Genomic DNA, 266,548 nt, shown 5'->3' with positions numbered 1-266,548 from the left:
ACGAGCAGGGCGAGCGCCTGCTCTACGGCACCTTCCGGTGAGCTCGCTGTCCCTGCTCTTTGAAACAGGGCGGCAGAGAGCTGGGCGCATCGATGTTAGTTCGCAGAAAACGCTGAACAAGGATCGCTGGTCTTGCGTTTTTATGTGCCCTAGCATTTTGACGTTTTTAGCATCAACTAATATAGCCATTTCCGACTTTGCACTGAAAACAGTAGTGCGACTGTCACACTGGGCACCACGCCGCCTAGAGCTCGAGTGGAAACGACTGTGGCGAGCACCTTCTTCAGCATGTCTGCAAGGCCGCTTGTATGCTCCGCTTTCGATTAACGGCCATCATGAGTTAAGCGAGAACACGTTGAGCAACACACAATACGAGAACAAAGTGACTCGTGCAGATCAAAGCATCAAATTTTTCTTGAAGAACCCGGATGCCTTTTCTGCAATGCTTTCCTGGTTACCGCTCACTAGAAAGCAATGGTGGCTGGGGCATGTTTCAGAGCTCTTGAAGCACGATTGAAAGTATATGGAGACACGCTTCACGTTAGCACAGAGCACAGAAAACAAAAGCGAACACACAGAAAGACACCCGAACGCTCAGAGTGGTTTCTTTCTGTTCATCAGTGTTCGTTTTTTGTGTCTTGCGGTGAAGCGAAGCAATGTTCAGCGGCCTAGAGAAAGTGTGACTGCGACCGTACCCCACACCCCAGTGTGGCGTATGGTTTCATGGCTTCTTATTGTAGCAGAATAATAATAATCTTAAATAGTTCTCTTATTGTCTCACAGACCATTCTACGATTTCGATGCCTGTCTAATAGTGTATTCTAATTGGCTTCATAAATATCCTCCAGCAAGAATTTTGTTTTTTTGCGCCTTTGTAGAATCTGAGTTATCTGTAGTCAAAATTTTAATTTCAGCGCCTTCGCACCTTCCCCTCTCTTCTCGACACTTTCTTCACGCTAAAAGGTCGGCGCTCCGTGGAAGGTGCTAAACGAATGTGAGTGGACGATGTTCGGGTGTGGATTTCAGGGCATACGCTGAAGGCCTACTGGAGGTGGGCTGTGTTGTGCATACACCTTGGATAGCCTTGGGCATCAATGGTATAACTTATGTTGTAGGCTGTAAGGAGCGTATCAGTTAAAGCCCAAATCGTTATTTCTTGATTTAACCGCTGCCCGCTGGACGTCAGCATGTGATGTGTGCTGAGGTGCATGTCGCGACCGTGGTAGAGCGTCATTACTCGCTGTCTGACTAAAGTGCACATTGTGTTGAATTTGGAAGGTGCATCCGCATACAGGGAGGACCCAACAGTGTTTCGCGGGCTGAAATATCAGCCCCATAGATCTCCTTTGGAAAGTTTGTATGTTTAAGTACCCGCTGTGTGCAAATGGGAGCTTATAGTGTGGTGACTCGTGAATGTCGTATATGCGTGCTACGAAACACGTGCAGTTGTGGGTTAGGCAAGGTTGACGTGGCACCTGGTGGTCTAGGCGGACAGAAAAGGTGTCATCTGTATGGTAGAGAGGCCAGAATGTCTCTCCCCCCTAAAGTGTGGTGCCGACCAGTCCATGGGTGTCTCCAACATGTAATATAATAGAGCTATCTATGGAGACTTCCTTTGAACTAGCTTTCGGTTATTACAGACTCACGCTAGTCAACCGCTGTCAACAGATATTCCTGATGTGAAAGATACGACGGTCTATTACTTCTGAATGTTCACACCTCAGATGTGATAAACGAATGAAACGTTCTGCGTCGAAATGCCATGCAGTTGTTGGAGAGCGATGAAACTTCAGGACTGTTGGTTGTATTCTGCCTGCACTGCCAGCCACTTTTTCCATCTGCGCTCTAGTTTGGCAGATCTTTTTAATCAGATTTCCTCTTGTAAGTTACACAACTCACCAACCGGAGGTATTATCCATCATCTGTTAGGAAATGGGTCGCTTTCAAGCATTATATGAAGGGACAACAAAAAGCCTAAAGGGGCAAAATCGTGTAAAATGACACGTTCTGGTAACAGTTCAAAACCGCAGGATTTCTTCCCGAGATCGGCGTGCTGTGTGGCAAGGTGCGTTTTCCTGGAATAAAATAATGCCTGACTCACATTTTTCTTGACGTTTCGTCCTAATAGTAGCCACTGACTCTTCGAAAAGATTCTTGTAAGATGTGGCATTGATTTTCTGCCATTTTGGGAGGTAATCGATGAACAAAATTACGCCACAAACATAAAAGACGGAGGTTGTGATCTCTGCTGCAGATAACTCTGCTGGAACTGTTTTACAGGTGTAAAGCTGCAATGCTTCTACTGTTTTGACCTTAACGTCATTTCTGAGTCAAAATGGTGTTCTTTCTTTTCATCTCGGGAACCAACCGGCCGAAGAATTTCCTTCCTGTTGGGGCGAATACTTTTCGAAGGAGCAGCACTAAACAGTTTTTGTTACTCTTGTTGTTCACTCAAGTTTTGTGGCATCCATGGCGGGGAAGCCGTCTTTCTGAACAACGTAGAATGTGTAGCGACCTGCACACGTTCGTGCGACATTCCCACACGTTCTACGGTCTAATGCAAGTTCCCTCGATGATCATTCACGATGAGGTCGTGGGCACCGGTTGCATTGTCTCCAGTCGTCGCACTTCGCGGACCGCCGGTAAGGTGCGCATGCGTGATGGACGGCGGTCCTCTCTTCAGCGCAGCCAACCATCTCTTCACTGTTGGGCCATTTACAGCCCGCAGTCTTGTAACGTCGCTTTTATTTCCACGTAGATGTAGCCGACTCTTTTTTTAAGCAAAATTTATTTCCCCGGGGCATCAATGATGGGTGAAGGTGTGATGAATGATGTAGTAGATATTAAATGAATGGAGAAAGGTTAGCTGATTTGATGAAGTCCAGTAGAGAACGATGGTACGGTCCCTGCGTCCAGGCAATGTATGAATCAGGGTTGCTTGGTGAAAGACCCGCTACCATCAGGTACCGGATCCTTGTAAGCTTGAGAGCTGGGCAGTCCCACAGTAAGTGATGAATGTCGGCCTCAATGTCCTCGTGTTTACGTATCGGACACCCTGGCCGAGGAAACAATTCTCGGTACTGAGGCCACTTCCGAGTGACGGCTGGTGTGAGGGCAACCCTGACCCGGATCCTCCTAAGCGCAACCTCCTCTGCACGGGTAAGACAACGGAGGAGAGTTACCGCACACGGAGGGATGAGAGCACGTGTGCGGTTCCTTTCTTGATGAAAGGAGGGTAAAACTGTCCAACTGAAGGAGCCGAGGCGGTGATGTGTTTGTATTCGCAAGGCGGGTCGCTAAATCTGCCTGGCTTTGATAGGCCGGCAGATCCCGTGGGACCCAGCCGACTTTTAACCTCATAGAAGAAAAGTAACCAATCACAGTGCGATGTGCCACGCTGTAGTAACTGTTGGGATTTTCCGTTTTGACTGATGTTCACAGCTGTCGACAGAGGGCAGCACATCATATCGCTTTTCAGCTCATTAAACAAAAGTGCCGCTTTTTCACCATGTCCCTTTCATATTTTAACGCACAACTTTTCATTCAACCTGTATGTTTCTTTCTGGCACCCATTTTCTGCCGGTGTCAACTCGCACTCCTAACATTTCTTTACTCTGGTATAGTATGCAGATTGAGTGCAACGCACAGTGGTGATGCCTTCGCGCTTGTCGTGCCCTCTGGTGGCGCAGGATCTCGGTGACGATGCGCAACGACAACCCGCCGGTGCGCGTGGTGGACCGGGTGTTCCAGGTGGTGGCGGACTCGGAACGACCGCTGACGTCACAGGACCTGCGCTACGAGGACGCCGACTCGCCGCCCTCGCAGATCCAATACACGCGGCGTGACATCCCTAACGGGGCGCTCTTCCACGCCGACAACATGGCCGTCCAGGTGTACCGCTTCACGCAGGCCGACCTGGACAGCGGCAAGATCATATTCCGGTGAGACATCGCCTGCTACTGTGTTTTCGCAAAAAGAGAAGGAACTCGGAGTAGGATGGACATTTAAAGGGAAATAGAAAGTTGTAGCAAAGCATGAACATTGATCCACAAAAAAAGGTAGACAAGCTGGTCACAGGGCCAAGCAAAAATAAAAAAGATAACAGGAACGATTTGCAAACGAATACCGTTGGCGCTCGGCTGTAATTAATTTGTGCTGGTCAGACACGATGGCAGCTGGCCACATACCTCCAAGCTCGACCACATGTAGGCAGAAAAAAAGTTTTCCTTCATTTCACCGTAGATGTACAGGTCTGCCTTTATAACTTTCCAGGGTAGCAGCTCGCTTTGCATTACTTTATCCGCTATTTATTTCAATTTTCTTTCCGCTAAAAACAACATATGCATGCAGTTCTCAGGATCGTGCGCATTAGTTTTGCGAGCCGGTTAAGTACCCTGCGCTTGCTCTAATGCACCGGATGTGTTTATATTCACCCTTTTTAATCTGAGAACCAAGGAAAAGCGCAATTTCGAGAGAAATTTTCTGAAAAGAGTCAAGTACACTCGCTGAATGCGCACATTTGGGAAATAATTTGAAGCTGGTAAATAAAAGATTAAAGACACCTAGTTTAGAGTGCCTGAATAAGAAGATTAGTTCAGGAAAGATGATTGCATGTTTCTTTTTTTTACTCTGAACACTGCTTTGTGCATTTAATCAGGCGTCGCTAATTTGGAATACAGCTTGCTTACGACAAGGAGGGTGAAACATGGAATACTGCGAACACTTGACAAGGCTACGTTTTCTCTTGACGTCTTATCATTACCGGCGCGCCGTCTCAACACATGTTGCTCGCTCGATATACAAGGGAAAGACTTCTTGCACATTACAGTTACGGGGTTAGAACAATAGTATAAGAAAAAAAACACTGCGTGAAGTGAAAGGGACGTGAATAAAAAAATAAAAACGAACATAAATCAGGGGGCAGTCATTGCGAGCTAAAAAAAATTGAAAGAATTTGCGATAGTGGGTGCAGAACATGCCAGTGGAGGAAGGAGGCATGAGGAAAAAAACTTTATTTGAGGCCATCACTAAGGCCCCGTGAAGAATAGCGCTTGCTCCGCCAAATGCCGCTGATAATCTCCTGAGCCCGAGTGAGGCCTAGCACTCCACAAAGGAGGGGGAGGGTAAGAGAAATAAGGAGAGGTAATGGTAGTGTTAGATGAGTAGAGAATGACTTCTGTGTCGGTTGTGGTGTGTCCGTCATGACGATGGCACTAAAGCGGAATTTCTGCTTTGCGCGAAATTCGCACGTATTTTAAGGCGATAGCGTTAAAGGCTCCGTGTCACAGGAAATCCGGCGTCGGTGTCGTTCGCCGTGAGCGAAAAACTCACGAAAAATGTCCAGAGAAGTAGCCTAGGTTGCAGGTGGGCAACCTAGGTCACGTGACGTTGTGACGTCATCACGACCTGCCCACCGGGTTGAGCAAACTGTCCACAGTAGCAAATGACAGTTAAATTAATCATTGGTTGCGAGAGGTTGCTTGGGAAGAACAACGCATAAGTCTCACAATCATCGCCGGTAGCAGCACCTCCATCGCAGGGCAGTGGCGCATCGCTTAACCGCTGCGTCACTGCGCCAGGAGAGGTATGACTCCCAGCTGTCTATGCATGTAAAGTAGAGAATACCCAATTCCGCATTTATGAGTATTAATCCATTAACCCTGTCACTTTATACCCTTAAGACCATGCTTAAGTGTCCCCTCCAGCTTTTCGTTATGCAACAGAAAGCTAAACGCACTAATTTTTTTTTCGTGTCTGGTAGCAAAGTACACCGACAAGTTTTCTTTACAAGGAGAGCTATAGCATGCTAACGTAGATGAATCTTCAATATGTCGTTGCTACTAAAAAGAGCATTTCTTCTGACTTAAGTGAAGCAGCGCAGTGGACAAAATAGCCCAGAAAAATGTTCTGCTTGAACATTTCTTATTTTGTGATCCCTGATCGTTGTTCCATAGTTCGCGCTATTCTACTTGTGTTGCCTCCTACTTGGCTGCGTAAACCAGTGCTGCTGTTTCAGTTGCTGTTTCCCGAGGAATAAATCCATTTTTTTTCTTTTTCTTTTCTTTGCAGGCACAGCGGTGCGCCTTCGGCCCGCGCTGTCTTGTGGGTGACGGACGGACAGTACTACGCGTCCGGTGTGCTCGAGATACGCGCCTCAAAGCCGTTTGTCAGGGTGCGTCCTGAGCAGCTTCCTCTCAATTCTTCTCTAAGCGGCGGCAGCCGTAGTACGGGGCGGCACTGACATTCAGTGTTCCCAGCTTGCAGAAATGTAAATGAGAAGCCACTGTGTGCGGGGAAGCCTACAAATCTCGCGGCGATTTCTTGTCTCGTACTCTTCTGTGTTTTATTCCCCGCCTTTTGTTTTTTATTCGCTTGGTCATAGAACAGAATAATGCCCATACAGCTTCTGTGCCCGTAGCCAAAGTGCGTTAGCCCGTGTGCTGTGCGATGTCAGTGCACGTTAAAGATCCCCAGGTGGTCGAAATTATTCCGGAGCCCTCCACTACGGCACCTACTTCTTCCCTTCTTCTTTCACTCCCTCCTTCCTCCCTTCCCTAACGGCGCGGTTCAGCTGTCCAACGATATATGAGACAGATACTGCGCCATTTCCTTTCCCCAAAGACCAATTATTATTATTATTATTATTATTATTATTATTATAATTATTATTATTATTATTATTATTATTATTATTATTATTATTATTATTATTATTATTATTATTATTATTATTATTATTACTTTATTCACAGTTGTAACGCCACTGCCTCTGAGTGTATACCCCAAAAGAATGCTTTAGTGGTAGCTCCGCCGCTGCTTTGTAAAGAGCATACAAAGGCTGACCCGCATCTTGTCCTGTGTTTAGTTTCTCGTTTACGCAAAGTGAGTCTGAGACTAGGCCGCTGTGCAGGTGGCCGTCAACACTGGACTCGTGGTTCGGCGTGGCGACGCGGCTCCCCTGAGTTCGGCCAATCTGTCCGCGGAGACCAACCTTCGCGCCGGGGCGGGTGCCATCACCTACAAGGTCACCTCACACCCTCGTCGTGGTCTGCTCATGGTCGGAGGCGCCGAGGCCCGCCAGTTCAGCCAGGCTGACCTCGACGCTCAGGCCGTAAGTCAGTTACCGAAGTAGTCCCGTAGCGACGCGATATGTCATAACGCTCAAGTCCGTGCACCTTTCGTGTGGTACTAACGCTATTCTCCATTCATCGTTGTATAACTTTGCCAGGCCTCCGAGGCACTGCTCCGCTTCTTGAGAACCTCTGGCCTGCACGATAGGCTGTGACTTTACCGAACGCTTGGTGACTTCAAATTTCTGCTACTCTCTTTTCTCCTTCATCTTTTTATCCCCTCACCCCTTTCCCCCCGCGCAGGGTAGCAAACCGATTATTCTTCTGGTTAGCCTCCCTGCTTTTCCTCCTCCTCTTCCTGCCAGTTAAGTGCAAGGCGTGAATAAAACAGTTGCAGTGAGTTATTTATTTATTTATTTATTTATTTATTTATTTATTTATTATTTATTTATTTTTTTATTTATTTATTTATTTATTTATTTATTTATTTAGCAAATACTGCCTGCCTGTGTTACAGGCCTTAGGCAGAAGTGGGGTACAAACATATTGATAAAAATGACAAGTACATTGCAAAAGAAGCAGATAGCGAACAGAGCAAAAACCAGTACATCCAACATAAAATCGATTACAAAGACATAGAACATATGATGACATCGATCCTGGCAGCAAACGAAGGCATCGGACTTGGCCCAAAGCAAGGATACATAAGAGCCCTATACATACTTCAGAGCTTGTAAAAATAAATTCACCGATTCGCAACTGACAACATCAGCAGGTAAACCATTCCACTTAAATGATAGTATGGGGAAAGAACGAATACTTAAATACATTAGTTTTGCATGAAAACGCGGCAACTTTCTTAGTATGGTAAGAGCGTGTAGGGTGTCGAGATGTGTGCTCAACTAAAATTCCTTCCTTTATTGTTAGTTTATTGTGATAATACAAGTAGAATAACTTTAATTTTTCTCGATGACGACGCATGGCCAGGTGTTCAAGTCCTGCGGTTTGCAGTAGGGCTGTTGGGGAAATATTCAAACTGTAACAATTAAGGATAAATCTAGCAGCTTTGCGTTGGACATTTTCTATTTTAAGTTTGTTACTTTCGGTCCAGGGATCCCACACTGCCGCAGCATATTCCAACATTGGCCGAACAAATGTTTTGTAAGCTAAAAGCTTTATTTCTTGTGTGGATTGTGCCAGCGTTCTTCTCAAGTAGTGCAGTTGTGTTAGAGCTTTTTTTTTTCTATATACGATATGTGCTCGTTCCATCGAAGGTCTGAGACTATCGGAATTCCTAAGTATTTAAAAGCGTTGACAACTAAGAGGGGCTCATTGGCTAAGCGGTATGTAAAACTAAAAGGATTTTTTTTACGTGTCACAGTCATCGCTACTGTCTTGTTGGAATTCAAAGTCATTTGCCACGGGGAGCACCATTTTTCTACTGCAGACAGTGAATCGCTTAAAAGGAGTTGATCTTCAGGGCTAGAAATTTCTTGACACTGGTCAACCTTTTGTTATGTCCCTCTGATTTTGTCCGAGCTAGTTACTGCATACGAATCATGCGCGAAATGCTCTCGTTGAGGAAATTGCATCGTGCCCGATATGGTGAGTGTGTCCTAAGGGACGGGCCATTGCGAATGGCAAGGAAGATGCAAAGGTTGCGCAACAAGTTGTCGCTTTCCATGTGCACTAACTACATCCCCGCTCATACCATATTGTAATTAATATTTATCTGTTCCGAAATAGACCGTTATGACCGCACCTTTCTTAACCTATTGAGCCTCTGTATCTGAGATAGCATTTCTTCAAACGGTTTCCATTTTAACATCGACTTTCTCGCGCCTTTCACAACCTTGGGTCTGTAATAAATGTTTCGCCCTTTCCTTTTCACAGGGTACAAGCCACTTTATTTGCGGTCACTCCAAAAAATGTCTCGAGCTTGAACTGGCAGCACGAATGAAAGAGTACACTTTTTCATAACGCGCACAAATCCTAAAGAGCTGCGGAAGATATACAAAAGCGCTTGAACAGTTATCTTGCTTTGCGAAGAGAAGGTTCACACAGGCGGCGAATAATTTTAGCGCGAAAACACGCACGAAGTGTAATCCGCTCATCGAGTTTGTGTGAAGCTTGACATTGAAGGTGACCCTGGCAAAAGCTAGCATAGCAACAGTTTATGCAGTAATAAAATAAATACTGCCGCCACTGTGTTTCGAACCCGCAGCAGAGCGAACTGATCAGCTTTGCTGGCCACTGCATGAGGGCACTATGCTACCGCCGCAGCCCATCACGCGTTGTGTCAAACTGTAACACACTCTCGCACTGTGCATTGCACATCGTCGCCTTCATGAACTTTCATCTACGAAGCGAACAGATCAGGTCAGCTTGACCTCGATCAATGCTTCACCTGAGTCTGATATCGTCGTTAGACGCGGCGACGACCCACCGAAGCAAAACCTTGAGCCGACCAGGCTAAACACATGCTTTCGCACGTCTACTAGGGTTAGCTACTTAAAACCCTATCACTTTTTTATTATTACTGATGAACGGAGCACCCCTATCCCTCTTTTTTTTTCTCACGTCGGCTCCTCGTGTCACTTAACCCTTTTTCTTTCCTAAGGAAAGCATAGTGTTCCCGTCTATGGCGCGAAATTCAAATGGAGTGGCGAAGCTGAAGTGACGGCATACTGGTTCACGTGCGGCCGGGAGCTATTTCGCAGTTCTGGCGTTGTCACTACCGCGTTCACTTCTACCCTTATGACCTCAGACTGCGTCAGTCCTCGTTGTTGAACGGAGCTCACTTGTGGAGAGGGAAGTCGTTCGCCAGTGGCTGGACTTTCACTCTCGGTGTGTGACTCTTCCACCCGCAGGTTGAGTACGAGAGCGTGGACGGAGGCCAGGACTCGGCGCCCACTGCAGCCTACCAGGATGCGTTCGGCTTCGTAGCCTTTCTGGGAGACACCACTTCGGCGCCGGGAGTGTTTCGGATCACCGTTTACCCGGACAGCTTCTGGGAGCCCATCGAGGTGCTGCGCAACTCTACGCTGTTCGTCGACCATGGTGAGCAGCGGCTCCCTTAAGCTTTCCTCGTGCTTTTTCCCACCTATTTGGGAGCCCGAAAGGTTGGAAGTTATTGCGCTTTTGTTTGGAGCATATTAGCCAGGGCTGAACCTCTTTAACTCGCTCTTGCTACCGCTTTAGTCATAATCTAGCGTTATAGATTGAAAGACTGGTTATATGGTTTTCAATAAGGTTTCTTTTGTTTCTCTTTCCTTCACCTTTGATTTTTTCCTTTCTTTTTTGCCAGCAGGCTTAGAATTCGCGTCAAGACAAAACTTTGCATTCTTGCTTAAAATTGAAGCAGCTCCCAATGAGATTACAGTAGTGCCATTGTGTAATTCTTTTTATCTTAATCGTTAGTGGGTTTGCTGTAGACTGCAATCATTTAGATAACAAAGAAAGCACAAAAGATGGAAAAATGGGGAGGCTGACTAAGGTGAATTGTGCATTCCTGCACATGGAGAGAGGAAAATGAATAAAACGAAAGAAAGGCATCAAAAAAAGCATACACAACCCACAAAGCATATCGCGCACACTTCTAAGAGTGCGTGCACATATACTTAGGCCTGTACACTTTAACAACCGGAACAAAAGTCGCGTTGCTTTCTGTGCCATGGATATCGGAGTGCAAAGTCCCAAGATCTTTACCGCCGCGGGTGTGAAACCAAACTAAAAAGGTCAACAGTGCCAGACGTTGAAAGTTGAAGCTATGAGATGCGCAGAGATGCGCGAACCTTTCCTCACATTCTTTATATAGCGTATCCCACTTTGCCGTGTTTTCTTGATCCAGTCCTTCTCGTTTTTGACTGCAGAATAGGTCAGTTACCTACTCTTCAGCGAGGCATTTAAGGTGCTCGGGCCACATATCTCGTGGTCCATACTAACACTACGGTTATCGCTGCCTTTGCTAGTCAACATGCCTATAGTACGCGATATATTTGCCTAATTCGAGAGTAATTACTCTTTCGAATCCTCCTGAGTGCAAGCAAATGGCAAAAAAAAAATCTATACAACTTTCTCAGGAGCTTTGCAGTTGGAAAAAAAATAGACCTGGTCCGGCGATCAAGCTTTGAACCATCACTTGCATAGTGCAGTTGTTGCAGCAATTTTGGTTAGCTTTACTGGTAGAACAGCTACGACGCAGTCGCTCTATCCATCCTGGTAACTTTACTGGAAGAACTGTCCCCTAGAAGTAGTGTTCCGGGGTTCGATCCCCAGACCAGGACCAATTTTTCTTTAACGGCGAAGCTTCAGAGAACGCGATAAAACATTAATGTGTAGCCTTTTGGCCGCGCTCATGTAGGTTCGAATCAATATTTACTTCCTAATTTAAATTTTCTCTACATTGGGGGTTCCTTTAAATACATTAGACTAATGTGTTACCTGTATCCGCTTCGACAGTAGCGTTCAGCTGATATTTTCCTGTCTCTCTGCGCTGCGTAAAAGAAGGGTAATATTACATATATTCGCTGCGAAATTCACGCCGCCATATGTGCTGCATTAATTTTCAGGAAATGGTCTCTCCTGAAGCGCCGATTTTTCATGACGAACGCAGGTGATGTCGCGGTCCTGAATGCGTCAACCCTCCTGGTAAGGCATCAGGCACTGGACCCAGCGAACATCACTTTCACCATCGTCCAGCCGCCACTGTCCGGGCGGCTCCTGCTGGGTGACTACGCCACGAGCACGTTCACACAGGCCGACGTGAACGCCGGGAGTCTGCGGTACCAGCACGTCGGAAACGGCACCGAAGACGTCGTGGGCCTGGAAGTGTCCAACGGCATCTCCTCCCGCGATCGACTGGACCTCGCCGTACGCGTGGTGCCCCAGGTCATCCTGCTGGAAACAGGCAACGTGAGCGTCCAGGAGGGCGGGCAGGCCACCCTCGACGGTTCGCACATCAGCGCGGGAGCCCTGCGGGAACTGTTGCCGCAACTCCTGGTCGTGGAGCCTCCGCAGCACGGCCGGCTCTCGTCGTCGGCCTTCTCTCCGGAGCAGTTGGACGGCGGAGAGCTCAAGTACCAGCACGACGGCAGCGAGACGATCAGGGACTGGTTCACGGTCGTCGCCCGAGGCGTGGGGCGCGAGAGCTTGCCCGGAACGGTGCACGTGTCCGTGCAGCCCGTCAACGACGAGGCCCCCTACATCGCCAACAACACGGGCCTGGACTTGTGGGAAGGCGCAGTGGCGCCCATCTCGGCCACGCACCTGGCGGCGCTGGACGACGACTCGGAAGCGTCCCAGCTGCGCTTCCACATCTCGACACCGAGCAACGGATATGTGGCCTTGAGGAACGACACGAAGACACCGCTGCTGTCGTTCACCCAGGACCAGCTCAACCGCGGCGCGGTCGTCTTCGTGCACACCGGTGGGTGTAGGTACCCGTCCCTTGAGCCGGGCACCGTTCCTGTAGTGCGCGCACCTGCACGTGAAGCGCTTGCGGTAGTCGATTATCTGATGGGCTCTCGAAATTTGCTCTACGCGTGCCATACCTGCGTTCCAAGCTTCCTATACAGGATGATCAAAATTAAGCTTTACAGATTCCTTTAAACAATGCTCCGAGTGGTAAGTGAGCTCCACCTTTGCACATAAGTTAGGTGTCAGTTATGCGACACAAAGGGAGATGATAACGTGCCCTCGTCACGCGCTTAATTAACTAGAATATAATAATGAACTCTTTAGCCACTGCGGCTGACGTGAGTGTTTATATTGCAAATATAGAGGCGCTCACATATCTAGTCCACTTCATTTTGTAGGATTCCTCTAGACCACGCCTGTTCCAAGATATTGGCCCCAAAATTTTCCACTGATATCACGTACTTACGCATGCAAGGAGGTCACAGTCGACGCGAAACTCCTCCCCAAGGTGAAGCAGCTGTTGCTTTGGGCGCTTCTTTAATTTCGATAGCCGAAAGTGAAAAGGTAGCAGTTATCAGTGTCACCTGTTACTCTACGCCATTGTAAGACGAAAGGCCGCCTTATGCAGGGAGGAGTTTCGTGCCGATCGTCACCGCGTTGCATGCTCAATTTCACAGATCGAGCTGAACATTTGGACGCTAATGTCTGGGAACACAGGCATGCTAGAATTCTACCGAATGGAACTGAGCTCGAATGCGACTGCCTCTTAGTTTCCAATATAAACATGCCTGCTTACTGCTTTCACTAAAGGTTAATTATAAGATTTTTGTTAAGTCCCTGAAGACGACAATAATCCTTTTATTTCTTGTCCCCCTTGTCGCATAAATTATGGGCAGAGGAGAATTGACCGTACCTATCTGCGCCTAATTTTAGGATTGAGAGTGAGTAATAACTTTATTGAGTGTCTGGCAGTGTTGGGCGTGACCGGGCCTAGGTCTCCATCGTGGGGACTTCGAGGTCTTGTCTCGCCGCCGCCTCGAGGGCCTGCTGGATGGCCCAGAGTTGGTCGTTGAGGCTGGAGCTGCGCAGAGCGGCGGACCATCTCGACGAGAGGGTTTCGGGTTTAACGTCGGTTCGTTGTGCATGCCTTATACTCTCTAGCCTAATTTTAGGAAATTTTTAAGGATTATTTTTGATCACCCTGTATTTCTACCTTCAACGCTAACAACTGAGACAAAACAGTACTTCTGGAAAGTTTGCACTCAGGACCGAGAAGGTCAGACTGGCGGTGGTTTTAAAAGGGCGAGCCTCTTATAACACGCGCAGGTTCATGTGGCATATTGTGACTGCGACACGTCATATTACACGTATTATCGTCACGCAGGTTCACCCGCCGGAGGCTTCAAGTTCCAGGTAACGGACGGCCTGAATCAAGGTTCTCCGCACGTGTTCACCGTGAATGCACGGCCTCTCAAGATCCACCTGGAGCACAACAAGACGCTCAGTGTACTTCCGGGAAGCCAGCAGTCCATCACGCGCGACCACCTCCTTGCTCGCACCGGAGACCACACTCGCGACGTCTCCTTCGCGGTCGTTCGCACCCCACGTCTGGGCAGGCTCCTGCGTGAAAATCCCAGCGACGGAACCCTGGCCCAGCTTAACCGCTTCACCCAGGCGGACATCGACAACTACTTGGTTCTGTACGAGCACAGATCCCCCATGTCCGCCCCAGTAGAGTACGACTCATTCGTGGTCGACTTGGAGACTCCCAATGCGGTTCCCGTCAAGAACATCTTGTTTGCTATCCGCATTGCCTTGGACGATTCCCTGGCTTCGGTTCTCGGACAGCTCCGGGTGTCCGAAGGAGGAAGGGTGCCGTTGTCTTCGGCGCTGGACGTGGGGGCGTTGGAAGCGCTCTGGCGGGGCAAGCCCGACGTGCCTCCGAGGCTTCGTGTTTGTCTGCTTTCGCAGCCAGTGCGCGGGTGGCTGGAAGTGGACCAGAAAAACGCTAGCGTGCCAGTATGCATATCAGCGCACAGGTTGGACCGCGTCGTCTATGTGCACGACGATTCTGAGACGTTAGACGATTCTTTCGGAGTGGGCTTGTTTCTGACTGCGGCTGAAGGGGATCACGGCGACATGGCACTGCACAACAGCACGTTGAAAGTAGCGGTAGAACCAGTCAATGATAAACCGTTCAGCTTAGAGACGCCCTCTCCTGTCATGCGCATAACTAAAGGGTACAGAACTGCTGTCACCCGCGAGGTCGTCAGAACTACAGACGACGACGGAGCCCCCAGCCAGATAGTCTACAGAGTGGTAAAAAATGATGAGACTGGAGCCGCAACCCTTGTCCTAGGAGACTCCGGAACATCGCTAACAAACTTTACACAAAGAGATATAGACGAAGGCAGGATATACATAGTTCACAACGGATCCCCGAAATCACCCCTCACATTCAACTTTATTGTCAGTGATGGCGTTCACCCAAGCAAAGCGTTCATTCTAACTCTAAACGTTGAGCCGGTGGAGGTGCGTCTGGCGAATGGCACCGACCTCGTTCTGCAACAAGGTGACCTCAGGGCCGTGTTAACTACGGCAGTGTTTGGGGCATGGACTAACGCCGATATGGACGACCTGCTTTACAACGTCACCTCTGCGCCGCGGTTCGGGAATTTGGTGTTTCCGGATGGAGCCGCTGTGGACGATTTTACTCAAGGAGACCTTGAACAAGGGCTCGTCATCTACGAACAGCATGACCTCAGCAGTTCAAAAGATGCGTTTGCAATCGCTGTGAGTTGCGGTACGAGTCCAGCCATCGTCCGGAAAGTGGAAGTGAAAGTTGAGGCGCTTGTGAGACAACGACCGCTACAGGCAATGGCAGGCCGCTCGGTACTCATAACTGTGGACCATTTGGACGCATCGAAGCTGGCGGCTCGGTCAAATGGAAACCCCCGGTAAGTTTGGACATTTCGCGAACTTTGGCAATTCGTCTCTTTGTGAGATAATGGCTCAATGCACAGACACAAAAGTCCCTCCCTGAAGCCATCCACTGATATGCATCCTTTTAAGGAGCAGCCTCATAGCCTACTCTCCCCTATTCTTTTTTTTTACTGCTTTTTGCTCACAAGCCAAAGGAAATCAGCAAATTGAGGCAAATAGACATAAGTGCAGGTGACCGTCTCATACAAACCATGAAGTATGATTAATAAAAAATAGGGAAGTGAAAACCTCGCTCCAACTTAGCTATAGTATCAAAGTCATAACACCATAGCTTTAAAGGTTCCGCTATGAGACGAGACAGAGCCGCTGCTCGGCGCAGTCAGTGTTCGCGCCAAGCGCGACCTTTGCTGAACGATAAGTTTTTCCTCCTCGGAAGCATTGCTATCAGTCGCGACGAGTGTTCGCCGCGTATTCTGTCTGTTCGACTCGCACTGTGTACTGAGTAATACAACTTCATGTTGAGATCTGCGTTTCACTCGTGTTCTTATTTGCATCACGTAATCGTGATTCATCTGCAAACGTGTCGCGTCATACCCTTAAGGCGGAGCTTAAGTGCCCCCCGAATTTTTTTATTATAGTCTTCCTCATATCAAATTAGTAAAGGCGGTTGGCAGGTGCAAGTAAGATTTAAAGACAGCTCCCTGTCTATTCTTCTCGCACTGGGCGACTCCCAAAGCCACCGACGTATACTCAAGCAGCCCCCAGTCAGCTACTTGCCGACACTTCTCTGTGACATCACGCTCACGCAGGTACAGCGTCACGCGGCAGCCTGTCCATGGCCTTCTGCTCCTCTCCAACGGCACCTCGCAGACGGCTGTCTTACACTTCACTCACGAGGACGTGCTGAACGAGACAGTCTTCTACCGGGCCCACCGGAGGGAGACGCTAGCTGACAGCCCCTCCGGAGTCGTCAACGACCACTTCGACTTCGAACTGACGGCGCCCGGAGTGCAGCCCGGCAGCAGCCGCTTCCTGGTTCAGGTTCAGACGGGCGGCAGCTCTCTTTCCCCGGGCGTCGGGGCGGCGACGCCGCCTCAAGCGCCGACGGCGCCGACCGGCACCCTGTCCCCCGCGGACAACGCGAGTGTGGTCCCCGAGCGGCCCCCTGGAGTCGTCGAGACGGGTCCAAGGGCACCGCTGCTCACCAACGAGCACCTCGTGGTCATCGGCGTCGCGGCCGGCGTGCTGCTGCTCCTCACCGTCGTCGCTGTGGCCGGGGTCGCGTGCGGCGCGTGTCGCTCCCGGCGCAGCGGCAGCGACAAGTCCGGAGGCAGCGCGCAGTCGTCGTCGCGCGGTCCTCCGCGAGAGGCGTTCCCGGAGGAGCTGCCCGCGCCTCCGGCCCCGCCGCCCACGTCTCCGTCGAGCAGCAGCAGCGAGCCGCCCCCGACGGTGGTGGCGGCCACGGCGCACGCGGACCTGGACTGCTTGCCGCCTTACGCGGGTTCGGGTGCCGTGGGGAGCGAAGTGAGTCCCGCGGTGCCTACGTGCAAGGTGACGCCTCTGGGACACGTCGAGGCGGCCAAGACGCCCTCGGAGGGCGCCAGCGAGAGCGACGACTGGAACGGCGACGTGCGCTTCTCGGCGCCCACCACCGTGCTCAGGAAAAACCAGTACTGGGTGTAGCTAGTTACCGCGAGGGGTGCGACTTCGTGCTCCGACAGAGGCCTTCTTCTGCACACTCAATGACCCGCGTGCGTGAGTGTGTGCTGGGTGCGTGAGAGTGAATGCGTGTGGCTTCTCATCCGGGCCGCCCGCTTGTGTGTGACTTCATGCGGGCAGTCTTTGTTCCATCATCTCCGCAAGTGCATTTCTTTCCTCCTTTTTATTGGGGCCGCCCGCAATACGTGCAAGTATAGCGGGTCGTCGTCAGTGCGCAACGCTCGGAGGTTTTCGGTGTGCTGCACATCCTGCAGTGGAAGAAATAGCCGCTAACGTTTCGCACTTTGAAGTTTTGGGCATCTGGGTCTTCACCATTGGTTCGTCACTGCCTTATAGGAAAATGCAAGGCAAAGATTGCAAACATTGTTACAGTACGCGTTTTAGTGACGAGCTGGCTTTTTTGCCAGTCGGTCAGTGCTTGGTGGAAGGGATGTTTTTTGTACGCAATTCCGCCATTGTTCAACAAAAAGCCTGAGGTCGCTGGAGTTCTCCTGATGACATGAGACGTTCAAGCGTAGGGGCATCATCGCGTTTTTATCTATTATGATTATGATTGTCTGCCTCCAGCGAGCTTCCGTAATGGAAAATTTTTCCGCCGCCGGTTAGCCCGACCTATTTGATGCACTAAGTTGCTATGCTACATTTGCGCACTGTGACAGCACTTAAGAATAGTAAACTATAAAGCACCCAAGCTTTGCCAGCTTTTTGCGTTGCTGTGAAAATGCGAGTAGATTTAACACTCAGGCGCTGGCTTACAGCCTTATTCTGCGTGAATATAAAGCCTATATATTGGTGTTAAGTTCCGGGGAGACCTCCAGCAACTTCAGGGCTTAACTCGTCTTTCTAATATTCACCGTCATCTCGCACCACGCATGAAAGCACGGACGATCATCTCGAGCCACTGCGATAATGGCGTTTCCTGTCGAAGATTGCCGCTGTCATCTACTATTGCCACCTCGTCAATGTTATTCCCGTAATCTCAAGTCTTCCTCCGCGCATACGGTCAGCGCCGGTCGAACGGCAGGGTTCTCAACTTTTCTTTTCTCAGAATGCACACGCGAAGCAACCAAGCAATCTTGTGTGTGTCGGCTCTCGCTCGCGGGCTACATGCATTACCCGCCAAGGTCATCCAGTAATAGTTGTGTATACTGACTCAGTCGTTTAGGTAATTTCTGTAAAAATTATTGCCCTGCTTTTTTAGTTATCATAGTTGTGAAATACTGGCAACTACGTCTTTGGACCCGGTTCCTGTATCACTATACGGGTTTTTCACTTAAGACTTTACACATTTTTAAAAAAGTAGGCTTTGTGAGTTAACAGAGCACTTTTTTTTCGGCATAGCATTTTCAGCGGTGTAGTACATCAGACTACAGCTTAGATATGCTAACTAGCTGGCTTATTAACTAATATTGAATAGTTAATTTCTAACTATCACTTCTAGGTTCCTTAAGACATGTAGCCCAAGTAATATCTATATGGACAAGTAATATCTATATCAGTTTTTAAAATTCCGAAAATGCGGTTACCCTCGGCGCTGTGGCCCAATAAATTATGGCTACATGTCTCCAAAATGCACGCTTTCGAAAAACTTGCAGGCAAAGCAACCTCTCCAGTGCACGTAACTCATCGAAATCGCCCAAATTTGTTGGGCCACAGCATCGAGGGTAACCGCGTTTTCAAAATTTTTAAAACTGATATGGATATTAATTACGGTAGGCTAGACGACGCTCAGTAATTAAGGAGTCTAACAGTAATAGTTAAAAAGTTAACTATTCACTATTAGTTCAGCTGCAGCCAGCTAGTTAGCACGTCTTAGCTATATTTTGATGTACTACACCGCCGGCAGTGCAGCGCCCAAAAACCGCTCTTCTAACTCAAAAAGCCTATTTTTTTAAAATCTATAAATTCTTAGGTGAAACAGCCTGTACACAGCATGGATGCATTCGGCGTGCGGCCCAAATTCACTGCGTGTGGAACCCCGCTTTTCGAGAGGCGGCTGGCGAGAACCCGCAAGAAACTGCCTTTTATGTCGTTGTTGTACACAGAAGCACTATTTTATTACTGACACTCACCGCAGAGTTTTACTACTTGCTCCAGCGCTGCCGAACTCACGCGCAGATGCGTGCAGTGAGCGATGCCTCGCGGTTTTTGTAGGCGCAATACGAGATATTTATGCACGGGTGACGAGTTTCATCATTTTCTCATTCGCTGTCGTCACTTTTTCTGTTCGTTTTTTGCCACTGCTTACGCGGTCTAGTTTAGACACCGGGGTCGGTATCGCAGCTTCGATAAATGGCGTCAAAGAAGGAGAAAAAAAAAAGGGGGGGGGGGGGGGGAGCGCGTCATCTCCAAAAACAAACTGCCTGCGAAGGAAGAACTTTTGCTAGAACGCTGTCTCTACGAACTTTTGGAAGATGAAAGCTTATACAACTGAACCTCATTAAAATGAAGTTGGAAGGGCCCGGCGATTACTTCGTTATAGGCTGTGTTGATCGAGAAGCCAAGAGGAATCGTCATTCATTCGTTATATCCATTATTTCATTATAAACCATTTCGGTATAACGAGGTAAGACTTCACGTCTTGCATCGTCCTGTCGAAAGGCTGCTAGCGAATAGCTTTCGCTAACCTAGCACTAAAGAGGATAAGCTTTGCTGGAGCCCCGAATTTTTCAATAGGCCATCACCTCCACTTCGATCTGAATGAAATACGATGTAAATAACGGTATGGCTCAACCTGCTGCCGCGTTGTGTAACCGGTGATTAAGTTTCTGAAGCCAGCGTATAACTTCCGCGGTGAAAAGATAAGCATATTTTTCTTCTTTTCTCTCTCTTCGAAGGCGTCGCAAGTAGCGTGCAACCGATTTGAGACAAACTTTCCTCCCCGATGTTTATCAGAAAAGCTGTCCTTGCATGTAGCTGTTGAACTATTTCAACAACCACCTATCATTAGCTCTTGAAATTCGCTTAGAGTACCATTAAAAGCAAATAGAACCCAAGAACAAACAAAGCAGCCCCTCTCTAACGCACCAACCCTGCCACGTGTGCCACACTGCCTGCAAGTTGTGCAAGGAAATAGAGCTTCGGAGGCTGGAGTCGTCTGCAGCGCCTTTCAGTCTCACTTACAGCCCCGCCGATCTGTTGTCCTGTCGTTCGAAGCAAACGTTAGGGTTGCACGTAAGCGTGGCCCAAAAAAGTGACCGTTACTGCTCAGAGCTCACCGTCTCGGAAGTGTCTGTGCTATTTGTAGCTGCGTGGCTCCTGAGTCGTCGAAATGTCTAAAAATTTGAACTCGCCATCGAGCGTCTCCAGCGTTCTTACCCACACTTCCTACGAGTTGCCACCGAAACTTGGTAGATATATAAAGAACCGAGGGGCAACATTCGGGTCGATGCTGGCAGTTGTACAATCACTAAATGGTCTTTGCGGGAGAAAAACATCGAACGCACGCTTGTTGGCCTCACGAAAGTCGTTTTGAGCACAGGGACACGTTTTTTTGTTTTTTTTCACTCACACTCTAAAGACGAACCAGCCTTTAAGAGAGTTACAAGGGAGTAAGCTGTCCTCCAGCGCAACTCCTTAATTTAACCTAACTTAACTAGCGCAACTTTAACTGTACTTCTTACTGAATAGTGTGACAAAGGTATCATAATTGACTGCCTCAAGAACCTTCACTGCTGGTCTGTTTGTCTAACAGCTAAAAAATATCGCTTTTCTTGTTGGTATGAGCTGTTTATTCAGGATATTGTGTGGTTTAAGCGATTTGGGCTAGTCCTTATAAACATTGCGGAAAGAAATAGCGGGAGAATCGGCCATCTGTTGCACTCATTACCGCCGGAAGCGAATTGCATCGTTACCCTGGCCTGGCGCCTGGAGAAGCCCAGCTTCTAACACAGTTTGTTCGTACATTGCGCCAATAAGCCATCCCTGAAGCGCTTTTATTAGGTTAGAAATATTTGCCAGGTTCTGGTGAAACGCTAACAGTTTGCAGTAAAAGGCATTTTAAACGTCAACCAAACGTTTTCGAGGTGGTGCAAAGTCATCGTCACTCATGGCCAGGAGAGTGAAGGGGATCTTTACCGAAATTCACTACTATATTTATGCACTTCACCGCAAGCTGTTTATGCAAGCGATGCAATGAACATGTAGCATGTTCGTCCCTGAAGTTTAAGTGCCGGTTGTTCACTGTTTACCTTCTGTTTCTCTTTACCAGCCATGCCGTAGTCAAAAATTCGAACTCAAGCGACCATATCGGCCCGTAAGATCTGTTACCATAAATAGCTAGCATGTGATTGCAGTTCCCTCTATATTTCAGCGACGATACTACAGTCAGGTTGAAACGGCGCTAAACGGCATGTTTCGCACAACAGCAACATTGTTTCTGCTCACGTTTATTGCGGCCCTAGAAGTGGCACATTGTTCAAACGACCACATTGTGCTCTCACTTGCGGCCTCTCCGCGCGAAGATTCGTTACTCTCCATCACCTATAATGCGCCTAGTGCACTGCCATTTTTTCGAAACCATCGAATAGGCGGTTTACGATTGACGGGGAGTCGATGACACTAGCCCGCACTAAGATATTAATCCTTTTTTTTCAGCCCTACACGTTTTAGTCGATGACATCTTTGACCATGCAAAAAACTTTCTTATAGCTAATGGGCGACGTGAACGTACCGTTCCGTATACGTTTGTCTCCAACTCTTTCGACTTCTCAAACGCAATAATTTCGACGGCGACCTTATATACGAACCTTATACAAGATTCTTTCTACCGTATACTGTCTGGCGAAGTTGAGTCACGCGCTTCGAACTGACTTAACACCACCGCTCCGGCGCTAGGCGATCAAAGCAAGCTTGTGTTTTCCTAGCAATCACATATACGGTGTCGACGTGAGGTATATGAGGTATATCTTGTGAGAGGACACCCCCTCTTACTGACTGTTCTTTCACGTGCATCTCACCGACAACGGCTTACCTGGTACCGCAGAAACTATGGCATATTTTCACATCTTCATCAATGTCAGTTTTGAGCGGAAGAAGCTGGCAGCTGATACAATGACACGTGGGCAGTTTTATCTATCCCTTCGTGCGTTGTTTTCTTTTTTTTTGTCCTGCATTCTTCAGGGTGTAGCGCTAACCTGCAGCGAAAATAACAGGTTGCAAGGTGGAAAAAGTATCGTCCACTAACGTGGCGTTGAGAAAATGACCTGTGTATCTGGTTTGGGCCAGAGGCGCCCGAGAGGAACATATCTCGACTAGTGACTTCGGATGCAGAACAATGTTGACTGAAAGTTGCAAAGATTAACGTTCTCTCTTCTAGAGGCCACGACGTTACTTCAATGGCTTCTGCGGTGTGGCATTGAATGATGGCGATAACGTTTCGTTGAAGGACAAAGAAAGCAGTGCATACACTGATGCGATATCGTGAAATGTTTGCGATAAGGACTCCCTCAGGGTTACATCCACGTATGGTCGTATTTTCATAGCAAAGTCCTGTCCTCGTACTATCGCTTATCACGAGAATGTAAGCAGCTGCTCACGAAAATCGTAGCCATTTCATGTGCGGTTGTGCGAGATTTTCTGGCAGTAATGTTCACGCTACACGGTGGGCTATGTAATTAATGTTGACAATACTGCGCTGCAGCTGAACAGTTGTGTTACCGTGTTAATCGAGTTTGTACCGTTAAGATTGACAGATCTGAGATGCAGGGATATCAGTTAACTGTTGGATGTTGATAATCGTTGCGGAATAGGCTATTTGTTAAATACGAAAGAAACGCCTGGCTCCACTGCACATGCACTTAATAAAACGCGATTAGCGAAAGAACAAAACAATAATTGCTCAGCACTAATTTTCCACTGTGGCCAGACAGGTGAGTCTGCGATTCTTTTTTAAGAAGGCCACGAACGATACGCAACGATTATATATGTAGGTGCACGTGACAAAAGGCGGATTATTTCCGTCATTCCTTTAATCATTCTTCATCTAGTTATGCTTCTGCACTTCTATCACAAAAATGGCTTTGCTTACTTGTTCTGCGGTGTGGGTTCAGCGTCTGTACACTGTGCGAACAGCATATCGCAGGAATCGCTGTGAGCGTTAAATGAGTTTTAGTTTTACTGACCAATTGACTTGTCCGGCTATGACGTTCCTGAGCATAGGAGTTGTTTTGTAGTGCCACAGAAAACCGAAACAAAACGTGTTTCACAAAAATTTGGACATACCTCATTATTATAAAAGCAGCGCCAACTGATTTCTATGGATCTCATTTGTCATGCGAAGCTCTCATGGTTTGTTTTGGTTTCTTTTTCGTTGTATAGAAGGGTATCAGTGTGGACCCTGCTGAATTGTGCTATTGTATCAGCGTGGGTTGCCTATCAACGTGGTGATATGTTCCATGTGTGACTAAAAAATGTGCATTTCGGTAAAATGGAACACCTCACCTCTAACGCGTCCCTACTAAAAGGAAAATTGCAAATTCCTTTTACGCTTGATTTTCTTCCTTGTTGGGCGATGACTCAAACGCTTAGAAATTTCAATCGCATCACTAAGCTACAGCTTATACGCAAGCGATTTCTATTTTGTTTATACTTTCTTCCTACGTCATTTTATTTATCTGTCTCCCCCTAGTGCCTACCGTTTAGAGGACTATCAGGCCACACTCTTGGCTTTTATCAAAAACGAAGTCTCAAAAGGCTTTAGCGCTGCATAGAAAAACCTATCTCTCAAACGTAGCTCTCAAGCATAGCGGCTTGGTGTTTCACGTAAGCAATGACATGATATTGAAAATGTATAGGCCTCTTTCTAAAGACCTCCCGTGCAACTGGTTTTTATGTCTCCTTATTTTTTTTAATTGCGTCACTGTCAGCGCATGTGAAGTGCTTACTTTTTTTTTTTACTTTAAACCTCAGGGACCACTCGAGGACAAGACGAAAAACGGAACAAACAGAAGATAGTATTCATTATCGCGAATCAGCTACATCTGTGCGGTCATGAATTGAAGCCAACTAAAGTGGCCAGTTCGTTCGTGGTATGACGATGCATAATTATGTTGAAATTGCCTGTCGTCTGATCTTTTTTGTGTGTGTGTGTGTAAATCGTGTGCCGCTGACTTTAATGAGCCGCTCAGCGCACTTACGTGCTTACCATGGTTCAAAGCAGGCGACGACATGAATGCTGAAAGAAAAAAGGAAATCCTGCAGGCACAACTGAACTCGGTTCTGCCTGTTCTTGAAGATATGGAAAATGTAGTACTTGTTACTGTGACACCGCTTGCGCTCTGTTTGCGCGCAGTGTGTCGCATTGAAGAACGTGTATTGCGCTGCGTTTTTCCTTTCGGCACTCTTCGATATACTTGAGCTGTCGATGGCTTGCCGAAAACGCTGCCTCCCCTCTTTCGCACTTTTACTGCTGCCGATGGACGCTGGGGGGGTGGAACCGTTCGGCTTCCTTACAGGAAATAAACGCCTTTTTTCCACTCGTTTTCATTAAAAATGTACCTCTTTGTCCCATGTTTTCGCGCCACCCGTCCTGATGCCGCCTTTTGAGGCGATTAGTGGCTGAGCGCGCGGACGCCTGGTTGTGTCGGCTCACGGTGGCGCAGGAAAAGTGTACACGACAAATCAGTCTCGGTTTTCGTCACCTGACGAAGCGTTCGAGCGATACAATGGCACCCGCAGCTGTTTGGCCGTACCAGCTGTGAAAGTCTGCTTTGAAACCAAGCCGCCTCCTTTGAAAGGAGGTTCCCATGATGGTAGCGCCACCTGTTATGGCAAATAACAACTGTTGGCATCTCGTCATTATTAATTCGGGCGCGCTGAAATCTTTTCCTCAGTTTTTTTTTTTTTTTTCATCTATGAGACCGTTTTATACATACAGAAATACACACACACTGTGTTACTGCGTTTGTTTTCACCGATTTTGTCGCCAGGCGCCAGCGCGTCACTGCACCCTGATCTTTTTTACTAACCAACGGCTGCGTCTAAACCCGGACATTCAATAACCCTCCGAGTTCGGCCCAGTCATACGGTTGTATTTGGATACATGGGCCCTGTGGAGATCAGTAACAGACATCATCAGAGCCCTGGACGCATTGTACCAATACTGCGGAGCTCATTAAACGTCTGACTGTAGACGTGTCAGTGCTTCGGTGGTTCGATGCCGCTGAGTGGCGTGACGCTCAGTCCAGAAAGAACTGGTTCGGTCCGTCTTGCAGATCGACCTTCAACACTTATGAAAGCAGTCGTGCTACTGCGGTACGTTTCTGCACTGGACTTTCTCCGGCTAAGCGAGGTCATCGTTCGCGTCAACACTGGCATCGGAGCCGCGTCCTAATTCCAGCATTTACCTAGTATTTACCAGCCGCAGTGGCTCGTTGGCTTTGTGTCGGGCTGCGAAGCCCAATGTGGGGGGGGGGGGGGGGGGGGGGGGCATTAGATGTGGCCGCGGCATCAGCATAGCTTCTTTAGCATCTGGGACTGGGGCGAAAAAACCGAGCCCTCCACTACCGCGACTCTCATAACCTCGCATACGCCGTGCCATATCTGGTAGCCATTAAGAATGTCATGCAGACCGCTGCGCCTCGCATGCGGAAGGTACGTTGTTCGATCCCCTGGGCGGGGAGGTACCCGCAATTTTTTATGGGTTCAAGCTTCCACCAACCTGATGCTCGATCTTCCACTGATTAAGACTGCTTTGCATTGTGGAGCATGGCTCCAGATCTCATGCGCGGGGTTGTCAGGCCAACTGAATTTGTCTATGCACAAAATATATTTTTTTTCTCCTGCCAAAAACGACGAGCGACGATGTACGTAGGCACAGCACGACACGATGTCTAATACGCACTCCGCATCATTTATCGGAGGGCTCCAAACATACCTTTAAAAACGAAACAGCTTTCGCCTTCTTTACCGTTTCTTTCGCCTTTTCCTTCTGTGTTATTGCTCTGTGCGATGTCAGTGTACACTGAATATCCCCAGAAGGTAGAAATTCAACCAGAGCCATCCAGTATCGGCAGCTCTTTCTCCCTAATGTCAGTCCCTCCATCCTCCCTTCCTCTACACGGCGTGGTTGTGTCACTGAGTGTGACACAGTTACTGCGTCTTTCCTTTTCCCAATAATAAATTTATTAATCGTTGCATTCATATCCGGACATACGCGCGCAATCAGCGCACAAATCTTACCAACACGTCAGAGCAGCACTGTATCAGTGGCTCGTGGGCAAACTTATGCATTAGGAATTTACATGCAAGGGTTCAAAGTACCCCCAGAAAAATCCTTTGGCAATCTCCCACGTTTGTAGCAGACGCAGAGCGTTGTAATTGACCGGCTGAGGCCGTAGCCTTACTTCCAGTGAATTTTTAGACTTATCCTCCTTGTGTCTGTGAAAACAAGAGTTAGTCATTTTATGCTTACAAGTGCGGACATCATTTCCACAAAATGGCGGGGGTGAACAACTTTCTAGGATCAAAGGTGAGCAAGGGCACAATATAATGTTCTCGTTGTGAACCTTAAAGGACTAGAGGCACCAAATTTTTGCTTGCGTGTTTTCTTCTTTCAAACGATGCGGTAGACATTCGCATACATGGAGCACACTGTGGTATTCGTGTACGACCGCTAATAATTTATAGTTTAATTTCTTGTTGACGCTGTTTCGATTTCAGTTTCATCGACCGAACGACGACAGTAACGTCAAGTTGATGTTTTGGTCACGTGATCAACTATAGAGCTGTAATATAATCGCTTACAGGTCATTTTTTGTCATACAAGGTATTGGAAGAGGCTGGATAAAATGTCGCAGTCTATTAAATCTACATATCAACGAACATATAAGTTTTTCTAGTGAATCACGTGACCAAAACATCAACTTGACGTCACAGCCGCCGTTGAGTCGATGTAACCGAAACAGCATGACAGAAGAAATTCAATTATAAATTATTTAGCGCTTGTAGGCAAATATTACCCGGTAACCTATGTATTCTAATGTCTAACGCATCGTTTGACAGAAGAAAACGAGCAATAAAATTGGGTGTCTACAGTCCTTTAAGGAAAACGGGTAGCCGCACGACTCTGTGGGCCCCTTATCAGCATTCAGCCGGAACCGTCATCTGTGGTCGTTGTGTAGCGCGGGTGTGCGGTGGTCGTACGATGGCCCCAGACTGCAGCCACTCGTACGTGAGGTCATAAACCGCAGCAATAAGCAATTCCTTTCAAGTAACTCTAGTGCGGTTGCATGTTGGTGATTGATTTATATAGTTAACGCGTTTGCAGATGACCCGAGACAGCAAAGATCAGCTACACCATCTGCGATGCTTACCTTCCTTGGTACTTGCGTATTCCAGATAGCAAACTGTCTTGGATATTTCCGTGATAGTATTCCATAGGCTTCTATAGAACCCTGGACATAGAGACCTTCATTATGTGTTGGCCACTGTGTGGATGGCTGCAAGAATTTCTTCAATATAATCGTCTTTCCTAAAAATACAACCCATTCTCGGACTGTCCTTAAGCGCATAACTACTTTACATTCGCCCACAGAGATTCGGCTCCCACGAAACGAAAACGTCTCGTGAAAACGTCTCGGGATGCCGTAAGTTATGCTTCATCAAGCTCCCATTTCGATACACTTTTGTAGCGATAGCTACATTACGGTAGCATTTCAAGCCTTCAGCGTGGCGGCGCCGTGGCGGTGGCTGCACCGCCATCCTGTGGCTGCGCCGCCACGCTGTCGCGTGGTTGGTCACGTGGTGCGGAACAGCTGCCGGCGGCGCGGCGCCGTGGCTGATCATGTGGTTCGTCACGTGGTTGGTCACGTGACCAAGTTCAACTCGTCCAGCTGTAGCTATCGCGTCCCTCCAGGTTTAACCAGAGCTAAACCACCACCAATTTTTTTTTGTAGCGCATGCCAGACTGCTACTCACGATACGGTCTGGCTTTCGATCGAAACAAAAAAATGTTAGTCAATTTGGGTAATTAGGTCAAATGCGGATACGTGCGCTAGCATGACGTGAATTGTCGATTGGAGTTACGACCAACTACGTGGCATTAGGCTAACACCTAATTACCACTCCAACTTCTGCCGTTTAGCTGCAGTGCAAGCATCATTCGAATCACGTTCTCCTCCTAACCGCTGCTGCTCATTCCGCCTAGCTCGGTGCGCTTAGGGGTGGTGCCGCCTAATTGGCGCCCCATGTTCTAGCCTGGTTACCACAGGCTACACATTGGTAAGTAAGCCACCCGGTGGGCAGGTGAGCAGCGGCACAAGGCAGGTGCTATGGCAGGTGTTGTCTTCGGTGGGACTGGGGTTGCTTACCAAGGGGCTTTAGGGTTGCTTGGGTTCGGTTGCGACCCAGGTTGCCCTTTCCTGGCAGCCTCTCACGATTAAATGGGCTGCCGCCTGACACGGCGGGCAGGTGAGCAGACTGCCACAGAACCGGCTTCACACAAACGACAGACAGACGAACACACAAAGCCCAAATGCGGGGAATGGCCACTATGAATGCTAGCGCACTAAAAGACAAGACAGAATGCGATTATCACATTTACCTTTTATTCCACATGCCTAAGGCTTTCATTCACTCCTGCTATTTACAGGCGTAGAGGCACTCATTTTTCACCAGGAAACACACATTTCAACAAGTTACAGGGAAAGGAGGGATGAACAACGACCCGCTCTGCGATGGAACGAAAAGTATATGTTTTTTTTTTCTTACGAGTTGGCATTTAACTTCCACCATGTAGCGCTCACGACGGGACTGGCGGAGACACCCCATGGTTGAGGACTCCAAATAAGTCCCGACTATTCGGGGCGCTTTTAAACATGTGCTGCATTTCTGGCACAAGTGCGCCACCACACTTCAGCTCTATCAAAACACTGTCACCTTGGACACGGGCGTGTCCACGGACATGGCCTGAAGACCAGGATAGAACTGCATCTTGGTCCTAGCAAGGTCTTATCTATAGGCCTAGCGCAAGGACCAAGGTCTTATTCAAAGACTACCCATGAACCAGGTTAGTACCTATTCAGGGTCTTATCGTGGCCATGGACCAGATGTTTGAAGGAGACCAGGTCCTGCTCCTATCTGAGGTCTATCCACGGACCTGGTCCAAGAAGCAGGACAGGACCAGTAGAGGACCTGGCCTTGGTCCCATCCTCGGACCGGTGGCCTTGGTCCCATCCTCGGACCGGTCCAGCGGCCAGGTAACGAGGCTTGCTTCCAAAAGGAATGCATCATTACGACCGCGGGGCTGAGAGCAATCTCCACGCTCACACGCAGGCGCGAATAGAAGAGACGGCTTCCCGTCCACAGATGTCTCAGCTCCTCCCATAGGCGAGACGGAAAAGTGGCCGGAAGACCTCACTGCCAAACCAGCACCTCGGAGCACTGTTGGTTATTCAGTACGGGTTACCGCACGTCGTGAGGTATCGCACCACCCCTCGACCCCTGCGTTCGCGTTAGCGCAGCATCGCTACGCCTTCGCGGAAGTTTGCGTGCTCTTTTTCAGCCGCGTGCTAGACAAGAGCCGGCACGATGACAGCGGAAAACCAGGAGGACAAACACTGCGATTCGCGGATGAACGTGTCGCCTCCGGCCCAGCTTCTAAGGTGATACCGTGACACCGCGCTTTCGTTGAGACCACAGCCGATAACTGAAAAGACGACAGGCTACTCCGGCGACGCCTCGGTCTGAAGCCGCGCAAGCTGTTTGTCACCACCGTCAAGTAGCGACAGTGGTCTTTCCCGTGACAGGGTTGTCACTGGTTTCTGAACGCACTACTCTCTGTTCACCCGTCTGTAAATGGAGAACACTTCGGTGCTGAGGTGAGTTTCATGAATTGACAGCCGGTGGCACAGCGCGGAACGTAGTTCGAAGTGTCGCCAGAGTTTTTGCCTCCTCCACAAATTGTGTCCTGTCCTAGGCTATTCTATAGTCGATGCACGTAAGCACTTAATAAACCCATAAAACTACAGTCGAGGCCACATCGACAATACAGCTTTCATCAGATGCGGCTCCTTGACGGTCACACATCTGCATCTCGCAATTTTGAAGATGTCGATAGAAATTGAAACGTTGCGCTTCGCGCCGTCCGACGAATAACGTGTGCTGTAACGTGGACATGCCACAATATCTTCAACCTTACAGTGTTTCTCTTTTGTTTTTGAGCATATAGTCAACATACCCAGCATTCCTATCGGCTTTTGAAACAGCTTTTCAGCATGACTCATCAGAAGAGGGCATTAGACTAAAATTTCGTGCCCAACACCTCCTGCTTTGAAAATTACTCAGCAGGAGGCCCTAGTCTAGGTCAACATAAACGGAAGAGGACAGGGCAGCACCAGCAGCCGCAGCATCACTATCCACCTGACGTCAGCTCTGCTGCTTGCTGGAAGCTGTGTGACCCCGAAGAGAGGCTGTGCACTCAGCCAGGTCTGGAAGCGAGACTAAACAGGCATTTGCAAGCCTTCTCCACAGCCGACCCGCCGAGGTGTGAGGGCTGTTTGTCTACAGAAGGTCACAGAAGCAGCAGAAAGAAGACGTCCTCACGAAGCTTCCCCTTCGACGGCAGTGACCAGCCAATGGCCCACAGATTGGCCTCTGCAGCGTCTGTGTGGAATCGCAGAGAGAGGTACTTTGAGATCTTCAACTACACCGTCTATCTCCGAGATCCCGCAAGACTGTGTTTTCGTCGTTCATTCTACCCGTATTCGATTCCTATCGCCCGCTGCAATTTCCAGTTAATGGTCACGACGAGAACCGATCGGGGAGACCTGGCACCTCTGCTCTTTCCTGCTCCTCCTCCGCCCTGCGTTGGCCTCACAGCAGCAGAAGACGTCAGTTTGATGCTGCGGTCTGTCCATTACGACCCGGAAAGAGGCAGCTGGACACTCGGCTGTGCTTGGGATCTAGATGTCCTTGCAGCCGCCAGTCAGCTTAGGCCCATACCTGCGTTGCAGGATAAGACCGAATCGTGGCATTTGGCTGACCTCATTTTGCTGTATCCCGAACAACGAAGCAATAGACAAGACATTATCCAGGTACCGCAAAAAGCTGTAATGGCGTTTCTTTTATTTCTTATGAACGCTGAAATAACGTTACATATTTTTTTGCGTGGTAACATCTACCTAACGTTCAATTTTAACACATAATGTATTTGTGTTCGAAGTGTTCACATAACTCCTTAGATAGGCGCAAAATTTTTACAACTGACCAAACAACGATTTTGTTACGTTCAAAGCATTTAGCTAATGTTCAGATAGAGCCGGTAATTCACATTATTAACAAGGTCTGTTGTAGCATGCAAATGCGACACATAATGGTCGTTTTAACATTAGCAATTTCTTTAACATTAACAATTCCACGTACAAATTGTGACGAGCTGTAGTGGAATATTCAGCACAAAACCCATTTGTGTTGCAGGTACAAAGTTTCAGCAATGTTTATGGGACAATAGCTTATAACGTTAGCAAAACATTACTTTAACGTTAAAAATGTTGCATATAAATACAGGTTCGCCTCTAGCATCTACATCAAGCACCCAACCCGCAGCTTCTTTCCACTGTTCGTGGAGTAATAATAAACTTCAACAAACAACCCTTCTCTAGTAAAGCTCTTAGTTCGTGCCAGCCACAGACTACACCATCGCGCCAAAATTCCCTAAGAAAATTTTACATCGCAATTCATCACACCATTTTCGGGTCATGATTATGATATTTTATGGCGCAAGGACAGCTCGGCCAAAGAGCGCCATGGCACAAAGTATTTTTGGGCTCCGCAAGGTGGGATCAGAGACGCATTTTCCCATCATTTTCACCAAGCCAAGCATCAGGCCGGACGAAAATTTGTACTCACTGTATCACCGGTGGGTACCCAGCAGCACTGGGAATCGAACCCTACGCCCCCCGCATACGAGAGGGATGGTCAAACCATAGAGTTTCTAAATATTACCTAGGGGGAATACTGGCGCCACCGTCTATGCGAGTTTCTTAAAGAGCACTTCATTCACGGAGAGAATGCCGGAAAGTCGAGGTTTCGTTTTTCGCTTGGCTAATAATGGGCCGAAAACGTGGATTCTGCCTTTGAATAAGCAGCTGCGCAGCTTTGCGCCGCCATTTTCTCCTCTGCGCGCGCATGAAGTTATTTTTATAGTGCACTTTTCACTTCAAAACTATTGAACACAATTGGTGTTAGGCTGGAATGAAACCCACGCAGTATTTTCTGGAGGTTTTTTGAGAGCAGAGTAGTATTGTTATGGCTGCTGAGTCCACGTTTTTATGCCCCATAATATCCAAGCCAAATGCGAAACCTTGTCTTCCCGACATTCCTGCGCCCCTTGCTTTCCATCTAGGTAATATTGAGAAACTCTATGGCTCTAACTACTGGCCTACCGCTGCGGTCCACTTTCAGGGATCAATACAAGGTATCAATACAAATGACACGAGTTCATGAGTATTCATGCCTCATAGTTTGGCTGTGTTGTAGCGCTCTGCTATCGCCCTTGCAGTAGATTGCTCAAGCAGAGTTGATTCAAGGTACTATAAAGTGCACTTGCATACTGTCACAATAAATGGGTCTGGTACTGCAATAGTGTAACTTCTTTACTTAATGTCGCTGAATTGTGCATGGATGTTTTGACAATGTTAGGAAAACATTATACCAACGTTTCTGAAGGTAAAAAAAAATTGCATTAATTGGTATTAACAATTCACCGAAACAAAAAGACAACGTTGCTGCAACGCTGCGGTACGGTCAAAGTGCGACGTCTGCTCACGCTTTGTGTCAAACGCCATCCTCAATTTGTACAAACCTCAAAATTCCGGAAACATGAGCTAAAATGGTGGTTTGAGAGACAGTCACGAACGAACAGACTCAATTCAAAACTTGCGAAAACCTTTCTTCTCGTTAATTAGGGTAAAATTGTTATCTGCCTTTCATTTTTTCGTCCTTTGTATCTGACGAAAACTTCGTTTCAGTCAACATAGCCTCTCGTCGTTATAATTCGGTAATCAGTCGGCACACGTAAACTTCAGGTTGTCTCAATATGTCTCTAAAAAATAGCGGCCGTGCTGATACAAAATAACGCCATGTGATCTGGGAATGAAAGTTGGAAGATGACTATGCACTTCTTGTCATAAGTGAATTTGGCTAGCAACGTGATGGCTATCAGGGGCTCTACTAAAATCGATGCCGCTATGGGATTACAAAGAGATGCGGATAAGGCATGGACAGGAGAGCAGCCACCACTTCCCCTCAGGAGACAGATTATTGAAGTTTTGCTCCTCAGCACAATATAGGCTATGTTGGTTTTCAGGGTCGCATTCGTCTCGACTGGCATCACGAGCAAAGCGTCGTAATGCCTGTGTACCTGGGGCGCTTAGGCTTCATTGCAGAGGCTTGAACAACGCCGTTAAAAACTAGAAATAGCACTTGTCCCACGCAAGCACTTTGCAGTGGTGTCAAATCAAATCAAATCAAATCTTTATTCAGCATTCTTCCGCGTGTAACAAAGGAATGCTGGGACAAGAGCAAAAAAGCTGCTACAAGCAGCTTGACAAGGCCCTTGCCCCTGTTTGATTGGCAGCGTGAATACCGTGCAGCCAGTCCTCAAAGATAGAGCCGCTGCCAGTGTCTCATCCATCGACGTGGAGTTGACGAAATGTACAGGTAAAACCACTGCCGTGTCGTAACGCGTCATCTTTGTTGAATATAGAGCGGGTATGGTTAATTCCAATTGTGGTTCGGTATCTTAAATGTACAAAAATGCATTATTCCTTCACTACCTACCCGCCGCGGTGGCTCAATGGTTAGGGCGCTCGACTACTGATCCGGAGTTCCCGGGTTCGAACCCGACCGCGGCGCTTGCGTATTTATGGAGGAAAAACGCTAAGGCGCCCGTATGCTGTGCGATGTCAGTGCACGATAAAGATCCCCAGGTGGTCGAAATTATTCCGGAGCCCTCCACTACGGCACCTCCTTCTTCCCTTCTTCTTTCACTCCCTCCTTTATCCCTTCTCTTAAGGGGCGGTTCAGGTGTCCAACGATATATGAGACAGATACTGCGCCATTTCCTTTCCCCCAAAACCAATTATTATTATTATTACTTCACTACCACAGTTCGACCTTGAGTGAATATCTAAAGTACGTCCGAAGGTGCAACAATAAGTAAACAGTTGCCGCTGACAGAGAGAAAGAGAGCAAGATAAATACGCACTCTGAGCGTGAAGTCCCAACTGCCGGTGGAAAGCGCGGTGCCGTCGGGCGACACCTTGAGGCAGGTGACGCGGTTCTCGTGACCGTAGAGGATGCTGAGGCGCACGCACTTGAGCGTGTCCCACACGTTCACAGTGTAGTCGTTGTAGCCGCCGAAGAGTAAGCGACCTGCATACCCACACGCACCAGTGTCCTCCCCTATAGCCACGTACCACACATCGGACAAGGTGATCGGCACACATTTTCAAGCAGCCAATGTTTTCTTTTTTTTCTCTTTCACCCCGGAGAAAAAGAGTTCGGGGAGAAGGAGTACTAGTGCATTCTCATGTGTCCCAAGCGTCGCGCCTGTCTTTATACGAAAGAGTAGGGTTATTTATTTATCTATATATTTATTTACCCTCAGGGACAGATAGCAGAGGTCACACTGCAAAAGGAGAACAATAAAAAATGCACTAAATCGTCGCGAAAACAAGTTTCTCCTAATTATATAATGGAGAGATTTAGAATAGCGGAGGCGTGCTAGCGTAGACGTATAGCGGACGTCGGCTGCGCATGCGCACTGGCCCCGCCTGACCCCACCCATGTCACTTCGCGTGCGCAAGACGCGTCCGGTAAAACGGCATTCGTCTGGGCTAGTATGTCTACATAGGGCTTGCATGCCAGATTCTCGCAGACCCACTTGCACCCGCACTACGTGGCAACGTTTCTGCGCTTACACTGAATGAGCTCACAATTAATCACAAAAAATAGCAGCCGTGCATTTACTAGTACCGCGTATTGCATGTACGTGGCCACGTATACTGTACACATAGGATTCGGGGTGACACCCGGAGCCCGATGAGATTTCTTCAAAATCGAGTTAAACCCGATTTCTACCCTGAAATGCACCTTCTAAAGAACGTATTCTTTTCCCGAGTGCAAAAAGCTGCAGACACTATCAGACACCGCACGAATATCAGCGGCCATCATGCGCTTATTCCGGACGGGTGTTTTCAGGTACCTGACGTTTTGTTATTCATGACGGGACTTAATTTGAGGATCAGTTCGAAAAGTATTGTTCACAATCGAGAGTCCCAAGCACAGGTGCTGACGAGACGTCTTATTGGCATCGTTGTATCGAATGCTACGCACGCTAACGACATATTTCTCCAAGGCTCTTGTGCGTTTAAAATGATTGAACTAATGTTGAAATAATTTTTTTTTCTTCGCAGTGTACAGTGGCAGGCAGGTCTTTTTTGAAGTGCTATTCTGGAGATTATAATAAGCGCGACAAAGTAATTGTAATTTGTGAGATAAAATAAGAAACATCTGATATGGTAAACAGTTTTCAGTGCACCTTCCATTGCCGTATTGTTTATAAAGATAATGAGCAAAAAGTACAGTATTTCGCTCCTGCACACACAAAAAAAAATGTCGGTTGTCTTTTCCTGGAAGAAAATAACTGATAAGACCCGAAATGGTCAACTTTTTACTCAATAAATGAATTTGTACCCAAATTTGAGGTAAAAAAATATACGGCCTAATTTTTTTCCACGAATTCCAGACAAAGAAAAACATCAAACGAAGGGCCCTAGACGTACACGGCCGCAAAGGTAGGGGCACAAGTTGGCCATGCTGTACAGGTGAGCCTGGAAGAAGACGCAGATGAAAAATAGAAGTGGCGGACGAAGGAAAACATGACGTCGATAGAATGCAGGAGCTACAATGAGCAATTGAGAGGAACGCATTTCTGCAGCAGTTTTACCCATGTGTTTCTCTAGTGAGTTATTCAACAAGTGTGGATTTTTAAGCACTCAGTGCCAGTGTCTTCAAGTAGCGATCGCGTCTCGACACTTGAGAAATGGGATACATTTGGCACTGAAAGCACGACCATATCGCTTTGTCACCCGCGGACGACCACATTCCAGGATGAGGGCGATCGGACCGCATCTTCGGAAAACTCAAACAGTAATGAAATGTATGAGTGACATTTTCGTACCGAACTATTTTGGGCAAAAGTGTTTTTGAACGGGTAACCAGTTTATGATAGCAATTTTTCCATATATAATAAGGCCTCACTATATTACCCGACGACAGTCTTGCATTTTTTTGTTTCTATTATCGTTTTTCTGTCGTAAAAAGTGTTCCCCATTAGTCTTCTATGGCAGTCTTGACTGCTCGATGCGAGTGATGGAAACAGTCTAAACAAATATTCTGCTACATATCGGAAGGATTGACCATTGCCTTCAATATTTCCATAACAATACCTTGCAATATTCCAATATTCAAAATTTTTTACTAAGAATGTTGGACATGTGGATGGCGACTGTGAGAGTGAATGCCGCCGGTGGTCGGTACGCTCTGTGCTTTTGATCTACCGCGATGTTTAGTGAGTTCCTGAAGCGAGGGTACTGTGAACGTGCGTTTTTAGGCATCCCAAAAATAAAGACTGCTTGACGAAATTGCCGGGAGAGAGGCAAAAATAGATATCAGTTTCTCAGTAAAAAGCAAAAACAAATTTTGCAGAGTCTCGGCAGAATCTCCAACCCACACTAAGTCGAAGCGGCTATTCAAACGCGACCTGCAATGGGCACCACTCACTATGCCAGAGTCCATCTTGTTCGCACACCAGAAGTATGCAGACCACCCACAAAGCACCGCAGAGCCGCGACGCGGTCGAAAAGCAGTCCATATACCTTTTTATTGACAGCGAAGGAGTTCATGGTAGTGCACAGGGATGCAAAACTGGGGTTGTTGCATGTTGGAAAAAAAGCGCAAAAAAAAGAAAGACGACGACGTGTGTGTCCCCTTTCTTTCGTCGTCGTCTTTTTCGCACTATTTTTCTAACATGCAAAAATTCATGGTAGTAACTCGTCAGACGTGCGTTATTATTCTTACCGCTCACTGAGAAGTCCACTGAGTTGACGCCGAAGATGATGCTCTGCTTGGAATAAACGGCTACTTCCCTGTCAGCACGTAGATCGTAGAGACGACACTGCAAAAAAAAATAAAAAAGATAATATCTTATGAAACTGTTTGCTAGAAAAGGTCGCGCATGCATTCATTTTGTTATTCCCCTGTGCGCTGAGTAAAACGTTCATGCTGCACTGAGGTGAATTACAGAACACTGGAAAAAAGAAAGCCCTAGTACATCTCATAATGAGCTGGGAATAGAGCATTTGGGTCCACTTCCAAGGCCGGCAATCTTTTGTTACGTCATTCACGCCTGGCCAAATACGTCGCTGTAAAGAAACGTAAAACACATCCCATAGCTTTTAAGAAGTCTGAACCGTTTAATAAAGTGAACAGGGTGATCCCAATCTACACAACGAAAAAGTCACGTTTTCTTTACTACCATGTGACGTCACCTCAATCTTCCTCGAGTGTTCACCAAAGCGAAGATTCCTGCCAGTGACAACAGTCTCAGACTTCTACTGTGCATAGCGAATTTTTTTTTCCTTTCTAGTCAATTATTGTTCCTGGTGCATTGCTTCTGAGTCATAGGACACTACTGTGTACTGAATTTCAACCACGTCAAGAAGCCGGAGGTTAGGCTCGTGTTTTTACGAGAACCTGGATCTCGAGCCCAAGTATATAGTAAGGCATGGCATTATACTAACATTCAAGAGCTGGGATATCTTAAGGTATGCAAGCAGTCCTTGTAAACAAGTGGTTTGTGAGTGTCTCTACGTAAGCCACGAGTAATGTTTTAATCATTGGCCGTGCACTGCCGTTAACACGCAGCTCTGCGACCGTCGTTTCAAGCCAAAGGCACTCCGCGGGGCTACAAATGATACCGGCATCACTGTAGCAGGAGGGCTGCAATGCGAATTTTTAGAATAATTTTATCACGTGCCCAAGCTACCTCTGGTGTATGCTGCACTGTGGGTAGCTACCGGAAGCCGCTCACATCATGAAAGAGCGCGAAGATAACGAACAGATGCAGGAACCACTAAAAATTCATACTGAGCAAACAAAAATTATCAGTACAGCAGTGAAACTTGGATCTGTTCTATTGGGTGATATTGCCAGCAAAAATGTATAAAAGGAGGCGTATGATTTAGTTATTTGCGTTGATAGTTGAGCAAAATAGTGTCTGAATAAGGAGGGTAGCCTTTTGAGTAAGTCTGAGGACTATTTATTTTTTTCATTTCACATTGCACACAGCTTGACATCGCACCCACAAATTTTTGTCGAATATCGCTAAGTTTGTCCTTACATTTCTATAAGCTACAGACCAGTATCATGAGAAATATTAGTTGTAAAAGATAACTAAGTGAGTGTTTCCAGCTCGTTGTGAAAGTAAGCCAACTAAAAGGGATGGTGGAGCCTTTTCATGAACATTTCAAGTTTTCAAGTATACTGTATTCTCCTACCTCTAAGACAGCCGACGAGTGTTTTCTTAGTCCCCGATACACTACGAAAAAACTCTACTACTGCACACCTTACCACTCGTATATGAAACTCTACCTTAAGAGTCAATCATCCTGACTACTGACACAATATGGAAGTGAGTAACTAGGGGCGTACGTCCGCAGACGACTGAGGAGCGAAGCTGGGGTACAGCAGGAGATCAAGGAAACCAAATTTTAGCAAGGGAAGCAGAGAACACTTAAAGAAAATTAAATGCTAGCTTGCATGAGCGCAAACCGTTCCGGTTTTATTTGGCTACAAAAGTAACATGTTGATAAAGCACGGACTTTTCGAAAAGCTTAAAACATCGTGTTACCTCGCCGTGACATAATCCCCTTGCCACCCACTCGCTCCGTTATTCTGGACAGATTCTGGTTCCTTGTTCATGTAGAGCTGTCCTTTCATCGCTTTAAAATTGCTGGTTTACCACTTTTAAAAGGGAGGCGGGTGATATGAATGTCATTAAGAGTAATTTGTCGCAGACGGGAGTGCTCAACGTACAGCTTGAGCACTGCCTGTGTTTTTCTCTAACAGATAAAAAAGTGAAGATTTCTGTTGAAGCAAGTAGGCGAAAAGGAAAGGTAGTTTCGGTGTGATATAAAGTCACACATCACGGAATGCGTTACCATATAGTAACTGTTTCCGAACATATTTCGTTGCCGCCATCACTCCCTTGCCATCAGCCATCGTGAAACTAGTGTTGCTACATGACGACAATCGGAGAACAACGCTCATTCGATAGCTACATAGACAAGGTCTGGCTCGTGCTCAGTGGCGTCATGGGGTGAATGAATAGGCCTTCTCATGGTGGTGTTGATCGGATGCACTAATTTGCAAAAAAGTTTTTAAAAACCCTTGAAATCTCTCTTCTTTTTTTATCTAGCATCTGAGGCTGTGCAATCTGATGACTTACCTGCCTTCTTGTTTGACACGCAAAACTACTTCTGTGCACTGTCACTTCTACTAAAGGCCTCAAAGGTAGCAAGTGATTTTTTTGTTTTGCCTTGTTAATCTTTACTTTTTTATTTTCCTCTTTTTTTCCCGCCTTACACCAGTTATTGTTCTTCTTGCTAGACCGTATATTACCAAAATGTATGTCCTCCCACTCCCCTCTGCAATGCCTTCGGGCCCTGGGGGAATAAAAATAAATAAATAAATAAATCATGTTACGGCTGTTCTCCCGCGTTAAGGGAGGTATGCCTCAAACCGCTGCATCTGTGATTTTTCTCATCAGTGACATGGACAGAACTGTGACCGCAGGATAAGGCGCCACCAACGTTTTCGAATCTAGGCACGCCTTATGTCGTTGTAAAACAGAAAAGCCGAGAAATCGAGAGCTACGAACCACGTTTATATTCACCAAGATTAAGCGATATGCGAGCGATTTTAGAATCACAAAAGCAGCAGGAACGATTCATCAGTGACGGCGACAGGAACCTTAACGCAGGCGTGGCAACATATGCTCTGCGCCACGTCACTAGGAGGCGGCTCCGCGCCGGCTGGGAGGACAGATGCGTAGTCCGAGGATGGTGGCGAATTGTGTAAGAAGTGCTAACATACCGCAGCATAAAGCCCGCACTGATTTGGCAACGTTCCTCGCTTAGGCACGACTGCCGCAGTTTCGTTCGGCGCAGTCAAAGATTCGTTCCCCACCCACCCTCCCTCTCTCGCTGTGGGAAGGGGCAGAGTGCGTGCACTCACGGTGGCGTCATCCGAGCCGGTGGCGATGGCGTCTCCGCTCGGGTAGAACTTGACGGTGTTGATGTCTGATTCGTGCCCCTGAAAGGACTGCACGCACTGACCCGACCGCATGTCCCACACGAGCGCTTGCCTGTCACAGCCCTGTGGGGAAAGGGGACGTGAAACGAAGAAAAGGGTAAACCTCAAGTAAGTCACAACGTCGCAGAAGTCATCTCCGTCTTACAGCTATGATTGTTGCGGTGCTTTCCCTCACTAAATTTACTGTCGCTCTACATATTCCTTAAATACGTTTCTCAGGCCAACATCTTGACATTTGCGATAGAATTCATTAGCTCCATCCTTGCGGTTTTCCAGCTGGTAATTCCTGCGCGGTAATAAAGACAATATAGAAGCATGGACAGCAGCAGGATATTCTGTTCTGTTCACACCCTTAAACTGTGTCATGAGACTATTTCAACGTTTCTAACTAAAGCTTCTTTTCCTGTCCCAATTTGCCGCAACCAAAAAACTAGAGTCCCGTTCGCTGCTCGCCCACAGCTTTCCAAAGATTGTAAGAAAAAGGATTGTTCTGTCGCACTCTCGTGCGACAGCTTTGGTGCACGTACTGCGGAGACGAAGGTGTTGCCCATCTCTGTAGGCGACAGGTCGAGTGCCATGACGTCGGCGGAGTGCCCGTGGAAACTCTGGAGCAGTTGCGAACACTCCACGTCCCACAACGCGCACGTGCTGTCCCCGCTGCCCGTCAGGATCTGCGGGGCGATGACGTAGGCGCAACGTCACGCGAAGGAAAGCCCTCACTCAGATCAGGCAGCAGCTGCAACGCGAAATACCTACGGCGAATGTCCGAAAAAGCATGGTAGGGGTCAAATGCTAGTTTTCAAGCGCTACCATTTACGGCTTGAATGGCTTGGCTGGCATAAAAATGAATTTTTTGAATGCCGGCACACGATAAATAGATTTGAAGGCTTTTAATCCACTACAAGAGATGGAACTCTTTCCTGGGAAAACTTAGTACAATGAAGCTGGAGTATGCTAAACGCAAGTAGGCAAGCATCTTCAACAGAGCAGAGTGCAACAATTAAGACGCGCTATCACTCTCTGTAGAGAAAACTTATTTCAGCCTGATTTCAGCCTTATTTTCTATTTGCAGCAGACCACGAAAAGGCTCATTTTGTATCGTCAGCGCTCCACATCCTTTCGGACAACTTCAGCCCTCAACCCCCCGAAGCTTACGAGTGTCAAGGGTTCCACAAAAGCCATACTACGAGGCCAGCTGCAAATCCGGTGGACTGTCTGTTATTGAGAGCGCCTGCCCTTCTCTTCAGTAACTATTTTTGGTGTGTTACGAGGGGAAAATATTAGATTCAGAATTGGGTGCCGTTTGTGAAATTTCTTCAGCTGCGAAAATTACGGCAGAAATCTAAGCATAATGCCTAGCTTAGCAATATATGTGAGCCCTTATTTGGACATTTATAGCATTCGCGTTTAAACCAACGGTCTTTTCGTGCTAAACTAGTTCCAGAAACAAAATAAAAAAGAAGCCCGTAAAGTAAACTTGAGAGTAAGCTTCTCCTTTAAACAAGAGGCCGTCCAAGTGCAAGCGATATGCCCTGAGGAGAACCTGACTTATTTAAACTGATGTCAGTAGTAACGAAGAGATCATGTCGTCTGAAAAGGAAGCGCAGTCGTTAGCTGTTAATTTGCAGGCGACTTTATACACACTTGCATTGAGTTGCACGGCGACCAGTGAATAGTTAGAGAATAAGCAAGTGCAATAACTGTTTGATTTCACAGTGCACCAATCAAGACATTTCACTGGTAACCTCATGATCTAACCTGCTGATCCGAGTTTGGGAAGAGGCAGCAGGACATGTAGCTGGTGTGTGTTCCGACCGCTTTCTTCTTGGCGGACACTTCCTCCTCGAAGCTTAGTGGGTACACGGTCACCTTGTTGTCCAGGCCACTGCCGTCACCAAAGCACAAGAAAGAAAAGCCTTTTAAACGTAGCCTTAACAACAAGTGCAGTGTTTAAAGGCATAGCAGGCATCATTCTTCATCGACCGACGATTACAGCACTACAGAAAAACGACCTTGCTACGTCGTTGTTTCTTATTGTTCCTGAAATCTGCAGTATGTGACACACGCCTAACAAAAATTTCATCAGTCGTATGTGCGATAGAGACCAGGATAAGAGTTACGTATAGTGTGCAGAAATGTTGGACTAGCCGTTATTCGCGTTTTCGCTTTTAATTCGCTTAGTGCCGATATAAGGCAAAAGTGGTACAAAAAAAAAAGGTGGCCTCGAAAGCAATTGTTTTCATTAGCACGCAGCGAAAAGCACCTTTCATTCAAAAAGCGTCGGTAAAAAGTGTACTGTTCTTCACCGCAGCTCACGCACGTAAAAGCAATACTCTAACGCAAACAAATCAGTCAATTCCTGCCGCGTGCTAAACAGAGCAGGCTGAAGTCACCTCGGTAAGCCACGAATTCCTTACCGGAAATAAATTCAAGAAATATAGCATCATAATATATACGGGCTCTCGTGAGGACCCACAGGGGCACAAGGCGAAGGCACAGGGCTGGCGCATAAAATTTCTTGGAGTCAAAACATTAAGATGCTGCATTCCATTTTGCATGAAATATGTGTATCTACAACCAACTCTCTCTCTCTCTCTCTCTCTCTCTCTCTCTTACATGCGCGACTGAGTTCCTCAGTACTGAGCCGTCGGGTCATAACAAGGTACGCGCGCTTGCTTGCTTGGGTACTCACCCGCAGGCGACCATGTTGCCAGACGGCGCGTAGGCGCAGGCCATAACCCAGGTCGTTGGCATCGTCACTGCGTGCTCCTGGGAAGCAATTGCGCAGCGTCACTTGCGTGTTTCTCGCTTAACGCTGTTCTTACGCACTACAACACGTAGCTCGGCCCTATCTCTTTGACTATAGCGCGCGCATTCCCGTTGGTTGCTATTTCTTGTCGCAGTATTGCTGTTGCTATGGTTGCTTTCTTCCCTCATCGCACTCGTTACTGTCTTTATTCCTGTATTATTCACTCCTTTACACCGGCTACCAATTACTTGACGATATTTAGGGTCGTCTTCGAATGAGCTAAAGTTCGTCAGTTCAGTTTAGTTCACATCAATCAACTAATTTACCCCTAGTTCTTCTCTAGTCAGTGAAACTATTTCAAATCCAGCTTTCTCGGGCAAAAAAAAATTTTGAATATTGGAATATTGTAAGGCACAGTTATGAAAATACTGACGCTGATGGTTCATTCTTCCGATGCGTAGCAAACTATATCTTTTATAGTGTTCCTATCGCTCTCATCGATAGGTTGTGACTGCCATAGAAAACCAATAGGGAACTCTTTTGACCATGACAAAAACGTTAATAGCCAAAACCGCAAGCCTGACTAGGGGAGATATTGACTGTTACAGTAAAAACTCACGATAGATGAAAAACTTGCGTTGATAAACTATCTCCCCTTGAAAAATGCTTTTCTCCAGAATTTTTCTTCTTTTGCTGAGTATGTCAGAATCTGGGGCTGTGAACCAACAATAGCTTACCTTGTTCGTAGTAAATGCGTCCCATATGATCATCTTGCCATCCTGAAAAGGAGGAGTAGGTGATTTGTACATCCCGTGGAAGACACTAACACTACGAGTGTGCAGCATCTTATCGGTACAGAGAAGGCAATCGTTTGAGGCACAGTGAACCCATCATTTGAGTTGAGCTGTAAGCGTGTCACCACTACGAGACCGCTACACTTTATCTGTGATGACTCTAGCTGTGGTGGTCTAAGAGTCACACTCAGTGAATTCAACACCTCCTACAAAGCAGGCTGCTAGGACTAGTCGAGGCAAAAAGCATTAAAGAAGCTCGACGAGGCCCCAGCTGCATTTGCACGGAAACAAAAATTTCCTTATAAAAAGGGCGCGCCGCTTTCAGAAATAGGAAACAAGAATTCCGACAACATGCTAATAAACCTCCGTGAAAAGAGACCCATTATACACATATAAGGTCCTTCACTTTAAGGTTGTGTTTGTTTCCAGAATTAAGGAGGTGAAAATCAGCGACACTTTTTTATCTTGAATTCGGGTAAAAATAAGGTTATTCAGCACGCTATTGTTTGTCACTACAAACAAATAGCTTATTGTTAGTTCTCACCGATTTTAGCTGTGCATTGTATTTTTATTTGCACAGCTAAATCAAGGTGTGATTGTTATGTGTCATGCCCCTCCTGCTTGGGCCACATCGGCCTGCAGAAACTTGAAATAAATAAATAGATAAAACCTCAATACCCTGTAATATTGAATTTTGAATTAGGTTGTTAATAAGTTCCCAAATTAGTTTCATTTTTGTATAGGAAGAAGTTATTCTTAGAGCAGAATAGTATTTACTTAATTCTGTAGTTTATATGCAGAACATAAAATGTCCATTTTTCGCTCTATATTTCAAAAACAAGAAAATAGTAGGCCGCACTTAAAAACACTTTACTAAATCAAATTTGTTGACTCATCTAATAGAGTTATTTCGTCTGTTCTTGGAAGGGACAGCGCTTGATACAACGATAACAATAAGACGTTTGGCCAGTGCATCTGTGTAGGCCTCTCGCTTCTGAACCTTGCCTGTCGAGCTTACGAGTATTCTCAACTTCACCTACGTCATGAACAACAAGAGCTAAAGGAGATTTAAGACCAGCAGACGACCAAGAACAACCCTCTGGAACAGGCACAACATATCCGCTAATTTTTGTACGATGTTTTCATTTTTGAGCACTAGAAAAAGTATGTTCCCTAGAACGTGCATTTAGGGTAGGAATTTTCGTGTAAGCCAATATTTAAGTTAATTTTCGAGGTGCAAGAGCCGATAACATTGTGTTTTGACTCGAAAACAAAAGATCCCAATTGGATTTAAAAAGGTAAAAGATATTGACCAGCTCAGAATGTGTAGTAAAGCAGTTATATTACACAAACTCTACTGCTAAAAACTCATTTCCTACTAACGGAGCTTTTGTAGCGCATCAACGAGTTCAGAAAATATTACACAGTGCAACTGACCATCTTACGAGCGTAATGTCTACGTGTAAACTGATCTTCTCTGTTGTCTTTCAATCCTGCAGTGTTATATGAAATGGCATCGCATCTCCTTTCTTTCTTAACGCGCACTAATAAAGTAAAACTTCGATTAAATGAACCGTAATAGTTGGTTGATCATCACATATTTATTCTTTTATGAGTTATTTGTTTGCTATATTGCGGTGTTATCTACTTTATATGATTATTTGTCTCCTTGTTTCTTTCTTTGTTCGCTTACTTATTTACTTATTGTCCCTGTCCTGACTGCTGCTTCTTTGCACCTAAGGCTGGAGTGGGAATGCTTCCCATCTCTCCCCTCATGTGGATGAGGCATTCCTTGAGGACAGTCGCTAATATGAGCAAAACCCTTAAGGATCTCGAACTCATTGACATGCTCAGCACAAGGCAGGGCAAGTAACAATGGACCGCACATAACAAAAAAAAAGAGCAGTCTAGGAAAGCGGTACTTAAGAAAGAGCGAACTTCATTAGCAAGTAGGAAGGAATGACAGATGGGGAGGATTCTGCGAACGCTAAATTGACTGCACCTAACCGAGGCCAGTTCCGATCACTTATTGATTTTCTTTTGAAACTGAAACTCCATCGGCGATCTTTATTGTCTGGGTTGTTGATATCCAGCATCGTTCACCATGTGTACAAAATACACACACAGGACATTCACGGAACAGAAAATGACAGAATGACATTCGGAAATCAGAGAGACTTAGGCCACATTCTCACAGCCGGCCTCCTCTACGGCGCGGCGCAGACGGAGCCGAAAACCGCGGCAGCAACGGAGCGGCGCGGTGTTCTAATCGAAAGAGGCTCGCTTCGCCCACGTGACTCTACGCCAGTGCTTCTTTTTTTTCTTTCTCCCGCGTGGAAAAAAGAAACAGCGGCGGCGGGGTCCGAAGGAGATGCCGAAGGTGTGGTGAAAGTCGTCTGTCGTCTGCTTGCGCGTTGCTTTACTTGACTATTATCGCAGAAAAAAACAATGCAATCTCGCAAGCGGTGGCAAAAGTTTGAAGTTAGTCGAATAACTTTGCGCAACTCCACAGTTTTTACAGCGAAACACCAAGCGTACAGCACCAAAACATATTTATACGAATATAGCAAGCTACTAATAAAGCGCTGCGCGCACAGCCGTCACATTGTTCTGGCCAATGTAAACGAAATCGAACATATGTAGGGGGTAATGAACTCTGTTATCAATACAGGAATAGTTTGCTAGGGCTCGCTAGATTGGTTTTTATACCAACGTTCGAGAATTAGGCTAGCAAAACAGTTTGGAGAATATTTTACCAGTATCGGCTAGTACACATGCAAATTTTCAGATTTTTCTCGATAGCAGAACTCAATGAGTGTCTGAAAGAGATAAATCCGTCTTGCTAGTAGTAACATTCTATACCGGATCGTTTTGCTGACATTCCTGTCTGTTTTAATGCAATTTATTCTGATATGCATCTGTGTGTACAACCATGTCTATCGCAAATGCTTGTATTTTACAGTTGTGTATTTACTGTATGTGCTCGAACTAGGCAATGTTTTTTGAGTACAGGGATTAATTAATTTTTGCCCTACGTTTCTCTCTCTCTCCATGCAAAAAGAACAGGCGTCCAGCTAAATGTAACCACGTTTTTAACAATTTAAGGAGTGAAGGAGTGTGCTAGGCGCGTAAAATGGGCTCAGTACTGATGAGGGTCGTGTGGCCTACTCTGCAGTATCTATTCAAGGCAAAGCTTGAGTTTCGGTCCGGTGTGCGTATATGACATTGAAGTGACCTTCGCACTAAGCGATTTTATAGCGACAGCTTTAAGTCAGATGACAAGCATATTTTGTCTATGGCCAATGCGATGGTGTCTCCAAATTAGACCCGGTTCGTTCCCGAAATGTTGCCCATCCCACCCTCGAAATTTGACCTTCATTGATTTGGACCAAAATATATTTTCGGGCTAATTTCAATGTGTTCGATACGATGGCAGTCTCTAAATTTGACCTCGGCTGATTTTGGCCAACCATAACTGAGCGTCCAACCATATTGAGCGTGCAACCATAAGTGAGCGTGCCCGACACGATGACGACCTCCACATCTGGTCCGGGCCATTGCCGAAATGTTTCGCTCGACCTTTGGTATAACCATGATTAAACCCTGCCTAACTTTCTTTTTCGCACTGCATAGTCGATTAATAAGTTTAGACTGACTAGCTAGCTTTCTAAATATTAACTTCGTGTTCGCAGCAAGGTGCCGTCCGAGTAATTTTTTCTTCAAGTTCTAAAAGATAGCGCGAGAAATCCAAATACACAACAGTGGCGCTACTTGAGCGCAACAAATGCAAATTCGCTTATCGTATATTGCGAACACAAAACTCATCGGAGACTCGTTTACCTGGAACGCCTCGTATATTGCCAAATGAAATAAAACCGTTATCCGCTCTCTGTTCCTTGGCAGCGGGAGGTTTTCGGGGCGCAAGAAGCGTGCATCTCCCGACGGAGAAAAGAAAAAAAAAAGGGGGGGGGGGGGGTGTTTCTGCGCCCGCGCACCCACGCACCGGCGCATCGCCGCCGCCGAAGCAGTGATGGGGAAGCCGCGACGCTTGCCAGCGCCATCTCTCGCTCGCAGCAAGCAAGCCGTGGGTCACGTGAGGCGAGCTCGCGCTGTGACTGGCACGTTTTTTGTGGGGCGGGGCTCCGTTGGGGGGGGGGGGGGGGGAGGGGGGGGGAATCGTTTCAAAATCATCTCGAATGCGATGCGGCTGATTTACCTGTTCACCATGAATGCGGTATAAAAAAAACAATGGACTGTTGGCGCGAAACCCCATGGAAGAAAGGCACTCACAACTTTCATGACGCGCTTCCGGTGCTAAGGAGCTTTCCGCGGTTATACGGCACTGACCTGGGACGAGCTGACGATGTGTCGCTTGTCCTGCGACCAGTCGGAGCAGAGCACTTTTCCCTGGTGGCCTTTGAGGACTCTGCGCAGCTTGATGTTGAGGTCCTTGATGGGCTCCACTTTGCCGGCCAAACAGGTGACTGCGCACAGCACCGTGGCACGATCAAGAGGGGGGGAAAGAAAGCACCCTGCTCGGCAGTTGTGTCAAACCACAAAATAAAAATTTAGCACCGATTGTTCCCTGAACTTTGACTACGTTGCGTGCGATGCTGCACCCGCTTCACTGTACACCCACCCTTATGAACAATTAACCTAGCTCATCCCTCATTTTGTGATTTCCGAAGTGGAATGCACTACCTGCAGACATGCACCGAACACGTCGGCTCATTTTTAATGCTTCCTTCAGTTCTTTGAGTCTGCACAAGACCTGCTGCATTGTCTGTGCGTGCGCCAGGTCTTGAATTGGTTCGTTATTTTTTTCTTTGTGACTGTGTTTTCTTTAAATATACCGTAGATGACCGACACCAAAGACGACAGTGTTCTTCTTTCCGCTTTATGACTCCGTAGAATTAGGTAAAGTCAGAGACAGACATGGTAACCATCACAAGTAGCAAGCTCCTTAGGGCCCCAACCTCAAGAACGTTTACGTTGTGGAAGAACAAATGCTAAAGGGCGAGCTTCAGTGCCCTTCCCTCATCAAAATACACATTACTGCACACAACTCCAAAAACACGAGTCAAGTTACTGTTCTTTAGCTCTGTGATTATTGTAAGTGTAATTATGCGTTGAAACAAAAGCGTGGACAAAGAAATGCATAGTAACAACAACACAACGCAAGGACAAACAAGGACAAGAAAGGAAACACCACAAGGAGCTTTGTGGTGTTTGCTTTCTTGTTCTTGATGGTCTTTGCGCTGTGTGATTGTAAGCATGATTTACCAAAGCGTCCAGCAAGTGGTGTTAATTCATGGTAGTCTTCCGACATTTCAGGTCATTTCATAAAACTGATTTAATAGACGCACGCGAAACGCGTTTCTTAAACATAAGTGTTCGCGATGCGTGCGGAATATTTTTTCCACTGATATAACCCGTCCCCTTTATGCCTTGAGGCAATAATAATAATAATAATAATAATAATAATAATAATAATAATAATAATAATAATAATAATAATAATAATAATAATAATAATAATAATAATAATAATGATGATGATGATGATGATGATAATAATAACAATGATTTTAAACTATTTACTGCAAGTACAGCAGCCTTTCACACCCAGAGAATTTGAGCATATAGTGTGCTGTCGGTATACAAAGAAATTGTTTTGCGTCTTGTGCCGATTCATCCCACGAGCGGCCTCATAAAAATGCTCTATAGACTGTCTACAAATTTCTTATAGACTCTGCTGCCTTCCTACGGATATTTTCTTCTGTCTGTTGATAGTCTACAGACAAAAGTCTACTAAAAGTGCACGGACATAAATGTGTAGATTGTCTGTAGACTATAGGATATGTGTTCCCTATAGGCTAGTCTATGGAGTTTGTGTAAATAAATTCAATAACTTTATAGAGAAAAGGCTATCAACAATATATAGACAGTCTAAATAAATTTTTATGTTGCAATCTCCATTTTTATTTTTTATGAGTAGCACATGGTGTAGTCCTTCGCCAGACGTAAGCTGCCGACCTTTATCGGTGTTGTGCTCTAAATTGCCGGATCCTTCCACATGAAATCATTATGAGCCTCGGTGGTAGTTAACCATTTTCCTTGCACATAAGATGGCTGAAACGCAGCCCGCCCCATCTTCTTGGTGCGCAGAATGTGCCTGGACGTCAGCTGCTGCATGTCCATAACAGCGTCCGAGTGGCCTGGTACCCTCTAAAACAAAGCGTGTCATGTGATGAAGTCTCCATGCCTTTGCGTAGGCCTGGCATCGAAATAGCCAAAATTTCATGGACCACAGCGCCGAGGGTAATCGCGTTTTCGAAATTCTAAAGAGTGATATGGATATTACTTACGGTCGGCTAAGCGCCTCTCAATAATTAACGAGCCTCACAGTAATAGCTAAAAATTTAACTATTCAATATTAGTTAACCAGCCTGCTAGTTAGCACGTATTAGCTGTATTCTGATTTATTTCACCGCTGACATTGCTGTGGCGCAAAACGCGCTGTTCTAACTCAGCCTTTTTTGTAATTGTGTAAAATATTAGGTGAAACACCTTGTATATGCGCTTATGTTTTAGCGGAGGAGGCAGCCAGTCAAGCTGGCATACCAGTTATTTACCATCTTTCTCTATCGACCGGATTAGAAATAAATGTATTATTATTACAAATCCGCACAACAGGTAACCATAGGCAAACTATAAGAGTGACGCTATTGCTATTAAGGGAAGAAATTTGTATCGGGTACGAAATTAACTGGGGTAAAGTAAACTAAACGCGGCCAGTACACGGCATGAGTAATTGGAGATCACTATAGGGGAGACGTGGCTGCCGTTGTTCTCATGATGGCGACCATTTTCTGTTTCTTTCTTTTTTTTTTGGAATTACTATATATACGAGTGATTACTGCAAATGAAGTGCTGACATCTCGAATAATTAGGTGTGCTACGTCATGTGTTTTTTTCTCGTCCGTGACGCCATTGCAGCTTCCCGCGACGCAGCTTTTCAAAATGGCGCCGGCGACCAATAGGAGAGGGCATTTACGAGCGCTCTCAATTGTAGAGCAGTCGGAGCGAGTTCCGAAATCCGGGCCCTGCTGGAATAAGCCACAGTGGCACAGAATTGCCTCCTCCCGGTATTCGTTTCCTGCAACAAGGCTGTGCCTTGCGTCCTCCCCTTCCTCAATCACCTGACAGAGTGTGGGGCCGAGATAGAGGGGACCTCGCCAAGTATTAACTCATTAATGCTGCGATAATTTCCTTCTGCTTTCTTCTCAGGCGGTCGAAATTTCCGGAGCCCTTCACTACGGCGTCAGTCGCTTAGGGACGTCAAACCCCCATAAGCCAAGTCAATTTCTTTCTTGTTTGATGCATTCCAATTCTCTCCTGAATATGCATCGCCCGTTGGGCCCTTGGAGAATTAAGTGCATCACAACTGGACTTCAAGACCATTTGCAATCTATGGAGGGAAAAAGCGTTTTTCGGAAACATCGAGGAGGTAATAAAACACAAAACTGATGATTGTGATAGTCTTCGGTGGCATAAAAAATCGGCGGTCGCGATGCTGAGCAATCGATAGCACACAAAATGGTAATTGTTTTTTTTTATCAATGCATTTTCCTCATTATATAAAGAAACTATTTACACCGACTTTTCGGTCCTTCGAGAAGGGGAAGGCATTAAGCTGTTTTTTTTTTCTAGCGGTGTTGTGTACGCGCAAATATCTGCATGTGAGGATCAGGAGACGCTTTAGCCGACCCGAATACGGAATGCCTAAATATGAAGACGACGTTGACGGCATGCATAATGCACCGCCCATGACTCAAGTGTCGTTCTGTTTCCTTCACGCTGATTTATTCTACAAGACAGACGCCAGCGGAAGCAGGGCCAGGATTGCGCAGTGCAGCAGAGCTCACTTTTTAAGCCTAACTGTTCGCCGTCAAGATGGTGGGTTCCAGTTTACAGGTACCAGTGTTAGAGAAACCAATACTATTCAGCGCTGCAGATTTTCTCGAGATCAAAATCACGCACTCTCGCCAACGTGAAAAGCCCGCTCTTTTTCAGCTTGTTTGCTTATCCACCCTTGAATAGCTATAACTTTTCAAGTAAATACATGCTATCTTTTCGTGGTGAAATCATTACACGCGCCACCGTAACTCTACGGTCGATACTGGAGCAGCTGAATAACATTTAGCAGGAGCTAAACCATACTTGCTTTCTTGAAAATATTATTCGACGCCTAGCCTATAGGAAAATATCATTACAGTGAACGCATTCGCTACACGCTTAGTAATGAAGCGTATCAACTTAACTACGCAGATACCTTGACGGAGCCATTGCTCTGCAGCAAAAATCGATTTTTCTAATGTCATCCATGAGAAGCGCCCGCTTTGACCTTCACATTTCTTTACTCTCTGCTCAACCGACTATAGATGATATTTCTTCGCAGAGGTAGCTTTATTTAGCGAAAAACAAGCCACACTATAAGTCACACCTCACACCGAGAGATGTGCGCATCATAGCCTCAGTTGCTTTTGCGCCATTACAATGAATATAACTAACACCGAGAGATCTATGCATTCCTTGTCCTTGACCTAAATTTAGCCCTGCGCGAAAGCGATTTGCTTTAACAAATCTCTGGTACGTACCATGAGAAGAGTCCGCACTTCGCACAGGCGAAGCAGCATTGCGCGGCAGAGCCGGATCTGTTCGTAGAGGAGACTTTTATTTCTTAGTTCTCGTCCGCGCAACGCTCCAACACGAGCTGCTGACCGGAGCGGTCAGCGGCCACGCCGCCAAGGAATAACAGGTGCCGCTGGGCAGTAGTCGGACACAACTGCTGTTCGGCGGGCGCTGCTTTTCAGCGCTCGCTGAAAACAACGCTCGCTGTAAACAATTCAAGCGGCGTGTAGGCAGAGCTTTTCGCAGTCGCGGACATGAACGGGCGCACATCGGGAGATATAGCGCAGCCCGCGGAGCGTTTGAAGGTCGCTGGAAAGAAGATATTCGCCGGTTCCGCGTTCCGAGCCCGATGTGTATATAAGGGAGTTATTTAAGAATTTAAAGAACAGAAAAATGAAGGGAAGGAAGAAAGTGCGGGGTTGGCGGCCACCTCCGCCATCGAGGGGGGGGGGGGGGGGGGAGACAACGCTCACCGCTGACATCGTTGATCTTTTTCCGCTCTTCCTCGAGTCGTGCCTTGAGTTGCTCGATCTCCCGCGTCAGCGACTCGACCGTCTCCGCCGGGTGGTCCACCTTGGTGGCCGCGTTTTCCTCGGCCGCCATGTTGTGCCCCGGGTTCCCCCCCGTCCCGGGAGGGCAGCAGCAGGAAGGAGCCCGCCGCCGACGCGGCCGCCGGCAACGGCGGAACAGCGGAGGCTCCGCAGTGGTGACGGCGCGCGCGCGCGCCAGCGCCGGGAGATCGATAGCCGCAGTTCCTGGTGCTGACGCCACCTTGTGCCGGGGCGGGGCGCTCTAGCCCGGGTTGCTGCTGGCTGACCGCCTCGGGGCGCCGAGCCGCGGCTTAATCATGGCTGCTCCATCTCGAAGGTGGACCCGAACGCTCGATAGGCGACCGCGCGCGACATGGCCGTGCTCTGGATCGCAGCCATGATGCCGCAGTTCGCCTCCTCTCCCTTTTGTAGAGGTGTTCGCCTATTTAGACACCGGGTTATTTAAGTGCAGATGCGGAAAAGGGGAGGAGAGGGGGGGGGGATTTCGATTGCAGGATTACACTGACACCCGCCCTCCTCCCCTTGTCTGTAAGAATGAAAGAATAATTGAATGACATCATAACTGTGCAGTGTGTCCCTTCGCGTACGACTGTAAGCTCCAGTGGATGACCAAGACCGCGAAGTACCTGGAACAACACAAGGAGCACAAGAATCATTTGCATGCACACCTCCGCCCCCACCCCCTATTTTTTTTTTTTTCTAGGAAGAAAGTACTCCGGAAAAGGTGACCCATATATGGGATCGCACTTCGAGATCCAGCCCCCCCCCCCCCCCTCTTTTCCTTAAAAAAAATGTCAGTATTCTAAAATTTAATTGCACGCGCAGCTATCCATCAGTCTACACCACTGATTCAAGATTGGAGGTATTGAAATAACTTTTGTGTAATAACTTACAAACCTGCTTTCAAAGTTTATATCTTCCGAAAGTACTGTCAAGTGCAATATCTACAATGTTCTACGTGAATTAATTCTCCCGATTAAATACATTCGTCGTTGACGCTTCCTTTCTCCACCTCTAGCTTTAACAAGAAAGCGCTACAGGTCCCGCGTAACCTAAAATCGGGCGTCCATGTCGTTGGCAGAGAGTGAACAAGCCACGAAAACAAAATCCCCAGAGAAGCAACCCAGGTGGCCGGTGGGCCACCTAGGTCACGTGGCCTTGTGATGTCATGGCAGCCTGCCCACCGGATTGTGAACAAAGTGCCCGCTGTGGCAGTTAGCAGTTGAATTAAGGGTTGGTCGCGAGAGTTTGCTCGAGAAGCCTTTGTCGTAGAAGCCCCACCAATGGCAGCACCTGCCATCGCAGAGCAGTGGCGCACTGCTTAACCGCTACACCACTGGGCCAGGAGTGTTATGAGAACACCCAAGGGCCTATGAATGTAAAGTAGTTAATGATCAATTCCGCATATATGGGCACGGCCCCATTAATGCTATCATGTCTTAGCTTAAGGGGGAACTTAAGTGTCCCGCGAGTTGTTTCCTATCCCATGCATATCTCTTTTCTGTCTTGCTTTTTCTATCATGATGTCCCTCCACAACAGAAGTGGCAGACCTCTTAATCTGTAGCGACCTCACTCCCGTACACAACTTCAGCTACTTTCTGTTCTGTACACACCCGAAATTCTAGCAACATAAGCGTCTAGCGGTGACAGCGGAGCGTGCTCTGCAATACAGACCCGTTTGGCCACGTTAGGTCTCTTTCTGTCAGCAGAAATGTCCTTCTTTGTGCTGTTCCGGGGCGAAAGGTGTCGCTGCATGCGCTTAGACCTACGAATGCAAGGTGCCCAGATTCGTCAAGCATGTCATGCGAGGTTACTGGGCGTCGTCCTTCACTCACGTCTGACGTGGAAGAGAGCGGTGGGCATCATTGCTTCCTCCTCGCTTCCAAGGCTAAACCTACTGAAGCGTTTGGCAGGCGCGACATGGAGCAGTGGTTCAACATGCACTCAACTATTGGGACCCAGCATAATTCTTTACTCACTGCCTTTTCTGCCGCCATCAGACAGCCAGCATAAGAGCCTTGAGATCACCGACAGGTCGCGCTTCTTCTAAGACCTAATAAGATATTAGAAGAAGCCCATTGTCTACAGTTCCTCCAAACAATTGCGTCTGCTTTTAGTTCGCCTTGGAGAGACCCGGACAGGTCAGGTCCTGTTTCGTCGACTTCGAGCTAGGACGCAAAATCACTTCTCTGCAGCCCTTCGCACCCTAAGCGCAGTGGTTTGGTGATCCACTGGAGACAGGTATCTGCACAACCCGCCATGGTTTTATGATGACATTAATGGCCGCCTTAATGTCCCAGGCTTACGCACAAAACGATGGCTACAGCTGAAGGAAGTAAGATCTTTGGTTCGTGAATATCTGAACGGCACCAATGGAGGCTACCTAAACGTTTACATTGGTGGCTCTGAGTGCAAGCATGAGCAGTCCTGATCAGCCGTTTTAACGCGATAGCGTTATGACGCCCATTGTGCAGAAAATCCGGCTTCGTCGTCTGCGTCGTCGGCATTTCGAGTGAAAAATTCCCGGAAAAGCAGTCAGTTGCACCACTTCGGTCACGTGACTTTGTGTCGTAAGCACAACCTGCTCTCCAGATTGGGAGCAAACAGACAACCGTGGCAGCTAAATTAATTGTCGGTTGCTCGGGAAGAGCAGCCTGGGCCTCACAAGCGCCACCGGTGGCAGCACTTACCATCGCAGGGCAGTGGCGCATTGCTGAAACCGCTACACCACTGCACCAGGAGTGGTGTGAGTACTCTCAGGAATCTGTGAGTGCAAAATCGAGAAAGACCAATTCTACACACATGGGCATCAATTACAGCATTGCGCTATCGTAAAGGAGTAATTGTAGTGCCTGACCTTAAAATATATTGAGCTGGGCACCTGCAAAGAGTAGTGTCGTCCGCATCGGTTGCATCATTGGCCATCGCAAGGTCGCTTAAAGCGTCTGTTTCTCTGCAAACCACAGAGAGTCGTCATTCTGTCTTATTCCAAGTCTGCGCTAGAGCGCCTGCAACGAGCGACTCCCGATGCTAAACTTAGCCTCTGAGCTCTCATCTGGCTGAGGAAACTACAGTTGGAAGGATTTACAGTTTGCTTCAAGTCGTTACCAACTGGCGTTGTAGTCGCAGGTAACATGGTGTCAGACCTTCTTGCTCACGAAGCGCGGTCTTATCCATCTTCAGGGGATGTCCCAAATGACGAGAACTAGGCAGCTAGTGGTGCAACACCTTCGTGCACCTCGGGCACCTTTGCACCTCCCTTGCGTTACACGAGACTCGACGCGCGACAGAGCTACTCCCTTATATCGACCGCGACCGCGGCGAACCCGACCGCGGCGGCATCGTTTCGATGGAGGCGGAACGCAAAGGCGCCCGTGTGCTGTGCGATGTCAGTGCACTTTAACGAGCCACAGGTGGTCGAAATTATTCCGGAGCCCTCCACTACGGCACCTCTTTCTTGCTTTCTTCTTTCAATCCCTCCTTTATCCCTTCCCTTGCGGAGCGGTTCAGGTGTCCAACGATATATGAGACAGATACTACGCCATTTCCTTTCCCCAAAAACCAATTTTTAACGTAGTGTTTTCATATATCGTGAGATTCCACTGTAACAATCAATATATCCGCACTTTCCCAGGGCATGCCTTCTTTATTTTGCTATTAACGCTTTTTTCTATCGTCAAAAACGTTCCTCGTTGTGTTTCTGTGGCAGTCTAAACTACTCGTTACGGTCGATGGACAAATATTAAAAGAAAGATTTTGCTACGCATCGGAAGAACGGACCTTTACCTTAAATATTGCCACAAGAGTACCTCACCACATCCCACACTAGCCTGACAATTAAAATTGATGTCCAAGAATCCTGAACTTGTTAGGCATCGTGATTCCCCCCCCCCCCCCCCCCCCCACACACTTTCGTTGTTCTTCCTCTCACGCTTTTTCCTGCCAGCGTCGTCCTCCAGGAGTTGCAACGGCATCAAAGCATACAATTCCGCATACTGCTAACCGAGAAATGTGGCACCTTCTGAAAGTATTAAGAGGGGAGATCAAACTCCATGCTGCCCTCATGGCACGGCTACGTTTAGTTCGTGGCGTTCTCTCGCACTCCAAGCCCCATGGATGCCGGCACAGGGAATCAGCCCGCTCATGAAGCGGCAGGGGAGCGTCTCCTTACCTCCACACCTCCGCTGGACCCTGCGGACGAGGGCATTTCGCATGTCTCCTGAAGCACCATGTGATGGCCACACTGCCATCGCACATTTTCGATTAAATCACCTCATAAACGCCATACCACCCCTCAAGGTTTTCTCGTTGACACCTCCAAGCTCTCTCGAGCGGACCAAGTTTTCATTAGCAAGCTTTGTGCTAATGCCGCTTACGCCCTCGACATTTCCCACAAATGGATCGCGCCCCATCGCCCGCGATTGTCGCCGCCAATCCGGCATGAACGCGGGTTTCTAAATTGCCCCCACTGTTCCATTAATTGCTAAACCAGATCTATTTCACATATAATGGCACTGCTCCTCCTTTGGTCAAGGCAGGGACTCCTTGCAAACCAAACATGCCGCGCCCACGGACGCCAACGCCTTCAGCCAACTGCTTTCCTTCGGCCTCCGCACCATTAAGAAGGGCCTTGCTGCGTATGGTAGACAAAGTGGTCTTGTATACGAGCAGTGTGAGGCGGAGGGGGGGGGGGGGGGGGGGGGGGGCATGTCCCTTTTCCGTCTTGTAGCCCGATGACCTGGAACTGAACTATTACTTCATATAATGGACCCTATTCTTCCCCTTTCCCACACACACAGGTCTTCCTATGCCTCAATAAAGGTTATTCATACATTCTAGCACTCTTTGTTGTCGAACCATGAAGAGAGGGATCACGCTCAGTCACAACGCGAGAGCACCGGTACAGAAGCACTGCAAGCCCTCTGCAATCGTTAATCTCTCCTGTGTGTCTCAGTCGAGAGCTTAGATTAGTTCGGGAAGTAGTAAACAAAACAGATTAACTATTTTCTACCAAAAGAAATAAAAGCAGTTTGCCAAACACGCAGAAACAGGTTCATTACGGCGGATAGAGTGCCACTAGCAGTTCTGAGCACCTCATGCGCGAAAAAGTGCAAAATAACGCATAAAAAGAGCTGTACACTCGCGAACTTCCGAAATATCGTCGCCTACGATGGTACAGCGAGCATATGCTGAAATACAAGCATGGCGGGACATTAGAATGTCTCCCAGACATTTCGACTTCCTGAGATACAAAGAAGCAGTACTTCTGGAGCCTCGAGTCCATAGTAATAATGTCACCTATATCATGGAACTGCGGATTTTTCGATAAGATCCCCCACTCTAACGGTCGCCCGTATCCCATGCATGTTCATATTAGGCATATTCGACAGAGCGCGAGCCCCGTAATGCAGGACGGTAGCATTTTTATTGGCGATCTCGTGAACGCCGTAGTCATCGCGCGCCCCGTAATGAAGGAGGGTAGCATTTTTATTGGCGATCTCGTGAACGCCGGAGTCATCATTTACCACATTCTATGACAAAAGCACTCACACCGCACTTACCTCCGAGAAAGTCACCTGTACACCTATTCTTGTGCACAAAAATACAACAGACTGCCACTGTTGGACCGTTATCAGGCGAGAAAACAACCGTAACACTTTCTCATTCTTAGGTGAACGCAAGGGGCAGCTGTGGGGCAAAGACAAGCGAACAGTAAGACATCGCCTGGAAAGCAAGCTCATGAAGCACCAGAAAGGCCGAGCTCAAACTGAGCCATACGTACTCGGACGGAACACTAAAGAATTCGTGAAAAAGGCCAGAAAGGCTTCCTTAAGAGATGCGTGCCAGCACATTTGTGCTCAGACCACCTCTGTCTGTCCTCTGTGTTGTTCAAATCGCAATAAAATCTGTACACGAATGCCGTCACCGAAGACATCGCCACCAACTAAGCGGCATCTCCATTTGTCGTCCAAAAAGCACGCAGACAATGCCAAATGAGCAGTGAAGCATCGTGTCTACGGTGCCCTTTCGATGGCGTTGCTACGCGGTTGCGGCCACTGCTCGCCCGATTCCCGCCACTCATCGCTAAGAAGAGCATGCCACCGCGCGATGCACGCAATCACCGCCGGGCTGAGGCAAGCCGCGCCGGCGGGGCGTTATTTTTCTCGTCCCCTATATTTAGAAGCACGGTCTGTTCCGCTCGCTCTTCTTCTTCCACGAGGCCGGACCGACTCCACGGCGCAGGAAGCGGTCCTCTGGGAGCAGCAAGACGGTGGCCTCGGCTTGTGCAGGCATTGCAGCGCCAGATCAGAGCGCTGCTGCGCCGGAGCACGCCTGAAGCGCAGGCCAGAACGATAGTGGGCGAAGGATCGGTGAGGCAAGGTTTGCGGGACGTCGTCGTGTTAGTTGTAGGCCGGAGTGAAGACCGTACCGAAGACGGGTAACGAACGTTACCACAGAGCTCGTCTGGCGGTGCTTGCGAGGATACATTCCTGGATTAGACGGTCGCCATGGACGGGGATCGCCTCTGGAGGGGCCTGCTCCTCGTCCACTTGTTTCTCGTCGGTCAGGGTGAGTGAAGGCCGAGCTGTGGGCTTCTGCTGTGTTTGTGACGACCGAAGTTTGGCCGGAAAAGTAGTCGTAAGGGCATGAGCCTTAACAACGCCTTGGTGTCAACTGTGGGCAAACGGTTCTGCAGATCGCAGCACCGACATCGCCGCTGGTCAGTATCCGCAAGGCTAACCCCACCTGCAGCTTGTAACAACCTCAACATAAAAAATTCAGGAAAGGGTTAATACGGAGTGGCATTTAAACCGTGGTTGCTATCGAAGATCACGATCTTTCCTGGCCTCGCTCAAGCCCCCAAGAGACACTGGAACTCGCTCAGGAAGTCTGCCTATTAATTCTAACGATCTGTCCATCGATTTCTTATCCACGGTGAAAACAGGTACGCAGTATGCATAGATAAGCGGAATTTATTGAGCTCGTAACTACTTAACGCATCAGCAGTGGCCGCGCACCCTCGAAACCGCGTGTAAAAGTGATCACGCTGGTTTATCTGCCTGCAGAAAAAGCGTGTTCGTCGGGGAACCACAGACTTGAAATATTTCTAGCTCCGAGATACAGTGAACTAGAACATTGTTCAACAGCATGTGTACAACTGGGCGAGCTGGTGTCCTTTCATTTTTGAACGCTGCCTTTGGCGGTGTCTAGCTTAGTGCTGCAGCTTTCATTAGTTAGGTAGAACGTGACTAAGACGAACAATCTATTTATTTATTTATTTAGTTTGTTTGTTTGTTAGTTGTTACAAGGACCTGCAGCGCACGAATGCATTATTGCAGGGGGGGGGGGGGCACAACTTCTGCTCGTTTGGCCGAAAGTACTCAGGATAACAAAAATACAATGACACAACTAATATTAGATGAGGAAAAGCATGCACTGAGGGAGGACAACCAGGCTCCATAAATACAATGACACTAATGAAATGAAAAGACACGCGCAAGAGAACTGCGCGCCACGTCACACATCAGATAAGAATGCGCGGAATTGATCTTCCATGCAGCACTCAGTGACGCCGGCTGGCAGTCTGTTCCACTCATTGATCGTCCGTGGAAAGAACGAGGTTTTGTAAATATCTGTCCTACATTTAATCTCTCGGATCTTCCACTGATGATCAAGTCGTCTAGAAAAAAAGTGAGGTTGAAGCAGGTACCGGCCTTTGTCAATGTTCAGCTTTCCAAAATAGATGCGATGCTATACCTACGTCGGGAGAAGATACGACACCGGTGAATGAGGGCGAACGTTACAAGCACAATTCAAGCATCAGCACTGACCTGCTGTATCTGCACAAGCAAGTTTTCCTTGGCCTTGCTGCTGACTGCAAAATAAAGTGGGCGAATGAGCAGTTCAGTGAACGAATGGTGCTAATACATGCCCCAAATGCTTTGTCACCCTGCCAAAAAATCTTCCCGGATCGCTGACTCAGTGCCTGCGCATACAGCGGAACATTCCACTGCGCGAACGTTTAAGCATAACAAAGCCCATTGTGCCATCTCTCGTTAAACAAACTGTCAAAAAGTGCGCTTCTTCCTTCAGTTGTGTTCAACCAAGAGGAGCAGGCGCTCTTTTCGCTTCTAGCTCAGCATGCACTTTGAACACTATACGCATAGCCGAACACATATCTCGGTGATTACTCACTGAACACCCGAACTAATCTAACTTTTTTTCAACTTCTAACCATAATATCTCTTTCTCTCTAGGGTCACGCCAGGGCTTCTTTCATCCTAACATAATTTATTTCTCTCTCTCTCTCTCTCTCCGTCAGCAACGCCGCCTCGTTTTCGTACTTAGCTTTCACATGCAGCAGCCGAAACTCTTCTGTAATGGAGCACACATACGTGAGCGAAGCTGTGATTCGTCACGCGCCTCGCTTCCGCGTTTGCGGCCTCTTTGTCATCGACCAAAAGAGTACGAGTGCGAGTTTCAAATATGTTGCTCGCAACGTTTGACCGGTTTCTCAGTCACCCAGCGTCGTTTGCCCCAAATCTCCCGCTTCAGAAAGCGGAAAAGTGAAAGCGAAAAACGCAGTTCTGTTTTGTCCGTCTAACACGAGGCGTCGCTAGTGTCTTTGCGTGGATTTTAGTGCTGCGACTTGTGAGGTGCGTTAACTAAAAAGGTCCACAATCTCTCCTATTCAACCATTGCTTTATGGTAAAATCAGCCTTGCAGATTGTTCAGAAGTCGCGTCAGCTCGCATGCGGGGACTTATTCAAGTCTGCATTCCGACGCAGAATGATGTGCCAAGTGGTCGCAGCAAATTTCGATACGTTACAAAGCAGCTCTCAAGTTAGCCTGCTTAAGCCATTGTGCTCTGAAAGCAGCTTTGGACTGATTCTAAAGTGAGAGCACCCGTAAAGAAGCATGGGCCGACTTTTGACTCAACGAGAGAAGTCAGCTGAATGTGGCACAAGCTCCTTTACCGGCATATGACTTTTCCGGTTCCGAAGAACATTCTGCAATGTCCTGCAATACGCGTAGCTGCATACTGGCACGGGTCTGCCTCTCTATTCAGAGCGGGAAGACTGCGCGCAAGCATTAGGAGTGAGGATGTCGCTACTGTTTCCTGTATGAGAGACGCGGAAGTCCCGCTATCCTTTACTTTTTTTTTTTTGCTGTACGCAACAGTGCATGGCAGGAATGCCATGCATGCAAGCAGAGCAGTGCCACTTTCCTACTGCGCTCATTCAGAGAGTGCGCCCTTGACTTGTGCGCCGCAAAACATGCTGGACCAGGGGACATAGGCGAACGTGAACTGGGCCAAACCATGCACAAATTTATAGGACGTTATTATCACATGACAATAATCAATAACGTACTAGGCTTTCTGATTGAACAGGAAGCTATAAGCAGAAAAATTTGTCATGCTTGGCTTCCTGTTTCATCAAACAATTTGGGATAAGACTGCTTGTTGGTAGATTGTCATGCTTAGCCTGCTGTTACATCAGAAAGTTCATCACTTGATTGTTTGGGTCTAATTATCGTGTTTATAGCCTCCTGCTGAATCAGAACCTTTACTATATAATGCGCTTGTGTTGTCGAGTGATAGTGGCTCCCTCTATAAGTTCATAAGTGAGTGAATGAATGAAGATAGTTGGTAATCGACTTTAGCCCATGTCATATTTATTTTATTTTATTTATTTTTAGAAATACCGCCAATCCCAATCTGGATCATCGGAGGAAGGGCGAAATACAGAATACAACAAAGAAAGTAGATAATATACAAGATTATACGTACGTGTTCCTTGTCAGTGTGTGTTTCGAACCGGACAGCCAATATGAGCCGAAGCAGTCCGGCCCGAACTAAATGTTCGATCGGTGATTCAATCTTTCGTAAAAGTCGGGGATGCTAACGCTTTGGTGTCGCTGCCAGGTTCGGAATGGAGACATGAACTCTCCTTATGAACTCGCGGCCGAGCCGACGTTCCGAGTGCGATCGCATTCAGTTTTTTTGCTTGGGCCTTCATCTGGCATCCTAGGGAGGGGGGGGGGGGGGAGGGGGGGGGGGAGGGGGTGCTCGGGCCAGGGGCGAGTGCACGTGGACCATCGAATAGCAGTGCACTGACGTGCGCGACGGATGCATGTGTGACCGGGAGCCCTGTGTGGTTGGCCGAACCCAGCGGCGGCGTCGGCGGAGACGCAAGAGGAAGCCGAGGTGCAGTACCTGGGCCCGACCACAGTGTCCGAGGACTCGGAGCTGCGCGTCAAGTGCCTGCTGCCCTCACACCGGTTCGCCAGCTGGCGCAAAGACAGCGCCGAGGCCCAGCCCCTGGTGCCGGACCACTGGAACCGCTTCCGCATCGAGCACGGGGCGCGGGACTCGCGATCGGGTCGCATCAGCTCCACCCTGAGCGTGCTCGGGGCGCAGGGAAACCACACGGGCTTCTACTACTGCACCAGCTTCAGCCAGCTGTACCACGCTGTCATGGTCCTGCCACGAGGCACGCACCGCATTCCTTCTTGAAGCTCGCCGCGAAGTGCGCTTGTCTCCATGACGACGTCTCTGTCTTGATTTCTTAGCGACGACCCTCCTGGCCGAACTGCATGGTTATCTCGAACTCCTGTTAGACTGTAGTGCGATCACCCCTTATGGTAACGCGATCACCAAAACTTCATAAAGTATGGGGCCTGAGGATGAGAGAAAATAAAAGGCACTGCAAGTGTCTCACAAAGAGCGGGAAAATTGAGAATTCGTTTTTTTTTTTCGAGGGGGGGGGGGGGGGGAATGGCGCATTATCTCTTTCACATATCGGCCGACACCTGAACCGCGCCGTAAGGGAAGGGATAAAGGAGTGACTAAGAGAAGAAAGGAAGGAAGAAGTGCCGTAGTGGAGGGCTCCGGAATAATTTAGACCACCTGGGGATCATTAACGTGCACTGACAACGCACAGCACACGGGCGCCTTTGCGTTTCGCCTCCATCGAAACGCGGCCGCCGCGGTCGGGTTCGAACCCGGGAACTCCGGATCAGTAGCCGAGCGCTCTAACCACTGAGCCAGCGCGGCGTACCTGAAACCGCATTCCGAGTATGACATCTTTTTTTCGGCGCTGGGAAGAGAGGCCTTAACTTCAGTCAGGCTGTGTTCTAGGGCGCAGGTATACACCACAATACCGAGATCTATCATATCAAATAGCGCTAAAATAAAAAAAATAAACGCACTGAAACGTACGCTTGAAGGCTGAGCTGCTCAAAATTCGTCGTTTTTCACAGTGCACAAGCCAACCTACGTGTTGACAGGGGACGTGACAGGAATAGGCGCAATAGTCAATTATGTCGGAAACAATGTACTCTGACGGGTACTTTACTGTGCTTCCGGTTTCGGTAAATTCGTCGCTGTAGAGGATTGGCGTCGGAAATTCAGGCGCTCTTTAAAAGGCAGGATGAGTGGTTAGCACGACGAATACAGAACAGCAGGTTCCCGTGCGAAGTAAAATAGCAGTGTATACGAGGCACGATGTTTCTCCGTGAAGTCATTTTTGTGTGAGTAAAATGGCAAAGCGATGAGAAGTTGCCGTATTTCCTGTGGGCGCCAGAATCTCCTATCATACATTTGAGCAAAAAGAAAATTGTTTATCTTGGGTCATCCTGAGATAATACATATGCACCGTGCTCAGCATGTGTACGATGTTTGTGGGCGGCTGCACTGAGCATGATAACGCCGGCCGCGAATATGGGACCAAAAGGATGAAACTGATAACTTGTTAGGGACCATTCTGACTCAACAGAAAGAACCAAACAAATATCTCAGAGCGACACATATCCTGACACCGTCACTGTTATGATTGTCACCATGCGGAATTAAAATGCAGACAACAATTTCTAGCGTTTTTTTTTTTTTAGATTACCCAACTTAGCAAGTATTTTTTACGCGTGCTTTGGGCTTCAGAGACCCATTTTTCAATCATTTGATGCAGAAATTTCATCCACAATGAAATTGTTTTTTTATATCCTGACAGAAGGAAGAGGCAGAGCGCAATTAAAGTTAAATTACCGTCCTGCTAGTAATTACGATAGGAATACATGTAGGTATACCATGCAGGTAAGAAAGCACTGCACAGGTTGATAACAAAAAACTTAATTCTGCAAGAAACAGATGAAGCAGCCTGTGCGGAAAACATGGTGAACGCTCAAGACGACTACGACAGTTATTCAACAAATTTACGGTTGAGTGCAGAACCTGGAAACATGCAGTTGTTCTAAATGCGAGTGGGGAGATTAGCCCAAATTTAAGTCCACCAATTTTAGGCATGACTGTAATGGTTACGCGTCGCGACTGACTTCCGAGTGCTGTAAGTGAACCTAATTCATACGATGGCGTCTTAGCACAAAGGCGACATTCTTTACAGTAGAGTTGAAATCTAAGTCAGTTGGTACATGTTCAGGAAAAAAAAATAGTCAAAAGACGGAACACAGCGAAGATACGAAGCACACACACGGCGACTGGACTAACAACTGTGTTTCATTGAAGAAAACAGTCTCAGAGGAAAAGGTGGCAAAAAGCTTGCGCAGCTCAGTCATAGGCAATCTACATCTAAAGATAAGCTGTGATCTAGCGCCGTTGCGAAAGAGAGCTTAGTTCCTTCTGCATAAGGTAGAGTGAAGGATTGCTGATCCTTCTGTCTAGTATTGTTGGCAGAGGCAAGGAAAAAATTGAGCGCGAAATTCTCGAAGCGTTCCTCATTAGTATGCAAGGGGATGATTGCATTAGCAATCCTTCTATCTACCTTATGCAGAAGGAACTAAGCTCCCTTTCGCAACGGCGCTTGGACACAGCTTATCTTTAGATGTAGATTGTTCATGACTGAGCTGCGCAAGCTTCGCCACTTTTTTCTGAGAGACTGTTTCCTTCAATAAAGAGCACAGTTGTTAGTCCAGTCGTCGTGTGTGTGCCACGTCTCTTCGCTGCGTCCCGTCTTTTGCCTGGCTTTTTCCCGGACATTCTTTAATACTGCAGTCAAGCAAAGAAATAAACATTTGCATATCGCAGGTATGTGTGCAACGCTTGCAATCAGTAGTTGCAGGATTCGCGCTAAATTCGGAGTGTGAACAGAACTTTGCGGAGAAGTGGAAACATGCAGACGTGTCTCTGCAGCCGCTTCAGGCGTGCAGTTGCTATCATTTGTGGCACCGAAGTAGTAGCAGTTGCGGCTTTATTTGAAGCCGAAGCTACTTCGCTTTTCAAGCGATCGCTGCGATTTAAAAGACGTTTCCGTCAGGGCTTATTCATGATATAGCTATATGGCAGTCAAAATCGCTGCCCACCGGTGGTTCTCCGAAAGAAATCATTTGAGCTGAAATGCGCATTGCTGACAGTCTTTGCTATTTGTATATATGTACTTTGTTGTTGCCCCGACCACGATTCTCAGTGTTATGCTTGTCTAGGCAGCCAGATGCGACGGGGTATGTGCTGAAGTAAGGTGTAAAACGTGGCCAGTGTAGCTGCGACGGCGGCGTATACACGTACTCTACGCGCGTAAATTTCCACTTTGCGACAGCTTGAAACCGTCTATTCCGCGAATACCGGAGGACTGGACAAGCGTTGAAAATTTTCTCTGCATCCCTGTTTGCTCCCCGGAGGCCCCACGTCAAGAAAAAATAAAGAAAAGGGGGGGGTAGCGAAACAAAACCAAAAAAAGTGCTCGTTTGTCTACAATCTTGCTGTGCCCATCGCGACCAGATTTCCAAAGCGCTTTTTGTTTTGTTTTTTAACTGTTGCTGCTCGACAAATCGTCACGCAAAACTTGTGCATGCATGCTTGCAAGTAAAGGCGCGTCGTCTATACATCTGCACTGATTTTGGCCTCTGCATTTGCCTCGCGAAGATGTCACGCGTTTCCCCTCACCTTTTCTTCTCGTCATTAGAGCCGCCAAGGTAGGCCTACATGTCTCATCTGCGGCCCCACGCTGTCTATAGGGTCGGGTGTTTCGCCCATCATACCAGCCATACACCTCCATCGTGTGGCTTCGATCGCACCAGGGGTGTCTGCGCAGAGGGCTTGCGCCGTGACAGATGAAACCGTGCATGTTTTCACGTCGCAACCCGCACTGAGAACTTCATCGCCTTTTTCAATGCAGCGCCCTCTCGACTCACTTAAGCCAGTGTGGAGCACGATGCACCCCAGGGCTATACGACGAGTAAACTCCACGGACATTTTAATGCAGCATGAGAGAAAGTGCAGCGCAACACAGCACTATGTAGGCCTATCGCGGCTGCCGTGATCATCTCTCGGGCAGCCATACTTGTTTCCTAGTTGCGCCCTATATATCCCGTGAAATTTGCGAATTGAAAAACCAAGCCATGCATCAGGCACGCCGTAACATCAAATAACAGTGCCCGACTAATGGGAATCAAAGGCATGGAAGAACATATGAAATGTAATGACGATGTTATCAAACAAAGTGGGCCCATTCATTCGTACATCCTGAAAAAAAGAAGGATGACCATATCTGCGTAGAGGGGAGGGGGGGGGGGGGGAGGGGGCAGGGTAGTGAGCGGTGAAAGCGGTAGGCTGACCAGACTCAAATGCATCTACATACCTTGCACAGAATAAAGAGAATAAATAGGTTGAAGAGATATAAATGAGAGGAATGACAAACTATGCATGGATAAGGCGTGCTCATAGCAGGTTGCTCGTAAACTGTACACGTTTTCCGCAATTGAATAGTCCAGTGACTTTATCTGCCCGACAGGGAACAGCCTCTGCAGCAGCGCATGACCCTACCAACATAGTACAGGAGCTGTGTTGCGAACGACAAAAAAGGAATTATACGCTAGGGCAGAGATGCATTGCACGTGACGTCACGCACGCCACTTTCATAATCTAAGCATGCGGCTTCCACGGCGCGCGTCACAGCAGGCAGCGATAAGCGGATTAGATAAACGCCACTATGTGACGTCAGCGCATTCAATCTATGCGCGGGTTGGGAAGTGTTGCGTCACAAGTTTTATGGACATTATTAAGTCATCCGTGTGTGCGCATCAGAGCTTTCGTTGAAAAATGCACAAACGTATAGAAAACAGTTGGTGACTCTGTCTGTGCTTTCGTTATCTACTGCTAGTGACGTAGAAGTTAAATCGGATGGTGTTTCGGTAACACACATTTAACACCTCGCAAAGCTCACCCATCGTGGTTTTATAGTTACGTCAGAAATAACGTCACTAATTTCGTTGAGCAGGCGGGAAATAGAGAAAGTGTCACTGAAGGCGGTTTTATGATATTAAAAAAAAAAAAACTTTACCTCAGTGTGCACAAAATGCGGTGATCGTGGCTCAGAAAGACTTAAGTGCAGTTTGTGAAATGAACTGTGTGTGTAGAACAGCCCTTGCAGTTGGGAGGACAAATATTGGTGACCATTGATATACCATTTAAACGAACTTCAGGAACCCTTAGGAAACGCTCGCCTAAGTTAAAGTTCACTTAACTGAAATCGAGCGTGTCAGCCACTCATTTTGACGAACTGAAGTGAATTCCAAGCATTCAGATGGTCTCTGAACGCATTTATTTCACAACAGTGAAAACTACATGCACGCATTGTGTTCTCGGTGCTTATCATAAGATGCGGTAATTTTCTGCTCAACTTTTGCTTTCATCAATTTCAACTTCGTGAACTGGGCGAGTTCGTCATGCTCTTATGCAGTTTTTTTTTTTTTTTGTACGAGCGCAGACTGGGTGGCAAAGGCTCTCCCCATGGCTTTCGCTAAAACTCTCGTGTCATTTTCCTGAAAATCAAGTTCTTCCTGGACATCAGGACTTCCTGGAGAGAGGGAAGCAGGTTCTCTTTCTCAAGCTGCACAGTTTCGAAACTGGAGTGTCAGAAGTTTCCTGGACAAAAATTGCTGTGTACAGGCAAACGAGTAAACAAATGTTCCCGAGTAAAATTCATGATCCCAACATCTCTAGCACGAGAAAGCTGCAGTAACCACCATGCCAAGAATTGTGGACAGCTCTCAGCCAGTGCTGTTAAGCCCATAGCGGCTAACACGTTCTGTTCTGTAGACACTCAGTCATTGGCTTTCTCTCTTACGTCACGGATGCCGTAAACACGTTCAGGGCCATGCGCCACGAAGTGGCAGCCAAGGGAACTAGAAGGGAATTTATCCAGAATTCCTCGTAATGATTGGTCGTTCAGCTGCCAATATAGGGACGCCCTTCCCTCTAGCCAGAGAATAAGAAGTGTGCCTACCTGCAGCTTCCGGCTGTTCACCTGTCGTTTCCCATAGCATTATTTTTGTTATTGTTGTTACCAGTCCGGTAAGCGCCAAAAAAAGGCCGAAATTTTCAGCTTGGCATAAGCAATGCAAGCGAAAAAGCGAGCGAAAGAAACAGATAGGACAAACGACCTCAAGCTCGCGACATCAGCGGCTTCTTTTTTTTTTTTGTGGGATTATTGGTCCTTCTTTTCTTCCTGTGGCGTAATCAAAGTCCTGAGTCTCCACAAATTGGCATTTCTAAAACGCCAATTTTAGCTTTTTCTTAACATTCGGCCTAAGCGAATAGCTATGCGTTTAAAAGCCATCAAAACTCTCGATTTCAAAGGATTTGAGAGTGGCACATCCTTTCTGCCTAGAGCGAGCCATGAAAAGAAGAATGATAGGTGCAACGTTAAGAGACCGGAAGCGGACAGAGTGGGTGAGAAACCAAACGCATGTTAATGACATCCTAGTCTAAATAAAGAAGAAGAAATGGGCTTGGCCGGGCCTGTAATGCGAAGGCAAGATAACCGTTGGTCCTTAAGGGTAATGAAGTGGATTTCAAGAGAAGGCAAGCGTAGCAGGAGGCGGCAGAAAGTTAGGTGGGCGGATAAGATTATGAAGTTTGCAGGGATAAGGTGGCCGCGGCTGGCACAGGACAGAGTTAGTTGGAGAAATATGTGAGGGGCATTTGCCCTGCAGTGGCCATATTCAGGCTGATGACGATGGTGATAACAAGAATTGGACACCAGACTGCTGTTTTGAGCGCCTTCATTTTCAGCAGGGTCAAAAATGCTGCCTTCCTTAATGACTTCATAGTGGCGCGAAGTACTGCCTCCAAAAGAAAATGGCGCTCAGCGCAGAGGTAGCTCTGGATTTACTGGCTGCAAATTTAAAAAAAAAATTATTTGAATCGAACAAATGTTATTTGGGGTGCCTGTATGGTCTCATAGGTTAAATATTCTACAACCCTTTGTGGAAGCAAAGGACCGTCTATACGTCGTGCAAAATTTGTGATTAAAGAAAACCGTTACATCTATATGCACCCAGAAGTGAGAGAAATATGAGTATCCTGTAAATGTTAACAGAGACTACAAGGACCCAGCCGTGGTTTACGGGAGATCGCAGTGCATAATGTTTATCAAGTGTGCAGATCAAGCCCATCTCACATGCGCAGAGCATCTCAGTCCACGTGTACTAACCTATTTATTGGTGTCCTGACATTCTACTACAGGCGACATTATGATAATGCAATACCCCGTTACCATGGTAATGCTGTTTTACGCAGGCTGCCAAACGCGTATGCGCGTCGCAGTGCGCACCACGGTAGTAATTTTTTTAGATAACCTCAGGGCCATACACATTACAGAGGGGAGTGGTTATATAGATTAATAGAGTTGAATCTCGTTATAACGAAGTTAAACGGGCCCAGCAAGTACTTCGTTATAGCCCGTGTTGACTGAGCTACCAACGGGTATTTTTCATCCATTCGTTATTTCCATCATTTTGTTATAAACCGTTCCGTTATAACGAGGTTCGACTGAGCAACAAAGCAACAGTATGAGCGTAGTTTCGCAAAAGGTTGCTAGTTTACAATGTTAGCTAATGTATTCCTGAAATATGCAGTAATAATTAATTAGTGCATGCTAGTGTTGCGGGAAGGTGATTCCACTCGTCGATGTCTGAGTTAAAAACGAATGAAAGTATATTTTCGCTCTGCAGAATGGTATTCCAACCTTTTGGGTGTGATCCATCTACGGTGACACGTAATGTTGGGGTAATATAAGTTTTTCGCGCAGGTAAGAATGGTGGAAAATATGGAAAATGCGAAGACGAAGTTTTCTACGACTACGACAAGACGCGAACGATGGTAGACCAAGGCTAGCTTTCGTGTTGGTTATTCTTGAAGTTCTGTTAGTTAGAGAGCGCTGCTATAGATGACTTGCGACAATACGCGCGTCATGGTGGTGGGCCGAGCATATAGCTTCCACACTGCCCACCGAAGCAGGTAGCGTTATCCTGATTAGGCAAACGCGCAAACTTTCACCAGTGTCCCGCTTCACTAGCATGGCAGCCGGTATAACAATAGTGCAAGCCATCCACAGTTATAGATATTGTTCGTTTGCAAATGCAAGTGTGACTGGTGGTCTTGTTCCGAGCAGAGATCTTTGATCGTGCCAGCTGCAAAACTTCCCACAAGACCATTGTACCAAATCCAACGCTCTTGTCAGGCCAAAATTTGGACGTTAACAGGTTAGCACGCCATTGGCGACATTCAGATTAACTGCGCGAAGATACTCAAAACATAGATGTGCTGAATAACGTAAAGTTACAAAACGCTGCCAGAAATTGATTGCTGCGCTCACAGGTGGCGCCAGAGTTTGCTAACAAGCAGAGGCTTTGGTCTGATTTAGTTCGGAGTTTCATAAGTGGTTAGGTGTAAAATTGCGAGTTACGGTGTTTAACGTCCCGGAGCGACACATGAGCTATGAGGGACGCCGTATTGAAGGGCTCCGTATTAAATTATATCACCTGGGTGTCTTTAGCGTGTCCTGACGTCACACAGCACAAGGCCGTTTTCGATGGAGGCGAAATGCGGTCGCCGTAGACAGGATTTTATTCCCCGATCTTGAGACCCCCCCATTCAAAGTGACACAGCCACCGCGACGGATGGTTCCATTTGTATAGATCTGGTTTGGAGGACGTATGTGACAGCCTTTCGCGTCTGCACACGCAGGCTACGCCTATGACAGCACGGGACGTCCGGCCGCCGGGGCCTGCTACCCTCTGGAAGTGGGCAAGCGGCTGGTGCTGGACTGCGACGGGCTGTCCAAGCGCTCGGACCGGTTCCCCTTTGCGTGGATGAAGAACAACCGGCGCTTCCTGCCCTCCAGCAGCGGTGACGTGCGCCTCGAGCAGACGCGCCTCATCATCGACAAGGCGCGCCGCGAGGACGCCGGCGTCTACATGTGCTCGGACATGATGTCCACCGGCTACGGGCAGTCCACCACGGGCCGCGTGCTGCACGTGGCCAGTGAGTACCGCCACGTCGAACGCATTTCACTGAGCAACCCTCTGCATGCAGGCTATACTGGCAATACGATAGCGTTAGCGGCTGTTAATGCCTTTACCGAATGTGACGTCACTTCCTGTCTAGTGACGACACTTATCTTCAGCCAATGTGAATGATTCGGTCTGGTAACGTCACTTCTCTCCAGCCAATGGGCGAATTTTATGACCGACGATGCTTTTTGGCCCCATGGGGCTTCTGATGCCATCGCATTAAAACTTGCGACCTGTCCTACTCGCAGTGTATACAGTCCGTGATCTTCAGGAAAACAAGAAAAAAAAACTTCGTTTCAAATAAACGGGCTCTAAATTCATGCCTATAGATAAAAAAAATAGAGAAAAGCCACACACTCAGTGCGATTAACTTGAGACATCTCTCTCTCTAAACGATGAAAACACGTGAGGAGGCTGTCGCAACTCTGTAAATGATGTCAAATCAACCACAAACAAAATTACCCGGGAGTCAGAAATTACCAGGAGTCAGAGGACCGCACACCAATACGCCGAAACCATTCGGCTTTGTACATACCTCCGCCTCTCAGCGCCCAGTGATCGGTTAATAACAAATCTCCACTATTCCCCGTCCCACGCTTCCTTCCTTCCCACATTCCTTTCACGTGGACGAGCTGTGCCTTTCCACCTCTACACCTTCGCCGCTTTCTGCGCCTAGGCCTAGGCCAAACTCCTCTCCTTGACAACTGGGTCGTGCAATGCAGTGTTTCCCTCACTCCCAGCGCCCATCGACCTGGTGCCGATGAGCCCGCGGCTGGTGGTTCGTGACGGCAGCACCATGCGGCTGCGGTGCAACGCGTCGGCCGTGCCGCGGCCCGAGGTCACCTGGTGGAAGGACGGAGAGCCCCTCCACGGGGGCGGCCGCGTGCGCCTCATGCACGGCCCGCCGCCGGACAACCTGCCCCTGGCGCAGCTCGAGCTCAGCTTCGTGGGGCCCGAGGACGAGGCGGTGTACGGGTGCAGGGCCTCGCACCCGGCATGTGACCTGCACGCCACCACGTCCACCAGGGTGTTCGTCAGGAGTAAGTGAGCGGCGCCCGGGGCGGCCGCACCCTACCCCCGCTTGAGCCTAAAGGATTTACCAAGAAGAGAGGGGGAGGAGGAGGAGGTTACCATAAAGCCACACCGTGCATAAAGTGAAAGGCGCGTAAAACTGTCTCCTTCGGGATTGTCACATGAACTGCGCCGTGGGGGAATCAGTGGAGGCAAATAAGGGAATAGCTGACGGTGGTACACACTAAACAGAAAGGAGTAAAAAGGGAGTAAGCAGTCCCGTAGCACACTCTTTCACTCCCATATAGGCGCATGTGTAACCGTAATAATAATAATAATAATAATTGGTTTTTGGAGAAAGGAAATGGCGCAGTATCTGTCTCATATATCGTTGGACACCTGTACCGCGCCATAGGGGAAGGTAGAGTCACTAAATATTTAGTGACTCTAGGGGAAGGTATAAAGGAGGGAGTGAAAGAAAGGAAGAAAGAGGTGTTGTAGTGGAGGGCTCCGGAGTAATTTAGACCACCTGGGGATCTCTAATGTGCACTGTAACCGTCCGTTTATGTTTTCTGCATAAAGGGGGCCGGGACTTCCGGCAAGCCACCATCGTGGACAGTCTCCATTTAGGAAATGAAGAATTGATTTACTAAATATGCTAATTTACGAAGGTTATAGCTGACTGAGGCAGCTAAATTCCCGGACTGCTCCAACTCTATGACGGGCTGTCGTGATGTCACCCGCGACAGAAGTGAGACAGTCACTGCGCCTTTAATTTAATAATAATAATAATAATAATAATAATAATAATAATAATAATAATAATAATAATAATAATAATAATAATAATAATAATAATAATAATAATAATAATAATAATAATTGGTTTTTTGGGGAAAGGAAATGGCGCAGTATCTGTCTCATAAATCTTTGGACACCTGAACCGCGCCGTAAGGGAAGGAATAAAGGAGGGAGTCCCCAAAACCAATTTTCACTTTTCAGAGGCCCCGGGTTCGAACCCGACCGTGGCGGCTGCGTTTTTATGGAGGAAAAACGCTAATGCGCCCGGGTGCTGTGCGATGTCAGTGCACGTTAAAGATCCCCAGGTGGTCGAAATTATTCCGGAGCCCTCCACTACGGTACCTATTCTTCCTTTCTTCTTTCACTCCCTCCTTTATCCCTTCCCTTACGGCGCGGTTCAGGTGTCCAACGATATATGAGACAGATACTGCGCCATTTCCTTTCCCCAAAAAAACAATTATTATTATTAATTATTCAGAGGCAAAAAGATGCCTTCGCGTGCACCAAGTTGTTCGCACTCTCTCCGGCTCGCGATCTCTCCGGGCGGGGAGCGAGGAGCGGGAGAGGAGGAGGAGGGAGAACGAGATGGAGAAAGGGTGGCTTTTGAATACCATGTAATACGAAAGCAGCATGATAACAGTTTGCGCAACCGCTGCACTCTGGCGTCTTTACTCCGGCCACTTACATTCATACGATCGCCTATTGCCACTGGCGTTCTGCCAAGCTGTTTGGCCCAAGCTTGCGTTTCGCTTTTATGGCGTACGCGATAGCGCGCTCTAAGACACGCACCTGGACACGAGGCAGCGAGAAGGAAAGAAAAGTAATCGAAAAGAATAGCGCTCAGTTGCTAGGCCGGAAAGTTGCCGTGATTGCCACATAGCTTTATAACGTCTTTCCACGTGGCTTTCTTGACCAGTGGACCACGTATCTGCGATTTTCTTGCCTTCCACGCGTGTCTGCCTGCGCGGCCCTGAACTTTGTCCCGCTGACCCCTTATACAAAGACGTTTGAACAAATCTTCTCGAGTTCCTGGTAATGGCGGGTCATCGAGACTCAGAGCTATGGCGTAGTCTTGCCCTCCACCGTGCGCATTCCTTACGTCACGCGTTTGGACCTGACTTCCGCAGTTGTCGTCCCGCACATGTAGTCACGATGAAGATGCTGTACTTGTATGCTGTCTAGATGAACACCACTGTTATTCGAAACAGAATTTAAGTTGCCAATTCAATGACCCGTTGCGGTGGCTCAGTGGCATAGAGGAAGGAAAGAACTCAGGAGAGGCGGTTACATCAAATGTTTTGAAGCCGGATGCGAGGGTTCCCCCCCCCCCCAGCCCCCCCCCCCCCCCCCCCCTCCCCTACTTGGCCGCTTTCTCAGCGTGCTTGCGCATGCGCAGCAGACGCTGCGCCCAGCGTTACTATTGGCTGCACCGTCGGCCAACGACTCCCAGTAGCCCTTGCGAAAGCGCATGACTTCCGGCACACATTTTGGCGTGCAGCTCCTCTCCTGACGTTGCCTAGTGGTTTTGGCGTTCGGTTGCTGATCCCAATGTCGTGGTTTCGATGCCGGACGCGGCGATCGTATATAGATGGAGGACAAATGCAAAACCACTCGTGTGGTGTGCGCTCTCAGCGCATGTTAGAGAACCCCAGGTGGTCTAAATTAATCCGGAACCCTCCACTATGGCGTCCCTCATAGGCCTTATGTCCCCGTGGGACGTTATACCACGCAATTTACAATTTTAGTGGTCAGGTATGCGGGCACCGCGATGCAGAGCGAGAAAGATGAGATGCGTAAATATACAGGGAATGGAGTAAAGGAACTGAGCGCACAACATTTTCATAGTGAGCATGATTTCTGCAGAGCGAAATGTAAACGACGTTTTTGTTGCCTGTACACCGCCAAAAAAAGCCGTTAAAAGGAGAAAAATTTCATTTGCCACATGGTTTCAAGTTCAGCATGCAAATAGCACGTGCAAAAAAAGTTCTGCAGTTATCGTAAAAAGTGGGCGCTACAACGAAGCGTTCGACGAAAGGCAAGACAGCGCGCATGAGGTGACCGCGAATCTGACAACGGGGTGTGTCATCGGGAGTCTCATGCGCCTGTTTATGCGGTCCGCTGCGCTCTCAAAACTGTTTGTGGTCCCTTCTTTTGCCTTTCACTGAGGGGAAAAAAACTATTCAAAAGCCTAAATTTGCTATGGGGCTTACTTAGCACTTTAGAGTTTTCAGGTGCAGGGAACTATCTCAAATTCTAAAACCGGAAGCGCCGGGAGTTATATAGAAGACTAACAAAATAGCCCGTCGCCATATTAGGTCACCCTCGCGAAGCAGACTTACAATTACAATCAATAAATTGGTCAATCAATCAACCGGTCGGTCGGTCTTTATTTAACATGGTCAGGAACAACCATGATGTCTTATTACTGCAGCATAATTTTTTTTAATGCACCCATATATACGTACTTTACACAGAGGTAATATCCAATAGAAGAACGAAATAACAACAAAAGAAGACGTCAGTAAGAAAGGGGTGATATACAGCGTGATATACAGGTGCACATAACAATAAATGATAGTGGTAACATACTGTTGAGGCCTCTAATGAAAAGAACACGTATATCCAGAGCCGTGTACTTGAGCGGTAGTGCCTGGCAGGCAGAAAAACCATAGTTCAATATAGTAAAATATCTATTAGGAATACCCGCCCCACGGCAGATGGCTGTTTGCTTTCAAAAGAAGGAATGTTCAAGAAAATCGCCAAGTGCTTCCAGGGCCTGCTTCCACTGCAGTTGAGTACAGCGTGGCCTGGATCAGCTCTTCGGGGCTTGCGTCTAAGGATGAGGCATCTTTCTCGCATATCTTTGCACAGCTTCACAGAAGCACACGCAAGTTCCCGGGGAATTCCACGCGAAGGTATTTGCAATCATCTATACGAACAGTGGTACTCGATATGGGCACGAAGCCACTAAAGGGATATTTCTGCGCATGCGCTTTGCCGGGCGCCATACCGGGACGCGTTTGATAGCTAACCCTACTGCTAATGTCGCCAGCTGTTCTCGAATCTTCTTGGCCGTGCTTGTTTTAGGCTTCTATATGGTTTATGGTGGTTTAACGTCCCAAAGCGACTCAGGCTACGAGGGACGCCGTAGTGAAGGGCTCCGGAAATTTCAACCACCTGGTTTATGGTTTATGGGGGGTTTAACGTCCCAAAGCGACTCAGGCTATGAGAGACGCCGTAGTGAAGGGCTCCAGAAATTTCGACCACCCGGGGTTCTTTAACGTGCACTGACATCGCACAGCACACAAGCCTCTAGAATTTCGCCTCCATCGAAATTCTACCGCCGCGGCCGGGATCGAATCCGCGTGTTTCGGGCCAGCAGCCGAGCGCCATAACCCCCGAGCTACCGCGGCGTTCTTAATATTGTCACATAGTGGTGACGGCAGTCGAAGGAGCGATGAAGACGGACACAAGGTCTTCTAAAAGAAAACTGTTTATTGAGCTGCCTTGCGCCCACAATGGACTGAATCACTCGGCGGCGGCGAAGCGACAAGCGTGCTCGGCGGTCGTCGAACAGAATGCCCGCCGCTGTCGGCCGTGTTCAATTTAAAGCTGATAGCGAACATTCGAGATAAAGCGTGCAAAGTTACTAGAAGATTCTGGAACAACGTAGAATCAGCTCTTCCTGGCTGCGATCAATCGATATAAATCTAGTCGCGTCCTGCGTCGCAAACAAAGCGATAAAGTGGCGTGGCAGCAGATTAGAAGAACGAACACTGGAAATATTCGCGGCAATATATATGTTGTTCGGGTAAGTTCTAATTTCCTGACAATCAGGTGAACGTTCGAGAGTTGAAAGCCGCTCGAAGGCAAGCATATCTGCCGTGGAAACGGAGAGAAGGAAAGAGGTTTTTTTATTATTTTTTCTGTGATCGTCTGCAAGCATGCTCCTCGCTTGAAAGCATGCAGCTGCTGCCTGTTTGCAGCTGCGTGCGTCATCCGAGCGCACCATGTAGAGCATCCAAGTGCAGAGCGCACACACACAGCCACATGCAGTCCTCAGAGCAGCAGGCGCCATTTGTATGAGCTGGCACCCTGTCGGTTAGACATCTCGCCGCTCATGAAACAGCGGAGAACAAATGCAACGAACGCTGTTCATGGACGCATCGGCCTGGAAATCAGTTGTTCGTGTGCTAGAGTTTAAATCGAGTGACGTATGCTGTCTGTTGCCATGTGGAGGGCTCCGGGCATAGTCAAGCTACTCTGGAAGCAGCTTTTTGCCCAGGCACTTTTTTCTCTCTCAGATAAATATATAGTGTGCGTGGAAATAAGAAATGATCGAGTAGCTGTCATAGCCTTGGAGCAAGCAAAAGCAGGTTGCAAATGATCGAGGTGACAGGAGAACTAAAAAAGACTCCGAATCGAGATATTTTCTAATTTTTATTTTGCCGAATGCACGCGTTGAACAGTTTGTTGTTCAACACACCCACCTACACACACGCACATTCAGACACAATTGATATCAATTAAGGTTGCCGATTTCGTTTCGGCAGAAAAAGACCACCAAAATTTTAACCGTGGGGTTGTCACTTACTCTCCAATAAAAGTGGCGGTAACCAAGCGGCTAGCTAAGCTCACGTGCATATTTCGTTCAGCCTTCCCGGAAAAGAGTGAACAGTGTGGCAGCACTTTCGTCGTTCGAGTACGGGCTAAGCCTAAAGTGATCACTTCGCGACATACCGTGCATTGCGCCTGTGCTTATACATAGCACGGCGGCAACCTAAGGGTTGCCGCCGTCGCATGGTTATCCAGTTTGGAGGAGTATATCAACAAGCTCTTCGCTTTATTTTACCGCACGGCATGGGATATCGACGGCGCTGTTTCCGGCGCGCGTTGAACGTGCACATGCGGCTTCCGTAGTTGCCATACCTACCTCGGCGCATGTGGCCTGTGTCGGCTGGCTGTGCAGCTGTAGCTGCTTGCGTGTGTGGGTGGATGACAAAGAAAAAAGTATTTCATAAAATAGTAGGCTTGGGGTTGCGTGCGTGGTTGTGTGGAGGGGGGGGTCGGCCGTTGTCGGCTTTTTGCATGTGTGACAAGTGACCGTCCAGAACTTGCTGTCATTGCGGAATTCATGTTTGTTCACGTCGGCGACCCTCTTGCCTGTATACTGCAGCTGCCTGAACAGGTTTTCGGAACACGTATACAGCAGCTAGGGAGGGCTAAATTTAATTACTGGCAGCCCCAACAAGCAGCCAGGAGTCGAAAGGTGGGCTTTGTGGTTAGGCCCAAGTAACGTGAAGCATTTCGTGGACGTCTATGCTTCGAATGCGGGGCGTCAGGAAGTTCGCCTTCCTCGTACTTCCCGTATGCCGAAAATATATTTAACTAAGTATACCTAAGTTAAATATACTGCGACAGCAGTAGTGCGATTCCGCAAAATCCCGGCGTCAGTGTGTGAAAGCTTGCAAAGGAGTGAAGCCGCCACCCTCCAGAACCGCCACCCTCCACCCAGCTCCCCGCCCCACCTACTCCTACCACCTATAAAAGCCCATAATAGCAGTCCTACTATCCACCCACCTCAACCCAGAAGCCCATGAGAGGAAACCACCACCCGCTCACCCATGCCTCTACACTGCGCCCACCTCTACCCTCCAGAAACCAAAAAAAAAATTAGGGGCCACGTAATTAAGACTGCTTACGTGCTGTTAGGACAAAGCATTAGTGTGCCATCGTGAGCGTTCGACCTCGACGCAGGTCACGCACTGAGAAATGGAACGAAAACGCTGATTCCACGAAAGCTGAATCCATTAAGGTCCGAGTGAGACACTCGGTTCGAAGTGCTATGTATGGAACGAAAAATCGAATGACACCACCCGCAACGGTGTACGACGAACGGCTGTGTCACAATTTCGGTAAGATTGCTATCTGGAAAACTGGCGCCACTTTGAGGTCAGCCATATAGACGAACGACATTGTCTGAAATGGCGGTGCTCGGCTTACTGTGTGCGTCCTACGGCCACTTGATGACGTCACCTTATTTTTCTCCCCATCGCCAGGATTTTCTGTACCATCTACGAGCACACACACTACCACACGCCGCCGGCTTTTCTTGTAATGGGACTAGTAATGCTTTCGCGTTAAAAGTGGCGGCGAAATCAAATTCGAGGATGTTACGGGTAGGCGATCAATGTAAAGCGAAAGGCAAAATCTCCCTGCTGTTGCAGTTTCACTACATCACAACTTCCGAACGATCGTCTGCAAATATTCGGGTCAATTTAATTGAATCACGGCTATTTTTTAAGGCGAATTACCGTCATCCGCGTTGCAGTGGCGAAGGAGAGGCGTCGACTTCAGCATCGAGCATTTGAGCAATTGACCGAACCCAGCGTGTGCCCTCTGCGCCTTGCGTGCGTCTTTTTCTTTACTTTTATTGTCTCTATTCGATGCACTCCAACCGCGGCTGATGTGAGCGGAACGCGACGGGGAATGCATTGCTTCATGGCCACGCAACAGCGACGTCATACATTGCTTGCGACTCATTGACACGTGCAGGATCTCTTGATTTCCTCTACAATATCAGGTCATGCTCCACACTAAAGCCGCATGCCTCTGGGTTTGCGTCTCAGTGGTAATGTCACAGGGAAGTGGCACGTATTTTTTTTTTTTTCCGTAGAACATGCCATTTTTGTGTCTGAGGAGGAGGAGAAATTACACCTTATACTAGTTTCAAAGGAACCTAGTGTTGAGCCCGAGTCGCGTAGTGCAAGTTTAATCTGATTAGAAAGATAGAATCGGGTGATGACGTACACTACAAAGACTAACCAGTACACGTAGCAACGCAGTATCTTACAGGATGAACGCACTGTGTTGCTACTGCATTGGCTTAAGAAGCAAAATGAATATTTGTTTTCCACTCCCTAAGCCCCCTCCCCACCCCCCTCTTCTACAGCAGCACCCCGGCTCATTCCACTGTGGAGCAAACATGCGCTATGTATACCTGCGGCAGCAGCACTATTTTGTGCATGCGCTGTAGAATGCCTGCGTATGCCTACCTGGCTTATTCCCGGCAACATGTGACGCCCTATCACTTATGTTACTTGTAGTGAATAAAGTTCCAAGCTGTCACTATAGTAGTTTCGTCATTCTGGCGTACGTACTCTGATCATTTATGGCACTATGCTTGCTCGACAGCGGTGTCATGAATTACAAACGCGTGTATGCTGGGCTTTCCCGCGCACGGAATTCTTTTTCTTTCTAGTAGACAAGTCGCTGCTTGCTTCCGTCAGCTGCCTTTGCTTTTCGGCTGGTACGCCTTTAACCTGTGCTTTCCAAAAGTACGCTTTTTTTCTTTTTCAGTTAGCCAACTCAGAAAAGGAAACATTCTTGCGCAAATCGCCAACCCCACGTGTCTCTTGATCAGTGAGCGCGTTCGTTTGCAACAGCAGTTTCCAGTAGAAAGTGCATATATATCCGCGTTGTCGTCGGGTGGCCCTACGTGCCCGTGCCAATCGTCGTGACTCAGGGACAAAGAGCAGCCGTTTTGACGCTAGTAGACACCGCCCGCCGCACTCGCTCCGCAGCTGGCTCACAGCCAGTACGTTTGCGCCGCCGCCTTGGCCTAAGGGGTCCGCCGGCCTCGCCAGTCCATGGCCGTAAACATATACAGACACTGATTCCACTCACACTAGCAGTAAGACCACTGCAGTGATTTACAACGCGTAACTTTAGTTTCGCCATGTTTAGTTTATCCAAATTCCGCCAGGGCACTTTTACGTTCGGTGAAAAGCGCTGCTTATCACCAAGCGATGGCGCTACTTCTAACACGGTTCTTTTAGTTTACAAGTAGCGCCCCTCGTTCTTATTGAGTTCACTGGCGGCGGCATTTTTTGAAACTAAATGTGAGTTCGCCACCCTCCGTACAGAAGCAAAACATGAATACACCGCTGCTCGCTACGCTCGCGACGCGGCGCCACTAGTAGCAGGAGGGAGGCAGCAGGGAGGCAGTGCGGCAACGAGTACCTCTACGGCGGTAGTCGACGGACGGAGACAGCTGATAATCCGGTCGGTTTGGACCGCTCTGTGGGTGACTCGAACTCAGCCGTTCGGGTCCGGTTTGGCGGTCGTCGCGACGCCACAGCTACTAACGAGCGCCCCACCGCCAGCCATCAGGCTCGTCCCCCGGAGCCGACATGGGACCCCACACGTTAGCGGTTGCTCTGCTCCTTTTCGTCACTCGCACAGGTACGGCGGTAGCTTCCATGGTGCTTTCGCTTTTTGCGTTGCAGTTTAATTTGGCGGCTAGCGCACTCTGCATGATGCAGCCTGACTGGCATTTAACAAGTTTTTGTGTATATATCCGATTTTCATCGTCGAACCCGGGAAGGCTGCAAGCACCGCAGCTAAATAAACGCCCATTGCCCTTACTAATTTGTTCGCTCATAGCTGATTGCGTAAAGTGTTGAACCGAAGCAGGGTATATAAAGTGAACGCTATTTCAGTAAAGGATCCCTACACTTTACCAGGAAAATTACACCGCTTGCTGACTTGTTCTGCAAAACGACGGTTCCCTTGGCGACGCGTGAAAAGGCCTCGGTGTGTGAATGCGCCAAGGTCTGAAGGACGAACGAGGCATGACTGCGATCTAAACGGCCTGCCGGAGACGGAAGCAAGTAATTTCTCTGCCACGTGAAGTCAGATATGAAAATCCATTACGCGTTTCCTTGGCAGATTTCGTCACGGCTGTAGCGAACTTTTTATTGCGCACGGCATTGAATGATTGCGGCGAAGCCAACTCAGCAGGCACTGCGCGAACAGATTAGGATTCTTTCCGTCAGAATTCGATCTTTTTTTTTGGTCCTTTATTTTCGCACTACTGTTCATTGATGTTGCTCGCCTAGTTACCGATGAAGAAGACGGTGCAAATAGCAGGTACTGATTGCAGCTCGTGCAGAGACGGAGAGATCGGCGTCGCGGGTTGTTGAGTCAAGTGTGCACCTTACAGATAACAGGCACTTGTGCTTATCGTCACTGACCTCGCTAGACGGGGTAAACGCATTATTCTGGCGGTAGAAAAGAGCGAAGTAGCGGCCCTGACACGAACAGCAGAGGCGGCGCCTGACACGAACGTTAGACGATAACTTGCGAAGCCGCGCTGTACGGACAACCGAGTTCAACGATCGAAGTTTAATGCACATAGCAGCCAGCACAGGAAGAAAGAAAAAAACATGGTCTGGTCTAGAACTACGTCACTCTTGAAGATCCAGCCGCGCCGGAAAATGAGAAGAAAAAAAAGTCCGCCGTACGGTTTGTGAAAGGCTCTGCGCAATGCGAAAGTCCTCGAAACGAAAAACAGCAACAGCTGGGCGTGCGTCAACCTGCTGTGGCGGATGCACACGCCAGTGCGCAGCTTGTGCGGCCTGGTGGATCGCGAATTCCTTGATAATACATGACTGATGGGGGGGCATTACCGCCGCCATTGTTAACGTTGTGGTGAGGTTTGATACCCCAGTGTTGGTGGTGTAATTGTACCAAGTAACTGTTTTGGATGTCTGCAGTGAAGCTCCGCCCACATTTAGGACCGATGCCCAGAATTCCTCCACGACAAGAACGCAGGCCGCTGTTAAAACTTCTCTTGTCACCTAAACAATAAGCTAATCACGGGAAAACTGTTATTAGCTCTAGAATTTTCTTGCCTGGCTTGTTTAATAAAGTCAGGCATTAAAATGATGATTTCGTTTACTTTTGTGACTTGCTAGCGGAGTAATACTGTACGCCGCGGACCCTGGCCCAGTGTTAACAACTGTTTTTTTTTTTTTTCAAGTTTTATCCTCTTGAACGATTAATGTGGGCACTGAGGAGAGGCCTGAGCTGTCTAACGATATATGAGACATACTGTGCCATTTACTTTCCCCCAAAAAACAATTATTATTATTATTGTTATTATTACTGAATGAAGTTCAAAAAGTAATGTTTATTTCGTGCTAGGGTCTTCTGCATTGGTAAAAGTATGAAATTAGGAGTAAATCTTACAGGTGGAAAAACTTGTCTGAAATGTGTGCTGGAATTCGAGCAATGCTCTTTTTCAGGCTTGTTTCATTTTCTAGCAAGTGCCTTGCTGCAGTGCTGAACAGGATGCATTCCAAAGTTTTTAAATGTAGTGTTTTACATCAGAAGCACTCCAATGCAGGGGCATACTGACAGGGCAGTTGGTATGGAGAATGTTTGTGTGTTTAATAGCCTTACACTGTTGCACACTACTTGCCACGTGTGCCATTGTAATCGTTTCTGTGTTCCTTGAAGGCAGTACTGGGTGGGTTTCCTGGGTAAAAAGTGTCAAGCTATCTGCAGCCATAAACCTTTGTTGTTCAGATGACTGATAAGCATGTCAGGGCACCTGAACTGGCTAGGTCTAGATAGCACCAGCTTATTCTGCTCTTTGACACAGGTGTTTCCAAGAGCTCAATAAAAGGTGCAGTCATTTTTCTTTTATAAGTTAAGATTTTTTATCTTCATGACCAAGCAGAGAAATAGCCATGTGACAGCTGTTGTAAAAAGTGGCCAAGTAAATAAAGAGTCTTACAAACTTGTGTTTACCTTAGTATGTTAAAGGAGTTTAAATGCGAAATGTTTGCGTGGGTATTTCTTTCAGATGATGCAATGGGTTAGTATACGTGGATCACCCCGTGGTATTCGCCTGCAACTGCTAATTTAGAATTTAATTTCTTCTTGATGCTGTTTGGTTTCGTCAATTGAACTATGGTTGTGACAAGTAGTTTGTGCTTAGGTCGCTTGAAGAGTGGAAAAATACGGCAGTATAACTGGTGATGTCTAGTTTGTTGTCAGTCTATCTCTTGAAGCAGATTGGCTTAAGTGTTGCAGTAAATTAAAACTATGTATTAGCGATTATATTGTAGTTTTTTTTTCATGCATCATGTGTCGACCTAAACGCCAGCCTCATATCACAGCATTGTTTGGTTGATGAAACCAGAACCGAAGCGTCATCAAAAAGAAATCCAATTGTAAATTATTTAGCAGTCAGAGGCGAATACCACGCAGTGATTCATGTATTCACATGTCTAATGCATCATTTGAAGGAAAACACTAAACAAAAATTAGGTGTCTGTACTGCTTTAAAGAGAATGAAAAAGTCTTCAGCGGGGCAGTACCGTGTGGAGTTCGAAAAGGTTATTACATTATCGTATGTCATCCTAAAATGAGCACTTGAAACATATTATAATAATTTCAAGCTTCAGAGTATGTTCCTGCTATGTACTACAGCATCAACTGTCGCAGGCTTTTTCGGTGCGAGGGCTGATTTCTAAAATGTACTGGAACTATTCGGCTTTGAATCAGCTCATGGTCGGTACTGCTAAAATAACTTCATCTGTTCACTTAGTCTTAGCTGTGTATTGTTGTTTTTCTTCTAGATTGTTGGAACTTGTGCCAGAATCTTGGCTCCTAGCTCATTAGTGAAACTTTGTGCATAGGTTGCAATGCATTACACACCGAATGCAGCAGTGAAACATGGCCAGTGATATAAATTACGAAACCCTTTACTCATGCGCACAAATTTACGCCTCAAGAATGGCTGCACAAGCAGTAGCGTGCCCTTGCCTCCTCCTTCCTCCTCTCTTCAGGAGCTAGTGAAGTGCCTCAGTCCAACGGTGGTGAGCCTCCGATGGCCACAACAGTGGTTCGGGAACGAGGCAAGTTTGCCATCACTTGCAAGGTGCCCATGACGCATGTGCCTCTGTGGCTCAAGGACGGCGTGCCCGTAGCTCAGAGCCAGGGCTACCACCTGGAACAGGAGTACCCCTTCCCCGTCAGCAATGGCTCTGTCAGCCACATCTTCATGCGGCTCTCAGTTGAGAGGGCCCACCTCTCCCACGCGGGACACTACAAGTGCAGCAGCTTCAGCCCCCATGCTCACCGAATCGTTGTGGTCGCTGGTAAGGCCCCCACAGGCTGTCACGGTGGCTGTCACAAGGGACAGGGAAATGTTCATCGATACCTTAAATAGAGGCAGTATCACTTCCCTTTCAGGAGTAGCTCACTTGGAGCATGCATAGAAGTTTAAAGCGAATAATCACACTCATTTTCACCTTCTGGCCCATTTAGAGATATCATGTTGAAATGCTCTACATTCTTAATGCTATAATGTAATGTAATTCTAGGCTTCAAGGTCTATGCAGGCACTAATCTGTCTTAAATCTGACTTCTTTTGATTAGTTTGTTACAGTGCTTCCTACAGTTAGAATCAAATGCTGGAGCAAAGCAGGTGGATGCTGTCATGCACCACATTTATGCTATTATTCTAGCCATGCTTATTGCTTGACCAACTAGCCCAGCAGTTTGCACTCCTGAACTATTACTGCTTGCTTGTTTACTTTTAAGTTTTAAAGGGAGAGACAGCCTTTTTATGTTATTTCTTACTTTTCGCTGCAGATGTACAGAGAAACGCTATATTAGTGAGTCAAGTGACAACCCTGTGACAGAGTCCTGGCGGGTAATGTGGGAAAGTGCGCCCCCCTCAGCCCATTTCCTCAGCATGCAGTCCATCCTGTGCCCCGCTGGTGTCCCTGTTACAGTGTGCCCACCTCAACCGTTCTCCCTTCCCGATCTCTATTGGGCATGGGTGCCTTCTTTGTTCACCTCATGCACGTCACTGTGTCCAGTGCCTCCCTAATTCCTCTCTTTTCCGTCCTCTCATTCTTTCATTTCTTTCTGTTTGTCATCAGTCTCTCTTTCTCTTCTCTTTGGGTGATGGTGTCTACGCAGATCTCTCTCTGCGACGGTGAAGTGAAGCGAAATAAAAAAAAATGTTAAAATCTGGTTGGTTAGGGGCATGGTGTGACTGCAGCAGGAAAGTTCAATGACAGCAGATGTTTGAAATCGGGCAGACACAAACAAACTGCACGAGCTCGCCTGCAGGGGTGCCTACTGTGCAGTCGAGCGACCCTGCTCTCCCGCCTGACTGTGGCTCTGTCCCTCCCCGCAGTTCCTGTTGCTTCCTGCACTCCCGCCAGGGATTCCAGTCTCTGGCATTGCATGACTCCAAGCCAGCTGCAGGCTTCTTTTCGTTCTTGCTTTATTTGCCGCCTTCCTGCGTTGAGCTGCTCGCCTGGGGCCTACCCTCCCCTGTTGAGGAAATGTGCATGAGGGGTGCGCTGTTACAGTCTTACCGGTGCACCACAACGATTGGGAAGGGGGGAAATAATGCTGGGGCCTTGTTTTGTTTTCTCTTGTGGTGGCCCCTTCTTCCCTTACCCCTCATCCGCTGGCTCATTGGGGGTCGGGTCTGTTAACCTGCGTCCCGTTGACTTTTTTCAGCGTGCACCCACGGGCGAAAGTGGCATAGGGCCCGCGCCCCTTCCAGCCTGCACTCGGCATACTGCACTGAGAGCCTGCCCGTAGTTGTTTACTCCCGTTTGTTGGGTTGGCCAGCCTTGGTTGTCGGCATGCTTCGTGCTCACCAGGCCGCACTTCATTTTGCTGGTTTATCGCTTTGTCTTTTATTTGTCTGTTTATATTTTACTTTTTATTGTGGCATTATTATTTTTTTTTGTTATTGTTGTCATTGCCCCTTCAGCAGCACTGCAGTTTCTATGTTCTCATCGACCACTTCGACAGCTTTGGCTGCTGGCTGCCTGTTGGGTGCAGTCTCATTGAGCATGGGGACCATACCTCGGAGAGGACACAGCCAGTGAAATTTGCCAAGTGTTCTATTTTGTTTCTTTTTTTCTTGTGCCCCTGCAGTTTCTTGCTGTGCTGTTAGTGTTGAAAGTGCCTCCTCCCCTTTTACCATTCCATGTAATTTGCTCACATCTCTCATGACATATAAATTTGGCAAATTGTTTTCTCGAGCCTTTCTTGCCCCACACAAAAATGTTTCAGAGGTCACTGCCTCACTGTGCAAAACTTTATTTTATACCACCGATTTCAGGACTGGTATGCTTGTAGCATTATGAATGAAAGCTGTGTGTCTGCAAGCCCCCCAAAGATGTGCATCTCTGTGGCAGTGGCTGGCTACCTTTGTGACCTAATCCGTTTTGCTCTTTCTGCAGACAGCGCAATCCAGACCAGTGAGGAAATTCCAGGGAAAGGCGTTATCCTTGACCCCAAGTCAGCAAAATTAACTTTGACATGCAACCATACTGATTACCCAGACAGGAAAATTAATCAGTGGTAAGAAAGAGTTGTACACTGCCGGTCTCATATTGTGTGCCATCCGGTGCGATGCATGGGCATCTTGAATGCGTGCTGAGAGCCCAACTTGTAGTCACTTGTTAACAGTGCAAGCCACCTATTAAGAATCTCGATGATGCAAATCTCACTGGTTTGTGAAAAATATTCTTATCCGAAGTTCGTATCATCGACAATGAACAAAATTATTATGCAGAAGCTTGGGAAATGCATTTGCGTAGATCTAGTTACGGCTGACCGAATTTATTTACTGCAACACCACCGCTTACTGCTCACGGTGCAGACCGCATGCCATCTCTCGTTCGCAGCCTTGGCAATTTATTAGAGTCCTGCAGCACCCAAGGGCATTATTGCAGGGGTGGAGTAAATTGCAAATAACATTTGCTGATAAGGCCAAAGGAACAAGTAAATTACCGTAGAACAAGAAAAATACCATGACACAAGGAATAATGGAGAATGGAAAACATGCACCGAAGGAGGACAGCTGTGCGCCACAAATACAATGACACTAAAGTACAGAAAAACACGCAAGAGAACTGCGTGCCATCATTCTGGTAAAAATGTGCAGAATAGATTTTCCGTTCAGCACTCGGTGATGCCAGCTGGCAGCCTGTTCCACTCATTGATCGTCAATGGAAAGTACTATGAGGTTTTATATACATCTGTCCAGTATTTTACCTCTTGATTATCAAGTCGTCTACAAAAAAAGGGAGGTTCAAGCAGGTACCAGTCTTTGTAATGCTCAGCTTTCCAAAATAGATGTGATACGTGATTTTCAGCCTGAAATGTTTCGTACAGTTAGCTAAAGATCCCTAACTAAGATGGTCTTCAAGAGACGTGGCACTAGTTGAAAACTGTGATTGTTAATGCAAATCTCGCAGCATTGTTTTGGATGTGTTCGAGCACGTCAGATAAGTAAGCAGACTGGGGGTTCCATACAGGGCATGCATAGTCAAGAATTGGTCTTATGTAAGTGAAATAAAGGAGTTGTTTGATGTTTGACTGTGCTTTATCAAAATTATGCATTCTGCAGGCTTTGGATGCAATATACTCAACTTGCCTTGTCCGCGTAAGGATAGATGCGAAAGAAATGCCGTGATACTTGTATTCGGTAACATTTTGCAGGGGAACATTATTTGAGTAATGGGTCTTTATTGGGGAATGCTTTCAAGTGAACCAGATAAGTTGGCATTTTGCAGTGGTAAAAGGCATCTGCCATTTTGAGCACCAGCACTGAATAGAATCCAAGTCTCGCTGAAGTTTTAACGCATCAGAAGAACTTTTCACAACATATGGTATACAACACAGTCATATACGAATATGATCTATACGACGTGGTGTGTACTGCATTACTGGCGGTCGTGATGCTGGCAATTTGTGAGTAGTGCTTAGTGCTCGAGGCTGCGATCGCGGCTTGCACGTTCGTGGGGTCTGCAGTGGCTTAGAACAGTGTTCGAAACATCGGAAATCCTGCCCATTGTACACAATGCACTCTGGCCAGCGAATTTTACAAACTCATGTCAGCCCGGAATTCGTATCAGCCGTGTTCATATCATTGAGATTCTACTTTAGCAGGATTGAATTCATTGCTCTGTTGGAGCGCTTTCTGAGCAAACTTGCCAACTGCCCCCTCTCTTCTTTGTGACATTAATAGAAGCTTGTGAGTGGTCGCAGTGAGGCAAGAAATAAATGAATGTGAAATTCCTGGTACCAGTGTGACAAAAGAATCTGCAAGTTCTGTATGTACAGCCCCTGTCAAAAGTATACAGCCCAAGGGGTGTACTTGCAAGGCCTGCAACGTGCCTCGTTATGCATCCTCAGCAATCGTAATCTCTCGAAAGAGGAATGGCTTCGCGTCCTCAATCCTCCCAAACTTTGGACAGATATATCTGCTAGGGAGCCGCGCTAAACAGCTTAGAAGCGAACCTCTTGGGCTGTATACTTTTGAAGGGGCTGTGCATATTGCGTGCGTAATGTCTGAAAGGACCAAGAGCAGCTTGCATTTGTACGTTGTTGCTTTTACTGACACATTTGTAAATGAAAGCTGGTTTATTGACAGTAGCACATGTTGATAAAAGCCAGTCATAAATTTTAGTGCATTTAAATGTTCCAGATTACAATTGTCAATATTTCTCTGCAGGTTGAAGGATGGTAAAGATGTGCCTCGAGAGCCTGGAGACAAAAAGTACGTTGTCAACAGTGATAAAAACACTCTTGAAGTCCATGATGCGGGCTATGGTGACGCCGGAAAGTACATGTGTGACTTTGGCGACGGCGAGAATGCAACTATTGTTGTGCAGAGTAAGTTAATTTCAGCGTTGGTTGCATGGTTGCATTTCCTGGCTCTGTCAGGCTTGCTTGAACGGAGCCAACTACAACTCAGTTGGCACCCTGCATATGCAAATAATTGCAACTCTTAAAACTGCAAGTTTTATCAGGCCAGGACAGTCAGCAGCAGGAAGTGTTTTCATTTTGTGTGTGTGTGTGTTTGTATGGGCAGATAGGTTGTGGGTAAGTGGGTTGCAGTTGAGGGTCTTGCTGGAAATTTTCACCGCAGCAAGCAGCATTCCACCGAGCACCAAAGAACGTGCAATTTGAAAATTTCATTTTGGGATGCTCCTCGTATTGACAGCTGATGCACTGTGCGTACCGAAATGTATAGGCTGTGTGAGGTTTGCCACATTTCCCGTGTTTGTTGTGAAGGGCTGCTAGAGTAAGAAAAGTGTTTTGGTAACTCGGCCGTTGAAAACATTCTGGTGTTTTTTGAGCAAGATTAGATTACCCATACAATGCAACCCTTAAGCATTGGTGTGTAACCACATATATACACACTCTGTGGGGTCTTTTTGGAAGAAACATAAATTTTACTCGTCGCTCATTGTAGTTGAATGCGAGGCGAAAGATTCTCTTTCATAGGTTATGTTCAAGTTCAATTCCGAGCCAGTAGTGCCTTCCTGTTGTTTATTTATATATTGTTCGTTTTTGTCTGCATTATATAGGTTTAATAATAACAGCTGAAATCATGGAATCATTAATGTTTTGTTTTTTCTCACACCGAGCTGTTTCAAACCTCGCTGCCCTTCAAATCTTGCTCATAAACTTACTTTCTCTCTTCCAAAGTAAGTTATCAGCTGCTCTGCAGTGCTGCAGAATGTCGTTATTGCTTCCTGGAATGGTTCACAACGGTTGTATCTTTTCTTTAGAGCCCAACTTATTATGTAGGGGTACTGCTTCATGTGCTGGACAACTGTTTGTTGCCGAAGTTATAATATTATGTTATAATATTGAGCTTTGCCCTTTCCTTTCTAGCCAATGTATCCATTGAGGTGACTGAAATATCGAAAAACCAAGTGGAAGGAGACCCGCTTACATTGTCATGCAAGGCATTTGGCGTTCCAACACCCGTGGTTACCTGGTTTAAAGGTAAGGGAATGTTTTTTCATGCATGCGGGAACCCAGTGAAAAAAAGGGTCTTGTCAGCTTTTGCCTACAAACAGGATAGCGCCTCGAATTTTGATTGTTTGAGATCAGGCTACGTGTTCATCTTATGTTGCACAGGGCTAGGGTTCATCTTATGTCAGCTAGTCTAGACACCTCTGCCAGATAATTTTTCTTTTTTTGTGAGTAGTCATTGAAGATAAGTGCAAAGCGTTAAATTAGTGCTTTCATTCTTGCAGATATTGCTTTTAGCATTTGTTTTTCTCATTGAAGTTTACTGCAGTACCTCATAATGAATGTTTAAAATTTCACTTCATGTTGTTTTCTCTGCTGGTTTTGCCATTGCAGATGATGAGCCTCTGAACAGTTCTGATCCACGCATCACTCTGGAGCCCCTCAACAATGTCACCGATGCAAAACTGGTGATTCAGAACCTGAACTTTGATGACAGGGCCCAATATACCTGCGTCGCCAGCAATGGCATCAGCAATGAGACCATGACAGTGTTGGTTCGAGTCAAGGGTAAGCATGTTGTTTCAGTGCTTGCAGCTTCAGCTGCATCATTTGTGGAAACCATCTTTTGCCTTTTTAAAGAAAAAAGTAGCTGTCTTTATGCTTGCTGCTATACTGTATTGAAAGACTTACTGCCCAGTGCATTTTGAGGCTAGTAAAGATAGTGATATGTTCCTATGCACCTGGCATCATTGAACCATTGAGTCAAGGTTAGGCTGGTTTGGCTAGCAGGAAATTCTGCATGCAATGCACCTGTTAATCAGTGCAGTGCAAACATGGCCTAACACATATCCCAGGTTCGTATTGTGACCATACAGACTATGACGTGCAAGCCGCCGCGGTGGCTGAATGGTTATGGCGCTCGGCTGCCGGCCCGAAAGACGCGGGTTCGATCCAGGCCGTGGCGGTCGAATTTCGATGGAGGCGAAATTCTAGAGGCCCGTGTGCTGTGCGATGTCAGTGCACGTTAAAGAACCCCAGGTGGTCAAAATTTCCGGAGCCCTTCACTACGGCGTCCCTCATAGCCTGAGTTGCTTTGGGACGTTAAATCTCCCGTAAACCCATAAGACTATGACATGCAACACACGTCGTGCCATTCAAAACTAAGAACCTGGGAGCATATTCTACCCCTGAAACGTGTACTAGCATGGTTGGCCATGCAGCCTTGTAAAGAGTTCTCTGGCAATTTCCACTTCTTGGCATCGACTTATGTCTTGCACCGTTGCCTTTTCTGTACAGACAAGCTGGCTGCCTTGTGGCCCTTCTTGGGTATCTGCGTCGAGGTGGCCATCTTGTGCGCCATCATCTTCATTTACGAGAAGAAGCGTGTCAAGCCAGACTTTGAGGAGTCTGATACTGACCAGAACCCTGAAAAGTAGGTGTTGGCTACATGTTGAGAATGATTTTAGGCTGCTGTTCACACTTTTTGCATCTCTGCAGCCTTGCGTTGCATTTTTACTCCCTTGACTTGCTTCATTAAGGGAGGGGGGGGATGCGGCGATTTATTGTTGTTATTTATGCATAAGATGTAACCACATCTGGCACAGCTATGTGACTTCTTATGCTGATTTCAGAAGTGCATTTAATTTAAACTAGATGGTACAATGTCAGTAGTTACTATTAACCCTGCCGTGGTGGTTACATTTTGATAGAGGCGAAATGCTAGAGGCCTGTGTACAGTGCAATATCAGTGCACATTAAAGAACCCCAGGCGGTCGAAATTGTCCGGAGCCCTCCACTACGGCACCCCTCATAGTTTGAGTCGCTTTGAGATGTTAAACGCATAAAACCAACCAATTGCAATTAGCACTGTTTGAAAGTCATCCCGGGGGCGTTAAACGATTAAGGAGAAAGTGCATAAGGTGAGCGTGTTCACAAATCCCTGCTCTGTGAAGTAAAAGCTGTTAATTTTTTTTTTTATCAGGTGCCCAGTACTGATGGAAATAAAAGCTAAACTCCACCTTGCACGTTGAAAGGAAAACGTTTCCTACTAATAACTGAAAACATTTGCGTATGTACTTGCAAAAATCGAGCTTTATTGCAATCCTCAAAATCCCACGATCCATGCGTAAAAAGCAATAATTCTACTGTCATTCGTTACAAAATGCCGAAGGGAATGAGGGATAGCAATTGCAGGAAAAGTGAAAGGTGAGGTGAAAGCTTTTAGCCAGAGAAATGCGATCTGCAACCAACAGAATCTCTGATTTTCAGATCTGTCCTCTTTGTGGGATACTAAGATGGTGGGCTGCCGCAGTGGCTCAGTGGTTGTGATGCTTGGCTGCTGACCCGAAAGACGCGGGTTCCATCCCGACTGCGGCGGTCGCATTTCGATGGAAGCGAAATGCTAGAGGGCCGTGTGCTGCGCAATGTCAGTGCATGTTAAAGAACCTCAGGTGGCGAAAATTATCCTGAGCCCTTCACTAACGGCGTCCCTCATAGCCTGAGTCACTTTAGGACATTAAACCTAAACCATACTAAGGTGGTGGTGCTCCGTCGTCGGAAACCTGCGGAATTTGCGATGCACCGGGACCATCATTCGCTCACTTTTCTGCAAGCACACATAAAAAAATTGTCACGACCTAAATTTGCACTGCATATTTCGCTACAATTTTTCTACACAAGACAGGTGAAGACCTGAAGGCTATGAAAAAAGAAAATTGAGAAATAGACAGTTTTGGCCAAATTGGCAATTTTTTTTGCAATTGCAATTGCAATGGCAATTGCTTCTTTTGGTGGGGTGATCGTGTATTAAAGTGATATGTTTCGTTTATTTGCTGCTGACATCAGCCAGGACAGGATAAAAGGTGTCATATTTTTCTGCTTATTCGGTCTTCTTTTGTCCTAAGTCTTGAGCTATAAACTGCTCTACAATATTGATGTTCCCTCGGGAGCCAATTCCAGGAATCAATTCCTTTACGACCAGTATTGCCACTGATGCTCCATTCAGGGAGTTATCCCTTTTTCAGGGAAATTGAGAGGGAAATTTGGTGAAAAGGGAATATTAGTTTCAAGCAGTTGCTGGTGTTTTCAAGTTGCTGCAAGGAAAAAGGGCCTCAAATAGAGATTTTTTGGACTTACTGAAGAAATTTTCAGTTAGGGCATAGAACATCACTGGGTACCTGTGACTGTATCACGAGCTCAGTTTCGCAATTTTATTGTGAGTGGCTACTAATAAAATCATCAGGTAAATAAAGTGATAGAGAGACTGCTTGGTTATAGTTGAAGTTCACTACAGTAAAATCTCGTTAATTCAAAGTCATGAGGACCGTGAGAAATATTTCAATTAACTGGGTTCCTGAATTTTAACCAACACAGCAAACATTGCAAAGAAATGGGACCCAGGAAAAAAATTTTGTTGCAGGAACGCGCTGGCTTTATTGGATGAACATTGAGATTACAGTATTCTGCCACGTAAAAGTCTACCTCCCAAATCATAGCTCTTGCTGACCAAAAAAAAAAGAAGAGTTGACTACAAATATAGGTGATGCATTCCCCCGTCCCACCACCTCGCTTAGTATTGTAATTTCCCGCGTGTTGGCCTTGTGGCGCAGCTTGAAGCAAAAAATATGTAACAATGCAATCACAAGGTCTGAAGATTCCACACTCACGTGCGACCCAACGGACCAGCTGCAAACCAAACTGCAAAAAGTCCTGTATTTTCAGATTCAGATATGACTCAGGCCTCTGAGATTATCGGAAGTTTGCTCTCACGCTGCCTGCCTTTTGTCAGAGGAAGTGACCAGCAGCATGAAAGAACTGGGTAGACGGCAGACAGTTCGATTTTTCTTTAGCGAAACTGATCTGTGGACGCAGTAACAACTTTTTTTGATGCCTGGAGCCCCGTGTGTCCTGCCAGGAATGGTCACCTGCACGGGGCATGTACTACCCACCATTTGCCCAAACCACCCTAAGCTCTGCAAATAGTCAACCCATCATAGGCATGGAGCAAGAATGTTTGCGTCGCAGGACAAGCACAGGCATGCGTGTAGGCGGTGTGCAAGCTGTAGCATAGACTAGCTTTGGTGTTGACAGTACTCGGGCTGGGCATATCAAGCACCAGCATCGTTTGGAGCCACCTCATGGCTCAGAGTGACCATTGCTTCACCAGTTTGCAGCGAAATTGGGATCGGGCATTCCCGCATAGCACCCAGAATTCACCAGGCCACTGCAGGCCATCGCTTCGAATTATTAGGTCAGATTTGCATTAGAAACTGAGACCACAGAAATTATTCAAATTATCTGGGATTTTGAATTAACTGAGATTGAATTATCGAGGTTTTACTGTAGTTAGTTGTAGCAGTTCATTGTCCAGCATGTTCATTGCTGTGCCTTTGGCCATGTGCATTGCTGCTGTCCACCAAATATTTATAGTGTGCTTGCATTGTTTCAAACTATTCGAAGGGTGGGTTTATTGAACTGACACTTTAGTCCCATTAAGTGTATTAAGCAGAGTTCTGTTAATTCATACTCCACATAATTCAGGCAAAATTTCCTTCCCCTTCAAGCTTCAAACATTGAGAGTTGACTTTTAAATGCTGTGCTCCTGCACAGGGAAGCATTGAGGGGAAAATGCATCTACTCAGCCACTAAGTGCTCTGCTGTTTTTCTTGTATTCACAGCAAAAACCTGTCGGATCAGAAGGAAGGCCAGGACATACGGCAAAGGAAGTGAAGAGCAGCCAACACGAGACAGCTGTGGGATGGCTCAAGCAAGGCCGTTGGCCGGCTTTTCCTCTCTTCTGCCAGTGCCCTCCCTGCCTCATTCCTCCTCCACGGTTGCTGCTATGGCCATTTCTGTCTTCTAGTTCCCCCACTAAGTGCAAATGCTCCCTGCCTCCGAGTTGCGGGACTTTGCTCAGAAAAAGCGGCTGACAGTCGTTAATAGACAGGTAGCCTGTATATTGCTGCAACAGCATTAACAGATGCTTCCACCATTGAAACCATAAGCGATGGCATTGCCACCCTTTCTTGAAGCCCTGCTTACATCTCCTCTAGTGTGCGAGGCAGTACCTTTGCTTGCTTCGGCAGGCTTCATCCCACGAGAAGAAAGCTCTCCGTTCATCGTGGCAACAACGGAACCTAGCAGCCTTGGCCTTTGTCCTGTCTGGCTATGCAATTCCTGAACCTGTGCTCGCGTATTAAATTTCGCGTAAGCATTGCTAATACACTTAATTCCTGTCTGTGGAGCACACAGTAGAGTTGGCTACACCCTGGTCTGAAAGAATGACACGTGTGCATTTAAAATGCCATGCATTCAGCGACCTATTTGCACTTGTGTGCATATCTGTCATGCGCTTTAAGCTGTCGTAGTTCTTTCCTCTGACATGTCAAGCAGCGTACCAAGTGTTGGTGAGGAGTAGTCACTCAGAGTCACTGGCCCACCCATTCATGTGGGAGTTTAAGGTAGGGTATTTAGCAGCTGTTTTTATTTTTTGTTGGGCAGCGTCTTTAGTGACTTCCACTTTGCTTTCGTGCTCTCTTGAGAAAAACGAAGTAATTGCTGAGGTGTTTGGAACACTGGGCTGCTATGTAGTTTATTCATGCTAATCAAGTCAAGGCTTTCTTTGCATTTTTTTTTCTTCATTTTCACAGCACATGGATAAGTGTTTGTAGAGCATATAATAGAGCTACATGTAACATAAGCAACTGTTTTTTGCTGTATATACTATCCACAGTGCCCATTTCTGTACATTATATAGTTCTCCGGAAGAAGTGCAATTATCTTTGTTATGTAAAGGCACATTTGAATAAAACTGTTTCAATAAAACTGTTGCCTGCTTGATTACTCGTGGAGTCTGGACATGTTGCAGGAAAGCACTGGTAGTGCGTTGGTTGTGGTTTTATGACCTAGCACGCTCACCTGACATGCCAAGCTCCCGGCTGTGTGCCAATCAACAAACAGTTCCAGTTTGGCCTGTATTGATAGGTGACAGCACATGTATGACAAAGAGACCACTGTTACCAAAAATGAGCTTCCGTAAGCTATAAAAGACCGAAATTAAAAATTCTGCAGACACACTTAAGGCTGCTTACGTGTGGGAATGTGACAGCTTTACTGTTCAAGGGTACATTGATACCTACACACACACACATGTGCGTGTATGACACCACCTGAAACACTGTACCAGCTACACCACAGTTTCGATAATGAAAGTCTGGGAAGGCATGAATTCAAGGTGCATATGTCGTCGGTTCGAATCCCTGTTGCAAGCTAGCCTCCAACTTGACTAGCACTTGTTAGCTATATGCAGCAAGAGATCTTGCGACACCATCCGAAACGCTGTGCGACAAACGGTTGTGTCACAGTTTTGGTATGACTGTTATCTGGAAAACTGGTGACACATGGAGATCGGCCAGTGGTGAGTATATATAGACGAACAACATGCATATGATTGTTTGAAGTGGCGCTGCTCGGCTTGCTGTGTGTGTGATATGGCTGCCTGATGTCTCCCTGTTTTATTGCCACCGCTGAGATTTTCTATACCGTCTGCAAGTACACAGATGCTGTTAGCTTTTCTTTTGGTGTGACTAGTAATGCTTTTGTATTAAAATGACTGATGATTTAGCATGGTTAGGCCAAGTGCAAATTTAGCTGTGCTACCACTTCTGTTTTTTTCACTTTGGTTTCAGCTTGAGGCTCAGTTTTCGAGATCAAGCAGGCTTCAAAGATCGGCGAGATTGGTGACGGGGGGCCTTAGTACTAGCACATTAAAACTTGAGGGGTCACGTAAGCTCCGCCTCACGGGTATGACGTGATAGCGTTAATGGGTTAATGCCCACATATGCGGAATTGGTCATTCTGTACTTTAAATTCATAGATCGCTGCGAGTTCTTGTACCACTCCTGGCACAGTGCTGCAGCGATTCATTAAATAATCTGCCACTGCCCTGCAAAGGTAGGTGCTGCCACCGGTGGGGTTTGTGAGACCCAGGTTGCTCTGACCCAGCAACATCTCGCGACAAGTCATTAATTGAACTGCCACCTGCAACAGTGGGCAGTTTGCTTACAATCCTGTGGGCAGGTTGTGATGACATCACAAGGTCACATGACCTATGCAACCACTGGATAACCGTTGGCCAGACAGGCAGCGGCGAAATCGACGATTGGGGGTTTTAGTGCATGCGGTCTAAAAACAAAATACAGGTGTCGCCATCACTGACTGATTTTGCTAGTAAATTGCATGCACCGACACCGAATTTTCGATGCAGATCCCAGAGGCTATGCTACACCGCTATTCATTTCGGCAACAACCAGTCCTCTGTGTGAATGTAGTGAGTTTGAATTGACTGGCGGGAAGATTTTTAAACCCAATTTTCTTGGCGATAAATGCGTCTGTCGCTGCCGGACAAACATCAACATAGCTGGAGAGAGTCAGAGAATCAATTTTTACAGAAAACAACAACTGGATGGAGTTGTCCTTAGTGTCCATTTAAGGTTAGCATGAACTGCACAGTTCAGAGCAGTTACTCTCATTCTTATCTGTTTGTCTTTGAGCTAGGTAAGACTGGGTGACCTAACATTGAGCAAGGGGCATGAAAACACAGGCAGGGCACCGGATGGCTTTTGAAGTACGAGGTATATATAAAAAAAAAAACGTTTGGTCTCTTCACAGTAGAGTGGCAGCATAAGGCAGTGATTTCTCGATCCCCTTCAGTATGCTGCCCATGGGAGTTTGCACACCCAGTGTTTCCTGTCACTTCTTGGAGAGCGCTGCAAAGCTCAGGTTTTGAGTAGCCACTAGCTCTTACGTCACGATTTATACTTTTGCGTAAGATCTGTTGCCTTTCAAATGAGACCTCAACTTTTGAAATAATCGGAAGCTGCACAGAGATAAGTCTCGATGTGAGATTTTGTTCTCTCCGAGATTCTTTTGCTTTCTTGCGACTGATCTTTGATACGAGAGTCAGCTAATTTTGTTACTTTTTAGCATGTTATGTTATTTTTCTAAGGCACCAATTGTGGAAAAGCAAAAGAATTAATTCGAGACGAAAATCATTACAAATTACAAGTGCTTGGCTGAAAGAGTGCTGTCAGCGTTGAGGAATGATCTCTGGCCAAAAATTCTTGCACGAGACATAGTGAATGGGCATACATGGTGGGTTACTGCAGCATACTAAATGCAATACTGACAATGTGCTCCATGTCGTTACATAAAGTGGGATCTTGTTTCTGATAAAGCAGACTAAAACAAGAGTGTCGGCTTGTCCATGTACAGTGGGGTCACACTCTTGCAGGCACAAAGAAGCCTATTGTTTGACTCCATGTGCTCAGACTGTGATACCGTACCAGAATTCAATCACCTGAATGGCATTCACGTGCTGATTGCTGCCACTTTCTTAATGAGCACCATGTTCAGCACGCTGCTCTCTTTTTTCTGTTTGCAGACAAGTTCAGCATAGTGCTGAGGCTGTGTGTATTGCCTTAACTCTGTTCAGGTTATTTGAAAGAGAAGGGCTCAGGCATTTTTGTGTGAAGAGCCAACCTGCTTCAAGAAATTAATGAGAGAGAGAGGGAGAAAACTTTATTTTGGAGCACGGGCCTGGGTCACTGATTCAAGTGGATCGGTTAAACCTCGAGTTGAGCAGACTAAAACAGGTGAGTCGGCTTGTCCATGTACAGTGGGGTCACATAACAAATGGGCAATTTGGGCCAAGATTGGCCACGGTGTTTGGCAAACTGCAGCAAGTGTAGTGGCCCAGATCTCCCAGAAATGCAGTATGTAACGAAAAGGAGGGGGCCAGGAATTTTTGTGGAGGCTAGTGTGGTAGTGAGTGGCATGTGCACAGGACTAAAATATCTATGTGTAATGTCAAGGTAGGTGCCACATGCACGACATTGGGGGCGGCCGGTGTGTTTGAGTATGTGGTCATTGTGGAGATCCCAAGGTTGATTGGGGAACGAGAGGTATGCGTTAGCTGCATGTGACGGAAACTGTTTTTCCTGTCATTGGTGGGCATCGATTGCATTTTGTTCTGATTGAGGCCCCTCCCAAGACATCCCAAAACTGTATACCATAAATTTTGGATTTTGCAGCATTTCACGTCTAGTGTGCAATGCTAGTCCTGTAGCGCTCAGGCATTCAAAACATCGGATTAAATTTATGAACCTCCAGGATTTTATCAATGATGGCCCCTTGAAAGCCGAGATGTATAGGACTGGGAGGTTCATTAAGAAAAAAAATGACTACTGCATAATTGAATTGAGCTAATTTCGATAATTTTGGAATATCTAGTCTAAGGACAGCAAATCCATGTGCAAACATGCAGTCGCATACATTAAATCAAATGCAAAATTCAAAACTGCTTAATTACTGGTGAATCCAGCATCACAGCAACAGAAATTTTAGGCTGTTCTGCCATTAGGGTTAATGAATTTATCTTTTAGCAGGCCTTCTGAATTCTCCGACAGCTTACACTTTGGCCTTGTGTTCGCAAATAGTATTTTGAAGAAGACCATTACCTAAAGTATGCTAGCAATTCACGTAGTTACATGACCAGAAATAAAAATTATTTTATTTGCATTTTGCACTCTGTATTTTATTTGATACGCTGGGCGCTAAGGGTTATGGAACTGCTAGTTACTCAAGGTGATGTTCTGCACCATGGAGAACTTTCTCTCTTGAGTGACTAAATCAGACAAAGTTGATCATACAGTGTTAACATTTACGAAGGCATTTGCTTTAAACTATTGAATGCAGTATTCCCCCCCCCCCCCCCACTTCCACGGTACCACGGTATCGGCGCATAAGCACAACTGCTCATCCGCGTGATGTCACGAGCAACTCCGATGGTGGAGCGGGCGCGCAGCGACGACGAAGCGCATGCCGCACCTGCTGCTACTCTGGTTGCCATGGTAATGGCGCATGCGCACAACTGGCCTTTCCCGGCCACCGCGAAATGCTCAACCGGTAGCCCAGTGTAGCTCCCGCTACAAAACAGCCTTTAATCTGCAGGAAACAGCAAAGAGCTCACTCCTCTTGTCTATTTCCTACTCATGAACAAACTAACCAGGGGCCTCTAATTTTTTTTCTGCAGTTACTGCTCTTTAATGTCGTACGACACGTCTAGCTTCAAAGCATCAGAAAATTAAATCCTCAATGATGAAACTATCACCACAGCACAGAGCAAAGATGCATCAAGTTGCCGGAAACTTTGCCTTTGGTATGAAAAAATGTATAAAGGAGCTGCTTTTGCTGGTCAGGCACAAGCAGGCATCACACATCTCGCAGCATGCACAGACCCTTGAATGGCATTTGGGAAACCCTCAAGTCTACGCTCTTTAATGACGCGAGATGCCACTTGTTGGGTGTTTACTGACCCCCAAGCACCTTTCAAGCTGCTCCCGCACCTTTGTCTGTAATGCACCGGGAAAATTCCCTGTAATGTACCAGGAATGCACTAGGAACACTCATTCAGTCCTTCATTCATTTTCCAAACTAGTAAGACAGGTTTATTTCCTAAACCCTCACAAATGTATCGGCTGAGCTGGAACACAAAATTCTGCCTTGGGATCCAAAATAAATTTTTTGAGGTTACTCTGGTGTGAATGGGCAAAGCAGCAAAGGGCCATTAGATGGAACTGGGACGTGGGGGTTCGTTGCATCCACCAGGAGGTATAACAGTGATTACTAGACAAAATTTTGATATGTTATCCAAAATAAAAATGCACCAAGGCGAGTTTCTGAAGCATGCCCATGAAAGCATTCTGTTAGTGGGTGTGTTCACTTGGTATACAAATGCAATGTTTGCTGTAAGGAAATTTTATTCACTGATTTATTACATAGATCTCCACAGCAATATTAATATGAATATAAATTAACTCATACAAAATAAATTAGCAATCAGGGGAGAACAAATAGCATATTCCCAGTATACTAATTTTGTTTTACCGTCAGCTGGTCATTTCTTGATCGCTGCAGGCTTCCATACAACCTGGCAAAAAAAGCTTCATGTGGAATGTTGTCCTTACCAACTTCTGATCTAGTTTTAATCACCTAAATAAAGCATGTGATTAACAATGTCTTTTCCAACATCTTTATCTACAGTACTCAAAAACCTAAATAAAGCACTGCAAGACTGTACACTTCTAATCAGAGTCAGCTGAATCTACTAATGTGTGCTAGAGCATGCCACTCTCAAAAAGCATGAAGCAGCACTGAAAACTAATATGTATCTATAGTAGTAACAAGTACTTACATTATCTGGAATTTTATAAGCATTGCCTTGCACATGGCTCTCCTAGGCTAAATGCATTCACCTCTCAATTTGACACAGCACTTGTTAAGACAAGGAAGTGCCGTGCAATACCACAGGGTGCTGAGGTCGCCCGACAAGGCCCGTTAATGACTGATTAGTGGCAAGAAAATGGCAAGCAGTGACCGGTGTTGACAGGCAAGACATTATGCTTGTGCTATCTGGGCCATCACAGACCTAAAAATGAGAATATTCACAAATGGCACCTGTCATTTTGTTACAAATAAAAACAGTCCTGAGATCTTCATCTTCATGTCAAGGCTGTGCAGAATAAATATCTACACTTGTCATGGGCCAATGAACCTTTGACTGGCACTTGCCAATAACACTAAACATTAGCCTGAAGCTAGCACAAGTGCACTTTTTTTGCTGCTTCACACATGTGGTAAGACGACTAGAAAGTGAGAAGGCTAAGAGTGCCAATACCAAAAGGTAGCCTCCTTTGCTTTATGCAGCCCACCCCTTCATTTCAGGAAACATCTCCTCAACTAGAAGGTCGAGCAGCACATAAGAGATCTGCTTGTTGAGCAGTGGCTGTTGTATCGCTTGGAAAACAGTTTCAACAGCCAGTGCGTGGCACCTAGGACCAATTATTCGCACCAGGATGTCTGGAAGAAATTTTTCCATTTCGAGATGCGTCTCTGTTGCCCGAGCACATTTCTGTGCCTGGGTACGCGATGGTTCATCTTCACCCAAGACAGCTTCGCTCAGTAAGTTTATAATGAGCGTCAGCCGTCCTGGTGCGAGAGCTTGCTTGAGTTTGCCTTCCAAGTAACGCTCAGTGATGCCTTGGACTGAACAGCGCAGCAGAGGAATCAGAGCACGGAGGAGTCTTAATGACCATGGTGCGGCATGGAAGAGAACATCAGCAAGATGGACAGCGTAGTCGTACACAAATTCCATGGTTTGGCTCTGTGCACAAAGCTGAGTGGATGACCGCGGCGGGGCCTGCCGGCTTTTCTGCAGCACAGATGCACGCTGTGGTCGCACATGCCTCCTGGGGGCCTCCAGGAGGTCTGGACGAGGACGCGGTGGTGCCTGTTGTGTGGACGCAAGGAAACTCTGGAGAAAAGGCTCCAAGTGCTGTCCTTTCTCCTTGAGAAGCCGCATCGGCACAGTGCGAAACATCTTCCCCAGACGGATGTCGGGCAGGAAGCTGGCTGTGAACTCGACGTCAAGGCGAAGGAAACTGTACAGTAACTCCGAGCTTCGCAGTGGTGGTAGGGTAAGCAAATCTTGAAGATACTTTTCAAGCCCAGCACGACAAGCCTGCAACTGTTGCCTTGCTGGTGACCTGCGTGGTGGTAATGGTGTGACTGCAAGCTCCCCGTGAAATTCCTGCAGTTTTGCTTCGAGCACGTAGAACTCATGATGTCTGCGTGCGACTGACCAATGCAAGTCTTCTGGGCTATCTCCGTTGCCAACATCGATGCGCTGAACTTCCACAACAAATGCAACATAGTGCCGATGCTGCATGTCAACTCTTGTTTCTGTCCGAGGAATGGAGACCCTCCATGCAGATAGATCTTTTAGCTGAGAGTCATTTGTGATTATTGGCATGTCTGGAATCTGCGGTTCTTCAGCACATTGTACGAATTCCTGTGGCATGGCTTCTTGTGGCATGTCTTCCTCTAGGCCATCATCAGTTGCAGCCCACAAAGCATCCTTAAGTTTGTGTCCAAGTTTTGCAACAGTCCAGTTCTTGCCTGAAGTACGGTCTTTACCTTTTGAAACTTCAGCAATGTCGCGCGCCTTACAAACAACCTCGAAGTACTTGTCACTCTCGAAAAACAGCGGACAAAAGACTTCTTCTAGGAGTGAATAAACAGAGTCGGATGCTGCATAAAGCAACGGAGACTTCTGCAGTTCAACAATTTCTTCTGGACCCCGTTCCAAGATTTTACAAATCTTTTCAGCTGTCCCAGCAGCAAGAGGCACTCTTCGTGGAGCATCTTCTCCCATATGTTCAGCATAAATCTCACTTGCCTGGTCATGCAATTCAAGTCGGTCATCAAGGCTCAGGTCCGGGTTCAATATTCCCAGATGAAATTCCTCTAACGCAATGTAGAAGTCATACAGGTGGCGTGCACCTTGGTCTCTAAGGAATTCCAAGAAGGGGAATTGGGTGGCAGGATCTGCGAGCACTGTCTGAAGGTCTCGTGAGTGATGGATGCCATGTACAGGTGAAGGTGGCGTCCTTGCAAAATGCTCCAAAAATTCCACACGCTGGCAGTCTAGCGGAAGTATGGTCATCGGCGTTTTGTCCAGAAAAAGAAGCAGGAGGTGATTCACTATGTCTGGGTCTGCAATCACGTCCATCGCCTTCAGAAGCACAGTATTCCCAAGCAGTTCACGCAGAAGTGTGCAAGCACTTTTACACTTAACGTAGCGCGCCGGTAAGAGTCGCGAAACCAGGCTTTCTGACAAAAGCCGCAAGTACTGATGCTCGGCCTCGCGACTTCCCACCGCTACATGAACCTGTGAACCCATGCTGCTCAGAACAAGCCGAGCTTGGTCAGCAGCGTCAGTCATCACAACACGAGACCTCAGGATCGCGTCTAGATGCGATATTGCGGCCTGAGCAACTGGTCCCGTGATGAAACGTACCAAATCGACCTCTGAAGCTCGCCGGCATAATGCGGCCAAGAGGTGACGAAGCACAAGACGCAGTTCGTGAACGAAAGCTTGGTCGCTGCTGACGCCTCGAAACCAGACATGCACGAATTCACGCAACATTCCGTTAAGGAAAGACTCTAGTGCTTGGTCAACTTCTTTGGGCACTTTGAGGTCTTTCCAAGGAAAATTATTGTATTCGTCCGCAGTTCCGTCGACTCCGTTAAAAAAGCGTCGCCTTGGTCCTTTTTCAATGCGCTTTCGTGTCACAAACAAGTCTGGCACTTCCACGTGTCCATTCTTCAGAAGTCGCATCCAGATACCGCCGCATATAAATGAACATATCACAGTCACTCCAGAGAGTACGCCCAGCCACAGGACGCATGCTGCTGCAATGCCTAAGACGACGACGACTGTCGATGACAGAAACTTGTCGTGGCAAACAATCACACTATAGGAATGCATTTCTGAATAATGTCGTGAGAGGCAATGACACGATTTATCTCATAACAGTAACACCATCGTATGACGCCACTCTAGCTGCAGTAGGCTCCTTTCTCCCTTGTCAAAACAGTGCATACGCGTTCATATCCGACGTCCATGATTACGGATTTAACAAGAGTTTACATTTCTTGCTTTTCACTCACAAACGTGGGCGCTATAAATCGCACTGCAGTCTGTCTCTTCTCTATTTCCTTTAAGTTTCGCCTTACGTTCGGCTGGCTTGGCGATGCGATACCATCTGATGCAGCGGAAGTGACATCAAGGATCTCAGTGTAGGCAACGCTTTTAGATACCCGGTACACTAATCCCGATTACATTCAGCGTAGGTGACTGCACTAGTTTTTGAACGTGCTCAGCAAATAGGCGCTGGCGAATTCTACAAAGCAGAGCTTTCTTCCCTGGTCTTCAGTATTTACTTCGGTAGCGTCCGTAGCGCTCTCTGTAGCCGGCTCAATCCGCTCAACCTACCCTTTCCCTTTGGTATCGCTGCTCTATTGCCGCTGTTTTCAACTTTAGACCCTCGCGCAACTTGCAGTTTCTCTGAACGTTTTCCCTGGCTGCACAGGACAAAAGCTCAATGGAAGGAGGTAAGACCCGAAAATAAGGAAACGGGATTGCGACGATCTAACCTATATTCAATTGTCGTGAAGATGCCAGTCCGTAGCTCATGTCTAACCGAGTGCCTTACTGCTGGCCTTACTTGGTTGCAGGGCACGAGCTCGGCGAAGACAACGCAGCCGGCGCTGCGGACTCATCGCCTCTTCAGAAGTGAGCGTTGAGCGCTGTTGGACCTTTTTTGATGGATAAGTGGTGCGCGTGCCCCAGTCCGCTCGGCAATTGATGCGTAGTGCGTTTCACGTAGAAGTCAAACGAAACGTGTGTGGTTCGGCGAATATTGGGGTTGACCATTGATAATTCGCCTTTCTCACAAGTTGTGACGCCCTCTGAGGAGTGGGCGAAAACTAGTTAAAAACAAACGCCGGTAGGAGGTGCAGCCGCGATCCGATTGCATGAGGCACGTACTGCGCCTCTGAAGTGGCAAGTGTGTGCTTGACAGTTGCCGCAGTAGGAGCTGGCGGTTTGTTTTCAGCCAGTGGAGCTGGAGGAGGAGAGGCGCGCATGCGTAGAGCGGCCATGTGACAAATAGATACTCTTCGCATTCGCCTCTGATTGGCTACAGGAACTGACACTTTGCCATGTAAACTGCGTCAGAAAAGAAAGCGCTCCGGATATTCCGTGCCGCACCGCAGTTATAAATTTTCATCTACAGAAATTTAATTGCTTCTTGGGTCGCGAGCGCCTGCAAGCAGCGATGTATGTAGGCTATTTTCTCGAGATGGTCCCCATGTTAGCCAAGTTACACTCAGCAGGCGCGCTTTGGAACTTCAGCGCATTGAACATCGAAGTAAGTGCAGTTTATTGGGTACGTACTCGTGGAAAATAATTATACAGAGCAAAAATACTAAACAAAGGAGGGAAACATGCGATTAGAGGCTTCACTTAGAGCTTGAAATGGTACCCACGCTCAACGTATGCAAATTTGCGGAGCTTACCTGAAGTGTTTGTCGCACTTGGCGCCAGCTGTTGTTCATAGTGTCTGCTTTCAGCTGTCTTGAGCCATGTGGATCTTTTACGCTTAGCATTGTTGGTGCAGAGCGCACAGACAGTGTCGGCACATCTTCTCTGTTCAGTACAACGCTGTGAAGTTCTCCTAGCGTAGAATGGCCGCAAGAAATAACAGGGCAGCTCTCAAGCTGTTGCCGATCATTGGCAATAGCCGGATAAGTCTGGTACTTGTCACGGCAATGGTGAGAATGAATGTGCTGATCGAATCGGGGCAGTGAAAAGCACAGAAAAAAAAATGTTCTCACGGCGCTCTAAATAGTCAGTCAGAGGCAAGTACAGGGAGAATTTCAGCGCGAAAATTCTTCTGGCCGCCAGCAGAATAGACACTACCTTGATAATTTTCTTAGAGGGAAGCGGAAGAGTACAAATAGACTTATATAATGCCTCCACGGCTCGTGTTTCAAACCACCAGGTTGGCACTGCGCATCCTTTCTGGGAAGACATGAAGCAATACCCCTGCCTCCCTCTGCTGCAAATGCTGCGGGGGGTACTATGATTAATGTTCAAACATTCTGAAGGTCTGTTTTATTTGGCTGCGCTCGCTGCACAAGTTTCATGAAGCTCTGTTATGCTGCCACGAGCGTGCAGTGCCAGTTCAGACAGTTCAAGTACAGCTTGGCTCTGGCTACTTACTAAACGAATTGTCAAGTGCAGGCCTGGTCGTCTGCTCTCCTTGGCATCGCCACTAATCTGCGGCTGGTTCCACCGCCCTCAACAACTACGAACAGCCTGAATCGTGTGAAGAATTTTCAGACAGTGAATCGCAGTGGCAGTGAAGTGTTGCTGTAATCCAGCCATGGAAAATTGCTGTTTTTCAGAAAAAAGTTGTTGCATGCGTTACAAACTGTTGATTTACGAATACACGCTGAAATGCTACCTACAATACTTGACTTTACCTCTCAGGTTTACAATTCTGCCTCCATGAACAACCTCCTCCTTTCGAAAACGAATTGCACTCGTATCTTCTATGAGGACATTCCAAATTACACAATCTATTCACCAAATCTACAAAAAATACCCCTGTCCTGAGCGTATACGCTGGATTCGCGGCCATGCTCACGACCCGCATAACATTCATGTGGATACAATGACACATCTTGACACATCAGACATCCCGCCACCATCCCCTCTTCTCTTAGATCCGTTCCTGTCCCATGCTTCTGAGGAACAAGCTTTGCGTCAGCGAACATGCGCTCTAATTTCTCCGTGTTCGTACCCTCTCCCCCATAGTCTCACTCGGGAGGAGGAGGTATCCGTGCACCGTATTCGGGCAAGAGTGGCCCTGACTCCCTCTGTGTGTCATCGGTGGCGTTACAAACGTTTCGAACTGACTGACAAGTGTCCCCATTGTGGTGCTGCACCTGAACTTTATGACGCAAAACACTTGCTGTGGACTTGCCCGGCTACACCCTCCGTGAGACGTCACTCCCTAAGGAAGGTAGGCCTGCGATGGGACGTTGAAGAAAACTATTGCAAGCGGACTCTTGATAATCACTTTATCGAGAACCTTTGTCACCTTTTAAGCGCGTCTTGTTTACACTCCTAACTTTCTCTCCCTTTCTCGTTATGCCTAATGGCAAACATCTCGAATAAAAAAAAAATCTTCTATGACCTACACATAAGCGCAGCAGATTGCTGCAGTACAGCTGCACTTCCACTTCGAAGAGTGTAAGCCAGCCAGAACTCAAGATGCACTTGGCAAGCACTTTTCTGAAATGAATACAGAAGCGTGGCACTTTTGCGGCAGCCTAGCAAAATGAATGCGAAAGTGCTGTACTTCTTCAAACGATGTAGTATGTGTGGCGAAATCAAACAGACACTGGGACTGGCCACACACTTGGATCATCCTATCCCAGTGCATTTTACAAATCCCTACTCGGAACTGCCTTATTTCATGGCAAGTTGGCCATTAAAACTGGCTCATTCCATAACTCCCACTTCCCCACATATACCAGGAAGCTCGTCATAACACCAAGCTTTGTGTTTCATTAAAAATCCTTTCTCTCTCTCGGCACATTGACAAGGTCCTTTTGGTCAATTAAGGACTACCTTCCTAAACAAGAACATCCCTCATCCATCTGATATAATATAAGGGATTACTGTTATCACCTAGGCACAACCCCATCCTTTTCTTGGTGCCTGGGTGATAACAGTCACTTGAGCTCTGTACTCTCACTGATGGTCAGCACCTAGCAGATGCCATGTCTTCATTTTGACAAGACAAGAAAATCATACTTGGGGATAATTTTGTGTGATGGTTTTCTCTATAGTGCAAATTTTAATGCAGTACAGATAAAGGGCAAGTGAAGAGGTTTTAGAATTTGATGATTTTAAAAGGGCCGAATGAGTGAAACAAGCAAGTAAAGCCTACGAAATCGTTTTGCGCTTGCATTTCAAATAGTGGCGTAATCGCTGAAAAAGTGGCGTCAGCGCTCAGGCTCCTCTGCAGTGCACGAGCAGGGGTCCGATCATTATGTCGCGATGACGACGTTATGTTTCAATTGAAGAAACTGTTTTTTCATGGAAAAAAAAACCAACATCATCGAAGGTGAAGCTCTCGAAGCATTGCTTGGCGGCATCCGACGACACACACAGCATGCAGGCGAAGGCAGCGGGCATCTGAAATTTTGGCAACAGTGATGTCACCACAAGTTTCCCCACATTCTCCAACGTACTGAGGAGAAGCCTGAACATTGTTGCGGTTTTAATTGACTATTATGTCACCATTTTAAATGTTAGTGCAAAAATACTTTGCATGCCTTACTTAGAAGCTTGATAGATTCGAATTCTTGAATAACCTCAAATTTTCAAAAAGCCAATTCGCTTTCCTTTGAACTGTTGTGCAGATTCAGGTATGCCCCGTTAGGCCGCATAACTGAAAAGTCCACAATTGGGACAGCCCACTAGTGCGAAGCTCATTCTTTGCCTTAGTGCGTCTTTGTGGACACTGCTGTTCTTTTGGCATGACTCTATCTTAGGGTGAAACACTGCACCGCATTCAGAAGCTGAAATGCACTGGGAACTACTCATGAAATTGAGGCAATGTGAAGCTTCCCACTTGTCTGCATACAATCAGCAAACATTCAGATTTCTTACTGCATTGCAGTTCATCTTTCCATGTTTGTCTTCTTTTTCTATGGTGGTGAAGCTTGTTGTACAACTTGGACCTTATTTATGCAGAACACTGCGTCTGTTTCTATGCCGTTAATAGTTGTGGCTTTTGCCTGCTAATTTCCATACAGTTTCCCAGCAGTATGCATATCTGCAAAAACAGTCAAAGGTGCTTCTTTGCAACTAAAGGGCACCACCTCTACATGGAGACCATCTTTTGTATACATAGACACGTTGTTGCCTTAGATGTAGCAAACTTAGTTCTTATTTGACTTGAAAACCAGAAGGATGATAGGAGGTGTGTTAGCTTATGAAATAAACATGTATTTCTCACCTGTTATGCCTACTTTTGAAAAAGATGGCAGCGATAAGTCATGGTTCTAATTGTTTGGTACGAAATTCAAACCTCTGTATTAAATGATCAGTCAGATGTCATCTTGTCATCTTCTGAGTTTACCCAGTGAACTGAAAGATGTTTTGCTTTGTAAAATTTAGGTTGTTAGATCCGATCTGTGTGCCTTGACCCACAGTCACACAAATGTATAGAAAAATAAATACTATTTTTATGCACTTTTATGTGCTTTTTGCACTTTCTCTTCAAGGTCTAAAAGCATGTCCCAACTAGTCCAAACCATAATTCTGATTTTTACAGTGGTGGTTTATGGCAGTTGCCTAACCTCTAAGGAGCGCAATGCTGTCCACACCTGCAATGCATCTGCGGTGTGAACTCAACGTTTCCTAATCTTACAAAGAGGCAGCAACAGTTTGCTAAATATAAGGAAAGTCTAGTTTATGTGAGCTTGCGGCTAGCGAGCAAAGCTGGCTTGGCAAGCTGACGGGTTGCTGCCTTCCTCAGCATCATCCAAGTTTTGGCAATCAGGCCACCTATTGCTGCCCACCTTTGCTACAGAGTGTGGCAAAGGTGTCCAAAATTTTAAACAATTCTTGGCAATCATAGGACCCCGTCTTACCACTTTTCTTATGAATGTCCGATACAACATTGATAGTACCGCCGCCGCGGTGGCTCAGTGGTGGCTCTTGGCTGCTGACCTGAAAGACGTGGGTTCTATCCCCGCTGTGGAAGTTGAATTTCGATGGAGGGGAAATTCTAGGGGACCGTGTACTGTGCGATGTCAGTGCACATTAAAGAATTGAATTTCGATGGAGGGGAAATTCTAGGGGATCATGTACTGTGCGATGTCAGTGCACATTAAAGAACCCCGGGTGGTTGAAATTTCCAGAGCCCTTCACTACGGCGTTCCTCATAGCCCGAGTCGCTTGGGAACATTAAGGCCACATAAACCTTAAAGCAGCATTGGTAGTGTGTGTCGAAAAGAATAAATTGCTAAGAATCAAAAGACAAAATGTTTGGTTCGGAACTGTACGCGCTCCTTTCAAATACTATTGGTACAGGAGGGAAAGCAATGTGTGTTGCAGCATCCCAACCCATTCTTTCTTGTGCAGTGCACATTTGGCAGCAAGACAGGGAAAACAAATGACGTGTTCTTTTATGTCCATCTTGCGGCTTCCCTTGTAGGTGCAGCTCTCAGAGGCCTTGTAAACATTAAGAATTCAGAATGCCTCAAGGAGGTCCTCAAGAAACAGCCAGTTTTTCTTTTCTCTGCTTCCTGAATCACAGGTACATGCAGCTGAGCACAGAGTTGAAAAGCAAACTTAAGGCAAGCCAGTCTCAACTGGAAATTCTTGATGGACTTCGTCGCGTGACTCTGGAGAGCATGACAAAACAGGCACAAGCTCTTCCCTTGGAGAACCTGGTCCAGTACACTCACAGTCTTCTTACTATGCTGAAAACCAAGCACAGCATGAACTTCGAGGGAAGCTCAGATGGTGAGCTACTGATGGATTGTCTGTGTATAAATATTCATTATATGTGGTGCATATTTTGTACTGAACACTTTTCGTAAGTCAGCGAACTTCATTTTTAAGACACGCTGGTGGGCACACAAACCTTAAAAAACACTGCAGAGGTTTTAGAATTCGATGAACTTAAAGGGGTCAAATGTGTGAAACTTGCAGGTAAAAGAATGCAAAATTCTTTTGGGCTAGCATTTGAAACGGTTATGTAATCGCAGATTAAAATCATGGCGGCCTTCAAGCTCCCCCCAGTGCACAGCGCCAAGTGTGGGGTGCATGATGACGTCATCTGCGGTTCCGGTTCATTTTCGACTCGTAATTTCCTGCTTTGAAGGAATAAAACCAGAGCCACCTTAGGCAAAGACAGCCAAGTATTGTTTGGCAACATCCAACTACACAGGGTGTAGTTGGCGAAAGAAGAAATTTGAAATCTTATCATCCAAGACGTCACATCGAGCTTCCCCGCACTCCTCCGATGCTGTGAGGAGAAGCCTGAAATGTAATCGTTGATTACGTCACATTTTAAATCCTAGTGCAAACATACTTGGTATGCTTTACCTACAGCCTACATAGATTTAAATCCTTGAAGGCCATGCGATTCCCAAAAGTGATGCAGTTGCCTTTTAAGGCAATGCTGAGTACCACAGTCTTGAGTGCTACTGTCAGTTTTGCACAAATAGAATGTGTCACATCAATAACATTTCATGTAGTGTCTTGCTGTAGCAACTTGCTGTGGTGGCAATACCATTGCCACATTTCTTGTTGGAATGGTCCTTCGAGCAAGGCTTTCCCTGTGAACTTGGTTAACTTTACTGAATTTCTCTTCCCAGTGGTTCACCAGGCATGTCAAATAGTTCGGAACTGGGATAGAAAGGTTTTTCATAGATGGGGCAGGCACCATCCTTTTTACTGTCTGAGACAACAAGCTGTTTGGCTGTTTCAAAAACAGATCAGAGATTGCACTCGTCTTTTTTTTTATGCACTCAACAACTGTTCTTTGGAGGATGTAGACACAGGTTGTACTCTTGGACAAATTTTTTTCTATGACCACTCATTTCTATGACCAAGTGCATTAATAATAGCTTCACTAGTTCAAACTACTGTAATGAATTCAGAGACCTTTTAGCTTTGATAGAATGTTTAATTTTAGTGCACTTTTTATGGAGTTTCCAGCTACATTTACTCGGGTGAAAGGAAGAGTTTCAGGTGCATTCTTTTTTACTCTAGCTGGTGTGCTTTTACTGCACAGCAACAAATAGGACAAGACATTTATTTGAAGAATTCACTCTTTCTATGCACCTAATAAGAGTGCAGAAAGGTTAGAATTGCTTGTATGTTTCTTGTCAGCTTTATTTCCTAGGCCTGCTTTTAAACCAAGGAGCGTGTGATGAGAGGCCAGTTTGTAGGATGTAACCAAAAGCATTGAACTGTGCCAGCAGACAGGATGGAGGGGAAAAATAGACAGGATGAGTGCAGACCTTCATCTGATATTTAGTGGCAAAAAGCAATGGCAGTCTTCCGAGCAATGACTGCACACATGCACAAGTGCACGTGACAGTCAAAAAGTGCTATTTAAATTTAGAGGTTATGCTTAACTGAGAAATTATGGCCCTTGATTGAACATACAAATTGATGCCACATAACACATGAAATACCGCTACTGTTTTTTTTTTCCACTGAACAGAAAAATCTGCTCATTTCCTGTCAGCTTCCCTGAATCTTGTCTTCTAGCACGGTCGTATGCTTTCAGTCATGCTTTATGTCAACCTGCATGGCTTTTTGAAGCTTTAGTTATGCTGGAAGCTCTGAAACCTTTCTTCTCATTTTTTGGGTTGATTTGAAGTTCTGTGGCTCTTTGTGCTTTGACCTAATTTAGGCAGAACAATACTGTACTTTATTCTGTTGCGCTGTTTGGCACTGCTGCTAGCAGCCAGCGACAGAACATCTTGTTTTTTCCTCCTAGAAGGGGTGGGCTCGCATAATGTCACACGAGTGTCTGTTGTACAGTAAAACCTTGTTAATTTGCCCCCAGTCATTTCGGAAAACTACATAATTTGGATACCCTGGCCGGTATTGTCAAACATATGTACAGTCGTCCACTTTTTTTCTAGAGCGTTCAAATGGCATGCTGTGTTGTTCATTTGTGACAATCACCGCTGCCTGCTGGTCCCGATACAGCTTTTTGAAGACGAGGCGTTAAACACGATCCATGGGAGTGTTCATACACGGTAATGTCAGGTTTAGAGCCCTTAGACAGTCATAAAATACAGAAGTGTATTTTCCAGTGCGCTGTTCAAGCGCTCTAGACAAGTGTTTGGACGACTGTACTATTCGGTGCATACATGGCAAAATTACTTTTGAAAAGTAATTAAATTACATTACTAATTACTTTCCTAGAAATGTCGCTAAAGTAATTAAGTTGCATTACAAATTACTGCTTGCAATGCCATTACGTTACAATTACTTCACAAAATAATGGTAATTACTTTTAAATTACTTTTTGGTTTCAATACATGAAAACTTGTGCATTGATGATAGTTCCTACAAAATTTTCAGATTTCTGTGTTTGCACCGCCACTGAGCTTCAAAGTGGGCATCTGAAATTTTGCCCCTGTTTGAAGAAAGGTAGCCCCATTCCATTGAACAGCAGCTTTGCTGACGTAGATGAGGTCAACGTAATCGCAAAATTTGTATAATAGCTCAAATCACTCTTCAATCAGAAGTTCATCGTTCAATGCGTAATATGGTCCCACCCTCTTGATTTTGAAGAATTTGTCTTCGTATAAATAGGAGGAGTGCATAAACTGCTTGTTCACGTTCATCGTCTCGAAAATGCACCAGGGTGCAGATGGGCAGTCAATTCTGCTGTTAAATTCACTCGTTCTGGAGGCATGTTGACAGAAATGAATAGCATGTTGCTGTGATGCTGTGGCCTGTGTTGCTCTTGAGTAAAATATAGGGCTTCAAATTCAGCCACAGAAGCTAGTATTCTTAAAAACTCACAACCAAGTTTGTTAGATCTCAATTGAGACTTCATGTCAGTGCGGCGATGTGGCAATATATATGAAGCAGCCTAGGGGGAAGTGCTCGCTCAAGCACTCACAGAGCGTCTGCAGGAAGGTGCAATACAGCATGCTACGGTCATGGAGTTCTCCTGGCAGCCCTGCGGTCCGTCTGTGTTTGCAACGGTATGCAGTGGTGGAAGATGCATAGCACTCCTATAGACTCTTCACCAAGGCGGTGGTGATGACCGCGTGCACACTGCTTCGCCTCCGCGTGCACCGCTGCGCTAGGGTGCTGGCTATGGCTGGCGGCACATTTTTCTTGCCTGGTAGACGCTCAGCACCGCAAACGCGAGGCCAAAGCATGTCCAATACAAGGAGGAGCTTGGACTCAATACTCAGCAGAATTTCTCTAGTAATTAATTACTTTGCCATGAAATTACTGCCCCAAAGTAATTCATTACGTTACTAAATTACCAGCCCAGAAAAGTAATGAAATACATTACAAGGTGGTCGGAATTTCTGGAGCCCTCCACTACGGCGTCCCTCATAGCCTTAGTCACTTTGGGACGTTAAACCCCCATAAACCAAACCAAACCGAAATACATTACAAATTACCGAGAAAAGTAATTTAATTTCTGTAATTTTATTACAGTACTTCAATTACTGCCATGTCTGATTTGGTGGCATTATACTCTCATTAATTCGAGGAATTTGGCCGTGCTTATATTAATTCAAACAGGTGGCAGAGATCGCACGTGCACAGAGGCACTGAAGATGGGCTTATGGTAATAGTGGGGGAACGTCTCAGAAGTCTTGCACTTGAGCACGAGTGGCTCTAGTAACGAGCTGAAATGGAGAGCTGCTGTATTCATCACTATGGTCATCACTCTAGAAGGTACAACAGGATGTCTTCCTGTTTTCTGCTGCAGTCCACTAATTTCTTCTTTGTTTTCCTTGTGTATCAGTTGCGGGGCTGCCTGCATTCTGGTGGCAGCATTTCAATGGAGGCCAAGATCCCCAGTTGGTCAGAACTGTGTGGCCCTCCACTACAACACCTCTTTATATCTTTCTTGAGGTGTCCACCAAGAAGTGAGACAGTTACTGTGCTATTTCCTTTCCTCAAAAACTACTAATTTTTGGGGGAGGGGGGTCTAGATGACACATGGGTTTGTTCATCTGCACATCCCTCCCCTTATGGCGCCTTCAGGTGTCCAATGATATATGAGACAGATACTGTGCCATTTCCTTTCCCCAAAAAACCAATTATTATTATTACATTGCATCATTTGGAAGTGCTATGAAAAATACTCATTTTCAAATCCAGAACCAAGCAAACAACATGTACATAATTTTGAAAGAAATAAATGTTTTGGACAGGGGGGGGGGGGGGGGGGGGGGTTGGGCTTTTTGGGGCTTTCTTTGATTCCCCTGTTTTTCAACATTCACTTAATTCTGACATTTTCATCACCCGTGAAATCCGAATTAACTGGGTTTTACTGTGCTGAGCTTTACAAGTAAGCACGTCTTTCAAGGAACCCATCCTGAGTTGTCATCAGGGTCTGTATATGGTACCATGGCTTTGAACAAAGGGAAAACAAAGTTGAGAAATGAGAACCAGTGGAGAGGGTGGGAGTGGAGATGAAATGAGCATGCTTGAGGTAGATCATGAGAAGACGCTAGAGCATGTGGTTGCCACATGTGGTTCACGCGAGTGCAGTCAGTGGGGGGTGAAGGCATGGCACACAGCTCTGTGTCCATATTCTATGCAGTTGTGGAGTGGAGAAGACAATTGCACTATGCTTGCAAAGCACCATTGTTACTGGCAATAGGAAATCATAATATTCATCTCTAGGGTCAAATGCAGTCTAGTATGTTGTGAAGCATAATGTTGTGAAGCATAATTTATGCCAAAGAACAGTGTGACGTTCCTTGTGTGCGCTACGAGGTTCCGCGTTCGACGGCGCGGCGTAGACGGAGACCCAGATGACAGCGGCATCATCAATTACCCAGCCATGCTCTTTGAGAGTGACGACCAGAATGAAGGGGTTTAAGCCCAACCGGACCCAACCGGACCCGCCGCCGCCGCCGCGGGGAAACAGGCTTTATCCTCCCCAATTGGCGTGGCGGTTCCAGGGGCGGCCCTCCCGAGCACATTCCAGGACAAGGGAACTGTCAGCGGGCCAGAGCGTGCCTTACCTTGAGGAGCGAGTGTCAGTTGATGGATGGAGAATGGAGGCCGGTGACCCGCGGGAACTGTCAGCGGGCCAGAGCGCGCCTTACCACAGCCGACGCTATGCGCTACCTCGAAGACAACCTTCTTTCCCTCGGACTCAACACGTGAGGGGGGCGAGACCATAAGTGCGGTGGTATGTTTGTGCGCCCAAGTGAAAGCCCTAGCCCCCCCTCCTTCCCCTCCGGCGTGGGCGTCCTCACCCTAGGGAGTGTGGGGAGAAGAGGATATAAAAATCGACAAGCAGTACGGAAGAGGCACGCTCAGGACGACATCGTTCGCCAAGAGGGCCTTCAGCGCCGAAGCCCTACGGCGTGCAGCTTCTGCCAGCAACCGCTCGCGCCCAACTCCGGAGCCACTCCATCGCCCCCATGAAGTCGTCGGCACGTAAGCTCGGACGCCCCAGCCTCTGAATCTTAATCATGTATAATTATTGAATATATCTGTTTGTTTAAACTGAGCCATACGGTGTCTCTTTGCCTCTCCGTCCCGTGTGGACCTGCGCATTATGGGGGTCATCACAACAGGTTTGTGAATGAAAGTAAAAATGGTGGGGTTTTAACGTAATTAAACCGAGTATTCATGCAAAAGCATGTGTTTAGCCTTCTGGCTCATGGTTTTGCTTTGCTGAGTCGTCGACACGCCTGGCAACGATATTAGACTGAGGTTAAGCTGATCTGATCTGTTCGCACCGCAGAGGGAAGTTGATGAGATGCACTGCACAGCGTGAGATTGTGTTGCAGATTAACACGAAGCATGATCAGGTGTGGCGATAGCATAGTGCTCTTGTGCAGTGGTGAGCGAAGCTGATCTGTTTGTGCCACGGCCGGTGTGAATCCCAGTCATGGCAATATTTGTTTTATTTATTTATATATCTGTCTATTTAGTTATTCATTCAAGGTTAAGGCTTCATTGATGACCCTGCTTTTGCAGCTTTGGTCGTGAAGTGGAACTTTTTTTGTAAAAGCCTTTCAGTGGTACAGCTGTAATTAGTCACTTTCCTGTATCTGATGTTGGTGTGTGACTAATACAGCGTGTGCATCCAAAAGTGGATTGCCGCTGGTGGTGCTGCATAATATTTCTGCCCTTTATACATTCTTTTTTTTGTATATTTTCTGTTCCTTACACAAATTATGTATGCATTTATGTTTGTTGTGTTGTGTTGTATTGTGCATTGTGTCGGGCCAATAGGCCCGACATAGGCTTAGACATAGGCCGACAATAAGCAGCAGTGATACATAGAAGGCATGTGCTGCCATTGCAGAGCTTCACAAACCAAGAATAGTCTTTATCTTCTTCGATGAAGTATCATAACAGGGATGATGGCCAGTAATATCGTATTGTGGCGTGCGATGCCATCTAATGCATGCACAAAGACAATATTCGCATCTTTGCCCAACAGATGTTGTACAGCAGGTATGGAAACAGATAGAAGCGGCAAAGGTGCCACAAACCAAGAGGCCAGGCATAGGTGTGGCGGTGTTCGTGCTCAGTGAGAAACAGCCTGAAAGCATCTTACTTGGCCGCCGCAAGAACACCATAGGGAATGGGCTCTACCAGGTCCCTGGTGGCCACTTGGAGTTCGGGTAAGTTTGAATCCCACGAAACCTCGTGCTACTTGGGTCTGATCAGTTCATTTGCACCAGCAGAACCACTTTATGGCAGCTCAATGCCTACAGCGTTTTTGTACTGCCTTCTGGATTAGTCTAGTACTGTCTGCATGCATCACAGCTGCACTTCTCTTGCAAGTGCTTGGAGTGCTGTGATCCATGTCTACGTAACGACACCATGCGGACACTATTTGCTACATTTATGTGCAGAACTTCCAGAAGCAGTTGGAAAAGGCCAGAATATTGAATAAGACTTCAGTTCCACTATTTTTTGAATAACTAGAGATATGAATCAGCTCTGTGTATCCTACCAAAAACTTCAAGATGTTGCACTGGCTAATAGCAGCGAGTAATGATTGGCACAGTGCATTGGTTGCTGTACATTACTGTGATTTTATCCAGTAAACTTGGATCTTTAATGTAGTTGGGCAAATCACTCAAATTAGTGGCGTGTCTACTCTGACAGTGATTTTTCAGAGTTATGCGAGTTACATTTTGAATGTTTATCACAGGTAGTTCTAGTGGCAAAAGGAGCTAATCATATCAAGCAATTGCAGCAGTCTGAAACTACTTTGTACAGTGCTCATACCTGTGAGGCAAGTGTTAATGAAAGTATTTTCAAAGGTGCCAGAAGTTTGAGTTTTGTTTACATGAAGCATATGTAATCACTGAGTACTGATCACAGAGCAGTATCCACTTTTGAGCAAAGATTAATTTTCAAAAGGTTATTTCTCTTTCTTTCTGCTGAATGGTTTTAGTTCTTCAAATTTAATACCCTACTACAGTTAACAGCAGTGTCATTAGATATGACGTGCGCAAAAATATAACAATGATGTTCGCACAGTTTATGCACATGCGGCCGTCCCGCAATAACATCCTGCTTGCCGCTACTGCATTTTCTGCGACTGTGAAGCCTTCTGTGTTGGTGGAGCTCGATGTCAGCATTGCTACAACACAACACGTGTGGCATTTGCGACAGGTGACAAAAAAAAAAACAACTAAAATTATGGACCCTTGATGTGACGCATATGTGGTTCTTATCTTACATGGCTTCACCAATAGTTTGAAAAGCAACTGCGCCCCCAAATCATGCACTCGTGCCAGGGTGTGCTAATTGTTCCGAGAAGGTTATGAGAGAAAATAGTGCGAGGTAGATGGTCACATGACTTTAAATCTACGTAGAGTCATTTGAGTCAGAATACCACGTTCCTTTCCCCGCGCTGCCAGGCTTGGAAGAAATATGGCTCCTGCGGCTCAGTGTTGCCATTAAAGAGAAGCTTATTAACCAGACTGACCACAGGGGCTTCTGTCTCTCAGTGGAGACCATACAGCAAACAATGGCTCAATTTTGCCAAAACAGCAAACACTATGACTGCAGGGACTTCCCATTGAGTGGCAGGCTTCCAAAGCCTCTGGGTTTTCCTCTAGGACCCACCTACATTCACAAGAAGTTGCTTCGACGAGTTACAAAAATTATTGTTTCCTGTTTATTCCGAGTGTCTGTTCATGTTATCTTTGATGTTAGCGGCACCAGCGATGCAGAGGTTTAGTTTGTCACTTAAAATAATGACTTCATGAAGAAGCATACACAGGGAACCGCGGATGCGATTGCAGTGCTGGGGAATGTCAGGACCTGTCATGAAGCTTCCAGATCTGGTGGCCAGGAGAGGAGGATCATGGTACTCTGAAAGCAAATAATTTAGTTTCTGAGGAAAGGAAATGGTGCAGTAACTGTCTCATGTATCTCTTGTGCATACCTGAACCGCTGTAAGGAAAGGGATAAAGAAGGAAGTGGAAGGGGGCTGGAATTATTTCCAATGATCAGTTATTGTGAGGGGAGGAGGTCATGAGAAGAGGAAAGGCATAGCATCTAAAGCCCCTGCCCCTGCCACAAGGAAACTTCCTCGCTCAGTGTTTTATGACACTGTTGCTGCGGGGTGGTGCGCAGCTGTTGGCATGGATGTGCCCAACGCGAAATCGCAGTGGTGATGACATGTTGCTATTGTAAAACAAAATTGAGTCTAAATAAGCTGGGCTTGCAGAGCTGATGGCCATGGCTCATGGTTATGCGCCATGAGGCGTAATTGTATTTTATGCATGGCAACGGGATGAACACGCTTCCGGTGACTCAACTCCATATAAGTGCGCAGTTGCCGCGCGCTCCAGATGTTTGGGCGCCAATTTGTTGCTGGGCTAAATATGTGAGTGCGAGTTGTATAAACAGCACGCACATGGAGCCAAAACACTCATGTTTAGAAAACAGCGCAGAGGTGGACTGGTTGTGATTGCAGTTTGGCACAGTCTCAGCACTGTATTTCTGAAAATGCGCTGTTCAGGTTTGCGCCACGCTTATTTATAAACTTGCAGAAAAAGATAGCACCTTGTATAAAAATCAAAAGGTTTTAAACTGATATTGTAAAACGTATTTGGGAATTCAATGTTTGGTATTTTTGGCAGTGGAAATCTGGCTCAGTAGCCTAGCGCCCTAACCATTGAGCCACCATGTGGCGGGTCGCCGCAATATTTTATTCCTGAACCCTCAAGGTTAAGGATACCACAAGATTCTTGGTTGGGTGTGACCCCATGCACAAAAGATAGCTGGAAGTTCAGTATAGCAAGCACAGAGTATTGTGCAAAGGCACGTTTTTTTTTGGGTGTGGACACCACCACACCCATGCACCTTAAAGTGTGATTGAGGTGTCCACTAGCCCAGGGAGCCAGTTATGCGCCTTTCCCTTCCTCAGAGTTAACGGAGTTTAGGAAACCTTTCCCTGGTGTTGAGAAAGGAAAGGCTCATACCTGCTTCAATTTGTAGATGGACGCCACTGCCTGCTCACAGAGGGATTGAGGTACCTAGTGAGCCGTTACACTTGCTACTGGGAGGCTACACACACCGCTGAAACCCGGGTAGTGCGGCTAGAAGTGCGAGTACAGACCACCGAGCGTTCATGCTGCTACGAGACTTCAAAAGCGAGAGGCAAATTTAGAATACGTTTTTAAAAATTCCCACTTTCGCACCTCGCGGCGACCCGCGGTGCCTGGCTTTCGCGCGAAGCCTGGCGTACGAAGTCATGGATGGATGGATGGATGGATGGATGGATGGATGGATGGATGGATGGATGGATGGATGGATGGATGGATGGATGGATGGATGGACGGATGGACGGACGGACGGACGGACGGACGGACGGACGGACGGACGTGAGAAAATTGACGAGATAAGGAAATGCAGGAAAACGCGGCTATTCAAATTTTATCTACGGATAACTCAGCTTCACCCGCCGCGGTGGCTCAGTGGTTAGAGCGCTCGGCTACTGATCCGGAGTGAACCCGACCGCAAGCAGCCGCGTTTCGATGGAGGAAAATTGGAAGAATTGTTTTTTTGGGAAAAGGAAATGGCGCAGTATCTGTCTCACATATCGGCGGACACCTGAACCGCGCCCTAAAGGAAGGGATAAAGGAGGGAGTGAAAGAAGAAAGGAAGATTGAGGTGCCGTAGTGGGCTCCGGAATAATTTCGACCACCTGGGGATCTTTAACATGCACTGACATCGCACAGCACATGGGCGCCTTAGCGTTTCGCCTCCATCGAAACGCAGCCGCCGCGGTCAGGTTCGAACCCGGGAACTCCGGATCAGTAGCCGAGCGCCCTCACCAAGGCGAAACGCAATTAAAAGGCGCCCGTGTGCGGTGCGATTTCGGTGCACGTTAAAGATCCGCAGATGGTCGAAATTATTCCGGAGCACTCCACTACGGCACCTCTTTGTTCCTTTCTTCTTTTACTCCCTCCTTTGCCCCTTCCCTTACGGCGCGGTTCAGGTGTCCGCCGATATGTGAGACAGATACTGTGGCATTTCCTTTCCCCAAAAACAAATTTTCAATTTTTTCGATATGAGGAGAAGGAAGTTGCATGCATTCCCGCTGTATTTTCATCATTTTCATTCCCGCTGTATTTTCATAGGGCTCAACTACACGGCTCAAAATCTTCCCTTAAAAAATTTCTTTGGACAGATCTATAGACTGTCCATATACTTCTGTCTACAAAGTGTATAGTGTATAGACGCCTCCTGGAGAATAGACTATAGGCAATACAAATCCTATAGACAATCTATAGATATATGGTTATACACTTTTAATAGACTTTTGTCTATAGGCTATGAATTGAAAAATATCTATAGGAAGGTAATAATTGAGTCTATATGAAGTATATGACTGTCTGTGGACCATTTTTGTAAGGTAATCACCACCGTTGCCTTGTTACTCTTGCAAAGACGGTGCATGCGAACCGATCTTGGCAGCAATTAAAAAGCGCTTCGATATACAGTGCGGGCGCGAATTTCGGTGTGAACGCGGGAAGCGACAACAGGCATAAGTGATGGCGAAGCAAAGCCCTTTTCACGAAAGAATCCCTCGAAAACGCACTCACTGTTATAATGTAATAATGCAAGCTCTAGGGCGCTCGGGGACTGCTATTAATAATAAAACAAAACGCGCGCGACGAGCTGTTCCCGTTAGCATTGCACGAAAAACAGCTGGCGTATGCATGACGGGCGTCCGGTCAGTCAATTGCCCGAAGGTCGCGGCAACGGGGGGAGCGAGTAGCTAACCGTCACACAAAAAAAGGACGAAAAACACGGGGAAACTGCCGTGACTTAATTTCGGGATAGAAACTATTTCCTTCGTTTTTGAAGCTTTTAAAAAAAAATTTGGAGGCACTTTAAGGCTATTGATTTGGAAATGTAATTAATATCCGGTTCAGCAAAAAGCGTACAAATGTGGAGGCAGCGTATTACTTTGATACAGAAAATATAATTTTGGCTAGTAGCGTTAAATACCTTGTCATGATATTTACTTCAAACCTCACACGGAATAAACACCTAGAATGTGTAACTGTGAGCGCTGGCCGTGCAATTGATTTCATCAAGCGCAATTTCGGGGCTGCCCCTCGTGGAAACTTCCCATGTCCGCTCCATCCTAGAATATATGCCGCTGCAGTCTGGGACCCTAATTACACTACACTTACAAATTAGAAGCTGTTCAAAATAGGGCCGCACATTTTGTGACTAATTCCTACGCGTATAACACTAGCGTTGCCGCACTGAATGGAGGGCTTTCTTGGCACCTTCTCGAAACACGGCGTTTCGTATCCAGGCTTGCATTGCTGAAGCAAATAGCGCGAGGAAAGGTTTCAATTGATCGCGATCTTTATCTAAAACCACCTACGCCTATCTCCGCGACGAAAGACCACGCACAGTTGCGGAATACGGGAAATAGCCTGTCGCACGTCTGCATACCAATCGTCTTTTCACCCGTGAACGATAAAGCAATGGAACAGACTACCAGAATGTGTCGTCTCAGCGACTGACGACACTTCTTCCAGTTCTGCTGATGCATCATCTACGGGCTTCAGTGTAAAGACTGGATTCCTGCTTTTTTCTTTTAGCTGAGTATAAGCTGGCGAGTTGTCTGTATCGGGGCTGCATACCGTCTTCTCAACTGACTGTTCCACTGTTACCTTGACGGCTTGTCGTTCTTGAGGATTGTTTTGACGATTGTGCCTTGTTTTGCATGCCACTTTTTGTAACATACCCCCCCCCCCCCCCCCCCTTACTGTAATGCCTTCTGGGCGCAGTGTAGGACCAGGAATAAATAAATGAAATAATGATGTGGAAGGAAAAATACAGCGCGCTACCAGCGGGGACTGAACCAACCAACAGCACCCGTCGCCGTGACTCAGCAGCTTCGGCGTTCGGCTTCTGAACCCGAGGTCGTGGGGTCGAACCCCGGCCGCGGCAGCTGCATTCTCATGGCGACGAAACGCAAAGAGGTCTATGTGCTATGCTGTGCGATGTCAGTGCACGTTAAAGAACCCCGGGTAGTCGAAAATAACCGCTTGGGGACGTTTAAACCCCACGCACCATACAGGTCTATCCAGCGTCACATTCATGTGAGAACAAATGACCGTCACGTCGGATAATATTTATTGGTCCGGTTCGGACGACAAGGTCACGGTCACGATGATTTTGGCTGCATGTGCTCGATCGGGTATCGTGGTATCGGAGCATATGGTACACGTCCCGAACCGGGCCTCTGCAAGCCGACGTGGGCACGCAAAAAAGCGCCAACTGCGCATGGGAACCGGGACGGTATCGCTGTTACGTGAGGCGTGCTGCTTCGAATGCTGACGGCGCGAGGAGAGCTGCAGTCGCCGAAGGTGCTGATCGCTGTACGGGCGCGCGTTATCTGATAAGACGAGCCATCGCCATTGCGCGCTGACGCTGCTTTGCTGAGTGAGCCTTATTCTAATCAGTTTACCGTCGCGGCCGACTTCAGCGTCTGTCAAGAGGGGGGGGGGGGGGGGGGGGGGGGCTTTTTCGAGCAGTGCGACACTTTCGATTTCTTAGCTATTCAAGCAAGGTTCGAAGGCCTGGTTCTCGCATTGATGCTTTCATTACAGTGCTAGCCTATATAAGTTGTTAGCCTTTCAAAAGATGGCACATACCCACACTGGGGGGATCGAGGTCCGCTTGTCCGTCAGCAAGATAGCAACTATGTAGTACTATAGGTAAAAAAAAAGGAAATCGGGATGCGCCTTTTAGGGGGAGAAAAATTATTTTAGCTCTATTCTGGCGTCCCAGTAGCATGGTTTGTTAGCAGCGGATGAAGCTATACACGTCCCCTCATGCCTTGAGACATTTCAGGCGACTGGATTACGTGGCCGTGCCGAAATAACTTTTTTTCCCCCACACACTCGCATCTCGTAAACTTTTGCTACTGATAGCACATACACGTATGTACTACAAAGCTGCCGGCTGAACCGAATTCGAACCAGATGTCCTAACTCAGACTGGGCTGCAGAGTACGCTCCCCCTCAGCCACGAATCCGCTCTGGCAAAGGAGTTTGGTGGCAGTCGTGCGTGACATCATCCGTGACGTCACCAGCTAACTCTGATCACTGAGCGCACTCGGAGTGTAAAGGCGGCTGTAATTTTTATATAGCGCGCACGGATACGTTTCGTCACCTCCCGTTTCCGGTAAGCAGAGACGAGTGTCTCGATGCTATTAAATTCGTGACATATGCAAAAAGACTTTATCAAAGGATTCTGGCGCCAAGGCTACGCGCAAGAAAGAAGAAAACGCTGGCGCTAAAATCCTTTTATAACGTATGACAACCAACTATAGTCCAGTAGTCAGCTCATTTAAAATGCGCTAAGCACCTCAGTTATGCGTTCCCGGTGTGTGGCCTCCGTTGATCGACTAAAGTGAAAAAGTGGTTGCGAGTTAAGTACTGAAGTAAGACATGATGTTGGGCTATAGTTGGTTCATGGGATAATAATAATGATAATAATTGGTTTTTGGGGAAAGGAAATGGCACAGTATCTGCCTCATATATCGTTGGACACCTGATCCGCGCCGTAAGGGAAGGGATAAAGGATGGAGTGAAAGAAGAAAGAGGTGCCGTAGTGGAGGGCTCCGGAATAATTTCGACACCTGGGAATCCTTAGCGTGCACTGACATCGCACAGCAAATATAAAACTGCGCGAAGAAGATGGGACGGGAACTTTGTGCACGTCTTTGTGTTCTCTCCCGTCGCGTCTTTCTTCGCGAAGTTTTATATTTGTTGATGCGAGATAAGGAAGGCGAGTACAAAGCGGGAAAGGCAAGCTGGAGTGATGAGGCCAGAAAATTCGCAGGGAAAGCGTAGCCGTCCGGTGTAGGGCAGAGATAATTCGAAGGTCGCTCGAAGATGCCTTTGCTGTGCAGAGGGCAGCAGTTGGCCTGCGGCGGCGATGACGATTATGTACTTTTTTTTAGTTTTCGTCGAAGAACGGGCTATTGTGTGGCGTGTTTCCTATAGGCGAAAGTTGTGACACACTATACCATAGCCTCCTTTATAAAGGAGGCTATGACTATACACACAACTCGTCGGGGTGGCTCGGTTGTGGAGCTCTTCGCCGTGGGATCGCATCCGGGCCGCGGGTGGCAGCATTTCGGCGGAGGCTCAATTAAAAAAAAGAGAAAAATGCTATGGCTTATGCTGTTCATTCTATGGCCAAAGCGATGTGTCAGCGTACAAAACCCCAGGCGGTCGAGATCAGTCCGGGGCGCTGTGCGATCGCCTGCGCATTCTATAGGTGATAAACACGACACGTGCGGTCAGCGCTCGCGGTAAGGAGCGAGCAAAGGCACAATGCCGGAGGCATTTGATTTCGAGTAAAAGGCAGACGTCAGCTGATGTGCTCATTTGCTTGCACAGCACAGAACACGCGTCGTGCAAATTTCAAATAAACTGGCTCAAAAGCCTGTGGCGAACTCTCGATCGTGCATCGTTAACACGAATTACCTTATAAAGGAGTAAAAAAACGAACTAAGCTGTCCTCTAGCGCGCTTCTTTTAAGGGCTAGGTATGCTGTTCAAGCCCCGGGGTGGATTTCGATCTCTAAATACCCGGAATGTTTACTACTGGAAATGGAGGCATATTCCGACCTGAAACCATTGTAGCTTGATGCAGTTACCAATGAAAGGAGTCTTTTAAACGTGGAACCTTGAGTTTAGCAGTTAGGCGAGATTGAAACCTCAGTTAAAATTTTGATAACTGCAAGAACTTCGCGCGCTTTGAAGAAGGAATCTGTTTCCGTTGGCAACCGAAGTATTCCGTATTTTTAGTGATAGGAATCTACCGCCAGGACTAAGCGATATACTCTGCCCCTAATAGGGAGTACGCTAGACGAGTGTTCGCTCCCTTTTTTCTCCCATTTAGGTTAGTTCTTGTTCAGAGCGTGTAGTTATGTGACCTTTGTACCACGTACCCTTCAGCCGCCGCGGTGGCTCAGTGGTTATTGCGCTCGGCTGCTGGCCCGAAAGACGCGGGTTCGATCCCGGCCACGGCGGTCTAGTTTCGATGGAGGCGAAATTCTAGAGGCCCGTGTACTGCGCGAATTCAGTGCACGTTAAAGAACCTCAGGTAATCGAAACTTCCGGAGCCCTTCACTACGGCGTCCCTCATAGCCTGAGGCGCTTTAGGGCGTTAAACCCCTGTAAACCAAACCAAAGCACGTACCCTTCATCATGGCGTCTACTGCGTCGCACTTGTTCGCTAAGGAGAGGAGGTTTCGACGGCATAGCTCGTTGCTGTGACGTAGTTGTGAGACAGGGCACAGTGTGTGGAACTGCAAATTGCGCAAGAACTGTGCGTTCGTGGTCCGCAGACCAGCTAGTTAATATTTGGATGCTCCAAAAAGCCCTGGGACGTACTCCTCGAAAATGTACGGTGGTAATTGCTGCCGGCTTCTGCCCTGCGTGTAGGGCGAAGGATTACTGTTTAAAAATCGTCGTGGGGGATGCGCGCTTTGCCGCCGTCCCATTGCGGCTTTCTTTGAGGCGTCCCCACTTAATTCGTGACACGGAAGCCTGGGAATGTTGGGAGTGCTCTCTTCGGACTGTACATGTATGGCTCAGCACCTGCTATATACGCTCAGTAGGTGCATACAGGTGCATACAGGTGCATGGAATATCCTAATTGCGATGGCCGTGTGGTTTTCTTTAACCGTTAGGTTTGACGAGCCTGTCATCTTTACTTTATTCTCACCCTGCTACGGTGCCTCGTGACTACTAGCGCCCTCTTCGTTGTATGTTTGGCATATACGTCTGTTCCGTGGCGCTTATCGTTGTTGTGTGAAGCTCTAATTAAACACAGCATTACTAAATACCTAAAATGGGCAGTAGATGACCTGCGTGCAGTTTTATGTTTGAAGCAGTGTGTGTCAGTACGTGGTGGCTGTTGTCCAATGGAAGGCGTGTTGTGCCCTTGCAGCGAGAGCTGGGAGCAGGCGGCGTACCGCGAGGTGCTGGAGGAGACGGGACTGCACGTGCACAACGTGTCGTTGTGCTCCATCGTGGACACCATCGAGCCCGAGCACGACTACCACTACATGACCGTCTTCATGCGCGGCTACGTAGACGAGACGCGAGGCTCCGAGCCTCGCAACATGGAACCCCACAAGTGCGATGGTGCGTACGTGAACCGCCTCGCCAATAGGGGTATAGCTTCTTCATGGGACAGCCCGTTTATTGTATCTTTAACGCTGCTTCCTTTCGAGTGTTCCGGCTTCGGCTGTTGGCAAGCGTTTTTGGCCCGAGTCCAAAGAGCTACAGGCAGTGAATGCGCTTGGAAACTCTTCAGGCCCCTATATGTGCGCTACGAGGAAATAGTAATAATTACAAAAAGAAAAATAAAAACAGTGTAAGAAGAGCTAGCTCTGCTCTTATCGTCCTCCTTCGTGTGCAATGATTGTAACAGCTTCGCAACTTCCCAAACCGTGAGAGATGTAAATGACTAAAATGTTTCGAGAAAAATTTATCGTGAGCGCATCGTGTTATCCTTGGAAGCGTCTAGCTCTGTGGCCATATTTCCGTCCTGCCGCGAACTGTTCCCGAGTATCTTTCCGATAGTGGTCGAAATTTCATCTTTTTTTTTCCTTTTTTGCTTTCGTCTAGGCTGGCTGTGGTGGAAATGGTCTACGATTCCCACGTCCGACCTTTTGTTTTGGTGCCTAAGAGACTTCAAGAACAAGAACCTGAATCCATTCTAGCTGAATAAAAAAGACTTTTTTACCCTTACATCGGTGGCCGAATCAAGTCGCTGGCATGAAGCATCGTTTGGCAAAGCTCCTGCGAGCCTGACCGTAATGCTTGACCGTTGCAGTTGGTCGCCATGCGGCGTGTTTTCTACTCCGTCCTTACTCCCGGCTACCTGGCACAGTTGTAATTTCTAGCGTCGCTTTTACTTTTATAACGCACAAAAAGTGTACAAGGCACGGAGCGATAATAAAGCACACCACCAGCCAGACATATGCATGGCTTTGTTCCATTGCACGGTGAAGTAAATCGGTGCACACGTTCTGAAACAAAAATTTAACGAATTTCTCTTCACCGCCTTTCGCATAGTTAATTAAAACAGCCAGTCCACTACCTTTGAAGGTCCGTTGCGCCTTTAGTAAATTTGACAGCAAAGCCGAAGCGGGAGGCAGACGGCAGCGAACACGACTGCCTTCGGGATCTCGTCCATGGTATAGAGCGGGGCGGGGTGAGGCTTCCCCCTCCTTTGTTCGGTATCTCGTGTCACTCAGCATTCCAATGCGATTACAACGTATTCGTGTCTGTCAGTCAAATGAGCTGCTTGGGCGTTGGACGACGTTTTCCACGGGTCTAAAACGCCCGCTGCGTAAACAGATCTGGTTTCTTTTGCGCCGGGAAAGAATGTTGTTTATGTCTTGTGTAGAACATTCTTTGAATGCTTCGAAATGACGGACGAGTCTTTTCTTGTTCGTCGCCGTTACTATAAAAAAGAACGAAAGGAAGAAAAAGCTCGAAAAACCGCACAAGAGACGTGGGCTGGGAAATGATACGTGCCCCCAGCTCGACGACAGTTGTGGTGCGCCTTAATGACGGAACTGCAAAAAGGCGGTAGGCGGAAACCGAAACTAGAGAGCGCTCGCGCGCGCGCGCACGACGCCCAGCAGCAGACGAGTCCGACCTCTTTCCTTCTTGACCTTTATGCGATTGCAAGGTGAGTAGGTGGGCCGCTCTGCCGTGTTGGAGGAGAACACCTGGCGAGGGGTGCATCTCGAGCTGCGCGAAGCAATTATCCAGCACGCCACTCTTCGCACTGACACGTGCTGGTGGCCCGCGGCCGCGCGGCTACCCAAGCGAAAACGTTGGAGTCGAGATGCGTGCTGAGATAGCAGGCCCAGATGTCATATATGCGGCGTACATTTGTATGCATTCTTGTTCTGCGATGCAATAAGATCAAAATACGCGTGCACTGTTAGCCATCACGTGTATTTGTCTTTCAACGCTTCGTTAGCAACTTGCCTACCCCAAACCGTGACCGCGTCCAAGATTATCTGGAAACCCGAGCGGCTGAAGTGAGATTAGCGAGGCGGATGATTTGTTTTACGCAGCAGGGCAGAGCCGTAAATCTGTCGCGGTAATTGCTTCTGCGTGCCTTCCCCATCATGACATAAGATCACGGATGCCCCTCAGTGGAGCCCGGTGGAGTGATGCGAGCTAGAGCCGAGGCGCAATATCAGGCCAAGTAGTTGCGTGACGGCGCGCGTAGGCTTTATATAACGCGAGCGTTCCACCACTTCACTCGGTACGAGGCGTATCAAACACCTTGTAGTGCACCGGTAGATGTCTGAAATTCTTCCGCGCGCGTCTTATATTTTCTTCGGCGAGCGCCACGCGCGGTTTTGTTTTCGGCCGTGTGCTTAGTTGCGCTAGTTTCCGAGGCGCGTCGCGGCGATCGCGCGCTGGTTTTACATAAAAAAAAGTATCTAAAAGCTAGAAAATTTCGTCGATGCTGCTTCAAACGTGAGGGGACTTTCTTGTCTGGGCTGTGCCGATGAACGGCGATAGCGGGCCAACGTACTAGACGCAGAATGATTTACTCGGGCCGAATTCATGTCTCGGCACAGCCGGAGCAAAATTGACACTAGGCTGAGGTGCGAGCAGCGAGGGTGCAAAAATTGCCCGATAACGTGAGCCCGCTTGAGTGCCGTCGCCACGGAGACGAGGAACACGTCCGAGCATCCTTCGAGGCAAGACCTGCGGCGATGGCCCTGCACAGGACGGCCGTGTTTCGACTCAGGACAAGTGTGCGGTGTGTGTGGCTGGCCTGCGCCGTGCTTATCTGCCTAGTGGATCGGACCGAGTCCTCCGAGTCGCCCATTTACACCAATCAAATTGCTGTCGAGATACACGGTGGTCATCAGGAGGCAGACCGTGTCGCTAGTCGGCATGGGTTTATCAACCGAGGACAGGTATGTGTGTGGTGTGTGCATGCACCCTTTTCGATTGCCTGCATGTGTGGTGTTTCGTAACCTTCGCCGATGTTCATGTCTTTAGGTGGTGGCGTTTTAGCGCGCGAATCTCTCGAAGCGGATAATAAGGGGACCTTGCACGTATTTCGGGCGACAGAAGTGCTGTATGGGCTGCGGCTAGAGCGTCTGCTCGCTCAGGCGCGTCGTACTACATGTCGGTAGAATGGCTGTAAACATTTGTGTTCGTGCCCAGCTCGTCTGACAGGTTTCTTTCGAAGCTTGCGCTTTTCCTCGTCGGACGGACGGCGTAATTGACGCTGGGAATCGTCTTCCTGATTGTGCGGATTACAGCCCGGACCGAAAATGAAACCACGTATGTGCAGCTAAAATGAAAACGGCAAGAAAACGGACAGGACAGGTTTTTTTTTTTTTTTCAGCCTTAAGAAATTGTCGTGATCTTCCAGACAGCGACGTTCAGGCTTTCGTCTGAAGTGGCCTCCGATAAGAAACCGATGATTTTCTCTGTTTACCGAACGTCTCGAAACCTGCCTATCTCTGGAGGAACCCGACTTTCGTTCGATAAGAACTGCTGCCGGAGGTCCGCTATTTGCGTGTGCTAAAGAATCGGGAACGCTTCCAGAGGTCTCGTTCTACTTTGAACGGTGTTGAATCGCCTGTTGTGCCGATGGCCGCGTAACTGGACGCGCCGCGCGGCACGAACAAAATAAAAATTTAATTTAGATGGTGTATCCATCCTGACGTCAGCTGTATTTTTAGAAGGTCAATCTGTGTGAGTGACGCGCGCAGGCTCTCGCAACCACCCGCGCGCGCCCCTTGCCAGTTGCGTGCGTTATGTGTTTTATCGCGTTGCGCCTCAAGGAATTAAGGTTGCCTTTGAGGGGAAAATTGTTCAAGTACCTGTCGTTACGCCACCCCGCTGCGCCATGGCCGAGTGGCCAAACGAGGCGCATTCACTTTCCGGGAGCTTGAATGGACGTCTGCATTAGCGCACTCAGTTGCTCATTTTTCTTCTGTTTTTCGGCATATCTGCTACGCGCGGGTATGTCGCTTTCTTTCCTCCGGTGGTTCCTTTAATCGTTTTTCTTGCGCGCGTCTCTCTGCATTTTTTAAAGTTTAGTATTATGTTGGCTTCTTTCCAGTCTCTGGACTAAGTGGCGTATGTACAAGGTTATCTTTTAGGCTGAAAAGATTGAAACCAACAATTTCAGCGCTCATTAAATTACAGCGGAATTAAACGGTGTTCTTCTGTTGCACAAACTGTTCATGTTATCATTTCATGCAGGTGCTACTTAAATTGATTGGATATGACACACACTTGCATTTACGAACGTTTCAGGGCTGTCTGTTCCTTAAGCATTTATATGTACTTAACCGTTACTGATGTGTCATAGCAAGGAAGATTACCTCCTAGAAGTGGAAATCAAAACAGTCATATTGCTCAGTACAGTTAGCAAATTTAGAATTTGATGCTCTAGCGTTGTATAATGTATGACTTGTTTACTGACCCATATTAAGTCAGAAAGCAGCATAGAAGAGTGTTCTCTTTGAAACCAGCAGATATTTATATGTGAAACTGGAAGTGGAGAATTTTTCCTCCGAAAATGTAACTTTGCAGGATATGCGTAATTTTGTGCAAAGCATGAATCCAATACCATGAGCCCACTGTTTACTCCTGTGATGCCGCTTAATTAATTGTGCATTGGCTCCAGGGATCTCGTTTATATCTGCAGTTTGCAGTGCAAGGATAGCTGCTTGTAGACTGCCTTCTCAAAAATGAAATACAAATTGCACATGCGCTAACGTGTTCGACATGTTATGCATTTTGAAATGAGATATTTTGGGATGGTGCCAAAATCCAGTGCTGTCACAGTTACTTTCAGACTTGCCAGAGGGTAAAAATTTTCACTAAGAAGCTCCCACTTTTAAACAGTAAATGAGCAGGACCGTCGAATTTCACGCAGTGGCATATTCGTTTTACAGTATGGAAAATTGGGCCGATTGGTGGGCGTATAGTAAGTGTACACCACAACGTCAAAATGTTTCAGCAGTAAAGTAGCTGCGTCCTTTTTGACTTTCATTGTTGTCTGTCCTGCATTTGCATTGCGTAATCATTTTGTAGACATTTTGGCACATTGGGCTTAATAAAGTGTTTTTATTTGTTTTATTCGTGTATTGAATTCATTATTGACTCATTTGTGAGTCCTATAATGGTAGGTGGCAACTGTAGTTTTTGCTGGTCTTTTTTCCTCTTTTGCAATGCAAATATATTGCAAATTTAGATACACGCTTTGTCCTCTTGAGCTCACTGCACTTTATTACTTTGTGTATACTATATTTTTTTTTGCTGTGATCACATTTCTTCCAAATGCAAACAACAGCTCGTGGCACCTATGCAATAGTGCGACCTTTTCTTGTATGCAGATTGGGTCGCTAGATAACTACTACTTATTTGAGCACCACTCTATACGGAAACGATCCGTAGAAGCAAGTCACATTCACCATGAGGTCTTGGAGAAGGATGAACAAGTAAGCATTGCTTTTGCAAATTGAAATTGTTATTGTGACAACTCTTCGACATTAGTGGTGGTGGAAGTTATATTGCTGTTGGAAGTTCAACATGTGCAATATATTTCCATTTAGTGTAATGGATTAGATTGGCAGTTGTCATATACAGGCTAGCGTTTTATGACTTATTGCTGCATTTTGTAGCTTTGTGCATTTCTGATAAAAGCACATGTGCATGCAGTAATTTTAGAGCAGGGGAGCTGGTTAAATAATAAGGCTGCACGAACTTGTACATATTGTTGGAACAAATGCAAAATTTGCTGATGTGTGAAACTGTTGTCTTTGTTTTCTGATCATGCTTGCAGCTTACTTTTTGTTAATCGAAAGTGTTTGCATAACTTCAACTTCACCTCAATTGAAGTTCATTTCATCCTTGCTTCATTAGTGACATTTCGGTTTTAACCTTGTTTTAACGTCAGCTGTAACAGTCATGGCGAATTAATCAAAACACATTTCTTGTTGTATTGGCTAGCTTACTTTTTTTTCCTTCATACCTTGCTTATGCAACTGTCACATATAAAATTTGGGGGCTCATGAGGTGCATATGTGTGCATGTGTGTACAAATATATGCATTGACAATTCGCAGGTGCAATGGTTTGAGCAGCAAACTGTCAAGCGGAGAGTCAAACGAGATGTTAGCCTGGACGACATACGGTACCAGGAGGAGTTCCATCGCTCCTATCGGATCTTCTCAGACCCACTGTACGAGAAGCAGTGGTACCTGGTATGCAAGATTTATCGGGGCTTGAGAACTCTACTTATACGTCCTAAAAGCTAAAAACCTAAATTGTTTGTACCTCTTAAAACTCGTGTAGGAGCTATTAATGTGGCACTGACTGAAATTTTCTGTGTGCAACTGGCTAGCCACATACTGTTGTTCAGTCAGGCTGTTAGGGATCCTCCTCCTACATGTTTTTGTCCGTGTGGACTGTTTGATTTGTATTGCATTTTTAGTTAGCTGAATGTTTGATATGCTTAAGGTTATTTTGCTTTGCAGCTGCTATAATTTTTTGTATGTTTAGGAGAGGTAGACTTGGGCTATACTGCTTTCTTTTTCTTTTTGCTTGTTCATTATGCGACTGTTCTGCCACGTGTATTGTTTGTGAAAGAACAGCTAGCCTTCAGTCATCACAACTGCTTAAATGGCATGTGCACAAATATGCAGTAATTTGCTCTTGTCTTTTAAGCACTGGTAAATGAATAGTGCAGTGTTAGCTGAATGTCAGAAGGAAGAAGAAAACACAAAGCCACTGTATGTGGGGCTCTTGAAAGGAGCTGAGCACTGCTATTGTGTGATGACAGCACCTTGCTTTTGTGAAAGGCTCTCCATACCTGCGCGCATCTTTTGTGTTGTCTAGTTTCCTTCGTAGCGGAAATGATGACCATGGTGGACAAAATTCGTCAGCAGCTGTAGCCTAAGCTTTCCCAGTCATTGTCTTTATGGGTTGCAGCAGTAACAGGCACTTGTCATATTGTTTTTTTTCTCTCATTCTTGCTGCTGAACTTGTAGATCTTTCTTAGCAGTACTTGCGTGCAGTGAGTGACTGGGCAGCTCAGTATTCTTTGTCCTTTCTGGCTCACCTTCACTTCTATTTTATTTTCTACTTGCTGAAGCATTCTCCCAGTGCATTTCGAGTTCAAAAGTGTCTATTTCTTTTCTTATATATATATATATATATATATATATATATATATATATATATATATATATATATATATATATATATATATATATATATATATATATATATATATATATATATATAATGTTTTTGTTATGTAAGGAGGATAGCCTTAGATGTGCAGCATTGCTATATATGCTATGTTGTCTGTCTTAGGTGCTTGTAACAGTCTTGGCAGCAAGTGATTGGCCATGTGTAACGTGCAGAATTTTCATCGTCAGCTGGCTGCTAATTTGAGTCTAGTACATTTTGTTTTTGTGTTAAAATAGAAAATATTTAAAGAGAGACAAAAATAATAAGGCAATTGTCAGAGCTGGATTCCTGTTAGTTTGAATTATATGTGGCACACTATTCTTTTTGATGCAACATGGTAGTGCGAATGGCTGGTTACAATGTTTTTCTGCTTGGAAACTTCCTGTACACAAGTTACAACTACTCAAACTACTGGTTGCAACCGCAGCAAACAACTTTTCTGTTGTTGTGTTGCCTATAGTTAGCAAGCTGATAAAGGTGGATTGTTATTTTTACTTATGGAACAATGTATGCTGCTTTCTGCAGAATGCTTTGTGTGTGTGTTATGTGTGTTTTTTTCTTGTTTTTAGAAAGGTCTTTGCTATTGCATTTTGACCAGCATTGCAACTATTAATCAAGCATTGCTTGAATATTTTAGCAATATTCAATATTCCAGTTTAGTCTTACTTTTGTTGAAGAAATGGTTGCCATGACTATTAGACTCTGTGGAAGAAAAAGTACTGTGAAAGTAATAATGGGTACTAGTAATTTAAAAAGCAAGAATACATTAACCACATTAGGCTGTAGTGGCATGTAGTTCCTAAAATTTTATTTTATTTACATTGGGGAAGGAATTTTAGTTTGAACCTTCAAGACATAACGTTGCAATTTTTGCTAGTAGTGCTGCCTTGTTTCTTAATGTATGTTTGTAAAATTTTAAATATAATAGTTTTAAAGTAAATATGAGGAACAATATAAAATATTATAAATTATATTTATGAATTCACTGTAACATGTCAATACATGCCCATTTCTATTCTTCCGAAATCAGGCCAGGTTAGATGCACCTTGGTATGGCTGGAGCTTTTAGAACAAATCGGAAGTTTGTCAGCGATGACAGACCTCTAGTTCTTGCTTCTCTGCTTTTGTAGCATGCTAGCCTATTTTTGTGGCATTCTTGATTGACCTGTACTTCTTTCCCTTTGCTATCAGAATGGAGGAGCCATTGGCGGTCATGACATGAATGTTGCACCAGCATGGGAGCGAGGCTACACGGGCAAGGGAGTTGTGGTGACAATTCTAGATGATGGGATTCAGACCAACCACCCAGACCTGGTTCAGAATTATGTGAGTCTGTCGGGCAATCTCATTCACTTTCGCTTACTTCACATTGTGCCCTGCAGCGCTTTATGTTACATCTTATATGGAGTATGTTTCGGGGTTTGCTTTCAAAGTATGAATAGAGCAGTGCCTTAGTGACAGTCAAAAGCACTTAAAGCACAAATCATTTTGCTTAAGAAGCTGCTTATTTGTCATAAATTTTAACTAGACAAATTCTATACACCAAAAAAGGCCTTCTTAGGGATGTTTGGTCAGCTTTTGTTGGTCACTTGGCCTTCATCTGCCATTTTGTCTTAACAGCTAAGTTGTTTGTTGTTCGATCTTTTCAAGTGCACTTCTTCAGATATATTCTGGTATAAGATTTCAGGATGTCATTGTACAGATTAGTGGACCTCTGGATTCTATCACACTAGGAGCCTCCTAATATTCTTATCAATTGCACAGACCAGAAATTTCTCTGCTGATTGATTATTATCTGCTGAGAAAACACTCATCTGTGGATAGCAAGGGGGAGGGCTCCGTATTTTCCATGTTAGATATCAAATCTTGCACAATTGATCTCGCAATGTTTGACATCATTTTTTGACATCTCTTTGCAGGATCGTTACGCAAGCACAGATATCAATGACCACGATGATGACCCTATGCCGCAGGATAATAATGACAACAAGTATGTTTTAGTGGTGTTTGATATGTAGCAGAATACCTTTCTTAGGTTGTCTTTTGCTTTTTAAAATGGGTGTTATAAGGCTAAGATGTTGTAATTCTATAAGGTGATTTGTAATTTTTTAATGCTGCAATGAAAATAAATTTGAAGTTGAAGGCTGGTAGGCTTGCACTTGAAATTTAAATGTGTAAAATAAGTGCCGTAGTAGTCAAGTTGTTACTTGAATTTTTCTGAACAGGCAGTACAGTTCAATGAGGCAAAAAAAGTGTTGCCTGTCAAATTTTGTTGCAAATGATATTATTAAGAAGCAGGATAAAAATAACACTCAAAATTTGGACCTGGAAGATTGGGGTTCAAACAGCAATTTTTTAATGGTCCTTGAATGATACATAACCTTGTGCATTAGCGCAGTTTTTAGTTCATTTGATGTTGGTTAGCTGTTTGTATTAATTGTTGTGGTATTTTAGTGTCATGCGTATTTTAGTGCCATGGAGATAAATGTGCCCTGAACGCACTTGTAGCATGTTTGTGTGCAGAAGGTTTGGTGGGCGGACGAGATTAAGAAGTTCAAAGGCATAGGGTGGGCGCAGCTGGCAAAGGACAGGGTTAATTTGGGAGACGCCTTTGCCCTGCAGTGGGTGTATTCAGGCTGATGATGATGATGATGAGGATGATCTGAAACTGATCGTGCAGTGTCTTGCAGCGAACTAGCTTCTTTGGTGACTGAGCATAGTAGTATAATGGGCTTTTCAGACCTGGCCATGATAGATCTGCCATGCAAATTGAGTGATAAGTTGCAATGAGGTTGCACTCCCCTTCCATTGTTAGCCTTATTGCTGCTTGGATTATTGTAGCAGTGCACATTTTAGGAAGTCTGTAGTGCTGTGTTGCACTGTTGGCCTCTCAACTCGCGTGAGAGTGCTGATTGTGTATTCTGTCCCCTTAGGCATGGAACACGATGTGCAGGAGAAGTGGCAGCAACGGCTCTCAATGAATATTGTGGAGTTGGTGTTGCCTACAATGCAAGTATTGGAGGTATGTACTTCACACAAGGCTTTCATATTTCACTTTATAGCATTGATGTCAATACAAAAATTGTGTAAAAGTTAATGTGGTTCCCAAGTAAAAATACCTTATTGGGCAAGCTACATGCTACTGGTAACATTTTCAAAAAAGAAGAATGGGAATAATTCCTGACCATCTTAGCTACTGCAAAAAAAAAAAAAAAGTTATTTATTGCCGGGTGTATGACTGGTTATGGGAGCACGTCTGTTTATTTCTTTTTTAGTCTCAATGACAGAGTTCTCAGCAAAGTTATTTTTAAGTGTTATGGCATTTGTCAAATGAAAAGTTGAATACCTGAGGCTTTCTGAAATTAAAGTATTTGCATAAAGTGCTTTTCGGGAGGTAGGGACTTGGGAGTCATGTAGTTCAACACCAATAAAAGAAGTATTAACAGGTATGATGGCATTGGTAAAGTGCCCATTGTAACTAGCAAGCACTGTTGTGCTTTGCAGCATTTTCAAATGTTTTGAGGTCCACCTACTGGTATGGCAGCACATAAGGATCTGGCCTCCCTACTACTAATAAATAAAAGGAAGTGGCATTAAAGGTGTCGGTGACTGCTTGAACAAGAAGGAAGCCTCCTTAGTGATGACCATGGCCTTTATCAACACTGCTCCTGGCTGCCTTTTCATCACAATAACAAACGAGTGCTTATGAATATATGCAGTAAACTGGTAACTGCGCAGAGTTTACCACCTGTAGTTATAATAGAAACAATCTTGACTTGAAATTGTTCACAAAAACTATTTTGTTGGATCATATACTGTTTATACACTAGGTGCATGTTTTAGGCAGCCAGCTTGGCTTCTTTTTTTGGCTAAACCATGCATAACAAACCATGAAAAAGTTTTGTTAGGCACGAGCTCAACCATATCACACTGACATAGTGTGTCCTGCATATCACGATAATTTGGTTTTATATGCAATCCTCTATTCCTTATTTCTTACCATTCTAACTACAGCCCATTGTTGTGGCATAATTGTAATTAGTAGTATTGGAAGTGCAATACATTTGTATTTTCGAAGATAGCTTTTCGTTGCCTTTAATCCCTGAGGGCATCCCTACATGTATGTGCCGTCCACTTATCTTATGCAGAAAAAGTAATAATAGAAACAGAAGAGAGCTCTATGTGAATTTGTTTCTCTGTTTCAGGAGTCCGAATGCTGGATGGTACGGTGACGGATGAAGTAGAAGCTCGTGCTCTCAGCTTGAATCCAAACCATATTGACATCTACAGTGCTTCTTGGGGTCCAGAAGATGACGGAAAAACTGTTGATGGCCCAGGAAAACTAGCCAAGCAGGCCTTTTTTCAAGGCATTGCCAAGGTGAGCATTTCAAGCATTTGGAGAATAATGGAGGAGCTATGCTTATAGGGTTCATCTGACACCCAGTGGTGTTGAATGGTGGTGCGATGTTAGTGCCTGGTGAAATTCAGTGCAATACTTGCAGTTGCAGGTGTGGTGTTGGCTTGCCTTGGGAGCCAGGTAAGGCAAGTATTCCTGAAAATCACAAGAATTCTTTCTTACTTCCAGCAGACCTTATTTCAGTGCATCTTAGTTCTGGCAAAATAATTTAGCATATTTGTTAACAGAGAATAGGAAATCCTTTGTCCTGATGGTGAGGTGTCAAATTTCTGACCTTTCCATTTCATGTGCAAGTTTCTACCATCCAGCCATGTGACAATGTTACTTTTTGTTTTGATCCTTCCAAAGATTTTGCATTTTATAAAGCCCAGTTACTTAAGACTGCCAGCCAATAAAATAGGACCATGTGTGATTTTTAAAATTTAATGCTTTCAGAGCCACCAGCAGCTGTATGTATTTCCTCAAATTTTCTTAAAGCAAGCTTTGTTCGTTAGTATCTAATAAAAGCGAGTTTGGTGGCCCTCAAGGCATGTTTAAAGAAACGTCAGTCCGTGCTGATAGTAGCATAAGGAAGAGGGGTGAACGTAAGGAAGAGGGGTGAAAATTTTGTGCCATATCATTCCGTGGTACCCAGATGATATGAATAGGCGCTACCATAAACATTGGTCCCCCCTTATGAAGAGACTTGTGCATGCCTATGTGTGCCGCTTAACTGATTGAATCCTTTTCTCGTAAACTGGGCATTTTCACCCAGGAGAAAAAATATGCGAATTATTATTGAGGTTGAGTATTTATTGCCCATCATGCTCAAAGCCTCGTTATTGCATTTGGGGCAAATTGTGAGAGCTTAGAGAGTGACTTTGATGTTTCAGGGTCGTCGTGGCCTGGGCTCAATCTTTGTCTGGGCTTCTGGCAACGGCGGACGGTTCAATGACAACTGCAACTGCGATGGGTACACCAACTCTATCTACACACTATCCATCAGCAGTGCCACCCAGCACGGTTCAAAACCCTGGTACCTTGAGATGTGCTCCTCCACGCTTGCCACCACCTATAGTAGCGGCTCACCGGGGAAGGACGCCAATGTGGTAAGCTTTGTAATGGCATAGGTTGCAGAATGTGTTTGCTGGCTTAACCTTTGCATTATAGGGGTGGTTGCAACACTCATTGCTGTTACGCTTGCTTACATTGGCGGAATAAGCTTTGGATTAGGAATCCCTTCCTGAACCTTGTACTCTGCTACTTACCACTAACCAAGAGAGGTCTATGAGCATTGGATTGGGCTGAATAGAAAAACATCTTGACCATTCATTGAGTCCATCCCGCTGGTTGGTTGGTCATCAGTCAGTCATATATTCACTTCATTATTATTGCAGTAGAAATGTGTGACCTTTTCCAATGATCACACACACACAGGATAAGACCTCATAGTTGTAGGCTTGACCGGTACCTCCTATGTTTGTAAATGTACAGTACTCACGGATTGAAATAGGACATTCGGAGCGCTAACCTTGCAGTGCCACGCGGCATGTGGTAAACCACAGGCCGGCTCATTGGCTACTGGAAGGAACAATTCTGCTTTGTAGATGTTCTCCCTCTCGCGCCATACCACAATGCACCACCTTGGTTTCATGAGCGTCTACGGGCGGCACTCCATGAAGCGACGGCCACGCGCTCCGAATGTCCTATTTCAATCCGTGAGTACTGTACAAATGATGTGCAGGGATTTACAATGTGATGTGTGTGTTTGCTAGTCGTCGCCGTCATCATCATTTATTTAATCCTTAGGGGTCCAGTTAGGGATGTTACATGGGCGGTGATGCAGTGGTGTTCAGCAGTCACCCATACATATGAAAGGGCAAATAATAATATATTAACAGAACAAAAAGTGTGTGGGGTAGTAGTTGGGAAAATAAACTGCATTCACTTTTGCACGGCTGGCAGCAAAGTGACCACCCCATCCCTTGATCGTATGCGCAATATAGTGCAAGCCGACCATAGTGGGCTGTGCTCTTGGGAACAAAGTAAGGCAACAAGTGACGACACAAAGACCATTTATTGCTTTTGAAAGCTTGAAAGCAATAATGGCAGCTGGCAGCTGGCAAGGAGGAGCTCCTCATAAAATATATGCTAAAGAATCAAGGTCATCCAACTTACTGCAGTGGTGGCCTAGTCATTTGGGCATCCATTTCGCATGTGGGAGGTGTGGGGTTCGATCCCCAGTGCCGCCAGGTACCCACCAGTGATACAATGGGCACAAGTTTTTCGCTGCCTGGTGCTTTTCTTTAGGGTGAAATACTTGGGAAATGGGTCTTTGACCCCACCTTGAGTAGAAGAAAAAACCTTGTGCCATTGGACTCTTTGACTGCAGATGCCCTTGCACCGTAAAAAATCCATCATTATCATCAGATACATCTAACTTTCCACTTGGTTTATGAGCATGTGTTCACATCAGGGCAGAGAGACACTCTGAGGCTGGTTGGGGCAAGCTTGTGGGATATGTTCTTTTGAGGCTATGTCTTGCTAACGAAGAGTGGAGCTGTGTGCCATTTGGGCACATAAGCTTCCTGAAGCCAAAGGGCTGAAAACCCTTCATTCTTGGTGCTCACATCACTTGCACCACCTGTGGCACTTGTGCGGTTACAGCATAGGTAATTTATATTTATAGGTAATGTAATTAAACAACTACAGGGGTACGCCATCTCAACAGGGTCATATGGGGAAACAACTTCAGGAGACATGCCAATGGTGGGCCCTCACGGTATTTAGCAGAAAAAAAAAAAAAGTAACACTTGCTGGGCCTGAAATCTTGAAGCAGCATCACAATGTGCTTAACAGTTGAACCACTCTTGTTTTCATACAGTAGGCATTTTCACCATAGAGAGAGAGAAAAAAAAAAGTTTAATATGTTACGAAGGTTCAGTACATTCAGAAAGCACAGAGTGCTTTTCTTATTGTGTTTAGTCCAGATTGCAAGGTTATATGGAGTGAGATTCATGGGCTTATGGTACAGCAAAGTGGATGCTAGGCTGTTTTTATTTTTTTCGGCATAAAAAGAGTAGGAGTAATAGCACACTATGTCACTGAGGCTGGTTTTTATGTGAAGTGCAGATGTATTTCTGCAATGTGTATAAATTAAGAAACCTTTCAAGTTATTAAAACTGCAGAAATTTCTACCTCTCATCAGCACTGCATTGCAAAGTTTGCTTGTCAACAGTTTGTCACCTTTTTGTTTACTATATTTGCTATCCGATTTTTTTACTGGTCAAAGTATCCAGTTTTTTCTTTTTAAATATATACCAAATCTTGAATCTTCTATATATATGAACTCATTGTCAGACATTGTAATGTTTCCAAGCTATATTCACTTGCTTAATTTACAGGATACTGCACATGTCGCATCAGTGAACTTTCTCTTTGACTGCTAAGTGCAAGGAAGCAGTATATTGAATTCCAGCTTTGGCAGCTGTATTTCGATAAAAGTGAAATGCAGAAATGCTCGTGTGCTGTGCCATGTCAGTGCACGTTAAAGAACCCCAGATGTCGGAAACCAAATCAATCCAGAGCCCCCTCCACTGTTACATCTCTCAAACACACATGCATCTTTTGGACATTGAACCTCACATACCTTACCTCGTGAAGTCAGTTGTTATCACACAGAGAAATTGTATGTGCTGGACTGCTATGCCTTGCATGTGTGTGTGATTATGTACAGTGCTTGGCCCGTCTTACTTGGCCTGCCAATACAAATGAGTTCAGGGCCATCATGAGCTGTTGTGGGTTTTGGCTTGGCTGCTCGATGCTCACTGATTGAAAATAAAAAGCAGCACCATTCTGCATGTTGTCTAGTTCAGTGCCATAGCACATTGAGGACGGGGTCTGAATGCAATTGCAGAGAGATGCTCCTGTGACTAGTGCTCCTGTCACAGTCATGTATATTGCTTTTGACCACCGTGATAGAAGACAGAACTTGTGCAGAAACTGAATTTATAACCAGTACCAGAGCTAGTGGAGCTGCTACATGAATGTGAAAGTGTGTGCTACTGTGATGTCTTCGTGTTGATTGCTTGTGCTATATTTACAATTTTAATCCTTTTAAATGTGGAATTTTTCCTCATGGCATGAGGAAATAAAGTGGATGAAAGAAATAAAACCACAAAATACCGCACAAAATATGTACTGCACTTGGACCCCACGCATTAACCTTTGCAATGCCTTGTGACATAATAGAGTTTTAGCATAGTGTGTTTTGCCTTCCGCTACCGTGGTTCACTTACACAAGGACCCAGCTGTGCCTGCACAGTGGCAGGTGTGCACTCATGCCTGGCCTCCTTGAGTTCATCTGTGAATCGCGTATAGCTCCTCCAGAAGCAGATCTCTGTAATGGCCGCAGAATGCACCATGGCAAAAACTCTCTAGGAAGCAAAATTTCATTTGGTGCCAGTAGTTATGTGCACTTGCCCTACCGCAACAGTGGAACTGCATTGCCACAATTAAATCGGCATCCACCCATAAAGATACGCTTACAGTATGGAAAATTTGGGACGTGAAGGCAGAATGCAGTATGACTCATCGGGAGTGCAATATATGATGTGGAGCTTTACAATGCCCACGCTTTGTGAGTACCTTCTGCGGCAGAGAATTTTAAATTCCACTAATTGAAAATGAAAAATCCACAATATTTCGCAGGCGGCATCAAATGATGGTTCAGAATATAGAATACAGTGTGAATTTTTAGCTTTTATTTTAACTCTACAAGGTAGTTAAAGTGACCTTCGCCACCAGGCTTGAATGCTGCCAGGAGAAGCCAGCTTTTTTACTGACCTTTTGGACAAAGCACACAGTGTGCAATTGCATAGATGGTGGCTGTGGATGTGGAAAGAAAGCGGTGTGGGTCGTTGTGAAAGAGAAGGCACTGAAAGAGTTGAGTTGATTAGGGACACCAAAAAGGGCAGACAGGCGCAGGACTGGGCGGTTCAGAACACTGAGTAGCAGTGACACAACAGTGATGGCGGCTGCTGCTGTCTCACAGATTGTGGCGCATGCATCTGAAGCATTGCCTTTGAAATAAGATTGACGTATCCACTGCTTCCATATATTAGCATGCCATGTGCATTTTTTGGGGGGCCCCTTGGCTATGGTTGGCCTGAACTCTTTGAGATTGCATTATTATCGTAATATTTCTTTTAAAATTCTCGTGAGCTCCCATACTCCCTCCTCACATTATATTCTTGCAAAATTAGCCATTTTTTTTTGTCGTACTGTCTTTCCTACTGATGTCCATAACAGCAATAGCATCAAAAAAGAGAATTTGGCATTCTAACACAAAAATTCCATGAAAAATGCTATGCTTCAGTCAGCGATATTTTTCGGAATTGTAAGAAATTAGGGGCCTTAGTTATGAGGCATTGCAAAAGAGATATTCCCACTGACAATGTTGCATTTCATCTGTAATGTGTGCAAAACCTCAACCCTCTGATAGCAACCCGCAATGTCACTCTTGTAACAAGGAGTTGTCATTCCAGCACCTGTTTGTGTAGTGGATGATGGACACAAAGACAAGGTGCAGTTTTCGCTTATGCTCAAGACAGGACGTACTGGAAATGCCTAAATCTAAGCTGTTATGATGAGGTGCTGATGAATGTCCAATTTAACAAGGAAGTAGTGATACATAAATAAAAAGTCAATGAAAAAAAAAGAAACAATTTTTTAATTTATTATCAACTTCCATGCCTATATTGGTAAAATTGTTGTCATAAAAATAGTTTGGATTTCAGTTGTCTTTTTAAAGCTGTTTTGCTACTTACTTTTGATTTATACTTGTTAAGTTCTGAACACAATACTTCAGCTGCATAATGGATACTCTTGGATTTCAGGTGTGTTTGCTCCTGTATTTAAAATAATTGATGGGTGCTTTAACATTGTCGTGAGTCTCCAAAAATATGCACCTCTATGTCTCTTTTAGATATCCACATTTTACACAAGGTTGTTTCTTTTGTGCGAAAGTTCACCCTAGATAATACCATTGTACTAGAGCACAGACGTAGTGTGAGATAATAAATTACTAAGCTGATTATTGTGATAAATGTTTTCATAGATGACTGCTAGACAACTACTGCGAGGGATCACATCTAGCTATCCAAATTTACAATAGAGGATGAAAATAATCAAGGCAACTCACTCACAGTTCCTATGAATAAGATTTTCTGTTAGTGCAGAACATTCCACTGATTTGTGCAGCCAATGTAATGGCACGCTTTTTTTTCAGCGGTCTTTTTTTTTTTTTTCAGAATCTAACACTGCTAGACAATCTCGTTAAGTGAGGTATTATGGATATGTTCTTGATTATTTTCAGCGTATATCTTTTTACATACTTTCCTGTCTTTAGATGCCACCTAACACTGCTTGCATCTCTTCGCCGTCTTGTGTTTGACAGAGTTACAATCGGTGAACCCTAACACTAACTCGTAGTAATGGACTCACTATCACCCACTGTTCCTCAACAATACACCACACATCAACATGGCACCTCTGTCCTTGGTGCCTTGTGAAATGCAGTAAGTCTACCGCATTGTGTTAATCTTAGGCTCAAAGCATGTTCATGGTGCCGGCACTTCTGTGGGTCTGTGCATTGCATGCGTGAACTGGTGGTAGTGGTTTGAGCTGGTGTTGTTGCTTTTGATGTGTATTCTTCACTGTCATGCTGAAATTTGAGCATATCTAGCATGTCCTGACTGAATGCTCTTTTGATGCTATTTTTACTTGTGATGGTGCTCTGTTAAAAGAACTATAAAGTGAGAGAATTTATGAAGCCTTGTAATCTAACTGTGAATAGCAACTTTTCGCCTTTTAACATGAGTTATTCTTACAACTCATGCCCTTTGATTATGAATTGATGCTTGTCTGTTAGATTTGAAAATAAAATATCTAGCCATGTAATTTTTTGTTCCCTTTTTCCCAGTTATTTTAGGGGTAAGGTATTGCATGCTTTTTTCTTGTTTGGCTTCACTGTTACTTAGCCAGGACTGATCGGAAAGATTTCTTTTTGCCATCCTTGTTTGAACTTAAAGAAAGGGAATGCTGCCAAGCATTCTCGCTCTCAATAAATGTCTTCTCATGGCAGTGAGGTTGGTACTCATAGCTTGTTATTCACAGTGAGACTGGTATCAAAGTACGTAGTCACATATATAAATTGTGCAACTATATGCACCTAACACTTTCTGCCTAGTTTGTGGCTGTATTAACTGGCATTGTTCGAAAATCTAAAGCATCAGACCCAGACATATTGACGCCTCCTCGTTTCAGGTGACAGTTGACATGGACCTGTCATTTCGGCAGAAACCCAACTCTGATACATTGTGCACCCAGGCACATACAGGAACATCAGCATCTGCTCCGCTGGCAGCTGGAATCTGTGCCCTTGCCTTGGAAGCCAAGTAATTGCGTACTGAATATCTTTTAATGTACACTGCCCTTTGCAACATTATTGCATTGGGAATTAGTCTTTATTTAAGTGGCATGTATTTCACCACAATGTCATCTATACAGAAAAATTGTATTGTGTGTTTTAGCAAATAATCTTCTATAAGGAATGTTCTGGTTGAGGCCTGTATTTTATGTTGTGAAATGGTGTTAAACAGCACACATCATGTAATAGAATTCTTATACGATGAAGTGAATTTAGAGACTTATTTTAGATTCAGTTAGGCAAAATCTTGCTGTGGAGTTGTAGAAAAAGCTATTGTGAGTACTAATGTGCTGTGATATTTTTTTTCTGTTTTCTGGCTGTTGTCTTTGGCACTTCTATGGTATGCTGGCATATTTTGTAGCTGCTTATTTGGGCCTATTTGTTGTTTCTTTGTTTTGCTAATGGTTAATAGCGTCATTAGCTAGACCTGAGCAACATTTTTTGTTCCAGAAGTTGGACTAACAAACTTAAGCAATCATCGATGGCTTCAAGTCATGAAGGGCCAAGGTGGGGCTAGCTAATGTTAACAGTAAAACTGTGATGTCAAATTCCTGATTTATTTTAACTGATGGTTCTGTCTTGTCAAAGTTGGGTGTATTAAAAAGGCACTCCTTAACTTGAGCTGGCTGTATCTGCTTCCACAATACCTGCTACAACGTGACAGGTGTTGCTTAAGATAAAGACACCTTTTAATCTACATTTCAGACTTTTATGTCTGCTTGTAAAGGACCCTGCTGTCATGTGTGCGGTGGATTCTTTTTTTTTTTTTTGTGACAGTTCCTATGTCAGTGCTATTTTACCTATGTGCAGCCCCAAGCTCACTTGGCGTGACATGCAGCACCTAGTTGTGATGACTTCTCGGCCAGAGCCACTGCTCGGAGAAGAAGGCTGGACGACAAATGGAGTTGGCCGTAGGGGTGTGTATTTATATGGGATGCTCTTGTTGCAAATGCTCAGCAGTGGTTTTCAAGCAACATTTTCTTCAATGGGCTGACATTTTGCCAGCCATAGCATGTGAATAGTGCTCAGTCATGAGCTGCTAGATCTTTTGTACACTACCTCAGATGTCACTAAGCTAGCATGGTTGGAGAGAGAGGAAGGAGATGGGCTAGGCTGAGGAGACTCAAGCGCATGAGGCAGTTTTGTGTACTTCACATCATTCACGCAACAGCATGCCACTAGGTGGTGATCGTGCCATCACTTAGTTAATTAACTGAGCATGGGGGTTATTATTGCATGTGCAACAATATGTGTGCGCCTTTGCTGCTATTACTGTAGCAGAAACACCAAGATGGGAGAGAAAGCTCCGGAGATGCAGGAATGTGGTCTTGATGAGAAGTGCTGATTGTGACGTTGTAACTAGCACGAAAAAAACGTAATGGACAGTGAAAAAGGAAAGGACATGCGTGGTTCCTTTGGTTTCTTTTTTCGCTTCCTGTTGTGTTTTTTCTTACTAGTTACAGTGTCACTACTGATTATTCAGCACCAACTAGCCCTACTTTCCTCTCATCAATTAAGATTAGAGGTTGTCCAGAGGCCTCCTTTAACAAAGAGGATGAATCAAGTACATGAGCATGCAAGCTTTCTTCTCGTTGATACAAACGTCTGCAGTGTCTTCGAAGCAGCTATAGACAGAAGAGGAAATGGAATGCAAATGCAAGTGCATCAAGCCACTGAGTGCTGGTCACACTGCTCAATCATTTCATAAAAGAAGAACACGGATGCAGGCTCGTACGTATAACAAAATGTCAAGAGAAGATGCTGGATATCTCATTTATTGGCAGTGCTGGTTCAGCGTGCTCAGTTAAGCTCATCAGGGATGCCTGGCTTACTGGGTCTTGTGGGGCATCAGTGGTTTCGGCTTGGCATGTTCAGTTAAACACAGAGGAGCATTAGTCTGTGGAGACTTAAAGCCTGCGGGCAGTGTGGCCTTTGGGTATATTTTATCAGAAGTGACATGGCAGAAGAAGAGGAAAACGTGAGGGCTGTCCTGCACCTTGCACTGTTTCCATCAAGTACGCAGTGTCATTTGGCTCAAATTGGTCAGCTTGCACAGACTTTGTTTATTGTAAGTACTGTAGTTTTCTTTCAATATATTCCTATTGACGTTCTTCTGAAAGGTGGGCTGTGTGCGAGGGTTGACCACGGCGTTCACTCAGCACTACACTGTGCATTAGAGTTTTTATCTTTGTCAATTTTTTCCTTTCATACGTACACCTGTCCTTGCAGTCAGCCACAAGTTTGGTTACGGGTTGATGGATGCGGATGCCATGACAGCTTTGGCCGAACAATGGACTACTGCTCCGCCGCAGCATGTCTGTCGGTCTGACACAGAAGATACTGGATGGTGCGTTTTAACTGGCTCTTATTTTGGCACATATGGCAGCATCATTAGTAGACATTGCAAGCAACATAATTTGTGTTGGCAAATGAATGACCAGACAAAACTTTAAAATGCAGAAGGGAAAAAATAATGAATAAATTCTTCTCAGAGAACCTTTAATTTAGGCTTGCGTACTTACCTTTTGATGGGGGGGGGGGGGGTGTCATTGTTTCGTACTTCTTATTACTCTGTGAGCAGCACAAAGGAAGACCATTCAATAGGGGAGTAAGTCACAAGTAAAAATAGAACCAAAATGTGTTAGTGGAATAGTGGCTCAAATAAATTAATACTGAGCTACCCACGAGAACATTGGGTGAAAATGTAGGTATACCAAAGGCCAAGGTACAAAAAAGAGAGAAAAATGCAATGGCAACAGAAATAAAAAAAAAACATTTAATACAGCATAAAAAAATTGCTGATTAGCAAGAGCTGAGAGCCAGGTGACGTCAGATGGTTTCGGAGCATTGAACTGCTAAGAATGACATGGGTGTCTTACTCTAGCTCCTCAAATTTCTTTGTTTCCCAGGACCATTCCAAACCGTCAGGGGGAGCGGCTAGAGGTGCAAATGAATGCCAGTGGCTGCTGGGGTCGACGTGATGCGGTTCGTTTTCTGGAACATGTCCAGGTGGTCCTGTCGCTCCAGTTTTTGCCCCGTGGCAATCTCCGCATCACCCTTGTGTCTCCACTGGGCACGCATTCACACGTCCTCCTGCCTCGCTCTTATGACGTCAAGGTAGGGCAGGACACCCCATTCAGTTGATTTGCTTGTTTGCATGCCAGATATAATGTAGAACAAAGCAGTAGTCATGGGAATTTTTTGACCAGACACATATGGATGGCGAAAATAGGCTCATACCCAGGGAACCTTCTTTATAAATCATCATAAATATGCATTTTAGATTCCAAAGTGAACTTTAAAGCTGCACATTGCTTGTTGAGATTATGGAGCTCTGTATTCTCAGTTATCTATGTCTACTCAAGCTGACTTTGCTTTGCACTGTATCCTTTTGCTACACAGTTAAACTCTTTTGTGTCCTTGGTTTTAGAATACGGCTGGCAATGCCAGGTAGATTTTAAGCTGGATAGTTTCCAAGTCAGCCAGAAAAAAATTACTGTTCAACGTAAGTGAATTGTGTTGCACCATTTCAGTTTTTGAGCATCTGAGACGCGATTTGAAAGAAAAATTCGCATATCTCATGTCCCGTGCCCATTTCCAACGCAAACCCCTTTTGGAGACAGCATTCCGGACATAAGCAGCTTTTTTTTTTTTTTTTTTTTTTCAAGTCATCTCTTGGGGCGCTCAAGTAGTACCACTGTAAAGGGGGTAGATTTTAAATTTGTTGTGCTTTCTTTTAGGGCCGGTAAAAAAAGCTACTTAAACATACCCTAATGCAAACATTTTATCTGGATGTTTTTCAAGGCGATCTACAATTTTTGAATTAGCACTTTTTTTCCAGATGCCAATATTTAAACTAAGCTAACTTAACTAATCTTAACTAATTAACTAACTTTGCAGAACAAAAAAGTACTATTGCAGCCTGGGCCACACGACTCTCCACAGCACTAAGTTGGCTTCGCTTGCATAGGATACTCCTTCTTTAGCTGCTACACCGGTATATTAACTGATGCACAGCAACTTAAATGTGTCTACTCAAGGCGTTTTATGTTAATGCGAGTCTAAATGTTTTCTTTTGACATCACATTTGCTGGGCATTGCCATTATGAAAGGAAAAAAGAGTTGATGTAGTATGCCCTTTTTCTTCGGTCATTGCATTATGCTTGTCCTTTTGTGTCATAGTTGGTGAAATTGTGGTGGTATTAATGCCGCTAGCTACATTACATGAAGACTAAAGACTAGTTAGTGCAAACGTTCATTTTGCAAGTCCTCCTTAAAAGGGGGAAGCTGGTCTTAGAAAAATAAATTTTTATTAATGAACTCACATTTATGAAAATATCAGGGGATATGTATGTTTGTGTGCTGATTTTAAATATGTAATTTAATTTTATGCAAAACAAGTCCTTGTGCACTTGTATAATATGTTATGTAACTTTTTGCCGTGAGCTTTCAAGAAATTTTGCTGCAGGAAACTTGCTAGAATGCATGCCATTGGCTTCTATTTACATCAGGCTATCTAATAATAATAAAGTTATTATCCTGCCTGTTATAAAAGCTGAGCTACAGGGTTCTGAAGTTGCCACTTCACAAATGGGAAGAAAAATTTGTGTTCCTGTTTCTTAAGTGACAAATTCAAAATGCTATATCTCAACTTCTATGACAGGCAGGATGATAATTTTACCCTTATTGCATAGCTTTATGTCAAGAGAAACCAATGGCATGCAATCTAGCAAGGTCCCTGCAGCAAAATTTCTTTAAAGCTCTCGGAAAAAAGTTACAGAACATATTGTATAAGTACACAAGGACTTGTTCTGCAAAAAATTAAATCATATATTTGGAATTAGCATGTAAAGGTACATGTTCCCTGAAGATTTCACTATTGTGCTTTCATTAATAAAATTTTTTTTCTACGACCCTCTTCCCCACTTAAGTGGGAAGCTTGTATGCATGCTGGCAGGTTATAAGGTTGCTCTGTTCTGCACAGAGTTCCATTTTGTCTGGTTAGTGCTGCAAGAGCATTTTCATAATTTGCACCCCTGAAGAGTAGGAACCATGCTCCAACCATACTTAAGCTGCATTTGCACCACAGCTTAAGATGCTAGGTGCTGTCTTGCCCTGAGGGGAATTTACTGAGCAACACCCTTACAAAAAGCAGAAATGGTTTGATCAATTGTGGTAAAAATACAGCTTGAAACAGGTGAAGGCCTTTATGCTAGGGGTGTGTGATTACCAAAATTTTTAAATACAAAAATGAAAACGAATGCAAAGAATAAATACCTTTGAATATCAAATCGAATATTTCTTCAGTATGAAAAAAAATTGCAGAAAAAGATGAATAGGGAAATCTTTTTTATTATAATGAAAGAGTGCATAGCCATTGCAGCCAAAATAAATGAAACTAAGCTGAAATTTCACTACTCGTCTTTCCCGCATATCATAGCTAACCAAAACAAGATGGCTGAGCCAACACTAGGAAGTGTTGTGAAGGGGACAGGAGGAGTGCCATGCATGTGGGTTTAAGTATATGACATATGAAAGGGGCAAACAGAAAAACCAGGGGCTTTCACAATGTGTTTGTTTGGAGTGGGTGGTCAGCCATTTGTTTCATATGAAAAAAAATTGAAAATTGAAAATTGGTTTTTGAGGAAAGGAAATGGGGCAGTAACTATCTCACATATGTCAGTTTTTTTTTGTTTTTGAGGAAAGGAAATGACACTGTAATTGCCTCTCACATGTCAATGGTCATTGTGCCATAAAAGAAGGTATATAGGCTGGAGTGAAAGAAGATAGGAAGAAAAAGTCATAATTGGGGTGTGCAAAATTGAAAATTGGTTTTTGGGGAAAGGAAATGGGGCAGATCAGCAGGCACCTGAACTGCCAAGAGAAGAAAGGAAGGAAGAGGTGCTGTAGTGGAGGGCTCCAGAACAATTTGAATAATTTGGACCACCTGGGGATCTTTAATGTGCACTGGAATCTGACATGGCACAGGGTGCCTTAGCTTTCGCCTCCCCTGACCTCTTTGGCTTCCTTTCCCCTCTGTTTCTTGGCTTCTGTGGTCTGGTTCGAACCCGGGTACTCCGGATCAGTAGCCAAGTGCCTAACCACTGCACACGGGTGCCTTTTGGAAATGCGCCCACCGCGGTCGGGTTCGAATCCAGGTACTCTAGCCCAAGGTGCTTGTCTGCTGAGCCGGAGTACCCGGGTTCGAACCTCCATCGAAACGCGCCCACTGCGGTTGGGTTCGAACCCGACTGCAGCAGCCGCGTTTCAATGGAGGTGGAACGCAAAAAGCGCCTATGTACTGAAACCACTTGCGGAATTTTGCACGAGGTTGACGCCTGGCAGCATCCTAATAGGATCGGTCCACGGGATAAATGATGGAGAAGGTAGCGAACAGGACACCTTCGTACTCTTTTCCTGGAACTTTAAAATTGATTTTCAGATAATTTGCCCAGACACCGTTTTTGCCACGGTTGGATTTATGGAAGTTGCGATTGCTTTGATCGCTTTGATTTTCAGATAATTTGCCCAGACACCGTTTTTGCCACGGTTGGATTTATGGAAGTTGCGATTGCTTTGATCGCTGCTCAATATTCAGAAATTCTTGAATATCAATTTCTCAAATCGAATATGTACTAAATAACGAATGTTCAATTCGTATTCAAAATTTAAAATATTCGCACATCCCTACATTTTGCTTTACTTTAGCCCATGTGTGATGTGCATGTGTGTAAGACTGGTGCGCAGACTAGTCTAGGAAGTGCTAGAGAGCATTTCATCATCTCAGGCTTTTGTGACTCGCTACTGATAATATACAGTGCTTTGTGGTGTGATAATGAACACTGGACATTAAACCTACAGCTAGCTGTTCCCCACCTGTGATTAAAACTTTGTTTCTTGATAACTAGTCAGTCATAAAGTAGCTACTTCAGGTAGATACAGAAGTAAGGACAGCTTTTGTTCTTGAAAGCCAGCATGTGTTCCGTGTCAGGTCAAGACTACACGCATGTGTATGCACTCTATAGTTCTCAGTATTCATACCTTTTCTCTCAAAAGTTTAGGAATGGCTGGCTCATTGGTTGCCATGTCAGCTTTACTGTGGCATTTTAACTTATCAAACTTTTCATTTCCACTGCCTAACTTGTGGTGGGATGTGGAACACCGATGTGGTCAGTCCACTTTTTTTTTGTCCTTGAGTAGTCAAGTGAGTTTTACTGACTTGCCTGCAGGAGGACACTTTCAACAATTGGCCCTTCATGTCTGTGCACTTCTGGGGTGAGCCAGCACCCGGGACCTGGCGCCTCATCATCACCAGCGATGGGCCACGCCGCTCGCTCTTCCCTGGCAAGCTAAAGCACTGGTACCTCATCTTCTACGGAACTGACACAGACCCGATCAAGTTGCGTCCGCGCCCGCACAGTTCGTACATCATTCGGGACACGGGCGCAGCCAAGGCAGGAAGCAGCCGCCTGGCACGCAATTCGTGTGCTGCGCAAGCCAAGTTTCTCTTGCTCGAACAGGTGCCATTCATTCACCAACTGCCTTGCTACTGTATCAGACTTCAATTCCATGTGTACTACATTTGATTGTACCATGCAGGCAATGCCATGATAGCACTGCTGGCAGTGTGCTTGTGAAAACATGTTGCTTATTTGTACATTACTCCTACTGCACTGAGTGTAACCGAGGGCCATGACAGGTGTTCCAATATGCAGTACAGAGATGCTGTCTCTATCAGAATGCCTGCTTGTTTTTCTAAGATTATGACTTAATTATATGTATACTGCCTGCTTTTATTAAGCAAAGTTTTTATATTGATTTGAGTGGGTCGCCAGCAATATTTGGCTTTTGTTTGCTGGTGTGCTAGCTTTGGCAGTGTTGTCTACCGAACATAAAATGGGATATGGTTGAGCCTATAGTTTGACAGAAAATTATGCTGCTAGAATTGATGAAACATGCATAATCTTGATGTGCCAGCTCAAAGGTTGTGGTGCAGTGTTTTAAGTTTTCTTTATTGTCGCTGGGGCTGCAGTGTTCGATTTGGGGACTCAAGTAAAATGATTTTTGGCAATACATATGAAGCGGGACTCGGGTGGTGTCATTCTTTCGTAGTGGTCACACCTTTGATGGTGAATTTTGGCTATGTGAAAGCATTTTGCATGAAAACCATACTGTGCAGCATGCAAAGCATGCTTTTATCAGCCAAGCACTATTGACCTCGGATGAAGCTTTAGCAGAAAAATGAAGCGGGAGCAGCAAAATGGCAAGATTTTGATTCAGAAAGGTTAAATGCTAGCTTGCCTAATTAACACTTTTGAAGTGAGGACTACTCATAGTATAGTTGAGGACAAAAGTCTGTGGATCACGTGCTTTGTAATTAAATGAAGCCGGTAGCTCTATTGTTAGGTGCTGGCTGGAGACCATAGTTGTGGATGTTAAAGAACAGAATTTTAGTTTTCACCTTGATAGGTGTGGTCTCCAGCCGATGGCTAATAATAGCGCTGTCTGCTTCTTTTACGGAGCATGTGGTTCAAACACTTTTGTGCCCGACTGTACATTAGAACGAACAGTTTTTTACTTTATCCTTTTTCGATTTTTATTATTAGACTTTTGTGTTTTTGCGTTTCCATTTAAAGTTTGATATTTGTATTTCATTTAATGCTGGATGTGCCTGCCCACTTTACTTCGGCCCTGTTTAGCACTGCTCTCGCAGTGCGAGAGAAGAAAAGAATGCTGAGAGAATGAACAGCTCTGACTTTTTTCTTGATGCACTTTTTCTTGTTTGGCACAATTGGTGGTGTTTCTCTCCGAACAGGGTGACTGTGTGGAGAAGTGCCCCGCAGGAAAGTTTGGAAGCCGTGAGAGCTTCACTTGTGAAGACTGCCACACTGACTGCGCTACTTGCTACGGTCCCTTTGAGAGCAACTGTCTGTCATGCCCTGCAGGGCGGCACCTGACGAAGGAAGGCTCCTGCTGGCACGAGTGCCCTGATGGAACGTACGCTGGTGAGACGCATGCGTTGTGGTCACTCTCTCAAAATTGTTGGGCCAAAGGGAATCGAAGCCCGGGAGTGTGTTTTGCCAATGGTTTCAACCACAGGCATTGCTTGCAGTGCTGCCTGTGGTAGCAAGCAGGTGACGCATAAACATCTGTTTAGGCACATGTTGTGCGAAGGACAAGCACCAAACATGTAATAAGGGTGGTGCTCATGTTGTCTGTTCCTTCATCCTCCTTTGTTGTGCTGCTTTCCCATTGCTGCAAATGAAGCATATAGAACTGGCCACTAGTAATCGGCCTGTATGCAGCACATTGTCCTTGCCTTTTCCAACGTATTTGTGTAAACTGACTTGTCTGACTACAGCTGGCAAAAACTGGCTCTGTGATTCAAATTCACATTGTATGCATTGGATTTTTTCTAGTGTCGCAGATATGCATTTTTTTAGTATTTTGCCCACACAAGGTTACTCCATTTTACTCACTTATTCACCTTCAGTGGTGCATGGTACAATTAAGGTTTGCTGCGGTGTTGTTGTGTGGGTCGGAGGCTAAATGCTTTCTCTCTGAGACATGCCCAAACACACATAGATGGTCATATGTGGCAGCTTCAGGAACACGGCTCCTATCGGCGTTGCAAATTCCACAGGTGGCCAAATAGGTTGTCGAAATAGCCTTTCTAGAGTTCCTCATTTCAGTTTTGTGCGAACATGATAGGCAGTCAAGGCCATCTCATCGTCTCTTGCTTTCTCTCTATTCCTGCACATGGATCTTTAGAATTTTTTTGCATTTGTTTAGCTTAGCTTTTTTTCTTGTATTCCGTTGGGCCTCTCCGGTTCCATGTTAGCTTCGCTGAGTGTTAGCTGCCTTCAGATAATAAAAATTTCCTTGACTTTCTTTCATTGAAACTGCAAGTTTCAAGGCCAGTTGAGCGTGATTGAGCACTGGAAGTTGAACATTTAATGGCTCAATGTGAGATGAAAAGTAAGGACAGAGGAACCGTAAATGTGAGAACAATGCTGTGTGTCATTTCTTTTCTTGTTACTCATGCTGCTTAAATAAGATTTGAATGTCTGGCTCGCGTCGAGGCAAAGTCTGTAGGGCTTGAATGCTAAAGCAGACCCTTTTAGTAAAATAGTGTGTATTAGCAACCGTGGCAATACTTTCTGTGGCAAGATAAAATGGCCCACTTTTTGTGTCTTGTAGTGAGAAAAAAGTCTTATCCAGTGCACACTGTCCATGTGCCAAGGGTTCCTTGGAGTGGCATTAAGCTTTGCCAACAATGCTGGCTGCACTGCGTTCCTGTGTCCTTACCGTGTCCATGCTGAACTTATCGTTGTGCCTGAGGTTCTTATCTCACTGTGTGTATGAGTTTTTCCTCTTGACCATTGCGCCTTCTGCACCAGAAGCCAACCACCACCTCAGGCCAGTTGAAGATACTTCTACAACTGCTTTCCTACTCTCACGTTCATGCTCGTTACTTTGCGTTTTGGAGTTGCTGTGGCAGTTCCTGTATTGCGTTAATCACTGCTGTGATGCTACAGCACAGATTATACTTCAGATTGCCTTGTAAGAGGAATGCTATCGCACTGCAGCATCTTTGTCCAGCTGTAGTGCTAGGCCACCCATGTTTCAGAGGGCTGGTAGACAGAGTGCAGATTAGGCTGTGCAGAAACCACTTTTATGCTGTTGTGTTATGTTATGTTGTGTTATGTTATGTTATGTTGTTATGGTGTCATATTGTGGGGTTTTCATATGACAAACTGTGTTGCAAAAGTGTTACGCTGTTGTCTTCATTGCATGGCTAGCTTGTAACTTTCCACCTCGTCATTTTATTGCAAGGTTAGTACAGTGCAGGCAATCGCTTTGTCAGCATAATGCTGGACAAGTCCTTTATTGAGTTTGTGCTAATGGATCAAAGACATCCTACTTGCTTCTTTAGGGGTGTGGGCAAAGTTTACCCACTTCTAGACATAGGTGACACTTTGATGGAGCCTTGCTGCTACATGCCAAGACACACGTCTGCACATTTCTAGTTCCTAAAACAGAAGAAAAAACCAATGTTCCTGTAGTGCTTGTGCCACTCTTGTGCAGGTGGCGCAGATTTTTTTTGCTACTACCACCTCCAGTTGTTGATATTAAAAATATTTTCTAACTGTGATGTGTTTTTGTGATGGTTGCATCTGGTGGGGAAAGTTAGAAAGGGGAAAAGGGCTACGTTTTTTTATTGCATTATTTAGTTAAGTTCTTGCTTCATTGCCACGAGTAACATGTGAAATTTTATACTTTCGACATTAGTAGGTCATCAAGAGGTAAAAATCTTAACTAGTCCAACTGGTTTATGGAACAGTTTCAAGTTGGTTCCAGTTGGTTCCAGCAGAGACCTATTGAATTCCCCGTTGCTTCCAACCTGAAGCTACTGAGAATTGTTCTATTACACTGTTGGACTGGTTAAGATTTTCGAGGCAGTAATCTGTCAGAAAAGCAAGCAAGTCATATTGTTTTGATGCAAAAAGATGAAAGTTTCTGAATGCTGATGTTTTTCCCATTTTGTTTGTATTGCAGACGCAGAATTACGACTGTGTGTGGAATGTGACCTTAGCTGCTCAAAGTGCGTGAACTCATCATCAAACTGTACAGAGTGCCAGAAGAATTATTCCAGATTTGGAAACACGTGTGTTGGCTCCTGCCCAAATGGGACATACTCGTCTGCAAGGGACAGGATGTATGTTTATTTCATCATTCATTGCCAACACTGAAGCTGTCAATATAATTTAGAAAGACTTTTCAGCAGAAAGGACCTAAACACTTTGTAATTTGAAGAGTAGCATATGTTAGTGTTTGTAGGAAATTCCCTTGCTACGTGAGAGCTTGTTGGGATAGGGAGAGGGAGTAATATTCACAGCTCAGTTGAAGGTGGCTAAGGCTGGGGCCAATTGTTTTTACTGTGTTGTTTTGGTCCCAGGCCTAGTCAGTGATGCGTTGTATAAATGGTACGAGATCTCGCATTGGCGAGGAACCCTGCCAAGCACCTCTACATGCGCAGGTGTCCCTTTTTGTTCTTAGACACCCTCTTGTAACAGGCCGTCGTCTGAAAGCTCTCAGCTGATCCTGCAACAATTGCTGACTGATGTTGTCTTTCATTGAGGGTGCAGGCAAAATGGTATTGCCTACTGGGCCAATTTCTTAATGTAATGCTGACCACTTCAGTAGACCAGTGAATAGCCTACATTTGCAACTTTTAAGTGTGTGTGGGCAATCTTCCTTTCAGTTGTCGCAAGTGCCACGACACATGCCTCACGTGCCTAGGCCCCTCTACTCAGGACTGCGTCACGTGCCCTGAAGGGCTCTGGTCTCACAACAAGCAGTGCTTTACTCACTGTCCACCCAAGTTCTATGGTGGACCCGACCACTTTTGTCGCAGGTTTGTGGGCCTATTACTGAACCCTGAAGCAGAAATAATGTCTAGTCATTAAAGCAGAATGACCTGTATTACAATATTTTTATGAAGAACTTCGAATGCTGGAAAGACTATGGCAGTGATAAGTGTTTGCCTGTATTTAGCATCTGCTAGAGATTGTCAGTTTCTGGGTCGCCTTGCCTTGGTTCAAAGTGTGTGACAAGATTCTTGTTTGTCGGGGCATATTTACTACTACTTCTGCGAAAAAAGCGTTGCTCAATATATTGAGCTGGTATAGGAATCTAGGGTGCCACTATCATGTTTGTTTAACAAATGTCGCTGGTCAGGGGGTTCAGTATACTTTTTTAGCAGCAGCACTCATAAACACACATGGGTGACTGTTTGTGCTATAAACTTTCCCCAGACCGAGAAGAATTTTTTCTTGAACTTTGAAGATCAGGAAGCTGTATAGCTTCCGTGTATAGCCATTTGGCTTCTGCACTCAGGTGGATGCTAATGAGTAATTGCTCCCTTGATTAACCTATGCACACTGTTTATCTCAAGCACTAATCAGCATTTTGTTTATAATCTAGTAGTGTACCTTGTACATCTTGTTCGTAGCAGCTATATGGGTGCGTCGAAATGACTCTTCGAAATGAGAAAGTGGTCAGTGAATGGACAAAATATATGGGCAGTATTAGTGAAAGGAAATGTAAGGAATTACTTGATTAAACAAGAATTTGTGTAAAGCTATTTGCCTATCCTAATTCTCAGATATGACAGAGCCTTGTAACTTTTTTTAGCTGTTAAATTTTTCAGCGCATCGTTCACTATAATGAGTAGTACATGGATATTTGATATTTCTAATGTAAATAGACTATACACTACACTCTCTTTAAGACAAACTTGTTCGTCGTATCAGAAGTTCATCTTAAGAGAGCGCCCCTAAAAAAGTTCGCGAGCATGCTAGGTGTGTCCATGCATATGTTACATGAAAACAGTGAGCATTTCTTGCACTATGCGTTGCACTATGCATGAAGTGAGCTGAAAACAGAGCTGAAATAGACTTATGTTATCTGCTTGAAAATGGCATCGATGTAGTTTTTTTTTTTCTCTGTCTGTTTTTTCTCGCTGCATCCCGTAGTGGCTGCTGTTTGTTTTCTTCTGATTTCTGCTTTCCACTCTGCTTAGAGCGCTTTGAAGGTGCCCAGCAGAGTAGCCGTGTGTCTTGCTCTTATCTGACTCCTTTCGCAAGGTATCTGTTACGAGCAGGCATACCATGCACATTTCCTGTGCTCTGCAGACACCTTCTTGCCATGTTCATAGCCAGCTTTTTTTTTTCCTCTGCGCATGTTGCGCGCTTCCCTCTACAGCCCTGAGACCATTTCAAAGAGTGCCATTATATCATCTTCAATGTTCGTTTCCATCCTGTTTTCCTTAAGATTACACCATTACATTTATATTGCACTGAGATGTTCTGGACTGCGCTTGTGCTGCGAGGTCATCATTCTGCGGGGTGTATGTCACCGTGGCCAGCCGCGCTTTACTGCCATGTATACTCGTGTAAAGGCCGCACCCCCAATTTGGCAGCCGGTAATTTGGAAAAAAAAAAAAAGTGAGCCAAAATAGTTGTTTTATGTGTACATGATTTTTCTCACGTGGTACGCTACGTTAGGAGGTGATAGACAAAAGCTGCCTGCAACACTCTGAACGATCACGCACGCATTGTTCCGCGCGTCGCAAACTTCACCTGGAACCGCGAACACGCGGTGCCTCAGCACTGCTAACTCTCCTTGTGTGCTCAACATTCACACCAGAAAGGACAAAACGTTATACTGCGCAAAAAAACTGGAATGGGAGTACCAACGCCAGAGGCGAGTTTTCTTGTGGCGATGCGCCGCCCACCAGAGTCTGGCAGTACGCACCATAGCAGCGTGCCGTTTGGCCGGTTTCATTAGGTCTACCATGCTCTGTATCTAAGCCACAGTGAAAGTGCTTTGAATCTAGTCATGTATTACAAAAGATGTAACCTTGCTACCAGATTACCATCGCTTAATAACCTCACATTAAAATGAACGCTTAATTGATTTCCGCAAGGCTTTCGACAGTGAAGCGTACACAAAAGCAGGCCAAGTGAATGCCACCTCAAATTGATGGCTGCTGGCCGCACGCGATGCGCACCACTTCGAACTGTTGGCCAAGGCATCATTACTGTCATTAGAGTGCCATATCTTCAAAGGATCTTGATCTTAACTTAGTATCACGTGATATGTTTGTCAGTAAACTGATTCGGCATCTGGTTTTACTTTATGTGGGTAATTCGCGCCAGTCGTCGGGCGCGCGTCTTATCATCCATACTTTCAGTGCATTATGTGTATTTGAAGGATTCGCCGGGACTGCACTAATTTGTCGTAAAAGTGCATGCTACGGCATAAAAAAGGGTAGAAAATCGGGGCTTTGCTATAGTAAGAAAAATTGTTTAGAGATATGTCGGTCCTGTTTAACGGCCATACCCCGTCAAAACCACGGAAAAAAGTGTGGCTCTTATGAGAGTACTATAAGGGTATATAACAATTTCTTTACTAAAAACGTCTTTTACTGGAAATGAAAAAAAAAAAATTATGGCCGTCTATGGAAGGCTGAATGGGACGGCACAAAGTTTTGGTTTTCTATACCCATGTTTAACTATACATGCGTGTTTACTGTAGCGAGATTCTGCTGTAGCAGGACACTTGGCTTTGCCACATAAATATGAGCTAATTTGTTACGCATTTTATTTTGTGGTGTAGCTGCAAGGCCCCTTGTGTGGAGTGCTCCTCCATGACAAGCTGCAAGAGCTGTGTGTCTAGCTACAGGATCAACAACTCAGCATGCAACATGACATCCTTACACTGTGGTGATGGTGAGTCGCATGTGCTGTTTTTTAAAGTTTGTATGTCCAATGGAACTGCATATTCAGGGGTCCTACAGAAATGAAACTTGCCAGCATGAAAGTCATGTTGTGTGGCAGTCTGAGTAGTAGATGTGACAGCCGCTACTGACACTAGCTGTTGGTTGTCAGGCATAGAGCACAAGCTGGCACTACATCATGTCATCTGCTACTGTTTTTGATTTACAGTTGGGAAGCAGTAAGTGCTGCTGATGGAGCCAGCACCAAAACATATGCCCACACAATGTAAAATACCTTGCTGCATGTAAAAAATTAGTACTCCGTATTTTTCACATATGAATTCAGTAAGCAGGTGGCATCGCATCTGCATGCATGCACTGAGCTAGCATGGCTACTGCTTTCAGATATGCGAAGATGTGCGAGGCCTGTGCACTCGTATGCTCCCTTTCATGATGGCCCCCACTCTCGCTTATATACATCTTTGTGCTGCTGCTATTTGCTCTTCTGCCAAGCTACTAGTGTACTAAAATTTACGCTGTTGATGATTTTTCAACTCTTTACACCATTGCAGATTTTTGACTGCTGGAAAAATTTTCACACGCATATTCTAAATTATTTTTAATAGTCTTATTTAGGCATGTGCAAACAGTGGTTTTTTGGTTCGAAGTGAATTCGAAGCCAATAGTAATTTTCTTCAAATAATTTCAAAGTGAATATTTTGAATACTTTTGGCACACAAAAATGGTTGAACGGCACAATATAATTTTGAAAATCATTTATTTTTCAAACACAAATTATAGCTTGGTTTGGTATATTTATGTTGTGGTTATATTGTACAAACTCATAGGACTGGGATTCCTGTTTGCAAATTGGCCACTTTATATCTGTCATGCTCACCACAGGCATAAAATGAGTGGAATTGCTTTTTGTGCCACAATTTGAACAAAAGAAAACCATAGCTAACATTTCATAGTAACTAAAGCCATTTCTTTTGTGGTCACATATTGCTGCACATTTTTGTTGTTAATGTGTGTACGTGTGTACCCACTCCACCCGTTGCCTTTGGTTCGAGGGTATCCAAAATAAATAAACATATAAACTGTTGGTAGGTAGTTGCTTATTATGAGTAGATATACAGATATGAGATGCTGTGTAGGGTTATCACGTGATTATCACATGACTATGATGAATGTAAAGTGTGCGGGACATGAAAATGTTATTGACCCCAGAGCCTGAAGGTGTTTCGAAGCAAGGCCTTTACCTTTGGCATACCTGCGCAATACTGTACATAGCAAATCTCCATTGCAGGCACTTCTATGTTACTTGCCTCGTCTCCACTCTGTCGAAATGAAAATGTAGCTTTTGCAACTTTTGTCTTTTACAGGTCACTACAGCCTCCATGGGAATTGCTACAAGTGCCACAGTAACTGCAAAACTTGCTACGGTGGAAGTGAGAATGAGTGCTTGAGCTGTCCACCTGGCAAGTAAGTACCAAAGCCCTCCCATGTCCTGAAACCTGATTTAGTTTTGTTGTGATTACTTTTTATGAGCACAGACTACCTGAAAATAATGTCCTCTTGCAGCAACTCACTGCTGCTGTGTCTCCTCTTTGTATAATTATGATTGATGGAAATAACGAACTAAGCAAAAGAGTTGAAAAGACACAAATTTCGAGAGAGATGGGTTTAAATCAGCATAGAGGCACACACAATGGTTTTGCACTTTAATGAATTATGTGCTAGTAACCTGGACATTTGAGGATGGAGGAACCTGTGGCTCTTCATTTAGATGCGATTGTGCTGTATTCACTGAGTGGCACCACCTGGAAATCAAGATCACTTTAGTCCCTGTGTTCTGTGTGAATGCCTACTGAAATCTGTTGGGAATGGTGGATTAACCCACTCTCGGTGTTTTGGTTACCGTACATCCTCTAGTCTTCCACCTTATGTTTGGGTTCTGTTCTTCTCTTCTGTCATTTACTTTTGTTGCTGTCATTTTGTATGTGTTGTAATGAAGATGCCTATTGTTTGGATGCATTAAGCGAAGTCAAACTACCGTATTTACATGTCGTAAGTCGACTCGAATGTAAGTCGACCCCACTATATCCCATGTCAGGAAAAAAAAAATAACTTGGAGGTCACTTAAGCTTGGTCTTTATTAGTAGAAAGCGATAGCATTATCCAGCCGCTGCCGCTTATCGTGAGTCGCTATCGGCTGCCGCGTGCGGGTGTGCCTGTGGGCACATTCCAAAACGAAAATAAATGTACTAGTCACTGAACTACTCATCCTCACTTGCGCCATCGTCTTCACTAGCGCTGCCATTGTGATCGCTGCTGCGGTCCCACAGCACGTTGTTATAACGTCATCATGCAGCGAAATCCCGCACTTCGCAAACAGCCGCGCCACAACATTGCATGGAAGAGCTGGAAATTTTGCCTCGCCACACCTGTTTCACTTGTTGCGAACGTCGAACCTGCGGCCCAGCGTGCAGTTCGTTTCTTCGGCGTAAAGGATCATCCTGAATTGCATCCATCTTGAATGTAACCTTGAACGAGCTCCGGATGCTTACCGGACCCGGAGCACAAATGACGATTGACGAAGCACTACATTAAAAGCTTGTAAAACGCGGCCCCGGTCGTCAAATATGTCAGAGCCAACGAGAAACTGCGCTAGCATCGTTGGCTCTTTTGTCAGCTACTGGCACTCCCCGGCACTGCTGCCATTCCACTCTTTTGTCAGCTACTGGCACACCCCGGCACTGCTGCCATTCCAAGCGGTGGTGCTGCCACAATTGCAACAGTAGCCCTTCCGTCAGCTGTTGATGCTCCCTTGAGCACCAAGTGCCCAGTTGAAAATGAAAGAAAAACTTGGACGACTCTTAAGCTTCCCCTTTAAGAGTAGAACGCGATAGCGTCATTGGGCCGCTGCTGCTTGTCAGCAGTCGCAGCCTGCAGCCACGTGTGGAGAGGGGTGTGCCATTTGCTGCTTATTGACAGCCGCCATCGGCCGCCACGTGCAAGGAGGGGGTGCTGGTTCTGTGCGTTTTCAGAGAAGCTGCTCAAGGCCAGCACCAAGAGCAATGCGACGGAGCCACGTAGCAAAGATGCGACCGCATTGTAGCATCCCTGATATCTCTTTTGTCTTCCACTTCTATTTATGGTGCCATGCTTCGGTTTCGGTTGTAAGTCGACCCCCCATTTCTGATTTTGAAATTTAAAAAAATAGGTCAACTTACAATCATGTAAATATGGTATGGCGTGGCCTGTGGTGTTTATCTTCTCTTGTGCACTTTCTTCTCCCAGGTTCTGGTATCACGGGCGCTGCACAAGCGAGTGCCTCTTGGGTTTCTTTGTAGATGCCGACAACACATGCGTGCCATGCCATGGTACCTGCAGCCGCTGCAAAGGTCAAGGCCAAGCCGACTGCACAGCCTGCCTTTTCGACCTCATTCTTCACGAAGGACAGTGCGTTCACGAGTGTCCTCCAGGGTGAGAATAAGATGCCATCTGGAGTGAGCGCTGAATGATTGCATTCTTCTGGCCTTCGCTCTGTGGCTTGCCAAGAAGTAAAAAAAGATGTAATCCTTGACATTCACTGTATTCTAAAGGTTCTCAAAACAGGTTCCATGGAACCTTTGGGTTCTTTCAAGTGGTTTTTGGGTTCTCCAAGCATCCAGGTTCATGCATGCCTCAGTCCCACCCACTACATCTCAAAGCAAAAATAAGCTGTAGAGGTAAAAATAAGTTACTTTACTTTAATCAGACATAATCTTTAGGTGCGTTGTTTAGAGTTCAGACTCTCTTATCACAAAACAGTTCCTAGTTATCAATATTATCTTTCAGATTTATCAGGAATTGCTGAATAATGTGGAAATTTCAGCATACAAACGTCTGTTTGACTAGTCTAAACTGTAGCAATTTATTCTGGGGCTTAGCAATTCAGGAAAAGTTCCGAAAATTACATTGAAAACAAAATGTTGCGAAAATATCCAAGAAAGCTTTTTGCATGTAGGGGGGTGCGTACAGGGGTTGCTCTGCTGACGTTAGTTGTTCCCAAAACAGCGATTTCTCCAGGCCCTTGATGTCATGTAATTTTGGGGGCAAAATGGCCTATCATAATTTAACCACCACCAGTATTATTAATGTTGTTATCAAAAGAACAACATCATGGCACACTTCATTTTCACATAGAGACTGCTTATTATGCACTGGAAATGCACTATTTCACCTCCGTGAGCCAAGATTTCCTCTTTTGCCATTAATGTGAATTTCACCATTTTCATTTTATATTTTTCTCTCTGAAGATGGACTCTTCAAATCACGCAAGCGCCTAGTAATCGTTGGGAACTTACAGCTTTTTTCAGGACCCGACTTCCAAGACGTGCGTCCGTTGTCATGACGGATGCAACACTTGTTACAACATGTCGGCGGCATCATGCCTGAGCTGCAACCCTGGCCGTGCCCTTCACCAGAGCAGCTGCAAGGAGCTGCCTTGCCCCAGGGGTACATATCTGCGCCAGACAGCTACGGCAGGGTCCGAATGCATCAAGTGCCACCCTGCTTGCTCCCAGTGCACAGGTGCGGTATAGTGGCATATTTGAACTGAAATTCAGTGCCTTTTTTTAATGATGAGAGCTGTTATTGGAAGACCACCATAGGCCATCATGTCACTGAAGCCTGTGGTAGTGCTTGGCACCAATCCAAGTTAATTGGCGAAAAAGGCAAGTCGAGCACTGTGCCAAGCCAAGCGAGAGAGAGAAAAAGAGAGGAGAGAAGAAAGAATAGAAAGAAGGGGGAGAAAATGGATGGATGCCACTGTGGAGAGAGAAATGGAATGAGAAAAATTGCTGGCTAAACACATGTTGGCTCTTGCCAAATGTTCCAACTAAGCTGTAGCCTAGTTTAGCCAGTGACCTTTTCTTTTTTCTTTTGACTTTTTTTTAAGTCTATAAGTAGTGGTGGACACAGGCAGTCCATTTTCAGAAAAAAAGTACCTAAAATTTATGAACTTGAAAGTCTTGAAGCTGATGGCGGTGATGAATTCTTATGGCCAAGGGTAACTTTGATCAGATCACCATGGCCCAAGGCATTTTTTTTTTTTTACACAAGGTGGGGTAAAGGACCCATTTTCTTAGCATTTCACCACAAATGAACAGAGTTTCAAGCCAGGGGAAAGCTTGTATCCACTGTATCACTGTTGGGTACCCGATCACACTGTTGATTTAACCCTGCACTTCTTGCATGAGAGGCGGGTGCTCGAACTACCGGGCACCGCTGTGTGTCAATAAAAAAAAAAAACCTTGAAGTTGTATTTCAACAACTAAGTGGTCCTACTTGGCCAAAACAGACATACTGTCAAAATTGTTCTGTGAACAGTGCTTTTGAAATGTGTGGGCAATATTGGTGCCTGCGTTGCGTCATGTTAAATGACGCTTCACAGTTAATTGCAGTTTCGTCAACTTTAAATGAGTAGAGACATCAAATTTTTAGATGCATGTTTTTTGTTGCGAAAGCAACACTACGCCAGCCACTTCGCCTCTTCGCGTGATCGCACTTTCAGCCGTGGTCGCACCTGACCTTGAGCTGTTGCCTAGCAACCACCAGACGTCGCCGCTTGGCGCCGCGCCACTCACCTCACCAGCTGTGCGCATGCGCATGACGTCATAGCAGAGCCGCAAGCCTCACACACGGTGAACCGAGTAGCAGCAGCTGTGTGCATGCGCTGTAGAAGGAGAGGAGGTGTACAGTCGAGCCCGCTTGTAACAAACACGAACGTCACGCAGCATCCATTCGTTATATCCCGAAGTTCGTAGCAAGTGGACCGCAGCTTTAATGACAGTTGCTTGTCAAAACACAAAATTTTTTCTTTGCGAAAAATTCCGTGATGGATGTCTGTTTTTGCAGCGCAGATCCGATGAAGGAGGTTTCGAGTTTATTTAAAGCAGAAGCGTGCTCTTTGCCGAGGCCCTTGGCATAGACAAGTTGTCTGAGGCTCTCTATGTAGCCCATTGCTACAGGCGCGCTTATGGGTGCTGGCTCCGAAGTTTCATCGACTCCTCCGCATCACTTTCGTCCCGCACATCAGAAACGATGTCCTCGTCCGTGCACGGTTCCGCAGTGTCGTTGTCGTCATCGACAAAAATAAAATCAATTCCAACCAGTGTCATGACCCCCCCATGTTGGATTCGAGGACGTGCTGCCACAAATCGCCGCTGGGCTGGTCGTCTTCCGAAGCATCAGGCTCGGCATCAGACAGTTCCGCACGCCAGTGGCCATCACCTCCGCCCTGGCCGCTTTCATCATCTCTACCGCTGAATACAACAAAAATGGGCACGGTGTTCCTGTCTGCCATCCTGAATTACAACCAGGGCTCGAGATTTGAACGAAGCCAACGAAACGTCCGCACCGCAACAAGAGTGACAAAAGCGCGCGATGGGGTAGACGTGCAACGTGCACAGGTGGCAAACAAGCCAATCAAGCTAAAGCTAGATGCACAGCGCCGGCGGAGAGACCAATGAGGGGCGCCCGTGAGCGTCAGTGCAGCCATCTCTTGGCTCCCACGGAAGGCCTGCTTCACGGAACGTGGCCTCCGTGATCATCATCGGCGGTGCGGTTGATCACGGAGGCCACGCGCAGCAGATTTTCAAGAGAGTGAGGAGGAGCGGAGTGTGGAGTAGGGGCGGGAGGGCGATCTTAATAATATTAATTGGTTTTTGGGGAATGGAAATGGCGCGGTATCTGTCTCATATATTGTTGGACACCTGAAGGAAAGAGATAAATGAGGGAGTGAAAGAAGAAAAGGAACGAAAGAATAATTTCGACCACCTGGGCATCTTTAACGTGCACTGACATCGCAGAGCACAGGGGCGTTGGAAAATGGTATACATGAGTGACAATCTGGAATTTACCTACACTAGCTGAATGGTTTATAATTGAATTTTATCATGCAATTTCGGTTTTGGTTTCAAAAGCCGAACGACTGCTCTTACATCACAGGCGATATAAGGCCACGTGAGGCATGCAAAAACTGCAGTATAATCGCTGCTTGTTCATTTTTTGTCATTCTAACTCTTGGGCAGGCTTGCTTAAAATGAAGAAAGCAACGACCATATTGCAGTTTTTGTATGCCTCATGTGACCTGAATGGGTCTTTTACGCCACAGCCATCGTTTGGCTGTTGAAAGCAAAACCGAAACAGCATGAGAGAAAAAAATTCAATTATAAATGACTTGTTGGCGCAATCTTGTTGGCGCAATCTTGTTGGCACAGCTTGTTGGCACAATCTGTGTGGCAAGCTCACATCTAAAATTTGGTGTCTCTTCTCCTCCAAGTGTTCTGACAAGTGGAGTTAATAGAATTTTGGTGTCGGTTTTCATCAAAGATGCAGATTTGTACAAATAAAGGTTCAGAATTTTGGAAGCTTTTAGAATTTTTATGTTCTCTTATTTTTGCCGGTTAATGCATAGACCGAGGGTTTAAATCAAAATTTTGCTTGCATCAGTTATTAGTTCAAATATTTGTCATGAGTGAGAACTTTCGTCAAAATCTGTGGAGTTCACGCCTAATAGTAAGGAGCATTTGTACATTGCTTTTGTGAAAAAGAAGTGCTGGAGCTGAGCTTGAGCTTTTTCACATTGCTTAAAATGATTGCTAGAAAGAGGAACTACAATCCTCACAGGCTGTAATGAATGTCATTTAGAACTAAGTGCGTGCGTACACTTTTTTCAGAGAACCCTTCTTGACCAGTACTTTTGAATATATGTATGAATATGTGCGATGTATGATCAGTTAAAAATTGATCTTATGTGGGTGCTGAGGTTAATAGGTTCTGATTCTACTTGGTGCATTTCCCTACCCATATCATGCTTGTTAACCATATGCATGAGTTGCAGTGTCAGTGCTTCTAGAACCATAGGTGATGCTGTTGTGCATTAAGTGTTTCGGATGGCATTTGTGTAATAGGTGTCCAATCCTGTGAGCACACATGCATACTTTTCTCCTGTTTATTGGATGTTGATAAATGGTTAAAGCTGTCTAGCACTGCGGTATTTCCAAAGGTGTACTTTAGACTTTCCAAGAGAAAGACCAAACTCTCAGTCAGTCCCCCTCCCCCGTTTTTCTCTCTGGTTTTGTGTCACTTTTATGAGCCACTTGAAGGGATGGCCCAAACCCCTCACTCTTCCCCCTGCTTTTATGAACATGCGAATGAGTACTTAGAGTACATCACAACGGCACATTTTGGCTGGGCTTAAAAGTCTGCGACTGTTTCTAATGGTCAGACAGCAGGCTCTACTATGGCTGGACTTTTTTTTTCGTGCAGGACCAGGACCAAATTTATGCTCGACTTGCTCCAGCAGGGCGCTTCTTTCAGGAAACACCTGTGTGCCTTGCCTCTCTGACGAATACCTATCTCCTGCAAAGGTAAGGCTTTGCTCATGGCTGTCTGTCTTGAAGACAAACGGCTTGAAGCCTTGTTTTCAGGGCTGCTGCAAAAACTCTGACCAGGGGTGTCATAACGCCACATCCTCCAATCGATGCACGCTGCCATGCTGGTTCCGGCACATGCACACTGCAGCTAACGTTAATGTAAATCTGGTTATCGTGCTTGCACCTGCTCATGTCTGCTGCCATGTGCATGCATAGACCAGCTTCAGCATACACACAGGTGTGCAGGCATGGGGCACGCATGCCTGGCAGGCGTCCATGGGGTCAGGGCTTTTGCTGTATGCGCACCGCAGTGCCATCCTGGAGGAGATATTACGCTGAACCGAAAGCACCTGAAGCAAGCATTCCAGAAAAGTTATTTGCTTGAGACGAATACTTTGAGATTTCGAATAGCAAACATATTCAAACTGAATATCAAATACTTACTAATCAACCATATATTTGAAATTGTAGAATATTCACGCACCCCTAGGTATTAACCAATGCTGAATGGTGATTTTAGACCAGCACATTTTGTTACCATCACAGGCACAACAGCACCTGATGCCAGTTTGGCATGTTGGCACCTGCTTGTGGAGAAGTTTACTATCGGTTTTCTTGTGCATTTCAAGGCTCATAGCATCAGTTGAGAGGGTAGTAAGAAACTGCTGCATGCATTGCAACTTATTCTATGGCAGAAAGGTGGACTGGCAGCATGGAAAACGTTCTTCCTTTGGTCAGAAAAATGTGTACAGACGGCCTGTTTTTTTAAGAGCATAATCTGAGCTTCGAAATAACACTTTTACAGCACCCAGTGATGTTAAGTGGCAAAAGAGACAAGAATGTGTGCATGGTGTGTACAAAGCGCATGTCATTTGCTACCGTTTCCACTGCCCCACTTTGTCACATCATGCTATGTGGCCATTTGTTTGACACTTGCATAGTACTATTAAAGAGGCCCCGCAACACATAATCAGTGCATTGTTTTGCCTGTTCGTTGCATAGAATGAGTTGTAGTGATGCTATTAGCATCGGACGAACTGCGTATACCCCGGTTTTTAATATTTTAATTAGCTCGCAAAAACAAATTCTTGGTGATGACGGTGTCACCATACAGTGGCGGTTTTTAGCAGTGTATATGACATCACTGGGCAGAAGCTTAATGATTGGACAAACAGTAAATATACTGCAAATTGGGTTAATAACTAGATACGTTTTGTCAGTCTTTTGGCTTTTATATTACATCAACAAAACCTTGTTTGCCTTCGATAAAAGCGCTGTAAGGCAAGTAAAACAAAAATACACCACCCGAGGCTCTGGCTATTTTTTTGCTTGGAAGGACTTTGCGCCTCTCTGTACACATCCTACGACCTAGCACACAGCACTTATGGCTACTCTCTATATATCTGAGAACGCCTTTGCGGAATCGATCTGATTAAGCCATTGCACTCTACAAGTGTTCGTTTCGGTCCCAAGGAAGGATGCAAAGAAAAAAGCCATTCGTTTCACATTTAGCAGTGCACATTGTCATTTTGTGGAGGATCACCGGGCGGCGGTGCCAAATGGTGCCACGTTCCCGTCAACGGCACGCGCGCCTTGCTTGCCTGACCAATCAGCGCGTTCCTAGTGGCGAGCCATGTTACACAGCAAGCAGTAGTAGCACATGCTATCCTAAATGTATCTAGCATCTTGTGCAGGCCATCACTCCGTCGCAGTATCTCGCGCTCGAGTTCGGATATAAGTCAGGAAACGTCACTGATCAGTGTTCCCTTCTGCACCGTCGATGTGGCGATGAAGCATCACTGGGTCAGCTGGGCATTCACGTGGTTGTTGTAACCATGACAGCAACGCTACCAGCTGTGGCAAGAACAACTTAAAGCGATTAGGCAACCTTGGTGTGCAAACTTCCATAACGTGCTCAGATAGGCTGTTTTGATTGGTCCTGCCTGGTTTCGTCATTGGGAGAGTGAAATGGGAATGGGAAGCCCCGCGAAAATCGAGTTGAGGGTAACATTTTGTTTGCTTGCATTTTGAAATTCCTTCATTGAATAACTCCCATCCCGCTCAAGCAGTGTCTCGCAGCACCTTCAAGAAAATGGCCAGCTGTACATGAGGGGAAACTTTAAATAGAAAACAAGTGGCTTTTTATCAGGTGTGGAGTTTGCACGTTGATAGCAGAGAATGAGTTGGAATGAGAGAACAGCGTGCAAAAAACGTTGATTAGTGTATCTGTTTGGCTTTTGTGCACAGAAATGTCTGAAGTGCAAGCTGCCATGCGATTCCTGTCATGGTCCTGGTGAGGATCAGTGCCTCTCCTGCCTAGGGGAACTTAGTCTGGACCCCATTACGTGGCGCTGCTTGCCGTGCTGCCAAGCCTCTGCAGCTCATGAGTCACCCAAGAACTGCTGTGTGTGCGACAGCATCACCAGTGAGTGAATGAAAGAATGGCTCATGGTGAACAGCTTGATCATCATATACATATATATACTAGTGCAAAAAATGCTATTCTTGGAGTGAGTTGCTTTAATTCATCATGTTTCCCATCTTGTAGAATTGTTTTGCAATTGTCAATATTTTATGTGAACTGAATTTATGTGAGGTCCTCATAAGAACAGCACTTTTAGTAGGCAGTTTCTGACCTCTTGCAACAACCGTATTTGCACGATTGTAAGTCGACTCGAATGTAAGTTGACCCCTCCGTATCGCATGTCAGGGAAAAAAAAAAATGGAGGCATGCCCGTGGGCACATTCCTCAATGCAAATGTATTGGTCACTGGACTGTGCATCCACACTTGCGCCATTGTCTTCACTAATGCTGCCGTCATCATCGCTGCTGCAGTCCCACAGCATGTCACTCTAACCACTTCACTAAGAACCACAGCACGTCGTTGTTCCACTAAATACTGCACTTCGCAAACAACTGCACAACATTGCATAGAACAGTTCAAAATATTTCCTCGCTGCAGCCCTCACACTTGCATCACCCGTCCCGAAATGTGTACGCAGTGGCTGGAGTGGGGCGTCCAGCTGTTGACCTTGGATGATCAACAGCTGGATGCCCCACTCCAGCCGCAGTGTACATAGTGTTGTGCGCATGTGCTTTTTCTTCTTTTGTGGACTCCACACGCGTGCAACCTGTATATATGTATTATTGTGTAAATAGTGTATTTGTGTATGTTACCTCGCCCCCTATCCTTTCTTACTGTCCGCTCACCTCTTTTATTTTATTTCTCCATTCTGCCTGCTGTCCTTTATTTCCGCTGCCCCAGCTCAGGTGCCTCCGTAGTGATAGAAGATGCCGAGGCTAGCAGAAATCCCTTCCTTCCTTTTGATTTTTACATTTATTTTTATTTTTAAATAAACACTACTACTACTACTAGCGGTCCAGCGCGCTAGCTCCTGGCCCGGCCCAGTGTGTGGACGAGCGCCGAACGCTTACTGGACCTAGAGCACAAATGGCGACTGACGAAGCACGACAGTAAAAACTGGTAAAAAGTGGCCAGCAGTCAAGTCAGATGCGTCAAACACAGCCAAAGAGAAACTATGCGTGAGCAGTATCGGCTCTTCCATCAGTTATCGACACTCCCCAGAAGCGCTGCCGTTCAGAGCGGCGGTGCCGGCGCAATTGGAACAGCGGCCCTTCCATCAACTATTGGCACTCCCATGAGCGCCGAGTGTGCAGCTGAAAGTAAAAAAAGATAAAAAATCATTCCGAATAAGCACGCAGATTAGCTGAATGCTGCTGGGCAGAGCTGTAGAGCAAACATAAAATTTCATCCACACTGTAGCATCCCTGATATCACGTATCTCGTTTGTCTCTGCTTTTTATAGTGCCATGCTTTGGTTTCAATTGTAAGTCGATTCCCCCCCCCCCAATTGGAATTTTCAAATAAAAAAAATATGTCAACTTATAATCGTGTAAATATTGTAGTTAATGCGACTGGGGTCTCTGCCTTCAGAGTGCACAGAGTTGTGATTTTTGTCTTGGAGTATACGAAGCGTTAGTAAGAAGTTTCTGTATTTCTGCTTTGAATTCTTTTTTAGTCTTGCTCTTGATCAGATCGCAGGGTAGTCTTAGTTCAAGCACTTAACCTTATTGTGCTGATGAATCAGCAGTGATGGTTCTATCAAAAAATGGCCGTAATATTACATTTCTCACGATTTGCAGCACAGTCGTGCTTGCAGTCGGGAAGCATAGTACAATCGGGGACACCGTGGTTTGCTTGTTCCCAAGCAAAACTGTCCTTAAAGTGGGTTCATAGTTTCAGATTGTGGAAAAAAAAAAATTATTAGCAAATATCTGCTAAACTAAATAGAAAATTATACAAACTATAAACAGCAGGCTAGAGAACAGAGACAAACGAAAGAGAAAATTAAACTGGAGTTTTCTAGCTTTAAGTCAGATTGTGCAGCTTGTTCAAGAGTGGCACAGTAGTCTTTTAAATTAGCATTAGCAGACTAACAGTGGTCAGTGCAGGGAAAGAGTTAATAGGGTCGTATTAATGAGGCACAACAATATATATTTATGTGTCAGTCTCTTTATGTGCTGTTTTTTGTGTACTGTTGCTTCAAACAATTGGCAGTTAAATGCAGTTATCTTCTTAGTAATAGAGTTACCGTAAATATTACGCTTGTCTGAACTCTTTGCTATCATGTCACAGGGAAGTGCAAAGTGGGGACAGAGCAACAGCGGAGCACCTCGTGGCTGGTTCGAGACGGCACCACCAACACATACAACTTTTCAGTGGAACGTGTCACCATGACTGTGGTGGTCATCTGTGTGGGAGCTGTGGTGATGTTCTTTGTGCTGTTTGGCCTGCTCGAGTGGTCTTCTTCGAGCAGCTCCACGAGCGGCTTCTTCCGGAAGGCTGCTCTGGCACAGTTGCGCCGAGCGGGTAACGGCTACTCGCGCCTCTCAGGCTCCCTCAAGAATGCCGACAGGTAACACCTGCTAGCTGTCAGATGTCATAGGTGAAAATGTCTGGGCTTCTGTATTTGGTTTGCTTATGTTGTACAAGGTGCAAAGACTTAAAGCCACCTTTGTCAGCTTGTAGTAAATGTGCCAACATTGTCATTTTTTCTACATTGTGCTGACTGGTGTTCTTAACGGTCTTAACCACACTGCTGCCTATAGTTAGTAATGTTATTTTCGTTCTTGTCACAGTGAATCTTTTTTGTTCACTTTGCAATCATGCTTGATGCAGTAATATGTAAAGTGTTACACCATCCTCATGTTGTCTGTGCTGCCATGAGCTTTCATTTGGACGATGTTCAACTAGTCTGGTACTTTGTGTCGCAGTATTTCTTCTCATGCATGCAACCTAAAAACTGTTGCCTAGCTTCCAAAATTTTTCTTCCTTTCTCGTTTGGGATGCCACTTGTTTTTTCAACTGTCTGTGCAGTGCTAAGGTAGCTATGCATGTGTCCACATTCAGGTGTCCTCTTTTTTTTTTTTACATTGTGATGGTATTCACTGCTCGCTCGCCACTGGCACTAAATGAATGGCCTTGGAGCGTCAAGCATGTCACGCTGCTGTCAAAGCATGTGACAGGTTGCACCCTGTGTAGTTCGAAGTAGCGCGTGAGTGTCAGACACTGAATGTGGATTGATAAACAGTGCCCCAAAGAAAGCATGTCTCAAAGAAAGTCTGCAGTGGCTGTGAGAGCATCTCAGGAGTTTCTCAGCTATAAAGAGTACTGCTTGAGTGAGTGTGGAAGCCATCCGCTTGCTTTTACTTCTGTTGCACTTTGGGAAGGAATGAAATCTGCTGTTGGTCAGCGGTGTCGTGTGAAGAATGGGTTTAGCAAGACCAAATGCTGCGATTAATTCTGTAGTGGATAGGTAGCTTATTACTAGTATGATGTTTGCACAGATCTCACAATACGCTGTCCTCCTGGTTGTCCTCTTGGTTCAGGGCCCGCTTTGAAGTGGAAGCTGAGAAGGTAGCCCTGACTCGCAGTGACGGTATGGAGGAAGATGACGAAGATGATGAAGAGATCTTCCATAAGACAACATAGCCCTAAGGTCGCATGCTGAGACCAGGACAGCTGGATCAACCCCCTGAGTGGTTAGTCTCACATTCACAATTTATCCGTTTCTGGTGCTGAAAGGGGGATTGTCGTGAGTAAGAGGCCGCCATGGCATGTAACTGTTCATGTTGAGCAGTAATGTTTGTAGCCCAAGCAGGTACAAATTAAATATGTGTTCTGGCAGGCTTGAAGGATTTTTGTGCTAAATTGTCAGTGCAGCTACTACTTGTGCAGTGGTACTATATTGTAGTGACATCCTTCATTCGGGGCTGTCACATTTAATAAAGCTGTGAAGTGTTTGAAGCAATTCATGTGTGAGCATGTGACAGACAGCCTTGGAAGTGCCTGCACACGTGGTTTTATGGAACATCTTTGAGTAGCATGAGCATGCATTAGCAGTTGGAAGGTTAACTTCCAGAATGACTTGTGAACAGTTTGTGAGCGAAGGTATTGTACCGTACATGCAAACCAGAGTGAACAGTATGTGAGCGAAGGTGTTGTACCATACAAGCAAACCAAATTTCTAGGGAGTCACAGTAGTTGAGATGGGGAAATTATTGTCCTGGCATATGAAAACAAGAAAGTGAAAAGGTTAGGGGTTGAGTGGCAGGGGCTGCGGGATGAATTCTTGTTGCTGAATCGCACACCGGGAACTTTTCTTGATAGTTTCAGTGCCATCAGGCATGTCATTCTTAGTTGAGTGTCATTGCTTGAAGTTTATTCCTGTGTAGGCACCACCGTCTTGTCTATGCAAGGCCATGCACCTCTGAGCTTTTTACAGTTTCATGTGCCTGATATTGGCACCAGGAACTGTTAGTAAGTAGTCTTTTATGGTCTTCATTTCTGTTCCTCTACAGGCTTCAGGCAAGCGCAGTTCATCGTCTCGAGAGCTTGAGGTGGAGGCATTTATCGGTGTGAAGAATGTGCGACGCCGGGCCGAGGGACGCCAGAGCCTCAAAACAAAACCTACGAAGTACGCTAAGCACATGCTGCGAAGGCACCATTGAGGAAGATATGAGAAGCGAAGGGAGCAGAAGTGGGGCTCCCTTGCAGCAAGGTCTTATGAGCTGGGACACACAATGCAGTGAAGCCTGTGCTGGCTGCTGTGGGAATGATGGCACAGCTCTTATTCATTTTGGGCTTCCCAGGTAGTTTCTAATGGCGACTTTTTGCAACTCTTGCATATACTCCAAGTGTATATCTTTGTTGGCATTACTTTAATGGGAACTTCTTTTTTTTATTGTGTTGTGACATGGCGGCCACATAGGTTTGCTTTCTTTTATATATATATATATATCACTGTGTGCTGCTCATGAAGGTGTGAATCGTTGCTTGTCAGGCTGCTGACATTCTGACTTGTGGGCCAAATTGTAGCTTCCATTGCATATTTCTTTTTTTTTACACGTGCATTATTTTTAGACTAGGACTTTCATAACACCGGTAACACAACTGAGCGCAGAAAACTATCAGCATGCAGGAAATTGTAAACACGCTTCAATATCTGTGAGAAGTGCACAGTTGTGATTTTCTCTTAACAGGTGATGAGGTTATTTATGCGCCAGTTGCACTTGTGTCAAGAGGGAACAGTTGTAGTTCTTAAGAGTTGCAAGAGCTACAGGGACAGAGTAGAAAGAGAAAACTGCGGACTGCTATGTCTGATTTTGCAGGCTACTTCCTGGAACGGAGTTTTGTTGTAGAGGTCATTTTTTAATGTGTTGATGTTTTTAGTGCAATACAGTGTGTCGGCATTGTACACTCAGTTGTCTCAGTACGAGTTATCATGTAGTTTCCAGTCTAACTTTGTGTAGTATGTTTGGGGCATAGTGCATACAGTTGTGTTCTGTGTTTTGCGCAACAAGTGACTTACCAAGTGCCAAAAAAAAAATGAAAAGAAAAGGGAAAGGGAGAGCTGCAGGAAGGCACCGATTTAATTGCCTTAGTATTTTTCACAGTACAGAAGGGAGCAGTGCAGGCCACTGCCTGTCTTTCGCTGTGTGGGACTTACTTCTCGTTGGCGTTGACTGTATCTTGACTTTGTAGCATGCTTTTGCACTGTCCTTACTCGCAGGGTACATGTTTTGAACCGCAGTGTATGTGCAAACGCTAATTTTTATTTTTTGTCTTGCGCACAAAAATTGTGATGGTTGCTGTTACGTTTTGACCCAACGCTACCAGCCCGAAGTTGCTGCTGCGCTTGGGAGAGCACCAGTCTTGTGCCGAACGGCACATTACTTCATTGCATCTACAAAGCTTGACTGTTGGGGAGGGGTTCCTGCGACTTCCACTTACTTTTTCTGCATGTATGTGTGTGTTTGTGTGTGCGTGTGTGCATGCATACATGCAGTGCAGACTGTTTATAACACTTGATGTGTTGCGACAGACTGTTTTTAATGCTTTCGTGTGAATCTTCATGAAAGGGTTGTGTGGTACTGTGCACCTATTAATGACGCACACAACTCTTGTGACTTGTTCTGTTTGCTTCACTTCTTTTTTTTTCTCTGGTGACAGCAAGAATGAAGATAGGTAGAAAGGCTGCTATACCGCTGCAGCATTGCACCATGGTGCAAGCCTCCTACACTTAACTGGAGGTGCTATTTTTATAAACATTTTGTGATGCACAGCTGCAGTTAGAAGCTTACGACATTGCATTCCACTATCATGTACGCTCTTGTTTTAAACGTGCAGGAGCTCTCTTCAATTGTGGGTGTGTGTGCATGTGTATTTCTTAAAGCACAAGCATGTGTTTTGTGGCCATCACAGCAAGCTGGGCAGGGGGGAAACTTTCAGACAAGCTACTTCTACTGTCTGGTTGCTGCGACATGAACTTCTTTGCAGACTGCCTGTGGTGACATTCTTATGGTTGTGCTGATGATTTTTGTTGTTTATGAGCTGATACCAAGCCCTCATGGCTTAAGACCATTGAGGGTTGCTGGCTGTTCGTTTTCCTAAAATAAGGGCTAGACAAAAGTCCGCAAATATCATACTGTCTTTCTTTTCTTTTTTTTCATAAATGTGCAAGTCATGCATGGCTTAAACTTTTTTATTCTGATTTGTTACGGTCTAGTGCATGTCTGATGACATACTTAGAGGTGCACAGCACAAGAGAAATGATGCATATTCTTGTCCGTCATTCCTCTTGCACTGCGCACTTTTAAAATATTTCACCAATTAGCCCAAGCAGGTACCCTAGTGAATGCTCAGCATGTATCATTGTTGCATAACACGTGTTAACCTGGAATGTGACTGGTCTCTTATGAAAACTGTACACATTCTCATCATGGTGCAATGCTTCAGAAAAAGAAAATTGTTAAACAGCATTCTTAAAACAACCAATGAAAAAATGTGATGATCTGGGCTCACTTTATTTCAGATTCATTTTTGTCTCCTCTTTTGCACTGAGCATCTTAAACAGTGAGGAAAACATTGCTTGGGCATTCTGATCTGCTCAAAGCTAAGCACATAGTTTGTTTCGTCTATGTGCTTTTGATTTCTGTTATAACCACCCAATAGACTTATGCCATCACGTTGAGCACGAGATTTTCTCTGCACATATTTTCGAAATGCATCAATCAGCTCTGTCTTTAGGTCACAAAGCAAACTCAGAGGCTTGTCTGTACTCAAATGCTTGGTTCACTATACTTCTGCCTCAGGAATGTAGTGGCTATGTCTTTGTAGAAACTTTCTGTTGCAGCTGTTAATTCTTTTCCTATTTTAGTGCAAGCTTGAACAAAAAAAAGGCAAAAAAGGGGGAAAAACCTGGCTGTATCACTGTTTGCCTATTTGCACTATTGTACACTGTTGTGAACTATGCAAAGATGGTGTACTGAACGCCAAATTGGCAAAGCGTTCCAGCATGTCAATCTTTTTAAGCAATTCTGGTATCTAGTCACAATGTGTATTTGTTCATTTCTTGCAAATTAATGCCATAAATTGCAATTGTGTGCTTTTAAAACATTTGTGTGATGTGAGAGATTATACAGTGAAATGTATACCTAAAGAGATTGATGAAATATACAGCCAATTATTGGACGTTTCTCTTTTATATTTCGTTACGTGCACACACACAATAATGTGTGGTCAATGAAAATGTGTTTAATAAATTCAAGAGCTGAAAGTAGGGAACCAGAGATGATATTTGGGCCTGAGATTAGTTACAAACAGTGCTGCCCACTAATTGCGGTAAGTAATGAAATTTGTTTGCCATATGTAAGAAGAATGTGCCAAGGCACTTAGCACATTTGACACATGAAATAAGTCGCAAGAAAGGCTCAGTTTGTTAGCGTACTGCTATCTTTAATTACAAACCATGCGAGAAACTTGTATATGAGAATTTGCCTAGTATATACACATAGGTTCACATTTATGCTGACTTGTAAACATAGTTGTGCAGATAGCACATGCAAGCATTGTACAGCAACAGCAACAATGGAGAAACATCACTGACAAGGTTTTCAGGTCGTAGCCAAAGCTTAACACAGTAACAGATGCAACAGTGTTAGAAATGTGCATAAATACGCAAGAAAAAAGTCCTCCCGAGACACTTCATGGTTGACATGAACAATTGAGTTTTGCAGAAAGGCTAGTTTTGCACAACGCCTCCGCATACAAATCTGGATACATCGAACTGCTTTTCTTGACAGGCGCTGAACAGCCTTGATAGAAAGAAAAAATGACACCCAAAACATGCATCTGCTGTAAATGCATTTGCACACAAAAGGAGGTACTGGGGCACACACACTTAGACACCCATAAGTCTCCAACAAGAGCACGAGCTCGATTGGCCCAAGACTTCATGAAAGGAAACATCCAGAGTGACAAAATTGATGTAAAGGTACACCTCGCATGAATCACTCGCAAAGCCGTCATTCAAGGTTCTAGCGACTTGCAACCATGCTTACTGTAATTCACCAGGTGTGATTGTCGTTGTTGAACACTTCATACAACTTGCTTCAAAGGAAGACAGTGACACTGTGGCACAAACTTTTGACTCTTTAGCAACAGCAAAAGGGTCGACACACACTTGTGTAAAGCACAGCCTTTTGAAACAAGTAGATGGCTATGTGTCTAGTAAAAACACACTGAGTAGCAGTTGCAACATTTACAAGATGAACGGGGCTGTTTTTTTTATGCACCATGAGGTGACAAGACACAGAGGAAAGGGGTGGCCCTTTTAATTTTTATTAAGAGATCTCGTTGTGGAAGGCTCGCATAAGAGCAGCTGGCAACCTTTCCAAACGAACTGCCTGGAGCGGTGTTGTGACATGCACAGACAAATGCATTCATGTGGTTATGCCGCAAGTACAACTAGCACTTTTAATTGCAGACCTTCGAAATATTTAGCTGTCTGTAGGAGCATACATGTGCAACAATATGCTACAGGTTCAACAGCTCTGTTTTCAGTAATCTGAATAAAGTGCTCACATCATCAACAGCTATGTATTGGCAACACGACTATGCCCGTTGAAGACATCTCATCAAAAAGCAAGTCAGCTATTATGCTGTAGGCAATTTTCTGCCCAATGCACAACTCAAATGCTCAATATGCCAAGTGTGAAAACTTTAAAAGTGTACAATACGAGAGTGCATGACTGCACTCCAGGTACAACTGCCATGATCAAGCTGTGCAATTTTTTTAGCTGCATGAGCCTCAAACAAGGCTTCTGAAAAGTAAAGTTGAGAAAAACCACTCACAAAAGTTTGCTACGCACAAACCATGCATGCTAGTAGAAAAAGTGTGGTATATTTTAATTACCTATCATGTTCTCAATTCTGAAGATGGAAGCAACCCCCCCCCCCCCCCCCTTTTTTTTTCAAAACTTTCTAATTTCCTTTAGAGAAGCTGGCACAGTGTGCAAGGCTTTTGTATTGTGCTTCTACAATTACCAAAATTTTAAAACATTTTTGCCTAAATGACAAGAGCCAAACGATCATCCGTTCTCAAGGTCTGCATAGTTTGCCACACATACTGTGTTGGTGCCAGTGAATGCAACAGGCAAAAAGTTGAGCACCAACACCTGGCTAGTTCATTTACGAAAAAAATTCACTGTCGCTTATCCCAGCAGCCTGCAAGATGCCAAGCTTCGTTGCCAAATAGGAGCAATAGCACATCATATATCAGGATGACCATGCCATCAAACGCAAGTGGCACCTTGCTTTAACAGCACTGTCTGCCTCCATCCACATTGATTTTTCAGTCACTGAAATTGAATGAAGCATAAATTACTGTAGGGTGCTATAGTGCAAAATATGCATGAAGGAGCCATGCCAGCATGAATGTCGGCAGTTTAAGGAAACATTTCTTACCTGATCTACACCACAAGCATTTTGTTTCACAATTGTATTTTTCACACAGAAGACTGTTTTTGAGGTTTTAAATTGCTTGCAGTCAGGAACGCTCCTTAAGAACATGTTTGCCACTCTACAAAGCATTGCATGACTCACCATCTTTTCCTTAGCTGATCTTTGCAAGCACTCATTATTGAACTGTGCAAAAATTCTGCAAAGAATTATTGCCACAATTTTTTTTTTTTTTCAAGCATTATGCTCAAGGGTGATAATGCACAAGCATGTACAGAGCACGACATGGCATTCAGACTCTGCTCACTGACTGCCTCACAAAAAAATTTGCATGTTATGGCTGTGTATGAACACACCTCGAGGTTATTTTCACAAGTACAGGTGTGAATGGAGTGAGAACAGTGCAGCGTGCCCCATTTCCCTTTGTCCACAGTTGTATTGTGCCACCTGACGTGGGAGAGCCAAACCTTTGTCTGTGCACCCATCACAAAGAAGTACAATGAGGGTGCAAATGATACCAAGCTTGCAGTTTACTCCAACAAGGGCATTATGGGTTGCGTAGCTTTTTCATGTAATAAACAAGGGCAAACTATTAAAGAATGTATAGGCAACACCTTAGTTTTTCCACTGAGGGGCAGAAATGCCACTCAAAAGATTTAAGCATCGAAAGCTGCACCAACTGAGCCATGCCTTAGATCACACGAAATCAACTTTTATCAATTTCTATTATTCATTTCACTTCAAGCATAACACTGCTCATCAATCATCAGAAATCTCTGCACAATTCTCCAAAGTTGCTGTTTGTGTCAAGAATATTTGTGCACAAGGTGTCATTTGTATTCAGCCAGGTATTTGAATCTCCTAGATGAGACAGTGCAAGGAAGAAAAAAAAAAGCGACAAAGCATTACGTTCACAGCAAGAAAAAAGAAGGTAGATCACAAAAGAAGAGCATTATCATGTTGATATGTCTCAGCCATCATGTGTGTCACTGCAATCCTGCTTCATGAGTAAAAGTACTTATCACAGGCGGTATCACACTTGGTGCAAAGACTGAAAGCAAAAAGAGGTGCTTCAATTTGAATGTTTTCATATAGAGCATACAAAAGATGCCAAAGCTTCAGGCTGCCTGGATTAATCCAAACCAGAAAACCAGCACCTTATTACAGAATCCAGATGAGCAGCTATTTGACCAGTGCTTGCAAAAAAAAACACCTTTTTTAACAGCATTTGTGGTTGGGATGTCTTGAAGAAATAAGAGACAGTCCAAGAACAAGTTCTTTAGGGCAGGATAGTGTGACCATGTACTAAAGCAGCACAGTGTGGCAATGAAAAGCAAAAATGAAAAGTATCCTTTCTTTTATGTGCCAATGCGACTAAGTGTGCCCCCAAGAGTTACAGTTGTACATAATGCAAGTAAAAACCTGCCATCACCAAGTACAGGCACAAGAAAGTGCACAAACTATGGTGGACGAATGAGTTTCATCTTAAAGTTTCATGTGAATAGGCTAGCATGGATTGAAGACCTAGAATGAATCCTGCATACACATGCATGCTTTGCATGGCCTCCTAGCTTTTCTCAATGTTATTTGGCATGATACGACTGACGTGAACAACTAAAAGCAGGAGTAGCATAAGAGCACCTTGTTGCCTGCATTTTGTCACCAGAGCTATAATTGACTTGTTCGTACGAAGACCTCTAGTTAAGACAACATATTTTAAAACTTTATCGACTGTGGAAGATGGCACAGTGGGCAAGGTGGTACAGCTTCATACTGAGGAAGCATCTCAGTAGCAGTCTCAGCCATTCTACTAACTCTGTTCTTGTTTCTACAAGAAAAGAGCACACCAGCCTGTGTTAGCCGCCTGTCTACTCTGGCCTTATTTTATTGAAAAATGAAGGCTACGCTTCTTGGCCAGGCTAAACTTGAAAACATTCATCAGAATAAAAAGAAAATGGAAGACAGGGCGTTCCGGCATCCTGTGCATGACACCCTATGCATCCTGTACACATCTAGCTGAGAAGGTCTCTGCAACTTTTTCACTTGTACTCCAACAAAGCTTTTCAACATGATCTCACAAATCATTTACGTGATGTGCATAAACACATGTTAAAGCTTTTCCACATAAAACATAAGTGCATACGTAAATGCTTTTTGATTCCTGTAGGGCCAATGCGCAGAGTTAGGATAAAAACAGCTGAACATATAACGAGCACGAGTAGAAAATGAAGACTAAGATTCAGTTTCCAATTTTCTCGGAGCTGATCTTTTCATAATGGACACAGCATAGCAGAACTGAAATAAAAATTGCAAGCTATGCAAGCTCTATGTTTTTCAGTGCTTTAGCACTTCATTTTCCAAGTTTTCATCACTGAATTTCATACCATTGTGTGACATAATTGTGAGCTGTTTTCCATGAGCATATAAGTACTAACACTGCAAGATACAGGCAATAGAAACCATAGCTAATGGATTCAATAAAACAGGCTTGGTCATGTCTGTGCTTAAGAGCATGTTGCAATTTTAGGTGTGCAACTTTGTTAATGCAGCATATTTTGATAATACACATATGTACTAACCAAAAGGAGTGGAAAGCACGAAATCATGACCAGCGTACAATCTTATTTGTTAAATTGTCCACCTTTAACGGCAAACACTTATACCAAGGCGTGACTCACAAACAAGAAAGTATGGCATCAGCAAATTTCTAGTATCTGCAAGGTGCTCAAGCTTACAAATATTTATTAAACACTTCCAGAGCCACGAACTGCAAGAAATTCCAGTTCAAAGCTATTCAGGGTCTAGACAAACTGCCTGACTGCTGAAACCCGAGTTGTACTCATGCACCTCAAATTGAGGATGTACACGTGCATAAAGTTAGCAAGCTTCCCATGACAGTTTTATTGTCTGCTGTTACAAACGGCTTCCCTTGGGTGTATAAACAAAACATCATGGGAACAAGTGCATGCAAGAGCCCAAGGTAACTGGACACTGCATCAAACTAACCACTGAATTAGGTGTTATCTATCTGGTAAGCATTTGATGTGCATTCGTCATACTTGATTCAGTTTCAGACAACCATCACCATCATCAAATGAGCTGAATCCATTGCAGATGAAGGGCCTCGCAATGACTCGTCCACTTACCTCGTAAAGGATACCGTAAAAGCAGGCACAATAAATGCCACCGTCAATTTTTGAATTTACAATGCTCTCTGTGCAGAAATCAATGTGAACTGTTCCATCTTAAACCACTTGCACAAATACCTAATAGCACAGGGTTAAGCAGACCTTGTTTTTGCACTGAACTGCAAGCAGAACCATTTTTCTTCCATATTTCTGTTTTCAGCAATTACAATCTAAAGAATTGAAAGGTATCTCATTTCTGTGACCCTCAGTGCTGTTCCAACAGCAACAAAGCCTGCTGACTTAAACAGCTAAACCCCATTTAAAGAAATTTTGGGTTGCTGTAGTTCGTGAAATTCAGGCCAGTTTTAAAGAGCATAGACACCAAATTTTTGCTTGCGTTTTTTTTTTTCATTTCGGGGAGCGCGAATATTCAAAATTTCGAATACGAATCAAATATGTTTGATATTCGGTCCGTAATCGTATTCGAGAATTTCCGAATTTTCGAACATTCGCCAGCGATTGTAACCGCTTCAACTTTCTTAAATTCGGCCATGGCAAAACCGCAATATCTAGGCAAATTATCCGACGATTGAGTTTAAAGCGTCAGGAAGACGAATACAAATGCGTCCTCTTCATTTTCTTCTCCGGCGTTTACCGCTTGGAACGATCGCATTCGGCTGCCGATAGGCTTGACCTAGAGGGAAATTCCGAAAGTAGGCTTTCCCACATATGACATGGCCGACCATTCGCTTCAAACAATCACAGCGCGAGAGCGCGCTGTTTTTTTTTTTCTTTGGTCTTTCCATAATGCTTTACATTCTTAACGCCCACACCATGGCATATGCCCTGTCACCTTCATACAATCCGAGCGTGACCTCTGCCAACTAGTTTTGATAAGCTATGATATGCGAGAAAGCCGACTTTCCGAACTTTGCACGAGGCTCCCGAAGGGGCGAGTCGAGGTGTCACAACAGGGCAAGCGATGGTGTAAAAATCCCGTCTACTGCATGGTGCATTGTAGCCCATGCACTTCTTAAGTGGGCATAACGGCAGGCGTGACAACGATCGGAGGGCCCCTGTAGTCAGGCCAAAAAAAAAATAGCCTGGCCGCGTAGTTTCGGTTTCTAAGCTTCGCTGCTAGCTCGCGGCGACAGCAGCTGTAGGCCTGCGCATTCGCCCATCGTCCGAACCCAGCTCCGGTCGGTTTCGGACGCCGGTTGGCGCTCTGATAATTATTTTCGCTGATAATTACTTTTCCTATCTGGAAGCAGTCTTGCCGTTCCGACGACGATGTTCGTTCCCCTCGCTTACGTCCGCGTTCTTCCGGCACGGCAAAACTGCACGCTCGACACGGGCTTTTCGATGTTTGTGCGATGGAGCTTCCTCATAAGGCTCCAATGCATTTACAGCATTTTTTTTTTTCGGGAGGCGCGGGGCAATTTATAAATCGATCTTCAGGTAATTCGAGCATTTCTACCGGTCCCTTGAACTGCTCCGAACTAATGAGGTTTTACTAGCCATCATGTTATTTTTTAGTTGTCAGTCAGTTGTCGTTTCATGGACTTAATTTTGCATGTCCACATTATAGGTTAAATACTGTTATGCTGTCTAATCAAGTAGTATACATTTCTGTGTGCATCATGTTTTTTTATATGGTGCTGAGTCAGCCTCGTTTTGTTTATTTCAGTTGCAAAGAACATGGGCAGTTCTGGAAAACTTAAGTGCCACAGCATTTGCCTGTATATCATGTTCTCAAATATTTCTTTCATAGTGAACAGATATTTGATATTCAACCTGACATTCGAAGCCATTTTTGCTTCATATTAGTATTCAATTCGTATTCGAAAATTTCAACATTTGCACGCCCTTACTTTTTTCACATGATGCGTTGGATATTAGTAGACATGGTTCACCCCGTCGTATTTCCCGACCGCTGCTAAACAATTTACAATTGAATTTCTTCTTGACACTGCTTTGGTTTCAATTTCATCCACCAAATGATGGCTGTGACGTGGAAGAAGCATTTAGGTCGTGTGAGGCAAACCTGCAAACCCGCGAAAAAACCTGCAATACAACTGCTGATACATCGCTTGTTGTCATTCCAGGGTTGGAGCTTGCTGGCTTAAGTGTGTAGTGAATTAAAGCTATAGTAACAGTGATTATATTGCAGTTTTTTTCATGCTTCACATGACCTTAACACTTCTTACAGTCATCGTTCGGCTGATGAAACTGAAACAGCATGAGAGAAGAATTCCAAGTACAAATTATTTAGCGCTCATAGGCGAATGCCATGTTGTGACCCGTGTGTTCTAATGTCTCATGCATCATTACAGAGAAGAAAACATGCAACTAAATGCAGTGCCTATAGTCCTTTGAAGGTCTCCCTTTAATTCAGCCCTCCAACTTTGTTAGGGCACTCAACTCAAGGAAGACCATGATCAAGCTTGCCACTTCACTGCGTGTACATGCATCAAACTGCTGCTAAGCATGTTTCTGCAACAAACATAGATGCTGTTTCAGGCTGTTCTGACTTGCAAGGATCTGTTGCACTGCACGAGCAATTCCCAGGAACATTAAGTCTGCACTGGAAGCTTTCATACATTCCCATGCCTTCAAGAACAACAGTGTGTGTAGAAGTAGTCTTGCCTTTGGTTTCTGCCTTCATGGGCTTCTCCCTCAAATTGTCTCAGCAGGAAACAAATGCTGTCCGTGAGAGCCAGCTTGGCACACAGAGGCTTGCTTCCCTTTTGATCCACCGCGCAAGACAGTGATGTGAGGCACATTTCTTTCTTTTTTTTCTTTGTTGACAAAGCAAGCAGGAGGAACACAGACGGTGTGTAGGCACTTGTCGGGGCTGGTATCTGCCTGGTGATCATGGCAGGCAGGAACACGAGTCACAGTCGGTTCAGGCCGAACTGCCACAGTGTCCATGCACATTCTCCTCCGCCTCCTTCCAGATGTTTTTTTGCACGGAGTATGTGGTGCTTTCACAGCAGGTGCCCCATTGGTGATCACAGCAAGCAGCACATGTGGCACAGCCGACTGGGGCTGAAGCGCCGTGGTCCATATGCATTCTCCTCTGCCTTCTTTCGAATTTTTTCTGCGAAGAGTATGCAGTATTGATAATTTTGATGACTGTTCTTCTTAAACGGAGACATCATTTATCCGGGCTGTCAGTGCTACAGCATAAGCTCTCTATTTTTACATGCTGCACCTCCAGCAAGAATGGCTGACGAAAGACAGCTACAATACAATCTATTTTGAGGCCCTTCAGTCTCAGCAATATTAGCCTGCCAGAACTGTTTAAATTGTCATCACTGTGGTATCATTTCTAGGTACAAAATGACATCACATATCATGCCTTCGGGCTAAATGTGCAGGTGACCTAAGGCTTGGTTTGCTCACATTTCCTAGACCAACATGAACTCTGTCCTAATCCCATTAAATCAGAAGCAAGCACACATCCCTGCAATTGAAACCCAATGTTCTGGAGGAAAAATTAGAAAAATTATCTGATCCACTTGGGTACACATGTTATAAGTAAGGGCAGGAGTTTATGGGTCCTATTTTTTTAGGTATTATTTTCGGCTTTTTTTTTTTAGACAGCATAAGGCAAGAATGTGAAGCCTCCTGGTATGCACAGGCATGATTCCCTCAAAATGCATGACTGCGTTACTTCTAATGGTACCACTGTTCCACCATGCCCCTGACTTGTGTATTTTATTAATTTTTTTCCTTTGATTGAGCGCAACTCCTACTCAACAGTTAGCTGTGGTGTGCACGTCATTGACTACCTTTCTCCATTAAAACTGAATTTTAAAATTGAATTCAGCGCGCTTTTACTGGGTTTTTTTTTGCTTAAACTGAGAAGTCCAACTTCTAGTTATGGGCTAGTATTGCCTCCACAAGTATGTGCACCATTCAGCCGAGCAAATGCACAAAGTGAAATTTGAGTCACTATTCCGTTAAACTGGCCCAAAACTCTTCTATGGTAGGATGTCTCAGATGTGATGCCATCCAAAAGTGAAAAAATGAAGGGGGCATGCGGGTCTTAAAACTTTCTTTTTACTTACGGCACGATCCTTACCATAATTACCACAAAAGCGTGCTTTCTTTTATCTAGAGTCCAAATATAAAAAATAGATTTTGAACAGCTCAACTAGAATATGATTTATAAGCAGATCTGTGGTTTTAATTGGGCTTTTCATTACAGGACGTTAGCCAAAAAATGTTTATATATTATTATAAATATTTACACAACTGCATCACGCAAGATGCAATCTGTGCGGTGATGCTGTTTTTAACACTTGCCTCAGTGAAAATACATCGGTAAAAAAAATCTATGAATGGAACTTACAAAACTGGTTGGCTGGTAATTTAGAAGAGCAAGCAATTAAAATTTAGCCGTAATGAAAAAGCCAGCAAAAAAAAGGCATCACTCCACTACTCTCCCCCTGAATAAATTGATGCCAAGTTAATTTCAATTGCCTAAGGCAAACCAGAGAAAAAGCCCATGAGACAGAGACTATTCGTAAAATCACGCACAGAGATAGAGAAGTCTGTGTGCACATATTAGGTAACGGGAAGTGGAGTCGTGGGAAACCGGCTGTAGCGTTAGCTGCGCTGCTGTGATGCTTTTTTGGAGGGTATCAAATGAAAGGGCGCAAAACGAGCTTCCAAACTGAGGCAAAATGGTGGAGGTTCAACAGCAGTTTCAGAATTATGATTGCATAACATAGAATGTCACTTCGAAGCTCGTGCTTCATTTTTCGGACGCACAACTCAAAATAGTCATTTTTTTTAATACTTTGAGATAGTTTTGAGCATGAATATTTTGAGGAGATATAGCGTGAAGCATATACAGTGATTGTATTTAGCCTTTACAGATTTTAATTTTAAAAACTGTGACTTCACTGTGGTCTATTGGTCTGGATTTCACAGCAAGGCAGCCTTTATGTACGTCATATGGTTCAATAATTAGATAATTAATTAACTTAGATTAACTAATAAACTTTTGTATTTTTGATCTTAGGGAGCAAGGTTTTACTGTAAAATTGTTGGCCGTCAGCATGCAAGGTGAGCTCTGTTTTTAAATTCTCTTTATCAGCAATGTGGTTTGAAATATCGAACATCAAAAACACACATTTGAAAGCTTACGAGTTGGCTTTCCCGCGTTATCTAATTAAAAAACCACATCGCTCATATGTCATTGTTGCTGAAATCAAGTTAAGTTCTCCTACATCATAAAATGCATAAACTGCGCTTGTATTTGACGCATAAGTGAGAGAGATGCCATTTTATAAATATGCAAAGTAGGAAAACCAACTCAACGAGCTTTCAAATGCCTATTTTTGATGTTCGATATTTCGAACCCGATTGCTGATAAAGAAAAATTAAAAACACAGCTCACCTTCGATGTTGACGGCCATCAATTTCCCAATATATCCCTGCCCCCTAAAATAAAAAGTAAAAAGTTAATTCGTTATTTATACACTTAATTATTGATCCGTATGAGGTACATAATGTCTGCCTTGCTCTAAAATCCGGGTCATCAGACCGCACCAACGTATCTCTCACAGTTTTTAAAATAAAAATCAGTAAAGGTTAAAAAAATTTCCCCTTATTTAATACGAAAAACTCTTTCTAAAAATCGACTTTTAACAATTTTTTGCAGTCAGAAGACCCACATCCCCTCATGATAAACTCAAGTTTTCTCCTCTGTTTTCCCACTAATGGTACCAGGTGAGCAACAACTTGCCTACCAAACTGTGTCCTGTCACTTATCTTGAGTGGTGGGTGGAGGCGCTGATGCCACATGCCGGCTACTTCACGGCAGCATTATGACACTGACAGGTGGGTAACAATACGCTGAGCAAAATCAAGACACGCTTACTTTGCACTCTACTTGCGAGTGCTACATGTCGTCTAGAGCATTGTGCAACTCAGCTGAGACATTAAGCGCGATGTACTCTGCCAACCGAACTTGTTATCATGCCAAGATCAACGTGTGACTCAGGGCCCCTTGATAGTGAGGTTCCATGACAGCACAAGACAAGGCAACAGTCCACACAGATTTTCGAGTCCCTTTCGTGCTGAACATTGTGTACAGTACTACTTCATCCTCTCTGTAGCATCACCAGCTCATTCCATAGTTGACGGCATGGTTATTACTAAGCAAACAGTGATTGCACACATGCTTTAGCACTTCACTCACAGCCAACAAGCAGTCACCATGGCGGGACAAGGAGCCTGCAAACAATAGCATGTGGCCAAGCTTTGTTACCGTTAAGTCTTCAACCAGTCACCAGCCTTTTCCTTAGCTGTTTAATGAAACACAAAATTAAGCACAATGGGCCACAGCTTCAGAGAGTTGCCATTAAGTTTCAGTTCTTTTGTCCTGACACTGCTCTGAGTACTTGGAAGCCCAATGGTAAAGCTGCTACTACTGCTCTGCTGACTCTGCGGGAGTCTGCAGTGCTAGGGGGAAGTGCACTCACCAGCAACGTCCCTCTTGTCGATGGCAACCAGTGCCTCAAAGAGGTCCTTGAGAGGATTTGTGTTTGGTGGGAGGCCATGCAGCCAGATGAGCAACATCCGGTAGCCATGCTCCTTGTAGCTGGATTTACCTGCAATGGTCACAAAAACGAGAAGGTGAGAAAGAAATATCACCTCAGCAGCAACCCACTGTGCTGAACCTCACCCGATTGATAATTTCAACTAGTTTATATGCATCACTGCTTTATTTGCTGTGTGCTTGCTGTATGCCATGTATGCTGTATACTGTATGCTATGCTGCTCATGTACTATTATCAGAGAAGGAACTGATATGTTAATATTTTATTTTGCTGTATGTTCGTTGTATGCCATGTACTGGGGGGCTCGGGTGGTCTCAAGCGAAAATTGTTCGCTTTTTGCCTGAGCCTGCCCACATCTTTATGGTGTAAATAAAAATGAAATGAAATGAAATGAAGTCAGTGGCTGCCCAAATAGTGTATTCAATAGGAACTTAAATCCAACTGACTTTCAACACAAGTGTAAACTCAGAACAAATATTCTCACAAGTTCAATTACCAGCACTCTGAATTAAGGCCATGTGGTTTGCATGCATTCAGAATGGAAAAAGATTTCATGCATTATAGCAGCTAATGCAAATATAGAAAATTATGCATGCATCCTAACTTTTGGGGAAGTTAATGGCAACACGTGATCCTATAATATACTGGGTGTGTCAGCAAAGTAGCAGTGAAGAAAGTAAGAAAGCAGGTGAAACATGTTAGCTAGTAATCTAAAGTAAAATCTCATTAATTCAAAATCATTGGGACCATGAAAAATATCTGAATTAGCCGAGAACAACAAAAAATGGGACCGAAGCAAAAATTTTGTTGCGAAACATGCTACCTCTATTGGACGAATTTGTGATTACATAAAATAACCAGAGATGCTGGTAACCCAATTATCTAATCATGGCATACCACACAAAGAAACGGAGCAGGCTGGCATGGCGCATGAAGCAAGAAGCAAGGCATGAAGCAAGAAAGGTCGCATTGCAGGGCAGGCAGCGACACTGCTGACATTGCTAAGGGTAGGAGATGCTGCGATGCTCCGGTGCCAGCACCTACACTAGGCATTGCTTTATCTTAAATAACTGCTGAGAGCACATGACAATTAAACTGCTATCCCATGCTGCACTGCAGAGAAGCACGTCTTCTCCCCTGCAGGCATGCTCTTCGGCGGTCCGTGAGGCATGTAGTGAATGGTTTTTGTGCTGGGAGCACTGGGGCTAGAGTGCTTCACATATCAATCATTTGCATCGCTCTGCAGCGCTACCTTGTGGCTTTCCAAAGGGCAGTAATGAATCACATCATTTGCATCGCTCTGCAGCGCTACCTTGTGGCTTTCCAAAGGGCAGTAATGAATCACATCAGTAATGAATCACCTGTGTACTGGTGTTCAATGGCCTTGATATGTTCAGGAGTGAACCCCCAGTGTCGTGCCAGGTGCTTCCAGTCATTTGGTGCCAGCATCTCCTTGGCCAGTGTCCAGGCCAACCGCTGCATCTGTTGCTGCCGCTGCTGCTGCAACTGCTCCCCATCCTCGACATTTTCAGCGCCAGAGTGCTGCTGCTGGTCGCTTGCCACACTCTCCTCCTTGATGTCCACAAGACTGTTGCAGAACTGCCGACTGCCGGGCTGCATTTTTTATTTATTTATTAACCGCTGGCCAAACACCACATCTCACTTGCAAATGTGCACAATAAGCATGTGTGCATGCCCTCTCACTACGTATAGGCACCATGCAATACATCACGATACTTCAAAAACACTACAACCCCTGAAAGCAAACACAGGTATGCTGCAGGAATCAAAAAAATCTACAGTACAAGCGGTACCCGCACCACATCCAAAATGCCACTTTTCCATGCCTTCGCATGTACTACATTGCCACAATGTTTTTTTTTTTCACTTGATTTTTTAAAGTGTTCTTTGCTTACTGCTGCTAACATAGTCTTATCATTTCCTGTTCACCACGTGGACTGAATTATCTCACTCATGTTCCCTGATTGCACGTAGAATGTTTGCAGCATATTGTGATCAAACGTAGCCAACTCTAAAGCAAATGGAACTGTTCATGAAGATGTAAAAGCATTATCTGGAAACTTCCAAAGCATACACAAACAGAACGTGGCCAACAGCTGCAGCAATTACGACCCCGACAGCCATCCAGGACACAAAGGTGTTACTACTGTGGTTTCCGAGTAGCTTCCAACCCTGATACGCATATAAGTGTATGTGTGGCGTGTCTTGGAAGAAATGAAATGCCATTCATGTGCTTTTGGCATGCCCAATGCAGGTACACTGCGGAGGATGACTGCTACTTGCTTATTTTTGTTTTTCCCTTTAACCTTTTGCATTTTCGTCCCACCACGACCCAATCTTCCACAAGCAAACTGCGGCAGAGTGAGCATGTTCACTGTTTCTATATAAGCCATCACGCTTTCCGAAAACTGCACTTGTTGCATGCACCCACATTTCAAGTGCTAAACCAGTACAATGAGCTCTAGAGGAAGAAAACAGACCCAGAAAAATCACACTATAAGGTCTGAGCTATAATTAAGTTATGCATCCAGATTTACAAATAAGCAACTCAGTTTTGGGAAAACCCTTGAAAAAGTTAAGTGAGTCAATGTAGCTTCGAACCTACATATGGCAGGCGGGGAATACTACCACGTATGCCGCTGTGGTGGACAGCTTTGCTTCCATTTCGTGCAGGTGGCACCTCTTGAGAGTTACTGTGTGCTGCAACCTCAATGTTTCTATGTTTTGCTGATAGTAAACATCACACATTCCTGCACACAAAAAACGATGAACAAGATTTCACCTTTTTTCTCTCTCTCAGTATGATGCTACGGAAGCCACTATATTCACAGCACACAAAAACAACAGCGGAACCACACTTACTATATTTACGCCCAGCCATGACACCATATACATCGAGCAAGGTGCCCAGCCCCAATAACCTTATCAAATCATCATGTATTGACTTTAATGAAGGGCCTGTTATCACTGCCTCTGTTCTCTGTGACTGTAATTGCATAGGTGTGCGCAGAAAAAGCAGTGGAATGCTCTACACAGACTTAAAAATTTTGACTGCTGGCCGAGTTGGTATTTGCTAAACAATGCATCGCACCTGTTTGCATAACAAATTACTCACACAATAAATTCACTCCCTATGTTAGTCATTAAATATTTGAGAAATCTTACCCACATAATCAATACACCTTCCAAATTTGCACCGATCTTTTTTGCAATAAAATGTACATTCAATACGCAAGTAAATACTGTACAGTGTTTACCATAATCCAGCATGCATACACAAAGGAAAAAAAAAAAGGTATAGCACAGGTGCCTGTTCTCCCTCATACTCGTTGCTAGAGTACGCATCCTAGTTCACAGTATGCGCGTCCTGCAGCTATGCAGACAGCTGCTTAGATCACATAACAACAAAGGGGTACCAATAGTCAACTGTATAATCCATGACTTTTGCCGGTCTCACCTGCAGTGTTGTGACTGACTGTTCCTTGGCCTTGTTCCTGTGCTTAATCTCCCTTTCTGCTGTAATAAGCATATCCACTATTGCTGTGTAGCTGCCCCGTGCAGCGATGTACAGTGCTGTGCGTCCACCCTGGCCAGGAAAAAAGCAAAGCCTTTCAGTTTCTTTTTCCTTCTATTTGCATACTTCAAACTCACTGATCATCCGCGCATGTGCACACAAATAAAATGCAGTGCGAAGATACAATGACCTGTGTCAAAAGGACTGACTTATTTTTAAAGCCATAAAATATAAAACAAAGACAGAACAATGCAGCAATTTTTGGAAAGAACCTATTTCCACGGGATTTTTTTTGGCTGCAAAAAAAAATTAAACTAAAAAACAGCAATCCTGACTGCCGAATTGACCCATGATTGCTGGAGGATCATGTAACACTACAGTAAACATGCCTAGAGTCACTATCACTGTTACAAGAGAGCTGAAATTGCATCACATTTTTCACTTCACGTTTTCCAACATGACAAGGTCACCTTGATTATTTTTCATTTTTCAAGTCAAACAGTGAACCTTCCCTACCACTGCAAATGATTTACGTGCGTAATCTCAATGACTGGTTTTGATTATTGACAGATAAAGTGCAAGGCTCAAAGCATGCTGCTTAATATTAAAAGCCTTTCCGGTGTTTTGCAAAACATGCCGTGTAATATCTTAGCAGCCTCAGCCTCTTCCCTAACTGCAAGTCCAATGCTCAGTTTTTGCATGCCAGTACTTGCACACTCACCTTTTCAGGAAGGAAAAGATCAGCTCCATGGCTCACCAACACCTGAACCACTTCGGTGAAACCAAGCTCTGCTGCTATGTGCAGTGGTGTTTGTAGGCGCTGACAAACAACAAATGACACTAGTGAGAACTTGCAAAAAGTGACCTGTAAGCACTAATTAGTGACAATTAACACTTCCTGGCCTGTCACTTTCGCAATCATGCACCAATCGACCAGCATGCCTCCTCCCGCTTAAAACATCCCCTATTCTTAAAAGAGCTGGGTTTCTCCACCTTCTACCCATGCTATGAACTCTTTCTAGTGGCCCAAATCCATCATGAGTTGGACAACCACAATTCCACCCTAAAATCTTTCTACTGCCAACCAATAATGAAAAAAAAAATATGACCTTTGAACTCACAAGTTTTAGCAATCTTTGCTGTCTTCATTGAGCTACTGCCATTTATCCACTATCACACACTTGATATCTTTCTTTACAAAAATGCTGAAGGTGTGGTGCACTTGTTACGGTGCAATTTAAAAGCTATCACAATGATGCAACATAGTTTTCAAAACAGCAGCAGAACTAGTGTATTTGCAAACTTCAATATCTGCAATTTTGAAGAAAACAAGAGGGCCGTCCTTTTTAATTTCTACAACATTGCCCTTTTTTTAGAAACTTGCATGTCTAAATATGACCTTTTATATAAGGCAATAAATACCGGTAATGCAGTGTAAAGCAACTATATACTGTTAGCTATATGCAACTATATACTACTAGCTAGTTTCGTTAGTGCTGCCTTAACAGCCATTTAGAAAGGTCGTTACAAAGTTACATAGTACTGCACTACGTATTTGCCAAGCATGTAATTTTTTTGGATCAAGATCGAAAACTGTGACAAAAAAAAAATGAAACTAATTCTCAAGGAGACATAGCGTGTTAAAAAAAAATGCAGCAACTGTACAATTAATTTCTCAAGGAAGCATTATCTCAGAAAATCCATAAAACTGGTGGGCAATGGCATTGGACATTGTATTTTTTTAAAAGAAAATGCATTTTTTTTAGCACTCAGCTCAGACTCCACTATGAGCTCGGGCTTGGCTAAGACAGGGCTCAAGAAAAACTCGGCTCTTTTCAGTGACAAACACTGCAAGGTATACTACCTTTGTTTCAAAATTAAAACAACTGCTGGACATGCCTAGCCGACATTCAGCGAAGACATCATACTGTATTACACTCATGCTGCAAAGAAACCTGTAAACCCTCGTGCTAAGAGCGCACTTCATTTCCCACAGCAACCCACGGGGAACTCACATTGTTAGTTGCATTCACCAGGGCTCCTTTCTTCACCAGCAAGTCAGCCATGTTGGCATGGCAGCCAAGGACAGCCAGATGCAATGGCATGTTTCCATGCTGGTGTGTAAGAGCAAGAGGATGGGGGCTCAGAGATGCAAAGTGTTTGAGTACAAATGGAGATAGTTTAACAGAAAGAAGCAATATGCCATTGGTGGGAACTAAATCCACGACATCTGCATGTTGTGTGCAGTGCTGTGCCAACTGTGCTAAGGCAGAAACTTTCTCTACTTCTACTTTCACTGGCATTCCTTCTAGCCATACCTGAAGAGTGTTCACTACAGCCGAATCCACTCATAGCTGCAGATGTGAAACACACTATTAGACTGAAAGCAGTCTAACAGCCTTGGGTGGAAGGCGTCAACTTTGTTGGAACCTTTCACAACTACCTTATGGCATAGACTCACAATTCTATGAACAGACAAAAGTAGGGAAGATGAGGGGCTCATTGGGCCCTGTAGGAGCGCACAAATGTACACATACACATACACAGCAACGGCCAAGTCTCTCAAACAAAGAGAACCAAGAACACTAAATCTGCTACATAGGTGCGCTCTGGCCAGCTTCAGGCTAAAGGTAAATGATCACAACAGTGAAAACAAAGTCATAAAGGCAACTTTCACCATCTACAGGGAATACTAAAGAAAAAAAACAGGTGTGGCACACAGTTTCACCTTGTCTTTGACAGTGAGCGAAGCCTTGAACTGCAGCAGTGTTTCTACCACATCAAGGTGGCCCAGTGAGGCTGCAATGTGGAGAGCTGTTCGTGCTTTCTGCAACCAAGGAGAAAGACAAGATGGGAGGAAACACACTTCACTGAAGCGAGAAAGCAGAATAACAACAAGGTGACAAGCTTGGATAAACAAACAGAAAGAAGCTTGGATAGACAAATAATGTAAAAAACAGAGGACACACACAGCTTGTAACACGCTTTGATAAACAAATAAAGTAAAAACCAGGGGACATACACAGCTTATAAAAACTTGAAAATGCAAAGGCACTGCAATTGATGCTGAAGTAAGAAATATGCACTAGAGGGAAGGTAACAATACTCAGGTGCTTAAAAATATTTTGGGAGTCTGTTCTTCCATGAAATGTAAGGTACAGAGTTTTATTTTTTTGCACGAATATATGCACTTACAGCGTCAGTGACAGAAGCATCACAGCCATGTTCGAGAAGGATCTGCACAGCTCCCTGGTGCCCATTCTGTGCCGCTAAATGCAAAGGCGTGCTTCTCTCCTGAAAAGAAAGAGACATTTGGCATTTCATCAAATGCAACAGGCTTGCAAAGTACAGGCTTCTGGCATTTTTTTTTTAATGTGTTAGCATTACAACCTTTTTGTCCGAAAAATAGGTCCATCCATCCATCCATCTGTGAAAGCCTCGGCTGGAAAAGTGGAGAGGGAAACCCCCTCTCCACTTTCAGAGGAGATGGAAGACGAAGAGAGGGTGGGGGGTGACGAATGGTAGGCAGGAAAGTGGAGATTCCCTCTCCGCACTTTCAGAGGAGTGGAGGGAGAGGGAAGAGAAAAAGGCAGGGAGGTGACCAGTGACGGGTGAGGGGGAGTGGAGTGGGCATGGCATGCCACACTGCGACTGCTTAATTGGATCAGGAGAGTGGAGCTGGGGTATGGCATATCATATGGTAACGGGCGGACTGGATTGCGCCACCCGCTCGCACAGTCTGAATCAGACAGCAGCAGCTGTTGCTACATCTGAGGGGAAGAATAAAGCTAACGCATATTCTTCCACATCAATCGCATTGATTGTCTGTATTTTTTTATTCCTTGGATATATACAATGCTTTTACGTTACAAGAGTACAGAAAGCAGTTATCTCTATAAATGCTTTAGGTAACTGCTTGATATGAGTTATGCAAGGCCAAGTGGCTTAGCAACTTTTTCGATCATGATGGATTTCGCTGAAAAAAGGTTCTGTGTCAACGGCAAGGCAAGGAGGGCGATTTTCTGGGTTATTTTTTGAATTGGAATAATTACTTTTGTGACATTGTAATGCCCTCATTCATTCTATTGCCACTCATGGCAGGTCAAGGTACTGATCTGCCTTTCGTGTTTGTTTAATTTTGTTTTGAACGTTTCCACATGGCAGGTAATCCTGACACATAAAATTACGCTTCTAGTTGCAAATTTAATACTTTTTTTCTTGAGGCAATGCAAAAGCAATACCCATACAAATAAGGCCTAAGAATGTTTTTTTGTAAAACTGAAAGGGATGCTCATTCAATGTCCGCCTCCCCTGCCCACTCACGCTTGGGTTGCATGGACACGAAATGATATGAAAACACAAACATGCCTCTCCCGGGAACCTTTGCTCTTTTTTATTTGGGAAAGTTAGAGTGAAGTGCAAGGCACGGGTATATGCATGGGGTAGTCACATGAATGCGTCTCCATAAGGTCGTAATTCCTGCGGGGTGGCCTCCTGCTTCCCACTCCCCGGTCACATTCAGCTGAACAGACACTTTTGGACGACGGCAACAAACACATTTTACCCGGGAACCTTCCCATTAGCAGCTAACCCTATAAAAAGGAACCAGCCTCACATAGTTTGGGTCATCCATATCCATCTTGTTACTCTGCAACAGCCGTTTCATCACGAGATGGTGGCCTCGTTGAGCAGCATGATGCAGTGCTGTGCAGCCAGACTAAAAAAAAAAGCAAGGTTCATCCAAAATACACCACAGGCAGTATGTTGACAAGATTCAGAAGGGCCTTCTATTGGTTACTGTATTAAAGGATAAGGCATGGCATTCTTTTCTCTTCTTTCTTGACAAAATGAACCTATACAGTCAACTACCGATAACTGATAGGTTGATAACAATAACTTAAAGAACCGAAAATTTGTTGAAATTATTAAGAAAAGCCCTTTTATTACACTTGATGCTGACAGGATATAAGCGTCAATTTGAATAAGCCGGAAGGTCGAACTAGGAGAGCGCAAATTCACAAGATTCCGCACCATGGATATATATACCACGTGTTTCAATGAGCCCTTTAAAAAATTATTTAATAGAGGGTGGTTGAAATAGAAATAAAATCTTTTCAAGAATGTACTGTCCAAACATTGGTTATTAAAAAAAATGTACCAATTAGTTCCATAATTAACTAAGATTTGCGATATTTTAAAATTAACACAGTCAGGTGGTTAGTGCCAATGTTCAGTTCAAAGTAATGGACAAGACAATGCCATATCGGTTTTTGAAACAAAGAAAAAGTCATGCTTTAAAGCCATTCTACGCAACAAAATCCGGTACTTCTTTTCACACAAAACTGAAATTAAGTGCATCGGCATGCAGGAAGGTCAGCACAAACGCAACATTCGATGGCAAGGTACTGCGGTGCCTACGCCACCAAATTCGGACTGCCTGCCCTATTGTAGTGGAACATGCCATTTCTTTTGGTTCGCCGCTCTAAAAAATAACCACACATGCAGTTGGCAATGACTATCCTTTTTCTAGCACCAAACTACAACACACACACACACGCACGCACACGCACGCACGCACGCGCACGCGCGCGCGCATTGTGATGGACCTTTATATAGTTCTCAACACTAAAGCATGCGGCAGCTGATCATTAGTGAAAAAAGCTCTTCTTGGCCATGAAGGGGACCAACCTGGTTTTCTGGGAAATTTAAGAGATTATGTATAAAAATACAAATAAAAAATTGCTTCTAAACATTGATTACTAAAACTTACTTGTCATGCTCACATCATATGCATTGACCAAAAATAAATACAGATCCTAAATGCTGTATAAACAAACAATTAAACAAACAAACAAGGATAAGCACCTAAATGCCTCCATCTGTTCAGATGCATCGGGACAGATCGTAATTTTCACGATACCATGCTCAAATTTAATATGATCTGAGAATTATTTGCACTGTGTCTAAAGGTATGAGATGCTTCCATGTATATGCCTATGAATTAACTGAGAGATAAAACTGCACAAAGGAAAAGTCCCTTCTTTTTGGATTTATGCTTAAAATCCTGGAAGCCTAAAGCAAACACAGCTTCAGAAGAACAAGTTGCAAAGATAATGGTGCAAGAATAACAACAGGATGACTAAACAGCAGCAAGAAGCATGCATCATTTCTGCAAGCTACTTTTTCACTTTCAACAAAATAAACTGCAAGAATGAAAACGAAGAAAAACAAAAGGGTTACCTTCATGCAAACCGAGCTGTATGGCTATATCTCTGGATCTACAACAAAGGCAAAAAACAAAATGAGAGCAATACTCAGACAAGAAGTGGAAGCAAGTGGCAACCACACCAGTGTACAAATTATAACTGCAGAGCACAGACCAGTAAAATTTGGCCAAATGTGCACCAAAACAGTTTAAAAGAACCAGAAGCATGCTCAAGACTGCACAAATTATTGTTTCAAGCAAAGCCGTATCACTGCAAATGTTCCCGCTGGGAGGTCCAGCTAAGTTCCTACCTTGTCCTTGATGTTGGGGTCAGCTTTGTACTGTAGCAATTTCTCCACAATTTCCATGCAGTTGTTAATAGCAGCAATGTGCAGGGCTGTTTGGCCATTCTGTTAACAGAATCAGAACAATCATGAGGACACTATGAAAATTGTCTTTATAAAAGGGGCCAAGTTGTACACTCTTCAACTTTTCCTAAGGATGCACTTGTGATTTGCGCAGGCACAGTACATGGCCACAAACTTGTCGGACTAATATGAATGAGATCTTCACACATGAAAAAATTGGCCAGAAGGTTAGCTCTATCTTTTTCTCATTACCCATAAAATCATAGAATAACTACTGTAAACTAACTGATGGCGATGCCCCATGCAAACAAACAAATCTGACAGATGCAAAATACAGAAGCATGGAACAAGAGAAACTGAACGAAAATAATGTAGGTGACTTGAAAATGGATAACACAGATGAAAAATGTTATGCAGGCTATGGCCCTGGATGCAGAAAACAGACCGCATTTAGCAGCACAAATGCAATGAGCAAAGAAGCATGAAGTCTGCCTCAACCTTACCTCAACCTTGCACACTCGAAATGTTCCTTGTGAAAGGCACTTTCCAACTCTTTCATTGCTATTGCACAATATACACCCAATAAACAAATGTTCCTGGGCCCCCCAAAACACTACAAGTGTTATTTCACTATTCTCTTGTCTACACAAACCAAATGAGAAATTAAGGTTAGATTTTTTACATCTAAGCTGCGCTTGCTTAGACTAATGTCATGCATGTGTGACATGTATGTGATGCAAATATCATACAGTAATGTCATCCAGATGAAATGACGCTGTACATCACTTTTAAAAGTGGAAGCTTTTACTACCTCCTTCCGTAGCTTCTTCACCGTGTGCATCATGTGTGAGAGTTTGACCTTGTACCAATGAGAAACCATGTGACAGTTATGACGTCACTCAGCTGGCACCACCGCCGAAACTGAGCGCTCGCCTCTGCCTAGTCACGTGACAACCATGACATCACTCAAACGCAACTATGCCGGAGCCGGGCGCTCGCTCTGTCTAGATAGCCTTCACTGCCTCTCAGCCAGTGCCAACGGGTTGCAACAGCTCTCGACAATTTAACGGCAGCAGTCGTCATGGATGATCCAGGCGAGACGCCTCGTGAACTGTCTGCATCTCAGAGGTTGCAAAGACAACAGGCCGAATCTGATCATTTAATGGATGTAGCTCGCCGACAGGCTGCCGCACAGAGACGAAGAGAGTAACCAAAGGAAAAGCTTTAAAGTTAAGCCTGGTAAACCGTGGTTAAACATCAGTCATTACCACCAAGCAACAACTAAGTCTAGCCAAGCTTTACCAGGCTTAACTTTCAAGCTTTTGCTTTGGTTACTCAGGCTTAGCCGGATTAAACCTTTGCCTTATTTTTTTCTTTCAGTGCCACAGTGAGAAAACTTCTCATGTCGAGTGCTCACACTGGATGCATTCATCGATCAAAATTTCGCCTGTGTATGCATTCAGACTACCACAGTACATTTTCGCAGAATCCTCCCATCAATGATGATGCACACTCTTAAAACACTGTATTGCACAGGCAAGGAGAGACTGACCTTGTCAATGGCGTTGACTTTGATGGTCTCCGTAGAGTCAAGCATGAAAGCGAGGACTTCATGGTGATTATTCTGAGCAGCGCAATGCAGCGTAGTTTGCCCTTGCTGCACATCAAAGCAATAAGGGAGGATCACAATAGATGACAAACTGAACTGAGCATGGAACACTTCAAAGGACAGAACAAAATGCATCTCTGTAACCCAAATATGCTAAGCAACCAAAAAAAAATTTAATGAAGGCTATATTAGAATGAATTGCTTCTTGATGCTGCAATCAATATTTTGTGATGGAGACTTTTGGGCACAAAGTTGGCCCACTACGTCGAGAAATCAGCAAAAATTTAAATAGAAAAGACAGTCTTACAAAGGTCACTGTTGCTAAAAATACAGTGGTAGCCTCATCACTGCTTTATGAGGCTTCAAGGCAAACAGTATGTAGAATGAGGCATTTCTTTACAGCAAGAATTCAATGGCATGTGCTGGAAAGCAGGTTTAGAAAGCCTATACTGGCAGCTTTTTCAGTATCTTACCAGCACCAGTCAGACCATTTTGCACACTTATAATGAGCCACCTCAAGTGAATTCTCCAATTAAGAAAGCGAAGCAAGCAAAGCAGTATGACGACTTCAAACTCATTTAAACTTATATCTGCAGCACAGCAGACAGGCAAGAAAATTAACTAATCATGTCATAAGAAATATTGAGAAGCCATCTTCCTAAAAAGCTATCTCAAAAGAATGGCACCACCTCTTTCACAATGAAAGCAATAAGCTGAAGAAGCGTCACCGTAATCATCGACCATTATTACGCTACACCTAGGATCCTAACTTTTCTATAAAATCAAACCACTCAAATACCAAGTCATCACTTTGTTAACGCAGATGGAATTAGCCACAACAACTGTCAGATCACATACGCGGTTCACTGCACGGCAGCTGGCTCCACTTTCCACCAGAAGCTGAACGGCTCCCCGATGTCCAAACCATGCCGCCATCAGCAGTGGTCGCATTCCATACTGAAATTCAACATAAATTTTCAAGAATTTTATAACATGAAAACAAAGTGCTAACCATGCAGTGTTCAAGACAGTCACATACAAGAAGAATCTCCACCTCTATTATAGCAAGTCTGAAAAGTTGCTTTGCGTATACGCATATACTTTTGTTTCCATCACATCAAGACTTTAGCAGAGGTTGCACTTTGCAGTCTGTTTTGCCAAAATATGCACTTGGCACAAGTGCATGCCTGGTCTTTGCACAAGAAATAAAAAATAGCCATCATCTGCAAAACACGTCATGAAGAAAAGCGAGCAGTGGTTATGCAGCTATGGCATTTAGCTACCGTGTCAAAGGTAATAGGATCTAATCCTGGCAATGGTGGCCATATTTAAATGGAGGCAAAATGCTAGAACACAGACATGTCATGCTAAGTTAAAGAGACACTGAGGACGAACTGAAGTTGACCTTGGGCCGAATTACGGAACAATCAAATCATAAACGTGTTAGAAACAAATCCATTAGCCCCGCTCCTATTGGTCGATATGTTCGCCAGTCCATGCCGACCAATAGCAGAGGAGCTTTGTGACCGTCTTGTGACTGTTTTGAGATTGTCTTCATTCTGTAATACGGCCCCTGTATTGACAGACTACGGCATTACAACAACAAAGAGACGATTCTCACCAAAAACGGTGCTTTTATAAGCTGGAAAACACCAAAAACGAAATACAGGTATCTCCACCACTGGTCAATTTTGCAAGTAAAATGCTTGCATTGACACCGCATTTTTAGGCGTGGATCCCAGATGTTACACCACATTGTCATTTATTTCAAAACTATGGCAACATGTTCTTTTCGGTAAGGACATGACGTGCTTGAACTGACTGGTGAGAAGATTTGTAAATTCAACTTTCTCCACGATAAATACGTCTTTTTTCTGCAGGAAAAATATCTAAACATACCCAAAGCCAAGAATCAACTCATACTGAGAACACGAAGTTGTCTCCAGTGTCCCTTTAAATGCATTATTGGGCAAAAAGTACAAAAAATTTAGGTGTCCACCTAATTAAGCCACGGTGACAGGCCAAGAAATTTTTTAAGGCTGTCAATAAAGAGGTGTATAATTCTATGGTATCCAAGAAAAGCACATAAAGCAAGTGGTATGCTAAGAAGCCAACAGTACTGGCACTAACCCACGGTACAAATACATCAGTGGGCCTATTTTTGTTAAATGCATAACTAAAATTAGATGGTGCCACTAATTTCAGCAGGCAAACTGGATGGCCTGATCATCCTCACTTCTCATGTAGCTCCCAGTAATGATACCAAACAACTGCTCTTCAGGTAATCCCTGCATAATAAATTTTCTCTCTGCTAGGCAATGTGTAATGGTCTGCTCAGACTCCTCACTTTTATTATCAGAGAGCCAACAAATTTATCTCATCCCAATTGTCTGACAGGCTATGCTAATGCATTATTCATGGGAATTTTTCTTGCAGAAGCACAGGTTTGATTCATCTAGCTCCGTTACAAACTCCAAGCTAGGCAATAAAGTCAGTGCAATCAGTGGACATGATCACAGATCCTATCAGCACCCCTCCAAACAATTCCAACATTTACATGTGATTGCAGTCCGACATTTATATGAGATTGTATTACATACGATTTCACCGGTTATGCATTCAGTGATTGGATCACGCTACATAGTTGGACATGGCTGGACTAGAGTGATTGATTGTCAGATACAACTCAAGAATGAAGTGGCACATGCCCCTCAAAGGAGGAGCTTCAATCAATGGCGTTGGCCGACCATCATGATGTCGCAACTGCAAAGTGATTAACCACAACGTCAGGACAGTAGGTCGGGGCTATCGGCTGGAGGGCCCTTCTTGAGTGGCATTTTGCGCTTCGTTCTTGAGTTGTATCCAACTATACCATGCACTGTCTGTAAAAAAAAAAAAAAAGAGCAACGTCACAGATAACGTGCTCACCTTGTCAGTCACTTCCACATCACATTTCGCCTGGATGAGAGCAGCCATGGCGTCAAGGTGACCATGAGCGGCAGCCCAATGCAGAGGTACTCTCTCCATCTGAGATGATGGCAAATGCATGCAAACAGCGCTGTTTCACCCAAAGTACCCAGATATATGTTCCAAAAGTCATAACAGCTAATGACTAATAGGAAGCATAGAGCAGGCTTACGTGTGTTCGTGCATTGACATCCACTTTTGATTCAATAAGGTGCTTGAGCGTAGGAACGTCATTCTTGATGGCAGCTTCATGAAGTAACAGCTCATTTTTTATGCCTGCAAGCAACAGCAGAGCATTTTCATAGAATTCTTTCCAATCATTTTGAATTCACAAGAACACTGAGGAGATTTTTTTTGTTGGTTGCCAGCTGGTAAATAGCGTAGCTAGCAAAGCTAAAGAGCAAATCATCTACAACAGGACCAGCAAGTTTAATGACGAGAATATAGAAGTAACACTGCAAAAATGATCAAGAAAATAAAAGAATAGAGTGAAACCAGAAAGACAATAACAATGAGAAAGAAAAGCAAGCATACATACTGGTCAAACATTTTTGGCAGGTGTTAGCACGTGAAATAACGTCAGATCGGGGCAAAATCAAAGGAGAGGTTGCGAGTTTTCACATCATGTAAAAATCTAACACCACAGAATGCAAGCATCTATTCCCGGAATTTAACGAACACTAACTTAATGAGAGAAAGCAGTTTTCTGCACAGGCTAGCCCTTCACTTCTCCAGCGCACAGATGCCGAAGTCATGAAAAGGACTTCGTGATGGTGTAGTACGTAGCATCAACAAGTTGACCGACCCAATCACTGAAATCGGAACCGAAGTGGCATAAGGCTTCCGAAACCGTTGAACGAAATTCGCTGAAGACGTGGTATCGGGAAACCGTGCATTTTTCTTCTTGGGGTAAAAAAGGGAACCGAAACTGCACAATGGTACGAAAACGCAATGTACGATCCGGATGATCGTTCAACCGTGCTAGCGTGCACTGCGCCGTAGCCGTAATCAGGAGCGCTGGCGAGTAAAAGCACGCGCTGCGAGAGAGCAAAGGCGAATGGGCGCACCTCTCGAAGTATGACTGAAGTTCAGTGGCACTAGATCGGTTTCGGGCACCCTGCTGGAAGCAACGGATGTTCGTTTTGAGAGGCGGCCGGAAACATCGGACGCAGAGGCGTCCATGCTGGGAGCAGCACCCTCGACGCAAGGCTGCAAGGCGTGGCAAAAAGGCTGGTCGGCTGAGCTAAATGCACCGAACACACAATCCGTTCATATCCCCCTGCTGCACTGTAAAGGGCGCCGAGTCTATGACACCGCGTACAGCTGCAGCGACATTCTCTACATTCGCCAAATGTAGCGTAGTTCCCAAGACCACCGCTGTCAGGCTATGCTCCAGACCGTGTAGTGCTAAACGGCGCTGCACATCACCCAAAAGGTCAACGCTCGGCGCGACCAGCAGCGTCTCGCTACGGGTTTCTTGATTACGCGAAGGCTCGCAGTAAAAACGGTAGACGCGCGCTGGCCAAAGCGCCAATGAATGACCTGCGGCTGTTTACCCGTCTCAGGCTACTCTTGTAATACCACCGGAACCCTCAAGTAATTTTAGATAAGGCTATTGCCCATAAATAAACTTTAAATTAAGGGCTATGTTGTGCATAAGTCTTAAAATTGTCAACAAACTACACGATACTTCTTCTTTTGAAAAAAAAAAAAGTAATCTTGTAGAGACGTTGAGACAAAACCAGCGGTTACACGCATGTCTCGCAGGATAACAAGAAACAAAAACTGACCGAGGCGCTTGTGATTTTAGAGCGCTCACTTGCGGACAGTGCCATTCCCGCCTTCCTCCCTTGCGGCGCAGTTCGGGTGTCCAGCGAGATGCGAGACAATTACTGCGCCACGCCGCCCCCGTGACTGCTATGACGTCACTGAGCCGCCGCCGAAACCGAGCGCTAGTCGAAATAGAGAACTTTAACTACAGCATCTATGCAGATGACATAAATCAATGGGTTAGTGAAGTTGCCACCTTCATGGCAAGGCCAAGAGTCGGCAGACATAATTGTCGAATACGCAAGAAAAGGACTAGAGTGCTCACCACTGAAGTCAGAACTCTTAATATACGACAAATGGAGATGTGCCCCACAGCTGCCGATTAGCATAACAGTGGGTTGACGGGAGGTCCCGAAAGTCAGTGAAAACAGGATATACTAGGATTCTTCATCCAGGAAAGAGGGAAAAACACACACAGGTCCCAAAAGAAACTAGAAGCGGAGCCAAGAGGGTCGCTCAAGGAGCATAGTATGAAGGTGAGGAACCTTCTCTGAATCATGCGTCTTCGTAATGAGCAGAATTAGTTATGCCACCCCATATATGGAACTCACGCAGGTAGAAATTAAAAAAAAATAGACGTAATAATCAGAGATTGTACCAAGAAGGCACCCAAACTCCCGGTGCAAACATCAACTCAAAGACTAGAGGAGCTAGGAGTTCATAATAGATCGACAGAAATAGAGGAGTTAGAAAGCACAGATGGAGAGGTTGAGTAGCACCGAAGCAGGCAGGACCATATTCTAAGGATGGTAGGCCTAGCACCGATGGGAGAAAACAAGAAAGTCAGCCTGGACTCTAGACAGAGGGAACTACTCACGATCCCCCAATACCTAAAAACATGCACCGAGAATATAATAAGAAAATAAGAAATCAAGGGGCCAGAGCCCTGGAAAAAAGAAGCAAATGCCGGCAGAAGACGTCGCCTACGCGGATGCCACAGTATAGAAAGGACGGAGCTGCCGTAGCGGCGGTTGTAGACGGGGTCATCACCGCATCGACCAACACGCAAGACATAGAAATCGCAGACGAAGTTGCAGTAGCGCTAGCTGTAGAGAAACTCGCGCAAGAGAGATAATCAGCGACAGCAAAACAGTATACTACACAACTACAGCAAACGCCGCATCTCTAAGGAGGCAGAACGCATCCTGAGAGGTCTGGATAGGGAGAGAACCAGGACATTAATATGGGCACCAGCCCATCAAAACGTCAGAGAGAACGAAGCAGCGCACATCCTTGCCCGAGCAACTTACCTCCTGGAGGAGCTCCCGATTCTCGGCCTGTTTGTCCACCACATACTCATACCGGACTCCACTACTGCGAAACTCGAGAGAGTAGGCGAACAGGTAGGGCGCATGAACCAGCGCGTTTCCAACAAGCGGGGCGGTCTGCGGGGCAGGGACGCGCTTCGGGTCGTCTATGCCTTCGTGACTAGCCGGATCCTCTGCGCCGTGCCACACCTTCGCACTACTAAGCAAGACAATGCGCGAATAGACGCCATCATGAGCAAGGCAACTAAGCGTATCCTGGATCTCCCGGTGGCTACCTCTAATGCCAAACTCAAGGCATTGGGGGTGCTAAACTCTATACCAGGAGCTGCGGGAGACCCACCTCGTGAACCAATACACGCGGCTTATGCAGACAGCCCCCGGGCGCCGCTTGCTAAACCGCTTGCACATCCAACACGATTGCGCTCCAGAGGAGACGGAGCGTCTTCCAGAACTGTGGCGCCATATGCTCTGGGTCTCCCCGCTCCCCCGTCACATGGACACCGATATGCACGAAATAGACGACAAGCGCGAGCTCGGGCTCTTGAGAGACAACACGGCTCCCGACCCGGTGTATAATATGTAGGCGTAGCAGGGCCATCACCCACGGGATTTTACACGGCCGCTGTCGTTCACCAGGAAATGCACGTTGATGGACTCTCCTTGCGGGCCCAGATTTCAGTGCAAGCCGAGAAAGTAGCGATATATAGCGCTTGCTGCCGCCCACGCCAATTCGAGAATCATCATCACGGACTGCCGAAAAGCATGTGATCATTACTTGGCAGGGGAGATCTCCCCCTTATCCGCTTGTATTCTAAGACGGACTGCCACTGATCCGACACCGAAAAGAATCATTTGGGCTCCTGTCCACCAGGGCTTACGAGGTAATGAGGCCGCTGACGCGGCTGCCCGAGCGCTTACTCACTGGCCTCCTCATCCCAGCTCTTCTGGCTCGGAGACAAACCAGCCGCTGCTGCGGTTCAGGGAAATCATAACACATTATAAAAACCACCGCCCTTTGCAGGGGCCGATAAGACGGAGGAGCGAACTGGAAGGCGCCTGCAGACAGGTACTCTGCTCTGTCCTGCAATCTTAAAGCATTACGATCCTAACACGGATGGGCGATGCCCGCACTTTGGGGAGACCTGTCATATCTTCCACATGGTGCGGGCATGTAGTACTCAAAATCCCCACCTCCCTCCTTCCCCTACCTCTTCCCGAGAGGCAGAGAGACTGCCCTCCTCACCTCCTCAACTGCTCCTCGCTTGAGTACCAAAGGGCTCTGGTGAAACGGGCGCGAGACGGGGCCTTGTCATGCGGTGTCCCGGACTATAATGACGCCGACCATGTGGCGGGGACACTCTGTGGCTCCCAAACTCTATTCCACAAAATAAAAGTTTTTACCACCGCCACCTCCGGGCAACGATGGAGCAACCAGCATGCAAAAACCTAAAAGAAGCACCGGTCACATACCGCGAAATCACGGAAGGCTACAGACTCAACAGAGGGAAATTACCACCCCCAGACAAATCGCTCTCACTAAAGGAAGCAATGACCTGGAGGAAGATACAAGCGAACACGTGCCAACGGCGGGGCCATATCGCCCGAGCCTGTTTCCGTCGAGAGAGAGAGTTCATTGAAGGGCCACCAGGGCTGTCGCATCAGGTAAATACCCTATCGTCTCGGCAGGAGAGCACATCTGTGGGCACAGGCGGTATATTTGCGTTTGGAGCAGCGGACAGTAACGTCAGCCACGTCGGCATCACGCAACCCATTGTACGCACATTGAATTGTGGGGGCGTTCCAGTGGACATGCAGGTCAATACAGGGTCACCAGTGTCGGTCATCACATGGCCCACCTATGAGCAAAACAAGACAGTGTGGCCCAAGCTGCCTGATTCGCCATTGAAACTGACTTACATCCTGTGAAGGCTTCCCGTTCGGGGACAACTCAAGCTCAAAGTTTCGTGCGGAAACCGGTCGATGGACGGATCCCTGACAGTCCTCGGTTGCTCCGGCCCCAACCTGTGCGGACGCGACCTGATCCAGGCGTTAAACATGCTGGAGGCGCCAGTAATGAACGTGAACACGACAGGTGAGCGCAGGCCTTTCGTTGGGACGGACGATGTTAACGTGCACTGTTTGGTAACAGAATTCGCTGACGTGTTCGCGCCAGGCCTAGGTCTCATCAGGGGTCCGCCGGTACACTTTGAGATGCGGGACAACGTGGTAACGAAATTCTGAAAAGCACGCGAAGTTTCGTACGCCTTTCGTTCAAGGGTAGTCGCTGAACTTGAGCGCCTTTTGGCCGTGGGCATTATTGTCCCTGTGCCTCATTCTAAGTCGGTCGCACCGGTGATGCCGTCAGTAAAGCGTAGTGGCCACATTCGCCTCTGCGGTGATTTTAAACTCACCGTAAAAACGCTTGTCACACTGAGCAATATCCGTTGTCCCGGGTAGAAGATATCCTGGCAACGCTGAACGGTGGTCAGGTTTTCACCACGATAGATTTGCGGGAGGCTTACAATCAGCCACCGTTAGACGAGAAAGCCGTGCTACTTACGACCATAAACACGCATAAGGGTCTGTTTACCTTCACTCGCCTGCCATTTGGGGTGGCTTAATTCCGTCCCGGCAGTGTTCCAACGCCGCATAGAGACCACCTTGCAAGGACTTCCTGGGGTTCAGGTCTACTTAGACGACGTCATCATCGCAGAGAAACACAATGACTGCACCACACTGCATGAAGTGCTGCAGCGGTTTCGGGAAAACGGCGTGCGCTTGAATGCGGACAAGTGCAAGTTCCGTCCAGCACAGGTGGATTTCCTGAGACATCGAATTAGTGCTCAGGGACGACAACCAAAGTCGGAAAATGTGGAGGTCATTCTTCTGATGCAGGTGCTGCGGAACCTTGCAAAATTAACGTCGTATCTGGCCATGGTAACATACTACCACAAGTTTCTTCCCAATGCATCTGCAGCCATGGCCCCACTGTATCAACTGCTCCGCAAGGAAGCTAAGTGGGAGTGGGGTCCCACTCAACAACGGGTGTTCAGCAAGGTGAAGGACCTCCTCAAGTCTGCTGATTTCCTGGCACATTTTGTCCTGGAAGGCCATGCCTCTCCGGATGGGGTCGGTGCCGTGCTTTCTCACGATGTCGGGGACGGGGTGCGTCAACCCATATGCGTTCGTTCTCGGGTACTAACGGAAGCCGAGCGAAATTATTCACATCTGGAGCGCGAAGCTCTGGCTCTAGTTTTTCGGGTCCCGAAATTCCGACAGTACCTACTCGGTAAGCCATTCACACTGTTGACTGACCATAAGCCGTTTGTGGGACTTTTTCATCCAGATCGGGCTGTATCTGTGATGGCCGCCGCCCGAATCCAGCGATGGGCCCTGCTGCTGAGTGCACACGACTACGTCATCAAACACCAGTCGGGAAAGGACAACGTTCCAGCAGATGCCCTCAGCCGACTCTTGACGTCCGCAACTTCCCAGCCGGAGACCCTGGAAGAAACCGGGGATGGCGAGTATGTGTTGCACACGGAAAACCTCAATGACGGTGTTATGTCTGCGAGGCAACTGGCCGCTCTCACCTCGCATGATGACGACTTAGCAGAGATGCAAAAATGGGTGAGGGAAGGATGGTCAAGAAACTTGGGGCCCAAGGACCTGCATTTGCGACCATACTTCAACCGGAGGGCTGAGATAAAGGGGAGTCATGGACTTCTACTGGGGCCATCGCGTAATCATGCCTAACAGCGCAAGAACGGGAATGTTACACCTGCTGCATGATTCCCATCAAGGTATTTGCTCAATGAAGCGTCTAGGCCGCTCCCTGCTGTGGTATCCCAGGATTGATAACAGGATTGAGAACATGGTTAAGTCGTGTCCCGGTTGCGTACAAGCAGCGCCTGTGCCCCCCCCCCCCCCTCCCCCAAGAAATCCCCGATCGCATGGCCAGAAACGGGCGAGCGTTGTTCCAGGCTGCATATTAACTTTGCGGGGCCGATCTATAGATGGACACGTGCTACTGATCTTTGTGGATTCACATAGTAAATTAATCGGAGTAGTACTCCGCACTACAGCCCACGCCACCATAGAAGCCCTGCGCACCTTGTTCGGCAAGTTCGGATTGCCCCGGACGCTGGTTTCTAATAATGGCCCGCAATTTACAAGTGCTGAATTTCGGGAGTTTATGAAGCTGAATAGCATAACGCATCTCCGGACAGCACCGTCTCATCCGCAGTCCAACGGGCTCGCGGAACGCGCCGTGCGAACTGTTAAAGAGTTTTTGAAGAAGAACGTCCATGCGTCTTTGAAAACACGCTTGGCAAGGATTCTGCACAGATACCGAAGGACGCCGCAGGCCGGGGGCAGTACCGCAGCGAAACTCCTTATGGGCTACGAGCTCTGTTCTAGACTGGACAACGCAGTGGCACCGCCAGGGCCTCTCGCTCCGCAGTCCCCAGTTGACCGCCACGTTCCTGGTGTGTTGCGGCCGGGGGAACCTGCCTGGGTAAAGAACTTCGGGCGAGGCGAGCCATGGATCCCAGCCCGAATCACGTCATCGGACGGCACTCGCATGGTGAACGCCGATGGTCCAGATGGGGAGAACATTCGTCGACACACCGACCAGATCAAGCTACGTGTGGGGGAGCATGACCAGGACGACGGAGCCAGTGACCCTGAGCGCCAAGATCGAACCGACAGCCCCCAAGTAGTTGGGATACCGGGACAGGCGCCAGGAATACGCGAGGCTGCCCCAAGCACCCCGACGCCAGCACTGCGCCGGTCGGGCCGGACACGAGAACCCCCAGACCGCTATGTACCGTAGGGTGAACGAGATATGCTACATCGGAATGACGTCACGCCAGCTTACGGCAACAATTATCGCCGCTGTCCTCCTCCTCACACTCCTTCTCTAACCGTTTCGCACAACGCCTATATTAACATTCATCAAAGCAATAAACGTTTTCTTGGCCCAGTCACCGCTATTAATGGTGCGGATTCTTCAGGGCTGGTACATGATCGATAACCAAACTGTAGCGTAGCAGAAGACGAAAGACACAGAAACGGAGATAAACAGCTCAAGCACTTACTTCCAACAAATTTTGTTTTTCTCAAGCAACACATTTCTACCGCATAACATGGACATATGTTATCACATCTGTGGACAGGATAAAAATAATGGGAAGGGGGGAGGGGGGAGTTGAGTTGTTTATTTATTTATATATGTACCTACATTCGCCCTCAGGGCATTACAGCAGGGGGGGGGGGGGTGTACCACAGTATTCTTCTTACATTAGCGCCGAGGAAGCAAATATATAAACTAGCAAAACAATAATAGAGGATAATGCAAGCACTCCAATAGAACATAGCAAGAGAATGCGACAAAATATCAGCGTAAATGAACACTGTGAATTGAATGGAAATACATAGAAATGTGTGTATGCTACAGGCGGATTAGCCTTGCTTATTCTGCCGGCAATTGCTCCACCGTAGCGTCACTTATATGTTAATAATAACCTAAAACCTGTCGGATCTGCCCAGCTATGCGCACAGTCACTTATAATAGTACATACTACACTCCCGCAGTCACCATCTATGCACACTATCACTCACAGCAGTACATAGCCCACTCCGGAAGTCACCATCTATGCACATATTCAGTCACAGTAGACCATAGTTCATTGCAGTGCCACCATCCATACACATTTTCACTCAGGGTATAACATAGAAGACACCATCTACACACACATTCAATCACAGTAGACCATAGTCCGTTTATGCTGTCACCGTTTAGAAACAAGATCCGTGTCCTGCAGAAATGTTAAAAGAAGGCGTGCAGCCTCCCTCCTGCATGTATACGGTTACCACTCGGGTAGACAATGTCCTGAACTGTGCTGTGAAGGGATCCTGTCTTCTTGAAGGAAGCGCACATCACATACCTTTCCGCGTTGTACTCTGGGCAGTACAAAATATAATGTTCTATATCCCCGCACACACCACATAAAGAACATAGTCGAGACGATGCCATACCCGTCTTATTCATCCAGGCTGGAGTAGGAGAAGATCCCGTGTTAATTCGATGTAGTAGAGTTGCCTGGGATCTTCTCAGTCTTTTGGCCACACATGGTTTGTGGGGCGTACTCCACAGGGTACTAAAATGATCGAGCACCGTGTCTGTGAAGAGTCTTTTCTCATCTTGAGGTACATTTTTTTAATGAATTTTTTGACAGAGCATTATGGGCGAGACTGTCTGCGGCGTCATTGCCTCTGACTCCTATGTGAGAGGGCACCCATTGGAAATACAGAGTAAAGCCTCGGCTGTGCAGATTCTGCACCAAGCGTAGAGAGCTTATAGACAAGGCATCAGTACGGAAACCACGCTGTAACCTCTGAAGGGCAGATTTTGAATCAGTTAGGATGACAACAGGTTGAGCCGGACAAGACCCTAACTTCCGTAAAGCCGCCTCAATAGCAACACTTTCAGCCGTTGTGGAGGATACGACAGCAGTAAAGCGTACTGACCACTTACAGTCCAAAGAAGGAATGTAAAAAGCCGCTGCGCTAAATTGTCTGGCCTTGTCCAGGGAACCATCCGTGAAAATTTGAAGATGGCGGACATACTCTTTTTCCAAATGTTCCAGTACAAGCGAACGCGTTGCTGCCAAAGGAGAGCTGCGCTTTGCGCTCACATAGGGAATTGTGGCCTTGCAGTCGAGGGTCGGAAAAGACCAGGGGGGTTTCAACCGTTTCATTCGCCTTCAGACATTAAGGCCTAAAGAACTAAGAGTGTTAAATGCCAAGTAGGCCTTCGACTCACATCTCTTGCAGAGCCGCTGGAGAAGGGATTGCCCAGCTACCGTCTCTCCTATTGGCGGCCAAGATGCATTAGTAGTCTCTGAGAAGCGACAAGGCTAAGAGTATAGGTTTCGATAGAGACTCATGAAGAACTGCCTTGTTCGCAGCCGCCTGAGGAACTCCTATGGCTCTTCTTAGGTCCTTTCTATGGAAAACATCGAGGGGGATTTCGTGTCGTGCGTATACGTGTAGTACATACCGGATGATTCACCTAAAATAATCTGCAATTTAAAAAAATACCGTTTTTGAAGAGCGCTTTTTTCAACAGTGTAGCGCACTGTCAGCGGTGCAGCGCATCAGAATGCAGCTAAGACGTGCTAACTAGTAGGCTTGTGGACTAATATTAATTATAGTCAACTTTTTAACTTTTGCTGTTAGTCTCCTTATTTATCGACAGGCGTGTAGCCCAGCCTATGTAATATCCATCTCAGTTTTTAGAGTTTCGAAAACGCAGTATACCCTCGGCGATGTGGCCCAACGAATTTAGCTTACACAGCGCCAAAATACACGCGCTTTCGAAAAGCTTGCAGGCAAAGCAACCCTTCCAGCGCACGAGGCTCGTCGAACTCGGCAGGCGCCGTTTCGCTGCGAAATCCTCTATCAGTGCGCAGTTGTGTAAAGATCCGGTACTAAGCCTCAGCATCTTCCTCAAGTGAAAATTCAGTTTATATCGGAAGCGGAAGAGTTTCCAGATTAAAATGTTATCAATTTACACATGGAGGTCAATGGTGGCTGTGCAACCGCTATATGCATATATTCACCAGTACCCTTCCATATACCTATTCTACACCCTGATTCCGCAATGCCTGCATGACTGCTGACGTTTCGACTTAGCCGCATGCTTTCTCGTAATGTAAATAAAAAAAACAATAATCTGGACTCTTTACAAAGTACATGCAAAAATTGCTGTAATATACTGTAGCGAATTAACGTTGAAAAGAGAGCAATAAAAAGAAAGAAAGCATGCTAAAAACACATCCATATAAGCGCCATACAAAATATAAACATATGACACGGAAATCAAAACCTGCGGGATACAGAAAAAAACAAATAACAAAAACGTACAGCCAGAAGATATGGAAACCAGCAAGCAAAGGGAAAATACATAGACGAGAGGCGCGCTGTAGTCACAAGCAGGCAAGTTTCTGTAGGGAGAGAGAGGGAGAAAATTGCGAGAGGAAAGGGAGGGAGGTTAACCAGAAGAATGTTCCGGTTGGCTACCCTGAACAAGAATATGAAGAGGTAGAGCAATGCGGTCCGTGGCAAGCACGACAAGCAATGACACACGTACTGTAAGTCACAGGCCGCCGCAGCTGTATCCTGCACACCATGAGGGCTGCCGACCGCTGCGACCTGAGTAGAACAGATCGACAGTCCTTCATCACGAATACAATGTATTGAGGCAGCGCAGACATTCTAGTGTGTGGAAAGGCTGCTTGCCGTTGCGGCTGATAATGTTGATGACAATGTGAGCATCGGATCTCCTCTCGGAACGATGAGTCTGGAGGATGCGCTGTGCCAGCCATTGGAGAGCTGCAAGCACTGGATTGAACAAATCCAGCATCTTCAGTGCATTCTGTGCAGCTGGCATGGGCAAGCTGGATAGCGGCACGCGCATTGCATTCACGATTGTCTTCAGCATTGCAGTTACGTGCTCGTCTGCGACTTGTGCCGGTTCCTGACCTACTAACCGACCAGCAGTACGCTCAGCACACTGGTTGCGTGGTGACTGTTCCATCATTGAGGGTGTGCAGTGCTTGCAATGCTTCGGGAGCGATAGCCAAGTCACTTGCCGGTCTCGGTCTTGGACCGGAGTTGGGCCTTGTGCTTAATTAGCAATAGGCTCGGGACTCTGGGTTCGCAATACCTGCTTGGTCACTGCGGGTGTGTGTAGACCAAGCAGGGATGGCCAAGGTCGTCTGCGACAACCACCCCTGCCTCGCCAGCCGTTCCTTAGAGTGGTATGCGGAGGGGGAGGACAAATTGCGGAAATTCCTGGACGATCCTTTCCAATCCTCACTACACTCCTAGGAGGCCCGCGACGAGGGTGTCGACGTCGTCGCACCTTAGCGGCGGCCCTCTGTTGGTGTTAAGACGAATGTTAAGGCAAAGTTCCAAGAATCCGTACAAACTGCGGTAAACAGAGCTTGAAATATCCTGCACCAGTCACCTGAATGTCTGAAGCTCAGAAACTAAATTTAGCCTCCCTGTGAATACGTTTGAGAAAAAAAAAATCGAGAGGTATTTGATAGATACTGACTCTCATTTGCCGTAACAATTTCTTAGCATTTTTCTGCCCTGTGACGTATATCTGTCATTATTCGTTACTGAAATTTCACCTTCTTAGTCATCTTGTAAGTTTCTATACTACTTTTAGACACTGTAGTTGATTATCCAATATTTGTACATACTGTGTACCCAATGAAATCCTCGTTCACTTCATTTTTTATACACGTTGCCATCCAATCATTATATTTTTCTTCGCGCTTTGTGAACCACTGCCATTGTTCGCAATGCAATGCTTGATCACACGCTTTTGTATAACTATTGTCAGAATTAATAATTTTTGCGTGTAGTATTGTCTACAACGGGGCCTCCTCAGGTCAGTTGACCTTTTGTCGCGGCTGCCGCTTTTTGCCTGGAAAGGAAGAACAAACTTCACAGCGTCAAAACTTAACAAGCTCTTACGGATGCTAAAAATTATTGTAATGGCGGCATCACGTCATGAAGAAGGTCGTTCCATTCGCGTATGGATCGGGAAGCAGTGAGCTGTTCCGATTAGTAAAACTTGTTGCATTGTTCCTTTGGTTATATTGGTATAATGGTTTTGGTGTGTTCAGCTACATGTGGTCGGGAAAATATAACCCTGGCACTCCAACGTGCAATGCTTCAGACGGTCTCTTCAGGTGGCCCGTTTTTGAGAATTGCCTGTTCTAAAGAAATGTCCACATCGAAGAGACTTCCTCTGATAGCGTTCGCTATGATTCTCAACGTTCACGTAGAATTGCGTGTGGTGGTCCGCATCGAGTTCGCGTGCGAGTACGGGCGCACAATGGATAAGTGATTTTCCAGCGTTGTTCTGTTGGCCTCGTGTTCTACTCGGTGTTTCAGAAAACACAATCACTCTAAGACTGTCTTTACTATATTTTCAATGCATAAAGCCTCCACAGGCTAAGTAAGAATAACTATTTGTTAGGCCAATATAGATATTCAAACGCACTGGGATGTCTCACTGGAGCGCCATTAATTTTGAGGTGCATGGTGGTAGATTTTTTCGTCTGTCTTCATTGCTATTATTTTCATTTGAGTGTGTTTTGTGCCTGCGTGGCCGCGTGGAGCGAGGCAGAGAGTTCGAATTCTGTTGTGCTTAAAGTGTACACCTTGCATTTTTTCACAGGTAAAATAAGAGCAAGAAACGGAAATTTAGAGAATTTTTCGTGCAAGGCAGCTGCTAGAAAAATACCGATATTTTTCTCATGAGATTTCGCGCTGTTCACTTACCAAGAAAGCCCATCTGTCTATCTGCGCAGGTCGCCGCATAATCCTCAGTCCTTCCGTGCAGCAGGAGTCTCTAACAGCGGGCCTCATGACTAGAGATTTCATCTTTTGCCTCTGTACCGGAAAAACGTCACTCCCTCCCCCCCCCCCCCCCCCTCCTTATTTTAACTTTCTCATAGCCTGCAGCTTAAAACAGCAATTCCTCGACGCCCGGTCATCCTTGCCTACGTCAGTAGCTAGCTTTTCGTGAGAAGGGCTCGGAAACTCCGAATACGACAGGAAAAAAAAAAGGAAGGACGGAACTGAAATTACTAGTTGGCGAGCTTTTTTTCATTGCATAAATATACCTTTGGGTACTTTTATTGTGTTTCTTTTTGCTTTGAACCATTCCTTCTTCTCTCCTACTTCCGGCTAGTGGCCCGTGTAAGACAAAAGTTTTTTCATGAGACCCGCGCGGCGAGGTGAGTTTGAGACGCATAAATCTACATCTTCGGTAGAGAATGTTTAACGGAAAACCCCTTTCGGTGTCTTTTTGAACCAGTACGATTCACGGGTGGCTTCACAGTGCGGTGCATGGTAGTGGAAGCCGGATGGAGGAACGGTATTTTACACAAGAAGAGATAGGCAGATTTTCATCTTTCTGCGCGTAGCAATCATCGTCATTATCATCACAGTCATTATCCTACACACTTCCATTGCAGAACACATGCAGGCCTTTTCCATTATCCTCAAATTAATCCTGTACCAGATACGGCCCTGTACCAGATGCGGCCACCTTATCACCGCAAGCACCCGCCAACCTTGACTCTCTGACGCCTCTTGATTTCGAATCGGAAATCTTCAACTCGCCTTTCTTTCTTGACCCATTTAATGTCTGTCATTCTCCTTATCGGAAAATATGCACTTTTCGAAATATGCTAGAACGTCGAGCGTCTTATAACGTGCCAACACCACAGTCTTACTCATATCACTGCCAATCTTGACCCTTGAGACGCCTCATAATTCATAGTAGAAACCGTCGATTTATGTTTCTGAGCACACCACGTAAGTTACGAAATAGAAGAGTATCGCTGGAATCAGAGTGGCGCAGTTCTCTCAAAACGCAGATCGCACACATTTGTGCACAGCGGTTAACGAATAAAAACAAAAGGCTTAAAAAATCTTCGTCAGAAACCGCGCTGATAATTTACCGCCTCGGCCGCTGTAATTAGCACCTTGCCAGTGGGGCAATTATCCGTTTCATGAGCAGACAGACGCGATTCGTTGATCCGCCTCACTCCGAGTAAGTGGAAGCCAGTTTTCAAAATACGAAGGTGCGTACAAAAGGGGAGTCCCCTCGGACGTCCCCCCTCACGCCGTCTCGCACCCACGGCCGGTCGCTGTGTGTGGCCAATGCGATCGGACAAACCGCAGACCGACCAGGGACGATCGATCAAGATTAATTGGTTGTTGACTGCTGCGCGACTGCGTTTCACTGTGCCGTTTCAAGAAAGACGGTCAGCAATGAGTTCTACTGGTCAACAGCTCTGCCCGAGTGCCGCAGTATATGCAGTGTGTGGTGCTTGAATCATATCCGCGACGTGGCGGGAAAACAATTGTGAGAAGAATCTTTCGATTGCGCCGGTCAGACAACCATGGCTTCTGTAGGTTTCCGAATGTTTACGACGCAGCGATCCTGATCAATGGCGGCTAAAAGCGCTGACGCCTGAAGGTCGCATATTCGCCAGAGATGAAAGCTTGAAGCTGAAGCCTACGTGAAACGCAAGCTTCCGTTAAGGATGTTTACTGCTGAAACCCTTGCCTTATGACTGCTGTTGTTACCTAAACGTGAAATTTGTAGGCTTAATAATAATAATAATAATAATTGGTTTTTGGGGAAAGGAAATGGCGCAGTATCTGTCTCATATATCGTTGGACACCTGAACCGCGCCGTAAGGGAAGGGATAAGGGAGGGAGTGAAAGAAGAAAGAGGTGCCCGTAGTGGAGGGCTCCGGAATAATTTCGACCACCTGGGGATCTTTAACGTGCACTGACATCGCACAGCACACGGGCTCCTCGGCGTTTTTCCTCCATAAAAACGCAGCCGCCGCGGTCAGGTTCGAACCCGGGAACTCCGGATCAGTAGTCGAGCGCCCTAGCCACTGAGCCACTGCGGCGGATTGTAGGCTTATTCACATACTGTTTTAGCGCGAAACAACTATTCCAGACGTACCAATCCCGAGCAAGAATCTTGTATTGTCTTGTGATCTTTTGGTGCCCACACAACCTCCCCCCCCTGGTTGGTGAGCAAACTGATCACCGTGGCAGGTGGCAGTTAAATTAGTGATTAGTCGCGAGAGGTTGCTCGCGAAGAGCAACCTGTGTCGCACAGTCCCTACGGGTGGCTGTGATAGAAACAGCCACCACCTGCCACTGCTGTGGCGCATCGCTCAATTAACCGCTGCGCCATTGCGCTGGTAGTGGCACGAGGACTCGCCGCCATCTATGAATGTTAAGTAGAGAATAACCAGTTTTAAGTATACGGGCGTTAAACCATTAAAGCCTTCAACCGGAGCTTATGTGCCCCCTTCTTTCGCACGCATTTTCGGTTTAAATACGTTAAGCCCCGACCACTTTTTAACCTGCGAGTACGCAGTGGAAACTGTTTCGTTTATAACTGAGCACATCAACCCTTTGGGGAGCAGGGGGCTGAACTTATTTCGTAAAACTGCTGAGGACGCAGTCCTCTTACTAGGCCAAAACTCGGCCTGGGAAAATCTTGAAGCAGTTTGTCGTAATAATTCAATCCCACATGTGTTGCTTAAACTCTAGCGTACATACAACCCCTCCTTTATTCTTTAACCACTTTGTTATGAACGCTTTCGGCACTGAGAAAAGGTTTGGGCTGTTTTTTGAATTCGGTCGGTCGTGAACCTCGGAGGCAGAGCGAAGAGCACCAGTACAACAAACAGCGCGGAGCACTTGCGACCCACGCATGTTTTGGTCCCTCTCAGAACTCAGTATGTCTCGCGATATGGAACGAGCAACGCAAGCACCAATATTCCAGTTTATTCTGGCGACATCAAAAACGCAAAAAAGCTCTGACTCCTTTCTTCTCCGCCTTCCAGAAAAGAACGCCGCCCACTGAACTCGTCACTGCATGCCGTCTCCACTCCGTGTTGTGTCACCGCTGCCTCACGGCCGCGGTGCAGAGTGCGTTCACATTGAATTCCTCATGTTTGGTCGGGCGTTTTCTCTCTCAACTGCGCGCTTGCTTCTAGTCGTTCTTTTGTAATGTTTCGCTTGCGGTCGCTGCTCTTTGTGTGTGAGTACATGCAAGCGAGTGTGCGTTTGTGTGTGTTTGTACGCGCGTTTATTGCCACTTGAAGAGAAGCTGAGTAGGGGCGCAACCTGTGGCACTGGCTGCGGTCAGAAGCAGCTCAGCGGAGCCTTAATTCTCTTTCTCAACCCCGCCTTCATTTAATTCCCTCATCGGGGCTCGGTTCGGGTGTCAACCCTACGTGAGACAGTTATACTGTGCCTTTCCGTTCCTGATAATGAGTTACTGTCATTATTATCTATGCAACAACAATAACGGCAAAACTTTTAAACAACCTCGAATGCTCGTCACGGTATGTGGGCTGCGGCTATTTCTTGTTGTTTTCAAGCTCGGAAATTCTGGACCAGCTTTTAGTTTCACTTCGAACCCGACCGCGGCGGCTGCGTTTTTATGGAGGAAAAACGCTAAGGCGCCCGTGTGCTGTGCGATGTCAGTGCACGTTAAAGATCCCCAGGTGGTCGAAATTATTCCTGAGCCCTCCACTACGGAACCTCTCCTTTCTTTCTTCTTTCACTCCCTCCTTTATCCCTTCCCTTACGGCGCGGTTCAGGTGTCCACGATATATGAGACAGATACTGCGCCATTTCCTTTCCCCAAAAAACCAATTATTTATTATTTTAGTTTCACAGGCTCTGTTTCTTTGGGGAGTTCCAAGGCAGCTGTGTAAAAGCACTAGTCAAGGCTATATAAACTAATTGACGGCTGCGAATGTTGTACACAGTGAGGTGAAACCAGCACTTTAAACTGCGAATCTCCAAACGCGAATAAATATAGTTTTTTTTTCTTCTTTATTGCGTATGTGTTTGTGTATGTCGTCATGAAGGATGGGGTCCCGGGAAGCTCCTTACAGATAGGTTCGCGAAAAGCGGCGGTGGTTTGCGCGATTGGACGGAAATCAACAAAAGTAATCGGGATCACATGATTAATTGATGGGGAAGAACAAGGGAGCAGTCTATAGCTAGAGAGATAAGGGAATTGGCATAATTGATTCGAAGAAGACGCGTTTATAGAGTTATACTTTTGTTAGGCATCAACTATCACTTCTGCGATATTGTCACGAAACCTATTTACTAACTGCCTACTAATTATCTACTAATTTATCAGGTAAACAGATGTCTACCAATTGCCTACATCCCGAAAATTGGCATAATATACGCAGGGTGTCGAGTGCATAAAAAACTGCGCCTGCTGTGAACCTGCAGCTTACGAGCAACGCGTCTTCGTAACAAAACACGGCGCTTCGTTACCTGCTTCATGTAATAGGCGAAAATTAGTAGAACCCAAGCTTCTGCTCCATAAAGACCCCGCTGTCAACAGACTCTTCTCCGGTGCTTTGCTTCTTTGGAAGAGGCACAGCTGATTCACGAATGTGGGTGTCTCATGCCTCGCGGTTCGCGAGAGCGGACGTTACACCCCCTCGGCGGCCGCCGGAGGTGAAGTTCGCCCTGGGAATTCACTCGAGCAGTCCCCTTCTCCCCCGAGTCGGGCACTCCTAACTTCGCTCTTTCTGATCCATTTAAAAACACAAACACCGCGATACCGCCGCCTTCCTGGAACGCCACGGGTCGCGCACCCCTCGAAAACCATTCCGACCACCGAGAAAATGCGACAGGAAATGGAACACTTGGGGGATATCCTTTGACTCACAGTCTCCGAAAAAAAGAGGTGAGCGGCTTTGCCAGGCGGTCACGCAATACTTGTTTTTCTTGAAAAGCGAAAAAAAAAAGAAAAAAATGAACGAACGAAGAGAAAAACGTATATACCGATCGCGAAAAAAGAACAACACAAATAGAAAACAACAACAGTCAGCGTCGGCTGAAAGAAGAAAAAGAAATTAAGCGTCGCGCCAATAGGAGACAGGCGACAGAGCGATCGCACGAGGCACACGTACGCGCCTCGACGTCGACAAACAAAAACCACGCGAACGTGAGGCCAATATTGGCTCCCGCGCGACTTGGATCTGTGATAGGAATCTCCGAGGCTCTCCGGCGCGCACTTCGCGACTCATGCGACGCTTCGCGCGACGGTCAGGCCGTAAAACGTTCACAAAGCCGACTGCCAGCGTGCAGTCGAATGTCGATAGGCTCCCATTACAGTCTGTTGAGGTTCTGCGCTTGTTTTTGTGCGCAGGCGTGAAAGCGCAGACAGAATGTGTGTCCAACACTGGCTCATTCCCCGGGGCGTCGCGCACATTGCTGCAATCTCTCGGCACGCACCGTGCTGTTTATGCCTGCAGCTTGTATTGGCATCACGTGCAGGTTGCCACGCAAAGACGTCTCTTAGCGGCTGCTTGCGCTCAGGCCAAGTGTGTGCGAAGCGCCCTTTCCCGGAAGTTCTACGCAATGAATGTCATCATCCAGTGGAGGGGGGGGGGGGGGGGGGTAGAGACTTGCCTCGTGACGATAGCTGCACAAGGGACAATATGCTGTATATGTCCCCGAGAAAAATGCACAGCGCAATTTAGCCCTGCAGTTCGCAAGCGATGGAAACGTGGGATAAAAATTATCAACTTCCATGATTTCGTCACTACCGGTCCCCTTTATTGAAGAAATGTAAAAAAAAAACGGGATTTATTAAAAAAAATAGATGATCAAAGGATGATTGAATTCAGCTAATTTCGGTCATTTCTCAATGTGTAAGGTCGATGAAACCGCACAAATACGCAGGTGCACACACTAAATGAAGAGCAAAAATTATAAATCTTCCACGACGTGTCAGTGTAGCATTAGAGCATAGTAATTTCAGGCTGTTTTGTCGGTAGGCTTTTGCACGAATTTACCTTTCAGCAAGGCTCCACCTGCACCTCAGACATTTGGGTGTTGTGTTTAGTGGCGCATAGGCATCTAAAGCTATCATGCGCCAAGCTCAATCTGGCACCTCGACCTTGTTCTGATAGATGCGCCAGAAAAGGTAATTTGTGCCGTTATGTTAGTCATTCATACAGCTCTGAAAGCAAAAAATGAACACCATCCACATTTTTACACTCTAGGTCATACACAGGGCATTCCTGGCTTATCGCACGCATACGAAGTTTGTCTTCGGAATCTTGTATCAACAGCTATGCGTCAGTGAATTTGTCTGGATAGAGGGACGCAAGAGTTGGAGGCGTTTGAAAGAACGGGGCGACTCTGAGATGTTTCACTCGTCATCGCAGATGTCTAATCACATCGCATGCCAACTCCTCCTTCCGTTTAGGGCTGTCATTTTTTTATTATTCTGCTCTTTCTTGACAGCGCTTGTACAGTTAAATCAAAATGCCATGCCTAAAGATTGGTCTTGTTTGCTCTGTGTGTTCATGTATATGTACGTGTTTGCGGCTTTCTTAGCATTACAATAGAAGGCGGCCAAGCTACGTACATGCTGCAAGTGTCGCAGCACGTGATTTGTACTGCTGTTTTCCTATAGGCTGGAGAAGGAGGTATAGCGTCGACGAGATTCCATAAAGCACCTGCGAGTTCCCAAGGAATAGAGGATCGGGGCAAGCCTCGCGCAAGTTTATCACTAAAGGCAACTTCTTCAGACACTGGCATAAGAGAAGTGAACGAAGAAGAGAGAGAAATAAACTTTTATTTAAAGCAGGCGACAGGCCTTCGCGCTAAATGGCCGGCCTCCTCTTTCCAGGAAGCCGTGGACCCGTGTCATACCCCATGTTCGGTCGACCAGATATTCTGCTATCAGGTCTGTAATGTAGGCGAATGTCAATATATTTCTTGGGTACATCCTGAGCTCTCCGAAATCTCTCTGTCAACGGTACCCGCCTAGCGTATTCTCGGGCAGACTCGTTTCCTGCTAGGTGGGTATGCCCCGGAGTCCGTATGACGTAGGCGTCTGGGGGTATAGGCGTGCTGGGGTACGGCGCAGGATTTTAAGCGCTATGGTAGAAATGCTTCCCATTTTGGTAGTTTCTGCATGTGGACTGTGAATCAATGAAGATAGTGGCACTTTCCTTGCACGTCGAGAGGGCTAAGGCAATTGCAACCTCTTCTGATGTGTCTGTGTCATTTGTGAATAGTTCCACAGGTATTCTCTGTAAAGGTGGCATTCATGACGCTGAGACAGCAACTTTTCGACTAAGACCATTCCGTTCCCAAACTGGCTCATACCATACTATACCAAGACACAAACGAGAGCAACGCGACCCGTGTTTACTTACGACACACTTCACACTTACTTTCCAAACGTTCACACGAATCTCGCCGAAAGCTCTCACTGCTATTTCCTTTGTGCTGTGTCATGTGCATATATTCCAATGATCAACATGGCGACGCAGAAGGGAGCATTTATTAGAAATTTCTGTATCTCAATCAATTGATCTAAACCTTATTAGAGCCACTGGTGCTTGAAAATTGAGCTGATATAATTTACACAATAACCGCATTTTGACGGCAAAAATGGCAAACCACAGCCGCTGTCGACCAAGTTGTAAGTACCCTTTGATAGAAATCGGTATTTTCCGGAATATAGTCAAGACCCAGTACACAGACCGCAGGGGCATATCTCGGCTGAAAATTACTTTTTTAGATTGTCAGCAAGCAGTATACAATCGCTAAGCAAAAGTTTTATTCTCCCTTAGCAAAACTTTGGGCCTCTCACTGACCGCGTAGAAGTCAGTTCTAAAAGCCGTCAGAATTACTTTCCCCGGCCTGTAAGAATAAAACAAGTTAAACGTGTCGGATTCGACGAAGGGCTTGATAGTGCCTTCATTGCCTTGATAATCCAACTTCTCTGCCGCAGCAGTTTCCAGTCCGGCTTTCGTGAAGCCTTTGGCGAAAACTTCCTGCATGGATCCCTTCTTCAGCCAAAGTACCAGGCGTAACTTCCCTGCCCCTGGCGTTATTCATCGAAGTTTTGCGCATGTGCTCACAAATCCGAGCGCTGTAAAGCAGCCACCATGAACAGCATTCGCTTGCATATCGAAGCTGGTTGCATATCGGAGCTGATTTCCCTATAGGATTTAGCGCCGTAAAATGTCGTAGGCGTGGTCGGGACACGCATTTTTTTTTTACTATAACGGCCACGCTACAGCTTCTTCGTCTGTGACTAGCAATCTTTAAAAAAAAAATCAAACACAATCCGCTACAAAATTTCAGCTTTTAAATACCTGTAGTCCACGCACTATAACCTGAAAATACGGTATTAGATCTACCCTCGATCCCCAGCTGAAAAGCTATATTCAGAGGCCATAGCACTCATACACCATTAAACAGCCTTCCGCTGTATGAAGCTGCGAAGTACATACACTTGGACTCCCCCTTGAAGGGTGCATAGGCGTTGATGTACTCAGAGCACCTTTCTTGAACTACAAAAGGTGAAGCTGTGGAAGGGATGTCCTAGGCCTCGTTATAACTTAAGCGACCAACTTTCTTTAATGTGAATACGCTATGCAGGATTTAACGTCCCGAGGCTATCCGTGGACTAAAGATACACCCGAGTGGAATGATCCGGATTATAACTGCGACAGCCTGGAGTTCTTTAACGTGCACTGTCATCCCACAGCACAAGGGCGCTTTGCATTTTTGTACCGTCGATATCCGGCGCCGTGGCCAGGATGCGATCGTGCAACCAGCAGCTAAGCGGCAGAACGTCTTATTTTCACGCAACCTCAATGAGTGATTGTGAAGTTTAAGCCACTCTTTTTCTTTAATAATGTGAGTCCCAGTAGACTCATGAATATTCGTTTTGTGTTAATTGCTCGCTTCCTTCTCTTCCTTCTTTCTTCTTTGTTGGAACTCGACTGTATATATCAACTATCACGTATACCGTCTGATGACAGTGACCATAAAACCTCGTGTTCTACGGTACTTTTTGCTCCAAGTTGGTTACGGCCGGTGGTCGACTCACGACAAATGAACCGACGTATACGCTGGACCTCTAATTTTGCGCTATCATCCAGCTTTTCAAATGAAAAAAAATCTCATGTCGATGGTGTCCCATCCGGTACCCTGGAAAGAAACAAACTGCCAACACATACACTTTAAACAGAAAGGTGTAAAAACAGAGTAGGCTGTCTTTTAGCACACTCTCTTTTATAAAAGTGGAGTGCGCTAGAGGACAGCTTACTCCCTTTTTTACTCTCATACAGGTGTATTAGTGTTCAGAGTGTATGCATATGCCGTTCACAATAACAATGTTGAGTTAAGCCTACCAACGCATATACCTATATGACCTATATTTCTCACATGCGCTATAGCATCGTATAGGCAACACATGCCTTACCCCGCCGCTTATCAATAGCGCCCACGTGTACACGAAAGGAAACTCGCGATAACGCATTCCGGGGCGTGAGACACGCATTCATCTGAATACGTTCGAAATACCCGACCAGCGCGGAAGTATGCCCCTCCCTTGCACGGGCTCCTACGGCGGACACGTCAGGGTGGAAAACAAATCGCGCAGCAAACTCTTGGAGGAAAAAAAAAAGGTGGTTGCGGCTAGACTGAGGCCCAGGAACGAGTCGCTGCCGCCGCTGCTTCGGAACCGGAAGAGCACTTAGGAGGCGGCGATAAAGTTTAGCGGGACGGTGGCAGACGCGACGTCCTCGGCACGGTCACGGGCGCACGCATCTCAATGAGCCGTGTGCTACTGGCCGTGAAAAACAGAAGGGCTGATGTGTGCGTCTGTGTGTGTCGCGCGCTAAGTGCGTGCAATGCGACCGGCGATGCGGACAAGTGGTACGGTGGCCACAGAGACCGACTTCTTGTTGCTGTTCTTCTGCTTTTACGTCGCGTCTTGAATCCTTTGGCCCAGCTGTGTGGACGACGCAACGAATCGCGGGTATCGCGAGGGTTTTCCGCGTACGGGCCTGCCTGCCGAACGTGTGTTCGCTTGTTTCGCGGAAGTTTCTGTCACGTTATGTAAGGAGTTATTGAGGGAAGTAAACCTAGAAAGGCAACGCGCTGATTAAGAAAGGTGAGATAAAGCTTTGGTGGAGCACGGGAACATCGTTCTCTGTGCGAGATTTGTACACGAAGAAGGAAAATAGAAAAAGATATAGTGAAAAAAGACATATAGAAAGATACTCAAAGCAAATAAATAAGAAATCAAGAATACATGAATCGGGCAACTTGCGGCGTGCACTAAGTTGATTATCTATGAGAAAAAGGCTTCAATACATAACCGCTGTTTACAAAAGATGTATAAGTGACCACTCCTTCTGCAGCGTGCATTTGGCCCAGTGAACGCATTCATGCTCACCACCTTGCTATGCTAACCATTTATCGCTTCCACAGTGGCGACAGAAACTCATTACTAAAACGGTAACGAAAAATGTCATCAAAATGAAGGAAAATAAATGTTTCTGCCAAAGATAAAATAAAAGCACGATTAACACGAACGAGGGGAGTGTTTTTGTCGCATATATCTTTCGTTTCTTACAGCAAGCACGCGGAAAAATCTGCTTCCGAACTGTGCTGAGCTCCGAAACAGATCTAGAAAAAAAAAATGTGCGGAGGCATTTTGTGCATTTCATGACTTCTCCCTAAGCACATTATTGGCTGAAACAGGCCATCGCCAAAGTGAACTGTCATTGTAAGGCTTCCTAAGGAACCTTTCTTCGCTGCTTGTAAACAAGGAGGTGATTTTGAAAGCCTGAAAAGATACCGATTTGGTTACTCATTGTTTTCAGTGGATGAGGTCAAATTTATGTCATCCTTCGAGAAATCTGTTCAATATATAAAAGTCTTTATGAAGGTGTTTGTTTAGAACAAAAAAAATTATTTAGTTTAAACGCATCAGTCATGCAGGAATTGAGTAAGCCTAAGGGGAAGAAAGCATGCGTTAATATGCTAGAAAATATCACCAGGAATTGCACAGTAACCACAGTCCTTTTTTTTATTGACAATATCCCAACCAGGAAATGCTTGGGGCAGGGAAAAACGGTATCTCTGCTGTGGTGCACCACTGTTTTCAAAGGGTGTTGTGAGTGTTCGATTGGGAGGATTGAGGGTTCAAAAGTTCAAGTGGAGTGCCGGGAGGTAGAAACCACATACTTGCAATCAAATTGTCTTGGTATACTACATCAGCGGATCATTGAACATCAAACTAGCAAAGTGGGAAGGCTGGCTTCTAAATGTGAAGAAAACTAATTCAATGCCGAATGAGCGACTGTTCATGGTTGGTAGTGAGAGAAGGGAAGTACTGAGGTAGTACATCTTATATATATATGAAAAACGGTCACGATAAATCCAGACCATTAGAAAGTAATTAACAGCAGAATGAGATCTGCTGCAGGTTATTTTGCTGGCACTCCAATGTTAAAAAAAGCACCAAGTATATATCCATTTCATCACCACAGGAAGATAACTGAAGTATCCTGAAAGCACTCGCTGTACATTATATAGCTTCGGAACTTGGAGGCCAGACAGCTTAGCTACAAACGGAAACGTGAATGGTGCGCACAACGTGAAGTGACAACGGAGGGAAGCGTGCATTTATAGTTAGTTCGCAGCCTGTTTTTGTTGTTTTTTTTTGTAATTGTGAAACGCTATCTGAACACCTTAAAGTGAGGACAGAACTCATGGGTTGGTGATTTATTAGAAAAGACAGCCGGCGCCATTTTAGAGTGATATAACGCGAGAGAAATATCGTCGACGGCGACAGATGCTCAGCCTAGACCTCTGGACATGCCTCTCTTCTCGTTAATGAAAGCGTTCATGTGATGGCCAGGTATCTCACGCAGTGGGTGCCGATGGAGGATGCACCTAACCCAGACGACGAGGAGGGTTCCCATGACGAAAAATAAAAGGCACCGACCAAAAGAAAGATGAAATGACGTTTCGGCTCCCACACGGGAGCCTTGTCCACAATGAAGGCGAAGCGGAAGATCATTGCCTTATATACGGTGCATGTCAGATTCCAGACATTTTTCGTATACTTGGGGTAGATTGCCATCACAACGGATCAGCGTATCTGTCGTCGTTTGGATGATCAGCGACTCGAGATAGAGCCGCGGTGTTCGGGTCTTTTCCTTTGCAAGGACACGTGCCTGTTTCCAATCAGTGTTGTGGCCGGTAGATACCAAATGTTCGGCAAGTGCATGCGTTTGAAGACACCCGTCGATTCCTCACGTCATTCTGGTGGTCTCGAAACCTTCGTGTGAAATCCCCGGACCCACCGATGTATGCAGCTGCGCAGTCGGCACATGGAATTGCGTACACGACGCCAGGAAACTTTTCCCTCTTCAGTGGGTCCTTCACTTGCACCAATTCATTTCCGAGTTTGCGAGCTGGCACATGCGCAATCTGTACGTCGTAGCGACGCATTATGCGCGCCAGCGTCTCGCTGGCACCTGGGAGTACGGAATTGAAGCCCGTTTTTGGTTGCCTGGGGTCGGATGCAATGCAGGACGGGCGAGCTGGCGCTCCACAGAATCAATAAAATGCCCTGGGTAGCCGCATGCAGACAAATCGTGACGTATGTGCACCGAGTCAGCAGCCTTGTCTTTGCCTTTCGCGCATATTCTTTCTCTTCTGCGGCCGAGCGAGGCAACCACGGGACGCTTTTGGGAAACAGGGTGGACGGAAGTGAAATGAAGGTGGTGGCCGGTACGAGTTGGTTTCCTGTACACTTTGAAGGTTAGTCCTGGAGACTCTCGGGAGACGAGTACATCCAGGAATGGAAGGCGGCCATTGACTTCTTCAACGGTAAACTTTTCCATCCAAAAGGCTCCCATGTCACTACAATTCCTCCTCCGCTGATCTACTTCGCTCGTATGCTCCCTTTCAATAAGAGCCAGTCTAGGCAGGAAGCCTCGGGCTGGCGTATGCTTCAAAATCAGACCCCAACCTCCATCTCCCGCGCCTCTTTTCTCCTATTATCTACCCTGCACAATGCCGATCCTTTGGTGCTGGTAACGACGTCCTATCATCTCCTCTGGGCTAGCCCCCATCCTCTTTTCGCTCCCCCATCCTCAAGTCCCACACCCGAACCGTGGGATGCATGGTTGACCATCCCGACCCTTGACTGGCAGTGATGGCTACTCCACAGGGTCCGGGCTGTTCTTGTCGCCACTGGGGTCCTGGACAAAGGACTTCACAGGGCACTTCGGATGGCAGTCTGGGTCAATAAAGCGATTTCTCTCCCTCTCTCTCTATAAGGTGGATCATGTACTGAGGCGAAATTTGTTGAGATGTAGTTATTGCTCCTGGCTCAAGACATATATGCACACACACAGTGAACCCTTCAGCCCGGAGACTTTTCACCAACCCGGCAAAGTGCTCGATTGGTCAAAATCACCCAGGACAGAGGGTCTGCTTCTGAGCAGCGCAGTAAAACGCTTACGGCGTCTATGAAGCTGCCAAGGTCATCGAAGATGAGGGGGAGACCCTACCTCACTTTTCAGAGATAGTAGAGGTTTTTAGCATACCGGAGGCGTATTAGAGCAGACGTTTACTGGTTTAAGCTTAAGGGTTCAGCTTAAGTTGAGGACAACGCAGCGAGGTATGGAAAGAAAAATGAGAGGTGCAACGTTAAGAGACCAGAAGCGGGTGGAGTGGGTGAGGAAAATGAGATCGTAGTCGAAATCAAGAGGAAAAAAATAGAATTGGGCAGGGCATGTAATGCGAAGGCAATATAACCGATGGTCCTTAAGGGTAACGGAGTGGATTCCAAGAGAAGGCAAGCGTAGCAGGGGGAGGCAGAAAGTTAGAAGGACGGATGAGATTAAGAAGTTTGCAGGCTTACGGTGGGCGCAGCCGGCACAAAACAGGGTTAATTGGAGAGACATGGGAAAGGCTTTTGCCCTGCAGTGGCCGTATTCAGGCTGACGATGATGATGATGATGACAGTGATTTACCAGAAGCCGGCTGCGCACGCAGTTTCAAGCCAATCCCCACCAATGCTACTCTGTATACGTCTAGGCTAATACGTCTCCGGTATGCTAAAAGCCTCTAGTGAGCCCAGGGGGCGTCGTAGATGCCCCGCTGAAAGCTCAAAAGTAGACCCCGTGCCCTTGGAACTTTTGACCAACCTTGTACATGAATATCAATTACTAGAGTGCGACATCTGAAACCAGCACGTTTAAAAGCTGGAGTGCAGAGAGCGTCTGGCAGCAGATTAATTAAAGACGGCTGGTGGTCATTGAGGTGCTCCGAACCACCGGTGTATACGTGCGCTTGCCACGTATCGAGCTAATCGGAATGCGATAGCTGTGTCCATGAATCCAGTGTGTGATATCGGGAGGTCAGGCAGCAGGAGGCGTCATAATGGCGAAGCCATCGTGGTATGCACCTCGCAAGCCCGGGACCGAACTTGCCCAACATAAACTAAGTGTTCGTACAAGAAAATGGTAATCTAGACTACGCTTAAGTTTTCGTGCAGCGATGAACATGCGTTGGAAGCAAAAAAAAAGATTACAACACATATGTAAAAGTACATAACTAGTGTACAAACAGAGAGAGGAAAATAAGCATGCTGCGTTGTCTGAGATGTATACGTCAGCACCAAATCAAATGGCGCTCCCTGTCCACAGTTGTCCTTGCGCCAAAAAAAAAAAAAAAGCTATCATTATCTTTACGCAATGAACAAGGAGTGCGAGAGATCTGCCAGTTCGCTGACACCAGTTTCAGCCCGACAACTTTGTTTGGCGAAAAACTTGCAATGCAAGTGCAAAAAGAAGTGAGTGCTTTCAAGGTTATCGTCCTCTCCCAAAAGAAAAGAGGCCGGCTTGCGGAAACGCTCCCGCCCCTTGTTCATTTTGTGCTGCGAATAATTGTACCTTATATGCCCTCTATCTACCGTTGTCCGAGGTTTGTGAGATATCTGCTTAACCGTACATGCCCTCTATCTACCGTTGTCCGAGGTATGTGAGATATCTGCATAACCTTACATGCCCTCTATCTACCGTTGTCCGAGGTATGTGAGATATCTGCATAACCTAACATATTACTAGATTTTTTCTCTGTTTTCTTAATTTCGGAGAGGGGGGATTCTACGGCTTGTGTTGTGCGCCGCAGCTTTATTGGCGAAATACTGAATTCCTAGCGGAGAAACTTTATCGGGGATGAAGGACTGCAGGGAGGGACTGGACTTATATATCCTTCTTCTTCCTGCAGGTCTCAGCGCTTTGCTGCCTTACTTCTTTTTGCTGCTGCAGATTATAAAACGCGTGGAGGAGTAGCCGGCTCCCAATCAGTATGTCAGCCTCCCTGAACACGCATCTAAATAAATAAACAAAAAAACTGGCTGCCGAACTGATTTGTTTCGCCTGTCTCGTTAGTTACCAGTACGAAAAGGAAAAAAAAAAGCCATATTTTCTTCCGGTTCTGGCAGCGTCAAGGAACGGACGCTCCACACGCTCCATCCCATCGAGTGGGACTATCTTCTTTTGGCCCTCTTTATATATATCGCCGACTACACCCAGCGTTCGACCAACGCATACACGAAGGGGTCTGTGGGGCAGGCCATTACAACTCCTTCGTGCAAATATACACACGCGCTCCTCGGTAGGCACTCCGCGGAGTGTTTGCGGTGCCTGTCGTTTTGTTTCCCGACTTTTCTTACTCACAGTCGTACGCACATACTTTTTTGTTTCTTCTTTTTTTTTGTTTCCGCTCTTCCGCCGAGATTGCCCGAGTGTTCCCCCGTGAGTGTGTATGTGCGGCCGAGTGCGGTAGGCCGCGATGTCTCGGCTGTCTGACCGGATAAGCTTGCCCCAATGCCGGTGCCTCCTCCTGGGACCCTTTGCGCGGGGGTAAGAAGTCAGGCGGCGCGGTGAGGAAGATTCGGTCTTGTCGCGGTAAACAGGTCCGCAACCCTTTCACGCCCTCTCCTCAGCGGCGCTTGTTCATCGCTCCGCTGATGCGGGCGGCGCGTCGGCGTTGCGGGAGAGAGGGACGGACGCGAAGTACGCTATAAATGTGAACATACGCGCGGCCATTTCAGCACGCGTTCTATGTCAGGGGCAGCATCAGTACGCAGCTCCTGCGTGCGTTTGTGAGGGAAGGAAGTTTGAATTCAATAACTTCGACCAATAGCCGAAAGGCCAATATCTGAAATCATTCATAGTCCTATTCGTATCGCACAGTTACACTAGGAGGTTCCTACTTACTTGCGAGTTCTGCCCTTGGATTAAGGCTTGAACACCGTGGGAGACATCGCTGTGACGGCGGTCTCGAGAGCGAATCGTTGTTCAGAGGTAAGTCAATTACGTGTCCTTGAAGCTCGGAAGGCGAGGAGGCGTCGATGTAGGTCGAGGTCGCTGAAGTGTCAGCCTCATTTGAGAACTGTTCTGGAAAGATGTCACGATCTCGGATTAAAGGCCAGCAGTTTCGTTGGAGTGCGTGTCTACGACTTGGGTACCGCGTCTTTCGCATAAAAAAGTCCGATTCGGGGAAAATGAGGATAGCCCATCAGATGGAGAGGAGTAGCATTACGAAAGTGCGGATCCTTGTACGACGACTCCTACTGCTGATACCTGGCGGCCTTCAGACCCGCTTGCTTTGTAAATGGGCTCTGGAGTCGCTCACCCGAACTCTCGAATACAAGCAAAGACCTCTTTATTGTACTACTTGCAACAGCACGTATATCCAACGAGAAAATTCGCAGCTTATATATCGATCGGACAGTGGAGGCGCCAGCATTGCTGGTAGCGCGCAATTCTTACCCTGTGTTATTAGAGAGGCGTGAGAAAACGCCTAATTATTCAGCATGCATGCCGCCAGGTCAAGACCCCCATATCTGACGCGAGCAAGACCATGCGGCGTTTTCAGCCTGCTACCGCGTATAGAGGCGACGATGGGAGCGGCAATTAATGCCACCTCCTGAGGATGCACGCCAGAGTCGCGCGGCAAAGCGCCGAGGGAAAAAAAGTAGAAAAGAAAAAGTGGGAGTCTGATCGCGTTGACGTGATGCTTGAACGGAAACTGCTCATGCGTGCACGCTTGCACAGAAAAGCGGGATTCCGCAACCCTCGCCTAAGACGACGGCGGACGTATTCACGCGAATCTCCCTCGAGGGTTGTCTGCAAATCTGTGTCGTCGTTTTCGTTCGCATACGGTTGCGCGCAAGTTGTGACGCGTGTTTTTCGCTGGAACGGCGAGAAGACGGACGGCGCGGGAACCCGGAGACCTCGATCGGGTCTCCTATTCCGTCGCTGATCTACACACGACGCTTCTTGTCTCCGTCGGCTTGCAGCTGCGGCCAGCGGAGAAGATGCTGCCCGGCGTCCTGCTTGCAGCGCTGGTGGCGCTGATGGCGACTCCGGCACTGGCGACCCCTATCATGGGTTACACGTACGTGCACAAACCCCGCTACGCAGGTAAGCAAATGCGCGTCTTGAGTTCATGCAATGGCCGTGGGGAACTTACCTGGCCGAACTGCAGACCAGCGTTAGGTTACGTGTATCAGAAACTTGCCCTTCGACACTGAAAAAGCGTTTTTTGTGCTGCTCTCAATTTCTCTCGTAGTCCAAAACTGTCATTGTATTTGTAGAAACCCGCTCTTATCTTGTCCGTGCCATATATGATGCTAACTTCGCAATAGCGAATGTCTACAATACGGAGTCAGTAAAAGGAGGTTCGAAGAAGCCTGGCCACGAAACTGGTGTTGAAATTCGAAACTAAGGGCGCAGACACTTTGCTTACAGATGGCGTCAGATTAGAATAACAAAAAAAGATGAATATCATTCATAAGTTAGGAAAAGGTATACGAGTCAAGACATCCCTCAGAGCCCTTCTTTACCATGGGGTGTCTAGAGGGGCTAGGACCATGTGTGCTGCGCAGTTGTGCGACAGTATAGCTGCAGGCGACACAACTGCTCACTTTCAAAGCGTCACAGGGCAAATGCAATAGTGATATCGCAGTGTACAATATAATGTGCAATAGTAATAATAATTCAACGATAATATGCCATTGGATAAACTTTATCCGGAACGATCTCCTCCGTACATGTTCTGCCTAGCAAGCGGACATCAGGTTCTAAAGGCTCCAAGCATCGCTCAAGTTTTGTTTTCTTTTTCTGCAGCTTTAGATCGCATATCGCTCACGTAAATTTGCGTAATGTCATATTCTCGCAAGCAGTCGTGTCCGCGCATGTCCGCTGTCGAGCCGTGCAGCAAGACACTAAAGGTGGAAAAGGGCGTGAAGACGATGACAGAACGAATAACCACAAGGCTGTAGGCTGACTCTAAACTAAAGGTTTATTCCTGAAACTACAGGTAATAACAGAAAACCATGATAAGATTGGACGAACAAGAAGGACCAGTAAAGCAGCAATCGTTAACACGTCAACGAGCGGAAGTAAGAAAAAAGAACATAAAAGCAACACAACTCAGTTATTTCACTGATAACCCAATGCAAACGCTTAACACTCGAGTTCTGTATCAGTCAACGCCACCGGAAGGTTGACCGATACAGATTTCCTGGGATTTCATGTCGAAGGCTTCCATCAGTTCACGGACTAATTGTTCTCGGTGCATGGTAGCCATTTTTGCAAACAAAGGTATGATTATTTTCTTTTTTTTTGTGTGTGTGTGCGTCATTGATCTCGCACGACCTGCGCACCTTTGTTTGCAAAAATGACTATTCTTTTCATGCACCGAGATTAATTAGTCCGTGAACTGATGGAAGCCTTACACATGCGCATGTGCCAGGAAATCTGTATCAGTCAACTTTCCGGTGGCGTTGACTGATAGAGAATTCGAGTGTTTAGCGTCTGCATTGGGTTAGCGGTGAAATAATTGAGCTGTGTTGCTTATGTCATTTCTTTTACTTCTGCTGGCTGACGATTACGGCATTTCTGTTCCTTTTTCTTTGTTCAGTATTTTAAGATCTCTATTAGTACCTTTACTTTCAGGAATAAACTTTCAGTTGAGAGTTAGCGCTCGCCCTTTTTTTTTTTTGGTGATTCGTACTGTCGTCGTCTTCATGCGCTTTTTTCCAACATGCATACATATTAACCAACTCGCCGGACTTTCTGCTCTAATTCCTCAAGATAAAGCTTCAGATACCTGCAGGTTGAGAAGCTCGTCATCATGCCTGCGGCGGTCATGAGCTTCAAACGTACCCTAAACATTTAATTGCATAAGGTTTGGCAGCGAGCCCTGTGGGCCGGACACTCCTGACAAAGACAGTGCATTACCGTACCTAACGAACGAGTGGCTGCAGAAAATTGCAAATGCGACCCTTGACGTTGAGCGCGCATTCCGTCACACAATGTCGCTTGACGACCTACTGTCCACACAACGTCCCGGACGAGTGGTTCCTGGCACCTCCGGTGTCGGGACCAACTCAGGCCGGCCGCAAACACGTATTCCCTCCCGGCGGCGAGTCCTTGCGACGTTCGAGAAGGACTGAGCACTGTTCAAACTGCCCGATTACACAATGGCTGCAGCTCTCGCGGTTGTGTACACAGACGCCTCACACGGCTCCTCGCGCGCTTGTCTGCGCGTATACCCCTCCTCAGACTCGCACGACTACAAGGTGGTGTGCTACTACGGCTCCTGGGCCGTGTACCGTCCGGGCGCCGGCAAGTTTCCCGTGGAGGCCATCGACCCGTTCATCTGCACCCACATCATCTATGGGTTCGCGGGTCTGGGCAGCGACCACAAGATCCGTAGCCTCGATTCCTGGAACGACCTCGAGGATAATTACGGCAAAGGTGCGTCTGCGTCAAACGCTCGCTGTGAACGCTTCACACATCGGAAAGCGCAACACTCTTGGGGAGATGCACGGGGGCGTGGTGGAGCCTGTCTCCCTTGAAATATTCAAGGCCGGACGCACCCGTACCCATCACTTATCGATGTGAACTTAGCCGTCAAAACGCAAGAACGCATGAGGCTCTGCCGATCACCTTGATTTTTCGTGGCGTCCAAATATTAATGCTCTCGCTTGAAGCGGCGCTCTGAAAGGGGTTTATAGTGTACCCGCATTGAACGGTGGAGGAACAGGTCTATGTCCGTTGCCCTTTCGACACCTTTCACCTGCCTCTCTTCTACGAACCGGCTGTCGTGTTCGTAGGTACGTCAACTCAGCAGGTCATCTGTCAATGTCTGGGCAGGTCGTTTGTTTCGCCTGTCCTTTAACATGGTTGCTGACGCTGAAATTTCTATTTTGATAGTTATGTTAAGCTAGGCATGCATGCGGCGCTCGATATACAATGACGTATTGCGTAAATGAAGTTACGCGTCCTTCTGATAAACGCTTTTTTTATATACCTTGGTAGACCTGTTTCGGGTGATTTGAGATGCCCGTTAATGCTCCGTTGTGAAAAACCTTGACGGCCTTCTTCTGCGAGCTCTGCCATTTGCTGCACCACAGCAGTTGAACATTAAGTCTGAAATAGTTCAGACTTAGGCCTATGTCCTGCATGTACACAGGGGGCGTCTCTTGAACACGGCAAGCAATAAGGCTGAGCGCTCTTTGCAAAATTATGCTAATCTGCAGAATAAAAGCAGCGAAACAAGTGAAAGCCAAATTTAGGGCCGATTTGCATTCTCATTTGGGCCACGGATGAGAGGAGGAGGATTAATGGGCATTAAACCCACCTTCCAGGCTACAACAGAATGCTCCGCAGATAAAAAAGTGTAAAAACTTTGGCCGAAAGTTCAAGTAAACGCAATAAAATTCTTTCTGCTGAAAACTCGGAGTCTGACTAACAAGGAGATCATGGTCATATTCAGCCCAACTGGGATTATTGCCGATAGCAAGACAATAAAATTGTACAGTATGTGTAAGCAACTAATAGTACAACTTTCCCGTTCAATCGAAGGCGAAAGTACCGGCCTCGACATACTTAGGCTGAGAACGTATGTTGCCATCGCCACATGGCACTTGCATGCTACGAACTGCCTGCATCGCGAATATACGAAACGGTTATCTGTCTAACAAGAGTATAGGTTAGGCAGCATTCAACGGAGTACTATTATAGTATTTACATAGGGTGTATGTACGTTCGAGATATTAGTTTGGGGCATGTTCTTAGAGATCAGTGTACTACAGCGTTTTATGTATGTGTCGCACCAATATGGACGTGTGGTAGCCAGTTCCTTATCGCTGATTGCAGGTGATGGTACCATTTATTAAACTCGGCTCTGCAGCCATTTAAGCAAGTTTCATCGCGTGAAGCTGGGCTAAATTCGAAGTTTCACACTAAAGTTGGTGCAACTCAATGGCTCTGAGGAAGCTTGTTTTTTATTCTTATTAAGAAAAACCGTGCTTAGTGTACAAGTTTTAGCTTGTTCACTTGCTCGATTTGATCACGACTAGCTCCGGAGGTATTCGCTTATGTTTAGGAGCCTTGTTCCTTTAATGCAAACAAAGGCATGCGTTCAGGCCTTACACATCATAGCACGTGCATGCACGCAGGAGCCTTCAAGCGGTTCACGGCGCTGAAGAAGCAGAACCCCAAACTGAAGGCGATCATCGCCATCGGCGGCTGGAACGAGGGCTCGGTCAAGTACTCGGCCATGGCCAAGTCGCCGGCGTCGCGTAAGATATTCGTCGACAGCGTGGTGGACTTCTGCAAGAAGTACAACTTCGACGGCCTCGACCTCGACTGGGAGTACCCGGCAGCCAGGGGAGGAAAGCCGGAGGACAAGCAGAACTTCGTGGCGCTCCTCAGGGTCAGTTACCGCGCCTCCACCCACACGTGCTCCATCTACATATATTTTTTTAAGTGAGCGTCGAACACTGCGAGTACGGCTTTTTAGGCTGTGATTACCTGATGAGAATTGGCACATAGTTGGAGCGCAAAGCATCGTTGCCAGAACAAAAAGTAACGTCCGCTCGATCTTTTCTCCACAGGAAGTGAGCCAGGAGTTCAAGCCGTACGGGCTGCTGCTGACTGCTGCTGTCTCCGCCGGCAAGCACTTCATGGACCCCGCCTACGACGTTCCCCAGGTGTCCAAGTGAGTTCGTGACCTGTCGTCAGAGCAGACGTGTACTCGCGAAGGCATCTATCTCGTATTAATGCATCATCGAGACGCTTGAGTAAAGGCGTGACACAGCCTGTGTAGTCTGTAAGATTACTAGCACGCGTGCGGATGCGCATCCCGTGCAGCAGCCAACTAAAAAAGCTTTCCACTCCGCTTCAGGTATCTTGACTTCATCAACGTGATGGCGTACGACTTCCACGGCGGCTGGGAGACCAAGACGGGCCACCACGCCCCCATGTATTCGAGACCCGAGGAGAAACCAGAGGACCACATTCTCAACGTGGTAAGGTGTGCCGGCCTGCAATATGCACAGCGTTTGACGTGGCGCACGGCAGAAAATCGTGTAGATTAGGGACACCGAACACGATGTCTAGATGACTTTTATCTCTCAGAATTCAGAATTCATACTTCCGGTAATGCACCAGTGTCATCGGAAGCAGAAAATCTGGACCTCGTAATGATCGATTGGTTTAAGCGAATGTAATGCCCAGCATTGTGATGATCCATCCACGCCCGTTTGCTGCAGCATTTCAAGCGTGGAAGACACAGTCGCACACACATACACCCGTAAAACTAAGTTACGTGCAGTAGATATTCGCGGTTTAGAGTCCACGAATTACTGGCCCTTAATTTACACCCTGCAAGTGACACCTGCAGTGTACAGGCGTTGGTGCGTTAGAGGACCTGGGACGTACCGAGCGCATGTGGTTTGCTTCCGAGGCTGGGTAAATCGCGCTACCTATTGCATGGTCTATTCCCCTTTCAACCTCACCCCTTCCACGAAGGTATGGCTACAGTGAGCGCTCACTCAGTTGTGGCGTTCGTACCTTCGGGACTATTTTCGCTTCCTCATCGAATGACAAGAGGGATGACCCAGGAAAATATTTTTTAACCATCATGACCTCTCCGTGCGAGGGCACCTTGCGTTTTGTTCACCCTTCGTAGTACCTCTTCTAAAGGATATTCAAATCAAATCCAACTTTGTTGAAAAAAAAACGATTCAGGCGTGCTCGTATACATACGAGGGTCGCAAAGCCAGAGACTGCACGAGGACTCTCGATTAAATATTACGTCTAATAATAAGCTAACAGCAGAAACAATACAGCGAATGTTTACAAAATGAAACAACGCGAATATCAGGTAGCAGAATGCACATAATAACTACGAAGGAAGAGAAAACATACATGCACCAAAAAAATTGATCTAGCAAAACATCCGTTAGTGTTTTTTTTAAGCGATGCAGAAATTCGATTCTGATTTTAAAGAGAAGGGCAAATAATTCCAAATTATTACCTACAAATGCTGATATCGTTTTACAGTAATTTGTGTCAATTTTCGGGAGTAGGAATTTTTTCTCGTTAGCGAACCTAGTGCAGGTATTGTCAATTCCATAATTAAATTTTGCTCTCCTACCTTTCGATGGACGACGCGGCCAGTTCTGACTGTATACCAAGAAAGAAGGTGTACGCTGTATGTGCGCTTCCAATTCTCCGCTCCGCAGAACTTCTCGGTGAACTACTGGATCCAGAAGGGTGCGCCGCGCAACAAGCTGGTGCTGGGCATGGGCCTGTACGGCCGCTCGTTCACCCTGCGTCGCGCTGAGAACCACCACCCCGGAGACGAGGCGCCGCAGAAGGGCCGCGCGGGTCCCTACACCCGCGAGCCCGGGTCGCTCGGATACAACGAGGTGAGCACATCCACTGGCAGAGCTTATTCAACGCCCGTTCAAGCGCTAAGGGTACTCAGAAAAAATTCGCTGTTCACAATCCCATGATGTATACGTATACCTTTTTGAAGCGAGAGCTTCACTACGCCAGCTTTTCAAGAGGGTACCGTCAGTGTACCACCTTTGAACAACTTGGGTCGCACAATCCCTACGGGTGGCTGTGATAGGAGCAGCCACCTGTCAGTGCAGTGGCGCATCACTTGACCGCTGCCCTGGTAGTGGTACTAGGACTACGCCGCCATTTATGAATTTTAAGTAGAGAATGAGCAGTTCTGCATATGTGGACATTAAACCACAAAATATACATCGCGTCATGCGCTTCGGGCGGAGCTTAAGTGCCTCCTGCAATTGAATTACCACCTGCTTTCGCGCGTCTGCTCGCTTTAACTAAGTTAAAGCCCTACCAATTTTTTGTTTGCCTATTGCCTTTATGTGTTTGTGTATATGATTTTTCATTGCTTAAAATAGGCTGCGCCTCTTTTGGTTTTTTTTTTATAGCTTACACCAATTCACTCAGCTGTTTAGATACCATCCTCTGTAGCATTACTAAAGTTTTGTGCTGTTGATTGTATGGCATATTGTGTACTGCAGCTCTGGTTTTTTGTGCAATTTGGTGAATGCACTTATAAGTTCTCGTGCGTTGTTCTCGTCCCCTACAAAGAGGACTAGTCGATGCCGCTGTCAAGCTCTACCCTCTTCCCTACATGCACGTTAAAAGAGTAGACGAAAAAGTCTATGAAAACGTGCGTGTGAAAGTGGGCCCACAGAAATGACCGAATTGGCATCTCTCGTCCGGCGAGTCGCCGATTACGCAGCTCCTGCATGAAACCATGCGCTTTTTCGCTCTTGTATATGCACGACGAATTTGCGTAATTTCAGAGTAAATATTGCTGCTATGACTGGAAGGAACGTTAGATTTATGCTGTTTGGAGCTACGCTGGCACTTTAAGTCTTGAGAACAGCAATAAGGGGAAGGTGGTAGCGGGTTTTCCAGGTTTATTACAAGTGACACTGTCGTTGCAAGAATTTCAAACTGTCTTGCCGATGCTTGGACTTTCCTATACTTGTCAGTATAAAACTTATGTACGTTGACTTTTTGAGTATCATATGTTATGCTTTCAAAATAAATGCCGACCGAAAAGGCGAGTCTGTTCGAACGTCCAGATCAGTCGAAACTTCAGACGCAGGCAGTCTGGTAAAAAAAGTAAGTGTGATCACTATTTCGAAGGAAGTAGGTTATTTTACAATGAATATTATCTACATCTCAATATAACCACACAATCCCAATACATTCTGAAATCATAAGGTCCTGTTTAACGAAAGCATATGATAAAACATCAAAAGCAAGGAAATGGTCCAATTTAGTTGCATTTTAGTTACACATGGTAGACTGCCCTAACGTGAGCCGCATTGCATTCAGTAGCGCTCAACCAAACGAAACTTTGTCCGCAGATCTGCGAGAGCTTCGCCCGCCAGAAGTGGACGGTGGTGAAGGACCCGTACTTCATGGCTCCGTACGCATTCCTGGATCGCCAGTGGGTCGGCTACGACGACATGGAGAGCATCACGGCCAAGGTATGGCATAGCAAGAAGAGCGAAAATGGTGCTACTTTCCAAAAACAGTTAAGGGAGCGCCACTCAGCATCAATGTGAGCGAGCGAGCGAGCTAGCGAGCGAGAAAATTCTTACTTAAGCCCAGTCCGACGCTCTATAGCAACGCTCTGTCACTTTTCTTCCACCACTCCGTGGAAGCGCTGGATTGGGAATTGCAGCAAGATGTGCAGGAGTTGCCTTGTTGACAGGAACGGACTATGACCTACTGTGATTGAATGTGTGCGTAGATGGTGTCTTCCGGAGTGGACTACTTTATACTGTGAGTGAATGTGTGTATGTATTGTGGCACTACAATGGCCTATGTTCTGCTGTGACTGAATATGTGCATAGATGGTGACTTTTGGAGTGGACTGTGATGTGGACTGTGTGGATTGATTCTGTGCATAGATGGTGACAGCGGGAGAGAATGTGTGCTATTATAAGAGACTGTGCGCATAGCGGGGTAGATGCGGCATTGTTGATATAGAAGGGACGCTGCGGTGTAGCAATTGCCGCCAGATAAAGCAAGGCTAACCCCACCTGTAGCATCCAACACCTCAACTCAACTCAACTCACTTGCCTTGTTGATCGCCCGAGCCAGCTCTCCTTCGTGCAGCGTTCGCCTCCCCTTTTGTATTGCCACGTACAGTACGATGTCTGGTCAACAAATTTATGCGGGGATTCTGCTAGCTGCATGAAAGTAATGAATAACTTCTTTATCAGGCTTGTGCACTTCATCATTTCATATGTATACCATCATTACTCGCCGAGGCACCTTAGTACCATTTAATGGCTGCAATTTATCTTCTCACCGTTTTATTTGCTTTATTTTACTTATCAGCACCGCTATTCCTCCGCCTTTATCTCCCAATTACCTTCCCCGCGCAGAGTAGCATGCCAGCGTTTAAACTCCGGCTAAATTCTGTTTGTTTTTTCATTAAAGAGCTTTCTCTCGTCGCAGAAGTTTCGTTTGCTTGCATGATAGACTCCGGTTACTGGAAAAGTAAGGCCGACAGAGCTCCGAGTCCGAAACAGTGTAGCACAGAGATGTTCTGTGGTTGTTTTGCAGCAGATAGAAAATATGCGGTTCTTCATCTCGAGCGATTAGAGGATTACTCCGTCACCGCACAGTATACCGTGAGCATCTCTTCACGGTGGCCATGTTCTTATAATATAACAGACCAGGCGCCGGAAGTACGGACGAACTGCTTTTGGTGAAATTTTGGCGAAAGAAATGGGCGAAAAGAAAAAGAACTTAAGGGTGGCGATAGCTTCAGGTTATCACCTGCCAACTTCCGGCGCAGGGTACAGATATTACTTTTCTTTCTTTTTTCCCATTATTTTCTGGAGACTCGTCCAGAAGCGAGTTCTTATTTTTTTCCTTTATTTTTTCTTAGACAGTGCCTAAGAGGAGGCCAAGGCTATAGGCTAAGAGCCTGACGAAGGCCTTGGCCCCTTGTACATGCGGTTGCATCGATGATAAAATCTCGCAGATACACTTGGGTCAGTACAACGATTGCGATAAAAAAATACAAGTTTTCAGAAGGCAGAAAAAAAATAATGTACCACCCTGTACTCAGTCCGAGACAATTCAATCATGCAGTGTGTATATGTGTGTTGTGGGTGTTGTGCGTGTTGTGCGGTGTTGTGGTGTTGTGAGGCATAGTAATCTGTGACTACCTTAAAAAGAAATTGGATATGCATTGGTACGTGATGAGCATGCGGCAATTTTCAGACAGCGAAGTGTTCTGGTCCCCTCTGCTACGATAGCTGAAAAGCGATAGCTGCAAACGTTCGACAAAATATCGGCGGCGAGAATTATTTGGGCAATTGCGAAAATTAACAAATGAGAAAAAGTGCAATTGAACAGGAACTAGTATAGTGTACACAAAGCAGGAAAGGCGGTTGAGAAGTTTCGATATCTACGAAGCGCGGTTTGTGTTCAGAGTCGAACGAGTCTCTGAATCTGTGCTGCCGTTCGCCTCGCCCAGGTGGAGTACGCCAAGGCGATGGGCCTCGCTGGTGGCATGGTGTGGTCCATTGAGACGGACGACTTCCACGGAAAGTGCCACGGCATCAAGTTCCCCATGCTGAGCACCATCAATCAGGTGTTCGCCATGGGTGGGCCGGGGGTGATACCCGTGCCTCCGCCCAAGCCGGTCACCCCGCCCACCGTGCCTACGCCGACCACCGAGAAGACGTGGTGGCCCAGGCCCAGCACTCCACCCGGTAGGTATCGGACTCGCGTGTCACATGCTGGACATCAGTCGCGAAGCTTGCAAAGCTAGCTTTCTCACAAAGCATCGGAACAGCTGCGGCAGCCGCCTAGTTCAAATCTTATATTAAACAAACGCTGAACTCATACACGCAGTGGGTGAGGACCGAGAACTACAGGCGTGTTAAAGGGCTCCCCCTCATCGTCATTAAGAACGGAAACCTATGTAAGGAAGCCCGTGGCCTTGTTTGAAAAATATAATTTAATGAATTCATCTCGTATTCATCATATTGAACGCTTTCGTGGTCGGAATATCTAATAATAATTGGTTTTTGGGGAAAGGAAATGGCGCAGTATCCGTCTCATATATCGTTGGACACCTGAACTGCGCCGTAAGGGAAGGAATAAAGGAGGGAGTGAAAGAAGAAAGGAAGAAGAGGTGCCGTAGTGGAGGGCTCCGGAATAATTTCGACCACCTGGGGATCTTTAACGTGCACTGACATCGCACAGCACACGGGCGCCTTAGCGTTTTTCCTCCATAAAAACGCAGCCGCCGCGGTCGGGTTCGAACCCGGGAACTCCGGATCAGTAGTCGAGCGCCCTAACCCCTGAGCCACCGCGGCGGGTTAACTAAAATTGAATTTTCAGTTAACCGACTGCGTGTTCTTTAACTTGGAGATATCTACGGTACTTTGCCGTCATCATTCACATTAACGCTGTAAAGGAAGCGAGAGTTTCAGGAGTGCGCTTTGTTAATAATAATAATAATAATTGGTTTTGGGGGAAAGGAAATGGCGCAGTATCTGTCTCATATATCGTTGGACACCTGAACCGCGCCGTAAGGGAAGGGATAAAGGAGGGAGTGAAAGAAGAGAGGAAGAAAGAGGTGCCGTAGTGGAGGGCTCCGGAATAATTTCGACCACCTGGGGATCTTTAACGTGCACTGACATCGCACAGCACACAGGCGCCTTAGCGCTTTGTTCTCCGTACTCGTTTTTCACTTTCAGTCGTGTGCCAGAATAATAAGCTATGGATTCTGCGAATTTTATTGGCAACGGCCAATAATCCATTTCCTCCAATCCATTTCCTCGCAGCAGTGATTCCTCGAGCGCAGCGTGGTTCCATCCGCCTTGTACTAACCTCGTTCTCACCCATCACTGTACGCAGGAGGCAGTGGAGCAACCACTCCTTCCACCCCAGTTTCCACGACGCAGAGCACGACACCAAGCAGCGAAATGTCGTCAACGACCGCCCGAGTGTGGTGGCCTCCAAGCCACAAACCGGACACGCGAAGCTCAACCGCCGCAACGACCACGACTGCGACCCGGGCCCCGCCTTCGCCACCATCACCACCTTCACCGCCATCGCCACCGTCTCGACCGTCACCGCCGTCGCCTCCACCGGCGACTCCGGGCATCACCGAGTTCAAGTGCCCGTCGGCCGGCAGCGTGCCGCATCCGACCGACTGCCAGCGCTTCTACGACTGCGTCCACCAGGGCGGACAGCTGGTGGCCTTCGAGAAGACGTGCTCCCCGGGAACAGTCTTCAACCCGGAGACCAAGATCTGCGTGTGGCCCGAATCCGTGCCCAAGTGCAGCACCTACTACGACAACGAGGCGTACCAGGTGCTGCCGCAGAAGAACGACAGCTACTAAGTTTTATCGGCACATATTCTCCCAGAGGCTGTCCTATTGATCTACACTGGAGAGATGAACGGATGTGCCGTGTGCAGAGAGGAGGCGCTGGGTCTTACGCACATTTCCTGTAGTCTCAAGAGAAGGCATCCAGTGGACTATTGAACTGAGCTCGTGAACGAGCTCGTCATATGGGTTAGGGCAGGTTCTGGCAAATCTTCCACGCTCTTCAATGTTCTGCAACTGTAAAGGCGCCTGTTTGCACTCTGTCGTCAAGAAATCCCGCCAACTGTTTGCACTCTATCGTCAAGAAATCCCGCCAACTGCGCCTCGTACGAATCTGCTGGACTCTGGGGTTTGTGTAGTACGTAACTGAGCCGCAAGATTTCAGATCCAAGACTATTCTGGTAATAGTGACTATGGCAGGAGTCCGAAGCCAAATTATGCGATGGCATGGACGAATTTCAAGGCGACAGCGGTGAGCATGCACCAGAAGGGCAGCCAGCCGCCGGTTTAATATATTCCGAAGGTCTCATACCACTGGGGTAGCAAAGACTCGTCAGATCGACAAAGATGCTATTTATTTCATAATATAGGTGATCAAATAGAGCGATGCTACATTTGTTTATAGAAGGGCTGAAATCAAGCTGGCAGAAAGGACAATGTTTTTTTTTGCTCGCTATGTTTATGTCCTGCAGTTTTTTTTCACAACCTCTTTGCTATGTGCTTTTCACTCGTGATACCTCCAATGTACCCTTTAATGGGACCTGAGTGCGTCAAAACTTTTAAGTGAAATATGTCATAGATTAGAATTTGCTTTTTACAAATATATGACCTCAAGAGCGACCTCGGTCTAGTTTTACCTGTTTCTGTGTGACTAGCAATATTCACGTGCCTCGCGAAAGGCTCTCCCGGTGACCAGCCAGAGCAGTTTTGTTTTGCCGAGACATCTTATTTTTGTAATGTGAACTGAATTTAGTTATTTTAAGGCTTCACACTCAGCGACGAAAAGGCTTTTAATCATTTTGCCGACGGGCACAATGACCGCTCACGTTGAGAATATGCAACCACTCTTTCATCAATAATTTATGAAATACCATCGGAAGTCATCATAAATCAACCCGAGTGCGTATGTGTTTTCAAGTTGTTAAAAACGGCGAGAAATAAACCACAAATACTCTGTTTGAAAAAGAAGCTTCTTGTCTGCCTCTTTGTCAGCAGTCTGCTGTCACCACGCGTGCTAACACCAGGACGGAAAGGGGGGGGTGGGGGGTGGTAGCCGCCTCTCTCTTCAGCAGAAGCTTTTAACGGGAAAACCACGTGAACGCCATTTTTTCTACGAAGAAAGTCCAAAGAAATCCATCGCGTAAATAGAACTGCACCTTTCCCTCACCCCCTTCTCAAATGCCCCTTCCAACAGTCACTCAGAAACCCTCCACTGGAAAATACCGAATTCCTCCTGTGGTTCATCTTCGGAATGCCTCAGTAAATTGACAGAAACGAGAAGTCAGTGTTTGATGCTACAAGTAGTGCGTGCACAAATTAGGCCGGCGCCCCGCAACGCCTATAATGCAGTGCATTTGAGAACAATTAAGGCCGCCATGCCAGACAGACAGACACTGTTGGGCTAGTTGGTATTCCATGATCTTTGTAGAACTAGCGCAAAAAGACAGCGGACAAGTAGAATAAAGAGGTCGTCCTCCTTCTACTTGTATGTTGTCTTTGATGGGTCGTCAAAAACCTTAGACAGACAGAAAAGCCCATAAATCCTCTAGTGGTATTAAAAGCTAGAAGGTTGTTATTACCATAGCCGGTGCCACACTTCCATAGAAGATGATCGAGTCGGCAGAAATGAACTTGAGCTGTCTTACCTCATCCGAGAAGTCAATTCGCAAGCCAGTCAGTCATAATTCTCAAGTTAAATGGCACAATGGCAGCCAAAAGAGCGTCGCCCACGCAAATGCAGAGAAAAAAAAAGTATAACACAGGTGCTTAAATTCTTAGTCTTCACTTTCGTCTAAGTGACTCATTCAGCAGTTTACGATCATGCATTAGCAAAACAAAATCCCAACCGTGCTTGTTCTTGCATTGCTTTCTTTCGCCCGCACATAGAAAAATAGACACCGTTTTCTAGCGCGAAAGAGTTTCGGTCTATATTAAAAATGACAGCAAATCTTCGGTCCAGCCCCTGCAAATTTGATGAAAATTTTTTGATGTTGCTCGTTCAGTTGGCAGAAAGATACATGGCTCATGATTCTTAACCCTAAAGTATATTAGGCCAAGTGGGCGTAAAATTGAAGGAGACACTGAAGCTCCACCTTAAGGGTATGACGTGATAACGTAATGGGTTAATTCCTATATATGCAGAAGGTCATTCTCTACTTTACATTCATGTATCCCTGGGAGTCCTTATACCCCTCCCGGCGCAGTGGTGCAGCGGTTAAGCGATGCGCCACTGCCCTGCGATGGCAGGTGCTCCCAGCGGTGGGCCTTGTGCGGCACAGTTTGCTCGTCCGGAGTGAGCAAGCATTACTTTAACTGCGACCTGCCATGGTGGGAAGTTTGCTTATTATTTGGTGGGCAGGTTGTGGCGATTTCGCAAGATCACGTGACCTAGTGGCCCACCTGCCTCCTAGGTTGCTGTCTGGGGACGACCTGCTACAGCCATGGACATGATCTTTCGCTCACAACGCCGACAACGCCGACGGTTTCTGCGCTGAGCCGGGTCGGGTGGTGAACGGAGCCTATAACGCTCTCGCGTTAAAATCTGGTCTCAAGCCGCACCCGAATGACACTAAATTTCACCGCAATAATGACTCATTACGCCCTTGATTGCACTGGTGGAGCGGGCTATTTAATAACTGATCACGTATAACTGTAGAACTGTGATGATCGCGTACTTGCCGCGACGCTGAACACATGGCTCGCGACTGTCATTTGATTCCACTTATTTGCCCATCTTCGATGGCGATGATAAATTATACGAGCAATTTAGCAACGCCTATTTTTCTGACAGGATAAAAAAAACAGGCAACTCGGTGGATGAAATGCATAATATTCAGTGTAGTTAAAATGCTGAGATATGACACGGCTTCTTTTTTTTTCAGGAAAAGCGTATTTAACTAGCATTTTCCCCAGATTATTAAACTATACTCGAACAATTGCATTGCTTTGAAGCGCAACGCATTTTCCCTTTCGGTTTTATTTTCAGTGTACTACACACTCGAGCAATAAGTTTCATGAAGAAGAAGCCACTTAATTTGCAGCTCAATCTTCGCCGAAATAATGAACCTTCCAAAGTACATGCGTGTACTGGCGGAAAATGGGACGGAATGATAGCCCGTACACAAGCGCTTCGCTCGACATGGCGTAAGTAGAAAAAGAAGAGAGAGAAATAATGGCAGGGTGATTGGCTATGAAGCGTGCTCCGGTTGGCTACCCTGTACTGGAGGAAAGGGTACGTGGGCATACGTGGAAAAGAGGGTGTAGAGGGATGGCGTGAGGAACAACGATACCATGCAAGGACATGCACTCTGTAAAATCTCAAAGCGCAACAGAAGCACGATGACTCTGGAATTCGAAAGAGTGCCCTACATACCCTGAGAGAGAGAGAGAGAGAGAGAGAGAGAGAGAGAGAGAGAGAGAGAGAGAGAGAGAGAGAGAGATCTGTACTGCACGGAAGGGTGGACAGGTCGGTCGCAGTAACAGTCTCTGGCCTGCTACTCCACGTTATGGATAATGGAAGAGGAAAAGATAGAAATAGGAAGAAGGTGAAGACGAGAGACGACGTGGTGAGCCGCACACGTGGTGCGATCTCCTGTAGTGACAGTGGCCGCACGCTCACAACCACCTCTGTCAGAAGGCCACATTGAAACGGTACAGAGCAGAGCACAGCGCTCATCCGTCGTTCGCCAAACAAGGGACACATTCACACAGCATGCGTTCTGCTGTGAAGCAAAGCTGTTTCACGTCTCGATAGATAATGCGGATGAAAAATTGACAGTTCCCTGGCTCCTTTTCGGAACGATGAGGCCTTGTGATTGCGATTTAAGTGCTGAAAGAACTGGATTGAGCACGTCCAGTACCTGCAGTGCAGCATTTCGTGTTGTTGTCACGTGCAGTAAAGAGTATATGTTATACGCATGGTGTTCACAAGCGTTTTCCTCGCTTCCCTCACAGCGTGGTTGAAGTGTCCACCGAACGCCTGACGTTGACAGCCTCAACTGCTACGCATAGGGGGAGAAATAATCTTCACCTTAAGAGAGCGCTCTAAAAAATTGTCAGAGACCATCCCATAGATGCTGCGAATGCCAGCGCTGGCGTCGGTAATCACATGTCGAGGGAGGTGCAAACGCAACCAGCGCTGGCATTTGCAGCATCTTTGGAATAGTCGCTAGTAATTTCTTTTTTGTGGGGGCTGATGATGAACTATCTAATGACGAAAAGGCGTATTGCTGAGCTCGGCCACTGCGTTTATATTGCTCTGGCCCGTTTTCGTTTCTTGCATCCTGTTAAAAAACACAAATCTTAATTGTTTTAATTAGAATTAGCACAGTCTGGTAGTAATGGTCAATGACGAGTTCGTAGCCATGGAGAAAGAGCTACCATATAACTTTTTAAAATCAAGAAAAATTCCTTCTCTAAAGCAATTGCAATGCAAGGAAAAACAATATATATTGCAAGAGGTCCACAGGAATGTCAGTGCAAATGCAATGTCTACTGAGAGTGTTGCAATGCCTGGGCCAGCCTTGGTGTCTGGCCTGCAGCCAGTACATATAATCGCTGCGCAACATCATGGCCCCCCGCCAGCAAATTGATGTGTGGCTGTGGAACTGCAGAGGTTTCCGCAGTAAGCGGGGGAATTTGCAGCTCCACTTACAAAACCTAAGGCGTCCGCCAGGTGTTATTGCGTTACAAGAAGCTAGCGGTGCAGTAAAGCTTCCGGGCTACAAAGCGTACCTACCGCTGCAGGGTATGCCGCCGGTACCGTGACGGGCGTGTTCACCGCCACGATAGTGCTGCGTAATATCACGGCAATACAGCACAACATAGAAAGCTTCAACGAGGACTACGTCCTGCTCGCGATAGTGTCAAAGAGTCGAGATGACGGAAATATCTCTATTCTCAGTCTCTACAGCCCGCCGAAAGACAGAGGGATGGGTATTCCGGAACTACTGGTTAAAAGCCTACGGCTGGCAGCGAAAGCGCAGCTACTGGTGGTTGGAGACCATTAGTGGTCGGAGCTACTGATGGTCTCCGGCCACTAGTAGCCTGACCACTAGTAGCTTGCCTAGACCAAGCAAGTTAAATATATTACTTAACCCCCCTCCCCCCGAAGGCAATATATGGGTGAAAATATGAGATATATGAAGCACACTGGCATGCTATTCTAGTACAACAGAGGGAACATTGGTTTTTGGAGAAATGAAATGCGCAGTATCTGTCTCACATATCAGCCGACACCTTAACCGCCCCGTAAAGGAAGGGATAAAGGAGGGAGTGAAAGAAGACAGGAAGAGCGAGGTGCCGTAGTGGAGGGCTCCGCAATAATTTCGACCACCTGGGGATCTTTAACGTGCACTGACATCGCACAGCGCACGGGCGCCTTAACGTATCGCCTCCATCGAAATGCGGCCGCCGCTGTCGGGTTCGAACCCGGGAACTCCTGATCAGTAGCCGAGCACCTTAACCACTGAGCCACCACGGTGGGTGAGCTACTTGCACCTCGGTGCACATACCACCGTCAGCACGCTTAATACGAACGCTGGATTGCGCCTCCTGCAATGATAATACAACCCCTCAGCGTTGGGCACTGATTTCGAGACCATGCTTGTGTTTGCGGGGGTTGGAGACAGCTCGTGCCCTGCGTCCACCCTAATATCGTCTCAGACCCAGCGGCCGACGAGCAGCATGCGCTAATCTCCACGGAAGACACGCGCTCAAGCGTTCGTGTTGAGCGAGCTGACGGTGGTGCATACCGTAATTTTCCGGTATCATCTGCACAAGAAAAAATTAGATCACAAAGCGGATGTGACGGTTATAGGCGGATTTCGGAGAAAGGTTGGCTTCCCAACAGAACGCGCAGTCCCTAAGGACATTCTAAAACCGCATACTCTCCAGCGCACTATCATGATCACTGACTAGTGGAGGTCAACACAAACGGATGTGGTGCTGGAAGGTTTGAAGAGCTGTTATCTAAGCAACAAATTCGGCGGACAAGAAACAGCGAAGACGCGCGCCTTAGGAAAACGGCCGTTACAGTGATTATTAATGCAATCGTGGATTGATCATTGCAGCGACCGCCTCTGTATGACTTGCTTTGACAACGAACTGAGAACCTGTTATATCATCCTCACAGAAGTACATCCAGCGTCAAAATTTACGGGGTACGCCAGTTGCTAAAAAAAAGAAATTCTATTAACGTCATAGTGTTAATGCCTCATGTCGAAGAAAAGCCGGCGTCGTTGGTCGTGAACGAAAAATCCACGAAAAATCCCCAGAGGAGTAGCCTTGGGGGCAGGCGGGTCACCTATATAGGTAACGTGCCCTTGTGACGTCCTCATAACCTGCCCTCTGGTTGAGCCTGGATCTCCAGGCCCCTCCGGTAGCTTTGTTTTAAACAGCCACCTGCAGGGGCAGTGGAGCAACGCTTAACCGCTGCGCCACTCCGCCAGTAGTGGTATGAGGACTCCCCGCGATCTATGAATGCGAAGTAGTGAATGACCAATTGCCCATATATGAGCATTAGCCCATTAACGCTATTTCGTCATTCTCTTAAGGCGCGAGGAGCCTTAGGTGTCGCCTCCAGTTTTTTTATTTTTTTTTTCAATTTTCAGTGCAGTCTTGGCGCACCACCCAACAACGGGTGGAACCCTGCAGAGTTCCCGCACTAAAGCCCTGGCATGCACATCTCGATCTCTGGTTACGTGAAATGCACGGGACGAAATTAATTGTTTGTGCGACTCCCGTACTCCGCAAACTTTTGGCGCCGAGTCGGTACTGTCGTTCTTTCCATATTTATTGGTAGGGGCAATAATTTTTCCTCTTTTTTTTTTTGCCACTGTAAGAGTCCAAATTATGGGGGCTAGTTATATGCAGTGATGGAAATACGTGCACAAAAAACGTACCAACAGAGCTTCCAGGAAAGGATCAAATGTTCAACGGAGCTTCTCTCTTGAGACGGCAGCACCCTAGAGAACTTCGATCTGTAGGTGTGGTACGAATGCAGCACATCTGATATCTTCTACTATGATGTTGTGTGCCTTGCGCGGCTTCACACAAGCCTTGACACCGATTGGACGCAGTGTAGAGCGTGGCTAAAATGCCTATTCACTGCATTTACACGGCTTTCGAGTAGGCTGCAGCTTGGACCGGCTGTGGAGCGCGGGATTTTGACATCATACAGAATGGGCCTACTTATTAGATTTACCCGAAATATTTTTGCTGCGGATGCTAAATGATTCAAATTTCTGGAACTTGCATGAATCCAGTATGCTCGACCCGCTGGCCGCCGCGGTGGCTCAGTGTTTATGGCGCTCAGCTGCTGACCCGAAAGACCTGGGTTCGATCCCGTCCACTGAACAGTGGTGAAGAAGCGACTTTTAACTGGTGTCAGAAACAGGGCGCTCCCGGAAGCAGCTGCCCGGAGCGTCTGCAGTAGTAGCCGTGCAGGCCAGATGTACGCGGCCAAATAAAGCAAGCTCGGCGTGTGCATGATTCCTGCTGGCTTTCGTGCCTAGGCACAATTTGTCTAGGATCGCCGCCCGAACGAGGCAGCTTCGGAGTTTGCTGAGCGAAAAAAAAAACAAAAAAATTCCCACCAACACGTGCACCGGCTGCCGAATGTCAAAACCAACGTTCATTATTTTATAATACGACTGAACAAAGCAAGGTACACAATGCGTTCGTGTGAACTTGAAGAAGCACTGCTCGATGAACTTTGTGGCGAAGCCTTGGCTTTCGTGCCTCCACAACTTACCGAAAGAACAGAAAAAGGGGCGGAGAGTAAAAGTAGTGTTTATTCAAAAATAAGAAGAAATATAAAAATCAAAAGGAAGGAAAATATTTTTGCTATCCCCACCTGCAGCATCTGACGTGTACGTGTCATGACGGAAAGAACGTTACTGTGATAGTTGCTCTTAATACGAGTTGCGCACACAAAAAGACAGACACAGGAAGAACACAGGAAAACGTAAAGAGCGGGAAATGCTCTCTTTCCGTATTCCTGTGTTCTTCCTGTGTCTGTCTTTTTGTGTGCGCAACTCGTATTAAGAACAATCATGCACCAACTAGCCCAACAAGAAGTTATTTGTGGTGTTCGTCTCTCGTCTCTTGTGTCCTCGTCTTTTGCTGCGCTACAGTGTATTGGAACTATGTACCAACAAGCCCAAAAAGCCACGCTAAAGAAGTTATTCTAAGTTACTGTGCTAACAAAAGACAACCGCGTAAAATACAGGGCATGCGCAGACTCTCAACTTATTTTATTGAGGCAAACATGAGGAATATCTGCAATCTGTCGAAATATCGAACGTCAAAAATACGCATTTGAAAGCTCGTTGAGTTGGCTTTTCCGCATGAGATATATATAAAATTACGTCTACCGCACTTCTTATGCATTAAATACAGGCGCAGTTGCTGTATTTCATGACTTAGAAGAATTTTACTTCATTTCGGTGACGATTCTACGTGCAGCGACGCCAATTCTGTAAATATACAATGCGGGGAAGTCCACTCAACGAACTTTCATATGAGTATTTTTGACGTTCGATATTTCGAAACAGATTTCAGACTGAATGACTTTAAAAACATAGCTCACCTTTGATGTTAATGGCCATCAATTACTCAATATTGTCACGATTATCTTGCCACCTGGCAGTATAACCTTGCCTTTTTAAATAAAAAGACTAGTTTATTAGTTAATTTCAGTATATTAATCATCTCATTATTGATTCATATGAGGTACTTAATGTCCGCCTTGGTGTTCAGTCAAGCTCAACAGATCACACCAACGTATCTCTCACAGTTATTAAAACAAAAATATGCAAAGGTTAAAGAAAATCGCTTTGTATACGACGTTCATGCAAACAAATTGTAACCGCCACCTCTCCCTCTATCCTTCCTCGCTGTCTCCTTACCTCTTTTATTTCATTTCTTCATTCTGCCTGCTATCATTTATTTCCGCTGCCACAGCTAAGGCGCCTCCGTAGTGATGGTAGATGCCGGGAATAATAATAATAATAATAATAATAATAATAATTTTTTTTGTGTGTGGAAAGGAAATGGCGCAGTATGTCTCATATATCGTTGGACACCTTAACCGCTCCGCAAGGGAAGGGGAATGGAGGGAGTGAAAGAAGTAAGGAAGAAAGAGGTGCCATAGTGGAGGGCTCCGGAATAATTTCGACCACCTGGGGATCTTTAACGTGCACTGACATCGCACAGCACACGGGCGCCTTAGCGTTTTGCCTCCATCGAAACGCAGCCGCCGCGGTCGGGTTCGAACCCGGGAGCTCCGGATCAGTAGCTGAGCGCCCCAACCACTGAGCCACCGCGGCGGGTACGTTAAAGATCCCCAGGTGGACGAAATTATTCCCGAGCCCTCCACTACGGCATTTTTCTTCCTTTCTTCTCTCTGTTCATCCTTTATCCCTTCCCTTACGGCGTGGTTCAGGTGTCCGTCGATATGTTAGACAGATACTGCGCCATTTCCTTTCCCCAACCACCAATTTCATTTCATTCCGCGACGACACTTCCTGCAGCGATGCCATTTAATGAATGTACAACGTTAAAAATCCGACTAAAAAAAGCGTTTGAGAACATTTCTTCACGTTCAATATCACGAACCACATTGCTGATTCGGAAATTTTAAAAAGTGGGCCCACTTTCTTTGTTGATGTCTCTGAATATCACGACATAATATTTTGCCTTAAAACTAATAGTTAATTTCATGATTTAAACGAATTTTAATTCCTATCTCTGACGTAAATAATGGCCGCCTGCACAGACTGCACTGGCGTAGTTTTCACAGCTTAAAAAAAAAGAAACCTGCATCGAATAATTCGAAACACCAGGTATAACTGTGGTGTGTCGTGTCCTTCATTTGAGTACGACCGTACCGTCGTCGACCTCCCCCGTCATCTGATCCGCTGCGGAGTCTGACGAGACTGGCCGCAGTCGTCCTGGTTTCTTTCCTTCCTTAGAGACATGAAGCCCTATACGTATTGGGCAGAAGCCATAAGCAAGCACACCTCCCTGATACTGTATTGCCCAAGGAATAGAAATACAGGATAAAAGTTACAAAAGTCCACAGTTGCGTCGTTCCTCCTCTAACGTCGAGACTTGGGCTTGTTGGTTCATCTTTCCAAGCTGTAGCGCATCGAAGACGAAGGAACGAAGAACGAAGGATGTCGCGGCAATGCAGTATGCATTTATTATCTATTTTACAATACTGCAGGAGTGGACGGAGCACGGAGTGCATATACAAACAGACGCACTGCGTGGTTTGCATCGAGGTTTGTTGAAAATATGATAGAACAGATTACATCAACCCCGCCGCGGTGGCTCAGTGGTTAGGGCGCTCGACTACTGATCCGGAGTTCCCGGGTTCGAACCCGACCGCGGCGGCTGCGTTTTTATGGAGGAAAAACGGTAAGGCGCCCGTGTGCTGTGCGATGTCAGTGCACGTTAAAGATCCCCAGGTGGTAGAAATTATTCCGGAGCCCTCCACTACGGCACCTCTCTCTTCCTTCCTCCTTTCACTCCCGCCTTTATCCCTTCCCTTACGGCGCGATTCAGGTGTCCAACGATACATGAGACAGATACTGCGCCATTTCCTTTCCCCCAAAAATACCAATTATTATTATTAGATTACATCAGCAGCACACATGTGCGAGGTTTTACGAAGTCTTGCGCGTTTGCCAAGGAAAATAAGCGATTACCACCATGATGCGTACAAGAATTAAAGGAAAATCATGCACACTGCAGTCACAAACTGGACAAAAATGTTTCAGCAGATGCTGAGTTAGCCACCTCGGAAGGCAGCGCGTTGAAAATTAATAATAATAATAATAATTGGTTTGGGGGGAAAGGAAATGGCGCAGTATCTGTCTGATATATCGTTGGACACCTGAACCGCGCCGTAAGAAAAGGGATAAAGGAGGGAGTGAAAGAAGAAAGGAAGAAGAGGTGCCGTAGTGGAGGGTTCCGGAATAATTTCGACCACCTGGGGATCTTTAACGTGCACTGACATCGCACAGCACACGGGCGTCTTAGCGTTTTTCCTCCATAAAAACGCAGCCGCCGCGGTCGGGTTCGAACCCGGGAACTCCGGATCAGTAGTCGAGCGCCCTAACCACTGAGCCACCGCGGCGGGTAAGTTGAAAATTGGTTTTTGGGGAAAGGAAATGGTGCAGTATCTGTCTCACATGTCGGCGGACGCCTGAACCGCGCCGTAAGGGAAGACATAAAGGAGGGAGTGAAAGAAGAAAGGGAGAAAGAGGTGCCGTAGTAGAGGGCTCCGGAATATCTCCAGATGTGTAGATCGGAACAATTTTGCCGATCTTCCAGCCCATTGGAACTACCCCATTGCGCAGGCTTTCTCGAAAAATTACGAGCGAATATTTAGCACACCATTCAGCATACCTACAAAGAAATACGTTTGGAATGTCATCTGGGCCAGTGGATTGCGCATGATCCGAATAAAATTGTCGGAATTTAGCGCTGTGTAAGTTCATCCTGTTTTTCGTCCCTTGTATTCGATGCGCTACCGCTTGAAAACAGATCGTGGTCATTCCATGTTGCAAAAATGTGCAAAACTGCATAATTCCCTAAGAAATAAAAAATATCTCATCACTGCGTGCTTAAAATGAGCAAATCTGCATAACTTGAGAGCATTTAGGAGAAATAGAACTGCTCACACATACCCGTACATACAATAAATCCACAGCAAAATTTAAAACCAACCCATCACCTACCGACGTAGCAGTACACCCATTGAAATTTCAGCTACTGACTGACAATTTGAGCCTCAAATAGCCACTTGTCTTCACGCTCCTCTCCCAGCAATCCGATTTGCTTGTACTATTGCGTCATCGCCTATTTTTCTTCCTCTCCATCTTTGCCACTTTTGTTGTATTTATTGTTACAGGGTTTGTTATATTTTTACTGTTTTGTTAACCTAACGTTTTCTACACAATTTGTTATTCTATTGATTTTTGTGTTACCTTTTTATTGCTTTGTTTTTGAGCTTACGTATGGTGTTTGCATACCGCTGTCTCCCACTCCCCTCCTTATGTCATGCCACCTACGGGATCTTTAGGGAACAATAAATGATGATGATAGCATAAGGTAAGGCGGCAGTGAGAGATCTGACAGCCGGCCTTCTGCAACTCTGGAAGCTGATATTCTGACTTTGTTTCGATATATATATATATATATATATATATATATATATATATATATATATATATATATATATATATATATATATATATATATATATATATATATATATATATATATATATATATATATATATATATATATATATATATATATATATATATATATATATATATATATATATATATATATAATGTCATTTAATGTATGTATATAATGTAATGTAATGTGTGTGCGTGTGTGTGTTTGATCTGTTTTTTCGAGCGTGAACGAGAGTGCCACTTTTACCGCCGTCCATCGCACGTACACCTGGACATTACACGCCGGGTTATATTGCATGCACCTATAGCACATGGTGTAAGAACATTCTCTCCAGCGGGACCCCACTTTACGATCATCGCAGCGATAAACTGCATGCTTACACTTCAGGAAGCGCACAAGTTCGGTGGAGGATGGCATCCCGCTCGCGTGTTCAAGAACGCGCGACCACGAAACGGACGGGACATGTAAGGCGACCAGCGTGGACGAGTGGCGTGTACGAGCCTCGAGACTGGCCACTTCGTTGTTTTTCCACCACGGCCGATAGTGGCGCCACTGTGGCTGCAACTGTTCTAAATAGTACCCCACTCAGCCTACTGCGACAATGGGTCATCCATTACATCCTAAATTCTGCTAATTACGAGCTACCAGGCAAAAGAAAAGAGGTTGTTGTAAAGGACTAATTTCCGTGATTTCTGCGAATGACCTACGCTTCGGGACAAACTTTTCGCGTGAACTATTCGCATTGCCACACAAGTGAAATTGGGACCTAAAAGCGCTGAGCTTCTCTTTGACATCAGTTCACTGGAGGGATTATAATGGAGTTGCCACGCTGTTGCTATGAGGTGCGTATAAATGGGTGTTCAAAAAATTTTGAAATCAAGAACTGCTTGTTTTGTGAAGCACAATACTAAGCCCGACCCTGCAGCGCTCCTCAGCGTGTATCATTCCTGCTAGAACAAAACAAAAGTAGCTAGGACGAAGGTGTGATCTAGGATATTTATGCGAAAGCATTAAAAGCCTCATCGGGAAAGAAATGTGTCGTCGGCGATAGGCCATAAAATTCGCCCATTGGCTGGAGAGAAGTGACGCCACTCGACCGGATAATTGACAGTGATTATGAATTTTTATGACGCAAAGGCATCTTTGGCCAAAAAAAGCGCCATGGACAGGACATTTTTCGTCTTCACAATGCGGGGTCAAAGAACTATTTCCCAAGCTTTTTACCCCTGATGAGCCGAGCACCTGAACCGGGGAAAGCTTGTACCAATTGGTACTGGTCACACAATTAATTGTGTGACTAGTGGGTACCCAGCGGCACTGGGGAGCGAACCCCGCACCTCCCGTGTGCGAGGTGGATGCTCAAACCACTAGGGCGCTGCTGCGGTAAGACCGGATAATTCCCACTGGTTGGAAGGATGTGACGTCACCAGACTGGAGCATTGCCACTGTGAGAGGGAAGTGACGCCACCAGTCCAAAAGTGACGTCACATCTGCTGAAGACATTAACAGCTTCTAATGCTATCGCATTGCCAAAATGTAAGATAATTAGGTGTCTTTGTGCATTTTTAGTTACCAGCGTTCTTTTTCACTGGTTCCATCTAAAAGCGCATTCGACTACAAAACCAGGGGCCATATAGAAGCTACCGTCATCTCGCAAAATTTGGGAAGCCGTGGATTACATTATCGCGGTTTACCCCTTGTACGCGCGTGAAATGCGTGTGATTGGCTGCTTCCGTGGCACGAGCTTTTTGCCACCACCGCTATCAGCGGACTTCACAATGGCTACTGGGCTGGTGGTTTGGAAACCTCTATAGGCAGTTCGGGCGTTAATTCGCTTTTCATGGGTCTCGACTTACGGCTGCGATCCGAGAAAACGGGGATGTGTTTCTAGATATTCACACTTCTGTCTGCATGGTCGCACACCATAACCCTCTTTTTCACCTCTCT

At 45.9% G+C, this 266,548-nt stretch overlaps 9 protein-coding genes across 11 annotated transcripts; 6 read left to right on the top strand and 3 right to left on the bottom strand.

Annotated features, from left to right (window-relative positions):
- The first annotated feature begins 6 nt into the window (after nucleotides 1-6).
- Nucleotides 7-6,241, top strand: LOC144124185 (chondroitin sulfate proteoglycan 4-like). Its single transcript, XM_077656836.1, has 3 exons — nucleotides 7-37; nucleotides 3,690-3,941; nucleotides 6,070-6,241. Exons 2-3 carry the CDS (start codon nucleotides 3,703-3,705, stop codon nucleotides 6,239-6,241), a joined length of 411 nt encoding a protein of 136 aa, XP_077512962.1. The 5' UTR covers nucleotides 7-37; nucleotides 3,690-3,702.
- A 675-nt stretch (nucleotides 6,242-6,916) lies between these two features.
- LOC144125199 (chondroitin sulfate proteoglycan 4-like) lies at nucleotides 6,917-17,766 on the top strand. Its single transcript, XM_077658402.1, has 5 exons — nucleotides 6,917-7,111; nucleotides 9,941-10,130; nucleotides 11,686-12,498; nucleotides 13,873-15,445; nucleotides 16,241-17,766. Exons 1-5 carry the CDS (start codon nucleotides 7,055-7,057, stop codon nucleotides 17,112-17,114), a joined length of 3,507 nt encoding a protein of 1,168 aa, XP_077514528.1. The 5' UTR covers nucleotides 6,917-7,054; the 3' UTR covers nucleotides 17,115-17,766.
- A 12,542-nt stretch (nucleotides 17,767-30,308) lies between these two features.
- LOC144125196 (guanine nucleotide-binding protein subunit beta-5-like) lies at nucleotides 30,309-53,490 on the bottom strand. Its single transcript, XM_077658398.1, has 10 exons — nucleotides 53,237-53,490; nucleotides 48,417-48,553; nucleotides 44,013-44,054; nucleotides 43,219-43,295; nucleotides 42,285-42,411; nucleotides 41,054-41,197; nucleotides 40,449-40,589; nucleotides 37,233-37,329; nucleotides 34,357-34,523; nucleotides 30,309-31,091 (listed from the first exon to the last, which is right to left on the bottom strand). Exons 1-10 carry the CDS (start codon nucleotides 53,364-53,366, stop codon nucleotides 31,080-31,082), a joined length of 1,074 nt encoding a protein of 357 aa, XP_077514524.1. The 5' UTR covers nucleotides 53,367-53,490; the 3' UTR covers nucleotides 30,309-31,079.
- Nucleotides 53,491-59,521: 6,031 nt separating this feature from the next.
- Nucleotides 59,522-97,856, top strand: LOC144125197 (basigin-like). 2 transcript variants are annotated; one of them, XM_077658399.1, is made up of 10 exons: nucleotides 59,522-59,885; nucleotides 63,491-63,811; nucleotides 72,298-72,594; nucleotides 73,364-73,663; nucleotides 88,502-88,622; nucleotides 90,781-90,941; nucleotides 91,950-92,063; nucleotides 92,427-92,600; nucleotides 93,330-93,465; nucleotides 96,710-97,856. In XM_077658399.1, exons 1-10 carry the CDS (start codon nucleotides 59,825-59,827, stop codon nucleotides 96,759-96,761), a joined length of 1,737 nt encoding a protein of 578 aa, XP_077514525.1. In that variant the 5' UTR covers nucleotides 59,522-59,824; the 3' UTR covers nucleotides 96,762-97,856. The 2 variants fall into 2 exon arrangements, with proteins under 2 accessions (XP_077514525.1, XP_077514526.1); XM_077658400.1 differs by lacking the exon at nucleotides 63,491-63,811 and having other exon boundaries at nucleotides 59,713-59,885.
- A 4,644-nt stretch (nucleotides 97,857-102,500) lies between these two features.
- Nucleotides 102,501-106,697, bottom strand: LOC144125194 (sorting nexin-14-like). The gene has a single exon (XM_077658395.1). It carries the CDS (start codon nucleotides 106,417-106,419, stop codon nucleotides 103,789-103,791), a length of 2,631 nt encoding a protein of 876 aa, XP_077514521.1. The 5' UTR covers nucleotides 106,420-106,697; the 3' UTR covers nucleotides 102,501-103,788.
- A 105-nt stretch (nucleotides 106,698-106,802) lies between these two features.
- On the top strand, nucleotides 106,803-130,534 carry LOC144125195 (nucleotide triphosphate diphosphatase NUDT15-like). 2 transcript variants are annotated; one of them, XM_077658396.1, is made up of 6 exons: nucleotides 106,803-107,045; nucleotides 107,169-107,226; nucleotides 112,835-113,043; nucleotides 119,708-119,891; nucleotides 129,729-129,925; nucleotides 130,412-130,534. In XM_077658396.1, the coding sequence occupies exons 1-6, from the start codon at nucleotides 107,036-107,038 to the stop codon at nucleotides 130,504-130,506; spliced, it is 753 nt and encodes a 250-aa protein (XP_077514522.1). In that variant the 5' UTR covers nucleotides 106,803-107,035; the 3' UTR covers nucleotides 130,507-130,534. The 2 variants fall into 2 exon arrangements, with proteins under 2 accessions (XP_077514522.1, XP_077514523.1); XM_077658397.1 differs by lacking the exon at nucleotides 106,803-107,045 and having other exon boundaries at nucleotides 107,169-107,268.
- Nucleotides 130,535-132,250: 1,716 nt separating this feature from the next.
- Nucleotides 132,251-182,689, top strand: Fur2 (furin-like protease 2). Its single transcript, XM_077658393.1, has 25 exons — nucleotides 132,251-132,738; nucleotides 135,181-135,285; nucleotides 135,912-136,049; nucleotides 138,232-138,366; nucleotides 138,960-139,030; nucleotides 139,974-140,062; nucleotides 141,246-141,418; nucleotides 142,330-142,545; nucleotides 148,763-148,893; nucleotides 149,736-149,842; nucleotides 151,155-151,272; nucleotides 151,835-152,042; nucleotides 156,155-156,445; nucleotides 157,741-157,930; nucleotides 160,485-160,644; nucleotides 161,191-161,343; nucleotides 164,109-164,221; nucleotides 165,594-165,693; nucleotides 167,512-167,697; nucleotides 168,563-168,786; nucleotides 172,528-172,628; nucleotides 174,882-175,059; nucleotides 177,293-177,572; nucleotides 178,546-178,698; nucleotides 179,518-182,689. Exons 1-24 carry the CDS (start codon nucleotides 132,532-132,534, stop codon nucleotides 178,646-178,648), a joined length of 3,777 nt encoding a protein of 1,258 aa, XP_077514519.1. The 5' UTR covers nucleotides 132,251-132,531; the 3' UTR covers nucleotides 178,649-178,698; nucleotides 179,518-182,689.
- Nucleotides 182,690-190,887: 8,198 nt separating this feature from the next.
- On the bottom strand, nucleotides 190,888-210,656 carry LOC144125193 (uncharacterized). The gene is made up of 15 exons (XM_077658394.1): nucleotides 210,412-210,656; nucleotides 209,517-209,620; nucleotides 209,306-209,404; nucleotides 207,236-207,334; nucleotides 206,321-206,425; nucleotides 204,712-204,810; nucleotides 202,811-202,912; nucleotides 201,391-201,489; nucleotides 200,924-201,022; nucleotides 200,211-200,309; nucleotides 198,917-199,015; nucleotides 198,139-198,267; nucleotides 196,022-196,274; nucleotides 194,583-194,711; nucleotides 190,888-191,185 (listed from the first exon to the last, which is right to left on the bottom strand). Exons 1-15 carry the CDS (start codon nucleotides 210,524-210,526, stop codon nucleotides 191,097-191,099), a joined length of 1,719 nt encoding a protein of 572 aa, XP_077514520.1. The 5' UTR covers nucleotides 210,527-210,656; the 3' UTR covers nucleotides 190,888-191,096.
- A 28,344-nt stretch (nucleotides 210,657-239,000) lies between these two features.
- LOC144125191 (chitinase-3-like protein 1) lies at nucleotides 239,001-253,354 on the top strand. The gene is made up of 10 exons (XM_077658391.1): nucleotides 239,001-239,255; nucleotides 240,254-240,377; nucleotides 242,523-242,717; nucleotides 244,424-244,680; nucleotides 244,862-244,965; nucleotides 245,152-245,275; nucleotides 246,494-246,679; nucleotides 248,171-248,293; nucleotides 250,303-250,540; nucleotides 251,694-253,354. The coding sequence occupies exons 2-10, from the start codon at nucleotides 240,272-240,274 to the stop codon at nucleotides 252,179-252,181; spliced, it is 1,821 nt and encodes a 606-aa protein (XP_077514517.1). The 5' UTR covers nucleotides 239,001-239,255; nucleotides 240,254-240,271; the 3' UTR covers nucleotides 252,182-253,354.
- The last annotated feature ends 13,194 nt before the right edge of the window (nucleotides 253,355-266,548 follow it).

The sequence above is a fragment of the Amblyomma americanum genome, chromosome 3, assembly GCF_052857255.1.
Source record: "Amblyomma americanum isolate KBUSLIRL-KWMA chromosome 3, ASM5285725v1, whole genome shotgun sequence".
NCBI lineage: Eukaryota > Metazoa > Arthropoda > Arachnida > Ixodida > Ixodidae > Amblyomma > Amblyomma americanum.
The sequence above is the reverse complement of the archived record's forward strand: the minus strand, read 5'-3'. Positions and strand labels throughout refer to the sequence as shown.

Coding starts and splice junctions, on each gene's coding strand:
- LOC144124185 (XM_077656836.1), top strand. CDS start 3,703: ATGCGCAACGACAACCCGCCGGTGCGCGTGGTGGACCGGGTGTTCCAG. Junction 3,942..6,069: donor AGCGGCAAGATCATATTCCG/GTGAGACATCGC, acceptor TTTTCTTTGCAG/GCACAGCGGTGCGCCTTCGG.
- LOC144125199 (XM_077658402.1), top strand. CDS start 7,055: ATGGTCGGAGGCGCCGAGGCCCGCCAGTTCAGCCAGGCTGACCTCGAC. Junction 7,112..9,940: donor CTGACCTCGACGCTCAGGCC/GTAAGTCAGTTA, acceptor TTCCACCCGCAG/GTTGAGTACGAGAGCGTGGA. Junction 10,131..11,685: donor TACGCTGTTCGTCGACCATG/GTGAGCAGCGGC, acceptor TGACGAACGCAG/GTGATGTCGCGGTCCTGAAT.
- LOC144125196 (XM_077658398.1), bottom strand. CDS start 53,366: ATGGCGGCCGAGGAAAACGCGGCCACCAAGGTGGACCACCCGGCGGAG. Junction 48,554..53,236: donor AAAGATCAACGATGTCAGCG/GTGAGCGTTGTC, acceptor TGCTGTGCGCAG/TCACCTGTTTGGCCGGCAAA. Junction 37,330..40,448: donor CCGGCTCGGATGACGCCACC/GTGAGTGCACGC, acceptor TTTTTTTTGCAG/TGTCGTCTCTACGATCTACG.
- LOC144125197 (XM_077658399.1), top strand. CDS start 59,825: ATGGACGGGGATCGCCTCTGGAGGGGCCTGCTCCTCGTCCACTTGTTT. Junction 73,664..88,501: donor CACCAGGGTGTTCGTCAGGA/GTAAGTGAGCGG, acceptor CTCTTTCTGCAG/ACAGCGCAATCCAGACCAGT. Junction 93,466..96,709: donor ACTGACCAGAACCCTGAAAA/GTAGGTGTTGGC, acceptor TTGTATTCACAG/CAAAAACCTGTCGGATCAGA.
- LOC144125194 (XM_077658395.1), bottom strand. CDS start 106,419: ATGCATTCCTATAGTGTGATTGTTTGCCACGACAAGTTTCTGTCATCG.
- LOC144125195 (XM_077658396.1), top strand. Junction 107,227..112,834: donor GACTCATCGCCTCTTCAGAA/GTGAGCGTTGAG, acceptor CCTGAATCACAG/GTACATGCAGCTGAGCACAG. Junction 129,926..130,411: donor GGAACCCCACAAGTGCGATG/GTGCGTACGTGA, acceptor GCTTTCGTCTAG/GCTGGCTGTGGTGGAAATGG.
- Fur2 (XM_077658393.1), top strand. CDS start 132,532: ATGGCCCTGCACAGGACGGCCGTGTTTCGACTCAGGACAAGTGTGCGG. Junction 139,031..139,973: donor CAGGATAATAATGACAACAA/GTATGTTTTAGT, acceptor CTGTCCCCTTAG/GCATGGAACACGATGTGCAG. Junction 148,894..149,735: donor GCCCTTGCCTTGGAAGCCAA/GTAATTGCGTAC, acceptor ACCTATGTGCAG/CCCCAAGCTCACTTGGCGTG.
- LOC144125193 (XM_077658394.1), bottom strand. CDS start 210,526: ATGGACGCCTCTGCGTCCGATGTTTCCGGCCGCCTCTCAAAACGAACA. Junction 201,490..202,810: donor ATATGGATGACCCAAACTAT/GTGAGGCTGGTT, acceptor CTTTCTTTTCAG/GAGAGAAGCACGCCTTTGCA. Junction 194,712..196,021: donor CATTGAACACCAGTACACAG/GTGATTCATTAC, acceptor TGACCATTGCAG/GTAAATCCAGCTACAAGGAG.
- LOC144125191 (XM_077658391.1), top strand. CDS start 240,272: ATGCTGCCCGGCGTCCTGCTTGCAGCGCTGGTGGCGCTGATGGCGACT. Junction 245,276..246,493: donor AGGACCACATTCTCAACGTG/GTAAGGTGTGCC, acceptor TCCGCTCCGCAG/AACTTCTCGGTGAACTACTG. Junction 250,541..251,693: donor CAGGCCCAGCACTCCACCCG/GTAGGTATCGGA, acceptor CACTGTACGCAG/GAGGCAGTGGAGCAACCACT.